Below are 288,358 nucleotides of genomic sequence, written 5' to 3'. Positions count from 1 at the left end.
TGATGGTCCAGTCACCCATAGTCACAGGCTTCAAATCTTTGGCTATGCTATAACTACTTTTCTTATGAACAAACTGAAAAGCTACATACCCAGCTACAGAACTTCAGCATGCAAGAACCTCCTTGGGTGCACAAAATATAATAGCTGAAAAAGTATATCTGTGCTTGAATTTGGCAAAAAAAGTTTGATTTTCTACAAAACATGTAACTTTGCAATGAAACACAGCAGCCTTTAAACAGAATTGACAATGATTTAGGGCTTGATTCTGCCTTGTCCTTATGCAGTCATGCAACTGCAGGCAGGGCAATGATAAGAAATCCCTCCCTTGACCAAGCGTAACTCCACATTTGGGGTCATCCAGAAAAGCAGCCTTTGTTCTGTAGGAGTGCACCTTCCCTATGCCTCATGGATACCTGGCTCCAGCCTTTTTCCCCAATGCTTCAGGCAGGGGATCAGGCTGGCTGCATGTGAATAGTAAATTAAACACTGATAATGGGAGCAGGTATATTCTCTGCTGAGACGCTTAAGATGCCAAGAAGATCAAGTGTTATCTGCATGTTATCCCCAAGAGACACAAGCACACCCATACCAAAATATTTAGCATTTATTTGGGCATTACTCCTATTGTACTATCTATATCTCACTCCATTGCTTTAGAAAAAATGAAGATTTATGGGTCTAGCTAAATATTTAAACTATCCCTTCCCCACTTTCATAGTTCTTGAACATTTTATCAAGAATTCAAAGGGACAATAGGGTGGTCTCACTGGACAAGCTTATTTCAGAAAGTGTATCTTTATTTGAAATGATTGCATGTAGTTTGTACATACTTCTATGGTATCTAAAACTAAAATAAATATATATTAATTTCTGACAAAATAATAATTCCCAGGAAAGCTTCTGCCAGGAGCAGTCATGTTTTATTTAAGTCCTGAACTTAGTATCTGGTTTATTTCCTATAGTCAGGAAGCTGATTGACAGCTTATCTGAATTTGAAGAGGACATGGTCAAGGCTGAAGTTCCAGTGCCACACACCTGGGTTAGTGTAACCCAGGAACACCCAAGGGTGTGTCCATCCTCAATTGGAAGGAATAGACGAGGCAGGCGACAATGCTGTGAGAGGGACACCAGTGATTGGAGCTTGGGTCCCTCTTTCCTCTGTAGAGTCAACTCCACGCCAATGCTCTTAACTATTTACAGTTTATTGAGTTATAATATACATATTATTCTTATCCAATATATATATATCTTAAGTATCTTAATAGGTATCAAAGGAAAACTTCCCATAAGTATCCCCAACGATGTAATTCAACAACACCAGAGATATACGGATAATTATTTACAATACAGAAAGCCAGGAACCACCTCCTGAGACTTCTTGTCCCAATGAACAACCTGCCTCAGGGATGGCCTTCTCAACCCTGCGCCCTACAGAGGCCTGGTGCAACTGGTGAGTCCTCCGTATGCCCAGGCGAGGAGGAGGGGTGGATACCCAGATGGGACAACCAGGTAAATTGGGGGCCAATGGGTAGTTTGCAGGAAACCCAGAGGAACCATTGGCAGAGTACAACCAGATAGAAAAGGAAAGGGGGGGAAGGGGCAATGTGAACAGGCAGCACATCAATAAGGAACTAATTATACAAAACTAAACCAATCCCATAACATATTGTACAACATATCCATAATTATGATAACAATCTTACAAAATATAAGGTGCAGTTTTACACGATATAAGATGCATTTACCCCTGGATTCCATCTAGCAAGGGGTGCTTCTCTCGGGGTGGGGAGGAGGAACGACATGGGAACAACAACTTAGTTCAGGAATGCCTCCCCTGCAGGACCCAACTCCACCAGAACCCTACAGTTCTGTTCAAGGAATCGTCGACTGGGCCTCAGGGTCCTCCACTCAGTCAGAGGCCCCACCAGCGCTGTCTGCTTCACACCGAGACCTCCCCTCCTGGCCCTGTGCCACGCTTTGGACACTGAGGGTTCTTCCAGTTATCGGGGGGGGGGTGGAATCTTGTCACTGCTGGCTGGGTTTACGTAACCTTACGCCTGGGCTTTGGGGCTCTTTTAGTTCCTTGGCCAGGCCACACTGTGGGGCTCCAGTTATCCAGCTTATGCCGGGGCTAACCTGAGCAGCCTCAAGCTGCTCCCGAGGCCAGCTCTCTGTGTGCTGGTCCGCACACCACTCTGTCCGGCCCTCTACTGGGGATGCAGGCTTGAGCTGCCTCAACGTGGCTGCCAGAGCCTGAGCCCCATGCGCCAATTTGCACATGGCTGGGGCAAAGAAGGTGTCCGGGTGGAGGCTCTTCCTTCTCCAAACATCCCTCATCATGCTCTCCCGTGCAGCTCATGCCATTCCTTTTATACCCTCAGGGGGCTCCACCCCTTGAAGTCCAGTTGACCTGCAGCTTGCAGGGCCAAACTCGGTCCAGGGCTCCTCGCCCCCTCCCTGTGGAAAAGGGGTGGCATCAGCTCCTCCCCGCTTTTCTCTGATTGGTGGATGGGCTCTACTAATCGGCATTAAGAATTCTTGAGCCCAGGATGCCACATTAGGAAACTGTAGAGCTCATCTAAAGTGCAAAGAGTGATTTTTTTGGACGGGGTGTTGTTTGATCACTATTTAAATATTGAATATATTTGAAAATATGGGTCCAGAGGAGGGCCCCTCGCATGATTAGTGGCCTTCATGATAGACCCTACGGGGGGAGGTTGAGAGAGCTGAATCTCTTCAGCCTTCACAAGAGACGGCTGAGGGGAGATCTTGTGGCCGCCTATAAATTTATTAGGGAAGGTCAACGGGGAGTAGGGGAAGCGCCGTTTACTAAGGCGCCCCAGCGAGTGACTAGGAATAACGGGTGTAAACTAGTTGAGAGTGGATTTAGGTTAGACATTAGGAAGAAATTTTTCACAGTAAGGGTGGCCAGGATCTGGAATGGGCTTCCAAGACAGGTGGTGCTATCACCTAGCTTGGAGGTCTGCAAGAGGAGGCTAGATAGTCACCTGGCTGGGGTCATCTGACCTCGGTCCTCTTTCCTGCCAGGGACAGGGGGTCGGACACGATGATCCATTGTGGTCCCTTCCAACTCTACAATCTATGAATCTATAAAATAGGAGAACTGTAAAAAAAAATAACTTTGCATTGGACTATTCAATCATAAAAGTTATAAAACAATTGTCCATTTGGGTAAAAAAAAACCCCAAAAACAAACACTCAGTAGGAAATTTCCCCCTTCTCCCCCAGGGACTTTTTGATATTGCTCCCCAAAAGTGCATATATTATACTTTTGGATACATACATATCTCAAAGTCCCTTAGGGAAAATAACGTCCCTATTTTTGGCCAAAAGGATATTTGTTTTATTAATATTTAATATTATAATTAAATCCATCCGAGGGTGCTGAAGGCACTGGCCGACGTCATTGCAGAGCCACTGGTGGGAATATTCGAATGCTCGTGGTGCACAGGCCAAGTCCCGGAGGACTGGAAAAGGGCTAACGTGGTCCCCATTTTCAAAAAGGGGAGGAAGGAGGACCCGGGCAACTATAGGCCGGTCAGTCTCACCTCCATCCTTGGTAAAGTATTTGAAAAAATTATCAAGGCTCACATTTGTGAGAGCCCGGCAGGACAAATTATGCTGAGGGGAAACCAGCATGGGTTTGTGGCGGGCAGATCGTGCCTGACCAACCTAGTCTCTTTCTATGACCAGGTTACGAAACGCCTGGACACAGGAGGAGGGGTGGATGTCGTATACCTGGACTTCAGGAAGGCCTTCGATATGGTATCCCACCCCATACTGGTGAACAAATTAAGAGGCTGTGATGTGGATGACTGCACAGTCCGGTGGGTGGCGAATTGGCTAGAGGGTCGCACCCAAAGAGTCGTGGTAGATGGGTCGGTCTCGACCTGGAAGGGTGTGGGCAGTGGGGTCCCGCAGGGTTCGGTCCTTGGACCGATACTCTTTAATGTCTTCATCAGCGACTTGGACGTGGGAGTGAAATGTACTCTGTCCAAGTTTGCAGATGACACAAAGCTATGGGGAGAAGTGGACACGCCGGAGGGCAGGGAACAGCTGCAGGCAGACCTGGATAGGCTGGACAAGTGGGCAGAAAACAACAGGATGCAGTTCAACAAGGAGAAATGCAAAGTGCTGCACCTAGGGAGGAAAAATGTCCAGCACACCTACAGCCTAGGGAATGACCTGCTGGGTGGCACGGAGGTGGAAAGGGATCTTGGAGTCCTAGTGGACTCCAAGTTGAACATGAGCCAGCAGTGTGACGAAGCCATCAGAAAAGCCAATGGCACTTTATCGTGCATCAGCAGATGCATGACAAATAGGTCCAGGGAGGTGATACTTCCCCTCTATAGGGCATTGGTCAGACCGCAGTTGGAGTACTGCATGCAATTCTGGGCGCCACACTTCAAGAAGGATGCGGATAACCTGGAGAGGGTACAGCGAAGGGCAACTCATATGGTCAAGGGCCTGCAGACCAAGCCCTACGAGGAGAGACTAGAGAAACTGGACCTTTTCAGCCTCTACAAGAGAAGGTTGAGAGGCGACCTTGTGGCTGCCTATAAGTTCATCACGGGGGCACAGAAGGGAATTGGTGAGGATTTATTCACCAAGGCGCCCCCGGGGGTTACAAGAAACAATGGCCACAAGCTAGCAGAGAGCAGATTTAGACTGGACATTAGGAAGAACTTCTTCACAGTTCGAGTGGCCAAGGTCTGGAACGGGCTCCCAAGGGAGGTGGTGCTCTCCCCTACCCTGGGGGTCTTCAAGAGGAGGTTAGACGAGTATCTAGCTGGGGTCATTTAGACCCAGCACTCTTTCCTGCTTATGCAGGGGGTCGGACTCGATGATCTATTGAGGTCCCTTCCGACCCTAACATCTATGAATCTATGAATATTGGTAAGCTTAATTTTCTGATAATTGAGGAGCAGGGGTTTTCTCAATTTAAAAGCACTTTTTTTGCATGTACCTAGCTCAGAACATTTGGTTTATTTAAAAATTAAAACTGGGAGAGCAAAGAAATCTAGGCAACATTATGTAGAAAAAAATTGAAAAATCAAGGATGTTCAGTGTGATATTCTCTTTGTTAACTCAAAATGTATTTATTTTGAACATCTGATTTAATGTACCAAGATTACTAAAAGAGACCTTGCATGTATTGCAAAGCACAATTTGCTTTTCATACTACAAGTGGAATGTAACCCCCTATTTAAGAAAGGAAGGAAGACAGCTGACTGAGGGCTATAGATGAGGAATAGGCATCTGTAAGGGAAAAGGAGTAGCTCCAAAGCTACAGAAAAGCTGAAAACCACTTATCTGAGGCAAGATGGAAAAGGGAATAGCCTGCAAGTGCTGTGCTCCAGGCAATGGATTAAAAACAGCAGCTACAGCAAAGCAGAGCAGGCTGCTGAAATAGGCAACAGAGTAAGCTCTGTAACTGAGTAGTACCAAGCAGTGGGGCTGTGTGAAGCTTCGGATGCTGATTTGATTTGGAGGAGATTCGGCCTGATTCAGTGGTCGAATCTCCGAATCCAACTCGAATCAGGGAACCAGTTAAAAGGTCTAAATCGATTTGAAGCTCTCCGAATTGATTTAGAAAAGATTTGGAGAGCTTTGATGATTCAGGCAGTCTCTGTCCGCTGCAGCAGGGAGCTGGACCTGGACTCCATGCTGGTAAGTAGGGGGCAGGGAAGGGGAGGCTGGAGGAGCAGGGAGGGGACTATGAGGTGGACTCCTGCCAGGCCCCATTCCCTGCCTGCTCCTCCAGCCCCCACCCCCTCGCCCATGGCTACCCTGCCCACCCCGCCTCCCAGTTGTTTATAAAAAAGCCCCTACTCGCCAGGTGCTGCCAAGCAGGGGGTGATCCCTGCTGCTCCCCACTGCCCCACGCTGCATGGGGGGCTTTGCCATGAGCCCCCCAATCACCACCTGCTCTCCCAGCCCCCTCATGGCTGCCCCACCCACCCACCCCAGCTCCAGCCCTTTAAGAAAAAAAAAACCCCAAACCCCAGACTCACCAGCTCCTGCAGTGGCCTAGGGGCTTCTGGGGGCTCGTGCAGAGCCCCCCACAGAGCATGGGGCAGTGGGGGGCAGCAATGTTCCCTCTAAGGCGTAGCGATCTGTGAGCGTGCCGCTTCGATCTGTTCCCAAGTTCATCCCGCCTCCCACCTCCCCCTTTTGGTGTGCGCCACTTCGGTTTGCCCCACAGTATAACATTGTAAAATTCAAGGATTTAACTTAGAAGATGCAGTAAGGGGATGGGTCTGTGTGCAATGAATATAAAGATGATCCTTTAAAGACGCTGCAGAGAAGATATTGCCCTTCCTAGAATGATAGAAAAAACAACACTATATGTTGTACAGTAGAATCATGCCCACTTTAACCAAGCTAGTGCCCAAACTGGATGCAAAATAGCCAAGTCGGTGTGTTTCTCTGTACATGCCCATAAACTGCAGGGAGACCAAGCACAGTGTTCTGCAACCAAAATAGCACTAAAGCAGGTAACTAAATGAAGCTCAATAGCTAGCTTATACAGAGAAGACGCATTGTATCCCAGCATGACAGTAGCCTGCTGCCAGGTTACACTGTAAACTCCTACTTAACTTGCTATCTATCCAGTTTTACCCCTAAGTCTCCTTAAGGATTGTTGCTTTCCAAGTTTCTTCTGTTGACTGAACAGCTAGGTTTTGCCTTCAGCTGCTGCTTGGCCTCTCTTTTACTACAACGAAGCAGCGGCTCCAATACAGAGTCAGACTGTATACTGAATACTTTACTGAGAAGCTATTGTGTTATAGCATATTCCTTAGTAGGAATTTGCACGCACTTCTTATATGCATATGCCCATAGTAAAGGACTCTACTTTATACAAGAGCTCGCCCAAAGGGGCTGGGGAGCAGAGGAGCTCCCTGTAGCCAGAGCAGCCCAGCTCTGCCCCAGCCCCAGCCCCAGCCTTGTCTCAGGGAGGAGCCACTGCCTGCCCTGAGTGAGGAGTGGAACAGAAGATTGAGGAGCTTACTGCCGGCAAGTGTCCCATGCTGGCCCCGGTGCCTCTGCCGTGCTCCATGCCCAAAGTTTACAGGAAGCTGCAAGCCAGCTCCTCTCTAGGCAGGTGCACGGCATTAAAAAGTTACTATGCAGCAAGACTTATTGTGCGCAGCTGCGCACACGCACAGCTTAGGGTGAAACCTTGGGAGGCAGCTGGGAATCACCCCCTGCCGGGCAGAAGCCGGTGAGTCAGGGCTATTTTTTCCCCAAAGAGCCGGGAGCTGGGGTGAGCAGGGCAGCCATTGAGAGTGGGTGGAGGATGGGGCCTGTGTGATTCAGAAATTCAGCTGATTCAGCAGCAGCCAAATCTCTGAATCCAATTCGGCTGAATTGATTCAGGACAGTGATTCGAATCACCAAATCAAATCACTGTCCCCCAAAATCGGCCAAATCTGAATCCGAAGCGAATACTAGCTGTTTTGCACAGGCCTACCAAGCAGCAGAGCTAAGGGACTGTAACATCTTGTAGAGAGCAGCTTACAGAAGAATGGCTTAGCTGCAAGGCAGCGCAGAGGGTGCTTGATTGGGAGCAGCTGGCCACAGAGCGGTGAGCCTGCTCACAGGGAAGCAGGCTGCAAAGAAGCAAGCCTAAGTTATGTAATGGGAAATACCTCTGCTTGGCCCTGGGAAGCAAGGATCAGGTGACTAGAAGGGGGTGGAGTTTGTAGGTATATAGAGTTGGTTCCACTGCTAGAGGTTTACTCTGGTGCTGAGTGTAGGAGGGGTAAGAGTACCTTGGAGAGCAGAGTGGGTTGAGACTACAGAGAGATCAGACACCTTAGAGGGGTGGTGGGATTAGATCTTTTCTGTGATAAGTATAACTAGACATGTTACTTGTTAAATGTTTGTGTTAGCTGTTTTACAGCCCTGAGGTTTGAGAGTGGCTAAAGGGGAGATAGGCCATGGAGGGGGAGCTTTTAAGGAGGCTCCGGCTTCTTGAGTGATGGGCTGCAGGGAGGGCCTGTCCATACCTGCAGCTACAGGGGGCTCCACAGTCAAGGGGCCCCATGCGGCCAGCACCCTCCCCAGCAGGGAAGTGAAAGCCACAGTTTTAAACTCCATGCCCATTTTTAGCGCCAAGTTTAAAACTGCAGCTTTCACACTTGCTTTCCTGGAAGCTGGAAGCAGGGCCCCTCCTCCACCAATGAGGCTGGGGGAGTGGGGCTGGAGTCTTGCCTGCAGAGCCCTGCTGCACCTGCAGAGGAGGGGCCTGAACTGGGCTGGGACAGCCCTGTCTTACCTGCTGCCTGCCAGGCCCAGCCCAGCACTCTGCATCTGCAGGGCTGCTCGGGATGCCAGGCAGCAGCTCCCTGCACGTGAATGTAATCTCTTTCATTAGACCACCTAAATAGTTAGAAACACTTTTCTTAGCAAGCTTTTGGGCTTAAAAGCCCTTGGTCAGGCTGGGGAAGCATCTGCAGTTGGTATGCATGCTTCCTGGATAGAATGAGTAGTAAAGAGGCCAGAAGCTCAGGCTAGGCTGCAGCAAGAAGGGTAGTCAGTAAAGATGTAAACTGAGGAGCCAGTGGATGAGGCAGCCTGCGGGGGAGGGATGAGTGTAGCAGGGAAGAGTGGAGAGTTACCTGGGGAGTCAGATGTCAGGCAGCTTATATTGCATCATAAATCCAATGTCTATATTTAGTCCAGGGATGTATTTAGTAGCTGTATCTTTGAGAGTTGTACCGAGTTGCTCTCTGGTATGCAGATTAGGTAAAATTCCTTCCCCGGAGGTAAAAAACAAACAAACCCAAAACAAAACTTTTTTGTTGTTCCGAAATAAAGTTTAAAATCCAAAAATCGGCTAATTCGGATCTTCCATGTTTCAGGGATGACTTGGTAGCTGGTTTTGGTCTGAGACTAGAAGAAATGCAGAAATGTAGAATTCTTGGTTCCAAAATGATACCTTTCATTAGCCCAACTGGGAAATTACAAGGAAAAGCCGGACCCAGAGGGACAGCTTTCCGCCTCCAGCTCCCTCTGTGCAAAAATTAAGTTTATTTCTTACCTGTGGGGACTTTTTACCCTCTGTACTTCTTTCAAAGCCTGATGAAGGGCCTTTGAGCCTGAAAGCTTGCAGAGAAGGACAATTTTCTTGTGATTTCCCAGTTGGTCTAATAAAAGGTATCATTTGCGAACCAAGAGTTCTAGATTTTTTTTTTTTTTATTTCTTCTATGTTTAGTCCATGATTTTTTTTGTATCCAGGAAGTTAATGAAGTGAAGTTCACAGGCTCATCTGTGAAAAGTTTTGTGAATTCCCTTTGAGGATTAATACTGAGTGGTTTTCTTGTGAGAAATGTGCCCCCTACTGGTAATTGGGTATTCTGGTCTTTAATAGATTTCTAGAATATGTTCATTCTGGTGAGCAGTTGTTGTTTGGTCGATCTCCTCTGTATTTTCCATCAGGGCATTTGGTGCACTGGATGAGATGTATAATGTTTCTGGAGGTGTAGCTGTAAGATCTTGGAATGCTGATGGCTCTGTTGTGGAGTGTAGTAATTGTGGGGGTGGTGGAGATGTGTTGGTAGGTGTTGCATTTCTCTTTATGGCATGCCCTGGATCTATCTGGTATGTTTTGGGCTGTAGGAAGCTTGCTTCTGGTAGTGAGGTTAACAAGGTTAAGTGCTTGTTTGAAGGCTAGGATGGATTGATCTGGGAAGATCTCTTTAAGATCTGGGTTGCCTTCTATTATGGGTTGCAATTGTTTGAGAATTTTTAGTATAGGTTTGAGGGACGGGTGATTATGTCATAATCAGCAGTGTGCGATTCATGGGGGTTTTCCTTCTGCACTGCAGCAATTCTTCATGGGGTATCCAGGTGGCTCTTTCAATTGTGCCTCCATCTCTCTGGAGGAGTGTCCTTGTTGTGTGAAAGCCTTTTTAAGATTTGTGAGGTAGCAATCCCAAGTGTTCTCCTCAGTGCAAATTCAGTGGGATCTGAGAGCTTGGCTGTGTATCACAGGTTTCTTGGTGTGTTTAGGTCAATTGCTGGTTCTGTACACATATGTATGTTGGTCTGTGGGTTTCTTGTATAATGTGGTCTACATATTACCATTCTGGATGCTGATTTATCATTGTGTCTAAAGGAGATGTTGGGGCTGGAGTACTCAAGAGATAGTCGGATGGAGGGGTGATGATGAAACTCAAATCGGAGATTGCAGGTTTTCAGTCCAAATGATGATGATGTCATCAACATATCTTAAGTATAGCAAGGGTTTGATGGTGCATTCTTTGAGGAATTCTTCTTCCAAGTGACTCAAAGGTTGGCATACTCTGGGGCTATTTTGTTGGCCATGGTCTGGAGGAAGTGTTGGTTATTAAAAATGAAATTGTAGTGTGAGGATGAAGCGCATAATTTCAGTAATATCTTTGGGTCTGTACTCAGAGTTGTCATCTTGCTTTTGTAGGTATGTAAGGAAGGCTTGGATGCTGTCCTGTTGTGGGATGTTAGTGTATAAGCTGGTAATATCCAAGGTGGCTAGGAAGGTGTTGCTGGGAAGGTGGTCTATGGTTTTTAAGTTTTCATAAGAAGTCTGTAATGTCTTGGACAAAACTCACTTTCTTGGTAACAAGCAGTTTAAGGATTGATTCCACAAAACCCACTGAGTGGGTGGAGGGGCCTCTAATTTTGTGCTTGACCAGTATACATTAATCTGCCTCTGTACTTGCCCCCACACCCCACTCCTACCACTAATCCCTTCTGTGTGTCAGGGGGGCCCAAAGCTATGCCTTGCAGTGGTGGGGGGCAAAAATTGTGGGCTGGCCCTGATGGGCTGGGTGCTTAGTGCAATACATTGAGGCAGAACCTGGAGGTGAGGGCAGAGGTTTGGTGTTACAAGGCAGGTGGGGAGGTCCAGATCTGAAAGAGGAAAAAGCATATGTGCATAAACACAGCTTAGTCAGAAGATCAAGCCAGATGAAGGCTACTTCGTGATAAGTAGCCTCACTTGGATTGGAGGGCATCTTCCCTAACTTAATATTTTAGCAAGGTGTGGGAGACAGAATCAGGAGGGTGCTCTGAGACCAGGGTGGGACTAGTTCAGTTGGCAGGGGGGCACCATACCCACCCTCTGAGACAGCTTCCACTACACTGAATCATTATATTTTCACCTTTTGAAAAGAGTATTTGTCATACCTCACTTTTATAAACCATATAAAAAAACTTAAATATCTTTATGTATAGAATATTAGTCTCTCTCTTTTTTTTTTTTTTTTTTAGAGAAGCATTTTATTCTGAAGTTTATTTACCCAAACACTAGAAAATGCACAGATGTTTCATGCAAGACAAAACCTTGCATGTGATCTTTGATGCAGCACTGACAGCTGATGGGATCAATCTAGTGACTAGCTATAGCAAGAAGGATTGAGCCAGACTAGTTCAAAATATCACTGCTCACTCGTCTAGAATAATGACAAAGACACAATCCCACCTAAAATCTGGAAGCGTGGAGACACAAGAGTGCAGTCTTTAAATTGAAAATAAGTTCTATATACATTAAATCTGGAATTGTATTCATTATTATAAGCCACATTTCCCAAGATGAAAATAAAACAAGCTTCTTTGTTCCCTTTATATAATATTTCCAATGATTAAGTTCACAGCAAAATGATTTTTTTAAATGAAAACAGAATACCACTTAAATCAGGGGTGGGCAATTACTTTGGGTGGAGGGCTGCTTAACTAGTATGAGGGCCACTTGGGTTGTCCCACCCTTTGACAGTTGTCCCTCTCCCTTGTCACCATCTTGTGCCCCCTAACCTAGGGGCAGGCAAAATGCAGCCCAGATCTAGCCTGCTAAGCACTTTCATGAGACCCAGATGGGGAGCCCCTAACAAATTGTGCCCCACCCAGCCCTTCTGCTCACCAGGGTGGGAGCAAGGGGCCCATGTGTACACACAGCTGCCAAAAAACATACCCTATTGCCTGGCTCCCACCCTCAGGGGCAGAAGTTGGCCAGCATGCAGCTTCTGTGCAGGACTGCTGCTACCACTGGTACAGCCCCTGGGGGACCTGCTCCACTTCCCTGGTCTCCTGCTTGCTCTGGGCAGCAGGTATGGAAGTAGCAGGGGCACAGCTGCAGTGGGGAGGGAGTGCTGAGCCTGCACCCAGGGGGACAGGAGGTGGTAGCAGCACAGAGCTGGGGTGGGCAGCATGTGGGTGTGGTGTCCCCCCCACTGACACACTCGACCCCATGGCATGGAGCCTTGAGAGGCAGTGGCAGCAGCAGCAGGCAGGGTATTCAGTGAGGCATAGCTCCAGCTAGTGTTGCACAAATCGCAGCTCACAGCCTCTGCCTGGCCATCTGTATGTCCGGTGCTTCCCACCACCTATGCTCAGCCCCTGCACTCACCAAGTATTGGTGGGAGGGGGGAAGCCCTACATGCTGAAGCCAGGTGGTTTCCCTACCAGGGCTGTGCAGCACAGGAAAGAATCCTCAGGCTGAAGCTGGCTGCCTTCCCTGCCCCACAGAGAAAGGCATCTCGGGCTTCCCTCCCCTGCAGTGCAGCCCTAGCAGGGAAGGCACCTGGCTCCAGCACATGGGGCTTCCCTCCCTGCTGTGCCAGTGCAGGGGCTGTGCATGAGTGGCAAGCAGCACTGACAATACAGGAGGCCAGGTGGAGGCTGCTCCCCTTGTTGCAATGTGCAGTGCTAGCCAGAGTAGTGCCCCACTGGGCACCTGCACCCCGAGCACCCCACCAGCTGCTGCTGCTGTGCCATTAGGGAGTGGGGGGAAGGAGGAAGGGGGGGGGGTCTCCACACACCCCCCACTCATACCCTGCCCTGCATATACAGAACCTCCCAACATACCCTATTCTGCCCACACAGCCACACACCCTCAGAAACCCTCCATATCCTACCTCACGCATACACACTCTACCATACAACCCCCATATACAAAACTAGAACTTATTCTTGAGTTATGCAATCACCTCTATATACAGTATGCAAATACAAAGTGACAAAAAAAAAATTTGTAACAAAAATTAAAATATGTTATGGTAGGTGTTTTGACTTTTAACCTACAATTTGTTTTTTTTCTGGTTCTAAGATGGCTACCCCCCCTCCCAAAAGGAGTATTTGGGGGGGGGGGCAAGGGGAAGGACTTCCAGTGGCAAAGGTCAGGCCTGGGCAATTATTTCAGCTGGAGGGCCACTTAATGAGTTTTGGTGAGCTGTTGAGGGCCACAAGGGTAGTCCTGCCCCCTGACAAGTATCCTGCCCCCATTCCAGTTCCAAGATGGTGAAGTCCCACCTCTAACCTTTGACCTTGGCCCACTGACAGTCCCTCCCCTTGCCTCTGGAAGTACTCTTTTTGGGAAGAGGGTTTGCTATCTTAGAACTGGAGGGGGGGGGAGGGAAGCCAAACAAATTATACACTAGCTTAGATATTAAGAAGAATGCTCTCACTAGGAGGGTAGTAAGACACTGGAACAGGCTACCCAGAGATGGTAGAAGCTCCATCCTTGGAGGTTTTCAAAACCCAGATAGAGAAAGCTTGTCTGGGATGATCTAGTTGGGGATGGTCCTGCTTTGAGCAGGAGGTTGGACTAGATGACCTCCTGAGGTCCCTTCCAACCTTAACTTTCTATGATTCTAGAAACACAGACCTAACACCGAAACCTGCCGCAGGCAGGGGAACCAGAGGTCAATGTCCTGCTTCTATGCAGTGTTGTTTAGATATGCTCAAGAGATCCCAGGTAGACAGCCACACCCACAGGGGAAAAAACCCTCACCCTCCATGCCAATCTGACCATGGGGTAAATTTCTTCCTGACCACAAATATGGCTATCAGTCTAACTGACTGGGCAGTGCCAATGCTGGGACCAAAGCTGGAGGTTCCCGGCTAGAGGGTCTTGCCCCTCTGCTTACAAAGTCCCCTGTGTTGCAAGGAAAATCCAATCTGAGCACATCAAGTTAACCAAACCCCCAGAAGTCTTTTTAAGATAATTCAGAATTAGCAGTGATTGTGGCCTAAGGTTAACGCCAGTAAAATGCCAGGGAACATCCAGAACAATAGAACCATAAATTAAGATAATAATGTGGTGACCATTGGAACTAATCAGTGTAAGAACAGGACAATAACAGGAAAATATTCCAGGTGTGTAATTCCTGTGCTATTATGAAGTTTCCAATATATTATAAAACAAACTTGGCTAGCCTTAGTAAGGTGATGTCATGAAAGGGTTAAATAGCCTAAGCAAGTGAAATCACTATTCGCTATTTGTTGTTTGAATCACCTGCATGGATTTCTGAGGGAGTGATGTACATGGATTTCTAAAGGAAGACCAAGCCTTCAGACTTGGAGCAGCATAACCCAGGAAACCTCACCAAATATGGCCGACTGAGGAGAGTGTCTCCTGAGTAACAGCTCTAGACAGACCGTGACACAGTGAGGAGTCACAGTAACGTGCTCAGTTTTTGGTAACTGCCTGCTTATATTCTGGCAATCCCAGTAAAGTTAACTACTTGTATACTGGCAACCCCAGTTAATGAATTGCTTTGTGTTTAATGAATAATTTTGTAGTCAATAAAGCTTCTGACTGATTATTGGATGAGTGCTGGTGATTAATCGCATAGTTCTCCTTGCCCACAAAAAAAAAAAAAAACAACTCAAATTTCAACCCAACACCCTGTCTTAGCTGTAGCCAACACTCAATGCCTTTGGGAAGACTTAAAAACACCTTCACACATGTAGCAGAAAAGTGTGGGTGGAGGAGGGTGGGGGCAACCAGCAAAGCCCAAAAGCATGGGAAATACCAATGGTAGAACATAGGCATAGCTACACCTAGATCATCCCCAACCAGTGGCTGTCCAGCCTCTTCATGAACACCTTCAGGAATGTACAGCCCACAACTTCCCTAGGCAGCCTATTCTACTGCCTCTCTGTTCTAACAGTGAAGAAGTTTTTTCCAGATACCCAAATCTAAAAAACTTATTTTGCTGCAACTTCAAGCCACTGGTCCAAGTCCTCCTCTCTACAGCACGAGAGAGAAGGTGCTTTCCCTCTTCATGGCAGCCCTTCAAGTATTTGAAGACTGCTATCATGTCCCCTCTTCAGCACCTTCTCCACAAGCTGAACATAACTAGCTCCTTCAACTTCTCCGTGTATGACTTGACTTCCAAGCCCTTTGTTGCCCACCTCTAGATCCTCTCTAAAATGTGGAGCCCAGAACCACACACAGTACTCCAGCTGAGGCCTAACCAGTGCAGAGTAAAGGTACTATCACCTCCTGTCTTGCACCTAATACTTCTGTAGGTGCATCCCAAAACCACTTTTGCCTTTTTGGGCAGCTGCATCACACTGCAGATTCATATGGAGTCTGTCATCTACCAAAACTTCCATGTCCGATAGTGCTGCCATCCAGCCAGGTGTCACCCATTTTATATTTATGTTTTTGATTATTCCTCCTGAAGGTGTGACACCTTGCATTTGCCCTCATTGAACTTCATCCTGTTAGCTCTAGTCCAACTTTCCAATCTGTCAAGATCCTTCAGAGTTGTGTTTACAGTTGCCAACGTGTTCACAAAATTCCAAATTCCAGCCTGCAGGGAGCTGAGAGGAAGCGGAAGGAAGGCGGTGAGACAGGAGGTACCATGTGCATGTACAGTACATGCACGTGGCCCCAAGTAGCCTTGAGCGCAGCTCTGGAAGGTAACTGGGAGGGAAGAGGGGGATTGAAGTCCCTGTAGGGAGGGAACTGGGCAGGGCTGGGGCTGCTTGGAGTGTAGTGTGCAGCAGCAGGGCCCCAGCAGGGAACAGGACAGAGCCTCCAGTGGCTTGTCAGGGATGGAGAGGCTGACTCCCTGCTGCCGCGCACACTTCCAAGGGGAAGTGGCAGATGCATAGGCACAGTGGGCTCTAGCCCTGATCCTGGGCCTGGCTTGGCTCCTCTCCCACCTGGTCCCAGCACCCTGTACCCCACTGCCCTGGCCACGTGCCTCCTGTGGCACAGGGCCGTGCCCCTCAACGAGCAGCAGGCACAGGAGGCACATCCCCAGGGCAGTGCAGGACAAGCAGCTGCCATTGCCTGCCATTCTGTTTCCCTGCCCCAGGTGCCTCTCCAGCTCAGTGCGCACAACCTGGTGCAGCTGGAAACAGTGGGGCTGCACAGAGAGGCTACAAGCTCCCTGCTGCACCAGGTCATGCCCGCCGGGCTGCAGAGGCTTGAGGGCAGGGAAGCAAGAGACAGCAGGACCGCGCGGAGAAAGTGCTTGCCCTGCGCTGCCTTGGCAACATGCCCGCTTCACATGCCGCTGCTTGCAGCATGGGGCAAGAATCTCTGCGTGGCCCTGCTGTTCCCTGCTTCCCTGCTCCGGGTGCCTTTGCAGCCCAGCGGGCATGATCCAGTGCAGCAGGGAGCTCGTAGCCCCACTGTTCCCAACCGTGCTGGGTTGCGCCCACTGGGCTGGAGAGGCACCCAGGGAAGGGAAGCAGGGTAGAGCTAAGAGCAGTGAGCAGCCAGGTTCCCTGCTGCCCTACTTCCCTCTCTTGGGAGCTTCTCCAGCCAGTCCTGCGCTGCCCTGGCGACACACCCCCTGCACGCACTGCTTGCAGTGAAGAGCTAGCAGCCTCTGCACTGCAAGCAGCCTCTGCACAGCAATTATTGTATTGTGTGATTACTGTTTGAAGTTTTCATGGTTTGGGGGGGCAGTTTAATGAAGCTTATACGTATCCCTATTAATTACATGTAATAATGGATTCACTTTATGTGAATTCGCTTTATACAAATTTTCTTTATGCAAATTTTCTTTATGCGAAGTTTTTTTGGGGACATCACCCTTGCATAAAGAGAGACCCGAGTGTATTAGAGATCTGCCAGTGGACACCTCTGAGTCCAGCCATGCACTAGGTCTTGCTGAAAGGAGGTCTTAGGGAATACTCACATCATTCTGCAGGTTGAGGGAGGGAGGGGGATTGTGCTGAAAAAGCCTGAGTTCCCCATTACTCATCTGTAGGGTGGGCACCTGACCATACTAACATTCCTTCTATTCAAGATTCACATGGGCTCCAAGTGCTGTAAGGACAAGGGCAGGTTATCCAGTAAAGAGAGTAACAGAAGAATCCTATGTGATGATGGAAGAACGGTCTGTTGGCACAATGGTGGGAAAGCTGCTTGCAATGATGAGGAAATGGATGGGTGAGATGCTGTCAGGATGGTCACATTTTCTTGCCTAAGGTCAGTGCTATCAGAGTAGTTCTTTTTCCTGCCTAGCAGCCCAAACAGGAAGAGACAAAATGGGATGCTTCTGCTGTAGACTAAACCGCTTAACAGCAATATGATATAGCATTTGTTTCCATTCACTTGACCAAAGTTTGGGTAAGAGAAGAGACAAAGGAATGAACAAACAAGAGACTGTCAGAGGATAGAATCATTTCTATTTTAAAAGATATGAGCAAGACTCAGCCAAAGAAGTAGGCTGAAGGTTGCTTAGAGTGCATTTAGTGGTTTTGTACCAGTTAGCTCTGGTTTAGGACAACATACAGCTTAAAAAGAAGATAAAAATAGGCATATGAATATTAATTAGAGTAGGAACCTATTAGGAACAGCTTTTCAATACTGAGCCATGCAATGGGGTATAATCTGAGTCCATCTCAGAATCTTTGCACTTCAGCCTTGAACTATAGTTCTTGCAGATGAGCTAAGTGCTCTTTTAAAACTTAATTTAAAATGTAGGTGAGAAGTTCTTTTCCTGCTGGCCAACTGATAGAGGCTAAATTAACTTCATTTTCCCCCCAATATTAATAAGATTACTATTTCTTTAGATGCAATTTCATTTTATAAATGTTAATCACTTGCTTGATGTGCTTTCTCTGTACTGTTTGGTCATTTATATCTTATCTGTACTTTATTATCATCCCTGGAGGGATATGCAGGGAGTGGATTGCAGCTCTGCCCCAGGCTGTGGCTTTTCACTGTCACCTTTCTGTTGCGATCCTGGCCCTGGCCCTGTCCAGCCTGCTCCCAGATGCCACTCCCTGCCTACTGTGGCCCCATCCTATCCACCTGGCCAAGCGCACCCTGCCCACAGGGGCCATGATCTGGTCTCCCCTGCCCGCCCACCAACTCTTTCCAGGGCCCTGGGCAGCAGGTGTGGAACAGATGGGCTGGGTTCCCCGGGCACAAGGGCTGGGTTCAGCAACACTGGAGGAGACACTGGCAGTGGCAGCCAGAAAAACCTGCTGCCAGAGGGGCTGCCAAGAAGACAAGTCTGGCTGTTGCACCATCCCAGCCCCGCTGCCCCCATCCCACTGCCTGCATGTCTGAGAGCTGTGCATGGGGGGGATAGGGTGGGCTGCACTCTGTGCCAGGTGGCACCTCTATGCCTGGGGATGGTAGGATCGGCTGCACTTGCCACGGTCCAAGCTGCCCCCTGTGCCTGAGCTGGGCAGGGCAGAGGGACCCGCTGTAGACCAGATGGAATCACTTTGCACCCCAGATTTGGCCCGTGGGCCATATTTTGCCCACCCCTGGACTAGAGCCTCATCATGGTCCTCCAGGTTTCATCACTGTCTTGAGATGACTCTGGGTCCACCCCACAGCTGGCAATGAAGCAGGGCTCAATGGAAACATCCTCGTAGTGTAATCACGCCACTAAGCAGGCTCTTGAAACAGGACTGGTATCACATAGTCTCTTGTGCCACATCTTCAGGCTCTTTGCCTTGGCTATTGTACCTTTTTTCTCATTGATTTACAGCCTGCAGGAAGCAGCTCAGCCACTGAAGGATCTTACAAAAAAAAGCAGCAACAAGCTGTTCAGTGTTTCACAGGTTTGCAGCTACACTTGGTCTCTATCATCTAGATTTGTCTCTCCCTCCCTATCCAGGATCTTGCTTTTGCCTATCTTCCACTCCTACCCTAGTTCATTCCTTACCTTATCTCCAGTTACTGCCTACTTTCTAGGCCCTACTCCCCTGATCTCTGGCTCCTAATCATGACTACCCTCACCCTGGTCCTGACAGGTAGCCCTGTTTGGTTTGAATTCAGTACCATAAAGCTCATGAAATTCTGAATCAAATATGAAAATATTGCTAACTAAATCAGCCTCACACAAAAGGCCAAATCATCCATGCCTTTGTCATCCGACTGACTTTAAAGACATCAATATATTATTTGTATGAGCAAGGTGAGAAAGGCATGCTACCCAAATAAAAAATTCTTATGGAGAACTGTTGATTAAAAGTATGATGAATTAATTTGTACAAACATAAAATATACATTTTATGACTTGACTATTTACTTTTAGGGAAGCTTTATCCATTCTCTATGACTATGGAAAGATTTTAAAATTATATCAATACTAAATTATACCAGTATGCAGTGCTCCAGTAAAACTTAAGTCTGTCTCCTGCTGTAGCAATACAAGTGAATTGAAACTGTCATCTGTCAACTTCCATATTTTTTAATGATGATTGAGGGTTCACAGCACCTCATACTAGGAACAGCAACTATGTTAGAAAACACCTTTTTCCTTTTTTATGTTTGAGGGATGCAGTGATATTGTGAATACATATTAGGTGGTTTTTTTAATTGAAACAGGGTCTATGAATTAAAATATCTTATCTTTATTTCTTCATAAGGGTCAATCTGTTAATATGTGCAGAAATTTCAGCTAGGATGACTATAATTGTGTTTTAGCTTGTAAGTATTTTTGGCACAAATCATCATTCCAAAGGTTTTTCTAAAAGGACAAAGCCCTATCCCAAAGAGGGTGTTGAAATTCACAGCTGCAATACAGCCATTATGAGATGGTTGTGAATGCTTCTGTCAGCAAAATGCTGTCAGTGAAGGCTTTTTGGTCAGAAAACTTGCCAAAGACACCCTAGCAAAAAACCCCAAAACAACAAAAAGGCTCCAAACAAACAAATGGCAGAACATTTATCTACCTTAGAATACTATAGCACAGGGATGGGCAATTGTTTTGGGCCGAGGGCTGCTTACCCAGTTTTGGCAAGCTGTTGAGGGCTGCATGGGTAGCCCTGCCCCTTGACAGGTGCCCCGCCCCCTGGTCACCATCTTGGGATCAATGTCCCTGGGCCAGCACCAGTGGGGCCCAAAGTGGGGCACAGGCTGGCAGGGGTCTGTGGAGCGGGCTGGGCTGCACCAGCAGGGAGAGGGGGGAGCTGGCCCAGTTCCATAGAGCCCCTGCCAGCTGGGACCCTGTACCCCTGCCGCTGTGCTCTGGGCCCTGCTGGCACTCGCCCCGGGGCACACCAGTGCGGGCCCCGTGCTCCTGCTAGCTCCCCGCCCGCTCACTCCCAGTGCCCCCCAGCCCCGTGGTACAGGCAGGGGGCAGCGCACAGCCTCGACCCCCTGCTTACCATCAGGGAAGGAGTTGGTGCAGAGCGCAGGGAAAAGCAGCCCCTCACCCACCCCATGGCCCGCACTCCCTGCTGCAGCCGCTCTCAGCCTGTGCGGGGCTGTCCTGAGTAGGCACAGGCGAGGGCCGGGACAGAGAGGCAGCAGATGTTTGCAGCTGGCCCAGGTTCAGGTAGCTGATGACAGCTACAGAGAGCTTGGGAAGCAGGGGCTTTGGGTGGGGGGCAAGGGGCAGCAGGACTGGTGGTGGGGGGGCAAGGGGCACAAGCAGGGCATCCTGCCATATACCCCCTGCCTTCGTTTTGTTTTGAGCAGGCACAGGCAGCCTCAGGCAGGCTGTGGGTGGCTGCAGTGTGGGGGCGCTGGGCACGGGGCTGGCAAGGGGCCGCTTTTTCCGTGCTCAGCACCAGCTTGTAACTCACTCCTGCTGCCAGCCTGGGCCCTGCGCTGGTTCCAGCAGAGCGGCACCCCCGCTTGCAGTGCTAGGCGGGCAGCAGCAGCCAACAAGCTAGTGCTGAGCGTGGGAAAAGCGGCCCCATGCCTGCCCTGTGGCAGCCACTCTATGCTGCACCTGCTCATAGCCCGCCTGGGGCTTCCTGTGCCTGCTCAGGACAGCAGGCTGCAAGTGGCTGCAGCAGGGAGCACCAGCCACGGGGCAGGTCAAGGGCTGCTTTTCCCCAGGCTCCTTCCCTGCCCTCCCTTCCCCCAGGCCCCCCCCTCCCGCCTGCTTACCTGAGGTTCGGTGCGGGGCAGCCACATGGCTTCCGGCTGGGGGGGTGGGGCTGGGAGGGCCCTGCAGTTGTAGGAGCCTGCCAGGCTTCCCTTGGGTCCTACTACTCCTGGCTCCTGTCATTTTTGACAGGAACCAAAGACAGAGAAATATTAATTTTCTAAAATTTTTAGGGGCCCTGCAGGCCGGATAGAATGGCCTCATGGTTCTGATCCAGCCTGCAGGTTGTATTTTGCCCACCCCTGCTATAGCATGTATGCTGTGGACAAAGAAACAGGCCGTGAAAAGGGGACTGAAAACTCCAAAGCAAAACATTTGTAAACATGTGACATGACAACCCTGGAAGTAATGTAGCCCCACCACAAGAGTGGCTAATTTACCTGTGGATAAATCAAGGGTAATTATCTCATGTTTCCATATGTCACTGTTTGTATGTAGCCCTTTTCTGATTTAGGTAATCAATCAGCCAGTTGCCTTCCCACATTTCTTTGTTTCCTTGCAGACTAGATTGGTCTGTTTACATCTATGTTTTGGGGCCACTTTAAATTTTGGTGCATGGCCATATTCTGCTCTTTTTCTGCTTGGATACTCCAAGGCTCAGACCTTAAAAACCCACTCACACCACCTTACTCTAATATTTATGACCTCAATGCCAGCAAGTCTGCCCAAGTCAATCACCACTGCAGCAACTGGATCTATACAGAAGTGGGCAAAGATCCAGCAAACTCTCAGGAAGAATCACAGGAATATGGATGTAAAATCATAGCCCCTCAGATGGCAGTAAAGGGGAGCCAAGATGATACCTTGAAGTATTGCATCAAAGAGCTCATGTAAGAAAGTATCATTAACAGCTACTCAGGCATTTTCTCTGCTCCAGCTCCATACTACAAAGAAGTGCACCAGAGATCTTGCTAGGGAACGACAATTTTATGCCAGTTTGGGGACAAATCTGCGGGTGGACCTCAATATGATCACAAGTCCTGAAAATGGCATAATAAAAGATGGCCCAAAACCCAGGAGTCCAGATATTTAGGATTGTTCAACTGGAGGCCATAGGTTTCTGTAGCTGCTTCTCCTGCAGTGCAGCAGGAGACAGTCCAGAGGGGGACACATGCAACATTGGCGCTGTCCACAAAGCAGAGGGATGAGGGGGAAGAAGTCGTACACTGTGCTGCCAGTGCTGCTTCTGCAGTGGGAATGGATTCTGGGGGTTCGCCCCCACAGTGTACATTGTGCATTGGCACCTTGTCAAAATTGGACAGCCCTGATTTAACCAATCCTAAAATAGATACTGGAGCCTCCCAGTCCACCAGCAGCCAGCTAGTCACAAAGCAGCCCTCAGACTTCAACATCATCCAGATCAGCAGCAGAGATGCAGGTGATAATAGTATGCAGGATGTTTCGATTAGCTGTTTGTGCATGCCAACATCTTTATGTTGCTGTGCTTGGGGGTTACTGCCATACGTGATATGATATGACCAAATGCTCCTTCTGCATATCCTCCCTTCCCTCAGTCTCGCAGCATGGATGGCATCCAACCTTGTGTGCAGAGACTACCAGCCTCCCTCCTTCCACCCTGCAGAGACTGGAGGCCAAGTCTTGTGGCAGGCTGCACACCCTTCCTAGTGTTACTACCTAGCAGGCAGGGCATGCTCTGACACACATGCACATAAATTAAGTGGCCCTGCGGCCACCTGGGACCATATCATGTTTTCCCTCCTCCTTAACGCCAGGTACACAAAATTCAAATGGCAGAGATTCCATGCAACAGATGTTTATTGTAGTAATCTGCCTCCAGGATTGACAGTGCAGCCAAAAGAGCAATAAACAGTATTTCTCTCCACCACTATTAGCAGCACAGATGAATCATAACAGACCACCATCAGTTTATACATATGCTGCCAATCCCTTTCATACCCAAGCCCAAATTACATTTTTTTAATATAGCAATAACATGGATAGATGCTAGTCACTGCAGACAAGCAATTATAGACCAACAGAACTAGATCACATTCACTCAAAAGAAAAATTGGAACTTAAGATACAGGAAGTATCCTAGCCAAGTTATTATACAGCCATGGATGGCTGCTTTTCCTTAGTTCCCAAATAAGTAGCTGTACCCAGCCATTCCAGCAGGATCTCTGATGGTAGCCTCCTGGTGAACAATGGCAAAGCACATGGTCTGGCACAGTTTCCTTTGGCCTTTGCCAAATGTGCTTTCACTGCTTTGTCATGACATGCATGAAGGATACATCCCCTGATCCAGGGTAAATGCCCCAGGTCCATGCTCTCATTTGCAACAATTTAATGCAGCCTGCTCATTTCTGTGTACCCGCCACAATGTGCTTTTTCCAGGTTTTTCTCTTGAGGGTCTCTTCTCTTGCTTATGCATTCATGTATTCATGGCTGCAAACTACTTAGGAACCTATATTCTTCCTGTGTATCAGCAGAAACGGGTTTCACTGTCAGTCCAATTTTTTTCATTATAATCACTCCTGAATTTTGCTGTACTTTAAAAAAATATTTTAGACATAATTTTCTTTTAAAAAGTTGAAAATCGTAAGAAATATATATTTTAATAAGACTATCAGAAAAAAATCTCCTAATTAACCCTGGAGCAACTAAAATCAATCTAAATTCTCTGCCTTTAAGCTGAATTTTGTGTTGTAGGAAAGTATGGAAAGAATATCCAAGTCCGCTACACTTGTACACATGAAATGGCATTCAACTGTCACACTGAGTTCATGTTTAAGGTTACAGTGAGATTACTATTGTTACTAGTGTATTCTATGCATACTAAGTCTATACATAACTCATTTAGCTGCATAACACAGTGCCAGTCTCAATTTGTTGCTTACTGTTTATACTGTAACATATTCCAGCTATCTGGAATATGTTCCAGCTATCTGTTAAGTGTATAAACTGTGTAGGTGCATAGCATCTTTCAGACTCAGGGTGCTGACAGATGTACCTTGGCTGTGCTCTAACTCATGACGCTTTATATAAAGCACCATGTGTTAGAGCCTACCCCCATCCCCCAACCCAACAGATGTTCACATGTTAAATCGGGGGGGAAGCAGGGGGGGCCAGAGCCTGACTGCACCAGCCCTGGCCAGCAACTGGGGGTGCTCCTGAAGCCCCCACCCCACCCCATCCCACTCCACCCCACCGGTACTGCCAGCTGGGGTTTGCTGCCTGTCTGAAGATGGAGATGGGGAGGTAGAACAGAGCCCCCTTGCCTCACAGCCTTCCCCCAGCTACCTTGGCTGGGGTACTGGGGAAAGCTAGGCCAGGCCTCTGAGGCAAGAGGACCCTGTTCCACCACCCCCTCCAGCACAGGCCAGGCAAGCTGGCAGCTCATGCTGCTGCTTTCTGCCTCTCTGCTTTGTCTAGCCTGAGCTGGGGGTGGGAAGGAGGGATGAAACCAAGCCCCCTCACCTCATGGGGCCGTGCCACCATCCCAGCTGGGTAGGCACGAGGCAAAGGGACCCCGTTTCACTCCCCTCCCTCCTCCACCTTCAGCCAGGCAGCAAACCACAGTCTGCAGCTTGGTACTGCTCCCTCCCTTCCCCTTTCCCTTCCCCTGCTGACAGCCCAGGGGGGCCAAGCTGGGCTGCATCAGCCCTGCCCACAATGCATGAAAAATTAACCCTAGGGAACACAAGTTCCCTATGGCACTCTAAAGCAGAGCGCCTTCATCTAATACCTCATTTGAGGAGGGTTAATTTTTCACGTGATGGGCCATTTTAAAAGCACTCTTCATCTGCGCATGTGTCATGGCATGGCTGTAGAGCACTTTCTGGGTCCCAATTGCACAAAAAATGTAACGTGTGTGAGAGCCCTCACTGTTCACTTCATAACTTACCTGTATTTCAGTTAACTGCATACTAACTGTAACTATTTACTTTGTAACCAATACCTTTCAGCTGTGTCAGATATAGTGAAGGGAAAACTGCTGTCAAAGGGCTACTATTACCACATTTTCTCACGTAGAACATGTCCCAGGGTATAATGGTATAATACACACCTTGTTTTTGAAAAACAGAATGCAGAAAAAAAGATTTTTTTCAGAGTTATGGCTAAATAGAGTAGGGAGAAGTAGTTAGCTGAAATCAGTCAGAAGACTTGGAAGATATGACCTTTATAGATTTAACTAAATAAGATACATAGATATATAGCACAAGCAGTAACGACGCATAGTGGGTGCACTGGGGTGCATGTGCACCCCCTGACTAGCCGCACTCACTGCTTAGGCAATGGGCAGGGGGGCAGGTGGAAGTGCTGGTGCCCCCCTGCAAGCACTGGCCGGGGCGTGGAGTGCCATTGTGCTCCCAGAAGTGACCACAGCTGGAGCAACTGGCTGCAGCCACTTCTGGAAGTGGCTGCAGTGATTGGCTGGAGCGATCGGCTGTGGGGGGGGGACACTCCCCCGCCAATCAGCAGGATTGACCAAGGGGGCTGACTGGTCAGTGGGCACCAGTCGCCCATGAGCACAAGCTTTCGTGAGCCCAAGCACGCTTCACCAGAAACCGTGAAAAAACATGCAGAATGCAGACCATAAGGAGGAGAGAGAAATTAGAAAATAAAAGACAAAGAAGTTGGGGGGAGGGGGGGAGTTTGGGGTGGAGAGAGAGAGATAGGGGAAGGCAGACAGTGCTAGAAAATAAAGGCAAATGAGCAGTAAACCCATAGGATCAAAGAGGGTCACAAAAGCTAAACTAGGTAATAAAATATGAATCTATAGTTCAGTTTAGACCATACTTAATGCAGTCAGTTTGTGAATGATTTCTTGTTCTGCAGTTTCCTGTTCAAACTTTTTTTTTATGTATTTACTTATTTTGTCTAAGAACAGCAATCCTGAGGTGAGTGAAGGGGTGTCCAGAGGTGATGAAGAGCGGAAACAGAGTCTAATCTTCAGATCACTCTCCCTCCCTTTCTTGCTTAACTAAAACTAAAACCTCACCAGCTGCTGAAGACTAGTCTCCATGAGTGTATCTATGATTTTGGAAAGAAAGAAAGACTCTTCAGGGCTGTAAAATAGGAGGAGAGAGACCAGCTATTAGACAGCAAAATTACCTAGGTTATTTTGGTTAGCTAAAAGGTTAGCTGTGTAGCAGCATTAAAAATGAACCCACCTGAAATGATAGGAAGGCCTGCCCTGCAGAGCGACAGAGTGAAAAGAGACAGAGTTTGTCCCAGCAGGGACACCATTTGCCCTGAGGGTGAGTGAAGCTGTTTTGGAGGTAGCCCTCTTGGAAGTGGGAGGAGTGATGTAACCCCAGCAGGGTTTGAATGAGCAACCTTAGGAAAAGCCCGGGGAAAGTGTTGGCCTGCGATTGGCTCAGAGGCTTTGTTAAAAGAGGGGAGCAGTTTTACCAGGTAGGAGAACAAAGGGCGGGGTGAGAGACAGGCTGGAGACCAGGGAAAGGACCTCCCCATGGCTGCTCCTCCGAGAGCCCCTGGCAGAGCCCTGCAGAAGCAGCAGCGAGAGGCTGCCCAGAGAGTGCTACGCTGAGTTCGTTTCCCTCCCTCCCTCCCTCCCTTCCTCTTGGAGCCCTGCTGAGGCAGGCCTGTGAGGAGACTCCAAGCCTGGGAAGACCCTCCTGCAAGCCCTGTGCGGCTGGGTGAGCACAGCACAGGAGGGGGACGTAGGGCCAGGGGGAGACTGCTTGAGACTGCACTGTTTTTTCCCCCGTGAGTGAAAAGGCACCGGGGGAGGGCGCCAGACTCAGGGTGCCAGAGGGAGTCCTGGGCTAGAGGGGCAGGGAGGAGCCACTGCCTGCTGCATGGAGACCCCTGGAGCTGGTGTGAGGGATGCCAGCACCAGGGACTGCCCACAGATCCTGTGCCAGGGACACAGACAGTCCTGTTCCTGAGACGCCCAGTCAGGGGCAGTGCACACAGTGTACAAGTTATAAACTGTGTAAAGAAGTTCTTGATGGTTTATTAGTCGGAGTATCAATGTATTTAAGTCTTGGTTCCTTATTTATCTTGGGTAATTTGTACATCTTCCCCTACTGTAACGTGTATCCAAGAAGCATTAACCCTTAAGCCACCATCACAATGTCATGTGGTGTAACATTTGTTCTATTACACGGGTTATATGTTACCTTGTAATTAAATCTGGTAAATAGTTTTATAATGGTTTGCAAGTTTGTTTGATTGTAAGGGGAGGCTCCCTGCTCAGGGACCTTGCAGCAGCTACTGGGTACCTCAGGATCACACTATTCAGGTGAAGATGTGGGTAGTGTCGTGCCCAAGGTTACAGCTGGATTAGTGGAACATCAAGACATTAAAAAGGAGAGATGAACATTAATGCTTGTGAAGAACAATAAACCATTAAGTCAACTGACTCCCACAGCTGCTGCTCTGTAGAGCAAGAATCAAAGTAGAGTGCTTCTATTCCAGGCAGAAAATCAGCTTCCCTGCTTAACACATATACCCCAATTATGGGGGGCTGATTTTTTTGGAGGAAAATCATGTGTATGTGAAGAAATATGGTAGAGGCTTTGAAAATGATGGGAACTAGTCAAGTTCAGAGCTGCTACCTATCCTCTGTTCAAATTTTCTAACCGCAACCCAAACAGTGACTAGTTGATGCCTTGAAAATGAAAAGAGGTGGTCTCTTTCCAGACTGCTAATAGCACAGAACTGACAAGACTATTAACAATGTTTATTAAGTACACACAGCATTGTCATTGCTGTGGAAATAGGAGCCCTGAAACTGACTACCTCGCTTTATTTTCAAGGCTTTTAATGGTCACTTTGGGCATTGCTATTAAAAGCCTTGCAAATGAAAGAAGTTAATTGGTTTGGGGGCTGTTGATCCTACAGTGCTACAATACCAACAGCCCTGTGCACTTAACATTGATTATTTATATGAAGTTCAGACAAGTACATAAGTTAAGTACACAGCTGTTTTTCAGTCCTGAGGCTATGAAGTGCATTTTATATGAAATATGCTGTTCCTACCACCAAACCCAGAATTGTATATTAATATAATCTAAATTTGGACTAAAATGATTAGGGGAAGCACACTTGTTAGTGCTGGAAAATGAAGGAGATAAAATATGAAAAACTACTTCATGATAGTTTACTCTTATAATTTAATAGTAATAATTTAAAGTCAGCATTGGAGCATCTAGTCTGACTTGTATATCACACAGATAATACTCCATGAGGCCTAGAAACATTAGTTAACTTAAAGTATTTCAGTCTCCAGAGGCTACATTAACGATAAACTTATACTACTTAAAGGGCTATTCCCAGACCCATTCTCTAGCCCAGTGGGGGCCAACCTTTTTGGAAAGCATGCCACGAGTTAGAGCCACATCCTCCCTAAAAGCCATTCCAAGCCCCTCTCCCTACACAATCTACTGCTCTGTTTTCTGCTCCCAGCCCTGTGCTCCCTGCCCAATTTGCTGCTTTGTTTTCTGTTTTCTGCTCTATCTGCTGTGGTGCTGCCTTTTCTTTCCCTGATCTGCCACATACCACAGAGGTTGCATGTGCCACCATACTACAGGTTCATAGATTTCATAGACATTAGGGCTGGAAGGGACCTCGGAAGATCATCGAGTCCAGCCCCCTGCCCAAAGGGCAGGAAGTCAACTGGGGTCATAGGATCCCAGCAAGATAAGCATCCAGTTTGCTCTTGAAAGTGTTCAATGTAAGCGCTTGAACCACCACTGGCGGCAGGCTATTCCAGACCTTGGGGGCTCGGACAATAAAGAAATTCTTCCTTATGTCCAGCCTGAAACGGTCTTGTAGTAGTTTATGACCGTTCGACCTAGTCATCAACCCTAGGGGCGCTCTGGTGAACAAACGTTCCCCCAGATACTGGTGGTCACCCCTGATAAACTTATAGGTGGCCATCAGATCACCCCTGAGCCTGCGCTTTTCCAGGCTAAAGAGCCCCAGGGCTCTCAGCCTGTCATCGTAGGGTCTGCTTCCCTGACCTCTGATCATGTGCGTGGCTCTTCTCTGGACTCTCTCAAGCTTCTCCACATCCTTTTTGAATTGTGGAGCCCAAAACTGGATGCAGTACTCCAGCTGCGGCCTCACCAAAGCCGAGTACAAGGGGAGAATGATGTCCTGGGATTTGCTTGAGAAGCATCTATGGATGCAAGCCAGCGTTTTGGTTTTGATCTTGTGGTCAATGATGACCCCCAAGTCTCTTTCTTCCATAGTGCTAGCCAACATAGCACTGCCGAGCCTATAAGGATGCTGCGGGTTTTTCTTCCCAAGGTGGAGAACCTTGCATTGATCGGCGTTGGTTAGCCACTCCTGCTCTAGTTCCCACTGACCATTCACATAAAATCCCCTTAACTTGCTCCCCAGCAGTAGTCCAGCCCACCTCAGGTAGTCTCCTGAGCATCAGGCCAAGGTTGAGTTTCTCCCTTGCCTGATCTTCCGCTTCTGTGCATTCAAAACTCACCTGGACTACAAGCTAAAAATAGAAAGTTCATCAACACCTGGATTCCAGCTCTTCAGTAACTTATTTCTTATCTCTACTGTTTATAATCAAAGCCAAGCATAATAGATATAAGTAATGGGCAGACTGATTTCTACATTTCTAGAAAAAAAATCCTTCTTGATTCCCCCCAGCCATCAAGCATAAGAATTGACTGTAATTAACATTTTAATGCAGAACTTAGTTTTGAGCATGCTGAGGACAATACAGGCCTTCTCAAGGCCCACAGAGAAAGAGGATGAACAAGCAGACTCAAATTCAGAGATTCCAAGGCCAGAATAAACCACCACAATCATCCAGCCCAATTCCTGCATACAAAGACCATACCATTTCTTTCAGAAACTGAATGAAAGCGTATCTTTATAAAAATACTTAACCTTGTCCGAAAGACTCCAAACTATGATGAAACCACCATGTCGCCTGATAAGCTGTTCCACTGTTTAATTACACAGCTCAGAAACTGCACCCAGTTTCAAGGTTTAATTTGTCTAACTTAAACTTCCAGCCACTGGGTCTCAAGTCCTTATCAGCAAGGTCTAAATGCTTCCCATCATCAGTTGTGTCAGTTTCTATTTGTGGGGGAGAGTGAATGACAGTTGAGTGAATTCCTTTAGTAAAATGATTGTTTATGAATGCAGGGGGAGTGAACACAGAGGCTCAAGAGGCCCATGCTTATACTTCAATGCAAGTGTTCAAGTCATGTCTCCTTATAAGGGAAAAATAATCATAAAACGGGTAGTAATCACAGTCTTCTCTGAGAAATGTTTATCCTCCTTCCTTAAGTCTTACATTACATTGCTTGTTTTTGTCATGACCCAAAGGTCTGATTTTTTTTTTTTGTGTGTGCTTCGGCACTAAGAATTATCCCCGTGGGTTTACAGCTTCTTTGCACGGTGGAGTTCTGCTGCACAAAGAACCCGCGTGCAAAGGAGAGTGTTCCCGCCACTTTGCAGCTGTCTTTGCAGGGTGCATTTCCTTTGCAACACAGAAATGCACAGTGCAAAGAGTTCCCGTTCGTCGTATGCAGATTCGTGCCCCGCAATTGGCTAGTGCTAAATTATTCACACGTGGCGGCTAGCGATTGGCCTGCTAGCCGTATAAGAGGCTTGAGCAGTTTCCGCCCAAGCCGAAGAGGACTCCGCATCCATCTCGTGGGGACTCTGGGTGTGCGCGGCAGGGTAACAGAAACCCTGTGTATTGCCCAGAGGAGTTTGGTGGCCTGATCCACCGCCCACCTCTTCCCGTCTTCGAACGGAACCTTCTATAAGACATATCGACGAGTTTTATGTGCGCTTGTCCTGGACATCTGGAGTTCTGTCTGCGTGGAGCCTAGCAAACTCCACGTGATTGTTCGTGTTTTCTGTTTGTAACCGCAACTCAAGCAAGTTCTCAGCCTGCACCGCGACCATCTCGGTGTAAGTAAGCAATCTTAAAATCAACCGTTACGTGTCTGTGCCTAATTTTAGCTCGGCGCCCGCCCTCTCCAACCTGGCCTGCCCGGGCTGCCAGCCACAGCCCGCGTGCAGAGCGATGAAAGGCTCCGGGGTCTGACCCGGCCCGCACAGTTTTCCAATTCCTGAATCACTTTTGTGGACCTTTGTCTATGTCCCCCAAATGTCCACACCCTCTGAACTAGACAAAATATTATAGAAGTGACCGTACCAATGCTGTGTAAAGAGGCAAAACCACTCCCTTACTTCTATTTGATATGGTCTTTTTTTTATATATATCAAGCCACAGATGTCCAACTGACCTGTGGCCTGTGAGAAATTCAAGTGCAGCCCATGAACTTCCACTAGGCTGCCATTCCTCACATTGCTTCTGCTGTTGTGACAGCAGCTGGAGTATCCAAAGCATGCAGTATGGCAGGAGGAGGCCCAATAAGCTCATTGCCTGCATGGTAACGGTGGTGCGGCTCATGCAGCAGCAGCATGGGGGCTCACTCACACAGCAGTGGGAGGGCTTGTGCTGCTTGTGTGGCAGCGGGGGACAAGGAGACTCATTCACACATGATGACACCAGGGGGCTTGTGTTGCTTATGTGAGAAGTAATACCAGGGGGCTGTTTGTGTAGCCGTCATAGCATGCAGACTATGCACTGTGTGCACCACGGGGCCCATAACCAGTGCAGGATGTAGCCCCTGGCCACTGAAATTGGACAGCCTTCTCATTAGCCACTTTTGCCAAAGAACAACGCTGAGCCGTAAGTAACTCTAATATCCCACAAGTCTGTCTCTACGCACCGGTTTTCAGGACAAAGTCTCCCACTTTGGAAGTTTATCCTATATGCATAGTTCCCAAACATTATACCTTGCATTTGGCTGCAATTTAAATCATTCCATAACGGTAACCTGTTATTTTCATATTTACTGCCTCACCGATCTTTGTGCCATCTGTAAACCTTAATAGCCAAGATTTTACTCTATTATGTTAACAAAAATATTTAATAATACTGGACAAAAGCTAGTCTCCATCTTACCACAACAGAAATTCACTCACTGACATCTTCCCATTAATTACATTTTGAGATTTGTCAATGGGCCAGTTTCTAATCTAGGTGGCCACTTAATCCCACATGATTCAAGAAAATGTTTCCTTAAATTGTAATTTGTTCAAAAATAAGAGATAGGAAAGAAACATTTAAAAGATATAAATGAGCCAGTAAAAGGAGGAAGAAAGACTCAAAAAAATAGAATAACACAAGAAGAATTTCTCCCACTATGAAGCATTGCAGGAGAGATGGAGAAGAGACCAAAACTGGAAGAGCAAAAATACTGCACAAAAATTAATTAAAAAACCCTGAAATTATGATAGACAGGGACAGGCAGCTACTGAAACTAGCTTTTAGAACTTGAGTAAAATGCTATAGGGAAAAAAAAAGCAGTAACCAAAACTTACTAGATACAAAGCATACAAAATCATAGCAAAAAATCCTTAGGAGAAACAATACCAATCCAAACACCTCATAAGCAAACTGGTAAAAATATCAAATAAATTAACTCAATAATAAATTAATTAATGTTGATGTTTTTATTGTGCGATGCTTAGGCTGGCAATGCTTATGCAAGCTAGTTTTTCCACTTGCATTGTTTTTGCTACTTATAGGGTTTTGCATCCTATGCTTTTGTCTTCATTGTGGTTTGGTTGCTATGACCTAGTTTCACATTTTTACTGCTTTGTATCAACTTAAAACCAGTGAAAGATAACACTGGTATCAAGATTCTACTTCCTGCAAAAAAGCCTTAGTACTATCCTCTTTCTGCACCAAGAAATAACTGCTTTTTGGATTCCCTGAGGGTGGCATATTGGGAATTCAGGAAGGCCATAAAAGAGAGAATGTTAGAAGAAAAAAAGGGGTAAAGGGAAGGATAAGAGACTGGGGTCAAGGTAAACATAAATTCTGACAATGTTGCAAAAATGGTAGAAAAAGTTTAACAAAAAGGAAGAATGGGCAGGATGAAAAGAGAAGCAAGGATAACACCTAGATTTCTGAGATCTGAATCAGAGTTAGGACCTCAGTTAATAAGGGGACAATGAAATAAGGGGATTGAAAAAAATGACTATTTGCCAATAAGATAAAAATTTTAAATGATTAAGTAATTGTTTTGCTTGCACATGGAAGATGACAAGTCAAGGCAGGGGTTCAAGTGGGAGATAAAGAGAACTGTAGAACTGAACAGTATCTGCATAGAAATAAGGGGCAAGTTAGCAATAATGAGATGTCTTGGAATGTGAGGATACCTGCCAAGGACAGATCCTTGAAGTTGTTCACAGACAAGTGAATGGGAAGCTGTAAAGTTGTTAGAATAGAGAGAATAGTAAGCAGAGAGGTATGTTTTAAGGCAAGAGTGCTGGTTTCATGCCGGAAAAATAAAGCAGAAGGAAGAGAGAGAGAGACTCAGGTCTTGTCTACAGCAGACATCTTCAGTGATCATAAACATCTTTGGCATGATTATTATAAGCAACCTCATTTGTGAATTAAACCCTTATCTATCCTGGGAATTTCACTTTTGGCAGCCAGGTTATTAAAGTATAACCGAATCTATACAAACCTCTAGTAAAGACCAAAAAAGCCAATAAAGGCAAGACTTGTCCAGTTAGAGCTCTCACCAGATTTCTGCAGCAGCAAGCTACATGAGTGGGGTTGTATCTGACCGACAACATGAAGTTTACTTTGTTGCATTTTCACTCTATTTTAGGTGTGGGCTTGGGTACATTATCAAGTTATTACAAAACAATGTAATTATTCCTATACCAGGCCTACTAAATTCCAAAATACTGTGTATAAAAATAATTTTCATTTCCCTTTTGTATAGATGGAGCTAATGAGTCCTTTGTCAAAGACTCAGGAGGACTCTCTATTTTATCCAGGAGGATCAACTCTAACAAGACAAAAATCAACAAACCTTTAGACCTATGCCATTATCATCATCCTAATCAGGGGAATTTTCCATTGTTTCAATGTGAAAGCATAAATCATAGATAACATTTAAATGTTAAATAAATATAGGCTAAGTTTAGAAATGTTAATGAAACTAAGTAGGTTCGTGTACTTTTAAGTAAAATTGGAGTTGTACAAAAATGTGCACAATGAAACATAAAAGTACCCGAAAGGTGTTTACAAAGAGGATGGAGCTATTCTGTTCTCAGTGGTGGCAGATAATGGAACGAGGAACAATGGTCTCAAATTGCAGCAAGGAAGGTTTAGGTTGAGTATTAGGAAAAGGTTTCTCACTAGGAGAGTGGTAAAGCACTGGAACAGGTTACCCAGAGAGGTGATGGAATCTCCATCCTTGGAGGTTTTTAAAACCCAGACAGACAAAGCCTTGGCTAGGCTGATGTAGTTGAGGAGGTCCTCCTTTGAGCAGCAGGTTGGACTAGATGACTTTCTGAGATCCCTTCCAACCCTGATTTTCTATGAAACAAAGAAATACAGGGCTGCAAAGGTGCTTCTCTAAGTTAAATATTGAGAACGCCATTAACATGCATAGGGCGTGTCTACACATGCATTCACACTAGCTTAAATTTACTGTGCAGTAAGTGGGAATAGGCCAACATCTACATGTGAAGGCAACCTGGGACTTTGGTCCCAGGTCAGAGCAGCCTGCCATGTGCCCCTGTGGGGAGCTGCAGCCTCTGGCCAATAGCTGCAAGCACTTGGGACTAACTTTACTCCCAAATTGAAGCCAGGAGAGGCAGCTAGCCAGGAGTCCTGGATCTGGGCTCAGGCTGTACCCCTAGTTGCTTGGCAGACCCAGCAGGGAGGCCCCTTGGACTGCTGAGCAGTAACGTGTCTACACATGTTACTGCACAGTAAGTAACTGGGATTAAATTTGATACCTGCATGATGCAGGTATCAAATTTATGCTAAAGTTGGCATAAATTGTCATATTTACTGTATGGTACAGGTATGTAAGTATAAACATGCACCTGTACTGTGCAGCAATTTTGACTACTGTGCAGTAAATGTGCACATGTAGACATGCCCATAGTTGTTCTGATGCGTGTGTAACCTAGCCAATGGAAGGGAATATGGAAAGAATCACATCTTAGTAAATTACTAATGGATAAAATACTCTACTTCAATGGACAATATTCAGAACACAAGACTGAAGACTTTGGGGACCATAGTGAACAACAGTCACCAACACATTAAGAATCAACCACTCCAAAATGATCCAGGTTTTAAAAATTAATATAAAACAATTAGATGAAACAAAACTCCAAAGATAAAAGAATAATTATCTATCATTTGTAGACTTTTCTAACAAAACACTACAGCAGAAAGTAATCTACAAAAGAAAGACCAATTACCTGTTAATTACAGTAAATAGTTATAAAATAAAGATTTATAAAATAAAAGAGCCAAACAACTTTTGCCATTATTATTCCCATTTCAATAGTATCCCAAAAGTATTAGGCTATGTAAGAGAAAAAGAATGTAATTAAAATTTATTCATAACAAATATTGTATTAACTGTGAAAATGAAATAATAATATACTGGAAAAAATCAAAAACAGTCATTCTACATCCACTATAAGTAAAATGCTCATTTCATGAAACAGTATTCCCCTAATATTTTTCAGAAATTAGGAGTGACACATAGGCTATACTGCCACGTAGTGGTAAGATGGATAATAATGCTTTCCACTTGAAATTTTCTATCTGACATCCAAATGATTTATAAATATTAATTAATATAGCATAACAAGGGACATAAAGTACAATATTCCTGTTTTACAGAGGAGAAAATGGGGCACAGAGGTTAAGCTACATCCCTAAGGAGGAACAACGGGAAATTTTCCTTTGACTTTAACGTGACTTTAAGGGGGACTATACAGACAAGACTTGAACCCACAGGCTAGATACAGACATTCAAAAAGCCTAAGGCAGAACTGATCCAACTTTCATGGCTTTCTATAAAGTGTGTAGATTGGACCAGAAGGAAACAGAATATACATTCACCCGTGAGATGGGGGACGCAGATGCCTGCACTCGCTGGAGCCAGCAGGCTGGGGCACTCTCACATGCTTCCCAGTAAGCTGGAGACTGCTGAGGGCAGCTCAACTCCCACCTCTGACTGGCTGCCTGGCACATGCCCCCTACCCTTTCTGTCAGCTGCAGGAAGGGCGGATGCAGCAAAGAATCTCTCCCCAGCCCCGCTTCCCCTGCCAGTGGCAGCAGAGGGGAAGGGGTGGAAGCAGAGACCTCTACCCCAGCCTCCCACAGTTGGGGGGAAGCATGGTGGGGGCTTCGTGCCTCCCTCCCCTCCCCACTGCCTAGCCCAGCAGAGCTTCTCTCCCTAGCCCTGCCCCCTACCAGCTGTCAGTGGTAGAGGCCCCTGCCATGCAGACTGCCCCCCCCCCCCCCCTGCGTACAGCTGGGGGTGCTCCATGGCAGGGGCTTCCCTCCTCCCCCCACTGCTTGGCACAGCTCTCTCCAGCCCTACCCCCTGCCAGCTGTGAGCAGTGGGGGTGGAGATGGAGGCCCATGCCACACAGCCCTGTCCCTAGCTGTTCTGGCTGGGTCTCCACTTGTCTTCAGAGCTACTCCCTTCATACTCCTTGAAATCTGACTTTGCAAGGTACAATACAAGGAATTAAGGGTTTTGAGCACTTTGCTGGACTGGACACAAAACGTATTGCAAAACAATTAGTGACTAAACTTAGGATTTTTATAAACATTCAATGATTTTTTGCTTTAGATGGATTCAAATTAACAAATTTGCTTGATAGTTGTGGAAAACTTCTAAAATATATTTCTTAATAAGATTTTTTTTGTTGTATTCATCTAAAAGAGACCAATGTCACTGACAAATTCCTCAGTATGACACATCAAACTAGCTAGGCTTTACATCAAGTAGTACGACTGCTTGTTCAGATTTGCCATCAGAAGAAACAGAACTCTGTATTAATATCAAAGCAAGGTAACCTGTTATGTAATTCTGCTAAATAATAAAATGTTTGACAAGGTAATTTATTACTGCTCTGATCGTTGCTGAAGTTTGGTGCCAGTGATTTTGGTCTGCTTAAAATCCTTTTTCTATTTTGTACTTTCAAGCGACACCTACAGGTTCTTTATTGCAGGTGACAGATTTATCTTTTTTATTCAAGTGCAGACTATGAAGATCAGATGACATAGTGTCTATTAATCAAAAATACATTTGTAATATTTTCAAAATGAACACTAATGTTATTATTTTAAAGCAGTGATTCTCAACCAGGGTTCTGTGAAATCCTTTTAAGGGTGTTTCTTGTGAATCACGTGTAGATGTCTGCACACCTAACAATGCCAGTATTGCCCAAAACCTGGGCAATACTGGCATTGTTAGGTGTGCAAACATCTACACGTGATTCACAAGATAAACCAGGAGTTTTCAAATAGGAATTAATAGTGTCAAAAAAATTCTCACCTGTTGTGGTCTTCCTGAATTCCTTCCAATAGATTAATTTCTCCATTATTTTTCTGTTGTCAAAAATAAGCGAAAGTTAAGACATGGAATTGTCTGAGGAGTGCCAGGAGTCTAATAAGATTCAGAAACACTGTTTTAAAGGAAAACTCTAACAGTGTAATCTTAACACATCAATATAATCATAGGATCATAGGAAAGTAGGGCAGGAAGGGACCTCTTAAGGTCTTGTAATCCAGCCCCCTGCTCAAGGTAGGATCATCCCTGACTAAGCCTAGCTGATTATGAAAGTTTTCAAGGATCAAGATTCCACAACATCTCCAGGTAGCCTGTTCCAGTGCTTGACCACTCTGTCAGAAAGTCCCTCCTAATCTCCAACCTAAATTTACCATGCTGCAGCTTGAAGTCATTGCTCCTAGTCCTGTTCCACACAACCACAGAGAAAAGCCCATTTCCATTTCTCTATAATCACCCTTCAGGTACTTGAAGACTGTTACCAAATCCCCACAGTTATCTCTTCTCCAGGCTAAATAACCCTAGTTCTTTCAGCTTTTCCTCATTAGCCACAGTGTGTCAGTTTTTACTTTCTATACACAGCAAATTCAATACAAGAAGCAGGGAACATATAGTATGCACCTTGTCATGGAACAAAAAGTATGTGAACATGCTGATTTTCAAAAAAGACTCTTGAATCTAGTGCAGAAAGAATGAAGTTGTATAAACTCATGTTATTACACTGCTTGTTCCAAGCAATCCCATATTTTCTCCAGAATTGATTTTGTACATTTTTACACAGGGTTTGGAATATCTTCCCCCAGAGGCAGATTCAGGGGGGTACAGTGGTGTATTCATACCCTATATTAGCTGCATAATGCAGTGGTGCCCAATCTTTTCATCCTGTGGGCTAGATGAGTGATGCCAGATCGGTCCACGGGCCAGATCTGGTGTGCGGGTCCCGATCCAGCCGCAATGCAATAGCCTGCCTGGGGCCTGATCTGCCTGCATAGGGCTTGGAAATTTGGCAGCAGGGTCCCAGTGGCAGTCTTAATTGCTACCCTACTGCCAAGTTTCTGAAACTGTAGGGAACACCATGGGTTGGATGATATAGTTCCACAGGCCAGATCCAGCCCATGGGCTGGAAGTTGAGCACCTGCACCTACAGTGAACTGTCCACCACTACGAGCTCTGGTCTCAGGCACTAGTTGCACTCTCTAGACCAAGGGCGGGCAATTATTTTGGGAGGAGGGCCGCTTACTGAGTTTTGGCAAGCCATCAAGGGCTGCATGATAGGCAGCCAGGGACAGATAAATATTAATTTTCTACATTTTTTTAGGGGCCCCACGGGCCAGATAGAATGACCTGGCAGGCCACATTTTGCCCACCCCTGCTCTAGACCCATGAGTTCTCCACTGCATCTCCATTTTCAAAATCCCAGATCCGCTCCTGTCTTCCGCACTCTTCAGAGTTTCCCTACACCGCATAATATAGACAAAACTCATTTGATTATTGTTTGGGCTGTCAAAATTCCCATTCTGGATTTCACAGATCCTGTTCCAAGCTTCCATTGCCGTCACATTTTCTCCAGTATATTAATGATATAAATTAGGAGGAGAAGGGAGAGTGCAACTGAAGTGTGTGTGAAGGAAAAGTGAAGGTAAAAAAGAGTCTCAGCATGAGAGAGAGAATGTACTGCTTTTGCAATGTACCTCATCATCTTTGGTTTTCTGAATGGCATCTTCAAATAGCTCTTGAGAACACATGTTTTCTGTTATGGCAACATATTGGATTCTCATCACATCCCTGAATTAGTTAGGAGTGGATTCTAAATCTCCTTTCAAACAATTTCCAGTACCAGGAAATGGAACAAAAGGCTTGGCAGCTGAGAAACTAAGAAAATGCTGCTCTTTAATCAGCCTGTCAGATTTTGATACTAATATCTTACTCTCCCTAAATATGTGGAATTCCCAATTATGTAATAATGAAAAAGCACAGAACATTCTGTGATTACATAAGAAAATAGTTCTGTTTCAATTTAATACAAAGATATTAAATACATGTATCTATGATTTAAAGAACATATATGTATGTCCTTGGTGTTATCAACAAACACACAGGGCATGTCCACACTTGCAGGCACATGTGCTTGCAACAGCTCAAATAACAGTGGTACAAACTGTGCCAGAGATTTGTGCCTCAGCACATGTGCCTAAACACACACCTTGGTGTGGGGCAAATTGCATGTGGGTGGGTGTGGGGGGATGTGGGGTGTGGAGGTGGGTGCGGAGGTGAGGGGGAATTGGGGTGTGTGGGTGGGTGTGGGGGGATGGGGTTTGTGGGTGTGGGGGGCTGCCACATGCCCCCCCCCCCACACACACACACCCTGTGGTGTACAGCCCCAGTGCTGGCAGCATCCACCAGCTGGGCTGGTTGAGCCATGGCCCGCTGCACCACAACCCTGCAGCTGTGTGGTGCCGCCTGACCTGGGGTCTGCACATGGCAAACGGAGCCAGCTTGACCTGGCCTGGCCTTACCTGGCTAGCGCGTGCCTTCGCACAAGACCCAAGACTGGTGGTAGGAGCTGTCCCAGTCCTGTCCAAAGGTGTGTGTAGCAGGGCAGGCCGGGTTGGGCCAGGCCAGCTCTGTTCACCATGTGCTGACCCTGGGTCAGGCAGTGCTGTGCTGCCACGGGGTGTGCTTACAGTGAGCCATGGCCCCGGCGGCCCAGCTGGCTGCTGCTGCCAGCACCGGGAGCTGTACACCGAGGGGGGTGGGAGTGTGGCAGCCCTCCCCATCTGTCCCCCCCACAACAAACCTCACACCTACAAATCCCCCCACAAACCCCACATCCCTCCTACACCCCTGCCACTCCCCCCCCACATAACCACCCACACACCCCATACCCACAACCTCCCCCCTGCCAGAAACCACACAGTTCTCCCACCCTCATGTCCCTACTCACCTGGGACAGTGCCTGGGTCTGGGTTACTGCTGCAGCCTTGCTCCGCTCCTATTTGCCCCAGCATGAGGCAGTATGCTGGAGCAGCAGGGCACAGGGCAACCACAGAGATACTCTGGCCAGGTGCCAGAGCATCTCTCTGGAAGACTCAGCCTACGACAATTCTTTTCTGCATGTTTTTTGGGGGTTTTTGATACCAGGATATCCTGGTATCAAATTTAGAGTCCGTACTGCAAATATACAGCTCAGGGAACATTTTTTTGGTCTTAGCATGCCTCCTGCAACATCTCAAACTGCTTTACAACACCACAACAGGTGCATACGTGCTCATTTGGATGAACCCACAACGTCCTTTCTCCAAATCTTTATGCAGTTCCTTTTATTATCATTATTATTATTTTTGAAAGATATACATTACCTTCCCCTTCAGGATTATGCAAGTATTTTGCTCTCACCCCCACTCCTCCAGCTCCCCCCAGGGATGCTCATCTAACTAGGCTTGGAGACTTAAAATGGACAAAGATAAAAGACTTGGAAACATAGCTTAGTGTGTAGCCACTCCACAATTACCTCTACAAACTGTAGTTGGAATAGCACAGCTTGTATCTGAGAGTGCAGGCAGAACCTGATCTAAGAGGGTACAGGGTACTTTTCTTTGCCCAAAATGTAAAGGTTAAAGAAATGGCTTTCATGCTTAATTAACCATATATTAACAAGTGAGATACATATAAGTATGCCATGTAAGGGCCAGTCTTTCAGAAACCACTAGAACTACTCACATGAGTAAGGGTAGTCGTCCATTATAGCTGATTACAGTTCCTCTTGTACTTTTTTCTTCAAGCAAATGTTTGAGGTCTTGGAAAAATAAATGCTTGAGGATGCATTCTTATCCCTTTTTTTTAGTTGTATAAATACAGGTGGACAATAGTGCTGAAATAAATACAAACCACAACTAAAACTAGAGAACTTCAAAGACAAGAATCACTGAAGTTAAGTTTTATACAGTTCTTAATATAAAGATAGTAACTTTTGGTTCCCCTCAGCCAAAGATTCAGCCCTGAAGGAAATTACAAATATGAAGATCTTTCTTATATGAACTTCTGAGCGTCAGTAATTGGCAGGTTAAATGTAAATTCTGGACCCCTGGAAGCATAAGTGACTGGCAGGGGGTGCACAGGGGTGCACGTGCCCCCCCTGATGCGGCTAGTGTCCCCCGATGGCTGACACTCATTCTGTGGGTAGGGCTGGTGCCACCTTTGACAGGGCTGCTGCCGTCAGCGGCTTCTGTCACTGCCCTGCCCCTGATTCAGGAGGCACCAGTCCCTCACACCTGGAAGAAGTTCATATCTTTAATTGCCCAAGTAATACCCTAGCAAACTGCATACAAAAGTGGGGCAGAGCTATGGTGAGAAAGAGTAAATAGAAAAGGGGCCAATTGATTTTTTATTTAGATTGGACATTAGAAAAACGTTCTTTGCGGTCAGGGTTGCCAGGATCTGAAATGGGCTTCCAAGGGAGGTGGTGCTTGCTCCATCCTTGGGGGTCTTCAAGAGGAGACTGGATAGGCACCTGGCTGAAATCACATGATCCCAGGTTTGGTGACCCTTTTCTTGCCTGCCTGGGGCAGGGGGTCTGACTACATGGCCCACTGAGGTCCCATCCAACCCTAGAATCTATGAATAAATATCTAATTTACTATGTCAATGAGCAATATACTTTGACCCTCAAGACGGAATCGAAGGAGATGAAAGTAGAGGGATTGTGGGTTAAGTTACATGGGGGGCAAGGAGAAAGGGATTTGGTGGTAGAGGTCTGCTACAGACTCCCACACCAAGGGGAAGAACTAGATTCGGGGCTCCTGAGGCAGCTCTCAGAGACCATAAAAACTAAGGAGGCGGTAGTCATGAGGGACCTAAACTACCCAGACATCTGCTGGGAGACACAGACAGCAAAGTCCCACCGTTCACGCACGTTCCTATCCTGCGTACAGGACCTCCACCTGACGCAGGAGGTACATGGTCCCACTAGGGGGAATGCCTTACTGGACCTGGTATTGGCAATGGGGGATGATATGGTAGGGGACCTACAGATTGGTAGTCACCTGGAGGACAGTGATCACCAAATAATAGAATTCATCATAAGACGTCGAGTGGGTAAGGTAACTAGTAGGGTGAAAGTGCTAGACTTTAGGAAAGCTGATTTCAATGAACTCAGGCAATTAGTCAAGGATGCACTGCAGAGTAGGAGTTTTGAAGAGATGGGAGCCCAGTAAGGGTGGCTGTACCTTAAGGAAATGATCCTTCGGGCACAGAGGGAGACGATCCCGATGCAAGGAAAAAGAGGGAAAGGGGCCAGGAGGCTTCCTTGGCTGACCAGAGAAATCCAGGGCAGCCTGCGGACTAAAAGGGGAGCATATAAAAAGTGGAAACAGGAAGAGATTACCAAAGAGGAGTATACCTCCTCTGCTCGCACTTGTAGGGAGTCAGTTAGACGGGCCAAAGCTACCATGGAGCTGAGGATGGCATCCCAAGTAAAGGATAATAAAAAATTGTTTTTTAGATATATAGGGAGTAAAAGGAAGGCCCAGGGTGGAATAGGACCCCTACTAAATGGGCAGAAGCAATTGGTGATGGACAGGGGGACAAGGCTGAACTCCTCAATGAGTTCTTTGCCTCAGTGTTCCTAAGTGAGGGGTAGGACAAGGCTCTCACTGGGATTGTAGAGAGGCAGCAGCAAGGCACCAGACTGCCATAGACCCTGAGATAGTGCAGAGTCACTTGGAGGAACTGGATGCCTTTAAGTCGGCAGGCCCGGATGAGCTCCATCCGAGGGTACTGAAGGCACTGGCTGACGTCATTGCACAGCCACTGGTGGTAATATTTGAACACTCGTGGTGCACGGGCCAGGTCCCGGAGGACTGGAAAAGGGCCAATGTGGTCCCCATTTTCAAGAAGGGGAGGAAGGAGGACCCAGGCCACTATAGGCGAGTCAGTCTCACCTCCATCCTACGCAAAGTCTTCGAAAAAATGATCAAGGCTCACATTTGCGAGAGCCCGGCAGGACAAATTATGCTGAGGGGAAACCAGCACGGGTTCGTAGCAGGCAGATCATGCCTGACTAATCTAGTCTCTTTTTATGACCAGGTTACAAAATGCCTGGACGCAGGAGTAGGGGTTGATGTTGTATACTTAGACTTTAGGAAGGCCTTCAATACGGTATCCCACCCCATACTGGTAAACAAGTTAAGAGGCTGTGACTTGGATGACTACACAGTCCAGTGGGTGGCAAATTGGCTAAAGGGTCGCACCCAGAGAGTCGTAGTGGATGGGTCGGTATTGACTTGGAAGGGTATGGGCAGTGGGTTCCCGCAGGGCTCGGTCCTTGGACTGATACTCTTCAATGTCTTCATCAGCGACTTGGACAAGGGAGTGAAGTGTACCCTGTCCAAGTTTGCGGATGACACAAAACTGTGGGGAGAAGTGGACATGCCAGAGGGCAGGGAACAACTACAAGCAGACCTGGACAGGTTGGACATATGGGCAGAAAACAACAGAATGCAATTCAACAAGGGGAAATGCAAAGTGCTGCACCTAGGGAGGAAAAGTGTTCAGCATACCTACTGCCTAGGAAATTACCTGCTTGGTGGAACGGAAGCAGAAAGGGATCTTGGAGTCCTAGTGGACTCCAAGATGAACATGAGTCAGCAGTGTAACGAAGCCATCAGAAAAGCTAATGGCACTTGATCATGCATCACCAGATGCATGATGAACAGATCCAAGGAGGTGATACTTCCCCTCTATCGGGCACTGGTCAGACCGCAGTTGGAATACTGCATGCAGTTTTGGGCGCCACACTTCAAGAGGGTGGATAACCTGGAGAGGGTCCAGAGAAGGGCCACTCGTATAGTTAAGGGCTTGCAGGCCAAACCCTATGAGGAGAGACTGGGGCACCTGGACCTCTTCAGCCTCCGCAAGAGAAGGTTGAGAGGCGACCTTGTGGCTGCCTATAAGTTCATCACGGGGGCACAGAAGGGAATTGGTGAGGTTTTATTCACCAAGGCGCCCCCGGGGGTTACAAGAAATGATGGCCACAAGCTAGCAGAGAGCAGATTTAGACTAGACATGAGGAAGAACTTCTTCACAGTTCGAGTGGCCAAGGTCTGGAACGGGCTCCCAAGGGAGGTGGTGCTCTCCCCTATCCTGGGGGTCTTCAAGAGGAGGTTAGATAAGCATCTAGCTGGGGTCATCTGAACCCAGCACTCTTTCCTGCCTATGCAGGGGGTCGGACTCGATGATCTATTGAGGTCCCTTCCAACCCTAGCATCTATGTATACGTTTACATACATTGGTTGTATGCTTTCCTGCTTCAAAAAAAAGGTCTTTGAATTGAAATGTTACCATAGATCTCAGTGTCCATGACCTTGGTTGTATTACTTATGTTAAAGTTGTGCATGCTCTATATTATTCAGGACCAGTAGGTTTGAGAAAGTCTGAACTTTTGAACTACTGTCCTACTTAAAAGTTTTGAGCATGACCAGTTGGCGTAAAAGTGACAAACAGGTTTTGGCACCAAAAATTGAGAGAGAAGAGATTCACTTCCTGAGGTGATTAACCTCATGACTGGATGAAGTTTGAAAGACATATCAAAGGAGTGATTGACAGGTGTGTGTGTTGTTTGAAGGAATGATTGGCATAAATCATAAAAGTACAACTGGTATGGAAAAGTGGTGTGATTAGAGGGCTATAAAAGAGCCCGAGCCTGAGGTTCTGCACAGTTGGTGTGTGACTGGTGACGTGTGACTGAAGGTGTAGGTCTGTGTGTGTAAGTGTGCAATTAGTGTGATTCATTTGAGAGGAGTGGATGGATGTATTGGCATTATCCATGGGTTTGGATAAAAGTTGTTGATTGTTGAGTGTATCTTCACTGTGTGCTGGCAAAGCTCCCTACTAGATGTTGTAGTCAATCCCAGACTGGCTGGCTAATCACCAGTTGCTGATAATCACCACCTTTGGAGGGTAACATATTACCCATCCCTATTAAAGGAGTGGAGCCTCTGCAGGAGAGGAATACTCCTGGGAGGGAGGAGGAAAACTATATTGACTCATTATTGTGGCTAATAGAGCCTGTGAGACCTGTGCCTGCATCCACAGCATTGTTGCAAGTGTGAAGGGAGAGAGGGAGCTTTGCTCTCTGGCTTTTACTCTCTCCCCTGTAATCCTTTGGTTTCTTTCCCTTCCCTGCTGATTAGTTCTGTATTTGATGTTGTTCATTGTTGTTTGTTAATTAATACTGTGATAATAATAGTCTTGTTGTTTCTAGTCTATAACGGAGTCTGTTGAATTTGTCCAAGTCCCTTTGTCACCAAGTTAGTGCCAGGCCATAGGTTTAAATTTAGTAGGCTGCTCCATCACTTTCATTTGCTGGGTGAGTTAATTAGATAATTTGCATAGCCCAGTCAACAGAAAGAGCCTGTTTCCATTAACAGGGCATTTGGAGAGCTAAATTCCCTGGCTTCCATGGAGCCACAGATTATTTTAGCCTACTAGGAGGGGCAACCTAAGGCACATGTGCTACAAGTTTGCAGTCTCTATGTGCAGGGAGGGGCAGATTGGCCCGGGGAGGGAGACAGGCAGCACAGTGGCAGACAGGGCAGAAAGCAAAGCAGATCAGATAGAGGAAGGGAATCAGAATAGCAATCTGGGGAGGATGCAGGGCTAATTTGTGGCATGCCTGCCAAAAAGGTTGGCTTTCATTGTTCTAGAAAATTACTACAATTGCAGTCAGTCAAATAATTTATTGCATGGCTCTTTCTTCATATGACTCTAAAAAGGGATGATTTGCAACTGAAGAAATAGAATTTAGACTGAACCATCAGTCACTTGGAGGATGATAAGCTGAGTTAAGTGGCTTTGACTACTTGTGCTGCAGCTTACAATACAGACAAAAGGTGAAACCCTGTGCTCAATGAAATCATGGCCACACTAAAATCAATAGAGGTTTGGCCACTAATTTCATCCATGGATTTAATCCTTTTAACAAAAATGAATATTCATAGTTAATTGCCTACAAATTCAGACAGCATGCTGAAATGGTTTAGTAGAAAAAGAATCCTCAATTAACTTTTTAAAAAATGACTTCTTTGAGCAAAAATTGGAGAGCAGAAAAATTCTCCAAAAGTTCTCCTGCTGGTTTAAAAATGAAAACCTGAGAGTCAAGGCAACAGGGATTTGTACCAGCCTGTCACCCATCCCAAGGACAGTCAACATCAGCTCCTACTCTCCCCTAGTACCACTCTGATGCACTTCCCAATCTGCCACTCTGCTCCCTGGTACCCCTGCCCCATCTGCTGCTTTGCTTATTGCTCCCTGCCCCATCTGCTGCTCTGTACCCTGTGTGCACTGCCTTCTGCTCCCCTCCTGATCATAGAAATCAGAGTCAAAGAAGAGGGGCTGGAAGGGACCTCCAGAGGATGACCTCTGGAGGTCCCTTCCAGCCCTGAGGCAGAATCACCCCTGTCCAAACCATCCCATACAAATCCCTCATCTAAACTCTGACACATCAGACCTAACACCTTAACTTGCCACAGGTAAAGCAGGGGAACCACAGCAGCCAATGTCTGGCTTCTGTAAAAGGTTGTTAATATACACTCGAGATCTTGGGAAAGCAGCCATGGCTCTGGCTAGAGAGGAAGGCAAAAACCCACGCAGTCCTCACCAGTGTGACCATGGGGTAAAATCCCTTCCTGACCCCAAATCTGGCAATCAGTCTGACCCTGAGCAGAGGAGCAAGAAGACCCTCTAGCCAGGAACCTGCAACTTTACTCCCAGCATTGGGACTCCCCAGCCCTGGCTGTAGCTAACACCCAGCGCCTCTGAAGGAAGCTTGAAGACAAGGAACAATGGTCTCCAGTTGCAGCAGGGGAAGCTCAAAAAGAATGCGGAGAAGCTTGAGTCCAGACAAAAGCCACTCATTGGATTAGAGACCTGAAGAACAAGCGTTATGAGGAAAGGCTGACAGATATGGGACTGTTCAGCCTAGAAAAGAGAAGACTTTGGGGGGATTTGGTGGCAGCTTACAAATATATCAGGGGTGAGCATCAGGGGCTAGGCAAACCCAGTGCCCCAGTGGAAAACCCCCATCAAAGCACCCCAGGGGAAAGCCAGGATCAATGGTCATCAACTCCTAGGTTTCAGACTGGATACAAGGAAAAACTTATTTGGGGTTTGTGTGACCGGACTCTGCAACAGACTCCCAGTGGGGGTGGTGCAGGCACCTGCCCCGGAGATCTTCAAAAGGAGGCTGGACGCGCACCTTGCTGGAGTTGGTTAACCCCACCTGTCTTTCCTGGCCCATGGGGGGGCTGGACCCAGTGATCTCCCGAGGTCCCTTCCAGCCCTCAGCTTCATGAATCTGTGAAGTTCAAGCTAGACTTGAGGAAACACTTTGGCACAAGGACAGTGAAGCCCTGGAACAGGCCACCCAGAGAGGTTGTGGACCTGGGAGATTTCTAGGACCAGACTACATAAAGCCTATGTTAGGATGTTATACTTGAGGACAGCCCTGTTTTGGACAGGTCCCACTTGGACTCCATGAGTGAGGTCCCTGCCGGCGCGTGCCCATTGCAGCCTTTCCCTCCTCCTCCCAAGGCGCATGCGCTCCACCACCGCACACTTGGAAGACCCGAGCGACACTCGGCTACCGCATTGCCCCATAAGCCCCGCCTCCACTTGAGCGCATGCGCAGTGCGCCGAACGCCGTTTCCTTGGCAGCCGCTGTTGTTGTTTTCGGCGCAACTATCGTGAGCAGCCGGGGGGGACGGGCGGGAGAGACCAAGTGAGGAAAGAGGGAGACTGCGGGAAGCAGCGGCGCCGCCGCCAGAGGAGACGCGCTGGGCTCGGCCAACGTGAGTGGGGTTCCGCCCGCGACGTGGGGCCCCATCCCCAGGTGTCGGGGGGGTGGGGAGGAGGGATCCGAGCGTGGCGCCGATCACGGGCCGTGGCGACAGGGGGCTTCGGCGGTACGACCGCGACCCCACGTCCTCGAGCCGCACCGTTGCCTCCCCCGCGAGGCTTGTGGTCTGCTCCGGGGGGGCGGGGCAGGGCTCATCTGCTCCCGGTGGATGACGTCACGCGCGGCTCCCAGGGGGTTCGTTCTCCCTCATCCTCAGCACCCGCTGCGCATGCGCGGGGTACCCGCGTGTTAGGGCTTCACATGGGAGCTGCATGAGGGTGAGGGTGGGGTTGGGGGTGCTTTGAGGGGAAGGGACTGGTGGGTACTCCCTGTTTTGCGTGAGCTGCCCCCCCCGGGGCCGAGTGGAATCACCACCTGCTCTGGGTCCACCCACAGTCCTAGCCATCCTGCTGAGGTCTTGTGGTCTGGCTTTGGAGCACGTCTGGTGCCAGTGTCCCACAATCATGTTCACGCTCGCTAAGCACCGTTCCAGTGGGAGCAGGCGCCCTCTTTAAGCACCTTGTTGCCTGTTCAGCACCCTCCTGGGGTGCTAGAGTGGCAAGGGGTATCTCCTGACAGGGGCTGACTAAAAACTGCATTGCGGTCTAGCACGGTTAAGCCCATGTCCAGTGAGTGCTTTAATGTAGTATTTTTAATAATTACATTCCAGTGATTTGCAGCTGTTGCAAGTGACAGTATGTCCAGGTCTATAGCACGGTGGTTCTCAGTCTTGTTAGCCTCGAGGCCTCCATGGCAGCTCCTTGCTTTCGCTCATTTTTGGGCTACAGAAAAATAACATGTTGGGAAGGACTCAGCCTGCACTAGGTCAGACTGGTTTTAACACTGGGGATTCCTCTGTGAAATCTCTGGGTTTATCTTGTAAATCAGGGGTTTCAAAGACAGTTGAAACCCTCTGAGCTAAATTAGGCCTGCAGAGCCCTGTCCTCTTGCCCCTGCTGCTGCCTGTAGGTCTCAGACTGAAGCAATTTTGGGAAAACCCAGAAAGACCTAGAATAGTACCAAGATTCAAGAATTGGCCCTTTCCTTTTGAGTTGGTACTAGCTTGATGTCTTAATAGAGTGTTAGGAGGCACTGGGCTATCTTAAGGTATAACAACATTTTTGATCACGGAAGACTTGATTTTTGCTTCTAAATAGGGCGTGTGCAATTTGGTTAAAGTTTGAATCGGGTAATTGCATCATACCAACTAAATTCTCTCATGACCCAAATTCGATAATGGTTTCTAAATTTTCTGCTGAATAGAATTTTATAATATGTATGCTTTCACTTCATCATACACTGTATAATATGTAAAACACTTGAGACCTTCAGAGTAAAAAGTGCAACTTTTTTTACTTTAGAGTAAAAAGTGTACTGTTGCATCAGTATATATTTATACAAACAACAGTAGTTGACTTGGGGCTGCCATTCTGAAGATTTGATTTGAGCATACATTGGAAAACTACTTTTTAAAAACAGGATAGATTGGATATTGGGGAAGAAAATGGAAAAGAAATTAGGCAGGAAGATATACAATAAGCTGTTAGACTCTCTGGATGCAGACTGCTGTTTTCCTTTTATTACTATCTGTTAGGAATGTAAATCTATTCTGAAGGATTCGTAGATTGAAAGGCAGAAAGGGACCTCGGAAGATCACCAGGTCCAGCCACCTGCACTAAGCAGGAAAGATAACTGGGGGTCAGGTGACCCCCACAAGGTGACTGTCCAGTCTCCTCTTGAATACTTCCTGGGTAGGTGGTTACACTGCCTCTGGAGGGAGCTTATTCTGCAGTCTGGACACCCTGACTGAAGAATTTTTTCCTAATGTTGAGCCTGAATCGATCTTCCAGAAGTTTGTGGCCGTTACTCCTGATTTTCCCCTCAGCTGCCCTGGTGAACAGTTGCTCACCGAGTGCTTGATGCACTCCCCTAGTGTAGCGGTAAGCTGCTACCAGGTCCCCTCTCGGCTTTCTTTTCCTCAGGCTGAATGTTTTTTTCTTAATGTTTCTTTAATAGGAAGCCGTTTTCCAACATCATTAGTGCTGGTCGAGGAAAATAATATTGTCAAGATAAAAGTTAGAATTAGGCAGACAGGGTTCTTTGGATAAATTATATCTTTTATTAGACCAACTAAATCATTGGAAACATTGTTCTTTGCAAGGTTTTGGGCACAAACACCCTTCTCCAGGCATAGGGAGAGTCTGCTGTTGTTGTGTTGTGTGTTTGGATGGAATAGAAGCCAATATGCAAAATGCAGCTCTGTGAAAAAGCAAATACATGGCAGTAAGGATCAGACCAAGAAACCCATGGACCAACATAAATATCCTTACAGAACCAACAATCGCCCTAAAGAACCAAGAAAGCTGTACTATACAGCCAAGCCCTTCGATACCACCGAATTTGCACTGAGGAGGACACCCGCGATCGTTGCCTTGCAAATCTCAAAATGGCTTTCACACAACAAGGACGCTTCTCCAGAGAGAGAGATCACACTTTTGAAAGAGCCACCTGGATACCACGTGAAGAATTACTGAAGTTCAAAAAGAAAATCCCCATGAATTGCACACCTTTAGCTATGACATATCAACCCTCCCTGGAACCTACACGGAAAATCCGCAAATAATTGCAACCCGTACTAGAAGAAGAATCAAATCTTAAAGATATCTTCCCAGAACTGCCCATCCTAACCTTTAAACAAGCACCAAACGTTGCCAACCTTATTACCAGAAGCAAACTTCCTGTGGCCCAAAGCACACTGAAAGGATCCAGATCATGCCAGGGCAAGAAATGTAAAGTCTGCCAACACATCTCCACCACTCTTACAATAACTACACCCCACAACAGGACCATCACCATTTCTGGATCTTACACCTGCGCCTCCAGAAATGTAATACTGTATATCTCATCTAGTGCACTAAATGTCCTGATGGAAAATAGGTAGGAGAAACCAAACAACAACTGCGTACCAGAATGAATGCACACCAGAAATCTATCAAAGACAAAAATACCCAATTACCTGTGGGTGCACGCTTCTTACAAGACAACCACTCTCTCTCTCCAGTGTCTCAGTTCTAATCCTCAAAGGGAATTTACAAAATACCTTCCCTATGAACTTCACTTCATAAATCTACTGGATACAAAAAATCATGGACTAAATATAGGCAGACAAAGTTCCTTGGGTGAATTTGTTATTTTTTATTAGACCAACCCAAATGGTTGGAGAATAGTTATTAAGCAAGCTTTTGGGTTCAAAAACCCTTCGTCAGGCTAAGAAAGCTTCAAACCCCTGGACTAAATATAGACATTCGATTTATGGCACATTATAACCTGCCTGCCATCTGATAACCTCAGGTAACCTCTCTACAATTTACCAGCTACATTCTATCACCAGGCCATCATTTACCCCTTTCTTCCCCACCTTCCTGTCTTGCATCTGTTTTACCCCCATGGCCTCTGATCATCACTGACAGGCATTTGTATTTTCACAGACATACATTTTGCATATTGGCTTCTGTTCCATCCAGGAGAACACAAAACAGCCGACTCTCCCTATGCCTGCAGAAGGGTGTTTGTGCCCGAAAGCTTGCAAAGAAACAATTTTTCCAACTATTTAGTTGGCCAAATAAAAGATATCACATTTACCCAAAGAACCCTGTCTTCCTATGTTTTTAGACCAAGACGTCTACAACCAACACCTCCGAAACATGCAAGAATTAGTCAGCAAATTAAGCCCAGGAAAAGAACTATAGACTCATTCGTATTACTCTGGTTACTGACCTTTAAATCCTTCCTATTCTAAAATGAGATTATGCAGGGTGAACATCCTTGTTCTTACTATTGATTAATGAGCTATATTTATACCTCTTCTACAGATGATTGAAGAACATCTGTGCCAAATGTTGCATAAATCTGATCTACTGCACATAGAAATAACAGTATTAACACAATACGCTTTCATTTCATTGTCTTGAAAAAGATATTCACCAGGAAGCTGTGCACACTGGTCAAGCAGAAGGAGCTGTCCATCAGATGGAAAAAGTGGTAGGGAGGAAATCAGCATAATTGGTAGAGAGCACAAGGAAAAAAATGCCTGTCTATGGCTAATAATAGCTAAATAAATTTGCTGGTCATTTTGTGGGGTGATTTGCGGGGGGTATTAATGAAGTTATTTCAACCATATAGGGCATACCTACCTGGAATAGGTATGCCATATACATATTTTACTTTTCATACAATTATATTACCTTGATTGCATCATTTATAAAGCTTTGAGAGTAGCTTGGCAGCTCATCTGCCTTTTAAAGTAGCGCATGCTTTCTTTTTCTGTTTAATTTCTACTCTGCAGTGTAAAAAAGTTAGTGCAAACTCTCTCTTCAGAGTAAGTATAAGAAAAAATTAATCTATTTTGTGTCACATGGCATTCTTCTTGGAGAGTGAGAAGTATGCCTTTTATTGCAGCATGTAAACTGAATTGAATGTCAAATGTTTCAAACTAGCATTTGATTTTTTTAATATTGTTAATCTCCAAATTCATAAGATTGACTCATTATAACTTTGAAATTCTTTTAATTTTCTTCTGGTTTTTGATATTGACTTTCTTTGTATTCTTGAGATCTGTAGGTGAAAAGTGATGTAGAATATTGGTGCTCAAGTTCTAGACCCTAGGGCCATATCTTCTGGCCTATGGTCCTCCCCTTGGGCTCCAAAAATTTGGCAGTCAGGCAGTAGTCTCTGGTTTAATTACTTTTGATCTGGAAGCTATGGCAATTAATGCCACCACTGTCCTGCCACCACTAAATTTTCAGATATGTGGGGACCCTTGGGGGCTGGACAAATTGGCCTTGCATGTTGTGCAGCCAAATCTGGTTTATGGGGTGGGAGCACTCTGCAGCTGAATCTGGCATGCAAGTTTGGGCCAGCATATAGGGTTGCTGGATCTGACACATAGGGTCACACCAGCAGGCTGATCTCATACTGGACCTGGCCTGTCTACTGACCCTGCCTGTGGGATCTGGCCCAACGGCCAGCCCCACACCACTTCTCTGGCCTGCTGTGCCAGCAGGTTGAGTATCACTGTTGTTAGAAGAACTAGCTCGTGGTGTTGGCATTTAACGTTCACTTGAGTCATATTTTCAAGCTTTACTACACAACAAGGAGGGACAGAAACTTAATAAAAAGTAAAAGACTAGAATTTTACTGTACAGTAGTGTCCTTAGAGGTGGGCAGTAGGTGTAGCCCATCTATTCTTTGTGCAGATTTAGAGGGGGCACCAGAATGGTGGCCCCCATGAAGCCTGTGCTATGGGGGTTGTGAAGCTGCTGTGTGGGGAGTCTGTGCTGCAACCTCAACAGAAGCAGTACAAAGTCATTCCTAGGTTGGTTGCTGCAGTCGGTGCAGTGACCCAACACACACCTAGTAGCAGCAGAAGAACTCCCCCTGCATGAAACCTTCCACTTTACCTAGGGTGCTGAAATAGCGATGCCTCTGCTTGTGTACCTGCATTTCTCTGGAAGTGGTCTCTTTATGTAAAATATCAAGTGTTTCGAGACTTGAAATAAAATCATTTGAGTTAGCAACCCTGGATGCTTAATTACTAAATTCTTGGTTACTGACATGTGGATTAACCAGCAGCGTAAGAACTCAGCAGGCAGGCTATAAATCATTGTTTCCCCCTCTTCTCCAAGATAGTTTCCAGTGTTGCTAATTACACTGGAATGAACATTATTTTCACTTGACAAAGGATGTGATCATGAGAATCCTGATTTGAGGTCAGGAAGTGTGGGGAGAGTGGCATGTCACGATGACACAAGTTTATAGTATTAATTCTTTAAATAACATCATTAATTAGAATATTCTGAATTTTGTTTTATTTAGAATGCTGAACTTTAAAAAAGAAACGTGTAGCATACTGAAACAGTCTTAGTGCAAGACTGAAAATGCGACCAGGTGAGAACATTTACGTGTTGATTTACAAAATGCATTTTCTTCTTAAATTTGGGTGCAAATAAATTACCTGTATCTGTTACTTGTTAATACAAATATGTTAGTTATGGGTAGTGCTTACTGCTGCTTTTAAGTTATCTTTAGCTTTATAAACTTTTAATTTAATATTTGTAAAACTTTGTAAAATCCACGGAGGAGTTATATGAAACAGTGAATGCGAGTAGTTCCTAGTTGGGTATAATAGAAAATTGCACACTATTTTTTTTGTATGCTACATACCCCCAAATAAGACATGAGCCTTGTTTTTCAAAGGTACGATATAGCAGTGGGGAAAAAGTTACAGCTGAGAGAGCTAACTGCATACAGCAGCTCGCTTGCCCTTAGGCAGCCCAGTAGCTGCTTCAGGCAAAAGTATAGTGTTAACCCTTTCACAGACACTGCTGAATTAGCAGCAGCTTTTAGCTTCTCTGTTAAAACTGGATTCCACCTCTGCTGCTTATTGGGTGCATCTACATGTGTGCTTTACTGCGCAGTAAACCATCACCGTCTACATATGCGTGACAATTAGGGCACATTAAATGAATGTAACACACCACTGGATAGCCCGATCAGATACAAGTATTGTCTAATGGTACATTACATTACTGAAACGCACATGTAGGCAGTGACATGGGCACAAATTGCCCCTCGTCAGCTCCTTCAGCAGGGAGCCAGACTCCTGTTTGCTGCTGAGTCATGTAGTTCAGCAGTTTTTGAAGCAGTGTGGTGTGGAGAACTCGTCCACTGCCCAGCACTATCACCCAGACCCCAGGCTTGATCCCCAGAGCCTGTGCCAGCTGGAGCCTACTCCCTGGGCACCATGCTCCACAATACCAGGCAAGTGCTGTCCAGGACCTGGAATCTAGGCCTGACCTCCCGGGGCCACTGCCAGCTGGAGCCTGCCCCGTGGGCACCATACCTCACCCAAATGGGTACTTGTAACCCATGCCACCACCCAGAGCTCAGGCCTGACTCCCCAAGACCTCTGCCAGCTGCAGTCATGGTGGGCTCCCCACCCACTCATATACAAGTCTGGGGACCTGACTGGACCCATGAGGAGGCTGTGGACCTCATCGCCATCTAGGGGGTGTTGAGGTCCAGTGGCAGTTTAGCCAGGCAACAAGGGCCAGCATCTACGTTTATGTGACTGTAGCCTGGCAGATGCAGAAGTGCAGAGACCAGCACTCTGGCCACCAGTGCTAGGCCAAGGCCCCGAGGACTCAGTGGGTCCACGTTTCAGACCACAACAGATGGTGCATGGTTGCCTTCATGCAGGAGCTGGACTGTATCCTGGCCTCCATTGACCTTGGTAAGGCCTGTCACATGTTCTGTAGACCACCAGAGCCTGAGTCAGGGCCCGTGGGCAGGAAGGCCTCTCCAGGGGAGGGCCCCTTGGTGCTCCTGTGTCAGGTCCGGGTGCACTCCCTGCCTTCAGCCTCACCTGGCCGCTTAGGCATCTACTTTAGGAGCGGGCCATCTCTGAGGATGAGGACAGGTTGGGGATGGCCCCTGAACACACCACCTCCAGCTCCAGCTCCTGCTCCTCACTGGAGGGAGCCTCTGCTGGGGCAGCCAGGTACCGAACTGTGGCACCCCAGGACAGAGCCAGCCGGACCTCCTCTCTGCAGCCAGGGACAGCCTCAGACCACCAGGAGTGGCTGCCACACCCACCCGGTAAGCCCTGCACAGGGAGGTGGGCCAGGGGGGAGAGGGAGTGCCACAGCCACTTGTGCCCACACCAGCTCACCCCTCTGTCCTCAGGCTGCCAGTGAGCCTGCATGGGGGATGCAGGGCTGCTAGTGAGCCTGCATGGGGCTGTCAGTGAGCACTGCTCATGCTGCCAGTGAGCCTGCATGGGGTCCTGCATGGGGGATGCAGGGCTCTCTCCTCCCTTCCTGCCATGCCTGGCTGAGCTGTACCCCCAATCCGCTTGGCCTCCCCCCCACCATGAGGCAGGAGGCAGTGTAGAACTTTGAGCGCCCTGCAGGCTCCCAGCTAGGCAGTCAGGGGCCTGTCACAGGCGGAGAAACTTGTTGATGGCAGTGCTGATCTCCTTGGCCACAGGGGTCAGGCACTTGTAGCGTAGGCAGACATACTCCAGGCGGCTGCACATGTTGCATGGAAATACAGGCTTGCCTGGGGTGCCCTCGAAGCTCAGGGCCCTATGCGAGGTTCTCAGTTGCACCCAGGGAACCATCGTGATCATAATCAGCAGGGCATAGTGGGTAGGGCAGCCTGTGGAGCCCTCAAACAGCTCATCTTAGCATCCCCAGGTAACTTTGACTAGGGGCATGCTTGGGGGCAGGAGATGTGCAGCAGGGGCCCTGCCCTGGAGAGGGCTGCTGGGAGGAGGTAGCCACCAGGTCCATGTCTCAGCTGGGTGGGAGCCCCTTACCCCTAGAGCCTGGGCACTATATCCCTGGAGGCATGGGAGCAAAGTGCCTTGCCTGTAGGAAGGAGAAGCAGGAGCGGGGAGTGGGGAGTTGCTCCAGAGCTACTGTGGCAGCTCTGGCAGTGGCCAGCCATGGCCCGACCTGGGTTGGGTATGGGGAAGGCAGGCTGCCTGCTGCAAGGAGCCCACCTGCCCCTGCTGTGGAAGTGGGAAGAAAGGCTCACCCAGCAGCCGCCTGTGGAAGTGCCCACCCAGGCAACTTCTGTGGGCACCTGTGTGTACATGACTCCCAAACTGGGGGTGGGCGGTGCACAGCTCCTCTGTATAGTGCATGTTACACCTGAAATGTTGCATACTCTCACAAAGAGCCTCTCTGTCCTTGCTCTGCAGAGCCAGCTGCTGGACACTGGGGGAGACCCACCTGTTGCTGGTGGAGATGGGGGCCCTAGGGACACCATCACTGTCTGCAGGTGGGCTTCACATGCGCTGGCTCCGTCAGTGCTGGAGCCAGGACTTGGCAGCTCTCCTCGAGTGGCTGGTGAACATCTTTGAGGAGCTGTTTGCAGACTCTCGAGCTGGGCACTTCAAGGACCAGGAGGTGGATCAGGTGCCCCTTGCCCTCTAGCAGAGGCAGTTCACTCTTGAGGAGAGACATTTCACTCTCCTGGAGAGGCAGGTCAAGGCCACATCGTGGTGCGCCGAGGCAGTGGGCGCTACTGAGTGCGATCAGCATGTCTTGGATACGGTGCTGGCTTGGGTGGTCTCTATTGTGCAACCTAGCATCCAGGCCCCAGCCCAGGCTAGGCCTTGGCAGCCACCTGTGCATCTGCATCAAGCACCCCAGTAGGCATGGGAGGTGGTGCAGTGCCACCTGTAGTGGCCAGGGCCCCCTACTTCAGATCCTGGTTCCCCAGTGGCTGGGTCCCTCACCACCTGCCACCCCCTGCACTTATGTGTGGCCTTTGAGCTAGACATGGACGTGGCAGTACCAGCTCACCATGCGGGCCCTGGTGGCCTCATCCCCATGGAGGAGGAGGGAGAGCAGGCTGGACAGCACCTACCCTCACCCCTGGGGAAGCCCATGGCCCACCGGGGTTGCCATGGCATCTGGATCCAAGGTGCTGGTGGCAGAGGCTAAGGTGACTCCCTCCAGGCTCCGTGCCGTAGGTGCCTCCTCCCCACTGCTCCCCTGGACACTCTGAATAAGACTCATGTAAATAATTTCACATTGAAGAGGGTGCTTTACGGGTGGTGCATGTTGGGGTGGAGAGGGGGGTCTCGGGGAGGGAGGGAAGGACGGGGGTCTGGTTGTGGGGGGGGGGGGGGTTGTTGTGTTCTGGAAGAAAATAAAGGTTGGTATTTATTGCAAACTGTCCACAATGTGCATAGTCTTTGGTTTGCCCTGTGGACCTGGGATTTGTGGGCAACCACCCTGGTGCTCTACTGCAGGGTGTGGTGGTGGAGGTGATCTGCGAGCATGTGGTACCCTCATGCACATGGTACCCTGGCCCTCGCGTGTGCAGCTTGCCCAGGGCCTCTGGGTGGTGGTGGTGGTGGAGGGGGTTGGTGCCAGCACCACTGCAGCAGGGCATGCTCCTGGTGACAGATATCCTTGGTATGCCGTGCCTCCACCCAGGCCCCCTGAAAGATCTCCCACCAGGACTTGAAGAAGTTGTGCAGCATGCAGGCTATGGTGATGACCTGGGGGATGTTGGCCTTGGCAAACTCAAGGCAGGTGAGAGTGCACCAGTGTCCCTTGAGGTGCCCAAAGGTGCACTTGACCAGTGTGTGACTCTGGCTCCGGCACCTGTTGAAGTGCTCCTAGTATAGGTCAAGGTGGCCGTTGTAGGGGTGCATGAGCCATGGCTGCAGCAGGTACGTGGAGTCCCCTATGAGAGATGGGATGGTCACATCTGCCAGCTGCAGGTTGGGGACTCGTGGTGTGAAGTGGTAGGGCAGAGTTCTGGAAAATCCAAATGTTGTGGGCGCTGCCAGCCCAGCCAGCACAGATGTTGGAGAAGGTCCCTCTGTGGTCCACCATGGCTTGCAGCATGATGGAGTGGAAGCCACACCAGCTATAGTAGGGGTAGTCTCATTGGGATGGGCAGATGATGGGGATATATGTCCTATCAAGGGCCCCAATGCAATGGGAGAAATCAAGTGGTTGGAATCCCACCACCACCTCTAGGGAGTCAGCAACCCAGACTACAGTGTTAGCCAGCACATCCTGGAGGGTGCCACAGACCTTGACAAGAACCTGCCCTAGTGTTACCTTGCATACCTCGAACAGGTGGGTGATGTGGAACAGGCTAGTGGGGGTGGAGATCTTCATGAAGGTGGTGGTAACACAAATCTCCACATGGAAGGGCTGGTGCATAGTGGTGGGGTGATTCTCTAGGTGCAGCCAAGCTGCTAGACTACCTTGCGGAATATGGGTTGGGTCATGGAACGAGTCCAGCCACTGTTCATTGTCCCAGGCATGCAGGATGATGTGGTGCCACCAGTTCTAGCTGGTGAGGTGAGCCCAGAAGTGGCGGGGCCAGAGCACCATGAGCTTATGGACAATGGCCACAGTGGTGTCCATGTGGGCATCATCAGTGACACTGCTGGGTTCTGGGAGGTGGCCCAAGAGCTGGTAGCTGATGGCCTGTGAGTGGCGGGGCACAGGCTGGGCTATGGGCCTGGGTGCAGGGCCATGTGGCAGGGTGGGGTGGATGAGGTCAAGCCCCACAAAGGCCAGACAGCAGTCAGCACAGGTGTGGAGCATGGCTAGCGTGGTGGTGAGCAGAAGGCCATAGTGCTGGTCATCACTGCTGGGGGAAGGGTGAGGAATGTCCGTGGCGTGCACATGTAGGTGTACCAACTATTTCAGAGTGAAGTATAGTCATTCTTGCAGTCAGCACAGCATCTCCATGATTCTTTTCTTCCTTGCTTCTATTCTGAAGAAGAATATCAGTTTCCCTGCTTAAGACATTCATCCTAAATTTGGAGGGTTAATTTTGAAGGAAAGGTGTGCGTTCTGTTTTAGTAATTGCAGTATATCATGCAATAATTTTGATTGGCTGCCATTGTCAGTGGGATTTCTTTCTCTCATTTTGTTAGGTAAATTAAATAAATTGTGTCTTCTGTCCCCAATACTATATATAGTGTTCATGTGATGTCATGATAAGATTCATCTGCTTAAACAATGAATCATATTCTAACTTTCCTCTGCAGTGGAGAGTGAAGCTAAGGCAAAAACCAAGGTCCGTTTTGAGGAAATCTTCAGGACCCATGCTGGCCTTACAGACCGAAAGAAATTAAAGAAGAAAAAGTTTCATTCTCAAGAGAATATTGCAGTAAGTCTGACAATCTGGAAACTGTTTGCTTGCATTGCTGAAAAAGATAACCATATTTATCAGTCTAAAAAGTGTGCTTTAAAGAGTCAGCAAACATTTATGCAAAAAGATGGTGTTTGCTGTGTAGTGGAAGTCTTTTATTTCTAATATATGACACTGATATTTACTTTGCATAATAATATCCATATTGAATAATAAGTTTAAAAGTAAGAGTTTTACTGCTATATGAAGGCTGCTGTCATTTATAGTGTAATTAAAAATTAACCTTATATAGCGTCTGCTATGAAACTGATCATTAAAATTCTGTAGATACAATTTTTAGTTGACATTTCTGGCAGCATTTATTCCAGAAAGTCGTTGCATAACCCCACCCCCTGTAGAGACAGCCCCTCCATGCCTTGCCTCCCCTCCCCACCCCTGCTCCAAAACTGCAGGGCTTTTCTCTGCTTGCGGTAAATTTATGCTTGGGGATGACCCCAAACCATTGCTTAATTACTTTGATTAAACCCAGTGAAGCCATTAATCCATGTTTGATAAATCATAAACCCCACCACAGCCCTCCCCTGGCCCTGCTCATGCCCCTCACTCCCCCCCAACAGCCACCTGGCCCTGCTTGTGCCCCTCACTCCCCTCCTCAGCCCCCTGGACTTGCTCATGCCCTTCACTCCCCTCCACAACCCCCTGTTCCACTCCTGACTGGGGACCTGCAGCCATGCATTGTGTCCCCAGGCCCCAAGCCCTCACCCCAGCTGGACAGCAGCCCCAGCCCTGCCCAACTCCCACCCTCCCTTACTATGGGGACCTCAATCCCACCCCTTTCCTGTGGAAGCTGCTTTCCAGGCTGCCTGGAGGCCATGGGATTTACATGCACATGGCTCCCCATCTCACTGCCCTCCTCCCACTCCCTCCCAGCCCCTTGCAGGCTGGAACCCTGCCAGCCTACAGAGAGCTCTTTGCAAAACTGCAAAATCTGCAATTTTCTCCGGTAAAATGCGAAATCTGTGTTTTCCTCCAGTAAAGGGGAAAAATCCATGGTTTTCTCAATTTTTCCATGGGAAATGAAAAACCCAGATCCCTGCTCATCACACATAAAACACTCAATGAAGTTAATGTGAACTTCTTGAAGAACTTGACAAATGCTCCCTCTCTCCTGCCTCTCTCCCTTCCCCTGTGCTTCAGGCCTCAAGGGCTTCCAGCCCTATTCTGTTCTTGCAGGTTTCTTCCCCCCCCCCCCCCCAAGTGATTTCTTGCTTTTTGCAGATACCGCTTGAAATTGTGGTTTCTGTGAAAATTGTGATTTCAGTAGATCCCTAGCGATGAGTTTGCATAATTTTACCCATATAATAGTAATAATATTATTAATCATAATTAACTCTTAGAACAAATAACATACCTGTTTACAAACGTGTATCAGTTGTCTTTTTCATGTTGGTATCAAAGGTACACTTTAACACTTACTAAATTTTTCAGTGGTATTGATATGCAAATAATGTGCAAACAAAATTAATTCACACTAGAAACTCTGGGAAAAAATCTGCATTATGTCCTAATCTTTCATCTGTTCCTGTTTAATTTTGTGTATCTGAATAATCCCAATGGAATATGCATACTTTTAATTTTGAGCACACATGGGGGAGGTGTTTTTACCTTTAAGAATCTGGAAGTTTGTGTGTTACGTGTATATGAAAATATTGCATCTCTCCCACTTCATCACTAGATGGCATTTTTGTTTCTGGTGCATCACTACTTGACCGATCTGATTTGAGTTCACTTTTTATTGTCCCATTTTATGGAAAAGAATAAAAGCTTAGCATGAGCAGTATTGCTCTTCCCAACTGCTGACTCATACTGTTTTGCGGCTTAAAATGAATGGCTTAAAAGTGATAGATACATTTGGCTTTGAGTTTTGCTTTCTGTTTTTTTTTAATTTTTCTTTCTGAGTTTTTCTGTTATATTTTCTCTTGTCTTCTCACCCATACCAGACTTTAGAAGTGTATTTATTTAAACTCGAAGATGTTTGAGATTAAGGAGTTGATGTTTTGATATAAAATCAGTATAGTCTGTGTAGTATATAGTATGTTTAGTATATAAAATTTTTCTTCTCTACTTCGTTGAGAGATCCTACATTCTGTTTTTACATTTGCATAAGGATAGATAGATTCTTTTCAGGTCTCTTTGACCTGTGAAATAAGAGTTTTTAAACATGTCCTTTTTAAGTATTATGTGAATACCTTTGACCATATAATTGTACATCAGTGAATGAACTATGTCTTTTAGAAATATCCTTGTATAGCTGATACTTAATCATGCTTTGGCTTGAAAATTAGTTTTCTGTTCCATTTGAGCAGTATGTATTTGGGGAAAAAAGGCTTTGATGGCTATTTATAGTATTTCTAAGTTGCCAAGGAATCCTTATAATCATGGAGAACTGAAAATGCAATTTGGTGCTTACAGACACTAGCATATACAAAAGGTTAGAATACAAATTTAAATATTAAGTAGTCAGAATTCACTGAACATAAGATGGATTTAATTTTGTGTGTTTTGATAATGCTATAAGTTAACTAAAAAAAAGAAAAATACCACAGAACCAAAAATATGAGAGTAGCAGATAACACATTCCATTATAAGAATTCATGTTCAGTTGCTTATAATTTTGCTAAACTTTAACCATCCTGACTAACAGTTTCCATGCTGCATGTCAGCCTTAGACTGATTTTTTTTTTTTCCAAGAGCTTTGGCAAAAATGGTTTGTTTGTTTGGAAGAATGAAATTAGAGAGAAAGTTGCAGACCAGTCAATATCTTAAATGTGATTTTGAAGCATTCAGTTTCTTGATGAAGTCCTTCTTGCATATCAAAATAACTGAGAAAACCATAATTCTGTTTAAAATTGGTTCCCAATTCTTATTTCCTTAAAGCTATTTTTTTGAGTTACAGAGGGTTGTGTCAAAGGCAAAGATTTGACAGTTTTGACTACATTTTTTTTTTTTTGTAATTGCTGATAGGTTAAATAATTTCACTCAGACTTCACAGGTAAAGACTGCTGTATAAAAATGCAGATAAGGAAGTGGGATAATCCACCAGAAAGCAGTTGGTGTTTCTGTATGCTTTATCTTTTTTTCCATTTTGGTTTATTTCTACCCTGCTGCCCTTTTTAGCCACTTAAAATATTATTTTCTTTCCTTTTCTTTATCTGTCACTCAGAAGTTATCTACACATAATCTGCCACATCCTTTTAGATTATTGACTTTTTAAAGAAAAGGATGTTATTGGTCTCCCTAAGCAGGAAAATGTTAAGTGCACTTGATGGGCATTTTCATGATTACATGCTGTATAGTTTAAACTATTTTTAGCCATACATAGCCAAAAATAGAACCACCTACTCAGATGGTGTGTGTGTACAGCACTATTAGACTTGGGCTTATTGCAGAAGTGGTAAACACTATTATATGGAGTTCCAGTTCCTGTTTTCTGTTAATTTACATTCTACTTCTAATATGATGGTTTCATATCTTAGCATGAAAATGTTTAATTATTTTTTTTTACATAAAGCATGGGGTTTTTTTTCTTCATCCTTTTTCTTAGATGTTATTTTCCCCCAGCATATCCAGGGTATATATCCAACTTATTTTTCTAGCATGGACAGTAGCTTCTTCTTTTGTTCTTCTACCTTTTATATGTTTTTTCCACCGGTCTTTTTTCATTCTCTTTCCCATCATCTTTTTCTTTTCTTTTCTTTTCTTTTCTTTTTCCCTTCTCCTTTCCACTTTCCTTTCTTTCAACATCTCCTATGCCTTTTCCACATCTCATCATAATCTTTTTGTAATGTCAGACATGGCTAAAACAGACTCATTTCAAGGATACAAAGGAAACTCTGGCAGCTCTGATAGTTGAGGTGTAACTTGTAGCTTATAATGGAAGCATATGGTTTACAGATAAGAACAGTGTTCTCCTGGCCCAGCCAGATGAGAGGTTAGTTATATTCTCTTCCTTGTTGCTCAGATGGGTATCTATAATTTAGAGATTTCCAAAAGCTGCCTTTGCAGCCACGTGCTTTGCCTATGTTAATGGCTAGGCTTCTTCTCTTATTCCTCAGCTCAACAACCTTAGAGCATGCCATGTAGTGGTATTGTCTGGATAGGGAAAGTACATTTTTAATGCCCGTTTACTATACAGTGGCTTTAAAGAGAGAGAAGACTAATATAATTTTAAATTGATAATTTCTCTTTAAAAAGTATTTTCAAAATCTTATTTAGCCTTTCAAGTAACATGTATACCAGGGATTATCATTGTAGGAGTTTGCAAACAGGTATAAAGGGACTTTAAGCCATTGTGCTTTCCCATATTTTTGAAAGGTGGAGGGTTCCCAACAGTAAGTGAAGGGAGTTTCAAGGTTGTCTTATTTATTGAAATTAAAGCGTCATGTGATGGAAAAGGTGAATTACATCTGAACCCTACCATAGGCTTCCTTTGAGCAAAGTTCTTAGCCCACGTGGACCCCCAGTGAGCTCTGTTGTCTGTTTGTGTGGATCCTGACCCTTGCAGGGTCAGGTCCCTAGTCAGTTTGCCTTGGTGTCTGTGTTTTTTACTTAGCATTAACAACAAGAGAGAGAGCGCTTTAAAAGAAGAGAGGGGAAGCATTTTGCAAACCACAAAAATTGGTGGAGGGGCTAAAAGGCAGGTGTATTAACTGAAACTGCTTTTAACTTTTTCATTTTTTAAATCAGCTAGATTTTGTGAAAACTGCTGTTCTTTTCATAAATGGCTTATGAAAAGATTTTTTTCCCCCAAAATCATAAGGGTTATTGCTTTAGAGTCATCAGTTCTTTCAATTTTAGCAGCACTGCCTTTTTAAATGTACTTTAAGTGTCCAACTTTGGCACCCAGTGCTCAGAATAAAAAGGCATCCATAGTGTTCAGGTTCCAGCTAATACATTTGTATTAAAATATCAGATTATGTTCTGCAGATCTTTCAAAGAGTATAATATCAGCATATCATTCTGAAGCAGTTCTGTTCATCAAGAGAATTCTGAATTTTACTGTGTGGTGGATATACATATTAAACCCCCCCCCCCCCCCAAAAAAAAACCAAAACCCCAAACAAACCAACCAACCCTTGAAGTACAAGTTTAAAGCTGCTTAAATACAAACATTTCAAGTTTCTTCCTTTTTAAGTGTGAGTTTTATATGTTACTATTCCATCTGTTAATTGATAAGTTTAATGAATTTGATGCCTGCTTTCAGTTCTACCTCACATAGAACAATACTTTTATATGGTATTAGTTTATACAGTTATATTTATTATGGTAACATGTGATTTATATTTAAATAATTTTCCATGTTTCTTATTTTTTAGCTTGACACTTTCAGCAATAATCTTGATCTTGTGAAAGACAATGGTAATGATGAGGCAATTATAAACACTTACAGTTCTCAAGAGGAGAGTCCCCGATTTCCAAAAAACAAACTAAGAGACAGAAGTTCAGTTATAGAAAAAATAAACAATGTTGTTGTTAGTGGAGAGGAAAACAAGCAACCAAAGTCTAACAAGAAGAAAAAGAAAGCACTGTTACAAGAACAACTTAATGAGGAGGAAAATGTATATGAAACTAAATTGGAGAGTTTTGAAAAAAAGATTAATGATTTTCCAAAGGAAAAAACAAGAAGTAAATCACAGACAGATGCACCTCATCAAGAAGGTGACAAAAAGATAAAAAGTGCCTTGACTGAAGCGAGAGAGATAACTGAATTAGAAGAGGAAGAACAGCTAATTCAAGCCTACCAGCTGCAAGTGGCTGAGGATGAGGTAAATGCAATTAAAAAGAAAATAAGAAAAAAACTTAAAGAACAGATGTCTGAATTCACCTCCAGTGTTCAAAGCCCTGAAGTTGTATTGAATAATGAAGTGGGCAAAAAGAAGAAGAAGAAGAAAGAAGTGCCAGTTGTAAATGAAGCTGAAACAAGGTACAATGGTAAACTATAATCACTGCATGTATAAATATTAAAACGTTTGATTTTTAACATGGGAAAGAGTTATCAGATAGAGCTGTATGGAATTTTTTAAACTACAAACTAGCCAGCTGATTTTGTGAGGCAAAACATTTCCATATTTTAGTCAAGGACGCACTGCAGAGTAGGAGATTTGAAGAAATGAAAGCCCAAGAAGGGTGGCTGTGCCCGAAGGATCGTTTCCTTAAGGCACAAAGCAAGACGATCCCCGAGCGAGGCAAAAGAGGGAAAGAGGCCAGGAGGCTTCCTTGGCTGATCACAGAAATCCAGGGCAGCCTAAGGGACAAAAGGGGAGCACATAAAAAGTGGAAACAGGGAGAGATTACCAAAGATGAATATACCTCCTCTGCTCGTGCTTGCAGGGAGGCAGTTAGACAGGCCAAAGCTACCATGGAGCTGAGGATGGCAACCCAAGTAAAAGACAACAAGAAATTGTTTTTTAGATATATAGTGAGTAAAAGGAAGACCCAGGGAGGAATAGGACCCCTGCTAAATGGGCAGAAACAACTGGTGACGGACAGGGGGGACAAGGCTGAACTCCTCAACGAGTTCTTTGCCTCAGTGTTCCTAAGCGAGGGGCACGACAAGTCTCTCACTGGGATTGTAGAGAGGCAGCAGCAAGGTGCCAGACTTCCATGCGTAGACCCTGAGATGGTGCAGAGTCACTTGGAAGAACTGGATGCCTTTAAGTCGGCAGGCCCGGATGAGCTCCATCCGAGGGTGCTGAAGGCACTGGCCGACATCATTGCAGAGCCACTGGCGGGAATATTCGAATGCTCGTGGCGCATGGGCCAAGTCCCGGAGGACTGGAAAAGGGCCAACGTGGTCCCCATTTTCAAAAAGGGGAGGAAGGAGGACCCGGGCAACTATAGGCCAGTCAGTCTCACCTCCATCCTTGGCAAAGTCTTTGAAAAAATTATCAAGGCTCACATTTGCGAGAGCCCGGCAGGACAAATTATGCTGAGGGGAAACCAGCACGGGTTCGTAGCAGGCAGATCGTGCCTGACCAATCTAGTTTCTTTTTATGACCAGGTTATGAAACGCCTGGACACAGGAGGAGGGGTGGATGTCGTATACTTAGACTTCAGGAAGGCCTTCGATATGGTATCCCACCCCATACTGGTGAACAAGTTAAGAGGCTGTGACTTGGATGACTACACAGTCCGGTGGGTGGCGAATTGGCTGGAGGGTCACACCCAGAGAGTCGTGGTGGATGGGTCGGTTTTGACCTGGAAGGGTGTGGGCAGTGGGGTCCCACAGGGTTCGGTCCTTGGACCAATACTCTTTAATGTCTTCATCAGTGACTTGGACGAGGGAGTGAAATGTACTCTGTCCAAGTTTGCAGATGACACAAAGCTATGGGGAGATGTAGACATGCTGGAGGGCAGGGAACAGCTGCAAGCAGACTTGGACAGGTTGGAAAAGTGGGCAGAAAACAACAGAATGCAGTTCAACAAGGAGAAATGCAAAGTGCTGCACCTAGGGAGGAAAAATGTCCAGCACACCTACTGCCTAGGGAATGACCTGCTGGGTGGCACGGAAGTGGAAAGGGATCTTGGAGTCCTAGTGGACTCCAAGATGAACATGAGTCGGCAGTGTGACAAAGCCATCAAAAAAGCCAATGGCACTTTATCGTGCATCAGCAGATGCATGACGAATAGGTCCAAGGAGGTAATACTTCCCCTCTATCGGGCTCTGGTCAGACCGCAGTTGGAGTACTGCGTGCAATTCTGGGCGCCGCAATTCAAGAGGGATGCGGATAACCTGGAGAGGGTCCAGAAAAGGGCCACTCGTATGGTTAAGGGCCTGCAGACCAAGCCCTACGAGGAGAGACTAGAGAAACTGGACCTTTTCAGCCTCCGCAAAAGAAGGTTGAGAGGCGACCTTGTGGCCACCTATAAGTTCATCACAGGGGCACAGAAGGGAATTGGTGAGTATTTATTCACCAAGGCGCCCCCGGGGGTTACAAGAAATAATGGCCACAAGCTAGCAGAGAGCAGATTTAGATTGGACATTAGGAAGAACTTTTTCACAGTTTGAGTGGCCAGGGTCTGGAACGGGCTCCCAAGGGAGGTGGTGCTCTCTCCTACCCTGGGGGTCTTCAAGAGGAGGTTAGATGAGCATCTAGCTGGGATCATCTAGACCCAGCATTCTTTCCTGCTTATGCAGGGGGTCGGACTCGATGATCTATTGAGGTCCCTTCCGATCCTAACATCTATGAATCTATGAACCACATGGTATCTGAAAATACTGCCGAGATTAGTATTTATTTGTAAGAAGAGAAGGATTTTTTAAAGTATACATACTTCAAACATTTGTTCTACAGTTGCTGTTACCAAGCTTAAAGAAGGGTAAAATGAAATGTCTGGTTGGCATTTTGGACAGCTGATAAACTGAAGAAATACAGGCAGTTCCAAAATCAACATATTTTTAATGAAGAAAAATGGTAATGAGTTCTGTGCATTCACACAGTAGTATACAGTTACTAACAGTATATGTTGTGTTGCAGTGCAATGTCCCTCTCTGAGTTGCAGCATGATCCCATAGAAGATGATCATGACAAAAAAAAATCAGGAAGATTGCTTGCATCATGTTCTAAAGAAGATCATGTGACTACAGAAGAACAAATAATGGAGGAAGAAGACATGGAGAAACAGAAACTTAAAGCTAAGAAGGCAAAAAAATCTAAAAAAGGTTTGGTAGTGTTGGAGTGATGTTGCACCTGTCATGGTCCAGGAAATAAGCAAGAAGCAGAGGGTTTTTGTGGGTGATAACTTTTTAATGCACCAACTTCACAGTTAGGATGAGCTGTAATGCATTTAAAAGCTTGTCTAAGTCTATTCCAGCTGTGTAGTTGGTCCAGTAAAAGATATTACTTGCAAAAATCCTTGCCTCTAAAAAGGTCTGCAATTAAAAAGTTACAGTTAAAGTATTGGAAGATTTTTGTTTCTCCTCAAGGATATTTTGGTGTTGTAAAGATGGCTTATGTGACCAATAATGTAGCTTTATTTACAGTCCAGTGTATGTTTCCCATGTGTTAGACATCACACATTTCCTGATGTAGTAATCACCCTTTACACTGTTGTAAATAATATGCAGTCAGTCCTTCTAGGTGTAACATTCTCGAGCCTGCTGTAAAATTATCCTGGGGAAAATCAGGAGGTAAAACTACAGCAAGTGCATCATATCTATGGCCATTCAGGGCTACCCATTTGCTCAAGCAAGCAGATTATTGCATGGTTGTAACCCCTTACTGGCAAGGTACCATAATATCTCCTGTTACAAGCAGCTACCCAAGGAGAATCGGTTCTCTGTCCTTTCCTTATCCAAGTGTAATATCAGTATACAAAAGCTATGTAAATTATGCCAGTATAGCTAGGTTATACAGGAGATTTATTTGCTGATAATCTAATTTGATACTCTCATCTAAAGTGAGAAAATCCTTTAGGAGTCTAGGAGATTTAGCTTCTTTTGCTGTTCCTTGACTTCCTGAATAGCAGTAAGAGCTCATAAGTATAATTACATACATTTAACAGCATAGTGTTCAGTTGTTGAAGTCATAAAATGACCATAAGAATAAATATTTTAATTTACTTGACCATGGAAGTTGCAGTGAAGAGCCTCTACAAACCAAGAACAAAGATTTTGCTTCACAAATTGTCAGTGAACACCAGAAAAGTTCTTGTATCTGCTTCCATGCATAAATATTAATCCATGTGCAGTTAATGCTGTTAACTTTAACACTACTTTGTATATTTGTGAAGGTTTATGGGTTTTAGCACTACTTCATAGGTTTACTTCATATGCAGTTAATGCTATTAATTTTATTTTAACTCTACTTCACAAATTGCTAGTTTAATGTAAAGTTTGTTGTGCAAATATGATACGATTTTAATCCTTAGGTGTCACTAGCAAAGCTCAATAACTTTTTCTTTTTTTGCTTCTCCTTCTAGTAATAGAAGAAAATGCAGCTATCGATGCACAGAATATACAGGAAATTAATAGGCTAGAAGCTTCAGTTCAATCCAAACTTGTTTTTGATGATGGTCTTGTGCTAGGGGTTTATATCCATCGAACTGATCAGCTTAAAACTGACCTGCTGGTATCGCATCCTATGGTCAAGATTCATGTGATTGATCAAAAGACAGGGCTGTATGTCAAGAAAGAACATAGGTGATTTTATTAATTTACTTTTGGCTGTTGTTCTAAACTGCACACCCACTTTTGTTTGGAAACAATTATTGAAATAAGCACTTTGGCCCATACTGTAAAAATGTACACTATGTGTGTTGAGGGGGAGGGAAGGGGGTTGTGCACACACGTACTTACTTCACTTTAAGCGTGTCAGAAGTCTCATTGACTTCAAAATTTCCTGCAACTTAAGTATTTGCAGGAAGTGAGAACTGTTGTTCTCCTTTCTCTCTTCCAGCTGTATATGTGCTTCTTATCAGAATAACAGCGTGGCTGTCAGAATATTGTAGCTTTAAAACTAGCTGATTTATTTCTTCTCCTAAAAGATAGAGAGAAATTCCCAGACATTAGCTTATTAATGATTCTAGCTGAGAATAAACCAACAAAAATATTAAAGTATAAATAAGGTTGCCTTTTGATTATATGGAAAACTTCCATAAGAATATTGAAATGAAGTTTAAGTTTCCCATAAGCATTTCATTTTTCCTACTCCTTTTTGTGTTATTAACACCCAATAAACCTGATGCAAACTCCCCTTGAAATCTGCTACTAATTTGTAATAATTTAATTGGAGTTTTGATCAGGCCTAGTCAGAGTAACTTGATTCTTAGAATTTTTATTGTTCTTATTTCCCCATACAATGCCAATAGCATTCTTCCTTCCTTCTCATGTCCTTGTTGTGACAAGGTATTTAGCAGAATTTGCAAATTCATTAGAATACAACAGGGCTGCAGTGTGAGCGCTTCTGCCGTGGCCTTGAACTTGCAACCTCTGGGCTGTTAACCGTGAGCCTTAGTGTGCACACAACCCCAGTCCCCAATAGCATGCTGATCTAGCAGATTACTGGAATATTTTTCTCCAGTAGAATGCAGGACTATTTCAGACTTTTCTTCTATGTAGAATAATTAGTAGTAGTTGCAGTAATTTTATTCTTTGTGTTTTAAAAGGAATTATGACAATTTTTTTTTTTAAATAGTAACAGGGCGGTTTCATCATATTATGAACAAGAGCGAGTCGAGCACATTCTTCCTATTATGACCCAGCCTTATGATTTCAGAAAGTTTAAATCAACACTTCCAGAATGGGAAGAACAAATCATATTTAATGAGTGTTTTAGTTATTTTCTTCAAGATGCTGAAGGAAGCCCTAGAGTAATTCTGTTTTTTGAGGTAAGCACTGAATATTTTACACCAAAATTTTCATGCTACTCAGGCAGGACTAGGATATTTTTTTTGGTGGTACTGATAGTATAGCACCATTCAGAAAGTATGTTATGGTAGGAATTCTAAACATTGCTCAGTGGCTCCCACTGAAGTCAGTTGGACTAGAAATGGGTTTGCTTTAAGCAATTTTCAAATCCTTCTCTTGGAGTTCTGTTCTGGCTAATGAATGCAGAGCCCGCTTTGGGTGATGGGAGAGGGAGCAAAATATATTTACTGACACACAGTGCTTCCAAGAAGAATTGGGAATCCCATACTGGGAGCGGTTGTCTTCTGCCTGTTGCATTGGGACTGGTGGCTGATAAGAGGAATAAAGACTGTCTGTTTTTTTGGGGGGAAGGATCACTAACCCAGGAAGTTCAAAGGCTAAGGTTGTGGTTGCCCTACCAAGTTCTTCTATGTTCCCTTCATGGGCTTTGTTAGATTGAAGTCAAGCAGAGGGCAGGATGAAATGAGCTCTTTCTCATGAACCCTTGTACATCTCTGATTTAGTCAGTCTGTGAGTCAACAACCTTTCAATAAAGCAAGCTGCAGCTCATGATCTGACTAGTGCCACAAGGCACCATGCTGCTCTGGCTGTTCCAGTGACAATGAACGGGCTACAGTGAGAAAGAGCGGTCCTCCATGCCAGCTGGATAAACTGGCTGGAGTGGTTGGAGGCAATTGGCACACCATTAACAAAATGATTTAGACCTTCTTGAGCATGATCCAGTCTCTTTTGTGGATCAGATCTTGCCCATGGCAATAGGCTGCAGAGCTCTGGTCTATAAGGTATATCTCTACCTTGCCTTCTATGTAACCCACGCATGCCAAAGCAAAGCAAGATTAACTAGCTAGCAACTATCCCAAGGATTGTCCTGTGGCTCCGTGTGTAGTGTGAGTGAAATGCTTCACTTACAGGGTGGTGAGGGTTTGCATGTTTGACAAAAAAATGTAGTTAACTTTTTCTCCTCCTTCATTCTTCACACAGTAATATTTACTTCAATCTCAAATACATTTGTGTTTAGAAGAAAAACTGAAAAGTATGTTGGGCGTAAATATTCCAATATTTACTGAGTGTATATGAGATGTTCTGTAGTATTAATATAAAAATGGAAACTTGGTACCATAAATATATTTGATGTCCTATCATAAATGCTTATGTATTATAATATCACCTAGCAGATTGTTTTTATGTTCTGCAATACACACAGAATAAGTATTTTCACAGTACAAAGAAAGGTCCTGGTAGCTTAGCACTGAAGTCATTTATATGTAGGAGCGTGCAAAGGCTTTTCATGGAAATATCTTTATGGTTAAAGCTGAAATTTTAGCTCAGATGGAAGACTACAGTATCCATTAAGTCATTTCAATTAAATCAAGCACAAATTTGAGGACCGGTTCTAATTTTGTTTATAGCATGTACTCTATAAATATGCAGAAATGGGCAGATGTGAAGAGTGTCTGGAAACCATGAAAAACAAGAAACTGATATCTAATTGATGAAGCTGAGGGGAAAAAACTTTTTTTTTTACCATACAGTTCTGTTTGGATTTAAAGCATGGCCATGCTTGGGGCAAATATAGAGGAATTGTGAAAAGATAAATGTAAGACGGCTGAGAAAGATATGTGTGTCCTGTTTTTAAGTTCTTTTTTCATTCTTGATTTATGTTTTGTTAAACAAAAAAAGACAGGAATGAAGCAAGACAGACTTTTACGTGTTCTGGAAGATTGTAACAACAATGTGGAAGGATTTTCTTTTCCTAATATCTACTGTGGGGGGAAGGGGATGCTGCATAGCCAGTAATTATGTCTTTGTAATATTTGGCTGCTTGCAGATGTGTAAAAAAACAAACTAAAACAGAGCTTTACCAGAAGAAGACGCGTGTTAGCTTGACCTGGCTCCCCAGTGTTTGCATACATCAGGTGTTTTAGTGAGGCTTTTGGTTACTTTTATCTAATAGGTAATTGAAGTGCCAAAAGGCCCCACTGAAGCGCCCAATTTATACAGATGTTGGGTGAGCCAGATCAAACTAATCACGTGATGCCTCTTCTGGGAATGCACTGTGTTCAGTGTGGGAGCATGCCGAGTTGAAAGTAAAGTGCCTTTTTTTGCAAGCAGCTTTAAAATACAATTAAAACTTGCTTTGTTTTGTTCATGCTCATAAAGTATGCGCTCAGTGGAAATTTGTATGCACTCAGTGGAATACTTACATTCTAATTCATCTCTGCAGATCCTTGATTTTTTAAGCATGGATGAAAGAAAAGCCAACATTGAAGTACAAATTCAGGAAAGTGGATTTCACAAGATCTGTTGGGCATTTCTAAAGGTATTTTAAACCTAAGCAAAAGGATTTTTTTTTAAATATACTATTAAATTAAAAAATATAGTTTCTTGTTACTCAAAAAATATTTTGAAAGTGTTTTAAATCATAAAGGTGGTAAGATGTAAATCAGAGAGAGAGTTTTGTTATACAAGGGTCAGAGAAAATACTATATTTGGCAGCAGGGAAAATGGCTATTTCTCAATTAAATACAAAAATACATGAGAATTTCTTAAAGTGCAGAACATGGCAGAAAAACTGAAGCCTTCTGTAAAGAGAAAGAAACTGAAATATGCAACAGAATGGATGGCTTGTTAGGGCTTGTATTTCTTATAAATATAACCTCTATACAGAAAAGAGTTTAATGAATTCTGTTTCTCTCTGTTGCTATTCTGTATTCTAGTGGAGCTTTTTGTTTAGAACCAATCATTGAAAGGGCACTAATTCCTGAAAAACTGAAATTGCCATGACTCTTTTACCAAAAAATGGTGATATATTGCTGCCACCAGCAGGGCAGAAGATAAGTTTTAGAAAGGGATAAGTTATAGTTCCTATATTTCTTCTTTCCTTAGTAGCATGGCCTCATTCAGTTTTCACTCTAATGATGAGCTACATACTCAACTCCATTTGTTAAATGAGAAAAATTTATACTCCAGTGTGTTTGAAATTTGGGAGGGCTGCTATTTCTGCTGCATTTTCTCCACTGGAGCCTAGATAAATCTCTTTTGCTGAGAAACTGCATGGAAAAAGGAAGGGGGGGGGGGGGGGCGTAGTTGTTCTTAGTGGCTAGATTAGATTTGTTTGATGTTTCTTCCACATATTTGTTTGAACTGATTCAACAAAGTTTTACTTGTGATGCCCCTATCACAGCAAGAATGACAGTAATAAAAGAATGCCAATTTGAAATTTGGCTGGGGTTAAAAATGGAATTGCTTTTTGAGACATGTTACAGTTTGATCCTGGAAACATTTTATGACTTCTGTAAATTTTGAATTCAAGTAACTAATTTATTTTTTATTTTTCTAAATTACCTTTTTAGCTTGTAGGTGCAAATGGACTTCTCAATATTAATGGAAAAGTACGTCTGCAATTATATTATCCACCTTCAAGGACCAAAACACGCTCAAACGTTGTTGAGGTGTTTCACTGGTGGGCAAAGTGTCCTAGGAACCGTTACCCATCAACCTTGTATGTAACTATAAAAGGAATAAAACTTCCAGATCATGTAAGTTACATAAATATATTTATTTACAAATAACTTAAAGAGGACAACTTATGTTCTCAAGGTTATTTCTATAATCCTTCTTAACTAAATAAACTGTTTTGTACATAGCATCTTTAAAAAGGACTAATAAAAATCATGTTATTTGCTGAGCACTTCACAACATAGTCAAATAGAAACATTCACCCCCCTGTTACTTTGAATGTTCAATATCTTCTTCAGTGACCTTGAAGATGGAATGGAGTGTACCCTCAGCAAGTTTGTAGATGACACTAAGCTGGGTGTAGTAGATACTCTGGAAGGTAGGGCTAGGATTCGGAGTGAAGTGACCTTGACATATTGGAGGACTGGACCAAAAGGAATCTCATGAGGTTCAATAAGGAGTAGTCGAAGTCCTGCATTTAGGATGGTACAATCCCATGCACTAGTACAGGCCAGGGCTGACTGGCTGGGCAGCAGCTCTGCAGAAAAGGACCGGGGGGTTACAGTGGACAAGAAGCTGAATGAGGCAACAGTGTGCCCTAGTTGCCAAGAAATCTAAGGGCATACTGGGTTGCATTGGTAGGAGCGTTGCCAGCAGATTGAGGGAAGTGATTTTTTTCCCTGTATTCAGCACTGGTGAGGCCATATCTGCAGTACTGTGTCCAGCTTTGAGCCCCCCACTACAGAAAGGATGTGGACAAGTTGGAGAGAGTCTGTTGGAGAGCAGTGTAAATGGTTAGGAGCTGGGGCACATTTATGAAGAGTGGCTGAAGAAATTGGGCTTATTTAGTCTGGAGAAGAGAAGACAGAGGGCATCTAATAAAAACTTTCAACTACCTGAAGTGGGGTTCCAAAAAAGATGGAGTTAGACTGTTCTTAGTGGTGGCGGACAACAGAACAAGGAGCAATGCTTTCAAGTTGCAGCAAGGGAAGTTTAGGTTAGACATTAGGAAAAAAATTCTCTATGGAGGAGGGTAGTAAAGCACTGGACCAGGTTACCCAGAGAGGTTGTGGAATCACGATCCTTAGTGGTTTTTAAGACCCAGCTAGACAAATTCTTGGCTGGGCTGGTCCTGGTTTGAGCAGGGGGTTGGACTAGATGACCTCCTGAGGTACCTTCCAATCCTAATTTTCCATGATTCTATGAATTCCCTTGCCATTTGGCCACTGGTTTCCACAAAACGTGCAAGCAGCAGTGCAGCATCTAGGACAGGCATCAGCAGTGTTTTTGGGCAGAGTGCCAAAAACATCCCCAACCTCAACTTGTAAGATGTTGGTGCACTGGAGGTGGATGGCAGTAGAGCCACAAGGGTCCAATCGTTGTTGTGGCAGTGTGGTCCCAGCTCCTTCCCCACTGTGCGCCCCAAGGTGTGCATACCAAGCAAAATGCCTTCGCGTGCCATGCTCTGGCACCTGTGTTGGGGGTTGATCTAGCACATCGTGACCTTCTCAGTTGAAAACTGGGAGCTATGCTAAAGTTAGTATCACTAGTGTAAAACCAATATGAGATTGGAGCCTAATTTTATTTTTACACTATATAGCAGAACTCCTTATCTCTCTTTCTCTGTATATATAGATATAGACCTCTAAGGATAGATAGATATATGTATACGTACTTACAGACACACACATACATGTAGATTTTATATATATGGAATTCCAGCATATGGTGTAAAAGTAAAATCAGGCTCCATTCTCTTATGTTGATTCAGGTATAAGATACAGATATATAGCTATAAGGGTATGTGTATATGTATAGATTACATATAAAAATGTAAACACATTTTAAAAGAAGGGAAAGTTCAGAGTTACTATGGTTATTTGCTTCAGCAGTGCTCAGATGGGCACTTTTTTAAATAAACATGTTAAGTACTATAAATCAGGTGCGTGCAATTTGTTTACCATCTGCACCATGGTGCTTCTTACAAAGTAAGTGATTCACTTCAAATGGCAAGGCAAACAGTGGCAATGTGAGCTCTCTGGTTGCTGGCATCAGCAATATAGTGGCTCTGGCAGCCACATGGGGTTAATATTAAGAGCATAAGAACATAATCTTTTCCCCACTGCCACAAAATTGTATCTTTAATGGGGATCTCAACCAAGAAATTACACAGCAGGGTGAGTGATGATAGCGTTAACCCCTGTGGCTTCCTGAGCTGCTGTGTTGGCAGCACCTGCACCAATGAGAGAGGAGCTCTGGCAGCCACAATGGTTAATGGCACCATCACATACCCCACTGCCAAATTTCTGGCTGTATGGAACAGATCCACAGGTGGGTCTTCTGAACCATGAATAGGCCTTCAGGCCAGGTGACACACCTCCATGAGCCAGATCCTATCTTAGACAATACATTTAACAACCTTGCTATAAACAATGGCTTTATTGTTTACAGTTGTAGTATAATTCGAAAGGTTTGGGGGTTTTTTTTTGTTTAATATAGATGTAGTGAGGAACAGTACAAAGATGGAAAGACAAAATCATATTACAAATCCAAGACAAACATATGTTGTAGCTCACAGATAGGAATAACAGCAGCCTCTGCACAAGTTGCATAGGTGGTTGGGTATCCTGGACTACTGGTCTTCTTGGCTCTGTCCAGGTGGTGTATTTTCTACTATGCCCTTTGAGACAAATGTGTGGACAACAAACTAGCAGTCATTTTTTCTTACTGTTCTCCATATGGCTCCGTTATAGGGGAAGATCTAGCACTGGTCCTCTTTAACAGAGATTAATTTGATTTTTTTGTACCTTTATGTTACCGGTTTTTTTCACTTATCTCACATGCTCAAATACGATGTGTCTTGTTTTTGAAAGGCTGAACAGAGAAAAAAGTTTTCTATAGTCTTGGCTGACTCCAGGGGCCCTCACCTCCTTTGCTTATCTGCTACACTTTTGATGTTGTTGATTGAAAAGGAGGAAGGCTGCCTGAGGGACTTGGAGTGAGCCTGCCGTTGTTCCAGTGTTGGCCTTTGGCTTTCTAGGCCTCTGTCCTTTTTACTATTGCAGAGCCCTCTCGCTAGAGACCGCTGACCGGACTGAGCTTCAGGGTTCCCAGCTGCCAGTCTGCCTTCCAGAGCCTTGTCTTTGCCCTTTCTCGGGCTGCTGAGCCTCCCTAGGGTCTCTGGAAGCACCTCTCATGGGCTCCATGGGATCACCCTTCTGCGTGTGCTCAGTATGCCCCTCGCAGGCACTATACAATTGCCCCTCTTGGGCACTATGGGATTGCTGCACCCACTTTGCAGGTGCTATGGGACCTCTAAGCCACCCCTCACTGTCCCTGCCCCCCCCCCCCAAACCACTGGGTATTCTTTCAGTATCTAGTCCTGCCCTGGGCATCAGGTCCTCCTGGTCCCCACCCCCCGGCACCAGACCAAACTAAAACCAAAACACAAGCCCTTCTTTCTGGCTGTAACAACACTCCTACCCAAGCCTGGGTCCTGATCAGTTGCTAGCCCTCAGGTTCCCAAGCAGTCTTTGGGGCTGATTGACTCAGTTTGCCTTTCAGTTTTAGGCATCTCTTCCCTGCTCAGCCTCCATGACTAGACTGCCTGCCCTGGCTCTGGCCCTGCCTTATTTCTCTCCCAGGGCCCTGCCTTCTTCTGGTCAGGTGGCTCCCCTGGGTTGCTTGCAGGTGCCTGCTAATTAATCTCATCAACTGGTCTCCATGGTGACCCAGTTGCAGCTGTGCCCTGCACAGCTGGCTTCTCTCTTAAAGTAACAGTGCCCCAGGCTCTCTTACACATCGTTCTTTATATAAGTTCCTGTAAATAGTAAAAGATTTATTTCTAAGACATTCACAGCACCAGCCATATCAAGATACAGTAGACTGCAAGCAGCAGCTCAGTTGCCCTGAGCCATCTCAACTGCTGCTTTAGGCACAAATTACAGCCAGCAGTGGCTGTAAAAGGATCAATGCCAGGACTGCACCTTCTGCTTGCAAGCACAGGTGGAATCCATGTTGGCAGCCAAAAACAAGCAGATGTGCTCTAATATTGCTCCCTGTTTCTATTCCAACAAAGAAAAATCAGCTTCCCCTTTTAAGACACGTACCTCAATTTTGGAAATGTGCTTTTTTTTGGAAAGGTATGTATGGTATGTGCGTAAAAATAGTAATAGACAAGTCAAAAGTGTGTATGTGTGGCGGGGGGGGGGGGGAGCAAAGGAGGGCGGACTGACAGAGAGATGAAGTGGCTTGTGTTTTCCCTGATAGTAAAATATTCCTTGGCAATACTGTTTCATTAAGAGATTGAAAGGTTTTGTTAGCCAAATAGCAATATCCCACCCTATTGGATAGCTACAGTATATTGTTACTGGAAAGCTAGGCAGAGACCATTTCTGTTGCTCTTGTATCATGTGACATCATGCCTCCTTTGTGCAGTTGATAAGTTCTGTTGATATCTTACTTGAAGTTGGTTAAGCCTGTTTACCAAAGTTTTTTTCAGTGTCCCTTTATCATTAAAACTGCATGTAACTTGGAGTTAGACCTCCAATCCTTGGAAGCACAGAAGCAAGACTGTTCTTTCTTTACTGTAAATAGTGTGACTGGTTTGGGTCCCAGAGGTGGGCAGGATGAGCTGAATAGCCTCTTCCTCCATGCAGCACTTCACATCTAAAAAGTCAGTGCTGGCCTTGAGTAGGTTAGCCACTTTTAATAATGAGAACTTTTTGCTCCATTTCCAGTCTCAGCCACATGTGGAAAAGGCTAATAAAACAGGGAAAGTATTAAACCACTGTTTAATAAAAGATTGGGTTTCTTTTTATTTACACTTAATTCTACTAGAAAAAACTACAAATATTATCTGTTATTTCAGCATAGGTGTTTTAGAAATGCATGCTTTGTTTTGTTTTGCTTTTTAGTGAATAGACATTGTCCTTATTTAGTTGTAATACAAAATACATCCACTACTTGAAAACTCCTATATATTATTTTAGTATTGTAAAATATTACAGTGCACTTAAAGCTAGAGTTATTTTAAGATTTTCCATTCCTGTCTTGTCTGAATGTAGGTAGATCCTTCTTTCCGTTCTATGATGGCTCTTCAGCGGGAGCAAGGTAGCACATCATTCTGTGAGCTGCAGAACGAGGTCTCTAAAAAAGATAGTGAATCTGGTCCAGAAGAGAAAAAAGAGCAGTTTAAATGGACAAGACTGCCCGGGCAGGTAAGATAATAGTAAATCCATTGTCTGCTTAGAAGCTTATTTTACAGGGCTGTGCAACCGGCAGCCTGTGGGCTGCATGCTGTCTCTGAGGGGTTAACCTGAGTCCCCCAGGCTCTCCATCCAGGTGCTGCTCCTCCCATTGCTCTTCTGTTGCTGACATCAGAGTCTCTGGGCTCTCCTTCCCTCCAGCTTCTACTGCCTGTCCTGGCCTCTGGCGGAGCCCATGGCCTGGGGGCTGAGGGAACCCCAGGTAGCGTGGAAGTGCCTGTGTGGTACAGTGGGTGTTGCCTGTGCAGCCTGGCAGGCATGGCTGGGTGTGGTACACAGCCAGCATTCATGTCACTCAGTGTGCGATCCATGCATCAGGGGACTGTGGCTCCTGGCCACTCAGAAGTTGGACCAGTCCTGTTTTACAATATTATGGAACAAGTCTTTCATCTTAAGATAAAAATTGAAGTCCAAGCAAACGAACAGAGCAAGATATTCCTGCAAAAGGAAGTTTGAGATCTGATTTACCTGCAGATTTCTCCCCAAATAATTCTACCCTGTGGGTGTGGGAAGCTTAGCTTCCAATGCAAGAAGTAAACCTTATACAACCTTGTCTTTAAAAAAATATCCACATGCAATCTTTTATATGCAACTTTTTATGTATCTTGTATAAAATCCAATTTAAAAAAAATCAGAGTTAAATCAAAATACATAGCTTACATGAAAAACATTAATTTTAATGCATACAGTGTGATTGTTTTGATGGAATTGTAGTAGTAAAATGGTTCCTTGTTGAAGTCATGGTTTGCTATAAGATTTTAGAAGTGCTGGTGCATGGGTTGTGTTTTGTTTTCTCTTTTCTGTTTTCTAGGTCTTTTAAATTGCTTACAGTTTTACTCCATTTCAATAGTTATTAACAAGCTCATGCCTTCAGAAAAACTAAGTAACTTTTAATTTCAAAACCGCTTTGTTAGTTTTCCACATTTCCTCTTCTGTTTGTTTTTAATAGCTGTGGTGCTAATCTAATTCCACTGAAGTCAGTAGACATCCATTGTCTTCAGTTTTGTGACCATATAAACATACTTGTAATATTGCACTGCTCTGTAAAAATGCATGAACGTTTTAAATTTTTGTTCAGCGTCTGGGGATGTTTAAAAATAGGACTGTTGTTTCTTAAGAATGAATGCTTTCATGCTACTTTACTTGTTTCCCAGTCAAAGCCATACTTCTTTTTGAAACTGTAACTGTTCCTACGGCAGCAATTGATATTGCAGGCAGAATTTAAGATGAAGGACACAATTTTTAAAGAAAAAAATTTTTTTTTTTTTCAGTGTTTACAGATGGGTACCTAAATTCATACTTAGGCACTTAAAGAATGTAAGGGGTGAGCTTCTGTGACCAAGATTAATTTAAACAGAAGTGGTGAATATTAAGCTTCTTTTAAAATCAGTGAACTTATTTTGATATTTAAAGATTGATTTGGGAGGTAACGTTGGTTTAAAATGTTGAATGGGACATCTAAAGACCTTGTTTTTTATGTAGTTATCAATAATGAAAATGAATTGAAATAAAAAAATGTGGAATGCACCATCAAGCAGAGCTACTTTAAAAATACTTGTTAAGGTTTTTTTTCCCCTTCAGTATATTAGCAGGTCTTAAATCAATTTAGAGTATAGTAAGTAAGAATGATAAATATGCAACACTTTAAAACATTCTCAACTAGATAATAAAGGTTCTTGCCTGGAAATACAGGTTTGTCGTATACCAAACAAACACCTATTTTCACTACGAGGAGGTGATATGGGATGTTTCTGTGTTCGTTTTTCTCATGATGGAAGAACATTGGCAGCAGCTTGTGCAGGAAGAAATGGCTATCCTATTACTTGTAAGTCATAATTTTATTATATATCTGTCCAAAGTTTTATTTAAGTTTTTGATTTTAAACAGCAAATAGGTTGTAATTTTTAAAAGATGGTTTTCCTTTGGTCCATAAAGGTGTTTATTTTAACATGTTTTTTAATTTAATATCCTAAAAATATTTTGCTTTTAGTCCACTTTGGCAAAATGTCTTTCTGATTTGATTAAGACAACACTAGCTTTTCATACCATGTTTTCTTGCATACAGCATGCACCTTTTCGCCCCAGCTTGCCCCGCCCCAAAATTGGGGTCCATGTATTAAGTAGAGAAGCTGATTTTCTGCCCAGGAAAGAAGCACCCTAGTTTTATTCCTCCTGCACAGTGCAGCTGCTGTGGTACTAGTATTCAGGCAGCTAAAGGAGTCAGTTGACTTAGCCTATCAACTGATGTCACATTTGGTGTTTTGACTGGTCCCGTAGTGGAGAAGTCATGGAATTGGCATGTCCAGACATCACTTTCAAAGCGGTTTTAAAGTAGCTGAAGGCGTTGCCACTTTTCCACCAGCAGGTGACCTGAGCGAGTACACGTGCCAACATGCTTGGTGTTCATTGCTGATTAAGTGTCTGTACGTTCCCCTGATTCTGCCAGTGCTGGGTTTAGTGCCTGCTGCTTGTTCAAATTGTAGGTTGGTGGCAAAATTTGTGTGGGTAGGGTTTAGGTATGTTTCACTGCACAGCTTGGGCCCTCACTACCTACCTGGATATCTGTGGCATTTATGCTGCCTTCTGTCATGGACCATAACTCAGAGCTTTCGCTGCCCTTGGCAGCTGTGGATCCGTGTTTGGACATTGCCTTGCAGACCTCGCTGGCCCGGTGTCATGCTACTGACACCGGGAGGGAGGCTGAGCAGAAAATTTCACATCAGTGGCCATGATGGGTGCCATGACTACTTTTATTGGCAGCAAGAACAATGGGGCAGTTCTTACAGGGGAAAACCTCAAGTGTGTGCCAACTGCCAAAGAACAGAATGTCCATGGCTACATCTGGACCCTAGTCTGCAAGAGCAGCCTCTGTCCTGAAGATCTTTTGGTCTCAGGTCATCACATTTTGGCTGGGCAGACATGGAAATGGCTCCAAATCTTGGAATGGTATTTCTGAGCCAGAGAGATTAGCAGTGATTGGTGACAGCGGATCATCATGGCCACCTGAGACAGCAAGCAGTGTCATGCAAAATTCCGCATGTCCAGGGGTACATTATGGATAGCTGCACTAAGTTTGCCCGACACAAACTGTGGCAGACAACAGTTGTGTCAATCATCGCCTAACTGAAGTAGAACACACAACTCAATTATGGTTATAGTGACTGTTCAAGGCCTCTATAGCCAAAACCAATGCCAGATCCCAGTGCGAGGGAGTGGGGGAGGGAGATGGACAGGGAAGAAGGAACACTTTCAGTTGCCAATAAACAACTCCTCCCTGCCCAGTTTTTTTTAAATACTACAGCCACAATTCTGATAAGAGGTAGAACTTTTCAACATTTCTGTTGTTTTGTTTAATAAGAGGGAAAACAAGGAAACAGATGTAATAGCAAACAAATGCATTGTAAAAGAAGCAGTAGTTTACAAAATGTTCATGTAATCCATTCCTCTTCTGCAAATGTGACCACACCTCAGACTCTGCATGGCTGTACAACATACACTCGGTGCATCGCCTACACAGCAATCCAGTTTGGTACATGGTTGGAAAGGGGGATTCCCCCAGCGTGCCGGGCCTGCTGGGACCTGTATGCTAGGACTAGGGGCTAAGGACTGTGTGCTGGCCCTGTCCCAGCGCACGGACCTTGGGGTGATGTGGTGTGGCCTGATCCAGCACACTAGCACTGTGGTCAACCATTAGGTCTGACTCCAGGGCTGTGTGCCAAATTTGGGACTGGGTACTGGCTCTGAAGACGTGTGCTGGGAGCAAGTGCAGTCCCAGACTCTGAGGATGATCCCCAAGCCAGCACATGAGGATGTACTTGGCACACAGCCCTAGCACATGGCCCCTAGCCCCAGCATGCAACCCCCATCCCTAGCCTAGGTGTGCAGCCCCAGCACTGGAGACCCCAGACTTCAATTCTTCTGTATTCCAAGGTAAGAAAGTTTCTTCTTCTTGAGGCCTTCCAAAAATAAGGTGCAAGTAATTTTAGGGGTGTATTATATGCAAGAAATACTGATAATGGCCCCAAAAGTCAGTCTGGAGAGCAATCCCTCTGGCCTGTAATCATGGTGAACTCAGTTTGTGAAGTTCAGGGTTGTTTCACAGTGGAAAAGGACAAGTCACAGGGAAGGCAGGGGACCTTGAGTCCATGCAGGGTCGGGGTCGGGGGAGGGAACATAGCAGACTCCCCGCCCCACACCCAAAAGAATCCTTGAGCAAGCAACATACAGCTGGTACAGTTGCAGTCACTTCATAGATGTGGTCTACCAATCCCCCCAAGGCAATAGCAGGCAGGGGAGTGGGATGCTTGCTTTCTTTGCATTCTCAGACTGCATTTTCAGCAGTTCAGGGCTGACAGTCTGCAACCTTTTTGATTTATTGCCATACAGTTTTAACTTAGGGACAGACCAGTCATCTTCCTTTATCTTGTGTCAGTCTCCCCAAGCAAGGTGGTTGTACCATGTAGTGAGGTACATGTTCTCTGATAGTCCAGGGAAGAGCCAAACACACTGGTAATATTGTAGCATGCCTGATGTCTTCAGGAGTCAGTCATCAGAACTATCATCTCTCACAGCAAGCAAAGACTGCTGGCCTGTGACATGTAGCAGTGAACAGATGCTGTCTCTTCTGTGGGGTCAGATGGATAAGGGTGTTAGCATCTTGTAGTTCGAGACACGGGGCATAAGGGGTCCCAACACAAGAAATCACAGCAGACTGCCCCTAGCAACATCAACTGGCCTGCTGTGTTTCATGGCCTGGGAGTTCAGAGGCCCTGGCTGTACCCTTTGGCTGTTTGCCCGATGGCTGCCCCAGCATGCTCCCCACTTCCCCAGATCCTTAGGGAGTGCAGGAGATGGTGAACTTACCATGTGGAGAGTATGCAGGGCAAATGAGTCTGCCTACTGGCTGGATGGCCTTGCAAGTTGGAACTTTTTGGGGGAGTTCTTCATGCTATTCTCTCCTACTTTCTGACTGGATACCTGCAAATAGCAGCAATGGCCCCTCACAAAGCTATGGGGAGATGTAGACACGCCGGAGGGCAGGGAACAGCTGCAAGCAGACCTGGACAGGTTGGACAAGTGGGCAGAAAACAACAGAATGCAGTTCAACAAGGAGAAATGCAAAGTGCTGCACCTAGGGAGGAAAAATGTCCAGCACACCTACAGCCTAGGGAATGACCTGCTGGGTGGTATGGAAGTGGAAAGGGATCTTGGAGTCCTAGTGGACTCTAAGATGAACATGAGTCGGCAGTGTGACAAAGCCATCAAAAAAGCCAATGGCACTTTATTGTGCATCAGCAGATGCATGATGAATAGGTCCAAGGAGGTGATACTTCCCCTCTATCGGGTGCTGGTCAGACCGCAGTTGGAGTACTGCGTGCAATTCTGGGTGCCGCAATTCAAGAGGGATGCGGATAACCTGGAGAGGGTCCAGAGAAGGGCAGCTCGTATGGTTAAGGGCCTGCAGACCAAGCCCTATGAGGAGAGACTAAAGAAACTGGATCTTTTCAGCCTCCGCAAGAGAAGGTTGAGAGGCGACCTTGTGGCCGCCTATAAGTTCATCACGGGGGCACAGAAGGGTATTGGTGAGTATTTATTCACCAAGGCGCCCCCGGGGGTTACAAGAAATAATGGCCACAAGCTAGCAGAGAGCAGATTTAGATTGGACATTAGGAGGAACTTCTTCACAGTTCAAGTGGCCAGGGTCTGGAACGGGCTCCCAAGGGAGGTGGTGCTCTCCCCTACCCTGGGGGTCTTCAAGAGGAGGTTAGATGAGCATCTAGCTGGGGTCATCTAGACCCAGCACTCTTTCCTGCTTATGCAGGGGGTCGGACTCGATGATCTATTGAGGTCCCTTCTGACCCTAACATCTATGAATCTATGAAACAGATAATGGGTCCAAGACATGGTCAGAGAGTGGTGCCTAGAAAGCTCCCAAGCAAAGGAAGACTCATGCCTACACAAAGATGGACATATGGGTTTCTATGGTGCAGTGTAGGTGCTCCTGGGTTATGGAAGCCAGGCAATGGAGGGAGGAAGAAAGAGTGTACTGCTGCTAGTGCTTGACCATAGTCAGTGACAGGATCAAGAAGTTCCAGCGCTGTGACAGGACCAAGGTGGAGGTTCCCTCCTCTGTTAGTCCTGCCATCCCTGACCCAGTCAGAAACCTCCCAGTCTCACTCACCTGCCATGCCTTGTTGGAAAAAAGAGTTTATTTGGAAGGTGTCTTGCCTCTTCCCTGAAGCAGAGGGTGGAAGGAATCCTAAGGCAAGGTCTTACCACCTGGCTGAACTCTCAGAATACATTGGCTCCCTGGGTTTCCTGTATTGTTTGCACCAGCCACTCTAAGTCTTAGTCCTAGGGGCTTCCAAACCCTGTTCCTCTCTCTCAGTCCATCTATCTTTGGCTCTGAGGTATTCCTGGACTTCTTCTCCTCTGGGGAACTCCAACTTAGGACCCTGAGCTTTGCAGCTGCACTGCCTAATGCTCTAAGCTACTGCAGCAGGTCTTTTGACCGTTCTTGTTCTTGGACTATGTTGCCTGTAGCTCCAGCCTTCACCATGGGACAGATATCAGGCAGGGTGCTGGGACACCCCATTATTTGGCCTCCACATCTCCCCTTACAGCTGCTCTCAGTACACAGGGTGTCTGTCAAACAAAAGGAGAAAAACTCAAAACTCCTCAGGGTAAATGGACACTGTCTTAGCTTAGGGTTTTGCCCATGGGCTTGCTATTCAAAAGTAAGGAACAAAGAAAAATCCTCAACAGACTCCTCATTCTGGGGTTACTTACTGTGTTCACCAAGGCCTCCTCATCCCTCTGGCAGAGGTGAGCCAGGCTTCCTTGCAGGTAGACTGCCCCACTGTCTCCTGGGGTAGACTTTTAGCTCTCCAACCCCCTTTCCCTTTTTGGTCATGCCTACTTACCCACATCTGGCCCTCAGTGGCCTTAAAAGTCCTGATTTTAAAGGGTCCAGGCCTTTTCTCTCTATTCTTTGTAACAGGGACTTGACTCCCTGTTGCAGGTGCACTATTATGTGCACTACATGGGCATTGCCAAGTGCATGTAGGAGCTGCCCAGGGAGTCAGTGAGGGTTTGAGCAAGAGTTCATGGATTGCCTTGTGTCTGTCTTTAATTTGCAGAAAGAGGCTCATTGCATTACCCAGCAATACAACCCAGAAGTGGGACCATGTAGTGGCCCCTGGGGGGCATATGCTATCACTGAGATGTGCTGTCCCATGGGACCCTTTCAGGGCAAAAATTGGCATAACTCCGCAACCATCAGACAGCCAGACCCCACAGGGCTAGGACCAAGTCCAGCCCCAGACCAGCCTCATACACTGTCCCAGTTCTGTGCATGGTTGGGGGGGCGGAGAAGGTGTTGACTTCTAGAGCCATGGCAATTAATGCTACCACCACTCTATTCCTGCCCCCCCCCCCCAATGTCAAATTTCCAGATCTCTTGTATAATGTGTATGTCATAGATTTTATAGACATTAGGGCTGGAAGGGACCTTGGAAGATCATTGAGTCCAGCCCCTTGCCTCAGGGGCAGGAAGTGAGCTAGGGTCAAAGGATCCCACCAAGATAGACGTCCAAATGTTTCTTAAAAGACTCCAGAGTAGGTGCTTGCGCCACCTCTGGAGGGAGTCTATTCCAGGTCATGGGGGCTTGAACAGTAAAGAAGTTTTTCCTTATGTCCAGCCTGAAATGGTCTTGGAGGAGTTTGTGACCGTTTGATCTTGTCATCCTTTGGGGCGCTCTGGTGAACAGGTGTTCCCCCAGATCCTGGTGTACACCCCTTATATACTTACTTATAAGCAGAAATTTTTCAATTTTTCTCAGCTGGTTTTTAGGGGAAAGGAGTGGGTTACATGTGTGAAAATACAGTATGTTTCTGGTAGTGGGTGACTGAGGTGGCAAGTGAGCAATTAACTTAAAAGGCATCAATCATTAACTAATTTAAGTGGGACCGGCAACACAATGATGATTAAAGACCTCACAGTAAATACTAAAGACACGTCCCCAAAAACAATGTCTATTCTACTAATCACCCTCTTTGCTTGTGGTAGGGCCTTTTAACACTTCATGCTCTTACATGGGATGGGGAGAGTAGACCATGGTAGAGTGCTCCCCAAGCGATTCCAATGCAGCCCTAAATTGCAGTTCCCCAAATAGCACATTACTCCATCCCATCTGTAACAGTGTCCCACTATTTATCACCACCAAGGATCCATCCTGATTGCAGGCTGGGTCTTCTGGGCCATTAGGTTTGTACTAGGAGACAGCTGACTGGGATGCTGAATGGGGAGGACAGCAGCAGGAAATTCCAGGCCCTCGTCCACTTCAGATTCTGCTCAGCTCCAGCGGGAGGCCAGTCTTGGCAGGATAGACTGGGAGTCCCCAATTTGGCTTATCACCTGGGTTGCTGTGCTGACCTGGGAGAGCTGCATGTCTTCAAATGGTCACATTGGAGCCTTTGTTGCACTCCTAGATGGTGATGTAGGCTGCTTTGCCCACTGTGTTTTCAGACTGGACCATGTTGCTGACTACAAAGATGTGGGATTGTTCCTTACTGTGGGCACATGTGACCATGCATGAGCCGAACGCACAGTTGCTGTCCCGTGTCTTTATGAACTGCTGTCTCCGTACCTTGCACTTTGTCCCGTTAGGGTCATGATCTGGGCTCCTATTTCCATAGTGATTCACTGATACACCCTCTTGTTTTGGTGGCTTAATGGGAGTGCTGCTGATTCTTGCTTTTACCCTAGATAGTGATAGATCAACTACAGCCTCCTTGGCCCAGTTTCTGCCAGTCTTGTTCCAGAGGCTGGACTCGTCAGACTGAGGGGCCATGGTAGAGGAAGGGTGGATGGGTGTATGAGGGACTGGGAATCCTGTAAGAGTCTGATGGGTCCTGGAGGTTCGTGGTGATTGTTGGTGTTCAGAATGCAGAATCCAGTGCTGATCTTGAGTGGGTGGTGAGCACACAATGGCTGGCAAATTGCTGTGCAGGGCAGTTAATAAGTGGAAATCTGACACATGTTGGCATTAGAGTTCTGTGGTAAGGGCCAGAGTGGCTGGACAGAATACAAGAGGGGTCCAACTCGGGGCTGAAGTGGTACACTGCGAGGTGCCTGCAGAACTGACTGGTCCACCAACCCCATGAAAATATAGTGGGATTCCCATTTAAGTGCTTGTTATGATAAGGTGGTACAAACTGTTAATAGGTCTTATTACACAAATGCTTTTGGGGATTTATCTCACAACAAGCAGCACGATCGTTCTGTATGCTAGCACTTCATTCTGCATTAAAACATTTTCTGCCATAAGAGTGACATTAGTTTACACCTTTTAATAGCTCATTGCTCTTTATAGATGTTAAAGATCATCTTTCCTTTTTAATGGTCTTGATTTTTTCATCAGTCAAGCTAACCCTCCTTAGGACAATGTTGCTGTCTGCTAGCTGCTGCTTGTTTGTTTCACAGATTCTTTAGCTCTTTAGCTTAGATTTTTTTTAGCCCTGTAGGATAGACTTTTCAGTTCTTTTTCAAAATCACGTCCATCCCTGAAGACCAGTCTTCAGCAACAGCTAGGGGTTCATCTTTAGTTAAGTAGGAAAGGAAGGTTGAGTCATCTGAAGATTGTTTTGTTGCTGCTCTGTTCAGCCTTACTTCTGATAAAATCTTTTTTTTTCTTTATTCTGCCTTTCAAAAGCCAGGTGCATATTATAATCGGGAGTGCATTTGTATGCAAGAAAAGATGATATTTGGTAATATATATGACTAATTTTAAAGACAGACAGAAGGCAACATAGAGATGAACCTTATAGACCAACTAAATCAGATATGCATAAGCTTCTGTGAACCAGAGCTCACTTCATCAGATGTGATATTATATTATTTCTATACCTCTAACAATCTCACGAAAATTTTAGAAGTTTGGGATCTACCAGGAATCAACATTTTAAATGGAATAATTAATCCATGTCTTAAACAACTTTTTTCTGACAAAAGCATCTGAATTAGTTTGCATGACGTGCCAGGCATAACGCTGGAGGTGCCAGGCTGTCTTCCTCTCAGAAATCCCAATGTTGACTAACAAGAGTCTCTGCTCATTAGATGCTGGGTCATTTATGTACAATGGTTGTCTGTTGTGCTGTATGTTATGAGATTTGATTTGCAGAGAAAAAGATTTTCTTTGTGCATGGAACAAAAGGTTAAACCTTTAAATGCAAATATAAGAACACCCTCCTTCAGGCATAGGGAGAGTCTGAGGAAGGGTGTTTGTGCTCAAAATTTTTCCAACTATTTAGTTGGCCTAATAAGAGATATCACATCTATCCCTAAGAACTTTGTCTGCCTATGTTCTTTGACCAACACAGCTGCAACCAACAACCCTAAAATATAAGAACAGTAACTCTGAAGTTTAATTACATTGTTTCATTACAAAATGTGACAGCCACCAAAAAAAGTTACCTGGATGTTAGTGGTCTTCTGTAGCTGCAGATGTGGTAATTGAATTAAAAAAAATAAAAAATCTTTATATAAAAGTTAATCACTGAAGACTTAAGCTGTATTTCCTAATACATTAAAAATTAAAGGGTTAATGCACTTGTGACATATCTCTGAACCACTAGATGGAAGTAGATGCTTGCAGACTTGCATTAAATTTATTGACTTTGTAAAACCAGTAGCTATTTAATCTTATTTTCTTAAAATTAGGAGCCAGTGAAATTGAATTCATTTATGCCAGTAATGATGTATCCCTAGGAACAGAACTAGCTTTGTAGTAATTGTCACAAGTGTCAATGAAATGGAAATCATCCATATTTGAAGAGTCTAATTTGTATAGGAACATGCAGTTATATAAGACTTTATATATGAAATCTTGACGTTATATGGTTGTTCTTTGAGAATTGAGGCTGTATTATTGAATGCCTGAATTAAAATATTATCAAAATGTTAACTTTTGTATTTACATTTTAATTAGTGTATGAGATTCCTTCTGGACAATACTTGAGAGAATTTTATGGACACCTTAACATTGTATATGATCTTTGTTGGTCCAAAGATAATAAGTACCTCCTTACTGCATCCTCTGATGGCACCGTCAGGTTGGTATGATGGAATTGGTTTATATTTGTAATCTTGTCAAAAGCCTCTATAGGCAGAGTCTGTCTAGTTGGCTAGGTACAGACATTCAAAAAGCCCGAGGTGGAATTGATCTAAGTTACATGGTTTTCTGTAAGCGTCGTAATTTAGATTGGTACTAAACAGAGCACACAGTCACCTTGTGGTAAGGGATGCGGATCTTAGACTGGGTTCCAACATTTTTGAACTAGTCTATGTGTGCCGAGCTTCTGTTCTGCTATGGGCATAGACCAGTTTTGAACTTCTGTTCTGTTACCACTGTAGGCTGGTTTCTAATCACTTATACTGGTAAAAGTATGCTGTCTGTACCTGGCCATTGTGTTTGTTACGAACTTGCTGTTCAACTTTTAATAATTTATTTATTTATTATCATTATCAGAAATTTGTGGCAGAATTACAGCCTCTTGAGAACTGTTTATAATGTTTACTTTTAATACATACTTTTAGTACAGTGTTTGGGGCTGAGATTTTCAAATATAGGAATCAGACTATAAGCTCCTAAATTCATATTCCCTCACCTAAATAAGTGACCTGATTTTTTTCAGAAATCTTGGGCACTCATTAGCTTTTATAGAAATCAGTGGGACTCTTAGAATATTCAGTACTTGGTATTTACTCTTAATATATATTAATCTTTCCATCGTAAAGCAGCATCAGGGCTGGAATTTTGAACACAGAAGGCAGGACATTTAAAATTTAGGATTGAAATATCCAGTTTAATTTGGCTTCATTGCAGATATGGGTAGTAATATGAATTCCAGTTACATTACTATATAAGGATTGTGGTGAAGGACTGCTTTCAGTACCTTCACTCTTAAATTTAGAGGCGAGAAATGCAAGAAGTTATGCAATATTAGAGTTAAAAGTATCATTTCCATGTGGTTTTTAACGCCCCTTTCCCACCAAAAAAGAGGAAAATATGGTTATGACACTTCATAATTGAATTATGAACAAATCCAAAAGTTTTCAACTGCACTACTGTTTAGCTACTCCTACCTGTTGCTTCCATTTTGTAACTCCATAGTTCTACAAGCAGTTGCATCATTTAAAATACCGAAAAAATTGTTGCATGATACTTACATGTGGAAGTGTTAACTGTTGGAGAAGGGGAAAGATGAAGTAAAGAACTTTTTGGAGTGATTGTCCACATGGCTTCCACTCAGTACAAATATGCACATGGTCAGGCTTTTTTTTTTTTGTTTTGTTTGTTTTTTGTCCAACAATATTTACTAGGGCTCTTCCTGTTACCTAGGTGTCCCACCATCCAAGGACATACAAGTAAGAAGAGACCCAACTGTCCTTTAGTTACTACTTAACACACATGGCAACAAGATGATACTACTCTCTATCCATCATATGTACAGTGTTAATGTTGAAAGCTCTGTATTGTATTAAGTTATTGCTTATTGCTTTAGGACATGGATGTCAAAGATATGGCCCATGGGGCTGATGGGTGGGTGGGAAATTTGAGAGCAGGCCCCACTGCTGAAGTCCAAGGTGTGAAGCCCCACTGGGGATACATTCAGTCACAGATGGGTCCAGATTTGACCTGTGAACAGCCCCAGTCCAGATCTGGCCCAAGGGCCTGGATGAGTTTGAAAACTTTGCCTGAGAACATCTTAGATAGTTTCAGTCACCCTGAAACTTAAGCTGGAAGAGTTTTCCCTGCCCTCCCATATTAGCAATATGACAGAAGCTAAATTTCTAGGGCTTATACTTGCCCCTCTATATCACTGTTGAAGATTCACAATGAGACAAACCCTCAATGCTCATGGAGTAGAGGAAGGGTGTCATGATGCCCAGCCTCTGTGAGAGGAAGTAGACACTGGGTCCTCCCTGTGCCCACCCCAGTGTCCCAGCACCATTCCCCATGGCCCCTTCCACCAGCTCCAGAACCATGAGAATAATGGAGATACCAGCTGACCTGAAAAGCTCAGTCCCTGTGTGACCATTCCTGTACTCTGAGCAGTGCACTGTGGCACAACCAAGTGAGTGGGCAGATGCAGTGACATGCATTTTTAGCCTGGCTTGTTTCCTGCGTCTTCCCATGCTCCTGGAACTGGTGGGAGGGACCTTGGAGAATGGTGGCTCCAGTCACTAGCATTCAAACTCCTGCAGGAATAGCCACAGGGCAGCGGCAGGGGCCATGCTTAAACCCTTGGGTACAGACTGAGGTCAGGAAGGGGGTAGACAAAAGAAAGAGTGAGGCATGGCAGGGTTCTTTCTCCATTGCCTTCACCTAGTAGCAGCATCAGCACCAATAGCCATTATCGCAACTTCTTCCTCCTGCTGAGACAGTTATGTCCTTCAGGGGCTCCCCCAAGCTCCCTAGTGTGCCCTGCGGAGCATCTTTTACCAGCACCATGCACCACCCCCATGCTGTGCTATCCTTGAGATCCTTTTACAGGTGTTGAGTGGTAAGAGAAGGTAAGCACTGTAGGAAATAAATTAGTCTTTAAATGGGGTGTCACTGATTTCCAAAAAAGTGATGTTCCCTCAATCTAAAAAGTTTGAGAACCATTGCTGTATACCTTCTCCAAAGAGACACTGTGGAAAATGATAGACTGGTCAATTAGTCAACTTCAGATTTTGGTAAGAAGTGATGGGTAAAAAATGCCACACAGGAAGAACAGTTGATTCTAGCTGCAGGCTTCTTGCCAGATGAAGTAGTAAATCTTCTATGATTGCCTCAGTGGATAAGTCTAAGATACTCCAGCCAGGACCTCACTGGGCACCTGTACACATGCAGTGAAGCTGCTCTGACATGCTGTAATTACAGCGCATCAGAGCAGCCTTGCTGCATGTGTATGAGGTCCTAGAATATCTTAGATCAATTGAGTCTACTGGAGTGTGGTAATTACCATGCTCCAGCAGACTCAAGCATCATGTGTATCAGTGTCCCTGCACTGGAAAATGGCAGCAGGGGCACTTTAACTAAAGGTTATCAAATGAGCTTTAGTTTAAGCATCCCTGCCACCATTTTTCAATGGGGGGACACTGATACACGATACTCTCTGGGTGCTTTAATTAGAGTGACTCTCAGAAATGGTTATTAAAGCACCTCCCCACACACTCTTGGAGCATGTGTATGTGCCCATTAAGTGCATCACCGGTGTTTTGGCTATATCTCTGGAAGTGGGGACATAAGAAATTTGATACTCTCTTGAATATCTTGTGCTTGTATATTCCTGGTAGACTCACCGTGTTGTTGCAGTCTGTAAAACACCTGTGACAAATACCAGCATTCATTTTAGTTATATCCAGACTAGTTGACAGTGGATATTAGGTCCTTCCTAGGGGATCTGCATATTTTTATTTCCACCCAGTATCAGGTTGGCTTGTGGTGGCTGCTGTCCTGGAATGGTCAGAACAACAAGGACCTCCTAGATCTCTACTGAGGGGAAAATAACCTGAAGAAACAAAACCTTTATGGGTATAAGGGTTACTAATGAGTCAACCCCCAGATCCATATAACTTAATTATTAAATCTTCCTCTTAAGGTAGGGTAACTTGAAGTGAGATAAGTTGTTATTAACTGGGATGTGGGTTGTCAAGCCTACTGGTTAGGGTCTTGTCTAGGGATCGAAGTCACAAGGGCAAAGTACAGACAGTCAAAAAGCCTGAGGCTGAATCTGTGCAATCGTTGCAGGTTAGTCTAAGCTGTGTCGATTGAACTGGTAAACAAGTGAACAGAAATTCACTTTTGATTCTGGAAATGCAGCCACATGCCTGCAGTGGCCCAGGCCAGAAGCCAGCACTTAGAGCGTGCCTCCCTGCTCAGCTGGAACAGACAGCTTCAGCCAAGACTTGACCACCCACCCTGGGAGGGGTTGTTTGCAAGGGAGGTGCAAAGCATCCTGGGATGCTGGGGGACTGTGAGTTAATGTGAATCTGGAGGAGATATGGGACAGAAGTTTAATGAACCAATTTAACCTAAATCAGTTAAGTCTGATACTACATCCATCCAGGTTTATCTTAAACTGGTGTCAGCCACTTCAAAAGGGATTTACATGCACTGAACTTCTGTTCTGTTACAGATTTGAACCAGTTTTCAATCAGTTTATGTGTAATTTCTGTCCCTAGCCAAGCTGAGACACTAGCCCAGAGAAAGGGCTAGTTTAGGTGTCAAGAGCTGAGAACTGTAGTCAGAGCAAGCCAAATGTCAGAAGCCAGATATAGATACTAGGAGCACAGGAAGAAGGAACTAAAGTAGGGACTGCACTGAAGGCAGTCTTACTGATCCTAGTAAGAGGGTGGACTACAGGCTCACTAGGAGACTTTTGCAGACTGCTTATCTTCTCCCTTAGTGGTTTTAAGGCTGTGTTTGGGGTGAGAGTCACTTCTTGCAAGCACAGCAGCCAATGACTGACTGAAAAATAGATGACTCATTTCCAGCTGGAGTGGTGATCTGTCAATCATAGCTATTGCAGTCTGTGGATAAATTACCACAGGAATGTGGAAAGGAATTTAAGGGCAGCTGAAAACTCTCTTTCCTATATGCTGTACTGACCTCATCTCACTCCTACAGTACATACAATGGATATTATCAATAAGAGTCTTCCTGGCTTAAATTGTAAAACTGCAATTGAAGATCTCTTTGAGATCAATTTATTTTTCTTTACATACGTGAGATACTCCATTTGTTAAAGAATGTCAGTGATTTTGTTTTCAGTAGGTCTATTAGTTTCCAGCTCCAAGAAAAAAATAAACATGATGGCGAACTTCCTTTAGATGGTGTCTTTCTATCTGGTGTAATTGCCACAAAAAGGATGTAAAGGCTAAGGCTGCGTGAAATTTTGACAGGTGTTTTGTTTCGAAACTGTTTCAACGCATTTCGAGCTTCAAACAGCGAAATTGAAACAAAACACAAGTCTTCGAAACAGCTTCAAAATGAAGTGAGGGCACTCGAAACATTTCAAAAGTTTCAAACCATTTTGAGTTTCGAAGCTGAGCTTGCTGCGGCTAAACAGAAACTAAGGAGAGGGATGGGGAAGGACTGCTCTCTGATATTGACATCTAGCTCCCTGTTCAATTCCCTAGCTCTCTGATCGCTTCCCCCAGCTCTGATCATTTCCTCAGCCATTCCTGGGGGGCGCGGGCCACCAGTCTGCACACAGGGTTTCAGCAGGTTGCTGCTGAAACTGCAGCAGCAGCCTGCTGAAACCCAGGGCACAGATCCAGGAGCCTGCGCTGCCCAGGAAGAGCTGGGGGAAATGGTCAGGGGGTTGGAGAATTGAACCGGGAGCTGGGGGAATGTTCAGGTCCCTGAACATTCCCCCAGTTCCTGGTTGGATTCCCCAGTTCCCTGATCTTTCCCCCAGCTCTTTGATCACTTCCCCCAGCTATTCCCTGGGGGACATGGGCCCTTGGATGATACGAGATGACAGCAGGATGTCACTGCTGGTTGGAACTGGCACTGGGCACAGCCCGTGCCGAGCTCCGGGAAGCCTGGTGCTGCCCCAGCTGACAGCATGCTGTCATCCCATGTGCAGATCTGGGGGTCCGTGCTCCCTGGGAGGGTTGTGGGGCTGTGCCAGACTCCTCCTGGGGGGTGCAGGTCTCTGGATCTGCGTTTGGGATGACACCAGGCTGCTGCTGGTAGCCCTGAGCACGGCCCATGTCAAGCACCAGGGAGCCTGGTGCTGCCGCTGGCCCTAGCCGGCAGTGGTAGCCTGTTGTCATCTTCTGCGCAGATCCAGGGGCCCGCACCCCCAGGGAAGGCTTCGGGGCTGTGCTGGACTCCTCCCAGGGGGTGCGGGCCCCTGGATCTGCGTGCAGGATGACAGCAGGCTACTGCTGCCGGCAAGTGATGTGAGTTTTGCTTTGAACAGTTTGAGGTGCAGTTTCCCAGAAACCCCTGCACATATCTCCATGAAACTTGGCAGGCTTAATGCCGTCATAAGGGGCTGTTATCTCTGCAATTTCCATCCAAATCAGGCAAGAAATGTCAAAGTTATAGGCATTTTCATAATTCCACCTTATAGCCTATGGGCGAAATGTCGAAACAGCAAAACAGTTTTGATTAAATGAAACGGACACTATTTCAAAATGAAGCGAAGCAATGAAATGAAATACTGTTCCTTCGAAACAGTGAAACAGAAGTCAAAATGAAATTATGCACAGCCCTAGTAAAGATTATTAAGAAAGGAACAACAGTCCCATTCTTGCCCCTGTGCTTCTGCTGCTATAGAATCAGAGTTCTCCTCCTGACTGGACTTTTGATGCTAGTGTTGACAGCCAGGAAATATCTTAATTATCTCTGCTTTTTTGCTGCATTCTTTTTCCCCTTGACAGTGGCTTCATTTTCAGAACCATGACTTTGGCTTATTTTGAACCAATAGGTTCAGTGACTTGTAAATGAGGGACATCTCTATCTCTCTTTTGAGGGATACTTCTCAGATAGTGTTGAAGTAGAAAGTGGACTTCCTGGTATGAACTGAAGCAGTCAGAGACATACTCTTTGAGTTCAGAGGCAGGGTGGGATTTTCAACTCGAAGAAAACGGCCAGAGTTTCAATCTGGACGTATTGAATCCCAACAAAATAGTCTGGCATTTCAAGTTTGGAATGCTGACTACGCTCCATAATCCCCATGTTAGATTTTCAAGACTTGTTGACAGGTTGCTCGGGCATTATGAAGGAGTTCCATGAGATCTGTATGGGCCACACAGTTCTTCAGGGTCATGAACTGTAGCATAAAGTACAGTGACCCACAGCAGTATATTGGGCCAGGTGTTGCTGAGTTGCAGGCTAGTCTTCTAGACTTGTGTACAGGAGCACCATCTCCAGGTGTGGCTGCGAAGCCCCCGGAGTCTCTTCAGCCCTCGCTCTCCTCGCAGCTGCCCCTTGATCTCACCTGCCACACCTTGTTGTAATGTTTTAAGTATGAGAGGCTGCCTCAGGGCTTCCCAAGCTGTTCTCTCTAATGATCACCAGGTTTTTGCGGTTCTCGCCATAAGGGCTAGTTGTGTGACTCCAATCCACCTCTACACCAGGCCCCATGCCTTGCAGGTGTTACCTCTCATTGACATTTGCCTCATCTTTCTCAGCCCAACTCCGGGGTCTCAACACACTCAGCCCTTCCCCAGGTTCTCAACACACTCCAGCTTCTCTAAAAGGCTCCTTGACCCTTTCTGGTCCCATGTGCTCGTCCCCCCTGGACCTCCCCAGGCACAAGACTCGCTGCATATCTAGACCCTCCCTGGGCACTGAACCCTCTTGGTCCCCACCAGGCACCAGCTTCTCTCATGCTCACTCAGCCCACCTAGGCTGGCAGACTCCTCATGTCTCTCTCTCAAGCTTACCCCCAACTCTCAGGTTCATATCAGACCCCTCTGGTCTGTGTTTCTCCGTTTCTCTAAAGCTTACCCCGAGCTTTCAGGTTCGGGCAGGAGCCCTGCTGCAAGCCTGGTGTCAGGAGCTCCACTGCCTGTGGCTCCTGGGCTTAGACTTCCTGACCAGGCCATGGACATATAACCTTCTCCTGGTCAGGTAATGCCCTCATTAGCTCCCTTCTCCACCTGCTTTACAGGCTGCCCGTGCCAGCTGCTTTGCAGGCTGTCCCTCTTCTTAAAGTGACAGGTGCATCTAGTGCTCTGTCACAACTTGCAAATACTCTGATCCTTGCAATTGTTTCCAGAACTCAGTTGTAACCTGATTAATTCACCGTCCTAGATCCTCATCTCTCTAAAGTTCTAGAAGTTCCAGTGCCACAACAGACAGATGTGCTGTTAAGATTTGGGGCTGGGATGGCCATCATTGATAATATCAAGCATGAATGGGTTAAATATAAAGGCAAAGCAGGTTTTCAAATCTGCCATGAAAGTCATTTAGTAGTCCTTACAATTTGCTGCTATAGTACTCAAGTTTCTCTTCCACTTTTCAAGGGTAAAATAAGGCCTATCTTTTTCAGTACCGTTGCAGAACCCCATCTGTTAAAATACAAGTTTATCCAGAAGTGCACTAGCATTTTCCAACACTACCACCAATTCATTCTTAATGCAACCATAATATTTGCTTCATTTGTTACATTAGCTTTATTGTTGGCCACCAACCAATAGCAGTCCATGATGAATGCTGAGGCATGATTTTAATGTTTTATCCATGCTCTGACATCTTTGTTGTAAGTTAGATGGCATTCATTAAAGTAAGCTCTTCCACTGTATTTGAAGGTATTCTATTTTAAAGCAGAATATCGTCAATAATGAGAAATGTTTTCACTTGGACATCTCTGCCATATTTTTGCCTTGTCATCATCTATTTCAGCAATGTTGCATTATCTGCTAGCCTCAAAGCTATCTGGGCTTTTTTGTCAGTTCTATAAGAATCTGTTTAGCAAGAACACACACATATATATATGTTTGGAACACCTCCAGGAACTCTGGTCGTGTTCTCCTTCATCCTTCTGGCCAAAGGGAAGGGCCCAAGCAGGAGCAGACACATCCTATAGATCAATGCATGGCTGCACAGATGGTGTTGCCAGCAGGGCTTTGGCTTCTTTGACCACAGGATGGTGTTCCAAGAAGGATTGCTAGAAAGAGATGGGATCCACCTGACAAAGAGAGGGTGGAGCATATTTGCAGACAGGTTTGCTAACCTATTGAGGAGGGTTTTAAATTAGACTTCCCAGGGGATGAAGACCAAAGCCCTGAGGTAAGTGGGGAAGTGGGTAACCTGGAGGAAGCACAAGCAGGAGGATGCAACACGGGAGGGGTTCTCATTCTTCCTGACAAAGCAGGGCATTTGGCTAGTTACTTCGGGTGTCTGTACACAAATGCACAGAGCCTGGGAAATAAGCAGGAGGCATTGGAAATCCCCACACAGTCCCAGAACTATGATGTATTGGAATAGTAGAGACTTGGTGGGATAGCTCGCATGACTGGAGAACTGTCATGGATGGGTATAAACTATGCAGGAAGGACAGGCAGGGGAGAAGAGGAGGAGGAGTTGTGATATTAAGAAAAAAACTTTCTCACGAGAAGGGTAGTAACGCAGTGTGACCAGACTCTGGAATAGACTCTCAGCTAGGGTGGTGCAGGCACACAACCTGGAGATCTTCAAAAGGAGACTGGATACACACCTTGCTGGGGTTATTTGACCCCAGCAGTCCTTCCTGCCCAGAGCAGGGGGGCTGGACCTGATGATCTCATGAGGTCCCTTCCAGCCCTAAACTTCTGTGAATCTGTGTGGAACAGGTTACCCAGAGAGGTTATAGAATTATCCATCCTTGGAGGTTTTTAAGACATAGCTAAACAAAGCCTTGGCTGGGATGATGTGGTTGGGCATGGTCCTGGTTTGAGCAGGTGGTTGAACTAGATGGACTCCTGAGGTCCCTTCCAGGCCTAATTTTCTCTGATTCTCTGATTCTATATCCCTCCTCTTCGGGGGTCCCACAGTGTTTTTTAATCTGATAGGATCTCTGTTCACATTTCTTCTTTCATTTTCCCTTCCCTATTCAGGTTTTTCCTCTCCTACTGAGAGTTTTCTGTATAGTTAATATTCTTTTGAACCCTTAGCAGATTGTTTTCTACATATGCCTTAATCAGTTAAAACCGTTACATCAGCTTGAAGGATATGATAGACGGGGCTTTATGTGGGTTTCCCAAAATTAGTACTTTATAAGGAAAGGATTACTTCCAGGCCTTATCCCAAGTTTCTGCCCTAGGTTGTTTCCGAATTCTGTGAAAACCTATTTATTTAGCTTCAACTTTCTACCCAAAGCCTCATTCAACCTTGGTGCAAGCTAAACTTTATATACTCATGTAGTCAAGATACTGTCTTTTTATAATGACAAGGCAAAACCATTCCGACATACACCTAGACTGTTTATGGCTTCTATAGAGAGAGTTCTGGGTCAGGTAAAAGTCATTGAAAGATTATATAAGAGTGTCTCAAATTATGTGAGGGCATAAATTGGCCAGGTTAGATTCACGTAGCTGTGTCAGGGATCATTTCACGAGAGCAGGCAACTCACGCTCCGTTAGAAGAATGTCTCTGCTTCTAAAATCTATAGGGCAGTCTCATGGGTTTTGGTTTATATATATACACACAATACTGTTCTTTTGTAGAAGTTTCTAAATCAGATGCCTTTTTGATAGGGTTTTTGCAATTATTTTTTTTAATTGATCTCCAGTTGCTCACCTCTAAGCAAACAGATAACTGCCTGTTAGTTACTTAGAGTAATGGTTACTTACAGTAACTGCAGTTCTTTGATATGTTTTCCCATCATGTACTCTATGACCCACCCTCTTTCCCTGCTATGTTGGGGTCCTGCTCCTCTTAGATTTTGTAGTGGTAAAGAAATGCAGAGACCATTCTATCCTTTATGAATTCAAGTGGTGGACAGGAGAACATCTAGGACTGGTTTCTGTTTCACTTACTAGACTTATAATTGGACTTTGATAACTAAACTTGTTCCTGTTGAGAACCCTGAAAGACTTAAGTCCATGAAGAACTGTTAATACAAAAGATGGGTGGCTCCTCCTTCTTCTCATTGCTCTTCTGTAACTAGATCTTAAGGGTAAGATATCAGGGTGTTACAAAATTAGATCTGTTACTGGATTTTTAGGGACTTGAGCAAGGTGGAGTAGGATTGCATTTAGTCACCTTAGTTTAGGTGAAGTTATACCTTACACTTACGACCATACTAACTCTGTGCAATGTTAAGCAGTGTTAAAGTTAGAATGTACTGTGAGCAGTCACACATTAAGAATTAATACCATTTCTTGCCTGCATAGCTCTGACTTGCCACAAGAGGGCTAGATAAAAGGTATGGCTAGGAGCCAGAACACCTGAGCTCTATCCCTGCTCTGGGTGGCAGGGGGAGTGCTGGGAGCAGTGCATCCTGGAATGCTGGAGAACTGCAAATTGTTCATATTATCTTTATGGAGCAGACTGAAGTTACCCAAACACAAGCTTGGTAGAAAGCCCAGAGATAACCCTTGCCTGAAGTGGCATAACTTTGAGGCACTCGGAGGGTACTTAAAACAAGTTAACAAACTTTAATGTGCAGATGCTCACATTTTAAGTGCACTTAGTATGGTTTAAATGTAACATGTAACTTCACCCTTCCATCACTTGACAAGTGGAAGATAATCTGGCTGCTAGTGTTCAAATGCAGCCCTAACAGATATTGCTGGCCAAATGATTCCAACCTTACACCTGTGGGGATGCATGCATAGCATGGGTGTTATCTATAAAAGCAAAATACCTTGCTTCAAAGTTATACTTAGTGTAAGGTAAGTAACGTTGTTTTAAAAATCATTTACCTTCTGGAGAAATATCCTAATGCAAAGATTATTCTGTACATAGAATGTGTCAGAATCCTTGAAGAGGAGAAATTGGTATCTTGTGCTTATTTAATATCTGTTTAAAATGTGCAGAATTCAAAATGCTTATTATGCCAATATGTGGCAAGGGATTTAGTTAGCACAGTAACAAACTTTTCTTAATTTATTTTGGAAAGTTCTGTGTCAAACTTTAAGTATAATTGAAGAAATTCAGCAGATCAAATGAAAGCTTTAAGTGTTTGCATGTATTTTATTTTCAGAACCATTAACACAAAATTTGGTATTAACTATGGATAATATGCTAGAATCTATTGCATTCTGAGACAGAGGTACTTACTCATTTTGTGTCCTTTTAGGATGTGGAAGATTGAGACCCAGGCTACCTCTGCTGTGAAAGTTTTCCCTCACCCTTCTTTTGTTTACACTGCGAAGTTCCACCCAATTGCTGACTATCTGGTGGTGACAGGATGTTATGACTCTATGATTCGGGTATGGAATGCAAAAGTGAAAGAAATCTATGGTCAGCTGTTGCAGGAGTTTGAGGGTCACAAAAGCTTTATCAATACACTCTGTTTTGATGCCGAAGGTATGTTCTTTTAAAATCTTAACCGTATCTCAAAAAAAGAGCATAGTATACTCTTGTATACTCATAATATACTCTGAGTATACTTAGTTTATTTAACATTAATTTAATATTAAAAAAAATAAAATTCCTTTTCTTTAATAGTTACAACTGTATAACAGTGTCCTGTTTGGAGTTCGTATTAGCTAGGATGTTTATGCTTGGTTACTACCTGTAATTTGGTTATGCCTCAAATGTATGAGGTGCTGCACATACATATAGAAAGATGTAGTCCTTGACATAAAGACAAATAAGTAGACTAAAGACAGTAAAGAAGAATACATATATAAATATAGAGTGGTCAAGGTGATAACTATTCATGTCTTGATTATGCAAGGTTTTTTTAATAGATATATAAATTAACCCCAGTTTTCACTATACCTAGCTGCTATTAATTAGGTAATGTTTTGTGAGACATCACATCAGAAGGTAGTATGGTATGAAGCAAGGTCTGGCAACTTATGGTCTGCAGGCCACTTCCAGCCCTTGAAGGGGTTTTATCCAGCTCTCCAAGTATGCCAAAAATATTAATTGCATTGGGATCACATTTCTAGCAAGCAGCGTCAGGTGTTGCCTAGAAGGCAACCCCCTGAAGAGAGGACTGCTCCTGGGAACATCCAGGGATCATTTCTCCTGCCAGGCCTTGTGAAGGGGGGTCATGCAGTGCTTTGAGCCCAGTCTTGCTTTAGGGGATACTGATGACTGAGGGAGCTGCGTCACCCTGACAACTGCAGGCTCCCCAGTTGGCAGCCTCCTTCCCAACTGCAGCCAGCCTTCTGCTCTTGGGTCTCCCTTGGACTAGCAGGGCTGGCAGAGGTGGTGCCTAAGATTGAGGGTGGGGACTTGGGCAGTAGGTAGGCTTAGAACAGGAAAGGAAGTGAATGCAGAGTGTGGGCTGGGGTACTTATTTGCATGGCCAGATGCAGTGCAGAGCAGTGGTGGGAATACCTGCTGTCCTTGCTGGTTTCCCTTGTAAAGTTCTTAGTAGCAGTATAAAATTTAAAAGTTTGTTATATGAAAATAACATTCAGGGCTGAGGTACATAGCTCGCCTCAAGTTTAGACTTACGTGTTCCTGCACCACTACCATCTAGTCGTGGAATATCTAATACTCATGTCTGCCATAGAACTGAGCTGTGTTATTTTAGCCCTGCTAATGAAAGATTGCCAACACGCGCTATAAAACAGAGAGGCTGTTGTGGGAGAAACAAACAGTTGGCATGTCAAGGATACTGTTAGGTGTCACACAGTTGGCATATTAAAGGGAAAATAGAAAAAAAGTGATAAAATAAGTGGTGAATTACACAGTGTGATGAAAAAGAAGCAAGAAGTATGAATACGATGTAATGGTAGAGGGTTCAGTGATGGTAACAACATGGTCAGAGCAATAAGCAAGGAGAATCTTAATTGCTACCTGTTGTTTGGACTGGAGGAGTAAATACGATATGTATATTAAGGGTGCCAAAAAGGAGGATGCAGTAGTTAAATTGGAAAAAGATCTGGGGCTGAATGAAATGATATGGTGATATAAATGATAGCCCTATAGGGATAGAAAGAAAATATAAGGCAGGATTTGAACATGAGCCCTTAGAGTTCATATGTGTGAAAGAGAAGGGGAAAGGTTGCATTCTAAAACGACTAATATTTTATTGATCAGGGAAACTGGAGAATGGTGAACTTTTCAGGAGTATCAGAGAATGGAGTAAACTGAGCTTTTGGGAGAAGAGCTAAGAATTCAAACCTAAAGTCTAAGTTGTCATGACATCCAAAAGGAGGTGTTGTGGAGAGATGCTAAAATGTGGCTGTGAAAGCTGAAGCTATGCCATTGGATGAGATTTCTGAAAGATGGGATTGTATATATTTTAGAATCTGAGTTTTCAAATAGCAATTTCACTAACATATAGCTGGGTCGTTTTAGGAGTAGCCATGGCAACTCCTTAAAAAACAAAGAAAGAAAAATTCCAAGTACATTATTTACAGCAATGTATACTTTTGGAGCAACTTTTGGAAGGGCAGCAGTTGGAGATCAATTTGCCTTTATTCTTGCCTAGGTTGGCAAGAACTCTATAGATAAGCACCAGGGGTCTGATGTTAAAGTCCACTGAAGTGGTAAGACTCTGCTTGATTTTAGCAGTGTCTGTTTTGGTTCCTAGAAGACGAATAAAAGTAAGGAATTTAAATAAAGTGATCTTAACATTTGAACAGTATCAGATTTTTAATCTGTTTTGACTTTTGTGATGTGCTTTAAGAAAAAATTAGGTTTATCATCTACCTTGTAGCATGAGAAGAAAATGGAAATAAAGCATTACCATTCAAATACTAGCCACAATTCAGTTCCTGTTACCACATAGGTATAACATATCATTTATTGTAATTCAGTTCATAATACATGTGTATGGAAATTGCCACAAAACTGTTTGTGGCACAGATAAAGCTAGAGACATTCTAAGTATATTTAATTTGGGAGTTTTCTTCAGTTCATATGCTTCCTGTTTTTCATTTAATATTGTTTAAAAGTATTTCTTGCTTATATTATGTGAAATCATTGTTTTTTTAGGACTTTACATGTTCTCAGGAGATAGTTCAGGCCTCATTATAATTTGGAATACTTTTGTCAAAGGAAATTCTCAACATCCAGTCCAACAGTGGAGCATTATGAAGGTATATACAGATTTTTCATTAGCAAGATTAAGTTTTACGAAAACTAGCTTCAAATTTAGTCATCTGACTTGTTTGATTACTTTTCCTTATATATTTTTGTGTGGGTGGAAAGTGAATTCCCTTAAAATGTCTTGTTAACGCTTTGCTGATGGAACATGCTGTGATTCATGTTAGGGATTTCTGGATTTGTAGCATTTTTAGATATGGTACTGTTAGTAGAGGATATAAACATTTTTTTCCTAGCAACTTATACAAGAAGTTTAAAGAGATTTGGTAGCATTGTACTTGAGCTCCATAATGCATTGTGTTTATTTTCTGTGATAGAAAGGTCAAGAATAACAAACTATATATTTTGTCAAAGTACCATTGCTTGTAACTGTATGGCTAATATTTTATCAACCTGTTAGTAACCCTGTTTCTCAGGATTCTGTAGTTATAATAGGGTCTGTCATGTGGCTGTGAACATCTGATGACTTAGAATACAGTGCCTGTGAAGAAATTATTCGCCTTTAACCCATAAAGTTAAGAAGAAAAAAATGCAAGAAGGCACAAAATATAGATAAACAAAACACAGAGAGCTTTCTTTAACTGTATCTTCCATTTTCAATATTAAGGTATTAATGTTACATTGTGATAAACTTCATTTTCTCTTACTGTAGGAAGTAAACGATAATGATATGAAAGGGGTTCCAATAAATCATTTGGAGGTACATCCAAATGGAAGGCGCTTATTAATCCATGCCAAAGACAGTACTCTGAGAATTATGGATCTCAGAATGTAAGTTTGCTTTGGTCAATACATAGATTTGTGTGTTTCAGGATTGACTATGCATGGCAATAACATGTTCAAAATTATTAAATATATACTTGGGAAGAAGAAAGCTGGTCTGATAGAATGCTAGACTAGGGCTTGGGAGATCTGGATTTTTTAGCCTGCTCTGTTACTGCTTTGTGCATGACCTCAGGCCAGGGGTGTCCAACCTTTTTGAATGTGGGGCCGGATCACAAACTTTTTATCACCCAGTGGGCCAGCGAGCCATATTCAAAGACGTCACAGGAAGTGGTATCATATCAGGAAGTGGTCACATGACCTTTGACACCAATGAAGTTGCAGGGGTTGACATGGTGCTGGTTAACATGGCATGCATGCCCGGGTAGACATGGTGCTGCAGGAGCCACTTGGCTACAACTGGGTTGACCCGGTGCTGGAGAAGCCGTGGGGCCAGGCCGGGGTTAACCTGGGGCCCGCCTGGCCTGCTGGTGCCATGCCCGGGTTGATGTGGTGCTGCAGGACCCGCCTGGGCAGAACCAAGTCGGCACCGGCCAGAAAAAGCAGCATGCAGTTAAAGCTGGCTTCCCATGTGCTGCTGGGGATGGGAGGAGGCTGGCCAAGTCTGCACCGGCCAGCAGAAGCGGTGGCGGAGCCATGTGCCGCTCGGGACTGACCGGTGCAGGCTCGTTCCATCCCTAGCAGCACACGGCTCCACCACCGCTTCTGCTGGCTGGTGCAGACCTGGCCGGGCTCCTGTCCCCAGCAGCACATGAGAAGCGGCCCCCTCGGGGCCTCGCGCGCAGGCGACTGGGCCTGGGGAGACTGGCCAGGGGAGCAAGTAGGTGCCGCCTTGCTGTGGGGCAGGGCAGGGCAGCGGGGCTAGCTTCAAGCGGGTGGGTGAGGAGGCAGGCGTGGGCCGGCAGTGCCAGCAGCCGCTGCTTGCCCTCCCGCGGGGGGCCGTTCCCATGGGCCCCGTGGGGGTAAGCAGCTCCCCTCACCTCGCTGCCGGCTGGGGTCCGTGGGCCAGCCCTGCCTGCCTCGCCGTGGCCCCGCTCTTCCTGCCTCGCCGCAGCCCCGCTGCTGCCGCTGTGACCCTGCTGCCGCCACCACAGCTCTGCACTCGGCGGCGGCGGCTCCGCACTCTGTGCCACTGCCCCATGCTCTGCGATGGCAGCTCCGCGCTCTGCGCTGCCACCACTGCCGCTGTGGCCCCGCACTCTGCACCACCACTGCCGCAGCTCCCCGCTCCGCGGTGGTGGCGCTGCCGCGGGCCAAATAAAATGGCTTGGCAGGCTGCATGGCGGCCCGCGGGCCGTATGTTGGACAAGCCTGCCTTAGGCAAATCACCTAGGGCAGAATTTCTTGAAATGCCTAAGTGACTTGGCAGACTAAGTCTTATTGAAAGTGAATCAGGCTTAGGTTGGTGAGGGCCATCTGACTTTTGAAAATAGGCCTTAGGATCCCAAGTCACTTCCATATTTTTTTTGGCAATTGTTTTTAATTTCTATGCAATTTAATTTCTCTTTTGTGAAATGGAGATGATATCACTTAATTATATTGTAAGGGCCTTTATAAAGAAAAGTGTAATAAAGATTAAGTTCTCAGATATGATAATGGGATGCATAGCAGTACATTGAATAAATGGCTAGATATTTAAATCTATTATTTAATAAATTGTCTTCTCCTTTATCTTTTTCAATTTAAAATAGCATTTTATTCATAGAGAAGTTAAACTGTATATAAAAGGCTTAACATTACGGTGCAACAGGATTGTTTGCGGTTATTATTTCTTGGGCTATAATATTTTGACCTACTAAAACCCTTTCTCTTACCACCTGCTCTTTGAAGTAGGTGGTAAATCCTTGGAAAGGTCAGAGCTCAGACACTGAGCTTTGCATTACTGCTTTGCAGTTGCTGCTTTATTATTATTGCTCCTATTTTACTATAGTTCCTGATGTTTGTAAGGGAGAATAGTTGGGGATAAAAAAGGTTGGTCATGGTTTCCCAACCTCCTGCTGGTAGTAAATGAAACTTAAATGGGGAAATCACCCAACCAGAGTTTAGTCGCTGCTGGCAAACATGCTGTAATATCACCTCTCCAGAGAAATTGTATTATTTTTCTGAATCTCTGCCTTTTTAATATAAGTGAAAGTCTCTGGCTATTGTGACCATTATGGAAGATTAACAAAACTGAATGTAATCAGGGCATGCAGGTGTCTGTGATTTGCAGAAAACCTGGATCATTTCCTGAGAGAAATGCATTGCAACACTCAACTTAGTGAGGGATTCACTGAAATGCCTCACAATGATCTTTTAAAGTGTTGATATTAGCTCTTTCGTTCCTTGCATAAAGAAGGAGAGGAGGGCATCACAGATGCGCACAACTTTCTGTGAGTGACCTCCAATGCTAAAAGAGTTTTTTATTGTCCCCTCCTCCTTTCTTTCTTGATAACACCACCATCCTGTTTGTCATTCAAGCTTGTGACCTGAATCTTCCATTTAGTCTTCACTCAGTATACGCACATACAGGCTGTTTTGTAGGTATTTTCTGCAAATTATCTCTAAAGCATGGCCTTTCCTATTCATCTACACTGCAAGATGTGTGTTGCATAATTACTGCAACATGCCTTTGATGAATAGAATCTTGTTTATCTGATATCCCTGCAAAATGCTGCTTTAAAGATTCTTTTCCAACACTGATGCAAAATGTTTGCATTCCTTTGCTGGCCAAATTCCATCAAACAGAAAAAGTATGTATATCAGCTTATGGGCTCTCTAGACAAAATCCATCTTGTGTATCTCTCACTGTGTATCAAGTATGTTACCTCCTACCTCTGATTGGCCTGTGATTCCAGCCTTGTTTGAATTTTTAACAATAATTTTCATGCTTTCTTCCATGCTGTCGTGCTTGGGAGGAGCTCCCTATAAATATTGGTAGAGCTACCTCATTATGCTCCTTCATATCCCTCTTTCAGACTCCCCTTTGCCATAAGGTATGCAAAAAGAAACTTTGATACTTGTTGGGCTGCTGATTTATTCAGTCCATTGCCCATCAACCTAATCATCGTCCCACTGGGTGCAGGCACATGATGTGTTTATTATTCTCAATTTACTCTGGAAGAAGGGTGGAGGAGACACATTAAGTACAGTATTTACTTCCAAGGAAATGCTGTTTTTCATTTTTAAAGTTACTTCTGAGGAAACTATCAGGTTGCTTTTAAGAAACCCATTTTCAGTCTTGGGTAGCCATCTGCTCTGTGCTAACTGGCTTCTCTGCTACCTAGTGGCCAAGTGTTGTAATAGCACCTACTTCAGGCAGCCAGCTTGAGAGATCTGATTATGTGCTGTCTCCTTACCCTGGAGTAAATATACTGCAGGATAAATTCTGGAGTAAATTACTCCAGAATAAACATGTGGTGTGTCTGTCTCAGCTGTTTCTTTATACTTTCCATCTGTAGCCATTTTTTTTTGCCTTGAATGTCTGCTTTAGATATGAGATTAGTAAAGTAGTATTTATCCTGGGGGAAAAATTCCTAAATGGGACATAAAATTTTTGTGTTATGAAAGTAACTGCCACACTTAGAGACTATTCTTTATTTTTAGCTTTGCCTCAAAGAAATACATAGGTGCCACAAATTACAGAGAAAAGATTCATAGTACCTTAACACCATGTGGGACATTCCTTTTCTCTGGAAGTGAAGATGGAAAAGCATATGTTTGGAATCCAGAAACAGGTAACCAGTTATTTTATAGTAGTAAAATACAGTAAATTCAGTACTAAACTATTGGAGTCTGAAGCTGTCCAGGAGAGTTTAATAACTATTTTTTAAAGTTTGTATTCTTGTAGTGGGTAAGTAACATGGAATGAAATAAAAATTCAAGATCATGTCCAAGTCCCAAAATCTAAGCCCCAGCTTCTAAATTAATGTGGTTGCTTATATCCTCCAGAGCTTAACAATCTTTTATTAGAATAAATCCCAGTCAAAGTTGTTATCTTGGATATCTAGTAGGAATTGAGCACTACAAATTTTGCCCTTTGCTGTTAGTTGTAATATCCATATGTGTTACCGAAGTCCTTTTGCACACTGATTAAGTACTGTGGTCTAACATCCACTGAAGTCACTTAGTGTGTGTATTGATTTCACTGGACTCAGAAGCAGGCACTTATGGAAAGTTGTTTTGTCTGCATGCACAATTGACTGTTCAAAGGCTGTTGGTAAGTGGGCAAATGATCCATCTAAGTGTTGGGCCACTAGGCTTGCTTATAAATTATCCTCCAAACTGTAATTTCCTCATAACCACCAAATTCCACGGAATTCTACTAGAAGTTCAGAAAAAGCCCAAGTAAGTATGAATTTTAAGTATCTATTATCCTCTAAGTTACAGGTATTGTACCTGGCAGAGACCAAATTAAAACACATTACATTAAAAATGGTTTTGATGATATTCCATTGTCATTTTTTTTCTTTATGATATAGATTTTTAAAATATTGAATAAAAAACAAGAGCCATGTCTATCTTGAAGTTTTTTCAAGGCATCATCAACTAGATTCAAAATCCACATGTATATCACTGTAACATTTGTCCAATACCTATTGAGAATAGATATGCATAATGAGAGAGTTTGCAAATAAAAACCTGAACCTACAAATGCGTATGCAAGTGCTTACCATTATCTATTTACGTCCTGCCCTTGACGTTAGGATCAGAGCTAAATTTTATTTCAAAAGTTACAGAATAATGTTGTCACTAACTTCTGTTTTCCACTGGGAAACATTTTATGATAGAAATCCCTGAGTAAAATATCAAGTTTCTGTCTGGAGAAGCACAAGAACAGAAAGTGTGGTTATATACCATTTCAGTGTTTTTGTTTTTTTTTAAAGTAAATTAATGTTTAAAAGTCATAGAGCACATTTAAATTCCATGTGGCAGAGAGTTTTATGTCTTGTTCTCCTTATGTTTTTGCAATGTATAATATGTGTGTGAATATTATAAGAAGTTGCAATTTAGATTAAGTCTGTACAGTTTCATGTACTAAGAACCATATTTTATTTCCTAGGTGACCAAGTAGCCATATATTCTGACCTCTCCTTCACATCTCCACTTCGAGATGTCGCTTTTCATCCACATGAACACATGGTTTCATTTTGTGCTTTCGGGCAAAACCAGCCAATACTTGTTTATATTTATGATTACAAAGGTACTATAGACAGTTTTTTGCATAAGTATCTAGGTGTCTATGTTTCTAGAATTGATTTGCACAGGTAGTTTTTCTCTCTTCTAAAACAATGTCATAACTATGCTAACATCCTCAAACCAGCTTCAGATCAATTCAGAATTGGCATTTTGTTTATCTTGATCTTTCGAATCTGAATTTTAAACCTCTTATTAGATCCTGTTCTAGATGATGCCTGCAGGAATTTACATTCCATTGGTGAAGTCCTGTCAATGAATAAGGATCAATTTCATTTTCAGACTGGATAATGGAACAAGGCTAACTTGCGCTTTTGAAAATTATGCAGAGTTTAATGAAAACTTTAAAATAGAAGCTTTCTTGGTTCCCATTGTAAAAACTCAAGTTTATAGTGGGTTTCCATGCTAAGTATCAGTAGCTATGCATATGTATCCAAAACAGGAAATACTGCTGACTGGGAGCTCTCGATCTGTGACCTGCAAAATAAGAATCAGAAGTCTCTTTATGGAAGGTTAATAGTGGGCAGAATTCTCTTTTACTAGCAGTGTCTTTCTTAAATTTTGTGGTGATCTGTCAACAGTTACATTGTTTTACTTGAGGACATAATTTCTGTTTTCTTGTCATTAAGACAAAACATGACCAATGTGACAACACTGTGACTAAAATGTTACATTTACTTAATTGTGTCCCCCCCCCAGTCTATATCCACTGAATGAGATGCATTTTATGCTTACAAAATTAATGGCTAATGCAAAATACCAAAAGATTTCATTTAATCATTCTAATATTATAAAAGTTTTAGTCTGTAATAACATTCTAATATTATAAAAGCCTTACCCCCCAGCAAGAGCCAGTGGGGAGGGGAGGCAGGGGGGATGGGGGTGGTTACTGGTAGCCATGGCCACCACCCCGCTGCTGCCACCCCATGCCCACAGCTGCTGCACCAGGCCTGCAGCTGCATTGCTGAGCCTGCCACCACTGCCGGGCCTGTGCCTGCTGCTGCTGCTGCTGCTGTGTCCGCGGCCGCCTCCAGGCCCATGGCCACTGCCGGGCCCACAGGGGCAGGGCGGCAGTGGCATGGGCACTGCATCAGCCACAGGGGGGAACGGGTCTGAACCCAAAACTGCAGGGGTGTGGGGAGGGAACAGACCCATGCCCAAAGCTGCAGGCAGGGGGGGTGGACGCAGGCCTGGCTCTGGAGAGGAGGGAGATACCAGGGGACAGGGCGGGGAAACAGCCGAAGCAGTGGGGGTGGGGGTGAGGGTGGGGGGAGCGGATCCAGCCCCAAAGTGGGGGTAGGGCTGCTGCGGCAGGAGGCAATGGGGTCAGGCCCATGGCAGAGGGAGGGGGGAGGAGGGAGAGCGACTCTGGCCCCAAACCCAAACTGCTGGGGGATTGGGTCAGGCCTGAAGGGGCAGTGCCAGACTAGCACGGGGGGAGCAGGGGCATAGGAATGCTAGGCTCTGTCCCCGCCACCCGCTCCCACGTCATTGTTGACGGGCAATTTGCTAGTTTGACTAATAAGTATATAATAAAATTACTGCTATTAAATGTAGATTAAGATTCCAGTTCCCTAACTGTTGTAGTTATGTGATATCACTGAAAAAGTCAAACGGAAAGAGTTGTTGCAATGCAGTGTTTAGCTGTCTTACTAGAAAACAATAGACAATTGTGTTTTGGATTAATATATTTCTGGCACTGATTCAGGAAGACACTACATTACGTCTTCAAGTCCATTCCTAGTTAGGAGAGCATTTAAGCAAGGGCTTAAAAAATATGCACATACTTGACTATTGCACTCATTGCAGGTGCCGTCTTGAATTCAGGCCTGTAACAGTGTTCTGAAACTGTCTGCTTTTGTGTATTAAAAAAACAAATTTTGGGATTCTTAAACTTGTGCCACTGACTAAAATTAGTATTACTTTTATGATTAACTCTTTCAACACCTATCATTTCAGGTTAACCCTGAGAACTAATTTTGATGACAGCTCTATAAATAATAATAGGGTAATAATTTACATTGATAAATGTGAAGAAAACTAGCTCTGAACTCACGAAACAAATGATATTCCTGTATTAGACAAGTTTCTGAACTGTTCGAGAGTATCTTGTGGAAAAAATATTTTTCTTAAAAAATGGAGCAAATACCACACTAAGACCATGTCGGTAGTTATTTGTATCATCTGTCTGTCAGTTTGAACTAATCCACTGATGTTCTCTCATCAGTAAAATATTACATAGGTTGTGGTCTTTTCAGCTTACTCTGGTAATAACTTTTTGTTCCGTTTTTGGTTAAAAATACATTCTTTGCTTTCAGAAGACAGTTTTATGGCATTGGTGTTGAAAGAGTTAATCATAAAAGTAATACTAATTTTAGTCAGTGGCACAAGTTTAAGATTCCCATAATATCATTTTTACTTAAATCATATGTTTTAAAATATCCTTTAATGTTCTCAGTTGGCAAATAGGAATACTTGCAAACCTTTGCCACATTCTAGAATTTGTAAAAGTCAAGTTTGTGGTTAAAAGGCAACTAGTCAAAACTTTTATTAAAATAACATCTTTTCTCTGCCCTGTGGAATTTCATTTAGGTTTAGTTGAACAATATAGTTTAAAATTCCTATTTTCTGTCTGTTGCTTGTCTTACATAGAGAAATGTTCATATTGAGATACACCTATACTGGAGTGCTGAAGGTTTGGAGTTCAGCTTTGCTGATGATAGATGGTGTAGAAGTGATGTTACAGTTATACAGAATAGAATGTATTTCTATCGTACTCTTTGAAAACTTAGAAAATTGCATACAGAGTCTCTGGCTCAGTTATTTAGGTTGTAAAGTCACATACTTGGACGTTAGAAAATGTTCAGTTTCTGGTTGCCTTTGCAAACTGAATTCGGTACCCTTCTGTATGCATTATGGTAGTCTTTAATTACATGATCTCATACATTTCTTTTAGTCATAGGACTTCTGTTTCATTGGGCAAAGAAAGGGATAGATTTAAGGTTGCATAGGTAACTGTTGATCTAGTATTTCTTAAGTATTGCCTAAATAACTTTCTGCATTTAAGTAGCCTTTGCATGTAATTTATCTTTATATTGTTTAACAATGTTTTGAAAAGTAATATGGACTATGAACTCAATGTAATTTTTTCATGGAAGTAATAATACTTGACCTGAAATATTAATGTTGATTTATTTCTGTAGTTGCCCAGCAGGAGGCTGAAAGAGTAAAAGATCTCAATGGGTCACTTATATCAGCAGCACCAAGAGGGACACAAATTCTTAACAGTTCTGAAATTTCTTCAACGTTTCCATCAGATCAGTTTGTAAATGTTGCAAGAGAGTCTATGAGAAAGCAGAAAGTGAAACAGAAACTTGATTCTGTTACGGTATGTCAAATTTCATTATTTCTCACGAAGATGTAAAGTCATATTCATTGCATATGTTCTAGCTCATAGTTACTGCTGAGTAAACAGGCAGGGATTTACAGTATATCAGTTTCTCAATAGTAATTGTCTGTGGGCATGTTCTTAACGTGTAGTCAATAAAAGTTAACCTATGATAGCTTATTCATAGATTCTTAGACATTTGGGCTGAAAGGGACCCTGGAGGATCATCGAGTCCAGCCCCCTGCCCCAGGGCCAGGAAGTCAGCAGGGATCATAGTATCCCAGCAAGATAAGCATCCAAATGTGTCTTGAAGGCGTTTGAAGTGGGTGCTTGAACCACCTCCGTTCATTGTATATTGTACAGATGTACATTGTTCCATGTTCTCTTAATAAATGAATATAATGTAACTCCTGCTAATGCCAATTCACTTATGAATGGATATTTAGAAGAAGTTATATCACTTAAACGTAAATTATTTACCACCATAGGTATCTATTTACCACAAGTTGGTGACCAGGACCTGTACTAGTATTAGTATTAATATGATTTGCCTAACAGCATATTCTGATTTTGTTCAAAATTTCGCATCGCAGGTTTGCATTTTAGAAGGTAAAAGTTGGGTCATTTGACTATTCAGGATCAGCATGGAGAGTGTTGCCAGAATATCCATTCCTAACCTCAGTCTCTGCTAATATTCTGTGAAAAGGAGCTGAACAATAATTTACAAAAATCAGCTGATTTTTATTGATTTTGTTTTCCATTTTTCCTCATTAAATTATTTTAAGACAGTTTATTTAATTGTATGTTCAGTTTTGCCATCCTGGAAAGGATATCTCTCAGCAAGTCAGCAAATGGATTGAAAGATTGCTTAATTTCATTGTAGCAGTGAACATTTTACAGCATGAAAAGTTACTCCTCAATGAATGGCCATTGATACTTCACCCCTGCCTTACAGGCACAGGGCATATGAGGACTAATTTTGTCCTTAGTGGAAGTTTAATAAAAGACTGAAAGATTTTTCTGAATCTTTATTTCATAGTTCTTATAAGGTAGGCAAAAACAGTACTATTTCCAAGATTGGTGCACAGTAGCTACACAAGAGTGATTAATACTGATTAGCAAAAATCAACATATGCTTGATACTTTTCAAGAACACATATTTACCTTTGGAACTGAATATAATGCTGCACCTGGAAACATAAATGTAACACATTTCTACTCAATTATGCCTGATCAGAGATTAGTAATTAAATTTGAAATAAGTACTTGGTTGTAATTGGAGGTAAAAATCAAATTGTACTTCTACTAAATAAGTCTGCCAAAAAACCCTGTGCTTGTTTTAGAACCATGAGAACTGTACAGTCCAAACGGATATATACAATTGAAATGTTGTCATTGCTTAGAAATGGCAAATGATTGTATTAAGTCTTTGAGAAGTTACATAATTATGCCTTATCTTTCAAGACTGTAAACTTAAATGACTAATATCAATTCAGATGTAGTGTTGCAGTCATCAACTGGTAGTTTCTATCATTTTTAAGTTAAAATTAATTTGTTGGATTAATGTAATTAATATTTAAAATATTTGCTTTCTATAGAAAAAATGTAACTTCATCTGCTGTTTTTTGTTTTCCTAGTCATTATGTTGAGGATAATATGTTAATTATATATTTGCATATAAGGTATTTCTTACTCACATGAGAAGGATAAATAGTTATGGTTGATAATTTTCTACCATGTGCTCAACATTCATGGCATGCCAACACTGCCTTCAGTGGAGCCTAAAACACCACTTAGGCACATATTCATTTAATGGTACAGTGGGATCTGAACTCCAATTCCAACAGTCGTGCCCCCTGCCATGCCACACATACACGGCAGGATGTGCAATTTTGGGGTGAGGGATCAGATTCCAATAGCACCATTACTACTTGCGAGTGCCAGGGGAGCTCAGGCTCATGATTCTCTCCCTCCACCAACAAATTGAAAGCCAAGTGCTCACAGCCCAGCATGAATTGGAGCACCAGACCCCATGGGTCTTTAACTGGCTCCACTGTAGTGCCAGGGTTAGGACTAACAATCAGCTAATTGTTAGTCCCCAGCCCCCAGGACTGTACAGGATTCAGGAAATACCGACTATGTGTTGCTACCCTGCCACATATTCAATTGAAGGCATGATGGAAGCTAGCCACAAAAATATTACGTGTCTTTTGTGGAATATTTTTGTGGCTGCTTTCCCATTTGTCATGCTGTTAATTCCTTGGGTGCGTGGCAAGGTTACTATTTACGGTGTGATTCACAGGGTAATCACATCTTAAGTGCAGTATCTCCTAGGGGCCTAAGAGGCATATCCTTCCGCAAAAATGCATGCCTGTGATAGCCTGAGCGGGGCTCTGGATATGTGAATGAGATTTGACTAATGCAGAGATGTGCAGTTATTTCAGGTGGATGGCCACTTCATACACATTGGAGCTGGAAGGGACCTTGCAAGATCATCGGGTCCAGCCCCCTGCCCCACTTAATGAGGTTTGGTGAGTGTGATGACAGACGTCTTGAGCCCGGTATCACCTGTCGTCTAGGTAGCCCCTCCCCTCGTCCCGCCTGCCACGACTTTGCTGTTATGTTTGATTTGTGAGAGGGTTTCAGTGGAGTACTTTAGTTGAGGGGTTCCCCGGTGCGGGTGTACTCACAGTTGACGCTTCTGTTGTTCCACGGGGCTCCGCCACCCCTACACCCCGTCCACTCGCCAACCGATCATGTGCTGGTGGTATGGTGGCCTGCGGTGCACTGCAGGCCTGCTGTTGGTTTTCTCTGACTGTGGGGACCCAGGCCTAGCGATATCACTGGGCCAGCCTGTCTTCTACTCTCGCTGGCTCCTCAGCTAGCTCTGGCCATCCTTCTTCTTCCCCTTTTCCTCTAGAAATAATATTCTGCCTGGGCGGGGAGACTTCCCGTACTGGTGTCTGGGACCCCACGATCGCTCGGGATGGCTCCGCCTATCCCTGTCCCTATTTACCTTAGGGCACCTGCTCCTCCGTGCAGGGAGCCTTGTTGCTCCCCCTGATTCCCTCCTCCAGAGAGGGATCCTAGAGCTTCTCCGCTCCCTACCTGGGGTAGGACCGGGAGCTTCCTGCCCCCTGCCTCTGATTGAGGCTTTGAGCCTCCTCCTGCCTCAGTCAGGGGCTCCAAACCTTGCCTCAGCTTCAGCGTGGGTCCAGCGCAGCCTTGCTGGTGCCTTTCCCAAGGGGGAGCTGCAGCACACCGGCCGTGCTGCCCGCCTTCTCCTTCCCTCTCTCGTTCCTCCTGCCCGCGGGTGTTGCCGGGGCTTTTTAACTCTCCCGCAGCGGCCGCCGCAATTGGCTCAGCTGTTTCCCTCACCGGAAACAGCTGCTTAAATAACCGGTGTAATTCTGGCTTGTGCGGCTGTAATTGTGGCTGCAGCTGCTGCCGCGGTCTCGGCTTCAACACCGCTGTCTCTCCCGGAGGTAAGTACCCCCGCCCGGGGCTCTGTCTCGGGGTTGTCTCTGCCCCGCAACCCTTCCTGCCCTTAGCCTGTGCCCATGATGGCAGCACGCCGCCGTCACAGTGAGCTTTCGAGGGCTGTGTGGGTAGCCCCTTCCCCCTTGTCGCCATCTTGGGACCAGAAGTCCTGCCCCTAACCCCTGATCTTTGCTGAATACCTGAAGTCCCTCCCCTTGCCCCTTCCCCTGCTGGAAATACTCCTTTTGGGAGGAGGGTTGGCCTCTTAGAACCAGAAAAAAACCAAATCATACGCTAAAAGTCAAACACCTGTTATAACATATTTTAATTTTATTACAAAAAATGTTTTTGTCAAGATTTGTGTTTGCATACAGTAGATAGGGATGATAGCATAATAACTCAAAAATAAATTCTTAGCCTTGTATATTGTGATGGGTGTTTGGGGGGAGGTGTATGGTGGGATGTAGGTTTGTGTAGGGGGTGGGGGTGTATGTATATGGTGGGGTGTGGGGGGGTGTGCATATACTGGAGTGTGGGGGATGTGAGGAGGTGTGTCTGTGTGTGTGGGGGCATAGGGTACGTTGGTGTGTATATGTGGGTGGTTGTTAGGGGCAGGGTGTGGGTGTGTGGCATTTGTGGGGTGTGGGGGGGTGTGGACCCCCCCCACACTCCCCACTTGGCACAGCAGCAGCAGGTGTGGGTGCTCAGGACACTCAAGCCCAGTAGCACACGGCTCTGGCCAGCAATACACATCATGACGAGCATAGCCTGCCCAGGATGCCTCTCACTGGCGCTCCCCACCATTCACGCACAGCCCCTGTACTCGTGCATCACTGGACGGAAGCTCCATGCTTTGGAGCCAGCTACCTTTCCTGCTTCCTGCCACAAAGGTCCTGAGACTCTGGAGGGAAGCAGGGGCCGGGGCTCGCCTCCACCTCTGCTGGAGTCCCAGGACCTGCGTGCATGTTCCTAGTAGAGATGCTCCTGTGCATGCTACGGAGGCAGTGTAGACATACCCTTAATCTGTATGACATTGGGTATTGATTATTTTGTTCCTTATTTAGCAAAGGCTAAACTTTTCATGTTACTGTAAATTGTATTTGAAATTTCAGATGCAGAAACACACTTGTATATAACTACTCATTTTTCATATGTGTTTGGACAATACTAAGTTTATTAGGTACACCTATGACTGGTTTAGCCCTAATGGGCGCATCCACACATGAAGCGCGTGCACTTGCAGCAGCTCAAATAGAAGCGGTGCAAATTTGAGCCAGGGCTTTTTGCTGCAGTGCACGTGCTCAGACATGCACTTTGTTGTGGAGCAAGTTGTGCCACTTGGGGCAAAATAACCCTGCCTGTCTTCTCCCGGATCTGCAGCCAGGGGGAGCTAGGGCATGGGGCCAGCACCTGTGCTGGCCCCGGCAGTATAAAAAAATGTCCTGTCCTGGCCCCAGCAGTACAAAAAGCTGCCCTGGCAAGTAGCTCAGGGCTACTCACTCTCAGGAGCTTCTGGGGCCCGGCCAATTGGTACCTGGTCACACTACCCCTTGTGCCAGCTGGACTGCTGCAGCAGCCCTGAGAGATCCCTGCACCCTTTACCCACTGCAGCAGTCTGGCAGTGGGGACTGCTGCCTGGTTGTGACCTGCTGCGCACCTGCCAGACCCGGATAGGGACTGCACAGCCAGTAGAGACATCTGTCACTCTGGGTCAACTACCAGTGGGCTGAGGTTGCAGGATTGGCCTCTGTGCAGCACTACTGCCGTGTGTGACCTCTGCCCAGCCATCTGGGCAGCTATCGCCCAGAAGATGTTTTGGGTGTGGTGGCCTGCGTTGAACTGTCAAAGAATATCCTCCAGGCCCCATTTGGCCAGGAGGTCAGCCATAGCCAGCTGGGTCCAAGGTGCCAGCTCTGAGCAGGTAGTGTCCTGCTACTGGCCTCCCTAGCAGGAATTCTGGTGTTCCCTATTGGAAAACTGAAAAATACCTGATAAAATCCCAACATCACTCTAAAATACCTGAAAATCTATGTTCCTCCACAATTAAAACAAAAGACAACTATAAAGAGAGAGTGAGACAGCGATCAGTTGGGCAATGTTCTATTTATATATCTACAGTGTTAAAGCAGTGTGGAAGCCTATGAGTGTCTCTATCATAATAATAAAGTGAACTCTAAATACATGTTTCATGAATTTCATGAATTCATGAATACATGAATATATATTTTGCTGCCCTCCCATAGGGGCTATGGCCCCACACAGGATCTACAGCCCCCCAACAAGGGCCAGATGGCCCCTGCAGGGGCTACCCTACCCCCCCCCCGGCAATGTTATTTTGTAAATAATACAAGATTCTGCTTTTCTCCCCACTTCCCTCATGCAATGCATGAATCATTCCTATTCTTTTTGGGCCCAGAAAATATGAGAGTAGAACCAAGACTTGAATCTTGGTCTCATCTTCATCAGTGCATAGTGCTAAAGCTGGTACATTAAGCTATATTGGGGCATACTTAGTAAAATTAATTGCTATATATGCTCTTAAATTTAAAAAATAAACCTGAATTTTTGGTGAGAGGAAAGGGCAGATGGTTGCCTTCTGTGAAATTGGATTGGAATTTGCATCTCAGCAGCAGTTGTTATGTATCTATGACTCAAGGGGTTAAGGTTAATTTATATTCCAATATAAAGCAAACTTTAGTGGTATTAAATCCTTAAATATTCATTCAGTATAACAAGTTGCCATTAAATTCCTGGGTGGCCTTTATCTCTGGAATTTCTCTGCTAATGCAGTAAAATTCTTATAGGCAGCTAGCAGACAAAAATACCAGTTTGCAGTTTTATCATAATTAGAGCATGTTATTTATTTTTATTTCTGAGATGACATTTAAAAATGTCAAAAACTAAACTAGCTTTCATGTTAAACTAACTAAACTAACACCACTTTAACAGTAAGAAAAGCTTAGTATTTTTCAGCACTTGTAACAAACGTTCCTTTACATATAGTAGGGCCCCTCTGCACATGTTGGTAAAGGTACAATGGGATCTAAGGCATGATCCGCACAATCGTGCCTCCTGCCATGCCACATGTGGATGGCAGGAGGCATGACTGTGGAATCACAAATTAGATCTCATTGTGCCTTATTTCTGGTGCAGAGGGAACCTGATCCTGGGCTCCCTCTGCACTTGCAAAAAGCAAGCTCCAACACTGGGAGCCCCCTTGAGCCTCAGCTGAAGGGTGCCACATGCATCCCCAGGGCTGGGAGATGTATCTGCTATGATCTCCCAGTCCCGGGAGTATGTGAAGCCCCAGGGCTGGGACATTGCAGCTGTCGTGAGGGTCATCTCTGGACCCTGGGGTACATGAAACTCCCAGGGCTGGGAGATCATGGCAGCTGTATCCTGGCACTGGCAGGCACACTGCAGGCTACCACCATCTGCAGCTGCAGGGTGCTGCCAGGAAATAGAGTTGGCAGCTTCTGCAGCTGTGAGTCCCTTCAGCTGACAGGGCTCCCAACTGCAGGAGAGACCCTGCTACACATGCATATTAAAGCTCTATAGCAGCCAGCTTTAAAGTTAGTATGCATTTTTGAGGTCAAACTTTATAGTTGGTTGGATCTTTTTGTGGCATGATAGGTACTTTGCTGTGTAGCTGGTTTCAAGGTAATTGTGCTATTAACCAGTTAATTATGTGATATCTGTAATGTGTACAGAGGTCCATAGTCTTGGAGTTAGCAGTGTATTAGTTGAGTAACCTCTGATGTCAAAATATTCCTGATCAATTCCACCCATTTTTGTTTTGTTTTTCTAAACATTTTTTTTACAAATTCTTCTCAGTATATTTTGGAAGTTGTTTTTTAAAGCATTTTCCAAATGATTTGCTGAAAACTTCTGTTTATTGAAATAAACCTGGGAAATATAGGTTTAAATTATTTCAAGTGCAACAAGAGAAGATTAGGATTTAAAATTAGGAGTTATCTCCTTTGTACAAAACAGTAAAAATTCCTTGAATTTTTGAGTTCTTAGCATTATTCTATGTAGCTATGAAATGTGATATTGAATAGTTCTTCAAATTATCCCATTAGAATATATTTGAAACATAAAATGTCTCTTCACTGGTCTAAAACCCCTTAATCTATAGAATATATACCAGCATGCCTCTGAAAATGTATGCAGCCTTTTTAAGAAAAATCTGAAGCATTGCTAAAACCTAATATTAATACTATCTAGCAGTGCAAGAAGCTAGCAGGCAACTTGTTGTTTTTTGTCTGTAATAAAGACATAAAGGCAGATTCTGAGGCAGTGTAAAATGTCATAGTATCATTGCCAGTTTACAGCAACTGATGATCTACCTCCCAAGGTCTTATTTAGTAGATCCTGAAAAAGCTTGATAAATTCTGGGTTTGAATTTAGATCTCAAAAAGAAAGGTTCCATTCACAACTTTCTATGTGGCAATAAAAAAATTAAAGATATATTTAAAATGTATATACTGTAATCAAAACCTTTGTAGAAATATTGTGAGGCTTATAGATAGATATTTCAAAGCTAGTATAGGCAGAGGCCATGAAGCTCTGGCAGGTTAATGTAACATTTACACTTTTACACTTATTCTTCCTTTTCTAATAGTTGGTACTGCTATTCATTATTCTGTACCGAGGCATCCTTCTTGTTCTTTCCAAAGTTAGTCATGGTCTCTTTAGTCTTCATCCACAACAAGCTTGGACAACACACATAGGAATCCATTGTTAAGAAAAAAAGCAGATATCTCATGTTTGAAGTAAATCTAATTCTGTTTTAGTTAGAAGCAGTGAACCAATAGTTAAAACTATTATTCCAAACTGTAAAAATCACAAGAATAATACAGGTGTAAAAATAATATCTTACTGCTTATTAACATTAAGTTAATATTATGCCTGATATTGGAATAAACTTATGTTTGTATTATGCATGTTTTTGTTTAAATTCCGAATTTATTAAATAAAGGTGTGATGAATACTTACGGATGAGAGGGGTCTACTGTAAAACTGGGTTTATTCTTTAGTTTTTAAATCATTTCCTCTGCATATACCGTTACATCCTTTAAAATGGTTTGCTTATTTATTTTCACCAGTCAAGAACAGAATGTAAAATGGTCTACACACTTTTATTATGTGTAGAAGAATTGATTCAAAATAATTAAATTTATTTTACAAAGATACATGCACTGTGATAGAATTTCTGGACTTTAGTATTGTTCTCGTGGCAGCCCATCCAAGATGTATTGTAAATTGTCTGTTAATAATCAAATGGCTAAAATAATAAAATAAAAGCAGGAGATGTTAAAGCAAGAAGACAGAAAAAAGGCCTAAGACTAACCTGCAGGTTTGGTTTAAAATTAGACTTTTTATTTGATCATTTTTCGCCAAAAGTAGACTGGGGAGAGAGAGCATTTCTTCATTCCACTGTGTAGGCATTACATGGTTTGTTCTTTTTGTTTTGGCACTTACTACTCTGTTTTTAATTGGCACATTCCAGCTGCCAACAAGAAACAGAAGAATCTTCAAAGTAACATTGACAGCTCTGCATGTATATATGTGTATGCGCGAGAGAACAAATTGTAAATATATGTGTATTTACACCAACTGAGGATCTGGCTATAATAGTCTGTAATATATAACAATATCATTTTTGTAGCTCTCATCAAACTGAAAATGTGCCTTTTAATTGTGGAGAGAACTCCACATGGGGTGCCAAATATTTCTAAAATATTCCCCATTTAAAATAGAGAATGCAATTTTTGTTTTAATACAGATTTTAGGAAATGTGGACTAAACTGTTAATGTAAATGCAGAGGAAATACACTATTATAAGACCTTTCAAACAGTTTCCTAAAGTATAACTTCCTGTGCTAATAAAACATTTTAATGAAAGTCAGCATGTTTTAACATTAACAGGATAGAGATATTGTGACTGATGAGATTTAGATTGAACTAGTCAGTTGTATGGGTGGTGTGCAATGATTCTGTAGCTAAAGAATTGGCCTTGTACAGACATTCAGTTTCTCCTGGGAGAGTTGCTGCTATCCCAGGAGAAACCATGAGTATACAGATATTCAGTCTTTTTCTCCCAGAGTAAATATGGTCAGTCCAAGAGAAAAATAGTTTAGGTGACAACCAGGGTTAAATCACTTCCAGAAGAGTTTCTTCTAAATGAGCAAATGTCTGTACATAATGTGCTTCTTTAAGAAGAGAATGTAGTTCTCCAGCATCCCCCTCTCTTCCCTAGGGAGACAGTTTTTTTTTCTCCCTGGATGTTGCTGCTTCAGCAGGGACAGAGCATGCCCCCTTCACAATAACTAAATTATGTTGCAGGAAAACAAAGACTGGCCCTGAGAAGTCTGTGCATGGCTTTCATCTGTTGCCAGGCAGACTAAGGGAGCCTGCAGAACATGATGAGATGTTTTCATAGGGGCCCTGTGGCTACAGTGTCAGTTCTGCAAGCTTCCCACTCTTCAGGGCCTCAGCATTTAAGGGCACAGACAGAAGTGTGGCTCCCTACTGTAACTGAAAATGCTTTGCAGGAAGTGTTCTGAGTTACAATAATCTCTCGGACCAAACAGATATTCACTGTTGGTTCCAGGGGAGGGGAATCTAACTGCTGACTGGGAGCCTGAGGCCGGTTTCCCCTAGCAATAGCCCCTCCTCTCGCCCAGCCTGTCCCTGTTTCAGAATGGGAGGGGAACTGAACTCCTTCTGCTCCCTTTTCCCCTTCCCATTCTGAAAACAGCTTGAGGCTGTGAGGCAGCGCAGACAGAAGTTACACAAGATGCTCTGTTTTGAAACACTTTCATCTGACTCCTCATGCAGTGAGGGCTCAGATTTTCACCTGATTGGCCATTTGTAAGCTGTCTGCAGCCATACGCTTGTGTTTGGTCATGGCTATAGACCACCCTCTGTGGCCAGATCAGGCAAGAATTGTTATTTCTGTCTGCACCCCAAATGTTTCTTTATGCAGCTCTGGGAAGTTTCTCTACCAAGAGAACAAACCTAGGAGAATTCTCCCAGATTATTTGAATGCATGTATTCAGCTATTGTTTAGATTTCATAGATTTCATAGACATTAGGGCTGGAAGGGACCTCGGAAGATCATCGAGTCCAGTCCCCTACCCCAAGGGCAGGAAGTCAGCTGGGGTCATAGGATCCCAGCAAGATAAGCATCCAGTTTGCTCTTGAAGGTGTTCAATGTAGGCGCTTGAACCACTTCCGGTGGCAGGCTGTTCCAGACCTCGGGGGCTTGGACAGTAAAGAAATTCTTCCTTATGTCCAGCCTGAAATGGTCTTGCAGTAGTTTATGACCATTCGACCTGGTCGTCATCCCTTGGGGCACTCTGGTGAACAAACGTTCCCCCAGGTACTGGTGGTCACCCCTGATAAACTTATAGGTGGCCATCAGATCACCCCTGAGCCTGCGCTTTTCCAGGCTAAACAGCCCCATGGCTCTCAGCCTGTCATCGTAGGGTTTGCTTTCCTGACCTCTGATCATGCGCATGGCTCTTCTCTGGACTCTCTCAAGCTTCTCCACATCCTTTTTGAATTGTGGAGCCCAAAACTGGACGCAGTACTCCAGCTGCGGCCTCACTAAGGCCGAGTACAAGGGGAGAATGACGTCCCGGGATTTGCTTGAGAAGCATCTATGGATTCAAGCCAGCGTTTTGCTCGCTTTACTAGCCGCAGCATCGCATTGCAGGCTCATGTTCATCTTGTGGTCAATGATGACCCTCAAGTCTCTTTCTTCCATAGTGCTAGCCAGCGTAGCACTGCCGAGCCTATAAGGATGCTGCGGGCTTTTCCTCCCAAGGTGAGGAACCTTGCATTTATCAGCGTTGAACACCATCAGATTCGTCCGCACACTTGCTGAGCCTGTCCAGGTCAGCCTGGATCACCCGCCTGTCTTCTGGTGTGGATGCTTTGCCCCAAAGTTTAATGTCATTGGCGAACTTGGCCAGTCCACTTCTGACTCGACTGTCCACATCATTAATGAAGATGTTGAACAATATGGGTCCAAGCCGGATCCACTTTCCTCCCTTTCTTGAAGATAGGCACCACATTGGCCTTCTTCCAGTCTTCGGGCACTACACCAGAGCGCCAAGAGTTTAAGCATCATGTGTTTAAACTGATCAGTTTAAATTTGGAATATTAACATCACGTACGTGCATTTTCATAGTCTACCTACTTTAACAGCTGTTCACATGTGCTTTCACTTCATAAAGTTTAGTGCAACTCAGTATCTTTACTTTTGTCTATCATACCAAATATATCCCAGGGAGGGACAGATTTTTTTCCTTGATCTAGCTACTCATTATTATATCAATTGCTGTAACTCACACTGGGAATGGTACAGATTATAGATCTAGCCACAGACTCATCCATCTGTTACCAGTTCTCTATTTCCCCACTGTCCTTTGTCAAGTTAGTTCAGTACTGGAGAGAATATGCTCCTTCAAAAATGCCATTAAATACCTAAAATATTTGGAGGAGGAAAGAAATCTGTTGGAAAAAATGAGAACTGAAATTAGAGTCAGTGTTTATGTGCAAAACAAGTCTTGTTATCTTAGCTAGAATGCAGAGCTCAGAATTTTCATACTAGTTTTAATCAGTCCTATTGTATCATTTAAATGCTTGCAAAACACAATTAGAATGATTTCTAGGATGAGCCAAATCCTCTTGGTTCAGAGCTTGAAAAAGTAGGCTCAGTTTAGCCCAGTATTGAAGGCAAGGAAGGCGTTTGAAAACATTTCTGTCCCCCAGCCTGCAGAACAACATTAAAGCAGCTCTGTGATCATTGTGGCTTCCAGTGGGACAGGAGAATGTTTTGACCAATTGTGGCGGAGCACAGGGTGCTCCTGCCACTTTAAGGGCCTGGAGCTGGCAGCCTCCAGGTACCTGATTAGGGCAGCCATTTTGAGGCCTATATAAACCAGGCAGTTTGGCTGCAGGAGGGCAGGCAGCAACATCGCCTGGCCTTAGGGCTGCTGTGTACGACCCGGAGGTAAGGGGGAGCTGCAAGGGGTTGACAGGAGGCTCCTGGTCCTGGGCATGACCTGAAACTGTACCCTGCTGGGAGTGGGTGGTCTGGTGGGGCTCTCAGTGGCGCGGGAGCCCCCAGGGAATGCCAGGCCAGTTATCACCCTGGTGAAAGGCAAGTCGGGCGCCTTAACCCCTAGCTCCCACCACCACCAGGTGGGTGACCCCTGAGTTGGAGGAGGGCCGAGAGGGCCTGTGTTTGTGAGGGGCCCAGAGAGGGCGGACCCCGAGAGTGGGAGTGATGTGGGCGAGGTGCCGCGGTTGCTCCCAGGAGGAATGGAGTAGTGGCACGGTGAGGCCCAGTGTTAGTGAGTGGCTAGAGAGACCCAGCCTGAAGGGGAGAGTCCCCTCGACTGGCCCATGCTGGGGCCAGGACCAGTGGGGGGCAAAAGGGCCGGGGGCCCACCGCGAGGGACGCCCAAGAGCCGGGGGCCTGGGGTCCCGACTGGCCTTGAGGTGGGCCAGGGCTAGGTAGCCAAAGGTTCCGGGGGAACCACACCCGAGAGGGGAACAAGGCTTCAGGTGGGTGAGGTAGCCCAGATGACGGCGGAGTGGCCGCCTGAGTAGGGAAGACCATAGTGGGGTCGCGTAGAAGATTCTGGGGCCCAGTGTGGGGCCGGTGAGATGTTGAACACCATGATGCCATCTGCGAGGCTTGGGCTGTGGTATTAGGGGAGGTCGGAGCCGCAGAGCGCCCCTGGGCATCGGGGCAGTCGAAGGGCAGCCTCCCGCTTAATTAACATCATAATTGAACTCATTATCATCAAAGGCGTGGCGGGCGAGATGAGCGGGCGGTCGCCCAGAGACAGGTAGGCGGGCCACAGAGTTCGGCCCCAGGAGGCCCCCTGTCACACCAATATATTTACTCACCACTATCTCCACTTCTTTTCTTCATCTCCTTTCTGGTGATAAAAATCACCACTCAGGAGCATGCCTGTGGGGTGTTAACTCTTCTGTGTTGGCTTTTCACAGCCCTTTTCCAGTGCCCATAATACAGTACCAGCATGCATGTCAGCTGAAACGTGGTTGTTTTCACATCAAAATATTTTGCCAGGAATATTATTTTTTTAATAAACTAGGGTTCAGAGCTCCTCAGAGGATTGTACTCCAATTCTCTGAAGGTTTGGGGTGACTTAAGCTCAACCTTTAGAAGCAGGAGAGAAAAAGGCAGTAGGGATAGTCTATACCACAGGGCTGCCCCCAGAAAGTATTATTAGCAGCAAGAAAACCCCCCACTCTCAAATGGTAAAGACATTGTTTGGAAGCTACCTTCTGCCTGCAGAACTGTGCTTGCACCAGAAGTTGTTCCAGCGTAGTTATGTGGGTTATATGGTTTGATATTTTTACATTCCTAATGAGCATTGGTACGCCAGCAGAACTTTTTCAGTATAGACAAGGCCTCAACTTAGTTGGAAAATTGTTCTTTGAAAAAGTTAATCTCTGTCTCATGGCAGTTTTTCCACTCTGACATCCCCACTGCCTCCTACCAGGATTGATCTCTTCTAGGCAAGTTCCTCTTCTGGCAGCCAGCTCCAGTTCTGTCATTCAGCTGTAAACACCTGAAGGACTGAGTTAGTTGCTTTTGATAGAAGAGATCTGACAAAGTCAGGAGGTGGGGATGGAACCAGTAGGAGACGAGTTGCTCAGATAAGGGAGAATCTTTTGTGGCAAAAAGGCTATTCTTTGGTCAAGTTGCTAGTTACGAAAGAAACTGAGTTTTCTAAATCTGACCTGGTCAAGTGGGACTGCTGATAGAGATGCAGAAGTATTTCTGAGCCCAAGAGTAAATCAGCTTTTGTTCACAGAAATGGGTATTTATTCATATGGGTTGCATTGTTGAATAAGCTACCTTGGGTCTGAGATGGCCAGGTTACTCACTTGTGGGTGGTTCAGGTTATTCCAAACAAGTGCCACTAAAAACCTTTACATTACATGCATCTTACTTTATACAAACAAACACAGTCTGTTTTAAAATACTTATTAACTGACTTTTCATATCCTCAGTCTTTTAAAAGTTACTCTACCTTTGTTCCTCTGTGGCAAATGTATTTGATTAGTGCTGAGTTACAGTAGGGAATGACATAAAGTCACAGGCAGGAATAATGTGTTAACTTTGAAAGGCAGTGGAATTTTGGGTCTTAAATCACTTCAGGCACATTTGCATATTTTTACTATATTTTTATTTCAAAAGGAAAACTCTAACATATCTTGTAACTTTGTTAGTTCATTCTGTTGTGATGATTCCTTTTGACACAGCTGCCCAAAAGAGTAATATAAAGATGTGTTTTTAATCCACATTATGAGCAATATTGCTTATGAACAAAAGCTTTGCAGTTTGAAGTACTTTAACCCTGAACAATATATGTTGGATATAAACTCCTATAAACTTCACTGTCTCCATGCGCCAAATAAATACTGTTGAGCAGCTGCGAATGCATAAAACATGATCACTAATATAAAATGACAGAATTATTAAAATCTTTAGATAGGTTAAAAAATGTAATAGTGTATGAATGCTTTACTGTAATTTTCCATTGTGTTCCTTAAAGTTTATAATAAGTAAGGTTTTGGAATTCGAATTGATTATGAATTAGGGGGCTTGGGGGCCGGAGGTTGCCAGTTCATTAATTGTAATCAGCTTTGCCTCCAGGATACTGCCCTGATATGGGCAGCAAAGTATTATAAATTGTTGTTATATTTGGTTATCTATGTCAGAAATTAGTCTTCTAAAAATCTACTTTTTTTCAGTTTTTCTATAGAAAAATGAAAATTGTGAGAGCAATTGGGACATTGGAACATTAAAAACTCTTTACCTTGTTATGAGGTCTTGCTTTTAAGAAAGCAGACTTTTCCCGGAGGATTATTTTCTCCATTACTATTATGGTGTGCGTTTCTTGCTTTTTTAATACCAGAATAGTTTTGAAGGAATTATGTTCTTCCTCACTGGAGACATCTAATTCCCATTATCATCAACAGAAGTTACATATTTGATCCTGAATGGGGAACTGAATCTGCATGGTCAGAGCTTTGTACTCAGATGGAGCAAAATTGACCCATGTGGTTCTAATTGTGGGATCTGGGCCATGAAGAGGAAAATAAGCAACTTCAGTGTTTCACTGTAGAACAACTGAAAATCAAGCTATGTAAAGAATATGGCTTCTTATTCTCATTTACCATTTGCCAACAGTACTTTTTGAACAGAGTACTGAAATAGCATGAATAAGTAAGGGCAAAGTACTGTAACCGGGGAAGTTTGTCCTACTTTTATCAACCTATAACTTGGTTTGATTTATTTCTGTCTTTCAGCTTTATTTTGTTTGGGGTTGGGTTTGGCGGGTTTTTATGTGGGGGGGGGGGGAGGCGGTTCTGCCTCATTTTAAACCATAGTTATGTCTGTGCAAGGAAAGCCTAACACCAATGCCATACTTTCACGGTGGCATGTCTCATGCCCCCACACTTCAACCAAGGATTATTTACCTTTGCAGTACCTGCAAAGTGCACTCTTGCCCCACCCCTTATTGTATCCTCATATTGCAGGAACAGTTTCTACTCCTTTCTTGACCGCAGAATCTTATAAGGTACATTACTTCAATGAAGAGCAAAAGAGAAGTAGGATACCAATGTGTTTGTGGACAACCTTGAACTCTAGTTACCAGTAACTAATTTCTCTTTCTTCTTCGATGAATTGTCTAAAACACATTCTTACTGTGGGTATCTCCAGTGCAGTGCCCATATATATCTGGAGGTAGGACTCAGGAGTCCTGTAGGTGAACAGCAGCTGAAGGATCGCCCTAACAAATGCACCTTTCATAATGACATAGGGCACTTTTACATGTGCTTTGGGGGTGGGGGGAGGTGGTGCTTTAATTAGAGTGGCTCCAAGAGCCCCTGTAATGAAAGTGTCACCACATCTCCTGTATCAGCATCCCTACACTTCAAAATGGTGGCAGGGGCACTTGAACTAAAGTTTGTTAGAGCTTTAGCTCAAGTGGCCTCTGCCACCATTTTTAGGCATGGAGACGCTGATACAAAGATACAGGAGGCTGTCAGTGCACAGCAATTGCTATACTCCAGCAGACTCGATTAATCAAGTTGCTCTGACGTGCTGGAATTCCAGCAAGAAGGAGCAGCCTTGGCACTCATGTATAGGTGCCCATAATATTTAATAAGCATGTAAGTGTTTTGAGCTCCAGGTGTATATTTTGCAGATACCACTTATGGAAATATCACGCAGGAACACACCAAGTAACCTGGGCTTTCATGGAGTAGCCACATACCATGGATGTATATTGTTTTGTTGTGGTATCATAATAGTGCTTTAGGGAGCCTGATATCCAGTTGGACCATCTCTAACACTGCTAAATGCTTCTGAGAAAGTATTCAACATGGCTCTGAATACCAGTACAGGAATATTGATGTTTTTTTCACAAATTGCCCAGTATCCCCACATCTGGAAACTATCTCCATGTATTCCGCATCATAATGGTGATAGATAGGGAAGAGAGTACAAAATGCATTCCCTTATACGCACTGATGTGGTCCTTCTACCAGAGGATAGTACTGTATGAAAAACTGTTGGACATGTTTTGCAAGCCCCGGTCTAGACAATAAATGGTGTTCTCCAAATCTCAACCTGTGAGATGAAATCTGAAGTGTGGCATCAAAAAGGTTCGGGAGAATACATAGCAATGAGGGAACATGTTGAGAAGGATGAGAAGGAAAATCCAGACTATTGCACTAAAGCTCTTGACCAGCAAAATAAACTTTCTTGGTGGTTTAAAGTGATACTGTGGAAAGTGAGCCTTTGTGATTGTGTCTGGAGTGGCCTCTGTGAACTCAATTGAAAGAGCCATTTAGTTGTTTGAATCATGGAACACCTGATCAGAGTTGGGTTTTTTTAACAGCTGATCAAACCACAACACTTTGCTTCTCAGGGGACACATCCACACATTCATCAATGCACAGTAGTTACTGTGCATTTAATTTAGTACTTGCTTAATGGAGTACTAACTAAATGTGCAATAACTAGAGTTACTGCACAGCAGTGCCAGCTCACAGGGTTTTAATGATTCTTACTGTGCAGTAGCCCAATACTACTGCGCAGTAGAGTGTTAGCACGGTCTTTGCCCAGCATGCTACTGCGCATTGTTATTAGGCTACTGTGCATTAAGCATCTCATGTAGATGCACTCAGGGTATGCAACTATCACCAAAAAATCTCTGAAGACCTTTGGGGCCATGGAAAATCTGAACAGGAGCCTTCTGACAGAGGTTCTGCTCCACTATATAGAGTGCTGGTATTTTCAGTGTGGGTTCTTATGGCAGTGTGAAAAGGAGTAGTATGTAAGTCAAGATGTGAATTAATTCCTCTGTTACAAGGATGAAAATATGGCTAAAATGAACATCTTGAACTTAGGTTTGGAAACTGACAGCCTTTTTAAGCCTAGTATTAGATGCTCCCTTCTTTTGGGGATCAGAAAATAACTGCTGAAAGACCTCTTCCCTCTAAGGTGGCTAGGAATTCTTCCTATGGCTCTCAAGACCAACAGGAAACAAAACATCTGCTGGAGCAATCTCACATGGGAAGGGGCCCTGAAAAGGAAGGCAGTCTGGGGCTGGAAGAGAGGAGAACTGGATGATATACTCACTTGCCACCCTGTCCAAAAATCAGGTGATCCAAAATGATTCTGGTTCAGGAGTCTAAGGGAAAGGAAACACTGGAGGAGACTATGCATCTCTTGACCACCTCATCAAAGGTCTGGTATGGTGACTTGCTGTGTGAGGTAGTATGTGAGGGCAGATGCTGACTCATTTATGAAACCTCTGACTTTGTTTTGGAGGCTCACCATAGCAGAATATGTGTGAAGATGAAGGCTTCACATAGGGTCTTGAGGGATTCTTCTATAAGCTAAATACTGATGGTACAGAAGGCTAGGTTTGTAAGAGGTGGAGCAGAACTTGAGACCACAAGGTCATTTGTGAATCATTTGGCAAATGCTGAAGAGATAATTACTCTGAGTTCCCAGTAGTGTCCCGAACTTCTCTCAGGAGGCCAGAGCCAGGGAGTCAGGAAGATCTCATAATGATGGCTATAGCCACGGAACAGGAGCAGGGCTGTCCAGGGCTAATTTGCGGCCTGCAGGCTCCTCTCTGGACACTGGTTCCCCTACCGCTTTGGCTGATTCTGGTGGTGTCTCTAAGCTCCCACATCCTCCTCCAGTTTCCACTTCCCTGCCCCTGTCACTAGGCGCTGGGAATCATTACTGGGTGTGGAGGATGCTTGTATCTAAAGTTGGACAGCCCTGATCTCTACAGCATCAACAGCTACCTGCAGTGCTGTCCTGGAAACAAATCAGCCCCCATAAATTTGGGATATGAAAGAATACCCCCCAATCAACTAGTACTATTTTTGCTTAAAGAGTATGACACTCTAACCTGCTGACAGTCTGTCAGTTAGCTATGTGAAACTGCACATTGGCTTTTCAGAGCTGGGAAGAGTGCTCTGCTAACCCGTATTTAGCTGCTAGACGGTCCACATGTTCCAGTGACTGAGCTAGTAGACAGCTCAGCCTCAGGTACATGAGACGAAGACTGGAACACTGAATTAGCAGGGTGTTGGCCATAGTCCATGCTGGGTAGAAAGCCCCAGGGCGAGAAGAGTCAGGCTGGATAAGGAGACTTAAAACCTGAGGACAGTCACTGAGGCATGGTACAAATCAGCATTGCTTTGCACAAGGCAATATGCTTTCTTGTTCAAGGAATTTGCACCAGCTGATAGCAGTACTAGGGATCAGGAGTCCACATCATACTGTGTGCCAGACCAAGCCTGCCAAGTGGTGGACTGAGAATCCTAGGCAGACAAGAGAAAGTTCAAGATCAAAAGGGCCCTTGAGGACAGAAAATGTTGAATTTCTTGGTAAAATGAAATTGGATACTGCTAGGAGAGCTGGTGTTGGTACTGCATCCGTTATGATTCACACTCGTTGAGCTGGAGATGCTGGTGTTCACACCAGAGTTAAGTAACATTCTAATGAGAAGCCATTAAATTGATGAAACTTGCTCTCTCAAAACTCATGATCAAGGAACTGCCTGCCTCCAAAGGGAATTTCCACCTGCCTCTGGATGATGCTAGTGAGTAAGCTTCCTGAGATCTAACTACATACATAGCTTGCAGTAACTCAGATGCGTAATCAAAGGCTATTCCAGCCATCCTGTTTGCTCTATGGGATTTCTCTGATACTACTCAACTCTGTACCCTATTCCAACCCTACTCCTTGTAATCAATAAAGTTCTCCTTTGTACCTAGTGTGGGAGACTGATTGGGAGTGGGTCTAGATTATGCCTTGGAGTTCCCTTGGTTCTGCTGACTAAGGGAGACCACTACTTGTGCTTCTGACTGAGGGAAGCACCCCAAGTTCTTGAAGTGAGTCAAGTACCCTCAAGGGCTACTAGGCCTGTTTTTCACAGGGGGTGCAGAGCCAGAATCAAGCCCATCCCTGGGTGGTGGCAGCTCTACCCCCAGGCTAGCGGATGTGCTCCAGGAAGGGGGTCGGCCAGACATGAGGTGCCCCCAGGTAGGCACTCGGAGTCTGGAAAGTGGTCGGGCGCAGTGAGGTGGGTGGCTCAACACAGGAGCACCCCCTACTAGCCTGCAACACCACCTGCCTGCCCACTCTGGCATTCCCAGCAGTGGGTGCAGGGCAGATGGGCCCAGGGGCAGATAGGATCAATTACACTGGGTCAGCAACCCCATCATCTGCTGCACTGGGTCAGTAGCACCCCCATCTCCACCTTCTCATTCCCCTCCTCACCACTCCGCCGGCCCACAAAATTCCTTAAGTGGCATTCCAACCCAAACAATTACCTGCCACAATCTAGATGAACTCCAGTTACTGGTTGATAACTTCATTTTCTTCACTGTTTCTGTCTTCTATCCTAAACAAAGTAAACTCTGAGTAATGCTATATTAATTCATATTGTATCTAGAGCAGAGGACATAGAAGTACTGTCGTTGGCACATCTTTGTGCCTGCTGTCTGATTGTCACCAAAGTGTGGAGAGATTTGCCCATGGAAGAGTAGCTTTTCTCTACAGTAAGCATCCCTGGGGATTCCCCACACAGAGGCTGCCTAGGACATGTACTGAATTTAAACATTTTACAGTGCTCTATCTATTTTTATTTGATGGTTATTGCTGAGCCATTTGCTAGCTAGCACTCTGGTGAAAAGAAAAATTGTGGGCTTCTTATGCCATTCTGTTCTTTTTACAGTGTCTATGTGTGAATTTAGTTGTGGTTCAAACACTGCAAGTACTATAGGGGAAAAGGTTGGGAAAAGAGCAGATGAGAGTAAATACTGTGATTTTAATAGAATTTCTTCACAAATCTCTTTAACCTATCTAGACACCTGAACCAAGAAGAAACATTGTTAAAATGATCTGTGCTCATTACAATTTTTAAAACGCTAGAAAGAAATTTAAATATCTAAGTCTAAAAATGGAGTTTGCTTTCTTATTCTGAGTAAATCTGGTTAGCTTATTTTAGCTTTCTTCCCCACCTCCAAGTCACATTTTAATGAATCATCAGGATAGGCAAATTGAGCCTAATCTATGTGAAAAAGTTGCACTGTGTTTAGCTGAAAGTACAAGATTAAATCAATGCAGACCTTGTGTATGTACAGGAATTTTGTTTTGGTTTAACATAAACCAATTCCTGGTCAAATGTCACAGAACTGTCTTGATTTTGGAAATCTTAATAATAGAGATTCTCTATTGCAGATCTTCTTGGCTTCAAGGAAGAAGCCTATTATTTCATATGGCTGTACAAATATCTCCTAAGGAAACATCGAGTAGAAGAAAGGGTTCATAGTTTGTTAAATTAAGTGGAATTCAGGAGTTCTAAGTTTTGTTACTGGCTCTTCCATAAACTTTATTTTATGACTTTATTGGAGTTGGACATTCTCACTGCGCCTTTGTTTTCCTTCTGCATAATGGGGATAACTCATGTCTGTTGTCTCTATTAAAATCAAAAGATCCTCGGGACAAAGATGAGCAGAAATGTTTGTATTTTGTTTAACACAAGTGGGCCCCAATCTCAGTCAGGGCAACTATGTGCTACTGTAATTAGAAACATTTTTTATTGTATAGATATAAATTTGAAACACAGATATCACAAATTAGAACAGTTGTTTTTTTTAAATATAAAAACTATTTCACATGGATCTCTTCTATTATAGAACAAAAAGTGGTAAGGTTCCTAAGCTATTGTATTTTCAATGTTAGATCCCCAAAATCATTATTTAATAACTACCTTTAAAGCTGTCTTTTAAATAATAGTGTCCTAAAGGCACAAAACTTCAAAAGGAAACCTCAACTTAGAAGGGCAAGGAAACAGTACAGGCCGGGCCAACTTAATTTGACTTGCAAGTATACATGGAAATGTTGATTATATCGGTTCCAAAGGTCATAAAATGGAGTTCTCAGGGAAAAAAGATTGTTGTTGTTAGCTTGTCAAGTCTTGCAGCATTCTATATTTTGTCTCATGAAGCTCACTTTTTTAATGTGGAAAACTAGTTCCATTGAAAATGTATATTTGCATAATTTGCATAGAGCTGCCCTAACACATACACACAATTTTTTCCAACTTTAAACAAAGCTGATTTGCATTGTGTGTGTGTTTTATCTCTACAAAAACTAAATGACTTTTAAAATAAATTTTAACTTTACTCAACACAGGGGTCATAGTAAACTGTCTTTGATAAAGCTGTGGTTTTTGCATGAAGCAAGCTTAGTCTGTTGTGAAAATTAAGTACATTGATGGTTGACTATCTTAGCCAACCTTACTTGTTGTTGTAAAGCTATTTAGCAATCCCTTCCCACAGCACGTATTTCATAAATAGCGATTGCTTCACTCTATTAGTTCTGTAGATATTATTACACGTCTGTCTATTGAAAAAAAATAGAGAAAATACAAATATTAATAGGTGTTAATATCTTTTCATAGGGCAGGTAGACTTCAAATTTCAAACAGCTCTGTTAACTCATTATCCTGTATATAAGTGTAATTTCTCTAGCCCTTTGTAATGCTTTCCTTTATTCTTTAAACCTTAAAATAGGGTTTTAAATAATATCAGAAACCTAAAAGCCTGAAAGAACATAATGTTTTGATTCCCTATGGTGTGGCTCCTTGTGCATGCGGTGAGCTTAACTGATTTCAAAGGGATGTGTGCAGAGACTGCTCACATGGTGTCAGCTGTAGGATCAGAATGATTACTGTAAGTTATATTTTGAAATGAAAGCTTTAAATAATACATTTTTATAGAAGCTAAGTGCTTTGCTGTAAGATTTTTGGAGGAAAGATTATGGGTAGGATATATTTTATATTTGAAACAAGGAGCACTTTCCAAAGAGAAGAATCTAAATGAAAAAAACTTATTTAACTTTCTAATGTTAGACTTGACTTCCAACCATCTGGTCTGGGATGTATGACCTAAATTCTTCCACAGGGGACTTGTTTGGCAGTCAGGAAGCTTCCTGACCTACACAGTGGTCAACTAATATTGCAAATCCTGTGGCCCAGTGCTCTTCTTTTTCCCAGGTGTCTGCCCTGGTAGCCGTTGCACAAATGCAGACTCTGGCTGCAAATAGGTATTCATATCTACTGGTGGAAATTTCTTTCTGAAAGAAAGGCATTCAGCCTACAGCCTCTTCTCATCTTTCTGCACCTTCACCAGACTGGGCAGTCCCTAGTCTGGGGAAGGCTTGAAGATCAGTCACTGCTCCACTCCTTCCCATCCCCAGGGGTGGTAGAGCAGAGGGCAGAAACTCCCTGTGCCTTCCCTAGACTAGGGAGGAGCCTCCTCTGCTCCACTCCCAGTCTCCAGGAATAGAGCGGAGGAAGCAATGTGGCAAAACCCCCTGCCCATTCCTTAGATCTGATCTGGAGAGTGGGTAGAGGGCTTTGCTCCACTGCTCTAGTTATCACTGGGAAATTTTTAGACCAGACCACTCCAGCAATGGACTGGAGCAGTGGGCAATGCCCCTTCCTTGCCCCTTATTCCCCCAAGAAGGCAGTTCCCAGTTTGGGGAAGAGATGGGGAGCATTGCCTTGCTGCTTCATTCCCCTCCCAGACCAGGAGGAAGGAGTACAAGGGTTCATTCTTGAGAGAGTTTCTCTTACTAGGGAGATCTTCCAGGTTGATACCTGAAAGACCTTTCTCTTGGGAGGTGGGGCATGTTTCTCCCAGGAGAAATTGAATGGATGTTTGTACATTCAGAGTTTCTACTAGGGAAGCAGCAATTCTCCCAATAAAAACATAACACCACTACATGGCCTCTGCTGCACTGCAGACAAGGGGATTAGTTGCTTGTTTGCTTGACTGTTTGCCTGTGCTTTGGCTAACATAGTTGTGAGCCAATAGTGAGGTCAAAATATGTACGTATCTACTGAGCACACCTCACAAAGAAGCAAGGTAACAAACAACAGAGCCATTTTTTTTAATAGTTTAATCTGTTGTTTTATTTAGCGCCCATATCATATACCACTTTCTAATGCAAGGTTCATAACTGTAGGCCATATTAAAGGAGAAAGTGTACATGTTGGACAAGTGGCAAATTGATCTTTTTATTGGGAAGGAGACCTTTTCTTTACTTTGCTTAATTTTTAAGCCTATTACTATTTACATATCATTGAATTCTCATTCTGTTATAAGCTTCAGTTTGTTTAGGGGTCCAAATAAACTCAGTCATGTTCATTGGTCTGATTTTATTCATTGGTGTATCTGTGCGTTACACCTAATCCGAAATTGAGCAAAGTAGCCTGTTTTGGGAAATGTTTATTCTTAATTTAGCATGTACTTATTTAGTTAGGGCCCTATTGTCCTAGGCATTTTACAGACATACAGTAAAAGACGGTTCCTGTCCCAAAGAGCTTACAATAAAATTAAATCCATATTGCAGCTATCTTGCTGAAATGTGAAAACCACATAATACGATTTAGTATTATAATCGTAATGTAACATCTTGTATAATTGATTTGTGGATAATAAAAATGTGCACTGAATAACTCTGCTACATGCAACTGCAACCTTTCAGTTGTCTAAAAGTAAACATAAAAGACTGAGTTCAACAAAGCACATGCTTATAGCCCATTAACTTCAATGAGACCACATATGCTATAGGTTAAACCATGGGTGTATATATTTGCAGGAGTGAAGCCTAATGAATTTTTTAATATATGTTGTAATTTATATAATCATTACTTCTGTTGTTGTATCATTTCTGAAATCAAGCAACAGCTTGACCTATTTTAAAAAAATGGCTCCACTTCTTTAAATAGATTTTAGAGACTAATAAAAATAGGCTAAATAATTATTCTTTGGTGCACTATTCTTTGATCAGACCCCTAAATCCCCAAAGCTTAGGAGTCTGACCTGGAGACTGCTGAAGTTAATAGGAAGATCTCCACTGAACTGTGTGGGCTTTGAATCTGCTTTGTTGATTGCACAGAATTATTCCAGGCTTTAGAATATACTTGATAAAATAATTCTTGACTTTTTTTTTCTTCTATACATATTAATTTAAATTAACATTTTCAGCATCTTAAAACATTTCATTTAAAGAAAACTAGTGGCACATCAGGGAAATAATCATGGAATATACTACTTAAATCAATATGATCAAAGGCAGCCAGTGACAATAGGTATTACACATAGTTAAATGTTTTATTTAATCAAGTAAATGACCCAGATTGTCTTAATATGCTATCTCTAATATTACATTTGGGATAAAGTTTGAGTGGGAGGGGTTGTATTTCATGGTAGCTACTTATATGCAAAAGCTTATAATAAGTCAGATTGCAACTATGTTATCTGTGTCATTATGGAAATAAGCACATGTGCTACAGGTGTCTTTTGTGTAGTCTCTATAAAGGAAGTACCTGGTCTAAATTGGTCTAAATACGTCCCACAATCCACAAAGAATTATTTTCTTGTATGACTATTTTAATCTTTTACTGTATTCACTTGAATATAAGATATGGCTTTTTCCCCCAGTCAACATGGGGAAAAAGCCCCTTGTCTTACATTCATATACAGGGAAACTGCATTAAATATGTTGCCTATATTCATACTGCTACTAAAAGCAGCATGTGCTCAGTAGTGGAAACCAACTATGAAGTTGATTGCACCCCACACTGAGCATGACTATAAAATACATAGCTCATATGGGATAAACATACTGACGGGAACCTTTTGTGTGTGTGTGTGTGTGTGTGTGTGTGTGTGTGTGTGTGTGTGTGTGTATGTCTGTGCACGTGCGTGCATGCCCTTTAAAAAAAAATGTGTAGTTGCTCCCCCATGAGGGAATGAGCACTAGACCTGGAAATACTGCAGTTCTATGCCAGAACTTGGAGACCCTGGAGCAAGCTCCAGCACCTTCCCCTGGTGCCAAAAATGCTCATGGGAACCTTTTTTTTGTCCTTTAAAAAATGGGCAGTTGTTCCCTCCACAGGGAACCATGCCTGGAGATATTGCAATACCAGGCTACCACTGGGAGGGCCAGAGCCAGACCTGACACCCTCCCCTTGGTGCCAAAAATACTTGATCTTGGCCAAAAGCCCAAGAACAGGTTAGTGTAGCCCACGTAAATAAGACATATGGTAGCGCCTATTGAGCTCAGTCTACAACTGCATACGTTTTTACTTCCTTTTCAGTTCTACAGCTGAGTTACATCTTTCCCGTTTCCAATGATTCCTGTTTTTTCACCAGCCTTAAATATCTGGGTGACATCACCAAACAGGACTCCAAATAGTACCCAGAGTCCTTCTGTCAGCCCCTCTCTTTCAGCCTAACATATGTGATTAGTGTGGCTCTGCACTCCACGAGGTGAAGCCAGACCACATTGCCCTTTGCCTCATCTGCATATAAATTTTTGGAGGATCCTAGGACTCATGACAAGAACACCTGGTTCTGGTTATGAGTGAGGGGTTAATTATCACACCTATCCTTTGTGGGGGTGTCTAGAGTACATACGCATACTGAGCAGGGTTCACTATGGCTTGAAATGCTGTTGACTCTGCTGGGGCCCAGCCAAATGAAGTATATGGTGAATAATGAGCCTTTTTGCTTTAGGCTAATATTATGCATAGTTGTAGTCTCTCTAAGTAGGTGCTAAAGTGCTACTTAAAAGTGTATTTATGGAGTACCTGTGTTAAAACTTGCAGCAGTTTTACAAAAGGTAAAATGAATCATTTCTAGGTGAACCAAGTCTATTGGTTCTATATGCAAATTGCTACAGCTGTGTTTATTTCAAGAGCAATTTTTTTCAGATTTGCTTCTCATTTCCCTGTGCTCAGGGAGAGCAGGGTCTGACAGGGGCTAGGGGGAAAGGGCTGCAAGGGAAAGAAGTTAGGAGGGGGGGGTGGACTAGATCCCCCCCCAGATTTATTTTCCCTGCTGTAACAATGGGAAGGGGACAAATTCAAGACATCTCCAATAATTAGATTCTATACCTGGAAAATTATATCGAAAGTATACGTTTTCCACATATACAATCTAATTATTGGGGGGTTGTCTTATTATCAAGCTTGTCTTATATTTGAGTAAATATGGTTAATACTCGGGTTAATCCTGAGCATTCATTTTACACAATAGAATAATGAAATGCTTTACTTCAGAATAATAAAATGAAATGTTGGTCTTTGTTTCCCAATTTACCTGTTTAAACAATTTAATAATTTTCACTATTCAGTACCTTAATAGGAAGTAGACATGTTAACATACCATTATATTTTAAACCACCAATAAGTTTTCAACTTTGTGTTCCCAGATATCCTTCCAAAAAAGTAAACCATTTAAATTGCTATTCTGCATATAATGTGGTTTTCATTCTGTCTAGAATTTAATAATTATTTACAGTGAGCAGATATTTCTCATTTAGTTCTTGCATCATAAGTAACCCAGGAAATTACATTTTCGTTTCTGATTTGCCTTTCCTATTACAGGCCAGCTCAAATCTTTTGCTTCCTGCTCCATCATTGCTGTCACCACGCTCCAAGTTAAGGCTGCCAAGTACTCTGGGCACTTCGTTGATTCCTCAGCATCCTTTTACTACTCACAGTGGTGAGCCTCTTTTTTAATTTGTTTGCTGTTTCTAATATACAGTCTTTATTTCATGAGCATTTTACCCTTCATTATACTAATCAAGTTTATTGTGCAGCACTTTATGGCAACTTGACATTTAAATACAGTGTAGTTCCTTATACAGTGTAATTAGGGCCAGAGAAATATTAATTTTTTTACCTCAAACTATTTTCCTTAAAGCTTTGCATTTAGTTATTACTACTTAAAATTATTAGTACAGAGTTTTAGTTCCAGATTTTCTGCATTTATCATGCCTGTGTCAAAATATTTAAACACAATAAACACAGTTAAAATGAGCAATCTCATTTGAAAATATATCTGTTGAAAAAGAAAAAGGGGAAAAAAGTTTGTCTGTGGATTGGACATAGTCTGTTTACTGGTCTGTTAAAATACAAACATGCCCTTAGATTTAAACAAACAGTTTTATAATGTTAGTGAAAATTGTTCAAAAACTTCAAGGGAAAAAATAATTCTAAAAGCAACAGAATTGTATTTTTTGAGAATTTCTTTTGTATCAGTTTCAAATTAGAATTATGATCAAAACAGTAAATTGGCTTTCTGTTTTATTCATTATTTGAAATTATTAAATTAATTTACTGGGTTTTTATTTTATTCCACTGAAAGACTAAGGGGAAGAACTTGGGGGGCAGGGGTGGAAGGTGGAGAAAGAGTGCCATATAATAAAATAGAAACAGCACATTATTAATTTTTAAAATTCTTAATGTTGCCTGTTACTGAGAGATGGCTTCTATTTTAGGCAATTCTATATAATCAAGAAGCCACATCTGTTAATTTTGGCCTGAATCAGAACCATTTTTCTGTCAGAATATTGTCATGCTTGTTCTTAATAGGGTAAAAGCTTTACCAGAGAAGCTTTAGAATCAGGAGATTGAACTCCAAGTTGTCTCAGGTGCTGATTCACTGGGAGATTTTGGGCATATTTAATTTTTCTGTCCCCAGTTTGCCTGCAATCAGGAGATAATAGTACTATAATATCCACCTCTCTTATAGAGTCTGGTGGGACCTATTTGGTATTTTCTAGTGGCTTGTAAATATGGAAATTTAAAGAAGTTATATGTATGTGTTGATATTCGCTTTCCTATGGTGTGAACATTTAAAGAGAATGAGAAAAAGATACAAAATAAATGTATTGGTGGTGATACCACCATGAGTGAGTGCTATAACTGAGTACAAGTTTGCAATACCATTGTTTTGGCCAAAACTGGCTATTATTTCACTGCCTCTGCTAAGTACAAGGCCTTCTTTGTGAGGGAAGTAAAGTAAAAAATAAAATGAACAGTACTCCCCAACATACACTTTTAAGGGATGTTTCAAAAAGACAGTTGAAATAACCAGAAAATCAAGATTTCTGGAAAAAGCACCATAGAACATTAGTGAATATGTAGTCAAAATAGACTTTCCCATGAGAAAGTTTTTAAGAATCCTAGGCGTCGCTTGTCATGCTTTAATTTTCTAAATTATGTTCCTATAATTGTAATAGTATGCAAAAATTGTTTTCATAAAAATATGGGAAGAAAAAATTCACTTTTTTAACTTATCTTTTACCATCAGCTCCCAAGCGTGAAGAAAGATGCTGCTATCTAATTCTGTTGTTTTAGTTTTGAATAGTATGGAACTTGTAGTGACCAGACAGAACCTATTTTTCCTTATTATTTTTGTATACTGTATTATTTACTTTTTTTAAACTTAGGACTTGCTGTGGCTACAATAATTCATCTGGCATCTGTAACATGTAATCTTTATATAGGAATACTTAATTTTTTTGTTCATCAACTAAAAAGGGCCATGTTTTTGCCCCAGTTTTCCTGTCTTGCCCCAACTCACAGACCTTCATGTAATTCCCTTCTGAGCCAGTGAAGAAATATTCCTCAAAATAGAATTCCCAATCACCACTCTGGCTTGATGCATGAAAGCACTTAAGCTTGTGCATAGTCCCATTGACATTAATATGGCTGATGTTAGTTGCATGTTCCACTGCCTTCCTGTTAGGTCTTAGGTTTTCCGACAAAGACGGTTGTAGCAGTGTCACTGTGAAGGACCGGAGGATACTCACTTGGGGTGTCCCCTTAGCCACAGGCATAGGTCTGGCCAGAATAACACCTCCACACTACTGCAGGAGCTCCCGGTCCACCCCAGATTTGCTTTATCACCTCGTCAGGTGAGGCGGATTGGTGGGAATCAATATTGCCCCGCAGCCGGGGCAATATCCAGGACTGAGCACGGAACGTGGGGGGAACGGGGAGGTGAAGAAGGAAGATGGCGGGCAGGTAGGACGATTGGGATACCCAGGCTGAGATTGATGTCCTTGGGAGTGGGGTAAGAGAAAGATCCAGTCTTGGAGGCTCGGAGGAGCCCTCACTGAGGGAAAAAAAAAAAAAATGGAGAGGGAGAAGGAACAGACACTCCTTAGCAGCTTGCTCTGTCCTTCGTTGTACATGCTGATTAACCGCCGTGGGCCGCCAATTAAGTCGGGTGCAGCAGTGATCAGAGAAAAAAGTGGAAAAGGAAACCCCGTTTGCTGGTGTCATCGCAAGTCAAGCACCAGAGAGAAGGCAGTTAAAGCCCAGGGAAGAGAGCGAGAGGGAAGAAACCGATGCTCTCGCTCAGCTTACTTTCTATTTTTTGTATGCACTGATTAGCTGCCACAGGTAGCCAATTAAGCCAGGCACAGCAGCAATCAGCGAAGGAAAAAAACCCCTCCCTGTTTGCTGGTGGGCACGGGGAGTCAAATGCCTATGAGATGTGAGATGACAGGCAAAGCAAAGGGGTTGTCCAGGTCCCAGCTACCGGAGAGGGACTTCGACGTGCCCAATAAAAAAATCTTTTTTCTTTTTTAGTCCATCTGTTGTTCTCTCCATTTTTTGCCGACATGGAGCTCAGGGTGTGAGCCAGTGGTCAGTCGTGGTTGGGGCAGGGAAGTCACCACCCCTCCCTTTCGTTAACAACTTCAAAAAACATCAAAGTCGTGTTAGGCGGGAATAGAGAGAGAGAGAGAGAGAGCCCCATCCAGACTGACTAAGGGTCATGGCGCCCTGGAGAAGTCCGGTGAATGTCAGCCGGACGCAAGGGCACGTTCCCGGTGACTACCCGATAGTCACATGTGACATTCTTCTGTGAAGGAGTAGTAGTCATCTAGTTGCTTCATCCAACAGAGGTCACTAAATAAACTAGGTGTTGCACCTTGTGATCATTTGCAGATAATAACAAGGATCTTTTTTCAGTAAAGTTGTCTTAGCTCTGGCTTCCCTTGTAGTTGTGAATGCTTTTAGGTTGCTGTTCCTACAGATCCTTTTGCAAATATCCCACATAATGTTAATAGATGTGCTACAAAAGTTAGCAGATGTATTGTGTGTTTCAGTGGTTTGAAAATGTGGACATTTAAAGACGGTAATATACCGTATTGATAGTCTTTCTTTTTTTTTTTTTTGCCTACATACTTCACATGCATCAAGACTTTTTTGCAACAAACCAAATACCTGTGCATGAGGGACATCGGGTTTTGTAGTGTGTTATTGCTTTGGATTTTTTTTAAATATATACCATCCTGGAGCTGTTAATATTGTTATATTTATACTATGCTAAATAGGCTTGTTAGTTTCAAGAGCTGAGACAAGGGTAACGATCAGATACTTTTGGCAAGTAATGATCAGAATAAAGTACTTTTGCTACTTTCCCCACCCCTAAAAATAATTCTAATAGAAAATAATTCTAATAGAAAATAAATGTTACATTGTATCTTGTGTTATGGACATAATGACATAGGACATAGTTCAAGTTTTACCAATATTTTTAGGAGCTAATATAACTTTTTGTATTGTGCAAAAGCTAAACTAATCTGACCTGGAACTGACCACAGTAAATTATCTCCCCAAAAATGAGACACACGCAAGATACATATTTTTGATCTGAAGGCAAGCCTTTGTTCATAAGACATTGACACTGTTTAACATCGGAATATCCTTCTGAAAATATCCCTTCTCCTTCAGTAATGTTACTGCAGTGAAAACAAATGTGGATTAATAGAAATGTCACATAAGCTTATCATTGGCTTCAAGCTTTTCCAAACGTTTCGTAATTTAATAGCAAAGGTCCTTTCTTTTCTCTTTCATTTTTTCTCCATCACAGTCTTTCCCTTTTTCTCCCAGTTTTACATTGTTATGGGGATTTTTTTAAAGGCATTTGCTGGGAATTTGACATTAAATTCTTTTTTGGTTTGTATGAAATGACTCCACATTCCCTGGCAGAGCACATATTTAGCAGTTGATGTTTTAGAAATTTGACCAGTGGGGATAAAAGAGGTCTGTAGTTCAAAATTTCTTTTTTGTACTACAAATCTCTTTTACCCCTGTTGGTCAAATTTCTGAAACATCCACTGCTAAAGATGTGCTCTGCCAGGGAATGTGGAGTCGTTTCATACAAACTGAAAAATAATTTAATATCAGATTCCCAGCAAATGCCTTTTAAAAAAATTCTTAACAACAGTTAATCTTTATGTCCTTATAACCCCTTTAGAGAGTTTCTGGAATTGCCGTCTTTTGTCCCTAATGCTGTGTCATGATAGATATAGGGGAAGATGCCTCATTCAAAGCCAATTCATTCATTGGTTAACCAGCAGTTACTTTAGTTAAGACCCCTGAAACAAGCTAACTTAATGGCCTGATCAGCCCTGATCCCAAAATCACCTCCTGCCATGCCACACATATTAGCAGGATGCATGATTTTGGAATCAGGGATCAGATCCCAATTGCACCATTAATATTTGCCAGTACACGGGGAGCTAAGTATCATGATCCCTGGCTCTCCTCTGTATTGGCAAATATAAAAGCAAGGTGCCCAGTGAATCAGTGTAGTCCCAGGGCTAGGACCAACAACCAGCTGATTGCCAGTGCCTGCCTTGGGATGCTCTGGGTTTGGTCCCAGAGCTCCGCCATACAGGCAACAATGGCAGAGACCTTGCCACACTTCAATTTAAGGTGTGATGGAAGCTGGCCACAAAATTATTACACATGTTTTGTGAAATAATTTTTTGGCTTATTTCCTGTTTTACTGCACCATTGATTGCCTGAACGTGTGGCTGGGTTACTAATTAAGACACAATTACTGGTTAATCATAGCTTAAGTGTATGATCTGCCAGAGGCCTCAATCTTTCCCCTGTATTCTCATGTATAATATACTGGCTATGGCCGCTTCCACCATAACATGCATCAAATGGGCCTGACATCAAGTGCCACTTGTGAATGCAGTGCCCCCTCACAGACCGCCAACCACATAGTTACAGAATGCCCTATCTTCCATTGCCCTGGAAATCTCAGTGCCCTTGGCAACCCATCTCGATCCTGGCTTAGCTCTATCCAGTGTGAAATATTACTCTGGTGCACCTTTTTAGTCATGCAAATACACACACACACACACACACACACACACACACTTCACTCCTAAAAAAATTTCTGACAGAAGATTATTTTCCTGACTCCTAATTCTATGCTTGAGCTGTTCCTTTGCATAATTTGTGAGGTTTGTTTATTTTTTTAGATGCATCATGAGGGTCTTTTGCTTAGTATACTAGCTATTTCACAGGTAGTTTTTCCAGTGGCTTATGAATGTTACTTTTAAACACCTGCTTTCTCAGGGCTGCATCATATCCTCTGTGCCAAACCCAACTAACCTCAGCTAGAGATGATTTTGTACTTGATCATGAACTCCCTCACCTCAAATCCACACAGATACAAGTAGAATAAAGGTCTGAGATTACACTGGTTTTTGCTGTGCATAGAGATGTTTTTTACTTATTCTGGAGAGAGATTCTCTGATTTATACTAGATGTACATAAATCTTTTTTTTATCCCCATAAAAACCTTTTTTTGCCATCACGTTCGAATTTCTTACCTTTTCCACTCTTCTGCTTCTCCTCACATTTTAATACTTTCATGAACCTGTTTCTATCTTCTGGCTTTCACACAACCCAAACCTTTCTGTTAACTAATAGATAGTTTTGTTTTTGTCCTTTATTACATACTATACTTTTTGTGTCAGTCCTTTTTGAAAACTGGAGCTCATAAAGAAAACTTTAGTATCCCCCACCTTTCAGTATATACTCCCAGGGGTTGCTGACCTCTCTCCCTATCTCACCTTAGGTTGTAGATTTTTTGGACAAGAACTGTACCTTCCTACATTAGAACCCATGTATCTTATAGAGTTAAGTTAGTAATATCCATGCAAAGATGAGGGTTTGGAAAATATCCAGGGGCATACAAAGCCATAGCAAAGAGCTGCGTAAACCTCTGAGTTGCTGCACTGCTTACTTTAAAGGGCACCAGTTTTCTGATCAGCTGTGTGGCACAATGATTAGCTTCACCTGAGTGAAGAAATATCATCATTTGAAGAAAAAGCCACAGTTGACAGCTTAGCTCTTCATCCTTAATTCAAAAGCTGACTGTGAATTAAGTGGATTGTGAGCCACCCATATACAAATGATCTGAGTAGTACTGTGTACCTGTGTCAAGTATCTTGCACACCCCTGGCCCAATATTAAAAAATAAAATGAACTCAATCCTGAGGTCCTTTTCCAGGCATCAACCACTGGCTTCAGAGACAGTTTATTGAATGAAGACTAAGAATTGAGCCAACCATAAGTAGTAATGGGCTAGTAATTAATACTAGCATTGTGGGAGAATGATGCTTTACAGCAAACACAGCTAGACACACTAACGTTTTGACTTCACTAAAAAATGAATTAAACATACTCTTAAATATAAATTACATCTGTACGAGGAACATGATGCTTCTTGTATTAAAAGGAAAAAAAATACTACAGCAAAGTTGAGAACAATCAGAATGTTTCTTTCCACTAACACAGCTCCATTAACATGGTCAGAGGGGTTTTCCATCTAAAGAAAGTGAAAGCCACTTCAAAGGGCTCTGTTAATAACTTCAGAAAGAAAGAAAGAGTTACAATTAAACTCTCCAGTAATTTGATGGACTGCTTAAAAATACATTTTAATGTGGTCTAAAGCAACTGGTAAAATCAAAATCTTGCAGCTATAAAGTATACCAAAAATAATATTTTGACAGACAATTCTATATTGGTTTTAAAGTCCAATTTTCACTTTCTCCGTGGAAGAGGAAATGGAAAGGTAAAGTAGGTACATAATGTAATAAAATCACACACATTTGCATAAGAATTTAATAGAAAGTTAGTGACTTCATTAGAACCGTCAGTCATGTAGTGTAGTGTTTCCATTTCTTATGATTTTGTCACTTAGTGTTTTATCCTACTACCCATCACTGATTTATCTGAGTACCTTCCACATAAAAACAGTAGCAATAATAAAGTCACTTAGTCTCTGACTTATCTTTATTTTAAAGTTTAAAACTCCAGTGTTTAATTCTATTTATTGTTTGGCTATCTTTAGGTCATTTCAGGGTAGAAGGGAATATAATGATTTAGTCGCTAGTCTTGCCTTACTTGAAATTTCTTAACTACTCCTGAGTGTCAAGTGATTTTTTTAAAGAGGATTTTGCATTCACTTTTGTAACGAAAGCTAAATTTCTAATATTGATGGTGTGGAGAAGGCTTGAAAATAAAATGTAAAGGATAAAAAAATGCCACAGGCAAATACAGATAACTCAGTTTCTTAATTTTAAATTTTCATGATTTTTTGAAGGGGTCTTAATGCTTGATTTTTGGAAGGCCAGGTTTTAGCAATACTGTTGCAACATTGATTCATATAGCAAGTCAGTATAAAGAGAAAAGTCAAAGGTGAAATAAGTTTTTCATGTTGTGAATTAAAAATGTTATAAAAGTTGCATAAAAATTCCATATTCCTTAGAACAGTGAGGATTGCAGTTCACCTAATTTTGAAACTGGACAGTTTGTGCCTGTCTTTTAGCAGTTATTTGGCATATCACTAAAGGGAATGAAGGCAAAGATAATTTTGTACCTCTCCAGATTTGGGATTTGTTGATACATTTTCCGGGAGCCTAGGTCCATCTAGGCTGGCCAGAACCTTCATAGCTCATTGCAGGAGCTTAAGATAACTGGATCATAAATATTCTAACCATGTCTCTTTCTCCTAAACAGTTCTCACACTTCAGGGACTGAGAGGTATTGGAAAATAGACACTACACTGGTACTGTGTCACTTGGGGACTAGGGACTTACATTATACATACACTGATTTAAGTGATCAGAAATTGGTTTAAACCTTTAACAGAACAGACGTTCAGTGCAGATAAACCAGTTGAAAACGGCTAAAATCAGTTTGAGATAAACCTGGTTGAATGTAGTATTAGATTTAACTGATTTAGGTCAAACTGGTTTATGCAGTGTCTGTCCCAGACCCCTTCCTGGTTTAAGTTAAACTAGAGTCCCCCAGCATCCTAGATGCTATTCAGCACAGAGCAGGGCTCTCTGCTCCAGAGCAGGGCTAGCCCTTCCCCTCTTCTCCCTGGTTGGAGCAGAGACTTGCAGGCACAGCAGGGTCTGCTTGGCTTCCCCCTGCCGCCTCCCCCCCCCCCCCCCCCACTCGCTGCTCAAGCAGGGATCCCTCCCTCTTCTCTCCCACAGCATAGACTGTAGCCAGCACGTGGTTTGCTAGCTAATTCTGAGAGGTGTCTATGTAAGGCAGACAGGACAATGTTGACTTAGGGCTTTTTGGAGTGAATCAACAGGTAGCTGGTAATGTCCCACTATTCCTTCCTTGGAAAAAGTTGTTTAAGAACTTTTTTTAAGAACTGGCTAAGGCCACATGCTCCAGGACCATGGTTGTCATGGGTGACTTCAACTACCCAGACATCTCGTGGGAGGATCACTCAGCAAAATCCAAGCAGTCGCAAAGCTTCCTATCATACGTGGATAACCTCAACCTGACTTAAGAAGTCTACGGGCCAATGAGAGGTAAAGCGCTGCTCGACCTGGTACAAGCAACTGGGGATGACCTAATCAGCGACTTAGTGATAGATGGGTAGCTGGGTGACAGCAACACGAGCTTATCACCTTCACCATCTGCCATAAAGCTGGCAAGTCAGTCAGCAACACTGAAGTCCTTGACTTCAGGAAAGCTGACTTTGACAAGCTCAGGAGGCTTGTCAGTGAGGCCCTAAGGGACCACGTCCCCAGGGGGAGGGGAGTTCAGGAAGGGTGGTTGCTCCTCAAGGGAGTGATCCTTAATGCACAAGCTAATTCTATTCCATCTCGGAGGAAAGGCAGCAAGAAGGCACAGCAGCCCCCCACCCCCCGGCTCTCCATGGGATCTAGCAGACCTGAGGCTAAAAAGAAAAGCCTACAAAGGATGGAGGACAGGATTCACCTCTAAGGAGGAATATTCTGCACTGGTCCAGTCCTTCAGGGAGCAAACCAGGAAAGCCAAGGCTGCAACTGAACTCCAACTAGCTTTGAGTATCAAGGACAATAAAAAGTCCTTTTTCAGATATGTGGAGAGCCGGAGGAAAAGCAAGGGCAATGTTGGACCCCTGCTAAACCAGATGGGACAACTGACAACTGACGCCCAGGACAAAGCCAACCTATTAAATGGGTACTTTGCATTGGTCTTTCATTAGTCTCATGGGATGCGCACATCCACTATGGGACAGGGAGGTCCGAGTGAGGGAGATCCCCTGCCCTCCATCAATGCTGACCTTGTGAAGGAACACCTTGATAGGCTGCATACCTTCAAGTCAGCTGGCCCTGACAATCTACACCCCATGGTACTCAAAGAGCTGGTGAGCATCATAGCCCAGCCCCTGGCATGGATCTTCGAGAACTCCTGGCGCTCTGGTGAAGTGCCCAAAGACTGGAAGAAGGCCAGTGTGGTGCCTATCTTCAAGAAAGGGAGAAAAGTGGATTCGGCAAACTACAGGCCCATCAATCTGACCTCTATCCAAGGGACTGTCTTAGAAAAGTTTATTAAAGAGGCCATCCTTAATGGACTGGCCAATGCCAACATCCTGAGGGATAGGCAGCACAAGTTTGTTGCGGGTAGGTCTTGCTTGACCAATCTCACTTCCTTTTACGACTAGGTGACCTATCACCTGGACAAGGGAGAAGAGATTGATGTCATATATCTTGACTTCAAAAAAGCCTTCGATCTGGTATCCCATGATCACCTCTTGGCGAAACTGGCCAACTGTCGCCTTGGGTCCACCACAATCCTCTGGCTGGGAAATTGGCTCCATGGTTGGACCCAAAGGGTGGTAATTGACAGAAGTCAATCGTCATGGTGCCCTATGACCAGTGGGGTCCCCCAAGACTCTGTCCTTGGACCCATATTGTTCAACATCTTCACTGATGATGTGGACATTGGAGTCAGAAGCGGACTGGCCAAGTTCACCAATGACACCAAACTTTGGGGCAAAGTATCCACACCAGAAGACAGGAGGGCGATCCAGGCTGACCTGGGTGGACGAGAACGTGATGGTGTTTAACACTGAAAAATGCAAGGTTCTCCACCTTGGGAGGAAAAACCTGCAGCATCCTTATCGGCTCGGCAGTGCTACTCTGACTAGCACTACGGAAGAAAGAGACTTGGGGGTCATCATTGACCACAAGATGAACATGAGCCTTCAATGTGATGCTGCAGCTAGTAAAGCGAGCAAAACGTTGGCTTGAATCCATAGATGTTTCTCAAGCAAATCCCGGGACGTCATTCTCCCCTTGTACTCGGCCTTGGTGAGGCCGCACCTGGAGTACTGCGTACAGTTTTGGGCCCCACAATTCAAAAAGGATGTGGAGAAGCTTGACAGAGTCCAGAGCCACATGTATGATCAGAGGTCAGGAAAACAGACCTTACGATGACAGGCTGAGAGTCATGGGGCTCTTCAGCCTGGAAAAGCACAGGCTCAGGGGTGATCTGATGGCTACCTATAAGTTTATCAGGGGTGACCACCAGTGTGTGGGGGAATGTTTGTTCACCAGAGCACCCCAAGGGGTGACGAGGTCAAATGGTTATAAACTACTGCAAGACCATTTCAGGCTGGACATAAGGAAGAATTTCTTTACTGTCCGAACTCCCAAAGTCTGGAACAGCCTGCCACCGGAGGTGGTTCAAGCACCTACTTTGAACACCTTTAAGAGAAATTTGGATGCCTATCTTGCTGGGATCCTATGACCCCAGCTGACTTCCTGCCCCTCAAGCAGGGGGCTGGACTCGATCTTCCAAGGTCCCTTCCAGCCCTAATGTCTATGAAATCTATGAAGAAGAGTTTGAACTAATGAAAGAGGCTATTGTTTTGCTAATGCGCTGATAAATGCTGTGTAACTGTCTGCTATGTAAGTAAATGCTGTATAACTCCCTGCTGGCACAGAGCAGGGAGTGGGGGAGCTCCTCCCAAATCAGAGAGTCCTGCTGGGGCCTAGCCACACCCCCCCCCCCACCTCCCCCAGCTCAGCAGTATGGAAGGAAAGGAAGGGCTGCTCTAGCACCCCACTCTCCGGTTTCTAGCCTGAGCCACTGCAGACATGTGCCTGCATTTCCTCAGTCCAGAGGGGATGTCTGTGTGATTACAATCCAGTTCAGCCTAGCCAAGTTAGACTAACCTGCAGTGATTGAATCAATTCAGGCTCAGGCTTTTTGAATCTGTCCCTAGCCAGGAAATCCTCCTGTGTTGGAGGTAGCTGTGTGAAACAGGTTGAATCTGGCCATTTCCCTTTCATCTACTGTAGAGCAGATGAAAGAACTGTAGCAAGAACAAGGATAAGAATCCCATAATCTCACCCATAATCAGACCTGGCCTTAGGGAAAATAGAGCCCTGGGCAAACTTGTATTTTGGTGCCCCTGCCCTCGGGTGCTCTTCTCCCCTTCTCCCCCGCATCTCCCTCAAGTCAGCAGCATTGCTGCAGGCAGAGGCAGATGGGGAGGTAGAGCATGGGGGTGGCCCCATCCATGGCTCATCCCTGTCCTCAGCCACCCAGCAAATGTCAGCCCAGCCTGCCGCTGCCTGAGCACCCATGTGGAGCTGCCACTTGGTCCAGGAGTGATTGCGACACCCCAAGTACATTTGTGTTGTGAGCTCTGGCCATGTGGGAGTTGGCAGGGAAGGGGCAGGAAGAATTCGGCTTCCCGGGTAAAGTACTGTTCGGGGGGGGGGGGGGGGTACCCTCCTAACCATGGTGTCCTGCGTGGTCACTCATGTCACCTACTCCTAAGGCTGGCTCTGTCCACAATCTGCTCTTGAAAATGATACTGTGTAAAATCAAGATTTGAATTGGATCAGTTTTGTTGTATAGCAAAGAAAGCCATTCTTCATATTACAAAACAATAATGAAGGACTCTTCTGGAATTGAAAGGTTTGGATGTTCATGTGAATGATAGAAAATCTTGTTAGAGACATCAAAAAAGTGCAGTTTTCCCACACTGCGGTGTTCAAGTGCCATGCTCTTGCTACAGTGAGAACTGTTTTTATAGAGCGGCCCAGATGTTAGTGAGGGAAGAAGAGTATTCATTGTTAGGGTAGGAAGCCATCGTATTCAGAACTAAGTTTACAAAACCGAGTGAAATCATTATTTGCATGCTTCCAGTAGAGTAATATTTGGACACCTTTCAGAGGTCTTAAATGTGAATCTGATCTGTCATGCTTTCTTCTCAGCTTTTAGGAGAAATAGCCTGCTTCGGTCATAGTTGTTTTTTATGTGAGTTGGGTATGTTTTATGTAACAAAAATAAATAGATGTGTAGCCACCACCCCTGGGTTGTGAGGGGTTAAGTAGAGAGGGGTGGGGCACTCCAAGACCAGGAAAACCAGACCTGAGGGCTGGCTTGAATTATAGCCCCTAGACTGCTTGGAGGGCTAGCAGGAGGGGAAGTGGGAAAGATAGTCAAGGGGGGTACCATTTTGCCTGGAACTGTGTGGAAGGAGCAGGTGAGAGGCCTTGCTCCCTGATATGCACCATGTACCATTGCAAGAGTCCCCAGGGAGATTGTGGAGGAGCCTGGTCTGAGTGCAGCTGGGAGAAGGAACTACTTCCCAACTGAAGAGACCCAGAAGGGAGAGAAACTGACTACTGCTACAGAGTGGCCCTGTCTACATGAGATGCTGACTCGCAGTCATTACTGTGCAGTCATTTAGTACTTGTTCATATAAGTACTAAATAACTGCGCCATAACCAGAGTTACTGCACTGTAGCGTTGCTGAACAGCTTTTGATAACAGTCTTCAAATACCCAATAGGCAATTATAAAGAGGATAAAGACAGACTAGTCTGTGTGTTCATAGAGGATAAGACAAGGAGCAATCGCCTCAAACTGCAGCAGAGGAAATTTAGATTGGAGAATAGAAAGAGATTTTTCACCTGGGATGCTTTCATCAGGGCTTGATTACAGGACTAGATGGCTTTATGAAGTCCCTTCCACTTTACTTTCCTTTGATCCTGTCCCACACATTCCAAAAAAATAATCTTACATAATGCGATGTAGTCACATTTTTGAGCCATTGTCATCTTGGGGTGAAATCTTTAAAAAAATCTCCTCTGCCATTTAGGCACCTAAATAAATAGGCCAGATTCTGAAAAGTGCTCATCACCTAGGAGTTCATTCTTACAGGTGTTTCATCTTTTGTAAATTGGGCTATTTTGATTAAGTGCCCAGCAGGGAAATTTGGATGCCAAATACATTGTATAGCTGATCTTTAATTCTTTTCTTGTAAATATTTATCACTTGCAGACAGGAGACAAAAATGCAAATTTATCATTTAAGGTTATAGATAAGGTTACAGTTTTTAACCATGCATTTTAGAGCTTTTTTAACCACAGAGCCACATCTGTATAATTTAGCCACTTAAAAAAAGTTAGTTACAAGGAGAAATACTACAGCATATAAAGATACTAGTGCTATTGCATGTGTGGATGTATTATTTGGAAAACTGAGATGGAAATGGTGTGGTGCATCAATATTATTCAGTTTGAGATTGAAGAAAAACAAACAGGTTAGGAACTATTTAGAAAAGCTGGACATGTACAAGTCCATGAAGTAGGATGGGATGCACCCAAGGGTGCTGAGGGAGTTGGCTGATGTGATTGTAGAGCCACTGGCCATCATCTATGAAACCACATGGAGATCAGGAGAGGTCCCAGATGATTGGAAAAGGGCAAACATAGTGCCCGTATTTAAGAAAGGGAAAAAGGAGGATCCAAGGAACTACAGACCAGCCCCACTTCAGTCCCTGGAAAAATTATGGTGAAGATCCTCAAGGAATCCATTTCTAAGCACTTGGAAGAGAAAAGGGTGATTAGGAGCAGTCAGCGTGGATTCACCAGGGTCCAGTGATGCCTGACCAACCTGATCGCCTCCTATGATGAGTTGACTGGCTCTGTAGATGCGGGAAGACTGGTAGAGGTAGTGTACCTTGACTTTAGCAAGGCTTTTGATAATGGTCTCCCACAGTGTTCTCGCAGGCAAGCTAAGGAAGCATGGGCTAGATGAATGGACTGTGAGGTGGATAGAAAACTGGCTGGAGCATGGAACTCATAAAGTAGTAATCAATAGCTCTATGTCTAGTTGGCAGCTGGTACCAAGTGGAGTGCCCCAGGGCTCGATTCTGGGGCCGGTTTTGTTTAATGTCTTCATCAATGACCTGGAAAATGTCATAAAATGCACCCTTACCAAGTTTGCAGATGTCAGTAAGCTCCGGGGAGTAGTAGATACACTGGAGGATAGGGCTAGGATTCAAAGTGACCTAGACAAATTGGAGGACTGGGCCAAAAGGAATTTCATGAAGTTCAACAAGGACAAGCGCAAAGCCCTGCACTTACGACAGAAAAATCCTGTGCCACAATACAGGCTGTGGGCTGACCGGCTGAGCAGCAGCCCCGCAGAAAAGGACCTGGGGGTTACAGTGGACAATAAGCCAAATATGAGCCAGCAGTGTGCCCTTGTTGCCAAGAAGGCTAATGTCATACTGGGCTGCATTGGTAGGTGTGTTGCCAGTAGGTCAATGAAAGTGATTAAACACTGGAACAGGTTATCCAGACAGGTGGTGGAATTCCCATCCTTGGAGATTTTCAAGACCCAGCTAGACAAAGCTTTGTCTGGGATAATCTAGTTGGGGATGGTCCTGCTTTGAGCAGGGGTTGAACTAGATGACCTGAGGTCCCTTCCCACCCTAACTTTCTATGGTTTCTATGAAATATAACTTTAGTGAGCTGTACATTAATGTTATGTTAAATGTTAAGTAGGGCTGTCAAACAGTTAAACAATTTGATCATGATTAGTTGTACAGTTAAAAAAAATTAGCTGCAATTAATTGCAAGTTTAATTACACAGCTAAAAACTCAAAACTGCAGAAATACTCAAACTTATGCAAAATTATGCAATTACTTTGTATGGTTAGGGGGTGGATGTGGGGGGGCGGGATTGTGAAGGTGTGGGGGACTATGGGGGGGGGGCGTTGGAGCCCGGGGAGTAGGGTTCCTGCATACCCTGGCAGGATGTGGGGTACTGTAGGTCAAGAGTGAGAGAAACCAGCAGGACTGGCGGGGCTGTGGTTTGGGAGTGAAAGGCAGACAGACTGACACACACAAACAAACACACACACACACGCACATGCACACAGACCGCCCAGCTGGTAGGTGCATGGAGGGGAAGGGGCAGGGAAGGGGTGATGGTGGAAAATTGAGGCTGCCACAGTGAGGGAGGGAGTGGGGCAGGCGCTGGGGTGATTGGGGCAGGTTGTGGGACAGTCAGAGCTCTGGGCGGCTCATCCAGGGACATTGATGGGGGGACTCCCACTGCTATGCACACCCCAGGGGAGGTATGGGGGGCATATGCCCCCAGATTTGTGCATGAGGCAGAGACAGGCTGCTGCTGTGGGCTCAGGTTCTGCGGCCTCTTGCTGTTGCCCTGGGAGTTGCACAATGCTACGCTGTGCTTTCCATCGCTGGGTGGGCAGGGGACTCAGCGCAGCCAGTGCATGGCTCCCAGGGCAAAGGCAATGGGGCACAGAGCCCCAGCCGGCAGTGGCAGCCCACCTCTTCCCTGCACACAGATCTGAGAGGCATGTGCCAGATCTCACCCATGCCTCCCCCTGGGATTTACACAGCAGTGGGAGCCCCCCTGTGCCCCTGGATGAGCTGCCCATAGCTTTGACTGTCCCATAACCCACCCCAGGGCCCCATTCACCCCAGCCCCTGGCCCTGCCTCTGCCCCACTCCCTCCCTGACCAGAGGGGCCTTGATCTGCTCCCCCCAAGCCCCTTTCCTCCCCCATGGCCTTTCCCCTTCACAGACTTACTGGCTGGGCAGTGTTCTGCATGCCACTGGGCTGCATTCCTGCCTGCCTGCCTGCAGGCTGTGGCTGTGTGTCTGTTTCTGTGCACGCTCTTCCTGCCGTGCTGCAGCTTCCCAGAGCCTGTGGCCAAGCTGCCCTGTGGTCCTCTGCGCTGCCATTACTGCCCCGTGGTGCAGCCTGTAGGCGGTCATGACAGCAATGGAGTCGAGACCAGGCTCAGGCTCCAAAACCACATCCACAATTAACGCATTAAAAAAAGTAATGGGAAAACAATTAACATGTTAATCACACGCATTAACCACGATTAATTGATAGCCGTAATGTTAAGTCTAAAACTGTACATATACAGCTGGTCTATAAGGCGTGGGATTGCAACAAGCATGGTAGGAGCATAGTGAAGAAGACTGCAGAGACATGGTTCTGGGAAGCCTTAAAGCAGGGGTGGGCAATTATTTTGGTTGGTGAGCCACTTATTGAGTTTTGGTGAGCTGTCAAGGGCTGCATATAAAATTTTTCAGAAGATTTCATTTTAATAAATTGTAGGTAAAACCAAATCATATATTAAAATCAAACATCTACTATAACTTATTTCAACTTTATTTAAAAAATATTTTTTGTCCTGATTTTTTGGGGTTTTTTAGTACTTTGTATGGAAGCGATTGCACAGTAGCTCAGAATAAAGTCTTACTCTTGTATATTGGCTGTTTGGGGGCATGGGTGTGGGGCTGGGGGGTGGGTGTTGGGGTGGTGAGTGTGCATGTGTGTGAGGAGGGCTGCCTACATACTAGGTCCTGGGAGCCAGCCAGGGGCAGAGTGAGGGTGGGAGGAAGGTCGGGGGGGCAGGGGCGTGTGCAGCAGATCTCACTCGGGCACTATGGTAAAGGTGCAATTCCACATCCATCCTCCAGCTGCCCCATGGTGCATTCTTGCCTGCACACACCCAGTGCCTGCCGATAGCTCCAGCCCTGGCCGTGGTGGAGTCTTCTTCCACCCACTTGTCTGCCTGCAGGTGGCTGCTCGTTGCACCGGCCAGGTGGACTGGGTGGAAGGTGGCCTGGAGCTGGAGCCAGAATCAGAACCCCACATGCTGGGGCAGGAATTACCCAGCTGCAGCTTCCCCTGTGCCCTGGCTGGGCATATGGTACCCAAAGTGCATCCCCATGGCTGCTGTCACTTCCCTGCCCTACCTGCTGCCCAGAGTGGTGCAGCAGAGACAAGAGGAGGAGGTGCTGTTGAAGATGGGGAGGCTGAGCAATACCCAGGCAGCTGCAGCAGCTATGGGAGCAGCTCCGCCATGAAGTTGTGCATGTTGGCCAGGGCCAGGGTGGTGTCATCAGCGGGCACAGGCCAGATGCAGGTAGGAGTGTGGGGCAGGCTTCCCCAAGTGGCAGGTGGGTTTTGACCCCATATGGAATATTCTGTGGCCAGATACAATCAATTGGTGGGCTGGATCCAGTCCATGGGCCATATTTTGCCTGCCTGTACCTTAAAGTGAGCCTTTAAAGATAAGTCAGGGCTTTCACTGTTGCCGCTGTTTGTGCTGTTGCAAGGGGAGTTGAGATGTTGAGCTGACCATGCATATGCAAAAGCTGCATTCTGAACAGCATGACCCAAGAGAAGGTGCTGCTTAACCCATTCCCAGCTGGGCAGTTTGCTCCCTCTTTGCAGCAGCTTTGTTAGCTACATGTAAGGGAAGGTAGAGTAGGGGTTTGATTTTCCTTACCTGCCCTAGCTCCGCACAACAACCCATTCCGTGCTGGCTGTGGTGCCAGCAGTTTGCTCTTTCGTTGAAGTAGCTGTCCTTGTCAGGTTAAGGGAAGAGAGGATAGGACTTTCCTCAAGAGTAGCATGTGCTCTAGATCTCCAGAGCCCTGGCTTTGCTGCAGGCAGTTTGCTGACCATGGCCTCAGCTGTACTGGTTGGCTGTGTGGAGGGGAGGGAAAAGAGAGAATTTAACTTTCCCCTGGTGTGGTGCAGTGATCTGGCTCCTAGATGAGTGTGTCTTAGGGCTCACCCTGCTTACCCCACACCCTGCTTACCCCACTGGCTGGCAACAGCCACCTTGTCTATGTAGAGGGGTTAAGGAAGAGGGGATGTGACTTTTCTTACCTGCCCTAGGTTTTGAGAGCCCAGCTCAGGGCTCCATACCACTTACCCATTCCTTCCTGATTATGATGCAAAAAAATTGTACCTTCATCACAGCAGCTGTGCTGGCCACATAGAGTGGAGGGGAGGAAGAAGGGATAGGACTTTTCCTGGAGCAACATTTGGTAGCAGCACCCAGCACCTGCAACATGTGGTAGCAGCAGGAACCAAGCTATGCCCTATTCTCTGCTGGCTTTGTTGCAGGCAGATTCCTGCCTAAGGCAGTAGCTCTACTGGCCACTGGCCTGGACACACAGAAAGGAGCAGTAGGAGGAGTTGGGACTTTCCCTGGCTTGATCCAAGAGTCTGGTTTATGTTCTGCTCTGCACTGTTTACCCTTACTTCTCCCCCTTTTAATCTCCCCACCTCCCCTTTTGCTTGGGTCTTCCCTTTACTGTTTTGCTCTTCCAAGCTCCTGCAAAGGGAACTCCCAACCCAACCTTAAAGAGTCCCCATAGCAGGTCAGGGTACACAGAGTGAGTACAGGTACCAAGTGCGTGAATCAGGAATCAAAGGGTGGTACATCAATATCAGTGCGCCCCTTCTGGAGCTGTCCCTGTGCTGTTGCATCAAATAGCTTGGAAAAAAACCCCAAACAAAAAAACACAAGTGAAGAATTCTATGAGAAAATTACGTTTATCTATAAAACCTGGAGGGGGGAAAAAAAAAAATCACACTGTTACTACTTTCTCATTAGGAGACAAATACATATATCTTTTTAGAGACTAGATTTTTTTTCTTTACAGTTTCAATACAGTTTGATAATTTTTTTAAAACTTATATGAGAAGCTATTTAGAAAACAAGCACTTTGTCTTAGTAACTATGTTTTTTTTTCTCATAGAGGCCTATTACATGTTCAAATTAAAGCAGGGTAGAAATCAGCCATAGAGTTGTTGCACATTTTCAAATACTAACTTTATTGTTGGCTGCCTGTTTTTATTGTGTGATAATTACTTTGCCTTTGTGGCTGGTCTAAATTTATTCCATGATTAACCAATTACGTGTGTGATCATTACTTTGCACTTGTAGCCAGTCTTACTCTGCACAAGTTGCCTCTACATTTATTGTATGATTAACTAGCTAATTGAGTAATATATGTAACGTGTAGCAGAGGCAGAAGTCTCATAAGTTTTGTTAATATTAGTCTTGTTGCTTGCATGGTTGTTTTGCAAGCTAGTTTTAATATAGCTCAAAGTCTCAAACCCTTTACGTAGGCTGGTTTTTTATATTATTATAAAGTGTGACGGGGCAAGCTTGGAGCCGAGTCTCAAGTTGGCCTGCCCACGTATCTACATAGGGCAGTCTGCCCAGTCTTTCCTGCCATGACTTTGCTATAACAATTTACCAGTGGTAAATGCAGGAGGCTGTCCATTACATGCCCCAATGCTAGGAGATGCTATCCACAGCTCCGTACCATCCCTACACCATGGCCCATGCCTCGCAGATGACATCCAGTATGTCACTATGCTTCTGGCCTAACGCCAGGCCATCTTAGTCCTAGGTCAGGTCTCATTCACCCTCACACTCAGACCGCCCCCTCTCATTGGGGCCTCTTGCACTCCACCCTCTCTCACAGGGTGTCTTGCTCGCTGCATGATACTGTGCCCCCTTCACTCAAGGGAGCAGGGCAGAGTGGCCCTGTAAGCCATCAGGCTTATCCAAGTCATGCCTCGGGTGGTGACATGCAGTCTCTTGGGCTTCTCCCATGACCCTCACCTGAGTAGTGGCCAGCCGATTCACTGAATGGAGAGCTAACTCTGCCCTAGTCCCTCCCCAGGCTTCTCACACTGTACAACTTGATCTCATGGGGGTTGGTCCATCTGCTGCCATTCTGGCTGTCCCACAGCCCTACTCAGCACACCACTTTGGGCTGTCCTTCAGGCCAACCCTCAGCTCTACTCAACCAACCCGTGTCAGGGCCTTCACTGCTGACCCCTCTCTGGGGCTACACAACTATCCCCTCCCTGAGTCCTCTGAGGTCTTTCACCCCTGTGGGTTCAGGGGGCTGCAACCATGCCTGGCCTCACTCCTTTCCTGCAGTCTTACACCCCCTGGAGCTCAGGTGGTTGTAGCTGTGTCTGGCCCACTTACTCATAGTATTGTGGGGCTGGGGTTATTAAGGCTCCCCGACCTGCCTTTCACCAGGTTAGTGAGTGGTCCTGGCATTTAAGTGGGGCTGCCGCACCACCGGCAGTCCCACCATGCCTTCCTTCCCCGGTAGGGTGCAGTTTTAAGTCATGCCCAGGACTAGGAGCCTCCAAGCCATCCCCCTAGCTCCTGCCCTTACCTCCAGGATGTTCCACGCCGCAAGGGAGTCAGATAGTGCTGCTCCCTTGGCTACAAGCAGCTAACTGTTGTCTCTTCCTGACAGACCTTTGTTTGAAAATGGCTGCCTTAATCAGGCATCTGTTGTCTGCCTGCTCCAGCCCTTAAAGTGGCAGGCACCAAAGGTGCACTGCCACATAAAACCATACCAAGATGTTTAAAAGTATTATATTCTCAGAGGTGAAAAATTAAGTTTTGTCTTTAAAACATCTGTGTATTTATGGTTTCATAGAGACAAAATATTTACTGAAAGAATAAAAGGTTTGTGTACTCAGCTGATATAAATCAACATTGTTCTTTTGATGTTAGCAGTACTACCACATTTTACTTGATTCTAAGATGATGTTCCCCCCTCTGCCCCCCACACCCCACATTTAACATGGGAGGAAAAAAGCCCCTTGTTTTAGAATCACATACAAGGGTGGGGTGGGGGGGAGGGGTGGCTGCTGTGACTTAGGCTCCAGCCCCTACCTGGGGTTGGAGCCATAGTCCAGCTGTTGCCTGCTTCCCCCCTCCCCTCACCTCCTCTGCAGCCTGCTTTTTGCCCCCATGCAGTCTCTTCTCTCCATCTCCCCCACCCTCACACAACAGCTTCTGCTCCCACGCCTGCCCCTCTCTTTGTGCCAGCTGCAGACTAGGGCACTGAGCACAGCCCAGCCCCTCAATAGTGGTGAGCAGTTTACATGGCTGCTACAGGGGCTGGCCTGAGGCTGTGCTCAGTGCCCCAGGGTAGAACAGGGAGGGAGTCTGCCGACTAAAGCAGAGGCTGGGGGGAGACCAGAGGTTGGGAGGAGCAAGAAACACGGAACAGAGGCTGCAGGGGGGACAGGCAGGGGCAGAGATAGGCACAAGCAATGGGCAAGCTGCTTGACCTCCCCATACCACCTGCCTCATAACTGCCTGCCCCCCTGCATCAGAAGCTGATAAGACATTTGTAAATTCTGCCTATTTAGAATCTAATTATGGGGGGGGGGGCTAAATTCAGGGTCATCTTAGATTCAAGTAAATATAGTATTTTGATTTAAACAAGCTGATTATCTAAGCTAATGTACAAGGGGAAAGTTTACGGTATGGAAGAAAGCAGTACTTCATGTTGTTTAATCTATTTCATTTTAAACTTTTTTCCCACTTTACATTTAGGAAAGAAATGAAGGGGGTGGGGGAAACCCTAAATTTTTAAATGCAAAAAATCTTTTCAGTCAAAAACAAAAACAAAGTTCTGAATATTTCAATAAAAGGGATAAAAAGAAAACTTGAAAATCTATTCTTTAAATAAAGTATTATGAGCATGACCCAGCCCTCTCATCTCTCAAACACTTAAGTCCCTCTTAGGTTATTTTTCCTTCATGTGGCAGGCTTATCAGTAGCAGCCTGGCTCACTGGCTGCAGCTGAAAGGCTCAGCACGATTGGTGGGGGCATTCACTTTCCCCACCAATCAGGAAAGGGAAGGAGAGAGGCTTGCCCTGACCCGACCCAGGGGCGAGGTGAAAAGAGAGGACCAGATGGAGAACTAATCCCTCAAGCTTCTGATTGGCCCATTCTCAATCTGGGGGCAGGGCCTCCAGAAGGGATAAAAAGCCAGCATGCCCGGCACACAGCTTCGATGAGGGACGATGAAGAGGGCTGATGAAGAGCTGGTGTATCTGACTAGTGGGGTGGAGCATTTGCAGCAGAAGTGACCAGAAGATGTCTTCACCAGATGGGAAGCAGCAAGCAGCTGCATCCCAGACCCACTGCAGAGAGAGCCATGATGACAGGCCAATGCATGGAAGGTCCAGAAGCAGATGGGACCTCAGCCGCTGCACAAAGCAGCACAGGTGTGCAACCCCCTGCACGGGGCAGGGGTGCTGGTGCATGGGGAGTCAGGAGGCAAACGGGACCTCATTCACTGCACGAGGCAGCATGGTTCTCCAACCCTACACGAGGCAGGACACAAAGGCCATCAGTGCACAGGACGGTGTACAGGGTCATAGAGCTGAAGGGACCACAGCAGCTGCACGTGGCAGCACAGGGCTTCCTTTGCTCTCCCACAGCCCCCTCCGAGCGCCGCCACCACCTGTCCCGAGCCCAGCCCTGGCTCAGCGCCCTGCTTCCACACACACTCTGGGAAGAGCCAGGGCTAGGGCTTCATTGGCACTGGGAGGGGTCTACAGGGAGGCTATCGTGAAATTTGGGATTGCTGCAGTCCCCTCTGTAGCTCCCTCTCAGTGCCAGTGACACCACTGCCTTCCCTGAACCCAGCCCTAGCCAAGAAGAGCCTGGCACAGCCCTGGCTCCAGCCTGCAGCTGCAGCCCATTCACCCTGCCCTGCACAGATCTGGGGGCACATGCCTCCCCCCGGCCCGCCCCCCCCCCCGTGCCCTCCCAGGGTACGCACAGCAGCGGGAGTACCTCCCCTTGATGAGCCGCAGCTCAGTCCCGTGGCTCACCCCAGCTGAGCAGCGCCTACCCCTGCCCCCTCCCTCACTGGGAGGGCGTTGATCTGCCCCACTATGTCCCTTCCCTCCCCACTCCCCTTTCACCACAACAGACTTACCAGGTGCACACAGATGTATCAGAAATCGGTATCGGCTGATACGCCTCCTTAAATATTGACTATCGGTATCAGCCCCCAAAATCTCTATGGTGCACCCCTAGATGTAACTTCTTATGCTAATATTTCACTATTGACCCATCTCTGCCAGTCATTTTGTTACTGATTCGTCAGCTAACCCCTGTTTTATCCTTGAGTGTTCCCCTCCCCCTCGGGCCTGTAGGGCACTGTAGGAGGACCAGGACTGCAGTCTAACCTGAAGGCCACAGGGACCCAGGCCTGTGCATGGGTTTGGGGTTAATTAGAGTGTGTTTGGGTGAATTCATAATCCCCACCCCATATATATATAATGTTGGTATATATGTATGTATATGTGTACATAAGCTGATGTTTATAAGTTGTAAATTCTTTATGAATATTAAACCTGTACATAGTCAAGATTTATTGAGTGTCCTGGCTCTCTGCTCTGTAAGAAGAAGGGGGCCACACTTCCCACAGCATACGAGCACCCGCTGACCATCCCTTCAGTTGGAGAGAGGGTACCTTTCTGCATACCACCTGGGTTACATTTACTATTTAAATTTTGAAAGCAAGGTCCTGCAGTATTGACTCTCATTAACTTCCATAGGATTTAAACACAATGGGCACATCTGTATGGGGCACATAATGCTTAGCAGACTAATTCTACTGTGCATTAGCACACAATGGCAAAAACTGTGCTAATATACAGTAAAATTAGTCTGCTGTGCATTAAGCATCACAGTAAGACTGTGCACTGTTGCTACTGTGCATTAGCACCTGCTACACATGTTTATGTAGTACCTCATATTACAGGTACTAAACTTAATATGCAGTAGTAATAGCACATTAATGCACATGTAGGACTCAGTTTTCAACTACAGCCAAGCTCTGTTCATGCTTCCTTATACTAAGGTTGCTGAGGGTTAGTTCATCCTTTAACATTTCAGTCTCTTGGCTGTTTTAAGATATACTCAATATTAGTACCCCATAGAAGTTGTTTGGGGCACTGGTGCTCAACCTCTTTGGCCCCATGGCCCAGATGACTGGAGCAGGGCCAGTCAATGGGCCAGATCAAGCCCTATGCCCCCAGATCAGGCCCTGGGGCCTGGCACCACTCCCTCCCTGCTCCACACACTGGAATTGGGTCCTCAGGTTCCAACACTGCCCCTTTCTGCCTCCATGCCCTGGGATTGAGCCCCTCTACACCCAGATATTTGAAAACATAAGATCCACAAATAGAGTTTCCTAACTGCAGTCTTTTAACAGAATAGTAAAGTAGCAAAAAACATCAGAGCAATTTAGTTGTTCTGTTTTTTAGAAGGTTGATTATCCAGTTTCCTTTCTTTGATTGAGTAGATGTTATAAATATATGTCAGACTAGTTTGTATTGTCTAGTTCAGCTCACTATATCTGTTCATACTGAGATTAAAGGCATGCATGTTCCTCTATTACGTGTTCTTTTTCATGTTACTTCTAGGCATGTCATTAAAATCTTTCACTAAAAACTGCACAAAATGCAGAGCAAAACAGCAGCAATCTTTGAAGATTCCAAAAACCTTATCAGGAGAACATCATATATGTTTACTTGAAATTGGTATATGTTAGGGTACTTATTGCTGTGCCTTCAGGGTAAAGGAAGTATTCTCAGCCAAATTATACAAGGGTGTGGATTAAATGAAGCATTACTCTCTGTTTGGCAGGAATGGATTCTAAGTTGCAAAATCAAGGTATGACATAGCATTATTGAAATAAGCTGCCAAAAGTTACTTGGCCTGAGTGTGCCCTTGTTTTTTCAGTGATGTGCTATTCTAAAAGAACCACATTTAATTAATTTGTAACTAGAGGCCCTGTTAACCACTTGTAGGCTTTTGAATATAGAACCACTACATGTTATAAAAAGACTGGATTGGGAAGCAGTCACAAGAAGAGATGACCCGAACAGGGTGCAGGTCCAGGTGCAAATCAGCCCATGCAGGGCCCTGTCCCCACTTTGATCCCACCTGCCCCAGACCTGAAGAAGCTGCCGCCATTGTTGACATTGGCGGGATGGGGGAGCGGGAGGATGTCAGCGACTGGACACAGAGCTGCTGCTCCGCCCAGCGTCACGGGGGCCCCCAAAGTGTGAGGCCTGGGACAGTCGCCCTGATTCTTCCCGCCTTCCCCCCGGGACAGCCCTGGTCACCGGGCAGGAAACAGTAAAGGATACATGCTTGAGAAAAATCCAGATGCTCCAGCCAGTGGATTCAGTACAGTTTCCCTGCTCATGAGCTGTGCGCCCTCTGTATGTCATAAAGTTCAGGGGAAGGGGGAGAAAGGGGTACAGTCCATATGGAAATGACTATGGAGTGAATGCAGGGAGAGGATTCAGTTTTGTGTAAACTTCCTCTAGTTCTCACACCATCATCGTCTGGGGACTATGGGAAAGATGGTTTGGTTACTCTGACCTGAAGTTGATTCTTTCCAACCACCTCTTCTTTCCCCTCCCATGGGGATCCCTAGCAGTCAGGTTGGATGCTGAATCCCTGGATTTGAACCTGTATTTTGAAAGCTACCATGCATTAAAGAGCTTATTTTTGTGGGGACCTTTTTCCACCTTAATGGTATACATGCATTTATGGGTATATTTTTGTAGCCATAATAGTACATTCATACTACATTTATAGTACATTAATATTTATGTATGGAATCTATAGATTATTTTACCTGTGTGTAATGATGGGATTTTCATGTGTAAAACCTATTTGTCCAAATTCTGTTGTTTGCTTATGCTGTGTTAGAATCTGTCTGCCACAGTGTAGAATCTGTCTACCACTTGTGTGTGTGCTTGAAAAATGTATGCTTGTGTATTTTAAAGTAAAGCAGTGTATGTAGAAAGTGGTTGTTATTTGAAAATCTAGCTTTCTAGGTCTTAATTTTTATTGTGAGGGGTTTTCTGGTGGTTTGCTTCTATGGCGTACCAATGAAGGATATTGCAGGCTGTTTTTTTGGTAATTTCTGTTGTCAAAAGCAAAATGTTACTTGCAGACACACAAGTTTTTTAGTGTGTTAGTAAAAGGAAAACATGCTTATTTATGGGAAGTAATAATTTTATTTGCCTTTAAAAAATGTTCCTAGAATTTTTGTATTCATCTCCAGAAACTGTGATGTTATTACTATACTCAAGACTAATTGAAAGAATACAGCAGCATTTTCAGTACTCTCTGCTTGTATTTCATGTCATAACATTTTTGCTTTGAAGATGATGCTTGGCATTAAACTTACTGAACATTTCCAACCTTGCCCTGTCTGAAGCCATGGAATGTCTACTCCAGAACTCCACGTGTGTTCTTCTTGATCACTAAGATCTGGTTTCTCAAACCAGAAGGGAGAGATTAATTATGTTTGTTTCCATTTCTTTCGGGCTTTCCCATGATTGCTCTAGATAAGCCTATGTACTGCTAGTTACTCATCTGTGACATTTGGGTTTTGCATGCATTGATACAAAAGGTCAAACTAATTTTCTGCTCATCTTTCAAGGGTAGTGGTATAATTGTTTCTGCATTACAAGGAGCATAGAAGTGCTTCCCGTCTCTTGGAAAGGTAGTGCAACATCACCCCAGCACAAAATTGACATGTGTGTTCCCTTGTCTGCGATACTATATTTATGGTGGGATATCATTAGTGACACTGTGCCTACAGATGGAGTAATTTATCTGGGAGGCTATAGACTACTAGATCTCTCATGACCAGGGATCTGGATTTTCTGTTTCCCACAGAAAAACAGAGTTAAATGCAGATGGAATCAGCCCCCCCTCTTACTGGAGTAAAACACGGGTTTCTCATTTTAGCAGAGAAACCCACAGATTTTGCAGTTTTGCAGAGAGCTTTCTACAGGCTGGCAGAGTTCCAGCCTGCAGGGGGTCGAGCCGGGGGTGCCATGTACGTGTACATGAACATGGCCACCAGGCAGCCTGGAGAGCAGCTCCCGCAGCTAAGTGGGATTGAGGGAGGGAGTTGGGCTGGGACTGGGGCTGCTGGCCAGCTGGGCAGTGTGTGGGGCTCGGGGCCCTGAGGCTGCAATGCACAGCTGCAGGGCCCCACCAGGGCGCAGCATGGGGTTGTGGGGAGCTTGTTCAGAGACAGGGTGGGGCTAGCTCCCTGCCCATGGTACGCAGTCCCAGGGGTGCAGGAGGGACTCATACCCTCCAGATCTGTATGTGGGGTTGGGCACAGGCTGCCCACTGTGGGCGCAGGCTCCTGCTCTGCTGCCCTCCCCCAGAGCCTCCATAGCCCGGTGAGTGAGACCCAGAGCTGCAGGGCAGAATGGGGCCATGCAGGAAAGCACTGCCCTGGTGACGGATCCCCTACACGTGCAGCTGCAGCGGGGATGGCAGTGCAGGGTTGTGTCCATCACTACTGCCACGCGCACAGGGGACATGTCGCCAGGGCAGCACAGAGCCTGCCTGCAGTGGCAAGCAACTTTCCTGCACAGCCCCATTCTGCCCTGCAGTGCTAAGTCACACCCTCCAAGCTGCAGAGGCCCCAAGGGAGGGTCGCAGGGCGAGAGCCCAAGCCTGCAATGTGTACCCACCCCTGCCCAGCGCACAAATCTGGTGGACGCAGGTCTCCCCTACCCCCCAGGAGTGCAAGCAGTGGCAAGAAACCAGCCCAAACCCACAGCAGGCAGGCAGCTGGGGCAGAACCAGGCTCTGCTCAGCTGCAGCAGCCACTGCTTTCTGCTGGGGGCAGAGGGCTGTGGCCCTAGGTCCCTGGCCCCATAGCTCTGGCAGCTGGGGGCCCCTCTAGCAGAGCTGAAGGGCAATAAGGGCACCAATAAGGTTGGGGGGTTATGGCGAGGAGTGAGGGGCACAAGTAAGGCCTGGGGTCTATAGGGCTGGAGGGGGGAGTGAGGGGCACCAACAGGGCTGAGGGGCCCTTTAAGTTTAATCATGGATTTGGGTGGGGGGGTTATCAGAGAATTTGCAATTTTTTATTTTAAAAATTGTGATTTTTTTTTTATCAGGGAAAACCAGGATCCCTGCTCATGACTAGGGTGTACCAATTGTTCAAAACAAGATGTCCCTCTGTAGGTCTGCCTCGCTTGAACTTGACAAAGCTCTCAAATATCAGCATATCAGTAGACCCTGTAAATGCATTCCATCAGTGGGAAGTCCTTTCTGTTCTTGACTCCTAATAACCCATGGTTCTCAAGTGTACTCCAATAAAGTTCCTCTAAATCTACTGCCCCAGTGAAGTTTTTTGATTTCCCTATCATTGTTTGTTCTGTCTGGTAACAGTGGTACACCCTTTCTTTGCACCCCTTGAAGCAGAATCTTCAGAATTTTCCAATGCTGATAGGCTCTCCCAGTGCCCTGAATCATAGTGTTATAAACAGCAAGTAGCATAGGCTCATAACTGTTGGTTAACAACCCAGAGTTTGGCATTATTACCAATGAGCTCTTCCATTAGCTTGAATAATATATGAGGTTCCCTAATTCCAAGTTCTTTCACAAGACTAGACTAGAATACCATCTAGGGAGCTTTTGTTTCATATTTTATTCCATTTCTTTAATATGTTATTCTTAGTGTAAGCTGCCCTGAGACTTTGTTAGGTAGGATGGCATAGTTAAATACTTTTAACTGATCACAAAACTATAGATCCTGATTCAGGACTTAGTAAGAAACTTGGGCCTATTTCAACGAATAAATGGACAAGTGGTGATAGCCTATAGTGCTCTTGTTTAAATGACTGCTATTACTACTCACTCCAATGTGATGAGGGAAGCAATAAGATTATCTGTTGGAAACAAATGGATGGAATGGGGGAACTAGTGGGACTTCCAGATGCCATCAGATTGGCTGACAGGTTTGGACTGGTCGACTTTGGAGGGCTGCTGTGACGGGGCTGTAATAAGTCCGGTCCAATCATTAGCTCGCCCACCTGTCTAGGGCAGTCCGCCCAACTGTCTCGCCTTCCACGCCTTTGATGTATCTAAGAATTAGTTGTTTACAAAGGTGGGAGGCTACCCATTTATTGCCCGATGCCAAGGGAATAATACACAGCTCCATATCAATGTCTACACTGTGACCCATGCCTCACAGATGGCATCACTATATGGCATCAGCACTTTGGGCCACTGATGTTCGGACCCTAACCTGGTGCCCCATCCTCGCCTTTTAGTAGGGAGACATAGGTGTGGTATTGCGTGAAGACTGCCAACCACAGGCTGTCCCACCACACCATCCTCCCCAGCAGGGTGTAGTTTTAGGTCCTTCACCAGGACTGGGAACCTCCTCCATCCCCACAGTTCCTACCCTGAACCTCCAGATTTTCTGGGAGCAGCAGATTTCCAGCTGGGCAATGTCTCTCTGGCTCCCTAGATGTAGCTGCCAGCTCAGCTCCTAGGGTGTAGGCTTATAATGAGGCTACCCGCCTCATTAGACCTCACTGTACCTGTCCGCTGCTCCACAGCCTGCTCATGCCTCTTAAAGTGGCAGGCACCAAAGGTGCCCTGCCACAGCTGCATTCCTGCAATCATTGCAGCTGCTGTGCAGCCAGCTAAGCCTCTTGCTGGTGTTTTAGCTACTTCTGTTGCTGCTAGCTCACAGCTTGCTGTTATTACAGCAGCGGTTCTCAAACTTTTTAGTCAGAGCATTTCTCCGCAACTTTTTAAATTGTGGCAGCATCCCTAGTTGAGAATCACTGTTGTGCTTAACTTACTTCAGTACTTCTCAACTGGGTGATGCTGCCAGTTAAAACACGCCTGCTGCACAGCCAGACTGGAAAGAAAACATGCTCACATTCCTCTTGTATTTGGGTTCTCTGATCAGCCTAAAGCAGACCAGAGAGCTTGCTCATGCCTTTCCTAGTTTGACAATACATGGAATCTCCTGGTAACAGAGGCCTCTGGGGCAGGTGGAACTGTCCTGTGCATCTCTATCTGGGAGGAGCACCTTGGGCAGAGGAGAAGGTAGACTGGGAATCGCTGCAGCCTGAGTGAGCTCGCCTCCCTGCTTTAGGATTATCAGAGAACGTTAATGCAACAACTCTGAGCACAGGGCAGTTTTACGTAGTACCCGTAGCAGTGACACCTGAATCGCTTCACCCTTAAGGGGGTCTTCTGGCACCTCAGGGGACTACACAACCTAGTTGAGAACCTCTGTACTACATTATAAGATTTTCTTCATAGTCCCTCTTCACAGAGAAAGGATTCAGCAACCCATTTCTTTGGCATAAGGTTTTTATGGTTCAATTTTTCCTCCTCAAAATAAAACCTATTTTTCTACTGTGTTGAACATCATAATGTTTCAACAAAAGACTGTTCTTCCCTTTCGCAGCGTATAAGAAAAATTCACGGTTTAGAACAAAAGTTGTAAAGAAAAACATACACCTACTCTTTCAGCTTCTCCCCCTATGAGAAAGTCGCTGCTTTTTTGCATCTTTTTGTGGCTGGCAGCTGGACCTATTAAATAATTCATCCCAATTGCATTTGCTTCATAGTCTTTCTTTCTATATACAGTTACTTGAGGTGCAGCTGCCTATGGAAATCCAAAGCCCAGTTCAACCACCCAGACTTGATCTCTAGTAAAACTCATTTGTGATAGAGAACATAAGGGACCTTTAGCTGTCTTTGCCTTCTTCAAAAATGGAAATTTGGATTTTATTTTGAGATTCTTCCTGTAAATCAGCCTCTCTTCTAAGCCAACAGATCCTTTTCAGAGTGAATAAATTGCAAAGGGAACACAGGGTGTGTCCACAAATTGTTTCTGCTTCACTGATATTTGATTTGTTGACAAGATATATGTGCGTAAGTCAAAGATACCTAGGAAGACTTTGTTACAATGTGTTTCTAGGTATGTGATTTGAGTCCCAAACTTCCTTGGCACTAATAGGTAATTTTGTACCCTTTGTGTGATCGGCCTGCAGAAAGGAACAGCACAAATGTTTGCAAAGTATTTAGCAATTAAACTGACATTCAGGAAACCCAGAAAGATAACTCTTTCACAGTTCAACCATGGAAACTAGCTGGTTTAACAGCAAAAGACTGGAAAGCTTTCTTCACGACTCCATGGTGTTGCACCTCAGAATGTCATTTCTCCTGTTCTTGATGATGGTGTTTTCCCAACCACTACTTAGATACTGCCATAGATTTTCTGAGAATCTACCAAATTAGTTAACTGTTGTTGTAAGTCAAGACAGAAAAGGAGTGTATTAGAGAAGAGTTTACATAGTAGAGTACTGTAGCTTACACTAGTTTGAGTTGTTTGGGTTTGGAAAAAGAATATAAAGTACACCTATTTCAAGGGGATAAGACTATTTTTTCTCTCAAAAGAGATGCTTGTGTTGGGGGGGTGGGTGTTCATTTTACATCTTTGAGCCCTAAGAGTTCCTCCACTTGAGAGAGGTGTTTTGCTTTATAAATAGTCTTTTAAAGCAGGCCTATGAATTTGTGACTTTTTTTATTTAGTGGAATTTACTCTACCAGTTTATTTGTAGTGGTTTTGATTACATATTTATGATCTCATCCTGCAAGTTGTCATGCACATTAGCCTACCCATTAAATACAATTAAATTCAGTAGGGCTAATTCTATGATTTGACAGATGCATGCATATGATAGCCATTTAGTAGGGCTGTGCGAGGCTTCGGACAGAGCTTTGGATCTGGAGAAGCTTCGGACACTTCGGGGTCCAAAGCAGCATGTCCGGGCCAAAGCGCTGGCCTCGTTAGGCTTCCCAAAGTGGTTCGGAGCCACCTCGGAGATCCGGCCATAGGGTATAATGGGGAAACAATAAAATATCTGTAACTTTGTTGTTTTTTGTCTGATTTGGTGGTAGACCCTGCAGAGAGGATGAAGCCTGCCAAGTTCGAAGAAGATCAGTGCAGGGATTTGGGGGGAACTGTACCCCAAATTCTTGAAAGCAAAACTCATGTCACATCTAGGCATTACAGCATAGCAGGGTGAAAATTGCAGGGTTGGTAGCTCTTACTGAGGCCACAAAGCCTGCCAAGTTTCAAGATCAGTGCAGGGGTTTGGGGGGAACTGCACCTCAAGCTGCGGACAAGCAGAACTCATGCCATGGGTGCTTGTGGGACTGTCTGTCTTGGGGCCAGGAGGCGAGACACTACTGCAGGCCTGGCTGCTAAGCTGCTGTGTTACCAGTTACCAATCAGTCAATCATGATTCACTCAGGGACCAGGGACTCAGGGACCAGCTCAATACACAGGACCTAGCTACTACATAATGACTTAACGAGCATCAATTAGCACCTACAAAACCAGGCTAAGGAGAGGAAAGACTCAATACAGACAATCAACTGCCCCAAGACAGACACAGTCTTGCCACGAGTTTTGTCTGTCAGCAGCCAGGGTTGCAGGGCCCCAGAACCCCCCTGCACCGATCTCCTCCACAGCTGGCAGGCGTCACAGCAGGGGCCACCATCCCTGCAGCTGTCACCCCGCTGTGCCTTAACACACGCAGTGTCACCCATGGCACGAATTTTGCATGTCTGCAGCTTGGGGTGTAGTTCTCCCCAAACCTCTGCATCTATCTCCTTGAAACTTGGCAGGCTTTGTGGTACCACCCCTGCAGTTTTGACCCCTCTGTGTTGTAACACACAGCCGTGACAGGAGTTTGGCTTTCAAGAATTTGGGGTACAGTTCTCCCCAAACCCCTGCACTGATCTTCATGAAACTTAGCAGGTTTCATGCTCTCAGCAGAGGCTATACTCACTGCAAGTTTCATCCAAATTGGACAAAAAACAACAAAATTATAGATATTTCATTGATTACCCATTATACCCTATGGCCAGATCTCCGAGGCATCTCTGAAGCTTCAGAGCTGCTTTGGCCGGATCGAGGCGGAAACCTGGTTTGGAGCTGCAGATCAGATCGCAGCCATCTGAAGTGGCCGAATCCAAAGCCAGAACAGATCACTGCTGACTTGCACAGGCCTACTATTTAGGGACCTACAGCAGTTCCCTCTACCAGAGTTGGTGTCAGACTAGCTCACTGCCTCAGTTTCCGCTCACAGAGTTTGGATCCTCTGACCTTCTAGCCTGCTTGGTAGCTGTACTGACTTGGGCCTCTATCTGTTCTAGGACATCCAAAGTCCAAATAAATACAAACCAAGAGACTTCCGCCCTAGTCTTAAGCTGAGCACAGACCTACTACCTTCCTAAGGATCTGTTTTATCTTTAAAAGTGTCTTTTGCCCATCCAGGGGTCAGCTCTTGAATTCTCCCATTCTTTTACTGAGTTCTTCCTGTGAAGATTGCATTTCCTAGAATGAGTTCTGTCTAGAGGAGAACTAAAAAAAAAGTTTCTGTCTGTGTGCAGAGGTGCTAATATAGCCCTTCTAACTAACTTCCTGACTTTCTCCTTGAAGTCTCTCCCTACCTCTAAAATGTCAAGTTGAGAAACATGACCTGCTTGTCACATGGCTTGAGCTCAGCCCCAAACACTTTCCTTTCCCTAGGAAGAAAAACATTTGCCCCTTAGTGGTCAGTCAGGTAAAGCAGACTGCATTAATAGATTTTTGACACAAATTGATTTCCATGGGATAAGGTATGTGCACAACAGACAAAAACTGTGACTAAGATACTGATTACATTTGGCAGATGGACAGATATTTTTTAAATAGTTTATAGCTCTACTGTGTCTGCTTCTCTCCTGGGGCCATAAGGAAGGGTACTGTAATACTTAAAAACTTGTCTAAATCTATTCCAATCATGCAGTTGGTCCAAAAAAAGGTACCACCCACAAAAATCCTTGGTTTGTGCATATTGCCTGGACCTTCATGGCTACAACATTATTTTAACACTACCAATGTTTACAGTGGGCACGTCTACATGTGCCCCTGATTGTGCAGTTGGTACTGCACAGTCATTTAGTACTTGCTTTAGCTAAACTAACTAATTGCTGTAACTAATGCAGTAGCAGGTTGTGGCGATGTTTTGGGATGGCTGTGTGGACCAATGATAAGCCAAAGGGACTGGACATCAGCACTGCTGAAATCTATTCTGAGTTCTGCCTAAGACCATCTACTCTGACATTCCAATTAATTCTCCTCTATGTTTTTCATTTCGCTCTTCAAAAGGAGGATAGCAATTCTAACTTTCCTCACTAAGCGAAGAAACTGCTTTGAACATTTTCAGGGGGGTAAAAGTTGCTATGTAATGAAGTGTTTGTTAGTGTGTCTTCAAATGTAAGAAAACTGGTAAGAACCTATTTGTTCATGTGTGCCTTGATTGGTACATTGAAATAGATCTCTCCAAAATATCTTTAATTTATAAAACATCCCAAAATTTGGAAATTTGAGCTCTCATGCATAAATATGCATAAGATAAATTGCATCAACTTCTTCATCCTTCACAAATTCTGACCAAATAGCATTTACCTTTACTGAAAAATAACATGGATAAAAATCCATTAAGAATTGTAGCTTTATTTCTGAAAATCTTGCAGTAAAGCATGTCTAATATGCACATATTTGTATTGGTTCATTTAGAGTATATTAAAAATAGTATTTTATGGTTTTCCTGTCTTGATTTCAGGTCATGGTCTTACATTTTTGAGCTTTAGTAAAATATATTTCTGGAATTGTTGGCAAGTTGTGATGTCATAGGATTTCCTGGCAATGCTTTCTGAAATGAATATTCTGTGCTTGCTGAAACTGCTAACTCAAGAGGCAAAATAGGCTGGGTATAAAACAGTGGCTATTGTGGTCAAAGTAAAGACCTCAAAGATATAGCTGATGTATATGTTCCAGAGTATTGCATGTGCGTTTGCTGGAATTATTTTCCTTTAACAAAAAGACTATAACCATGTTGCATGTATTCAGGTGTTTTTCATTGGGGAGATTAATCATTTTTTGTTTTTCAGTCAACACAGTATTCAAAAGTAAGTCTGAGCAATACAGAAACTTGCAAGTTTACTACATTCAGTGGCTGGTCATTTTCTCTAAGACGACTTTGCATTGCAAAAATTTTAATGGGTGAATTTGGAACATAATCATGGCCCCTCTATGTTCAGTGAAAGTGTAAGAATTGAGTTGTAGCTTCTTATCTGTAAGGCAGCATGTTATACTGCTTGTACTTTAGATAACTGACAGTGGGATATTGATTGTAGTTGAAATGTTAGCTTAATTGCTAGTAGTCATTGCAAAGATGTCAGTGCAGAGGGTGGGGAAGGTTTTCTTTTTATCCCCAGTAACTGAAGGGACCATGCAGAATAGTTGATTTTGATCTTCCTTTTCTACCTAATTTTTATTCTTATATCTCTCTGCCTAGCATAGTCCCTGTTTCAGCCCAAAATTTACCTGTGTGCTCAACTTTAAGCTTCTGAATAGCTCTGTTTGGTGTCAGTAAGAAGGCTTCCATGAAAAAAAATCTTTGCTGAATTAGAGCCATTGTCACATTATTTTTGAAAAAAGGCCAGCATGCATCCTGTTTAAAAAGTCCAAAAATGCAGTTCTAAAGAAAAAATAACTGCTTTCTAAAAAATAAGATACATGGCATATGCCATTTTTTCCTTAAAACTTTGTATCTACTATCCATGAAAATATTACCAGCTAGTAAAAATTCATGGTTGTGGCATCCATTCAGGAGTCTGAGTGAGGCATAAACTGCCCTGCATTTACTTTTGTTACTCCACTTTGTACAACAGAGCTGTGAATGAAAGGGCCCTGGCAGATATTACATTTATCTCATGGTTAACATGTTAATTGTAAAATAAATTGTAACATGCCACACATTCAGCCAATTTGTGGCCCAGTAAAATGGCAAGCCAGTCACAAAGATTTTCCACATTTAATGATTTGGCAATATCAACACAGGCAGAAACACTATATTGGATTCTCTAGCTCCCCTGAAGGTAGGTGAGAAGGAAGCTGTATAGGATGTTCTGGAGCCAGTGACCATAAGGGAGTAGCTTGAGAGGGTGCTCCCTGTGACAGATGAGGGAAATGTTGATTCCTGGTTGAGAGAGCTTAACTATGACTGAGAGGAGCTTGACCCCAGGAGATTTTCACAGGAATTGTTGTGAGACCTAGGCAGTACTCTGAACATAGAAGTTCCATTTAATTTGGAACATCTTTGTGGCTGGTTTGTATCACATCATAAAGGGAACGTGTGGCATTTGTCCCAGACCTTGGGAATGCCACCTGCCCAATTCCAACAATCATCAGGATCAGGGAGGGGGCAGCCCCAGGGCCTGGGACATAGCTAATCCCCTGCCCATTAACAGGTGTAGCAGGTTGTACCAGCACACTTTTCCAATGCCAGTGCGCTTGGAGCCAGAAACTTGAAAGGGCACAATGGACCTATAGACAGAATACCCTCAATCCCGTTTTCTGCCCCAGCAGTTGAATGATTAAGATCTGAGGAATGTTATGCTTGATTCCAAAATCCCTGGCAGGGCAAGACATACAAGATATAATTGGGGTCCACAGACCCCAATCACACAGTTTTATTCTGCCAGGGGCCAAAGGGACTTACAATCTAGTGGCATAATAATATAACGTTATGAACTGTTGTTAATTAGTATGCACCTCGATTTTTTTTAACTCAAGGGAGTTTAATCACAAGCAACAAATGGTAAGTGCTGCTTTTCAGCTATTTGATAAGCAAAGAAATCCACCCAACTGACTGTGACAAAACCCTAGGGTGTCAGGAGATATACTCCGAGAGATATACCCTGGTTTGTGTAATTCTATTGGCCCCCACTCTGAATGGATATGCCCAGGTTAGTAATTTGCCCAGTAATCATGATTTACCACAGGCACTTTGGTAAAGTAACAGAAAAATAAAAGGGTTTATTACAAGGAAGAAAAAAGAATATATAAAAATAGTATAAAAAAGGAAAAAAGGATCAACTGCTTTGATAACAAAGTATGGTAAAACAAAACTGACAAAATCCTCACCCTACATTCAGACTACCACCTAGGCTTCACAACAATTCCTGTCAAAATCTCCTGGGGTCAGCCTCCCTTCAACTGAAGACCAACATTACTCCCTCTTCTTCTGGAGAGCCCCCTCTCTAGCTACCCCAATATGGTCATTGCTTCCAGAACATCCCATACAGCTTCTTCCCCCACCTACCTTCAGGGGAGTCAGAGAATCCACTAGCAGATTTCTGCCTGTGGATCCATGACTCTGCCACTTTCCTAGTTCTGGTTCTCTGCTTTTTTTAATTAATTTTTATCAATATGTTTATATCTTGTAACTCAGTGGAGCCCAAATTTGATACTCTAGATCAGTGAGGGGCAACCATATGAGCAGGCATGCTGCTGATTAAGCCCCGTGCCCTCTCTGAGTGCTTCTCTGATCACCTTCCCTTCCCCTTCTTTTTGTTCCTTTTCGCCACCTGCCACACACAGGCTGCCCACGCCACTTGTAGCATGTGCGCCACAGGTTGACCACCCCTGCTCCAGGTCCACAATATGGAGGACACAAAAATTAATTCAGGAAAATTATAACAATGTAATATTTTAAATACATATTTATATTTATTTAAATATAAATATGAATAAATGTTTATATTTATTAACAATGTAATATTGATTTATTTATTTTGTTAACAGTTCTTTCTGTAACCTCATCTAAGTGGTTCTACACTGCTATATAACAAATCTATACTAAAACTGTAATGGCAACCCAGTTGTATAGCAAAATCTCCAGAAAGGTGGGGCATTTCAGAAGTAGATGAACACAATTAACTTGACTTCAAAAGGTCCTAAAGGACCAGGTTCAAGTAATATATCTTTAAAAGCACTCATTCCTGAGAAAGAAGAAGTATTACAGAAAAGATCTTATGAGCAATTCAAAATGGTTTTTTTTGAGTACTTTTAGTTTCCCAGTGATCCAACCTCGCCTAATTGTTTAGGAACATTATTACCACAAGTAGGAAGGAGACACATCAGAATGGTTAAATGTGCTAAACTGTGTCCTCAGTCTATATTAGGCCTTTAGATAATGCAGACCTGTCTAATTCTATACCTGTTCTTACTTTAAAGAAGGCATTGGCCATGTGCTACTACTTGCAGTGTTTACGAACTATAGGAACTTTTATTTGCAAGAAAGTACATTGTAGTAGTTGATGTTTTGATAAGCTTACTGTGAAATAATTAGCTGGGTGTGTAGCCTATTAAATCTATTTGATTTTAATCTCTAATTAAAATTCTGGGATTTTTATTGCTTTTTCTTTTGTAATGAAACAGTTTTTGCTTCTTTTTACGTTTGTAAAAATATTGGGCCAGGTTTGTTTTACGCAATTTCACTCAATCCATGACATATATTGCCTTCATAAAGCCACTGTGATCCCTTTCCACACTTCTGTTATGAAGGAATATTCTGCTGCTTGTATAGGAGTCATCCTTCTGCCCATGGTAGATATGATTGTTGGTGAGGCATACCGCTGCCAGATGCAAGGTTAATGTTGCTTGTGTTAGTGCAGGTCAGTTTGGCCAGAAGTTGGCCTAATCATTATTGTTTGTGCATCCATTGGAAAATTGCTTGTTGAGCCACAAGCATAAAAAGCAGTAGGCCTGAGGCTGCATACCAAAGGCATGATTTCCTACTGGATATCTCTGTCTATCCAGATCAGACAATACTTTTCTACTGGACACCCAGTTTTAAAGCCAGTATCTAACTTTAATAAACTATTGGACAGGAGTTGCTGGATTTGTTTAAGAAGTATATCCTTCTCTTGCAAATTTTTAGATTTTATTATTTTGAATAGTTGACACCATTATTCTTTTGGCATAAACTGTCAGTACTGTTCTTTAAGGCTTTTATGCCTTGAAATTTGAGGGGAATGTGGGGAGGCAGTAAAAATAAAACTTTCATTAGGGCTCTGTTTGGCATGATGGGTTTTTTTGTTCCTTTGGAACTGTCAAATTGATCATAATCTCTGCATTCCAGCTACAAAAGTGACAATTGGAAGAAGTTGCTGATTTCTTCATTTAGTTATTTACATAGTATGGAAGCAGTTTCCATATATCTGATTTGTCATGTAAAAAGGGGGAAGGTTTCTTTGTACATTTTCTATAGATTAATACAGAAGATAAAAAGAAGATTTGGGTGGCAGAGGGACTGCATATATTTGTTTTTAAAGTGGACAAACTCCAATGATGACCAGTTCCTTTGAGGAACTGAAAACTATACGAGAAAGTTATGGATAAACCTGGGGAATCTTTTTCAAAGAAACAGATTCTCAGAAATGAGAGAGGTGGAGAACAAAGGAAGAAAGTAGAGGAGAGGTCATAAGTCTTGAAGTGACCTACCATACCCCTCTAAGACAGCCTGCAAATTGAGTCAGGGGTGATAAACTCATCCACCCCCTTGGTGGCCCACAGCGCACACCAGCCCTGGAGCTCACTGTGCACACAGCGCATGGGGCTGACACGGTGTGGGCTGGACTCGGTGTTGGAGACAGCAGAGGTGGTGGGGAAGGAGAGTCAGTCCAGGATGTCACATGTAGCCTGTGCCCAGGACCTGCTGTGCCACATGTACAGCAAGGCCTGGGACCAATATACTCAGCATAGGGGGCCAGCACAGGGCATGCATTGCATTCAAATGGCCTTGCCTGCTAGCTCCAGCATGATGCAATCAGGACCAGCCCTGGAGTCAGCATGCAGGGCTGGGCTAGCACAGTGCAGCATGGAGTGTGCACCCCAGACTGATCCCTTGTGCTGTGTAAAGTGTACATAGCACTGGGTCCAGTGCATCCACCACTTGTGGCACATGGGGGCAGTCCAGAGATGCACAGGCCAGATTATATGGCTCCAAGGACTGGAGATGGCCTGTGGGCTGTGTGTGTGACACCCTTAGTTTAAGTCAGGAGTGGGCAAAAGACAGTCCACTGGCCAAATCTGGCTCATCGAGGGTCTTTGCCCAGCATGTTCTGCTGCCTTCTGAGTACACCACAAGGCTGGCGCGGCTCCACAGCTGGACTGCCTTTCTAGGCAGCCCGGGTGGGGGCAGCACCTTCCGTCTACTGCCACCACCAGCCCCAGCCCTGTAGTACTGGGGGGGGACCCACGCTGCATTGTCCCGACCCCATGCGCCTTGCGCCTGCTCCAGGCTCAGCAGCTGCAGCATGAGACAGAAGCTGTTGCTCAACATGGGGCGGGGAAAGTGGCCCCTCCATGCTCTCACTGACAGCAGTTCCCTGTTGCAGCTGCCCGGAGCCCACGCAGGGCTTCCTGCATCTACTCTGTGCTGTCACCTCTGGTGTTGCGGGGTGGGGGGCGGGGCTGACTGGCTCAGAGCAGCACATTCCACCATACCCACAAATCCTCCCCTGTAAACCCTACAGCCACACCTTCCTCCACACACAATCACCCACCCCACAAACACCACACTCAGTCACACCTTCACCCCCACAAGCCGCCCCCCACACACACATACACATGTGCCTCGGGGGCAGCCCCGCTCACTGCTATGTACACATACCCCACCACACGTGCACCCACATGCCACACACACACCCCACAAACCACACACCCTTCCCCACACCCAACACACACACATCCACAGCACCCACAAGCCCCATACCCACCCCTCCAAACTCCCGCAGCCCTTCCACACTCACCTATGTTATACAAGAGTAAGACCTCATTTTGAGCTATTATGTAATCACCTCTATACACACCACACAAACACACACAAATCAGGGCAAAAATATTCTTTAAAATAAAATTAAAATATGTTATTGTCAATGTTTGACTTTTAGCATATAATTTTTTTTCTTTTTCTGGTTCCAAGATGGCAAACACCCCTCCAAAAAGGAGTACTTCTGGGGGCAAGGGAGAGGGGAGGGAGACTTCTAGTGGCAAAGGTCAGGCGTTAGGGGGTGAAACTTCCAGTCACAAGATGGTGACCAGAGGATGGGTGACCTGTCAAGGAGTGGGGCTACCCTTGAGTACCTCGACTAAAGGTACACCCATACATTGGTCCCATATTGGATCGGCAAGGATATAAGGAAAATTGACTGTATAGGAAATTGGCTTTTTTTGGCCAATGTGGCCAATACATGCCCCATGCATGCATAGCTATATCTCAGCACGCAGATGGTTAGGATCGCAGCCTGGCAATATGGAGAGCAGCCAGGTCTGGCTGGTAAATCTATTGTGAGGGAAGGGACGTGGGGGGGCAGATCAAGGTCTCAGCAGTGAGGGAGGGAGTGGGGCAGGGACGGGCGCTGCAAAGCTAGGACAGAGCAGGGGACAGAGCTGCGAGCAGCTCATCTGGGTGGGGGGGTGGCTTCTGCTGCTATATGCTCCCCTGGGAGGGCATTGAGGCCATGTGCCCCTGTATCTGCACACAGAGCAAGGGTGGGCTGCCACTACAGGCTGGGGCTAGGGTGGTGCTGGACTCTTCCCAGTGGGTGGCTGGGCCAGATTGTGCTCAGGGCAGGCAGTGGCAGCACTGGGAGGGGGGCTATGGTGAATTTTGGGGTGGCTGCAGCACCATTGCCGCCCGCCCTGAATGCAGCCCCAGCCCAACCCCCCCACCAGGAAGAGCTCAGTGCCGCCCAGCCCGCAGCAGCAGCCTGCCCTTGCCCTGCACACAGATCTGAGGACACATGCCCCCCATGCCCTTCTGGGGTGCATGCAACAGCTAGAGCCCACCCCACACCCCCTGACAAGCTGCCCATGACTCCGTCCCCTGCTCCGCCCTGGCTGTGCATCACCTGCCACTGCCCCAGTCCCACTGCCTCCCTCAGGCGTATGCATATTTGATTTAGTTAGTCAATAACAGAAGTGCTCAACCTCCAGCCCACAGGCCAAATGCAGTCTACAGAGCCATCTGCCCCTGGGGCTCCCCATGGAGCGGGAAACTTGGTGGTGGGGCATCAGTGGGTATTAATATGAGTCGCCCTTCCCCCACCAAATTCTCAAACCCCAACCCCACACTGCCAGAAACAACCAGGCCACACCCCTCTCTGCACCTGGACTGGGGCCAGGCTGTGCCACCTTACCCCTGCAGGACCAGATGGTGCCCACCACACTGGCCCCAGAGCCAGATTGGGACTACTGGTGGGATCTGGCTTGCAGATGGACATGGCACCACCCATCCAGCCAGCCAGAGAAAAGGTTGAACACCACTAGTCTGCAAAGTGCATCTCTACTTTGCTTCCTGCGAGACTTCAGACTAACATGGCTAACTATCTCTCTCCGTGTGAAAAGTTGTTAGGTTCTGTCAACTAAATGAATCTAACTTCTTATTTGGTATAAATCACTTCTGAAAATGTGTGCATTGCTTTTGAAAGTGTTTATGATTATTTGTTGAAGTAAAGGAAAACAGTTTCTTATCCAATAAATCAACAAACTTCACCCTATTTAATTAAATCTGTTTGATCTGTTTCAAAGTAATTGTTGTGAGGATAAAATCTCTGAGGGAAAATTGTATATACATACATGGTTACACAGGAGTCTGTCTCCCCTGTACTATACCTGGGTTGAAGATTAAAATAGGATGTGATTCAATAGGCTTGCATTTCTCATAAGACTTTTACTGTAAAAGAACCTTTCTCCAAGAAGCTTCAATTAGAAATTACATCATTTACTAAAAGAGCTTCGGCATCATATCACTTAATCAGTAAAGTCTACAAAGAGATCCGTGAAGAGATTTAAACATAAGAATACTCTTTGTTGTCCTGCTTAACTTCTAAGTGCTTTGCAAATCTGAGGAAGCTGCTTGAATTCCCTCTACAGTGAACAGGGAAAAGTTTGGCATTTAAAAATAGGATTTGTCACTGGGGGAGGGAGGGTGGCAAGCAAGTTGAATAAACTGACCAGTAGGAAACACCAAAGAGAGGGGTGTCTCTCAAATCTTACATCTCTCTTGGATTTAGGCATTTATATGATACTCGATTTCTGAACCTGAAATTACTTCCTTCACTTAGACACTTAGTCATTCTTTTGAATGCAAATGACCAATTTGCTCTTTCCTCACAAAACACAGCTAATGAGGAGGATGTGGTGGTGCCTCTACTGACTTGTGTGTGGTAGCCTAATTGTTAGGGTTAGAAAAGGATGAAACTGAGTCTGTTAGGGTCTTCAGTCCCTGGGTTTGAGCCCTTATTCCCAGTATTGTTTATGCATTTATCCAACAACTAATGCAAAATGCACAAGCAACCACTAAAGCAGGAACCACAACTCAGCATGCTTAAAGAGGAATATCCTCAATACTGGGCTACTGAGTTATGCTTCCCCATCATGATCACGACAGGCCAGATTCTATTCCACCTATAAACTACCTAAGTAAACTTAGGTGCTTAAGTGTGACTAGTCCATTCTGTTCAAACCCTGAAAGTCCATTAATGCATCCTCATTAGAAGGGAGACCTACCCACCTTTTTCATAAAAAAAAATTTCAGGGACTTGGGCAGGGTAGATTAGAATTGTACTTGGGTACCTGAGGTCACTTATGCAACTAAGACGTTGAATAGAATCTGTCTTAAAGTGTCTGCAAGGCTGTTTAGGAGAGGCAGAATGGTTTAAAAAAATGATTTAGCCTTAGCTCTACAGCAGACTTGGTTACTCAAGCTATAGTTCAAACTATATGAGAGCCTCAGCTGGTCAGTGTTCCAGTATCTGCATTGTAAGATGCCAGACAATAGCCTGCAACAATTCTGAAAATACCCTCCGAAAGTTCTGACCTGAATTTCAATATTGAACTTCAGTAGTTGGAAAGTTTGTGCAGAGTCTGGATCAGGGATAACCAAAGTAAGCACTGTTGAGACTGTTAGTCATACCTGCTCAATATAATTGACAAGTTTCATCAAGCATGGAACCATGTCAAACTAACTGTTCAGAACTGCTTTAAAAAAATCTATTTAGCACCATTTGGGGAAGAGTCATTGGACATTCCTCTCTACTAGCTGACTGGACCTTCCTTTGTGAATGAGTTACTCTTAAAATTCATTTCAAACATGGCTGTAGAAATGCTGTGTATGATAAGGAATTCACAACAGACACAGAATTGATTGGATCTGAAGAACAAGTGGATCTAGAGAAAAGAGATCTCAGGAGGGACCAAGAAGGTTAGATTTAGGAAGTTGAAAATTTTTACAGAAGATGTAATGAAGCTTTGACCAACTGGCGACAAGTGTGTGTTGGCTTCATTGGGTGGTGAATACTTGAAACCAAAAGTTCAGTGTACAGTTTATCATAACCATTATGACTGAAGCTAAAAACCCATGAATTGCCTGATTTGTTTTGACAAAGAGCCATAATAACTCATAAAAAATATGTAATAATCACAGACTTATTTGAAGTATTTTATGGCAACATGTTATTTTATGTTCCTATAGTAGCAAAATATTGCATCCTTGATAGTTTCATAGCTAAACAGTTTCATGAAAAGATGATAGTGCTATTACTGTTCACATAAAGCTAAATTCTGATTATATGGAAGATGGAGATGGGCTTTTCTTTGTGGTTGTAGGTGAAAGGACTAAGAGCAGTAGACTCAAGCTGCAGCAGAGGAAATTTAGGTTGGCAATCAGGAGGAATTTTCTGACTATAGCTAAGTACAGAGGGTCAAAAAGTCCGAGGCTGAATCAGTTTAATCTTTGCAGGTTAGTCTAAGCTGTGTAGATTGAACCAATAAAAGTGAATAGATGCTGACTTTTGATTCTGGGAGTGGAGCCACATGCCTGCAGTGGCCCAGGCCAGAAGCCAGGGAGCGCTAGAGCACGCCCCTCTGTTCATTTGGAACAGACAGCTTGGGCCAAAGCTAACTTGGGTGGAGGCCTTCAGGGAAGGTGCAAATCATCCTGGGATGCTGGGGGACCGTGAGTTAACTTGAATTTGGAGGGGATCTAGGACAGAAATTCAATAAACCGATTTAACCTAAATCAGTAAAGTCTGATAGTACATCTATCCAGGTTTATTTTAAACCAGTTTCAGCCATTTTGAAAATGGTTTATAGGCACTAGGGACAGAAGTTGCACATAAAACAGTTTAAGTGATCAGAAACTGGTTTAAACCTGTAACAGAACAGAAGCTCAGTGTACATAAACCAGTTTCAAAATAGCTGAAACTAGTTTAAGATAAACCTGGTTGAATGTAGTATCAGACTTAACTAAATTAGGTCAAACCAGTTTATGAAACTTATGTCCCAGACCCCTTCATGGTTCAAGTTAAATCAGAGTCCCCCAGCATCCCACCATGCTTTTCAGCCCTAGGCTGGGCTGTGCTATCTGCACCAGAGAGCAGGGCTGGCCCTGCCCCTCTGCTCCCTACCTGGAACAGTGAGGGCTGGCTCACTGGCTGGCTCACTGCCCCCGCAAAAGGCAAACCCCGGCTGGGGACTGGGGCCAGGGAGGGGGGTTAAATTTACCTTCCCCTGAGTACAGAGCTGCCTTGCCCCGCTGGCTTACTTAGTGCTGGCTGCAACTGTGGACTACAAATCCCAGAGGCACCTGGAAATAGGAAGACAAAGTGATCGGCAACCCTGCAGAGTCCTACTGTTGTGAATGTGAACTACAAATCCCAGAGACCTCAGGGACAGCAGGAAGAGGAAACGAATAAACAGCCCATGCTGGCTATGTGCCAGAGAGCCATGCTTTAGCACCGCCTCCCCCCCAGCTTCTGGCTTGAGTCACTCCAAGCATGTAACTGCAGTTCCTGAATCACAAGTGAATGTCTGTTCATTTGCTTATTGGTTCAATCTTTGCAGTTTAGACTAACCTGCAAAGACTAAATCTATTCAGCCTAGTTGTATGACATATTTGAACTGGTTTCCATCACTTATACCGGTTTACGAGTAATTTATGTCTCTAGCAGTAAGGGTTGTCAAGCATTGAAACAGGCTACCTAGAGAGGTTGTAGAATCTCTATCTTTGGAAATTTTCAAAAACAGGTTGAATAGACACTAGTTGACTGGTTTAGTCAGGAATGCTCCTGTCTTGAGCAGGGAGTTAGACTAGATGGCATTGTGAGGTTCTTTCTAGACTTACTTTCCTATGAACCTTTTTGGAACTTCTTTTAGAATTAATATAAAAGGATGATCCTGGAAGTGACAGATGATAAGACGAAGTATTAATGTTGAAGCTCTCTTTCTAGAAAGATCATTTCTGTTTCAACCTCTACTTTTGTCTTGGAAGGTTGTAAAATTCGGCTAAGTTCCTTTGCTGTAATGTTTATTTTCTTTTTCTTTAGTAGATTTATAATCATGGGTGACTGGTGCCTCCTGAGTCGGGGAAGGCACTTGCCCCTCCAGTGGCTAGTCAGTGATGGGGGGGAGTGGTCCCCGCGGCTGATCGCACCGACTGGGGGTTGGGAACAGCCAAAGCAGTGGGGGGGGAGTGGACTGAGCCCCAAAGTGGGATAGGGCTGCCGTGGCAAGGGGGGCAACGGGGTTGGGCCCATGGTGGAGTGGGGGGAAAGGAGGGGGAGTGGCCCTGGCTCTGGCCCCAAACCCAAACTGCCAGGGGGGATGGGGTGGCCCTGAAGGGGGCGGGCCAGATTAGCACAAGGTGGGGAATGAGGGTGCAGGGCTGAACACTGGGCTCTGTCCCCGCCACCCCCCTGTCATTTTTGCCAGGCAATTTGCTAGTTCTCCCATATCATTCAAACATATGTATGCAGCATTTGCCTCACCCAACTATTGGCTTGAATAGGCATTCATAAGTGCAACATTTTAAAGCAAAGTGATAATAAAATAGCAAAAAAAAATTATTAATAAACTTCCTTGAGTTTTTATTGAATTATAAAAATATTAGAAGAATAAATTATATGGTTTTCTTACTTTAAACCCAAAAAAATATTGTTAAAGGACTTTTCTAAAAAACATTTCTCCTTCACTTGCACTTCTAAAGTCAGGATTTAATCATTTTTGTTTGTGGCAAATTTAATAATATACCCATTTAATTAAAGGAGCAAAATAGTAATACTGATAGACCATAAACTATAGTGTCTCTTGAGGATACTTCTAAGATGTTACTTTCTGTAAGTGAAAACCAATAACAGTTCCATTGTAACTATGAATCATAATTTGGTTCTTGCCCTGTCCTTAGGGCAGTGTGGCTATTCAGGCTGGATATAATCTCATAAACATTAGCCCTCATAACTGGGTTATTCATGTGTCCAGTATGAGGTTCTAAGGTACACAAGACAATTGTTTCAGAATCTAACAAGAAAAATATTTCTTAAAGGAAATGGAGAAGAAAATATAAGGTTAAAAAATCATTTAAATTCCATGTCTCTCTTACAAATAGCACCTTAAATTATTAAAGTTGAAAGAATTTTTCAACAATAATTCTTGTCCTTACACATGTTAATAATTCTCCATGTCTCTCGTCTTGAAAAAGTAAAATAGGCTAATCAATTTCAATTGTTTCTAGTTCATTTGACCATCAGATTTACATAACCTAGCACATTTGATTCTGCAGTACAATGTTTAATCATTTAAAGAAAAAAAGTTTGAATCAGATTTTTTTAAAATTCTTGAAAACATTGATGTTAACCTTGATTTGGGGGACAAGATTTTTTTTTCTTAAAGAAAACTGACATTTACCTGGATAAAGCTATGTTCTTTGTAATAGCGTAAAATGTATTTAGTAATATACTGACTCTGCAAATCCATAAGTATGCGAGTAACTTTCACGTGTATAGGAAGCCTGTTGATTTTGGGACTAACACTGATCAATTTTTTTCGCAGATAGTTTATTTATCAAAAATGCAGAGTATATATAGTCTAGCAATTTTCATTGAATATACGAGGTAAATTCTGCAAATAGTTTTGGGAAGCAAAATGATGAAAAGTTGAAAACGTTTTCTGCGGCATTTTACAAAAATAACCTTTCACCTTTCCATGTCCAAATTTAGGTATATATTTTTATCACCTTTAAAAAAGTGCCCAAAATAAAGACATTTTGATTTTTTTCAGTTTGGCCACCAAATTATTGCACAACCCCTTTTGGAACTTCACCCATACAGGATTAGAACTTTAATAGTTTTAATTCTTTGAGCTTCAACCACTTAATTACATTTATAAATATCTTCCTGTGTTTAAACATATATGAGTAAATCCCTTCTGAATATATTTAATGCCACTGGCTTAAGACAAGAATAGTGCAGGTAAAGGTTGTACAAGCTTTCCCATGGTTCTTTGCCAGTGCACCTGAATCTTAACATGAAAAATTCCCATTTTTTCCAAATTCTAGACACCTTATGAGTAGATGTTTTGCTACTTGTGCTAAGTTAAGGGTTTTTTTGATAGGAGACTACAGTGAAATATCAGAAGTCACTTTTATTTGAAATCCTAAACTAGGTTTTGAACTCTGGTCTCTCATTCAGAAAAGCTTGTCTGCTTAAGTTTGTGGAGCCTGACTTCCCTTTGCACCATCTACTTATAAAGAAAAAGGTCAAATGTCTAGAGTAAAGCGATAACATTTAATATTGTCATGTTTAACAATTTTCAGATGTCTCTATCTTTTAAGCATGTTTTCTTTTCTTAGATATAGAGTAGAGAAAATGAATAACAAAAAGATAAATCCACAGATGATGAAAGGATTTTCTTGAGCTTAGTAGTCAATATAATAATTTCTAAAGGAAGGAATTTACAAGTACTTTTTCAAATGCACTAGGTAGAGAGTGAATAAAATAAACAGCAAGATGTGTTTTGGTAGAAACTCAGATGATCAAAGGAAGCTACAGAATAGACATAGTTATTCTTTCAGATAAAGTAAGGAAGTAATTCCTTTGAGAGGTTTTGTGATCATTTCTGACAGAAAACTTTGTATGCTCTACTCAGAAATTCAATGAAAAGAAAGGCAATGTAGCTGGGATAATAGTGTCAGTTCTGAGCACGAGGTGGCATGTGGACATTGCTTGTGCTATTTCTCTGAATCATTTGAATGGAAATATTGGATTAGCTAACCTTGTGTCATGTCTGTTGGTTAGATAAACCCTCCAACTGTTCCTAACTGAAGGACGTGTAGTTGCAACTGAAAGATGCTGCTGCTTTTCATTAGAGTTTTATGAACCGTATCCTGCTAACATAATGTTTTTTAAAATAAAATGGTTTATTAGATGGAAATGGATAACAGGCAAAAATTCACAGCCTTGTCTTTTCACAGGGAGTTTCAGCCCAGTAGGAAATCTTCTTAGCCGAGGACCATCAGTCAGACTACAGACGGTAAAGAATTCTATTTCTGCATTTAAAAAAAATGATAATGTTAGACTATAAAATGCCATTCTTCGCAGGTTAACATTGTAAAAAAGCTTCCCCCCCCCCTTTTTCTTCTTTATTTTTTGTCTCCCTTTATTCACAAAAGACTTTTTTTCAAGCAAATTCATCTACAGGGCCATATATGTCTTTACCTCAAACTAGTTGGCATATAGATCAGATATTAACAAAGAGTTATATTTTCATTTTATGTTTTTATTATTGGTTAGAAATGAATATACAAGAATGACATCGCTGTATTTTTGTTATTTATTCAGAACACAGCATTGGTACATAATGGGAAATTTAACTTGCAGTTAATGTAGCAGTCAACTTTAACACTGTCGTTTATTTTTTGCTCATCTGCATATTATTTCAATAACTGGTTTGTACCAGTGTTCTAAGGGAAATCTAAGAAAAATAACATCCATCTTCCATTTACTTCCTTTATTGTTATATATAGGAGTTGGTTGGGACCTTCAACTGATATTACATATCCCTTTCCTTATCCTGTTTCTTCTATCTTCATCAACAAAAAACAACTAAAATGCTACAAGTGTACTTAATTAAAACTAGACAATCAATAAATCTCAATCAAAATATAATTATAGCAGGGAAAGAGAGAAAATTAGTTGTGGAAAAGCTGGTTGCATACTAAAAAAGTGTGTGGCCACTGAAAAAATGGATCTTTTTCACCATTCCACTGGTGCCTACAGTCAGAATATTCCTGACCTAATATACTATGGCAATGTGTATGCCAGCCATTGGCTTCCAGAGAGTCATTAAAGGGATATAAACAACATTGTGTCCTTAATTCTCTTAAATTGTTGCATCATTTTTTGTATCCCATACAGGCCTTTCTTTCATAAATCTCATCAATATGTCCTTGTATGAGTCTGATATGGTAAATAAGACTTGCCCTAATGTTCTGAAAATATATTTTATGCTCATTTGTCTTCTCTTTTGGCTAAGTGATTCTCTTTTTTTTTCATACTATATTAAATAATTTATAATTAATAACAAATATTAGGACAGATTATGAATTGTTTGGTTTGTATTTATGCTTCTCTGCAACAACAACCCCTAAAAGTATCTGCAGCATCAAGTGTTGTGGGAAGGGTTATGTTTTAATTGATGTCACTTTCCATTTACAAAAAATATCTGGAGTTGAGTATATTTCGTTGACCTTTATTGCTGCTGTATATGCAGTCAAAATGAACAAGATACAGAGTTTCTTTAAATAAAAGAGAAGATATTTCCCAATTAAAGACAAAGTAGATCAAAATATTTTTGGAGGATATTTGAATAATCTCAGGAGATGGAATATTTTACATACTTCTGAATTCATCTTTTTCTTTTTTTCTTTCTTGTTTTCATCCTGTAGGCTTTGCTGCAGCAGCTGTGTTTGCATTTCTGATTTCTGTTTGTACGTTGCAGGTTTCAATAAAGTGCAGCCCGGCACAGTTTTTCCTCTAGGCAGATAATAGATTCCCATGCTCATTAAATACTGAAGAGCTGTAATCAAATGAGGATCATAGTCATCTGAAACCAAGGAAGTAATATTTACAGTAGTTCCATAACAGTGGATATTAGTTAGAACTAAAGCACACTACATTATTCTACATATTTACTACTTAAAGTATTTTAATTTAACTGTTAACATTTTTCTTTGTTTTTCCACTCTGTATGCACTGAATTTACACTTTAAGAAACAATATTGATATGTTAAATTAAGGCTGCTTCCCATTTTCAAGAATGGTTATCTTCTCCCATCTTTCTTAAATATCTCGCATTTCACCTAGTGCATCCTAGAGCAAGAGGAAGGAATAGGATAGTGTTGCCAACACTCATGATTTTATCAGAAGCTTTTTGATATTTGGTTCTTTTCTTAAGGCCTTAGCTATTGGGAAAAAAAGGATTCAATACATTTTCCCGTTTTAATTTTTAAGAAATTATGTTTCCTCATATTTGCAGAGTAAAACTAAAATATGTGAAACATGTCCAAAAGGCTCAGAAAGCAAACCAGAAGAAAGCAATGGTTTCTTTACTATTTAGGAATAACCTTAATTACTGAGCCAATATTTTTTGGCAACATTGGTATAATATTTCAATCATTTCTTAGATTAGAGTGCTACTTTAGACACATAATTATGGACCAGCAAATACTACACATGATACATTTTGAGCCAAAGAGATCCATTCCAGATTTAGCTCTATAAAGAATAGTTTTATTTCTCTTAAAGAAGAAGGAATGCATTTCCTCAGACTAGCCATTATATCTACACTATATCTGCCTGAGGTGCAATATCTGCTGCACCACATCTGCAGAGAAAAGTGCATTATCCAAAAAGAGAAAAATAGGTATAAAAAGTCAGTTCATAGTTAATTGGGAGAGGAAGGCAGTTTGCATATTTACTCTCTTGCATTGAAGAACCTGTGTGCAAACCAAAGAAAACAGCTTCTAAATACATAAGCAAAGTTTATCATTTATGTTTTCCTATATCTTCCCTTAAATGCTGATATTGAGATTTAAACTGTGTGTGTTAAAAAAACAGTAGCAATTAAATATTGGAGACGTATGTAAGAAAGAAGGCCATTCATGTTCATTGGGTACCATGTCTCTTAAGGGTTATGAATGCTATTTAAGGTCCAAATCTTCATTGCACAAGCTCATTATAGCTGTGTGAATAAGTGAATGTGCACATGCACAACCCCCAACACCCACTAACAAAGCAGTTGCTAATTTAAGAAGCTATAAACATGTTAAATAGCTTCATTGTCAAATTCCAAAGTTATGTTCTCACTTAATTTCTACTTGATTTTGTGAACTGAACAGCAGTAATCTGTTTCTCTATTTACTTTTGCCCTTAGCTCTTTTTTATTTTGTTTCAATAGATTATTGTTTATTCTTCTATTTGAATGATCAGGTCCCACCTTCCATGGATTTATGGAGGAACATAGAAATATCTCTGGAAGGTCTCATTTTTGTTCCTTGAGGTGCACAGAGCTCTCTCCTCTACAGCTGAGAGGAAATGGGTACTGATTTTAGACTGTATCCCACTCTTATGCCCCTTGCTTGTAATCAGGTCCTTGGAGGTGAGCCTCTGAGTCCTCATAGCACTTAAATGATTTCAGTAAAACTGTGTTGGAATCAGCATCCAATTACATAGAACAACAATTTTAAAAAAGACAGCTGTTGGTGTCTTTTTTTAACGTATGGGAGAGGAGCAGTCAGGCCAATTGGTGCTCTTCTCATTGAAGCTCAGGGAACTGGACAGACAGCAAGAAGCATAAATCAATTAAAGGCAGACCTTCCTGTCAGTTGGAATGGTAGTAGTCCAGTAGCGAGTGTATAGCAAGACATGAAAAAACTGTTCACTTACAGAGGAGTTAACTTCATTGTAGTTATTAGAATTGCACTGGAGTCAAGCAAGAATTTTATAAAAGGGGAATTAGGCCTCAGATTCCAGACTTTGAAAAATGTAAGTAAAAGAGACTTTTCCTTCTGTTGTATGTGAGTAGCCAGAGTAGACTGCATATTCAATTTGGTGACTTGGTAAGAAGCTGGCTGTGTATTGTCCGTATTGAAAGATTCACTTTTGATGACTCCTTGGCTAGTGCTTTTTCCTTCATCCGCTGCCTGTATTTTGAGAGATTACAGGTTTAAGTCATCTTATGTTTCTTTGGATCCACTTAAGACTTGGGATTACCCCAAACACAAAACGCACACAATAGGAAAAAAATTTTTATATGTTATACATAAGGATCTCACAGATATACATGGAATCCAGAAAATGTAATATACTGTATTTACTTGATTAGTAAGAAAAGGGTTTTTTTTTTTCCCCGTTTAACTTTGGGGGAGTCACTTGTCTTAGAATCAAGAATGAGGGTGGGGGTGGAAGAGAGCATGTGGTCGCTGTGACTTTGGCTCCAGCCAAGGTTCCCTCTGAGGTGCACACGTGTGCAGCCGCGCACAAGTAAAAGTCTGGCTGTGCACCAACTTTTCAAGGTCACGCAGCAGGAGAGGAGCTGGGCTGTGGCATGGGACTGAAGGTAAGCTCCACCCTGAGGCAGGGGTGGGGGCCTGGTGTGGGCTCCGCTGGCTCCAGGGAACTGCTCCGCTCCCCTGCATTGCCTCAGGGAGCGAGGAGGCCCATGGTGTCAGGGCTGGGGAGTGGAGCATTTCCCCGGAGCCGGCGGAGCCCGCTTACATGGTAACATGGCTATATGCAAAACTGTAATAGACATGAGTTTGTAATGCAGTGCTCTTGTATACAAGTACCAGGCTTTTATTAATTGTTTCTTTAAAAGAGAGAGAGAAATGAAGGGATAGTGTCTGTCTGAGTTGGCAAGTTTTGTAATTTTTATAAAGAATCTTGTATTTTTTTTCATTCATTGATTTACAGTTTTCTCTCTTTTTTTAAATTGTTATGGAAAAAATTTGAAAATGAGATTCAGGCATGCTTTAGAAGTGCAGAAACAAAAGGCAAATAAAAATAGCCATAAATTCATTATGTTAATTTAAAATCGTGATTAAAGGCAACATCAAGATTTAAAGTCCTAATTCATGGTTTTCTTAAATAGTTTGGGTACTGCTAGTGCAGTACCAGAGGAATCCATTTTCTAGAATGCTGGGTTTAATATCTGTTAATTGAAAATAAAAAATGCATAATCATGTAATGTGCACACATTGTATGTATGAGAGGAGTTTGGAACACTGGCCAAGACAAAGTAGTAATACAAAGGAGTCCAGAAATCTTAGCAACTTGGATAGAAAAATAAAAAATATAATTAATTTTGAAAAATAGTTTAAAATGCTTGTAAAAATAAATCTAAAATGTTTGTGTAATGTATGTGTAAAATAACAGATAGAAATTTTGGAAGCTAACAAACTAAGAAAAGATAACTACCTGGCCAAACTATAGGGCTTGTGGGGATGGGGGTTGATAGGCTTCGAAGAACTCAGTGTAAGCTTCATTGCTTGGATTTTTAAAAAGTTAGTACAAAACTTTGAGTATGTACAGTAAGGAAAAAAAATCAGGTTTAAAAGGGAGAAAAACTAGAAACTTGGAAGTCTTTTTTTCTGCCACATTGCATAATTCTATTTTACTGTCTATGTTCTCCATAGTTATCCTGTTTTTAGGAATGAAACATACTACGTTTCAGTAAGTTTGATTGTCTGACAAATGTACTCTCATTTTTTTTCTGGTTAAACCATTCAAGAATGTGATGGTAGAATATGCACCATCTGGCCCGCCAAGCAAAGCTCAGATATTGGTAATATTTGAGCGGTGGGGGGTATTCTGATGTGTGTGGTTTGCATGTGTATTGGTGGCACTTTGGTGCCAGGGAGAAGCAGCAGTGGCTGAGCCAGAAGCTCTGGCCCACCACGTTGGACTGAACTGCAGTATTTCAACCCACCACTCTGAAAAAGTCGCTGATCTCTGTGCTCAGGCACTTCTAAGTACCAGTATTTAGTACAGTTCTAAAAGCCTGGTTAAGTTGGAGGAGTCAGCTATAACTGGAATAATGCAGACTAAGCCACATGTAGCTAGATTAGTTTGACAACCAGAATATTGCTAAGTGAGCAGTTTAAACTTTTGGCTCTGCAGGCCAGATGAGTAGAGAGAGACCAGTTCACAGACCACATCAGGCTCCAGAGCTCCATGCCATGGATCAGGCCCTAGTAGGGTTGCCAGCTCTCTGAAGCTATTCCAGGATTTTTTTTTCCAACATGATGTAATGCAGCATCAAAATAGCCTATTAAAATCTCCTGGATTGCTTTCAGTAGTCACCAGGAGATCAATGCCAATTTCGGTAAACTCCCAGCCAATCCAGGAGGGTTGGCAACCCTAGGCCCTAAGGCTCTGCACCCACTCAACCAGCCAGGATAGGGCCCTGTGTCACCACTGCCAAACCCCATGTACCCAGGATTAGGTTCTGGGGCCCCTGCCTGGTCCCATCTGCTGAGATCAAGCTCTGGGGCCCCACTGTGCCTCAGACCAGTCCTGCATGCTGGGCTTGGGCCCTGGGGCCCTGTGCCACCCCTGCACAGTCCCACACACCAGGATTGGGCTCTGGAGCCCAGCAACATTGGGACTGGCTCTGACAGAGACGTATGGGTGGAAGCCTGTTGCATGTCCAAGAACTGTAGACTCCCGATGGACCCGCTGACAGACCCCTGACCCCCAGCACAGAGCCAAGAGGTAAGCGCAGACTGTAGCGGGTAGCTAGGAGCAGTGGTGGGAGGCAGCTGAGTGGAGACAAGGAGGGTCAGTCCCCCTCCCTGGCTCCTACTTAGCCCATCCTTCCAGGGAGCCATGTGACAGGAGCTACACAAACAGGTGATCTCTGGGCCCAGCACACGAGTTAGCACAGGAGTGGGAGAGGGTACTCACTGGCCCCCTTCTCCGTCACTTAGGGTAGGATCTGGTACTCTGGTCCCTGCAAGCAGCGCAGCGTGGCCGTCTGCACACACGCGCCACCCACATAATCTCACAAGACTCTCTTTGAGAGTCTGTGAGATTTTAACTTTTAAAAGGGTCCCAACTGAAAAAAAAATTTTAGTTGGGACTAGCTGTCTGGCAGAGATGCACGGGTGGAAGCCCGTTGTGCCCCTGAGGGCTATAGAACCCTGGCAGACCCTCTGGTGGACCCCCAACCCCCAGCACAGAGCCAGGAGGTAAGCAGAGACTGTGGCGGGTAGCTAAGACCAGTGGTGGGAGGCAGCTGAATGCAGCCGAGTAGGATTGTGCCCTCCCCTTCCCCCCCCCCCCCCGGCCACAGCTCCTACTTAGCCCAACCCCCAGTGAGCCATACAAACAGAGTGCATGAACATAATGAGCAAACAGGCACACTCTTGGCCCGGCGTATAAGTTAGCACAGAAGTTCATATGGAAGGGCATGCAAAAGAGCCATCAGAAGGCACTCTGAGTTGTCGCCCGGCAGAGATGCATGGCATACCTCGTGCCTGTTGTGCCCCCCAGGCAGCCAAAGCCCACCACACCAAGGGGTAGACCTCCAGCACTGGATCTCAGGTAAAGGGGACAAGGGACCAGCCCTCCACCCCTCCAGGGAGGTATCTGGGAAATCCCCCAGCTGCTCGGGAAACCGGAAAGCCAGGGGATCCCCCTGCAGGCAGCTACTCGAGCTTGTCTGCCAAGCCACTGCAGCAGCAACAGCAGCTGGTGAGGACCATGTGGGGGTAATTACATCCACCTGGTCTCCTACTTAAACAAGCACCTAAGGAACTGTGCGAACAGGGTATGCCCTGTAATATTGTGATGGGTATGCGCCACACCCCTAGGCTTCCTGGTTTGGACGGACCACCCCCCCTTGGTACCTTGGAGGTCTTTACCCAGATGGAATCTATGGTTCCAGCCTTCACACAGACATAGCCCTTGCCTCCAGGCTTCGGAGGTTGCCTGGCACGTTTGCTGGATACTGGGATCTGGGGCACAAGCACTCCCACTTGTGGGATGTGCTCTCTGGTTCAGACTCTGGAGGGCTGGGTGAGGGAGCTCCAGGAGGAGGCGAACAGACTGAAAATCAACAGAGAACATGAAGCAGAGATCAACCCTCACTGCCAGACCCTGCACCTGGAGAAGGACTCCACAGAAACCAGGCAGAAGAGCAGGCTTGATGAAGATGCCCCAACCAAGGCTCAGTGGAAATTTGTTATGTCCACCCCAAAGCCATGATGTGTGTCAGTTGCTCCACCAATAGCCGTGCACAACAGCCATGCAGCCCTCACACCACCGATGGACAAGGATCTGTGTCCTCTGCACCGAAGACAGAACCACCCCCACCAAGGAAACAATGAAGGGTGATTGTCGTGGAAGACTCCCTGCTACAGGGAACAGAAGGAGCCATTTGTCATCCAGATCCCCTTGCTCAAGAGATCTGCTGCCTTCCAGGAGCCAGGATCCGAGATGTTACGGTGAGGATTCCTAAGCTGCTCCACCCTACGGATCACTTCCCCCTGCTCCTTGTCCATGTGGGCACCAATACATGGCAAGAAACAGCCTGGGGAGAATCATGAGCAACTACAAGACCATGGGGGTGAAGCTCAAGGAACTAGGAGCACAAGTAGTCTTCTCCTCAATCCTCTCAGTTAGAGGCTGTGGCCATCGGAGGGAGGAGTGCATTGAGGAGGTCAACCAAAAGTTTCAGAGATGGCGTCACCATGTAGGCTTTGGACTCCTTGACCTTGGTATGCAGTTCTATGGCAGTGGTCTACATGCAAGAGACAGTATTCACCTCACAGGCAGAGGGACGAAGCTCTTCTCTACAAGAATTTCCAACTTGCTTTAAACTAGGGCTTTAAACTAGGCATGTCTAGGGGAGAGAGGGAAGGTTCCACTGCTGTACATGAATCCTCTAGCCATGATGACCCAGGGGAAGGCATCCATGTAGTGGATACCTAGATGAGCACTAATGCCCTGAGACACTTGAAGAGTAACAGAAGACCTGAGGTGGCTAGAGGAGAACTCAGGTGTCTTTATGGGAACACCAGAAGCATAGGTAATAAACAGGATGAACTTGCACTCCTGGTAGAAGAGGAATTTAACCTCATTGGGTTGACGGAGACCTGGTGGAACGATACATATGATTGGGCAGTGGATATTGAGGGCTATAGGCTCTATAAGAAGGATTTGGTTGGGAAGAAGGGAGGAGGTGTGGCCCTCTATGTGAAGCCCGTCCCTGCAAGTCATGTTTGATTGCAGGGAGTAGAACCCCTCTCTGCAGGTCACGTTTGATTGTAGGGAGAGGTCCCTTGAGACTCTCTGAGTCAAGATACAAGGGGGTTCAGGAGAGATCCTGATAGTGGGAGTTTACTATATGCCTCCATACCAAGAAGAGGAGAACGATCAGTCATTCTCCAGTAACCTTACTGAGGCAGCCAGCACTAAAGACCTAGTTGTCATGGGTGACTTCAACTACCCTGAAATCTGTTGGGAGGACCATTCAGCCAGCTCCAGCAGATCAGCCTACTTCTTGGCAGCTATTGATAACCTGTTCTTGACACAGGCTGTGAAAGGACCAACTAGGGATAAACCCACTCTGGACTTAGTGCTGACCAAAGTGGAGGACATGGTAGGCGACCTGAGGATTGGAGGTACTCTGGGTGACAGCGATCACAATCTAATTAGGTTCACCATCCACCGAAAGGCTGGGAATTCAGTTAGTAGAACAGAAGTCCTAGACTTCAGAAGAGCAGACTTTGGCAAACTCAGGAGTCTAGTTGGAGAAGCCCTCTGCCACCAGCAACTGCAGAATTTGGGAGTTCAGGAATGGTGGTGCTTCCTTAAAGGAGCAATTCTCATTGCTCACAAAGAGGCCATTCCCACGCAGTCAAAGAGTGAGAAAGGAGCCAAGAGACCCACTTGGCTCAACAGGGATATTGGGGAACTATTGGAAAATTAAAAAGAAGCATATAAGCAATGGAAAAATGGTTCAGCAACCAGAGTGGAATACACTTACATAGCAAGGATCTGCAGCTGTGAGACACGGCAAGCCAAGGCAGGCATGGAAATCAATCTGGCAACTGAAACAAAGGACAACAAAAAGTCCTTCTATAGGTACATAAGCAGCAAGAAAAAATCAAGCTCTGCTGTGGGACCCCTACTTAATATGGAGGGACAACCTGCAGTTGATCCCTGCAAAAAGGCAGAGCTCCTAAATACTTCACGTTGGTATTCCTGAAATCAGACTAAAGCTGTCTGAGGCCCAAGGAATATGGGGAAGACAACAGACCACATTAAATCAGTCCCAAACAGGTAAAGGTACTCTTGGAACATGTGGATGTTTTCAAGTCTCCTGGGCCAGATGACCTGTATCGGAGAGTCCTGAAAGAACTGGCTGAAATCATAGCAGTGCCTCTAGTGAAGCTGTCTGAGGAGTCGTGGAACCTGGGAGTGATCTGGAATGACTGGAACAGGGCCAATGTGGTACCTATCTTTAAGAAAGGCAAGAGGAACGACCCTGCAAACTATAGACTGGTCAGTCTGACTGGTCCTAAGAAAAATTTTTTGAAAAATTGTTAAGGAGGCCATCAATTACAAGCTCAGTGTATTAAGAAGCAACCAGCATACCTTTGTCAAGAGTAGGTCATGCCTAGCAAACCTGGTGTCCTTTTCTGACCAGGTAACTAACCAGCTGGACAAGGGACATGAGGTTGATATCATTTACTTCAGTAAAGTCTTTGATTCTGTTTCCCATGAGATTTTCTCCATTAAACTGGAGGGTACTGGCCTAGCCCAGTCTACAGTGAGGTGGGTGGACAGCTGGCTTAGAGGCTGATCCCAGAGAGTTGTAATCGATGGGATGGCCTCATCCTGGAGGGCCGTCTTCAGTGGTGTGCCCCAAGGATCAGTGCTTGGACCCATGCTCTTTAACATCTTTATCAAGTACCTGGATGAGGGAGTAGAAAGAGCAATGATCAAGTTTATGGATGAGACCAAGCTGTGGGGAAATGTGGCAAATCAGAGGATAAGGTAAGGATCCAGGATGACCTTGACAGGCTGGTCCTATGGGCTAAATGGAACCAGATGAGGTTCGACAGGGAAAAGTGCCAGGTCCTTCATCTGGGTAGGAAGAACCTTCACCATAACTACATGATAAGTGGTTGTTCACTCACTGACATAGCATCTGAACAAGATATGGAGGTGTCAGTCGACCAGAAGATGAATATGAGCCAACAGTGCAATGAAGTCACTAGCAGAGCAAACAGAACTCTGGTGTGTATCAGCCAATGTGTTGCCAGTAGATCCAGGGAGGTGCTTCTCCCTCTCTACTCAGAATTGGTGAGGCCACAGCTGGAGTACTGTGTCCAGTTCTGGGCACCATACTTCAGGAAGAATGTGGATAAGCCTGAGAGAGTACAGAGAAGGGCCACCCATATGATTAGGGGCCTGGAGGATAGGCTCTATGAAGAGAGACTCCGGGAACTGTATCTGTTCAGTCTGAGTAAGAGAAGACTGAGAGCTGACTTGATAGCCTCCTACAAGTATGTCGGGGTTAGCACCAAGATCTAGGGGAGCAACTCTTCAGGAAGGCACCCCTTGGGAGGACGAGGACTGATGGGCACAAGCTAACTAAAGAAAAATTTAGGCTGGATGTAAGGGAAAACTTCTTTTCCATAAGAAGAATCTAGAATCTGGAACACACTTCCAGCAGTGGTGGTACAGTCGCCATCCTTGGAGATTCATAGATTCATAGATGCTAGGGTTGGAAGGGACCTCAACAGATCATCAAGTCTGACCCCCTGCCTGGGCAGGAAAGAGTGCTGGGGTCAGATGACACCGGCCAGATGCCTATCCAGCCTTCTCTTAAAGACTCCCAAGGTAGGGAGCACCACCTCCCTTGGAAGCCCATTCCAAATTTGGCCACCCTCACCGCGAAGAAGTTTTTTCTGATGTCTAGCCTAAATCTGCTGTTAGTTTGTGACTATTGCTTATTGTTACCCCAAGAGGTGCCCTGGTGAACAGAGCATCTCCAATACCTTGCTATGCCCCACCTTATGAATTTGTAGGCAGCCACAAAATCACCTCTCAGCCTTCTCTTGTGGAAGTCCCTCAGTCCCTCCTCATAGGGCTTGGCCTGTAAACACTTAACCATATGAGTGGCCCTCCTCTGGACCCTCTCAAAGCTATAGACATCCTTCTTAAAGTACAGCGCCCATGAGGAGGCTGGATAAGCACCTTGTTGAGCTCATGTAAACCCAATAACCTCCTGCCCATGGCAGGGACCAGACTTGATGATCTTACAGGTCCCTTCTGGTCCTTTGATTGTATGATTCTAATATCTCTTAGTCATGCCCGCTGGATCTGGCCCTGCTGCCACTTGTGTGCGTGATATAGTCTGCAAGGCCATGGCCCATGGGGCTCCCCATGGACTAGATGACATAGCACCAGGGACTGTATCTGGCTTGCAGGTTGAGGGGGTTGAGCATCCCAGTTTTAGCCCATCTCAACTGCTGTCAGGGTTGTGCTGTTCACAGATCTGGAAGTGACTATATTCTGGCAATTTTGGAGATACACTAAGTACACACTGGGCACATCTACCTAAGACGCTAGTGCACCATTGTTATTGCACATGTATTTAGTACTTGCATTCACAAATACTAAATAAATGGTTACCCTATAAGTACTAAATACTCTGCTTACTGCGCAGTCGCGCTGGCGAATGTCTTTAAGGTGATGTTAATGCGGAGTAGCATATTAGCACTATCTATGCTGTGATGTGCTACTACGCAGTATTTTTTGGATACTGCTCAGTCAGTGCCTTGTGTAGGCATGCCCACTGAGAAGTTACACTCTGGACACATCTACATATGAAATTAGCATGCCAGAATAAAATCTAGCGCACTTTGTGCCAGAGTTTATTGATGCCACTCATAGCATTTACACATGTGCCCAGAACCACAGCACATTAAGCCAGGGTGGCACAGTCCCAGCTGGCAGGGGACCCAGGGGGCCAGCCTGCCAGCCCAGAGCTGCTCTTCTCTGGCTCAGTGTGCTGTGAAGGGGCTGGCTGGGGCACAAAGGTGCTACAATGCAGGACTATTTGGCAGGCAGCCCTGCACCATAGCACCCTCATGCCCCAGCCAGGCCCTATCGCCATCTACATGTGCATTGTGGCACACTAAGTATCTCCACCATAGGATAGTACTTGTGCCAGGCAGTACTCTCTTACTGCACAATTAGTTTACTGCAGCCTAATAACACCACACATGTAGACAGTGATGCCTTACTGCGGAGCTAATTAGTTAATGTTGCAGTAAAGTGCACGTGTAGATGTGCCTACTGAGTAATAAGTTAAGGAGATTTAATAATGCCTCAGTAGCTGAGTGCAGGCTATTCTGGTCCAAATTCGCTAGCAACTTAATTCAGCTAAAATAGTACCATTAATATTGAAATCAAGGAAATTTGGAAAAATAGCTAATGGCATATACCAAATTTGAATGGCCGCTAACTTTATCCACTAGTATTTTAAATATTATACTTTATTACCAAAATAGATGGGAGCTTTCTGTACTGAGGAAATTACATATTTACCACAGCAGGCTCAGAGCTGCTGTCTTTGGGACATGTAGTTGTAGTCATGTCTCTGTTTGAACCCTCATTTTGCCAGCTCTTGGACAGGGTCAACATATTGCCACATGCACGTGCAAACACATGCATTTGGCACACACACATACATTCAAGTAGAAATCCTATTTTTCAGTCAAATTTAACAGATTATCTGGGAGCATTTAAAATATTCTGGGATATGATCAATTTCTCTTAGTTTTTTCTAAATTGTGCACTTCAGCCAAGGAGGTCTTGGTTGTAGCTGTGTTGGTCCAAAGATACAGGCAGACAAGATTCTTTGGGTAAATGTAATATCTTTTATTATACCAACTAAATAGGTGGAAAAATTGTTCTTTACAAGCTTTTGGGCACAAAGGAGAACTTGATGAGACCTTCTTTAGAACTCATAAATACCTTTAAAAAATTGAGATTCTGAAGTAGTACAGTAATGAGAGTCATGTAAGTACACTAACTGGTTACCCAGATAATACTAATAATAATCACGATGAATCATTTTTGAATAATAAGAGACACTCCCAACCTACAGGCTAAGTACACTGGCTGAACAGTCTTCTCAGCCTTAGTCTGAGAAAGAAAGATTAAGAATATGCTGAAACCTGCAAGACGGTGCTAACTAATGAGTAGGCCACTGTACAAGCTACATGTGCTATGCTGCAGTTCATGTGTGCTGTGTTCAGCATTTGTATATTTACCGAGTCAGGTTTATATTATTTTGTGTGTGCGTACATTACAGAAATGTTAAGTAGCACGTAAGTAGCAGGAACATAAATGCTAATAAGTTAAAAGAATTGCTTGCTTTGATAGTGTTTTAATGCTTGGTTACTATGGAAACTGTGGTTGCATTGTATTTGTTGTATATCAGATGAACTGAGAGCTTAGGTTTTGTGATCTTGTATGATCCCTTTTCTGAATTAAGACTAGTTGTTTTAGAAAAATTAAGAATTCTGAAGAAACAGAAAACTCGGAGAAGACCACAGATTCTCCAAGAGAGTTGGATGATGGTGACCTTTTGGAAAACTTGACTAAGAGAACCTATTGGAAATAATATTAAGAGAATAAAAGCAGCATCAGATTTAAGATGCGCATTCATTTGTGTAACCCTTTTTCTGTTAGACACTAGATGACAGTAAAATGGGCTGGGTCTAAATTTTAGAGTTTTCCACAAGCTTTCTATTTGACTCGAGCCCTCACTCAGCAACCTGAGAAAATAAATGCTACCTGACTGTTCCAAAGTGAACAAACTTCCCCACTTGTAAACAATATTCAGCTATAACAGGGTTGATTAAAGGAGCAAGCTGGACAAATACACAACTTCCCCCTTTCCCCCCTGACTTTAACTGAAACCCCCAAAAACCTAGCAATCTTTCTCAGTCACTGCCAATTTGGCAGTGGGGTTCCCAGGGGAGATACTTCCTTGCACAGTCTGTTGAGAAGGGATACTTCCTAGAACTGCCATTTGGGGGTCTACCAAAAATGACAGGTGCTAGATAGGGAGACCCACCCTGGAGGACTCTGATGCTCCTTGCCACTAGGAGTTGCCATTCTGCAGTGGGGGCTCTACCAACTTCACCCAAGTGACAAGTGCTGGGTAGGGAGGCCCACTTTAGAGTTCTGTACCAGTTCACTGCTAGGGATCACCACTCCTCCATCTTCTCTGTTGAGGACCACTGTGGTGCTTGCTGGGGGAGGGGGATCTTCTGCTTCTGCTCCTTGCCATTGCCAAGTTTGACACCACACTGCTTCCAGGGGTCTGTTACTCCTTGCCACTGCAGTGGTTGTTGCAGCACAGCCTCTGGAATCTGCTTCTCCTCACTGCTTCTGAGGGTCACTGTTTCTCTTCAGGTTGCTTATACAACCTCTCAGCTCTTTTACACCCTGACCCCAGCAACAGCTGGCTCAGAGATTTCAGTTCTTTATGGGTGACAGGTTTTCATTTAAACCTACAATATAGGGACTTATGCAGACAAGCACTTTTCCTCTGAAGATCTGATGGCCTACAGTGGCATCAAAGGAGTTATTCTTGTCTAGAATAACAAGTTATTCTTGTCCTTTTCCCAACTCCACAATTCCATGCACTTAGGATGGAAGAATCCCATGCACCGCTACAGCCTGGGGACTGACTGGCTAAGTGCCATTTCTGCAGGAAAGGACCTGGGGGTTACAGTGGACAATATGAGTCAGCAGTGTTCCCTTGTTGCCAAGAAGGCTAACAGCATACTGGGCTGCATTAGTAGGAGCATTGCCAGCAAATAAAGGGAAGCAATTATTCTGCTGTACGCTGCACTGATGAGGCCACATCTGAAGTACTGTGTCCAGTTTTGGGCCCCTACTATAAAAAAGATGTGGAAAAGTTGGAGAGTTCAGTAGAGAGCAATGAAAATGGTTCAGGGGCTAGGGCACATGACTTCTGAGGAGAGGCTGAGGGAACTGGGTTTATTTCGTCTGCAGAATAGAAGACAGAGAGGGGCTTTGATAGCAGCCTTTAACTACATGATGTGGGATTCAAAAGCGGATGGAGCTAGACTGTTCTCAATGGTGACAGATGACAGAAAAAGGACCATTGGCAACACATAAGGGATTCACACGAGTGCATGTGCTAAGTGATGAACCCCCTGCAAAAAATGCCATCAATGCTGCCAGCGGCGCCTGCGGGCGGTCATCGCTCCCCCACCCCTGCTTGCTGCTGACACCACTGGCGGTGTCTGTGGATGGTCCCTGATTGCTGCTGGCCTCCTCCAAACACTGCTGGTGGTGTCTGTGGGTGGACACTGACCGCTGGTCACTGCTCACCACCGCCCCTCCTTTCCCCCCCCCGCCACCATCGACACCACTGCAGCTGCCTGTGGGAGCTCCCCACTCACTGCCGCCACACCCCTGCCACAGCTGCTGCCGCCTGTGGGCAGTCGCCATGTGCCCCCAGCCTCCAGGAGAACATGACATTCATGACAAGGACCAATGGTCTCAAGTTGTAGCAGTGGAGATTTAGGCTGGATATTAGGAAAAACTTTCTCCCCAGGAGGATGGTGTTCCACTGGAACAAGTTACTTAAGGGGGTGATAGAATCTCCATGCTTGGAGGTTTTTAAGGCCTGGCTTGACAAAGCCCTGGCTGGAATGATCTAGTTGGGGCTGCTCCTGCTTTGAGCTATGGGTTGAACTAGATGACCTCCTGAGGTCCCTTCCTTCCCTAATTTTCTATGATTCTATGAAATGACTATGGACACAAAGATCTGATTCACCTGCCTCTTTACATTTGTACTTTACCCCCCCCAAACAGTTAAAATCAAACCCAAGTACCTCCCAAACCTCCAAATACACATATTAATGAGGGCATGTAGATAAAGAATAAACAAAGTTACCATAATAGAATATAAACATGACAATATATGCATAACATGTGCAGAGTTACATCTGTTTTTTTATTAGTGGTGGTAGATTTTTTTTTGCAATACATGACAAATAGGTATAGTCTTCAAAATGAGTACTTACCAAAGGTTTCCATCTTAATGTTGTAAAACTATTTCTTCTTCTAGAGCGATGACCATCTGGCTGCATCATGTATGAGAATAGGGAATAGCTCTGTACCACTGCAAGAGACAGTGAGTGTTATGGAATTTTTTCATTACCCCCGTGCTTGCCACACTACATCTGTGCTTATGAAAATATTAATTAATTCAGAGGAGAGGTGTCAAACATAAAGCCCACAGTCTAGATCCAGCCCCTGGAGCTGGGTGATCTGGCCCACAGGGCTTCTTGCAGGCTGGACCACCCACCTCCATGGATGCCCCGCAGCAACAGTTGTTAATCCGTGCAGCTGCTACAGCCACTGTTTCAACATGGCTTCAGAACCCCAGAGAGTTAACACCACTTGCTTCCTCATCACAATTACCTGCTGCTGAAATTGGACTTTTTAGTTGCCACTGGTGACTAAAATTGGTGGCATGGGAAAAAGGGGACAGGCCGAAGCAATGTTAATTCCCCGGGTTTTGGAGCCAAACTAAGAAAGCAGGTCCAGTGTTCTTCAGGGATTAACGTCGCTGTCATGCTGATAGGTTTGTTGGAAATTTTGCAGTCTGGATTCAGCTCAAAAGGCCAAGAGAGCTCAACAGTCCTGGTTTGGGCTGTCAAGTTTCTCTTTATGGTTACTTGGGATCACTCTAAAGTTTAGAGTGATCCCAAGTAACCATAAACTTTAGGGTGATCCCAAGTAACCATAAAGAGAAACTTTGCAATTTAGAGTTCAGTGTTCAGATGACCCCCAACTATCAGATATTGGTCAAAGCTTTCAAGTTACTTGTGGCTCCATGTCAGTCTTGAAAAAACAAGTTTGGCGTGATTTTGATGTATATGCTGTGCATTATGTTTGTTTGAATTTGAGGCAACACTTGCCAGAGAGTCTGTAGCATTAGCAAATTTTTGAAACCCCAGCATGAGGGGAGATTCCTGTGGCTTTGTACCACATTGTGAGCTATTTACATGCTTCTGTTGATGCCATTTGTAGTCATGAATTTGCTGTGTGCTGTGATAGTCAGATCTCTAATGGGATCTTGAAGATAATGAGTACTTTGTCTTCTGTTTTTAAACAGTGATAACATGATCTTCTGAATCCAATCACATTACAGGATACACTGATACCTAGTGTTTGATTAGCCTCGTTTTCCTTTGCTTTGGTTTTGTTTTTTTAAATCATATTACAATTTTGTTATGCCACTGGATTATTGTTATTTTTTCCAGATACTGGACAAATGCTAAATATTTTTATGAAAATACTGATAGTCTTTATAAGATGCTGCCCCCCCCTCCCCCCGCCAGACACACACTTTTTGGCCTGGCCTTTCATTTTTTTGCATTCAGTTGAATTTTTAAACTCCTTTTACTTTACATGGCCTCTTGGTTTTCACTGTCTTATGAAGGAGTCCTGAGACTTCTCAGTAAGTAGGCTTTCCTAGAGCACCCCTTACTGGACATGATCATGTAAGCTGTATCCATCTAACTACAACAGTGACAGTGGTCACCTCTGATCATATTGTTGGCTTTCCTGATGTAGGAGATGACTTATAATAGAGAAGGAGGTATTCACATTCTTTCCTCCTTCTGTTGTGTTTGGGGTAGCTGAGTGCAATTAGATAGATTCCTATCTCTCAGGAACAAAGCTGATCTCAGTGCTCTTTTGCTGACCAGGTTATAAACTAATGCATTAACTTGATGATTATAGAAGTATTTTCATCTCTTCACTTTGCAATTGTTGCAATATCCCTGGTCATTTTTTGATATGTAAGTATGCTTTCATCAATAAATACTTTGTGCAAAATAGAGCACAATATAAGGTTGCCATTTTTCACTGAATAGGGGAAGGATGGGGGGTCCAATATCTTTTCAAACCTTCTGTGTTTTTTACTCTCTTCTGTTCTGTGTTCACGAAAATGGGATATAAATTGTTCCTTGATCATATAGCTGTTGGAGCTAAGTAAGAAAAGATCCATCATATTTTTATTTTCAGGGCAGATAGAAGGGTTCTGAGTGATGGCTGTATATTCTATGCATTGTGAAGCATGGGGGAGACCTCTAAAATTTCTGTGAAGTATTGATGCAGCAGTGCAGTATGTTTCAAAGTAAATGGTTATATTTTGTAGCTAATAATATGTGTGTCCAGTATACAAACGTTTAGCCAGGTATTTGTTTCAAAACAAAACATTACAAATAATTGAAAGGATCAGAATAAAGCTATTCAATGAAGTTGTTCCATCTCAGTTTTCTTTCTAGTAAAATCATCACATTGTCGGAGCATTTATTCAAATGCATATGCTTTATGCACACACTCATGGAGTGGGATCTGAAGGTGGTGTAACAATTCTGAGAAAATGAATGTATGAGGTTTTTTTTTCTTTTGCCTCATAAGTAAATTGCTTATAAAACTAACAGCTGCTGTTTTGAAGCTAATCTTAGTGTATTGAATGTTCTTAAGCATTTTTGCAATCCCACAGTCCTTTATCTTGTTTCTCCTGCTGCGTTCCCACCACCCCTGATCCCATTAGCAAAACTTGAGACAGCCTCAGCTTTTACCAAAGTGCAGCTTTGGTTTCAGCTGCTTTTCTGCAAGAGGAAGTGAATGTTGCGCTTTTTTCTCTGTGGCATGGTTGTGATAAAGCTGTGGTGCTCTTATCTCTCTTTTAGGTAGTGGCTCTTTATGACTACGCAGCGCATCGATCAGATGAGCTAACCATCCATCGCAGTGACATTATCCAAGTGTTATACAAAGATAATGATAACTGGTGGTTTGGCAGCCTAGCAAATGGACAGCAAGGTTATTTTCCAGCTAATTATGTGGCTGGTGAAAGTAAGTTTACTGCTCTTCCTGGTATACCGGTGTGGGTTTAACTGATGGTCCAAGATTTTACCATGTTATAGTGCTTATTACTACAAATATGTAAGTTTATATAGTGCACATATGACAAGTCAAAAACTCACTGCAATGCAGAAACAGTTTAAATTAAGATAAACACTTAGCATGTTAACATGTAGCATTTTTGAAGTCTGAAATGCAGTGACACTACAGTGATACATTCTTGTTCTCACAGTATTACTTCTGTTACCAACCTCTACCCTTCCTCTTTACCACATGCAACCACCTGGTTCACATACCATCTTGGCAGTTCTTTGGGGCTCCCACAATATCTAAACAATTCATAGCATTTCAGCCTTTCATTAAGTAATAGCTCCTCAATTAAGACAAATTGCCAGTGCAAGTAGCACAGGTCTCAATTCCCACCCCCTCACCCCCAATGGAGAAAGTTTCATCCCTTGATAACTGAATTATATCCTGAGGTTATAAAAAAAAGAAATAGCAGTTAAAGCAAAAATCCCAAGTGTGAGCTCTGAATTTACTCCTGAGTCTTAATCATTAAATCAGCCTTTGCAGAACACTAACACAGCCTAAACCTGAATACAAAATAAAATTAAAATATTCCCATATGACTTAAACCCCAGCATATGTTACAGTTATGGTGTGATTAATGTGGTAGTGTAGTAACAGTGCCACAGTTTCAGCTGATTTATGGTACCATAACATTGTGGCTGGTTTGCCACTTAATTTCACAGAAAAATGTGTAATATCTTTGTGGTTCATTTCTATGTCACCATAAATTAAGTATGTGGCATCCCCAGGCCAATGTTGAGTTGTCAGCAATGACATTAGAACAAGGGTCAGCACTGGGACTGGGACAACCCTAGACCTGATGCTGAAAATTGGCTACCAGGAGAGTGATATACAAGGTTCCCTGGTAGAGGACTCAAGGAGCTCTGGCTGCTGGAGGCCCAAGAATTAGGAATCCATTGAGATGGATTCACTGGTAATTAATTTTCTTTTATTAAACATGTATTAATAGTGGTGATGAGAGAACTTTAACCTGACAAAATCAAAGAAGGATCAACTCTTCAGTTATCTGATCTTTAGTGGGAGCTGCAGGGCAAGGCACTTAAAAATGCTTAAATGCAGGCAGCCAGGCAGAAGCCATGCTTTTTAGATGTCCCAGGGCTTAGAGACCTTGCAGCAGAGAAGTTCCCTGGGTCCCAACGCCCCAGAACATCCAAAAACTGTTCAGGTACACTATCCTCTGATGGTCAGATCCAGCTCCAACAGCCCTGGGTCTCAAACTGGACCCAGGACTGCTGGTTGGAGTTGGGTCCAACAATGAGCTGATTGTTGGACCTGTCCCAACAGCTTGGGGCCTTGGCTGTCTGGGCTAGGTCCGACAATCTGCTGCTTAGACCTGGTCCCTAGGTCTTGCACCCAGCTGTGACTCTTGGAATTAGCCTAATAATCAGCTGATTGTTGTATCTGGCCCCAGCAACCTCAGGGAACCTGCAGGGGGCTGGGGGCAGCCCTGGGTCTGAGACAGAGCTGTCTTCAGCTCACTCTTGTAGGATTGGGCTAGGAGCAGCTCAGCAGTGGTGTGAGTGGGACTGGAGGAATATTATGCCCCATCCCACAAGGAAGGAGGCTCAATATTTGGGATGCAATATAAAATCACTCTGTTCCCATTCCATCATTGTTTGAACATCTGCCAGGGGCCTGAGAAAATCGGGAGCCCAGCTGATATTTGGATACACAAGGTGTCACTAGGACAGAACTGTCAATTCTGAACTTTTAAATGATGGAACATCATGTCTGGTCACATTCTAACAGCACAGACCCAAGAGGTAGAAATTCATTGTGATGTCTCTTTAAGAAAATAAGCGTGCTAGTTTAATTCATTTTCTTTTATTAAACTTGTATTACTACTGGTGATGAGACACCCTTAACCTGATCAAATCAGAAGGGATCAACTCTTCAGTCATCTGATCTTCAGCAGAGACTTATATGGCTTGGGAAAGATGAAAAAAAAACTATACCAAACCTGGAGAATTGTTGAAAATAACCTTATTTCACTTAATTCCACACTCTGCTGTATTATACCATCATGAGTAATCTGTAATGGTACATTGGATAACCTTTGAATTATACTTGCTGCAGGTGCACATGGTATTCTTACTCATAAATGTCTAATTTTTTAAAATATTTGCTATCCGTTTATAAATGTAGATATAAGAAGTCTGCTAATGTAAATAATCCTGCTGAAAAACAGGCTTCAGGAAACATGGAAAAGTTTTTGATGAAAAAATGTACATTTTTTTGTGAAAACAGTTACAAAAATATTTGACCAGTGTTAGTTAATGTCCTACTGGTAACTGATTAATAATTTAATTTCCATTCAAATTAAATACACATTTGTATTAAACACACTTTAATTACATAATTTTCATGACAAGCTGAATCATGACCTTAGTCTCATATTATCTTTTCAGCAGAATATGAAGAAGAACAGTCTTTGGGATTAGTGCCAGATTCTTCTCCTCTTCTATCAAGTGGACAAACACAAGCAGGAAAAAAATCTCCAGCTCCACATGGGGTAATTACTTGAAAATAGAAAAATTCTTTTAAATATGGATTTGAATTTTTTCTTCTCTTGAATAAAACAGCTACCTGTTAGGACATTTTATCAGGCAAGCATGAAAACAGAAGTGTTTTCAGCTCGGGCTTTAATGCTTTTTTATTTGGCTTAATTGCTGTGTAATGTGGCAATTAAGTGCAGAGCCCTAATCCTGCTCCTGCGGACTTCAAAAGGAGCAGAAATAACCCCCTCCTTCCTGAAGTATGAGCACAAACATGAATTTGTAAAGAACTAGCACATTATATTATTTGGTTAATGGCATTTAGCTTTCAGTCTCGAGTAGCACACCACTGCGAGGTATATGTATCTTTGTAACTGTCCACCTTGTTCTGTAAAATTCCTCATTTTTAAAGTGACTTAAATGAAACTCATTATAGGCACTTTTACACATGTTCTGTGGGTGGAGGGCTGGCACTTTAATTAGAGCAGCTCCAAGAACTGCCCTGATTAAAGTGCCCAGTGTCTCGTGTGTCAGAGTTCCCATGCTTCAAAATGGGGGTGCTTGAACTAAAACTTGTTCGACAAGCTTTAGTTCAAGTGTCCCCGCTGCTATTTTGAAGTGTTGGGACACTGATACACAAGATGAAGGAGGCTGCTGAAGCATGGTAATTACCATGCTCCAGCAGACTCAGTCAAATAATTACAGCACATCAGAGCAGCCTCCATGCTCATGTACAGGCACCCTATATGCCTAGGTGAAGAGTTTTTCAGTCCGTGTAATAATTACCGTACCTGTTAAGGACTGCAAAACCTCTTTAGCACACTTTGCAATTTGTGATATTCATACCTGTTAATTCAGGACACGTGGTTTTACTAAAAGGCTGCTGAAGCTCCTCCCAACAGCCCGATTACCATGCAGGTGATTTGGGGAGGGGACACTCCACAGACTAGGCCCTTGCATCATCTAATCTGGAAGAGTGAAAGACACTGGGGAATTCTTAAAAAGAGACTATATATAGTTTCCTCTGATCCATCCCATTTTCTTAATTCCAGTAAAACTTTTGTCCAGGAGTATTTTACATGATGTTGAAATTTACATTTTAAAAAATTTGTAAGCATCCATTTTATAGGCAAGGTAACTCAGTTAGTGTGTGTTCACTGGTTAGTTTGTAAACCTCACTCTGGAGATGCCTTATGATGAGAGGCTGAGAGCCATGGGACTCTTCAGCCTGGAAAAACACAGACTCAGTGGGGACCTGGTGGCTGCCTATAAGTACATAAGGGGTGTACATCAGGACCTTGGGGAATGCCTGTTCACCAGAGAGCCACAAGGGATGACAAGGTCAAATGGTTACAAACTCCTCCAAGACCGTTTCAGGCAGGACATAAGGAAGAACTTCTTTACTGTCCGAGCCCCTAAGCCCTGAAACAGATTGCCTCCAGAGGTGGTGCAAGCGCCTACTCTGGACTCCTTTAAGAGACGTGTGGATGTTTATCTTGCTGGGATCCTTTGACCCCAGCTGACTTCCTGCCACTGGGGCACGGTGCTGGACTGGATGATCTTCTGAGGTCCCTTCCAGCCCTAATATCTATGAAATCTGTGAAATAAAACCTTTGTCTCTCTGTGCCATCTTTATCTACCAGCTCTATGTTCCCAAGTTATTTATGTGTTGAGTAGCAAAGTTCATACCATGCTGAGTGTCATACTGTATTGTACGTTTAATTGTAGCATTCCTGTCTTCCTGTGCTTACACATTTTAAAGCTTGTTGGAATGAATTCACAGTCTGTTTATTTAGGAGAAAAGAAGCAAGTCTGCCCCAACTAAAGTTAGATGAAATCCATGAGGAAAAAACCTAAAAAATACAGTATTGCCCTTCAGATATTGGAAATAAAGGTGTGTTGAGCAGATCTATGACTTCTGCTTCTCCAGATAATAGAGGTCAGAACCTTGGGATGCTGTTCATTGGGCAAAGGGAAATATATGATGATGACAGTAAGTTCAGAGACCATTAGTTACAATGTTAAAATTATTTTTGAGTTAAACTTGTTTGTGACCTCTTTGCATGTGGTTTTTCACAAATGTTCAACTAATCAAAATGTATTAGCATAAATACTTATGAATTTAATTTAACTTAGAATTTTTCATTAAAAATATTTTTTCTAAAATGAAGTTCAGATTTTATGTTTGGCTCCTAGCAGACATTACAACATGACACATGTTCAGCCAATTTTTGATACAATAAAATGGCACACCAGCCACAGATGTGTTATGCATTTAATGTAAAATATTAATGTGGTTTTTAATTTGAATGTGTGCCATGTAACCCAACATCAGGTTGCACCATGAGGTTTTAAATGTTCCTGCATTGGGAGCCTATGGGTTCTCCTGTGCAGAGTCATTTAAAGCCACACTGTACAGCGTAATGCAGGATCTGCAGCAAGAACAGCTGAGGACCCAGGCTACCTCATGCCCAGCTAAATGTACCCTGCACAGAAGCCATGGGATCAGGGAGCTCCGTGGTTGCCACCTGTTCATGCTCTAACATAGAAGCAACACACGTGCAGCTGATGACCAGACAGCAACCTGGTCCCCAGGTGCACACTTTCACCAGAAACCGAGAACCAGGGTGAAACTGAGAACCAGGCTCCATGCCCCATCCCCAGAGAGCTTCCCCAGTCCATACCAGAGACCTGGGGCTGCTCCTTATCTGATCCCCAGAGGCAGCCCCTGGTCTGAGACCCAAGGTTCAGGGCGGCTTCCCTGCCCAATGAAAGGCATGTTTGTGAAGCCCAACATCAGGGAACTAGTTCCTCAATGCAGGAGTGCACCAGCACTGCCAGCTACAGGGGATCTGCTGCCAGCTTGTAGGGTGCCCACTACAGGGAATTTTATCTGAGGAATTTTATACCCGATCCCAAAAATCATGTATCCTGTCATTCAAGTCTGATGTGGCAGGATGTGCGATTTTTTTGGGAGGAGGATTGGGCATAAAATTCCTCAAATCCCAAAGGCACAATCATTTGAACATCTGCCAGGATCTTTGATTGTGAGAGGTAAAACATGATACAAATCATCCAGAGAACAGCAAAAAGAAAAAAAAAAAGCATGTACTTACCATTATAGTGCAATTTTGAGATTCAAATATTTGCAAACCTGTCTAGCCTGTATGTATAGCAATACATTCCATGTAGGTGAAGACAGAGGTAAAATTTAACAAATTATTTGGTACAAATTATTTGCTCAACTTATTGCTAATACCAGTATATCATATATTATGTATGCATAGATGCTAGGGTCAGAAGGGACCTCAATAGATCATCGAGTCCGACCCCCTGCATAGGCAGGAAAGAGTGCTGAGTCTAGATGACCCCAGCTAGATGCCTATCTAACCTCCTCTTGAAGACCCCCAAGGTAGGGGAGAGCACCACCTCCCTTGGGAGCCCATTCCAGACCTTGGCCACTCGAACTGTGAAGAAGTTCTTCCTAATGTCCAGTCTAAATCTGCTGTCTGCTAGCTTGTGGCCATTATTTCTTGTAACCCCCAGGGGCGCCTTGGTGAATAAAACCTCACCAATTCCCTTCTGTGCCCCCATGATGAACTTATAGGCAGCCACAAGGTCGCCTCTCACCCTTCTCTTGCGGAGGCTGAAGAGGTCCAGGTGCCCCAGTCTCTCCTCATAGGGCTTGGCCTGCAAGCCCTTAACCATAGGAGTGGCCCTTCTCTGGACCCTCTCCAGGTTATCCACATCTCTCTTGAAGTGTGGCGCCCAAAATTGCACACAGTATTCCAACTGTGGTCTGACCAGCGCCCAATAGAGGGGAAGTATCACCTCCTTGGATCTGTTCATCATGCATCTGCTGATGCACGATAAAGTGCCATTAGCTTTTCTGATGTCTTCGTCACACTGCCGACTCATGTTCATCTTGGAGTCCACTAGGACTCCAAGATCCCTTTCCGCTTCCGTGCCACCAAGTAGGTAATTTCCTAGGCTGTAGGTATGCTGGACATTTTTCCTCCCTAGGTGCAGCACTTTGCATTTCTCCTTGTTGAATTGCATTCTGTTGTTTTCTGCGCATTTGTCCAACCTGTCCAGGTCTGCTTGTAGTTGTTCCCTGCCCTCCGGCATGTCTACTTCTCCCCACATTTTTGTGTCATCTGCAAACTTGGACAGAGTACACTTTACTCCCTCGTCCAAGTCGCTGATGAAGACATTGAAGAGTATCGGTCCAAGGACCAAGCCCTGCGGGACCCCACTGCCCACACCCTTCCAGGTCGATACCGAGCCATCCACTACAACTTTCTGGGTGCAACCCTCTAGCCAATTCGCCACCCACTGGACTGTGTAGTCATCCAAGTCACAGCCTCTTAAGTTGTTCACCAGTATGGTGTGGGATACCATATCGAAGGCCTGCCTGAAGTCTAAGTATATGACATCAACCCCTACTCTTGCATCCAGGCATTTTGTAACCTGGTCATAAAAAGAGACTAGATTAATCAGGCATGATTTACCTGCTACAAACCTGTGCTGGTTTCCCCTCAGCATAATTTGTCCTGCCGGGCTCTCGCAGATGTGAGCCTTGATAATTTTTTCAAAGACTTTGCCTAGGATGGAGGTGAGACTGACTGGCCTATAGTTGCCTGGGTCCTCCTTCCTCCCCTTCTTGAAAATGGGGACCACATTGGCCCTTTTCCAGTCCTCCAGGACCTGGCCCGTGCGCCATGAGCATTCACATATTCCCGCCAGTGGCTGTGCAATGACGTCAGCCAGTGTCTTCAGTACCCTCGGATGGAGCTCATCTGGGCCTGCCAACTTAAACGCATCCAGTTCCTCCAAGTGACTCTGCACCATCTCAGAGTCTACGCATGATAGTCTGGCGCCCTGCTGCTGCCTCTCTACAACCCCAGTGAGAGACTTGTCCTGCCCCTCACTTAGGAACACTGAGGCAAAGAACTCATTGAGGAGTTCAGCCTTGTCCCCCCTGTCCATCACCAATTGCTTCTGCCCACTTAGTAGGGGTCCTATTCCACCCTGGGCCTTCCTTTTACTCCCTATATAGCTGAAAAACAGTTTCTTGTTATCCTTAACTTGGGATGCCATCCTCAGCTCCATGGTAGCTTTGGCCCATCTAACTGCCTCCCTACAAGTGCGAGCAGAGGAGGTATACTCCTCTTTGGTAATCTCTCCCTGTTTCCACTTTTTATATGCTCCCCTTTTAGCCCATAGGCTGCTCTGGATTTCTCTGGTCAGCCAGGGAAGCTTTCTGGCCCCTTAGTACAGATATTTTATATAGAATTAAAAATTTTAAAAATATAATTAATTCTGTTGAACAGAAATAGCAACTCTGAAACATGTTTCTGACTTTATAGCTATTTCACTATAAGAATATGTTTGAGAAACCCATAGCCAAAACCATGTTTCATAAGGGATTAAATACAAATATACCCTGTCCTCTAAATGTACCATGGAACAATTATAGGCAAAGGTGAATAGTTTTTCTTTATCTATATCTAGCATAGATTTTCCCAATATCTGTATTATCAGTCTGTTGGTTAATTGTCCCGGTAGATGTTTGAAAACCTCAGCCCACCCTCACACCCCTCCCCACACACTATCTTTTTATTGCAGCTGTAAATATCACTATCAACTCATCTGTCACTTTTAGCAATTCTGTTCATCAGACATGCAAAATTAGAAAAAGAGAAGATCTGTACTAGCTAAAGTTGTTAGAGTTTGGTTTTGTGTTTATCTTGAGTTTTCTCTTTTTATATCCAGAAGAAACCTAATTGTATTGTTGAATCAGAACAGTTTTCAGGTAGAATTATATCAGTTAAAAGTAATTTGCAACAACTAACTAAGGGGGTGGGGAGGACAACTGACCAATCGCTCCTGGATATTTGTTTATTTTTAAAGCCTTATTGTTAAAAAGGAATCATTTAAACATTTCTAACATCATCTGAATTTCTCCTGTAGTAATCATTTCAGTGGTGTTTTAGGGAAAGATCATTGGTTATAATTAAAAATGCTGGAGCCTGAGGGGCTCCTAGTAGGAATGTGTATGTAGATAGACCTTTAGACCTCATTAAAAAGTGATGCATTATGTACTATTAATAAAAAGGCATTATTGTGGACTCAGTACTCCCTAGGGTCCTGAAGGAGCTCAAATAAAAATTGTTGAACTCCTAACTGTATGCAACCTATCACTAAAAACAGCCTAGTTTGAGAGGACTGGAGGGTTGCAAATGTGACTGCAGTATTTAAAAAAGGCTCTAGAGAGGATGCAGGGAACTACAGGCCAGTGAACTTAACTTCTGTTCCTGGAAAATTGGTAGAAACAATAATAAAAATAAACATTGTTTAGCATATGGATGACATGATTTGCTGGGGAGGGACCAACATGGCTTTGTCAAAAGGAAATAATGCCTCACCAACCTACTATAGTTCTTTGAGCATGTCAGTAGGCAGGTGAATCAGGGCAATCCAGTTGACATAGAATATTTGGATTTCAAAAAGCCTTTGACAAGGTCCCCCCTCAGAGGCTCTTAACTAACTTAGATAGTCACGGGATTACAGGGAATTTCCACTCATGGATTAGAAATTGGTTTAAACATAGAAAGCAAAGAGTGAGTATAAATGGTGAGTTTTCAGGATGGAAAGAAGTAAACAGCAGAATCTCCCAGGGATCTATCTGTGTTGGGACTATTGTTATTTAACATATTTGTAAGTGATCTGGAAAAAGGGGTAGCCAGATTTGTGTATGACACAAAATTATTCAAAGTTTTAAAGACCAACAGGACCTGTGAGGACTAAAGAAGGATTTTGCATGATTTTGCAAGTAGGCAACCAAGTGGCAGATGAAATTCAGTGTACATAAGTGTAAAGTGGTGCACCTGAGCAAAAATAACCCAAACTATACCCAAACTATGATGGGCTGTACATTAGCTGTTACCACACAGAAAAGAGATCTAGGAGTCACTGTGGGCAGTTCACTAAAAACATCCGCTCAGTGCTCAGCAGCCATGAAAAACGCAAACAAAATGTTAGGGATTATTAAAAAGGGAATTGTAAACAAAATGGAAAGTATCATTATGCCCCCTATAAATCCATGGTGCATCCACATCTTGAATACTGTGCCTAGTTCTGATCCCCAACCCTCAAAAAAAGATACAGAAGAACTAGAAAAGGTAGTGAGAAGGAAAGCAAGTATGATTAGTGGTATGGAGGGGTTCCAAAGGAGGAGAGACTAAAGAGACTAAACCTATTCTGTTTAGAAAAGAGACAATGAAAGGGGACCTGATATGGATTTACAAAATACTACATGGTAAAGAGATGCAATAAGGATTTCTTATTTATTATCTTGCACAATACAAGAACTAGGGATCACAAAATGAAACTAGTAGGTAGTAAATTTAAAACTAACAGCAGGAAGTTCTCTTTCACACAGCATGTAATTAAAGTGTGGAACTCATTGCCACCAGATGTTGTGAAAGCTGACAGATTCAAAAAGGGATTGAACAGATTCTTGGAGGAAAGGATCATCACTTGCTATTGAGCATTGGCATGAATGACGCGTGCCCCCGGCAGCTGTGGGGGCACGGCAGCGGGAGCACAGCGGCAGTAAGTGGGCGCTCCTGCAGACACCACCGGCGCTGTCAGTGGCGGGGGGGGTGTGGTGGCGAGCCCCAACCATAGGTTGGTGACCACCCGCAGATGCCGCCGGCAGAGTCAGCAGCAGTCAGTGGCGATAGTGGACTGGCCACAGAAGCTGCTGGCGCTGTTGGCGGCAGGGTGGCAAGTGGCAACCGCCCACAGATGCCACCAACAGTGTCAGTGATGCCTTTTTGTAGGGGGTGCACCGCCACACTCAGGGGGTGCAAATGCACCTGCGGGCACCCCCTACGCATCACCCCTGAGTATTGGAGTTAGGGGGTACAGCCTCTGAATTAGAATTTCCTAGACCCTAATGCTGGAGGCTAAAATGGAGAGAGGAACAATGGGGAAAAAACCCTGATCATATCCTGTTCACTATCCCTTTCAGCATCCACTCTCTGCCACTGTGACGCTGGTTAACAGACAAGATGGACATATGGTCTGACCCAGTAAATGACAATTATTATGTTCTTAAATATATTATTAAGAACATACTATCTTCAGATATTGCATATCCTCACTGGATCACTGCATTTCATTTTAGCCATCCAATTTCAAAAGATGTTGTAGAAAGCACCACATTTCAAAGGTCTCGCTTTGCTTTTCCAGTGCCCTAGTGAGTGTCCAGGTCTCACAACCATAGACACTTGTTGAAATGACAACAATATATAGTAGATGGAGTTTAATTTTCATTGTGGTGTTGCTGCTAGTCCAGATTTTCTTTAGCTTTGCAAGTTGTTCAGTGGTGATGGCTATTCTTGTTTAAAGACCTTTGAAATGTGGTGCTTCAGAAGACTTCCACACATACCCTACATTGCGCACACAACAAAAATTAATCTGTGAAAGATCAACTCACAGAAGAAATTGGCAAATATGAATACTTACTCAAAATCATAAGAAGGAGAAAGATGCAATGGTTTGAACATGTAACAAGAAAGCCCAGCTCCCTTACCAACACCATCCTGCAAGGTGCTGTGGACAGATGAAGAGGAGGAAGACCTAGGACAAGCTGGACCACCAGCGTCAAAAACTGGGTGGGATTAAAACTGACTGATTGTACAAGGATTGCAAAAGATGGGGAAGAATGAAGGAAAGTTATTACTACATCAAAGATGCCCCGATGGTCACTGCAGCCTTGGGACTGACTTGACTAGTAGAAAAAACAGAGGTGAATGGATAGTTAAAGGCCTGGAGAAAATTGTGAAAAAGGAAATATTGAAAAGATTAAATTATTTTGCTTAGAAAGGAGATTAAAGACTGACATTCCTGTGTATCCTCTCCTAACAGAAGAATAAAATAACTTTAATTTAAAAAGTAATAATTGTGATAGAATTAAATACTGTACTTTGTTCACATAATACATGTAAATATCTGGAACTTGTTATGAGATATACTTGACATTAGAAAAAAAAATTTACATTTACATTACATATGTGCATCATATAATTATGGTTAAAAATATAATGGAGCTTTTTCAAAAGTTCCTAAATTATTTGAAGGGGTGTAGGTTGTAGCCGTGTTGGTCTAAGGACATAGGCAGACAAGGTTCCTTGGGTGAATTTGATATCCTTTATTAGACCAACCCAAATAGTTGGAGAATAGTTATTAAAGAAGCTTTCGGGTTCAAAAACCCTTCGTCAGGCTAAGGAAGTTTCAGCAGTTGGTGTGTGCTCTTCCTGGATGGACTGAAAAGTAAAGAAGCCAGAGGCTGGGCTGGGGAGTCAGTTGCCAGGCAGATTATAAGGTGTCAGAAATCCAATGTCTATATTTAGTCCATGATCTCTAGTATCCAGGAGGTTGATGAAATGGAGTTCATAGGCTCGTCTCTGGGAAGTGTTGTGTAAGTTTCCCTTGAGGATCAGGACTGAGAGATTGGAGAGAGAGTGGCCCTCCTGTGAGAAATGTGCACCCACCGGTAATTGGGTATTTTTGTCTTTGATAGCTATCCGGTGTGTGTTCATTCTGGTGCGCAGTTGTTGTTTGGTCTCTCCTACATATCTTCCATCAGGGCATTTGGTGCATTGGATGAGGTATACTACATTTCTGGAGGTGCAGCTGTAAGATCCTGGGATGCTGATGGCTCTGTTGTGGGGTGTAGTAATAGTGGGGGTGGTGGAGATGTTGGCCACATTATAATCTGCCTGGCAATTGACTTCCCAGCCCGACCTCTGGCTTCTTTACTTTTCATTCCATCCAGGAAGAGCACACACCAACTGCTGAAACTTCCTTAGCTTGACGAAGGGTTTTTGAACCCGAAAGCTTGCTTAATAACTATTCTCCAACTATTTGGATTGGTCTAATAAAAAATATCAAATTCACCCAAGGAACCTTGTCTGCCTAAATTATTTGAAAGCATTTGTTTTCAAGTTACTTTGGATATTGAGCCAAAAATATGAAAAATTAAACACTCCTCAACGTGGGTTACAAACCACTGTACTTCAGGGCATAAGTAAATTACTAACTGGATCAGAGGGAGCTGGATAGAAACTTTCTTTTGAGCAAGTTATTCTTAAGGTGTTCATCATGGACAGACTGACAATTGGCTGATCTACTGTGGCAGTTTTTGTGCAGCAGCAAGGACATCACTATTATGCTTTCTTATCCTTCGATTTTTTTCTTAAACTTTTTATAAAGAATTTAAGAAATGTACTATTTGTTAGAGATGATCAAAGAATATCAGTTATTTTGCATGGGAAATTTTGGAAAAGCCTGGATTACGCAGAATTCCAGAAGTGAACAAAATTTAGAAAAGAGGACATTGAGATGGATTATTTGCTGGGTTATAATACATTTATAATGTATGAACTCTAGAATTTTTTCATTGAACAGATAAATTACATCATTGGGACTAGCAAAATATTTGTGACTTAGCAGCCACTATAATTCTGCAAGTACGGATCATTTTTTCAATTTAAGATCCAGCTGTGATGATGCCTTTTCCGCAAGTATGTTCTACTTTTTACTTGGTATACACAGCATAAATTCGTGCACAACCTTGTTTTTCCTGCCTTTTGAATTACTTAACTCCTGAGCCACAAAATTAGGTCATAATGATCTTTAATTACAACATACGTTTAAACTGCCAATATGCAATCCTTTAATTTTACTCCATGAGGTTTATACAAGGTCTCCATTTTTTCAAACCAATATCAGTTTCCTTAAGCAAATGAAGGAGGTTCCCCAACTCTGGAGCAGACCCACCAGGCAGGCTCCCCTGGCACTGTAGTCCCAGTGTGTCCAGTTTCATGGCTGCAGAGCATACCTGCCAGTAGATTCCTACAGCTTGACAGATCACTAACCCTGAGACTGACTACCAGCAATCTAGGCAAGAGTTTGTCAGAACCTGCTTCTGTATTCTGCAAAAGTTCATTGAGCCCAAGATGCTTCAAACAAAACAGTTTAAATCACTGATGCTCCACCTTTTGACCCACTGGCCAGATGCTGCATGGGGTTTGTCCACAGGTGCAATCCACCATGCTGGCCTGGGTTCAACCCCACATGCTCGATCTAGCCATGGAGTGACCCAGAACCTCTACCCCACCATGCTCAGGTGCAATCTAGCACACTACCTAATAATCTGGCTCATAGGACTCCCACCAAATAGTGCCACCAATTTTTTTAGCCTGATGACATAGCCTTGTGGGCTGGATCCAGACTGTGGGCTAGAGCTTGAGCACCACTGGGTGCATCTACATGTGTACTTTTAATGCACAGTAATCTAAATTACTGTGCAGTACGGGTGTGTGTCTACATGTGCACACCCGTACTGCGCAGTAAATGTGGTGCATTGTGGTGATGTGTGTATAAATTTGCTACCTGCACGATCCATATATCAAGTTTATGCCCGATTATTTACTGCGCAGTCTGCCTAGCCATTAGCAGGTCAGCTGGAGCCCAGTCCCAGGCTCTTGCCCCCAGCTGCAAGGTAGAAAAGCCTACAACCATTTCATTCTATGGAGCATATGCTCCAGGAACCTGTACTCTCTGGTGGAGCCCAGCAGGCCCCGTGTGCCCCGCTGGACAACCCACAGGCTGTGTTTACCGGGTCTGTCCCACTCTAGAGCTGCTGCCTGGCCACAGGTGAGTGCTGCAGAGGGCTGCAATTTGCTGCACTCCTTGCCCAGCCCAGTGATTCCACCAAGGGTACTGGCCCTCTTTGCAGGACCACGGTGAAGCACCCCAGCCGCACAGCTGCATCTCCCTAGCTGTGCCCAAGTTGTGGGTACTGCTGCCAACTCTCTAGGGCCAGCCCCACAGGACCAACTGCAAAGGCCCAGTCAGAGAGTGTGGAGACAATGTCCACCACCTCACCCATGTCCAGCCCTGGCCCTTCCCCCATGCACCCACCTGTTCACAGCCCCAGGGTCACCAACTGGACTTGGGAGGAGATGCGTGCCCTTGTGGCACTGTGGGGTGGGAAGGATGTCCTGAGGTAGTTTGCCCAGGAAGGATGCCCGAGTGTTCATATTTATGAGGCCGTAGCGGCTGGGATGTGAATGCAGGGCCACCCCCAGTCGGCGCGGCAGTGCCTTATGAAGGTCAAGGCCCTGCGGGCCTAGTGAGTTATTGTGACCAGCCACAATTGTCAGTCTGGTAGGGCCCCCAGGACCATGCCCTTCATGTGGGAGCTGACCCACATTTTGACACTCTAGGAAGTCATGCCCGCACCCAAATCTGACATCTCCAGTGACTCATCACTGAGGGAGGGGACCTCAGGCCTCCAGCGCCCCGCCCTGCACTTCTCCCCAGCTCCTGCACTCACTGGCAGCCCAGTGAGCCCTAGCCAGTGGCTGCCTCAGCCGCAGCCCCGCCCCACAGCTCCCTATGAGGATCAGCCAGCCACACCACCACTGGCTGCCAGCATCACTAGCTCCTCCCTGGGAGAAGACCCTGGCCAGGTGCCAGCTTCCAACCCGCTGTAGGCACCGGGCAGAGCCGGATGCCACCTGGCATGGCAAGACCCACGCCAAGCTGCCAGCCTCTCGAGCCCTGGACCTATGGTAAGTCCTACACTGGGGGTAGGTGGGGGTCCTCCCATGCCCAGTCCACACCCCCACCCTTGACTCCTGCCCCAGCCTTGCTCTGCCTAGCCTCATTCCCCTGCCCCCAGGTTCCCTCCTACAGCACACAGGGAGGTGGGACACAGGTCAGAACTTTATTGAGCAGGCTGTGTCCCTGCAGCTGGGTGGGCACAGACCTCTCATGCACTGAAATATCCATTGACTCTGGTGGTGATCTCCTTGGCAGCCGGGGGCAGGGATGTGTAGCACTGCAAAAGGTAGCCCTCCACGTGGTAGCAGACATTGTGGGGCAAGCTGGACTTTCCCCCCACACTGTCATATCCAGGAATGTAGGTGCCCAGGGCACCATCAGGATCAGCAAGCAGCAGGGCATAGTGGCTGGGGCAGTCCTCCACCTCCACAAACAGCCCATTGTTCACTGCCTGGGGCACACATGGGGCACAGCGGTGGTGCAGCAAGGGGCTGGCTCTGGGGTGCCTCCCCTGAGAGACCCCCTGCACAGAGGGCAGGGGCATGGCCATCCCCTCATCCCCACTGTCCTGGAGCCCCACAGACCCTGAGCCCAGGGGCTGGGTGGCAGCAGAGCACAGTGGTAAGCCTGCAAAAGCAGAGGCATGGGCCAGTGGGGACTAGAGCTGCCAGCCTGGCCTGGCCTGGCCTGGCCCGCCCTGGGAAGAGAGCAGAGGAGGCAGGCAGCCTGGTGCTGGCCCCCAGGCAGCAAGCAGGGACAGGGGGCTCACCTGAGCCCAGGCCTTCCCAGCCAGCTTACCATGGTCCCTGGGCTCCTGCACTCTGTGCCCTCTGATCTGAGGCCAAGCAGCACAGGACCCCTAGAGCACAGCATCTTATCTCTCAAATGTTGCAAACTCTCACAAAAGCTTTATGTCTGTTGCTGCTTCAGGGTCAACATCTGGACATGGGGAGAGGCTTCAGGGGCCCTCAGGACCTCTACTGCAGAGTCACTGCCACCTACCGCTGGAGGCACCCAGAGATGCCAGCAACACCATTGCCACATCCTTCATAGATTTCACAGATTTCATAGATATTAGGGCTGGAAGGCACCTTGCAAGATCATCGAGTCCAGCCCCCTGCCCAAGGAGTAGGCAGTCAGCAGGGATCAAATGATCCTAGCAGGATAGGCATCCCAGTGTTTCTTAAAGAAATCCAGAGTAGATGCCTGCACCACCTCTGGGGGGAGTTTATTCCAGGCCCTGGGAGCTTGGACAGTAAAGAAGTTTTTCCTTATATCCAGCCTAAAACAGTCTTCCAAGACTTTGTAACCATTGGATCTAGTCTTCCCATGGGATGCTCTGATGAATAGACTTTCTCCCAGTTCCCAGTGCACACCCCTTATATACTTATAGGCTGCCACCAAGTCACCCCTGAGCCTACGCTTGTTCAGGCTGAAGAGTGCCATGTTTTTCAGCCTCTCCTCATAAGGCCTGCCCTCTTGTCCTCTAATAATTCATGTGGCTCTCCTCTGGACTCTCTCAAGCTTCTCCACATCCTTTCTGAATTGTGGAGCCCAGAAATGGACACAGTATTCCAGCTGTGCTTTCACCAAGGCTGAGTAAAGTGGTAGGATGACTTCCCGGGTCTTGTTTGAGATGCATCAGAAGATGCATGCCAGAGTTTTGTTTGCTTTGCTGGCTATGGCATCGCATTGGTGGCTCATGTTCATCTTGTGGTCAATCATGAGCCCCAAGTCTTTTTTGGACGCAGTGTTAGCTAACGCAGCACTGCCAAGCCTGTAAATGTAGTGGGGGTTCTTTCTCCCAAGGTGGAGCAGCTTGCATTTCTCAGCGTTGAATGTCATCTGGTTTTGATCTGCCCACCAAGCCTGTTGAGTTTTCCCTGGATTGTGAGCCTATCCTCTGGGGTGGGTGCACTTCCCCATAGTTTGGTGTCGCCAACAAACTTAGCCAGTCTGCTAGTAACACCCGAGTCCAGATCATTTATAAACACATTGAAGAGTGCAGGTCCAAGAACAGAGCCCTGGGGGATGCCACTGGTTTCACTGCGCCAAGTTGATTTGGTTCCATCAACTATCACTCTCTGGGTCCATCCATGGAGCCAGTTCCCCAGCCATCAGACCATGAAATTGTCTAGGCTGCAATTTCCCAATTTTTCCATGAGGACATCATGGGACACCAGGTCAAAGGCTTTCTTGAAGTCCAAGAATATGATATGCACCTCTTTTCCTTTGTCCAGGTGATACGTCACCTGATCATAGAAGGAGATCAGGTTGTTCAGACAAGATCTACCCACCATGAAGCAGTGTTGGCTATTTCTCAGAATATTACCTTCTGTTAGGATGTTGGTAATGGTTTCCTTAATGATTCTTTCCAGGATCTTTCCAGGGATTGAAGTCAAGCTAATTGGCCTGTAGTTCCCTGACTGGACCCGCCTGCTCCAGCAGCTGGTGGTGGCTGTGGAGGGCTGGGTGGCAGACCAGCAGGCATGGCAGGCAGAGACCCTCACCTGGGAGACCGCCCAGAAGGAGGCGCAGCTCTGGGCATATGCAGAGCATGGGGCTGAACTGCTGGTCTTGGAGTGGCAGTGTGTTATGCTGCTGGAGCAGCAACTTGCTTTCCAAGGCTTCCCAGCAGAGGCTGCACCCACGCTCCCAGGCACCTGGTCCCCTGCCTCAGCCCCGCAGGGTCCCTGGGTCCTGCCTGACGCCCCGCAGCAGGGCCTCAGCAGCATCATCAAGGAGCTGATGCAGCACCTGCTAGCTATAGGCATCCTTGGGCTCTGCCACAGCCCCTGGACCCATGGCAGCACTTCCTGTGGCCAGGGTGCTGGCCACCTGCCACCAGGCCTCCACCCTGGGTGGTCCCACCCCTGAGCGAGGAGGGGAGACGGGACTGTGTTTGTTGAGGAGGGTGGGGTGGTTTTGTTCCATGACTAAAGTTTGTACTATTGACCTACATGTGTGTCCTGGAGTGGTGCTGGGGATGGGCAAGGGGTCAGGGTGTGTGGGCAGTGGGGCAGGTGGGATGGAGCGGGAAGCACAGGGGGAGTGGATCAGCCAGAACTTCCCCTAGCTGGTGCTCTGGGCCTGGCTGGCAGGTGCACAGCTGCCCTGGGGCCTGGGGGGGAGGGGTGTAATAGGGCCAGGAAAGCCAGCACCATGACCTGCAGCAGTGCTTGCCAGGGGCAGTGGTGGCATTGGGAGGCAAGGTAGGCAGGGAGGTTACTGCCATGTGCTGACCCTGTGCTGGGCACATGGCTCCCTGGCAGGAGAGGGGTTGGGCAGGGTTGTGCAGGCAGGGACAAGCCCTTAAGATGGCTGTCTCATGGCAGCAGTTGCCTCTGGCTTCAGCATGGCTGCCAAGAGCTGGCAGCCATGTGGCCGGAGGCTGGAGCTCCCCTCAGTGGCCACGGGCACATGGAAGGCTTTTCTGACTTGGAACTAAATCTTGTCCAAGATTGCCTGCACATGTAAGATGCCAGCCTATTGCTGCTTACTGCACAGTAAATTTAATGCATTGTAAATGCACATGTAGACATGCCCACTGTGTTAGACTCTAAAATTTGCTTCATCAGAAATTTTCTGACTAGTTCTACTTCAGAGTTCTGTTGTTATAAGAACTTCTGAGCTTGTCCTATAGTTTGGGGGTTGCCTACTAAATGTTCTCTCTATCTATGTTAATATTATTTTGAAAGATAAATTACATAGGTTTGGCTGAAGCCTAGAATTGGTACTTTTTCTGCAGCACTGGTACTTTTTCTGCATCTAGGTTATCCTTATTCCTTCTGGCTACGTCAAAGAGAAGGTCAGAATGCTCTGAATCAGTAGGACCCAAGTTTTTGGCAGGCATGCCACAAATTAGCCCTCATGAGTGCCACTATGATCCCTTTGTTTTACCCAAACTGCTGCTCAGCTTTGTGCTCCCTGCCTGATCTGAGTCTCTGCTTTCTGCTCCCTGCCCTATCTGCCACCTCTCCCTGGTCTGTTGTATGCAATACACAGGCTGCCCATGCCACTTGTGCTGCAAATTGGCCACCCCATCTCTGAACAATGCCTAGCCTGTGGCTTTGTGGGGTGGGGGTTAGCAGTTTTTGCTGGGAAGTGAGAGATGCAGGTTCAAATCTCTGCACGAGGGGACTCCTAGAACCTTGTTCTAGGACAGGGGTGGCCAAAATGCGGCCCGTGGGGCAGATGCAGCCCACCGGGCCATTCTATCCGGCCCGCGGGTCCCCTAAAAAATTTAGAAAATTAATATATATCAGCCCCTAGCTGCCTGTCATGCAGCGCTTGATGGCTTGCCAAAACTCAGTAAGCGGCCCTCCGCCCAAAATAATTGCCCACCCCTGTTCTAGGAAGACCCTGTGCAGGTGCCCGAACCATTAAGTTATTGGGTTAAAAGAGAAACCCTTTTACCCTCTCCCTCCACCTTTCAATTTCTTCGTCGTCTATTTTACTTTTGGCAGTGAATTGGAGAAGGTATGAAAGAGGCGCTGGAGGGGAAAACAAAATGCAACAAAAACCCTCTGTGAGAGGCTTGGGTAGCAATAATGACATCATGCTGCTGCTTTCCTTACTCACTTGTGGGATCATAGAATCCAAAATGTGCAGAAGTACTAAAATTTGCATTTTCCTGGCTATGTTAAGTACTACTAAGGCACATAAAGGCAAACTAGGATTTAGCCATAAGTATGGCCCTGCTAGATTCTGCTCACATTACTAAAAAACTTTAGGGAAATATGAATCCTTACTCCTTTTTGTGACTTAGCTTTGAGGCTTAGATGAAGGCATGTTAGAAAAGTTGGCATGTTAACAGTTTTTCAGGGCGAAGTACCATTATACTAAGGGGCCTAAATGCCATTTTGACATCTAATAAGTGAAAGAGTATCTGTTGTTTGGAAACAGTTTTCACTTAGTTCAAAGGATGGACAGATTGGAGATAGAATTGGAGCAAAAGAACTTCATATAGTGTTTATAAATGAGTGTTCTCAATGAGTTTAAAGAGGAAAAGGAGAAGGGAGTTGGGATAGTATTGGGAGAAACAAGTGGAATAAAGGGTGAGGGCTTATAATGAGAGCTATTAAAACATGCTTGCATTTTGTGGGGAAAGAGTCAAATTAGAGGACATAACTGGGTCAGCGTTGGTCTGGGGGGAGATAAGAAAACAAGATGGGATTGTCTTCATAACCCTTTTAATATATGTCTTTAAACAGAACAGAAAAATTCAAATTGATTGGAAATGTAATTTATATTTTGCAAGTTAAATGATTGACTCATTTTGCTTGCCCTGGGGTTTTCAACTTTTCTATTTGCCATTTCAAACCTGTCTTTAGTGCTTCAGCTCATAATCATTTGTACTTGCATCCCAAGCATTTGAGTCTTGCCATGACTCAGATGCCGTTTGAGTCATGGCAAGAAAGTGCATCTGGTTTTAAATGGGAATGGTGCCATGAAAATGATATGAAAAGTTAAAGATTGTATGAAACTGATAAGCACTTGCTGTAAATGGTTCATATCTAAAGGTCCCTGCAGTCTGATCTATACCATCTTTTTTAGAGCATAACGCACTGAATTGGAGAAGGTCTGAAAGAGGCACTGGAGGGGAAAACAAAATGCAAGAAAAACCCTCTGTGAGAGGCTTGGGTAGCAGTAATGACATCGTGCTACTTCTTTCCTCACTCGCCTGTCCCCTGTATCCTAACAGCCTCTTATTAAACAGAGCTGAGATATTCTAATGCAGGTTCTTCTACAGGCCTATAACAATATAATATATGCCTTTGTGCCATGACCTGTGTTACGGGTCCTATGTGTAACCATAAACTGCATCCAACTGGAGGGACTAGTGGCAACATGGTGGGGCTACTCATGGTGAGATAGCTCCTATAAAATATCACAATGTTGCAACCTCCAGAGTAAGATGCATATAGGGCACCTCAAAACCCTAGTGTCCACTGCCTTGTGGTTAATCCTTCTTTGGAGAAAGGCTAAGGGACATCACGTGATAGAAATGTGCCCTTGCTGAGGCATTAGGCACTTGGCAGCAGTTCTTATCTGTTGCTCTCTGGCAGAAGCTACAACCTTTGAGGCACTGAACAGAGTCCTCCATAATCTTACCTAGGCGTACGCATCAAAAGTCTTGGTGAGTAGACCTCTTATATGTACACCATGATGTAAACTAAAGGATCAACAGTTGCCTACTACTATATTACAGGAAGGCTGAGAAAATCTTCTATGAAAATCCCATTTACTTCAACCAAATGTATCTTGTCTTCTTGTCTGTTGAATTATGAATGATATGACTTTCATAGATAGGAGGACTAATAAATGTCAACTTAAGTTGGCACTTGACAATCTTGTATTTTCATTGGTTGCTCGTGCCTTTTCAGGCAAAACTCATCTAGATGCTTAGGTGAGTTTCTTTTCTCAGTCTCCCATCTTTCTGTGTTCAGAGTACTTTGATTTTCTACGGATCCAAAACTGAGCTGGCAGTCACAGATATAGCTTCCATAGTGAATCATAGAAAATGAGGGTTGGAAGGGACCTCTGGAGGTCATCTAATCCAACCCCTGCTCAAAGTAGGATCATCGCCAACTAGATCATCCCAGCCAGGGCTTTGTCAAGCCACACCTTAGAAACTTCCAAAGATAGAGATTCCACCACTTCTCTAAGTAACTTGTTCCAGTGCTTTGCCACCCTCCTAGATCATGACTCTGCCCTGGCTCTGGAGCAAGCTGCCCCCATAATAAGATCCCAGCAGCTCCAGAGCAGCCCCTTGCCCTTTTCTGCTGCACACCCTGCCAGTGCAGCTGACGCTGGTCTCCACGGCAAACCCAGCCTTGAGCTTTCACAGCACAGGGTGGCCGGGAAATGGAGTCCACTGCCAACTGGATCCAGCCCATAGGCCAGACGTGGTCCATCCCTGGTCTAGCTCCATCCTCTTTGGAACCACCCTTCAGGTAGTGAAATCTAATTTAGGTAATTTTTACTTGACTTTTGTATATGATTCATGTTTTTAATTTGGGGCAAATTGCATCCCAAGGAAGGAAGGCAGAAGAAGAGAAAACTTCACAAGATTCCTCTAAGAGTTCTTTACCAATTATCTGTTCAATGGGGAAGGTTTCTGAAGGGGACCAGAATAGGGAGAAGCAAAACTGTATTAGTAGGATGTGATTTCATGGCACTCCTCTTACCCTTATTCATACCGTGTTTTCCCATTTCTGCCTGGCCCAAGGGAGGGAGATTATGTTGCAATGGAGAGTTACTATTTACCATAAAGTATATATTTATTGGAGCAGGAATTTGAATTCAGATATCAGTTCCCCCAAGTGAATTCCCTACCTCTAAGCTAAAGAATGGTGCCTACATGATATGGTTCAGTGAATCTTTATGTAGTGCACAGAAAAAAAAAACAACTTCCAAAGAAAGGACTGAGTGCCCCATCCTAGAATAGCCTATGACTCATCCCAAGGTTAGGGCAGTCCCTCTTGGGAAATACAGGCTTGAATCTATCCCAAGTAGGTGAGGGAATTGAACGCAACTCAATTCTGGATGAATTTTCTAGCTACTGAGCTTTTTGTATACAGATAAGGCATGCAGCACCACGCCTCTTTTAGCTAGTATGGAAGAAAAATAGAGCAGGAGTTGGTGCTGCAATTAAATGTGTAGACACCTAACTCTAGAAAAAGGTTCTAGTCTTTATATCCTGAGCAGAGAGAAGCAACTCTTTGGAGCCCAGAATAAGAGTCCTAGGGTGTTTTCACACATGCACCGGGAGTGTGTGTGGGAGTAGGGGGATGGTCCTTTAATTATTGGAGCTCCAAGAGCCACTCTCGTGTATCAGCATCCCCATGGTTCAAAATGGTGGTGGGGGCACTTTATCTAAATCTCATTGAGCGAGCTTTAGTTAAAGCACCCCGCCACCATTTTGAAGCACGGGGATGCTGATACATGAGACATGGATGCTGGCTGGAGTGTGGTAATTACCACACTCCAGCAGACTCAGTTAATTGAATTAATTGAGTCTGCTTCCATACGCTGTAATCACAGCACATAGGAGCAGCCTCCCGGCTTATGTATAGGCACCCATTGGCTCCAGAGAGGAAAGGAGAGAAAGCCTGCTTGCCATTCAGCAAGTTGGCTTTGTAAATCCAATTCTGAGACACCAAACTCTAACTGTCCATTGTAGGCACCTAACACAGGGCTATGTATTTGACTGTGGTGGTCCAGTGCCTAACTACTTATGTGTATTTAGCCCTTAATTTATCTTTCTTTACTTCAGCTTTCTCATCTTCAACATCAGGACAGTTTGGTTATGACCAAAAGGGCTGTCAGGACAAATAAACTGAAAAAAGTTAAAGCACGCGGGAACTCGGAATATAAATTATTATGGAAGTGAAAACCGTATATTCTTTGTTGCTAATTTTTCATCCTATTAGACATACAGAATAAGTCTGTGCCACAGCAGCAGTGTGTCCTGGTACAAGTGCTCTCACTCTTATGCTTCAAACCCAGGAGGTTACTCTGAACCTGTTCTTGAGACCTCCATTTCCCCCGTGTTTGAGAGCAGGCCCTTGGGACAACTCTAGGGTAGCCTCATTATCAGACCCCCAGGTTCAAAGATGCAAGTCAGCACCCATGTCAGAACACACCGAGACAATGGTGTAGACAGATTCACAGTAATCCTCCTTTATTTCCTAGCAAACAAATGGTAGCATGATAAAATTAAAAAGTAAAGCAAAGAGAAAAAGTACTCAAACCAGTCAATAAATAAACACTTAGCAGTAGTTGGCTGTCCTTTTGTCCCTCTGTCAAAAAGCACCTTATTAAATGGGCATGAAGTCATAGGTTGAGAAACAGTGGTAGAACAAGCATGATTGCTACCTGTAGTATACGGCGTTGGTTCAAAGATGCATATTAGCAACCTATGTTATCATTCCCTTAAATAACCCAACCCCACTAATTGTAAATTACTTTTTAATTTCTGGAGTCTGGATTGTGTGAAAATACTGGAATCACTGTGTCTCACTTGATTTCAAGTTAGGGAAAAATATTTCAGTGTTCTATAAAGAATGAAAGCAGGCTTTCTTATAAGTTGGAGTGCTACCTCCTCGCCAAGGTGTCAAGACAATTCCTACTATAAGAGCCTGGGTTTTTATATTTATAATATCACTGTTCTTAAATATCAGAGAATTTGATTTCAGATTTTATGTTGATGTCTGCTTCCTGTTTTTGGTGTTTGTTTGTTTTTCCAGCAAAAACAGTATCAGCTATTTCTGAGAATGAAACTAGGGAAAAGATATCGTGTTGCCCCTGTTAAAAATTGAGGCTTTTCCTTGAAGAGCTGTAGCACCCTAATGCTTTGAATTAAAAGCTTGAAGTTTGGCAAGCAAGTGACCTCTGAGACCAAGATATGTCCTTGGTCACATCATGTAAAAATCTGCCTTAATATTGCTAAGTTACAGGTCTTTAAAATGATTTTAACACATTCTCACAGTCTCTAGGAAGTAGAGACTTTTCAGAAATTAACGGTTAAAATGGGTAGGCAAAATACGGTCTGCAGGCCAGATGCGGCTCACCAATTGATTGTATCCAGCCCGCAGCTGCCCCCATGGTGCTTCACATGGGGCCAAGCCCTGCCTGCTTCTGTCTGGGGTAGCCCACATGTTTGCACCCACCCTGTGCCCACCAACAGTACCAGCCAGCACACACAGCTTCCCAAAGAGCTGCTCCCACTGCTGCTGCAGCTGCCCAAGTACTGCTCGGCTTCCCCCGCCTCCAACAGTTCCTCCTCCTGCCCATACTGTGTTGCTGCAGGCAGCAGGTAGCACAGGGAAGCAACAGCAGCTGGGAGGACATGTACCAGGCACCATATGCCCAGCCAAGCAAGTGCGGAGCTGCAGCTGGGTAGCTCCTGCCCCAGTGCATGGGGCTCCAGCTCCATCTTCTGCTTTCCATCCACTCCATCTTCCTGGCATGATGACCTGTGGGCAGCCGAGTGCATGGAAGGCAGCTGGGAGCTGGAGCCCCATGCACTGGGGCAGGAGCTAACTGGCTGCAGTTTCCCCTTCACCACCTGACTGGGCATGTGGTACCTGGCACATGCCCCCATGGCCACTGCCGCTTTCCCGCACCACCTGCTGCATGGAGCAGTGCAGCAGGAGCAGGAAGAGGAGGAGCTGCCAGAGGCAGGGAGAGCTGAGCAGTACCCAGGTGGCTACTGTGTAGTTGGGCATGCTGGATGGGGCTGGGGCCAGGACAGTGCCATTGGCAGACATGAGACAGGTGTGGGTGGGAGTGCAGCATGGGCTGCCCTAGGCGTGAGCACAGCATGGACTGCCCTAGGCAGGAGCGCAGCAAAGACTGCCCTGGGCAGGAGCACAGCACAGGCTGGCCTGGGCAGGAGTGGGCAAGACTCAGCCCCATGTGGAGCACCACAGGGGCAGCCACAGGCTGGATGGTGGGGGAGGCAGACAGCACCTGCACCTGTACTGTAGTGCCTGGGCGAGCTCTGCTGCATGTTCCCCCTGCTGCCCTGCCTCCAGCCAGCTCCTGGGATCTAGTGCACAGGCAGCCCCCCAACACATGTGCACACCCTGCCCCCCACACACACACCTGCACACCACCCCACCATTCCCTCCACACACACCTGCATGCCTCCCCACTATCCGGCCACCCCCACACTCCCACTTACACAGTGTACAGAAGTAAGACTTTATTTTGTGCTATTATGTAATCACCTCAACATACGCTACTCAGAAAAACTTAAATAGGGACAAAAATTATTTTTTTAAATAAAATTAAAATATGTTATAGTAAGTGTTTGATTTTTAGTATATGATTTGGGGCTTTTTTTTACCTATAATTGTTAAAATTATATTCTTCTGAAAGATTTTGTGTGTGCAGCCTTAGAGAGGTCACCAGTACTCATTAAGGGGCCCGCCAGCCAAAATAATTGCTCACCCCTGAGTTAAAATCTCTGAAGACTTAATCATCACAGACCATACATTAATCCTCACTGAGCCTTCCTCAGTGCCTAATGCTGACCAGACTGTGCATATGCCATCCTCACAGGGCAGTTGAGCATGCTGTAGCACAGGGCCATGGCATCTTAGGACTTTCACAAATGCTGTTCCAACCTGCTCAGAGACAGATTGGAGTTGGAAACTGGAACCAAAGCAAAAAACAGATGGGTTTTTCCCAGGCCTGATTGTCCTGGGCTTTGACTCTCATCAAATGGAACAGGGGTAGAAATGATGATAGGACACAACACTGTCATTTCTACACACTGCTTGAATGGTAATTAACTCTAATTATGCAGATTGTCCTGAGGCAACTTGTTAGTTCAGATACTTCACAGGTACTTAACAGAGAACAATGGGCTTGTCCAGGATAAAAGGCTTTGCCCTAGGGGAAAGCTGGCCCGTTTTTCTTAGCCTGAGAAGGCTGAATCTCATTTTCCTATACTCTCAGTGAACCTTGCATTTCCTTGCTGGTACCTAGACAGCACAGAGGAATAACTTACATGATTGAATGTGGAAGGTGAGGGGACCTAGGATTTTGAAAAAGGGGGGTGTAGGTGATGTTGTGCATCATCACATAAAATACAAAATATATTTTTATCAAGTTAAAGAGATGCTAGATGTATTAATGTGCTAGGGGCCCAGTGCTCTATTACTCAGTTTAAGATCAAAGCAAAAACCAATATAACTTCCCTGGAATGTGTACTAATTTGCTTGTTTATTGAGTTTAAAAAACACAAAAAACTGGGCAAACATAGTCCACAAACTAATTGTTTTATTAGTCCTCTAGTCATTATAGTTAAATGAACGTCTCTTATTCAGATTTGTAAAACAAAATCTAGCTTTCAGCACTTCCCTGTAAATCATTTCCACACCTGAGTTACTGTTCACTTGTACTAGTATTACCACACCTGAGTTAAGATTTTAACTAAAATTAAAAACAATTTTCTCTTCTGTAAAATAGAAGAGAAATGTTACCAGGAATAGCTAACAGAGGGCAAAATTGTAGAAGAAAATATAGCTTAATATAAGGAACATCAAGAACCTTAAAAAAGAGAGAGTCCTTAACACCTGTGGAATGAAGAGCAATTAGGAGTCAGGTCTAGCATAATGAGCCATGAAGTCTATTGACTCCCTCCACACTACCTGAATAGAAATGCTGCTGCCTCTCTGGGGCAGTTGGTTTTAAAGTCTGGAGGTGGAGCAGGAATCAAAAGGGATGCAATTTTGGCATTGCCCTCCTCCTGTTCCCCTCCCAGATCTGCCCTTGATGTTGAGACAACAAAAACCACACTAGGAAAGAACATGAAAGAAGATTGGGATGAGGATTCCTGTGAGCTTTGCATTGGTGTTGGTATGGGAGAGAGAAAGTAGGGGTTGCACTTAAGGTGATTGGCTTGGAAGCTGGTGGATATACTGACTAGGATAGTCTTCCCTCCAGAGTTTTGAATGAGCTCAAGATTTCTGAGTCTCACCATTCCTATGCTGTAAGCAAGACAAAGTAGGAATCTCCTCCTCCACCCACAACATCGAGTGATGTTCCCCGTGGAGGATAACCATCCCATATGGCTGTTAGTTACTACTTAGTTCTAGGTGCAAAAGGTTGTGTGGCACATCTGATACTTCCAGTTCTGTTATTGAATGATGTGGGTGTCAATATATTGACATCTAATGGAATTTCTATCATTTTATTAGCTTTTTTCTATATAATCTAGCTCTCAGCCATGTGTATGAGTACATGTGTAAACTCTTTATCTTAAAATAGCATTATTAAGGTTGCAAAATCAAGCAGTTAAAAGTTAGAAAACCAGAACTAAGACTGCCTGAGCAGCTGTAATGTGTATTGCAGCCCACCACCTTTTACAATATATTCTTTAATTAAATGATCCACTGTTTTCCACAGGATCCTTTCTTCAGGATGGGCACAGGATGGCCTGCTCTGGGAGTAATCAGGGTTGTGCTCTAGGAGCCTGTTTCTTCCAGAGCCCCTGCTTCATTTTTACAGTATTTAAAGGTGTGGAGAGAATGAGGCAGGTAATTGCTGTCAGTTTAATGTTGCCCTGGAGAATTGACATCTGTTCCTGCATCTTCCAGAGAGTTCCTGTGTGATGCTAATCATGTTGAAGAAATGCACCTCTGAAAAGTTTGATTTAACTAACTGTGTGCTGAGGCCCTGAGAGCTCACAAGTGCACCTGAAGTCATCAGTAGCTGGGTTTGAATATATGAAATAGTATATCATGATCAGTAATTTGAAAAATTAGATGTTAGATGTTTCAAATGTGGCCCTAAAATTTAGAGGACACTTTTTACCTTAATTTGTTCTGTATCATAATTCTTCTTTTCTAAAATGAGATAATACCTATCCCAGAGGAGTTTGGTAGAGATAAATTAAATTGTTTGTGAAGAACTCAGATGCTCTAGTTATGAGTGACATAGAAAATCCAATGAGGAAATGATTGATTCTGTCTTCAGAGCAGAGTCCGATCAGTTACAGTCTGAGGTCATATCTCGAGCAGTGAAGATAAAATATTGGATAGCTGTTGATCAACTGAACTTTGTCCCTCCTGTGTACTGCAGGAAGCAGGATCCTGCGAGAAAAAAAAGTATCGATCATGTAATTAAAAAGTGTCATAATGCATCCGTGGATGGCTGATGAACCAAGGCTTTACCCACAACTTAAGTTCTGGCACTTCCTGATATTTCCTGAGCTTGTAGTACTTGATTTTGCAACCTTAATAAGGTTCTTGTTAATGTAGACTTGCTGTGTGTAACTTTTATACATGACTTAATGCCAAGTTGTATGATTTAGATGTATTTAATTAATATTTTTGGAAGAAAACTAAAAATGATCTTGCTGGGATTGGTTGTGATAGCACAGTGGGCTTTAGTTGATTTATGATGCTTTCCCCTTCATTTCTAGAAAAAGAATAAATTGCTCCTTTAAAAATTATTCTGTGCCTCCTGTGCTCAGCCTATAACTGTTACACAAATTGTTTTCTCAAGGTGCTATTACAGGTAGTTAGAGCAGCCTGATTCAGAGCAGCCACATGTGAAGGCTTAATGCTGTCTCACTTGCCACCGGAGGGCCTTTTCTGGGGTAAGAAAGGAGTGGGCGGGGTGGGGGGGGGGCACATCGGGATCATGTAGCTGGGAGGGAGAGAAAGCAGCACTGTGGCTTCTCTCTCCCCCTTCCTGCCCCTGTGGCAACAGGAGTTGGAGCTGCAGTTGGGAGGTGAGAAATCTTCTGAAAACTTTAGTGTTTGATGTGAGTAGGGGGAAGGGGAGAGAGAAAAGAGTAGAGAGGTTAAAATAAAAAAAAAAGAATAAAGGACCAAAATCATGTCGGTGTGTCAGTGAATTAGGGTTGGGTTAGGGCTTGCGGGGAGTCCTGAGCCAAACTCAGGTGGCTGGCTTCATGCCAGCCATCTGCAATGAGTCCTTCTGAACTGGACCGCAGGAATCTTGGGTAAACTGAGCTTAATTGAAGTTCTCCCCTAGTTGGGCAGGCTGGGAAGGGGCGCAGCTTTCCTTCGAGCCCCCCCTCAGTCCGATTCTGGGGGAGGGGTGGAAGGGAAGCATACCTACCTAGTTAACCAGCAGGCCTCCCTGGGCTTCATGCTTTTGCCATGCTTGGTACTAAGCAGCTCTTCTCAGGAACATGGGAGCTTGGGAAGGGAAGCCATAGCCCCTCACCCCAAATTCTCATGGCTAGGAGAGACTGTCCAGATGTGGCGAAAGGCTTAGCCCTCTCAGAGGAGGGTCATGTTCTTGGCATATTGCCCAGGGGCCCAGATCAGGTCTCCTAGTGTCCTTGGAGCTGGCAGTATGATGCTGTGGGGGCTGGGATAATGCTCACTGGGGGCAGATGGGGCTTGGCTTGGGGCCAGTACCAACCCCTGGCCAGTAGAACTTATGAGGGTGGAAAGCTGGCGGGGGGATAGAAGGGCTGGGAAAGGTGAATGCTGAGATGCTGAATGACTCCACATTGGTTGCTTTATCTCCCTAGAGTAGACTAACAGTATAGCTTAGGCTGGGTAGAACAACTCAATGATAACCCTCACCTGAAGTGGCGTGACTTTAAGATGCTTAGAAGGTACTTAGCAGAGTTTAACTCCCATTAATGCATGGGCAGTCCCATTTTAAGTGCCTTTAGAATCATTTAGAGTGAATTTATAACACCGTCCTTGGTCCATTCTATCTGAATTGTTTGTGATTCCACATGCATTCAACTGATCCAGGATTGCTCCACCAATGCTGGAGGAATCTGAGTATGTTTGTGTTTTCCATTAGCTATGACTGGTTCTGTTTCTTTTCCATCACTGCCATGATGCAATTCTAGCAGTAGCTATATTCTTTCATTCCCCTTTCTGTTGTTCTTTTCCATGCTGTTTTGGATCTTCCTCTTTCTCTTGTTCCTTCCTCCCCTCTCCCAATTTGTTTCCACCTTACAAGTTCATTCTATATATGTGGCCCTGCCATCTCTCACTTCACTCTTCTATTTTTTCAGGCCAAAATAGCCTTATAATGCTCCTTAGGACAGTTGTTATGACATTTCTTTAACTTACTAGCCAATTGCTCGTCATGAATGATGGAGCGTTTCATGGAGAGCTTACATGCATGCCCCCCACCAATCACCCTTTGGGGCTGGCTTTTGGGCAGTTATTTTGGGTGGAGGGTCACTTCCCAAGTTTTGGCAAGCTGTTGAGGGCTGCCTGGGTAGCTCCGCCATCTTGCGGTTGCTGTCTTGTGACTGGAAGTCCCGCCCTCTAACCTCTGACCTTTGCCACCAGAAGTCCGTGCCCTTGCCTCCAGAAGTACTCATTTCAGCAAGGGGTCATGCCATCTTGGAACCAGAAAAATACCAAATTTTATTCTAAGAAGGAAACATCTACATTACATTCATTAATTTGATTTCAGAAAATATTTTGGCCTGATTTACATTCATTTGTGTAGTGCACATAGAGGTGATTGCACAATAGTTTAAATGAAGTTTTATTCCTGTATATTGTGGGGGGTGGGTATAGGTTTGTGGGGGCCTGTGGGTATGTGGGGTGAGGGAGCATGTGGGGGGGGGTGTGAATATGTAGGGTGTGTATGGGGTTTGTGGGGGGGCAGTGCCTGGGCTGTGTGAGGGGGTGTGGATGTGGGGGTCAGCATATGTTAGTGCAAAGGGAGTCTGGGTGCATATGTATGGTGGAGTGTGTGTGTGGGACTCATCCTATGAACACACACACCCACCCACTCTGCCCCGGCTGCACACCCACAGCCACCCTCCCACTCTGCTCCTGGCTGCATATCCACACCCATCCTCCCATCCTGCCCCTGGCTGCATGCCCACAGCCACCCACCCACTCTGCCCCTGGCTGCAAAACAGGCTGCACAACACCCACACCCTCCCACCCACTCTTCCCCTGGCTGTACAATGACACCCACCCTCCCACTCTGCCCTTGGCTCCATAACCACACCCACCCACTCAGTCCCTGGTTGCACACCCACCGACCCACTTTGCCCCTGGGTCCACAACCACACCCACCCACTCTCCCCCTCGCTGTACAACCACACCCTCCCACTCTGCTCCTGGGTGCATGCCCACACCAGTGTTCTCTCTAAGCTGAATGGCGTGCATGGCCACTCAGGCATGCTCATGCCTCACTGCCAGATACGCCTGCACGGCCACACACACCCCACAGCTTAGAGGGAACACTGACCCACACCCGCACTCCCACTCTGCCCCTGGCTGCACACCCACAACCCCCACTCACTCTGCCCCTACCTACACACCCACCCTGCCCCTGGCTGCAAACCCACACCCACGCAAGCATTCTGCCCCTGCCCGCAACATATACCCACCCACTCTTCCCCAGCCTCCACATATACACACACACACACAAAGACACCCTACTGGGGTGCTCCCTGCTCCCTGCTCTTCCAATGTAGCCGGACTACATGGTGCCAACAGTGCTGGCAGGCAGGAAGTGCAATTGCTGGGGGTGGGGTGAGCTGGGTTGCTCAGTCCTACTGAGACTACCCCTGGGTCCTACTGCCCCTGTCTGTCAGCTTTGACAGGAGCCAGGGCAAGTCAATACAGCATTAAAGCCTAAGGGCTCCCTCCACCTCCAGTTCCCTGCCTGAGGGGTGGAGCCATGCAGCCAATTGCCATCCGCCCTCTCCAGGGCACATGCATAATTGGCCTCCAGCATTACGGACAGACCGACACATAGACGGAAGTACTAAGACTTTTATTATATTAGAATATAAGGTCTTAAATGTCATCTTCCAGCTTATAGGCCAGATGAGTAAACACTTTTCACATTATGGTTATATATTTGAGCATTTGGTTTTCTTAAGGTTGCTATAACTGAAACTTCATCAATATAGAAAGGCTTTATGGCTAGGGACAGACATTCAGAAAGCCAGAGCCTCAATTGATTCAATCTTTGCAGGTTAGTTTAAGCTGCCTAGTTTAAACTGATTTGCCACTGTACAGACATTCCCTCTGGACTGAGGAAATGTTGGCACATGCCTGCATTTGCTCAGGTCAGGAGCTGGGGGGCTCTAGAGTGTGGCCTTGGCTGCAGGGAAGCTGTGCTGGGGCAGGGGAATATAGCCAGCTCAGGCAGTAGCTTTGCCTGAACTGGACAGAGAGGGGTTTAAGTTCCCCCCTCCCTGTTCCACCAGCAGAGACTCGAGCCAGGTTTGCCAGGCACTCTCCCCTCGCTGCTGCAATGGTGGGACTGGCTGCGGCCAGACACTAGCTGGCATGGCCCCCTAAAGCAGAGGGGGCAGGGACAGGGGTTATTCCCCACTCTACCTCCACTGCCTCTGGGGAACCATAGCAGGGTTGGACTGCAGCCAGGTCCTCCCACCCAACCACTGCGGCCACTCACTCCCTGTGTGAGGCAAATGGCAGAATAAGACCCTCACCACTCCGCCAGACACCAGAGGGAGGGGGAATACCTCCCTCCCTGCCCCCCACCAAAGTAGCCCTGTTGGCCGGCCTCTGGCCGCACCCCCATCCCACTGCTACCCTGAGGGGGCAGGGCTCTTCATAGTGGCAGCAGTCCCTGTCACGGTATCAGGGAGCATGAGCCTCTTCCCAGCAGAAGCCGCACTGCGGGGCAGGCAGAGCTGAGGCAAACTGTCACAGCAGCACTGGGGCTCAGAGGGGGCCAGAGCCCCTCCCCCCCCAATGGCCACCACTGTAGTGGTCCACAGCAGCTTTCCCCACCCCACAGCATGGCCCCTGCCGGGAATAGGCTCATGCTCCCTGACACCATAACAGGGGCTACTGCCCCCATCATGGTTGCTCCCCCCTTACCGTTCCAGCAGCTGGGTGAGGGCAGGGCCAAAGGCCAGCCAGCAGGGCTCCTTAGGTGGGCAGGGAGTGGAGTTATTCTCCCTCTGCCCCTGGGGTGCCGCAGCAGGGTCTGCCTGTCCCAGCCATCACCACTGCCGCTCACTCTGTGCCTGAGCCAAGCAACGGAGTGAACCCCCTCAGATGTCCCTTCCCTCTGGTGTTTGGCTGAGGGGGCTTATTCCACCACTTGCCCTAGGCACAGAATGAGTGGTGGTAGTGACAGAAAGACCCCGCTGTGGGTAGGTAACTCTGCCCACTGTAGCTTTGCCCAACCTGCAGCACAGCCCCCTGGTGGGAAGAGGCTCATGCTCCCCAACACCATGACAGGGGCTGTTGCCCCCATCAAGAGCTCTGCCCTGTCACCACTGCAGCGGTTCAGCCAGAGGTTGGCCAGCAGGGCCTCTTAAGCAGGGGGCAGGAGGGGAGTTATTCCCCCTTCCTCCAGCATCAGGCAGAGGGGGCAGCAGGGAGCTTATTCCGCTGCTTGCCACAAGCAGGGAGCAAGCAGCAGTGGCAGTGGTTAGGGCAGGCAGACCCAGCTGCAGTCTCCCTGGGGCAGTGGAGGTGGAGGGGGGAATTACTGGTGTTTGGCCATGCCTGGCGCAGCTGCTGCAGCCACAAGCGGGGAACAGCTGGCAGACCCAGATTGGGTCCCTGCCAATGGAATAGGGAGGTGGGAATTAAACCCCTTTCTGACCAATTTAGCCAAGGCTACTGGCCAGGCTGGCCATACTCCTGTCACTGCACACGGAGAAGAGCAATTCTGTGCTAGTGGGATAGGAGGGAGGGGAAAAATAAACTTCTTCCCTCCTCCCTTCCAGGCCAGTGTCTAGCCAAACCCCCACACCTGCCTGTCCCTGCCCAAGCTGAGGATCAGAGGGGCAGCGCCAGCCCTGCTCAACTGGAGCTGAGAGCCCATCCCAGAGAGCATGCCCAGAAAGGATGCTGGGGGGGGACTCTGGTATAACTTGAACCAGGAAGGGGTCTAGAACAGACCTTGCATAAACCAGTTTGAGCTCAATCAGTTAAGTCTATACTACATTCAACCAGGTTTATCTCAAACTGGTTTTGGACATTTTGAAACTGGTTTATGTGCACTGGATATTTTGAAACTGGATGTGCACTTGTTCTGTTACAAGTTTAAACCAATTTCTGATCACTGAAACTGTAATGTGTAATGTCTGTCCCTAGCCTAATTCTTTGCCAACAGTTGAAAAATTGAAGATTTACTTAGTTTTGAAGTTTAACAAAGAAGTGACTTAAAAATATGAAGAATCCTGGATTGGTAGGCTAGAATATCACTGGCAGAGTTCTTGGGGAAAGGCCTACTATGGATTTTTGAAGTTTTGGACTATGTCATGCAAATTTAGGATAAGAAAAACCAGTATTTTGAGTAAGTTATAAAATTCTAAATCTATATCACTGATTTATCGCTGCTTCCTTGTGTGAGGGATTGAGCGAGTAGCCCAAGCTAGCAGGAGAAGAGCGAGCAAATCAGGACCTGGCCCCAGGTCTGACTAGCGGGGCATTGGGTTTTTTTCTCCTTTCCTGAAGACACCCAGTCAGCTGCCCTAGTGAGCAGGTAAGTATGTCTGGGAACTTTGGATTTGGACTATAGTTAGTGATAGTAAAAATAAGATAATGGATGCTACAAGGAGACAAAGACATTCCATATCTTTTTGTTACTCTTTATTATGTGGCCCATTGGGGTGAGAATTTTATTCAAGGACCAAGACGACAACTGTAACATGGTGTGGAATGGGTAAGGGGTGTAGGGGAAGGAGGAGCCCCCCCAGAAGAACAAATTGAGAATCTCGTAACTTAACTTACTGGCACACTCCCAGTTTAAGTGCATCATCAAGTCGTGGTGGGTGAGAGCACAAGAGTTTAATCCAACCACAGATACAGAAGTTCTGAGGTTCCCTATTACTAGCTGGCTGGGTGACTATGACAGAGGCATGGAACCCTACCCATACAGGGCGAGACCCTGACACCTTGGGCATGAGAAACTTGAGTTCACCGCCCTGTCTATAGCATAGTAACAGTGTTGCATTTGCCTGTGTTTCAATCATTTGGAAAAAACAACAGTTTTTGGTATAAATTTGCAATTTGCTATAGTATAATCTAATGAAGTTCTACTATATCATAATCCACCTTATAAAGCTAGTTTTTTTGTTTTGTTTTGTTTTGTTTTTAACTTCACTATCAGTAGAGTTAGGGAGAGATTTTATTGTTAAAGATTCTTTTAAAAATATTAAGCCAGTATGGAAGTTGAACCATAGAACCAGAAGGGACCTATAAGAACATCAAGTCTGGTCCCCTGTCATGGGCAGGAAGTTATTGGGCTCAGACAAGCTCGACAAGGTGCCTGTCCAGCCTCATCTTGAACACCTCCAAGGAGGGTGACTGCACCACCTCTGCTGGGAGTGTGTTCCAGATTCTGGTGACCCTTACAGAGAAGAAGTTTTTTCTTGTGTCTAGCCTGACTTTACCCTCTATTAGTTTATGCCTGTTGGTCTTCATCCTCCATTGAGGTGCTTTCCTGAAGGGTTGCTCCCCTAGTTCTTGATGTTAACACCTGACATACTTAAGGGGATTTGGTAACCTGAGGAACTTGAAAGTAATGACCTTGGCTTACCTCTGACCGCAAGGAAAAAGAGTGTGACAAGGAAAGAAATAAACCTCAAGAGAATTATGAATTTTGAAGAAAGTGGTAATCGTTTATAGCTGCACAGCCTTGAATGCAGTCCATTGTAGTTAGTTATCAAAGGATGAGAACATGTTTCCTTCTTTTGTTTCCTTCTAAATTTTATGTGCTGTTAATATAGATATTGTGTGTGAATTTAACACAAGCAGTTTTTGTCTTTCACAGCCAATATTCTGTATGCTAACACTCTCTGCATATGGTATTTTCTATGGCTCCTGTTAGCAGTGTGCTTCTTTTAATTTCATGGTCATTAGGGGGACCAACTGTTTTGGTCAGTGGTAAAATTGTCATTGGCTCTGAGGGTACCTATACATGGGAATGGAGGCTGCTCCAACTCACTGTAATTACAACACAGACTTGATCAATTAAGTCTGCTGGAGCCATCCATCCAGCCTCTGTGTCTCATATATCAACATTCCCATGCTTCAAAATGGCAGCAGGGGTGTGTAATCTAAAGCTCATCAAACAAGCTTTAGATAAAGCACCCCCACTGCCATTTTGAAGCACAGGGATGCTAATACACAAGACATTCTGGGCACTTTAATTAGAGTGGCTCTTAGAGCCACAGTAGAATGGCATTCAGTGACAGAGCTGGGATGGACACCAAGAGACAGACCACAACACTGCATGCAGGATAAGTGAGTGGGGAGGAGAAACAGTGCCCCCTTGACACTCTTGTTGGATTTCTCTTTATGTATTTTCATTACCCCTGAGGCCAGAGAGTGGCCACAAGCTACATGTTGGGGCCAAGGGGCCTCCAGGCAAGGGACACTTAAAACCTATTAGGCAGCCCAGGGGCCAGAAGGCCCACAGTCCCAAACAGTAAGCAGGACCACCAGGCTCAGCACAGGCCTCTTAGGCCAAGCGAAGAAGGAAGGGACCTGTATGCAGAAAGCAGCTTGCAGCCAGACACCGTGATCATATTGCTGCACTCACAGCCCATATCAGGATCACGCCATTAGGCCCATCACATGATGTGCTCAGACAGGTTAACACTGAGGTGAATCCAGCTGGTTGGCACGTGGAAGTGTTGTAGGGGAGGTGGAGCCCCAGGAACATCTGCTGTCAACACCTCCTAGCAAGTCCCAGCTTTGAGGGAACCTCCTCCTTTCAGACAGAACATCTAGACATGGCAGGAAAGTATCAGGGGCTTCCCTGGAGAGATGGCACATGATCAGGAAAGGTGCCTTAGAGAAACCAGAGACGGAATAAGCATAATGATCCCGAGCCGCACAGGAACAGCTACACGAGGCCCAATGGGTACAAAGTTATTTAGCATCTGTGCTTTGGTTTCCCTAGCTTTAAAACATGGGTAGTAATGCTTGACTGGGGAGTTATATGCCTTAACTGTTCACATTTGTAAGAAGTTTTGAGATCATTGGTGGAAAGCATTATTATCTAAGAGTATTAGAATCAGTGTTCCATTTTATAATAGAGAAATTATTCTGTGCTATATTTTATTAATTAAAAGATCATGCTGCCTTGAATACCTTCTTTGTTTTCTTTTCATCTGTTTAAAAGAGCTATGGCCTGGCCATGGAATACCTTGCTTATTATGGTACACATAACTCAAATAACCAATTGAGAAACTGTCAGCTGTCATTTATTTTTCTTGACATTGCACTACTTACTTCCAATACAAGGCAGGGTTATAGGTAACTGAATTAGAGATGTATAAGCTTTCATGAGCAAGAGATCACTTTATCAGATGCTAATCATAGGATGTTCTTGCCCACCAAAGTTTATGAATCTTGGATTCAGTAAGACTGTAAGGTACAGCTTTACCCTACCTTTTGCTAGACTTCAGACTGACTTGATTAATTTCCAGTAGTTGCATGATTACATCCATCAGGAGCTTCTGTATGGCATTTTTCTTCTAAAACTTACCGTATTTACTTGATTCCAAGGCAAGGCCTAGTCTTAGAATAGAGTATCAAGTAAAAATGCAGTACCTGCAGTCAGAAGAGGTGGCAGGAATCCCTTCAGTGAGGCATGGGAGTACTGCAGAACCTGGTGTGGATGCATGATGGGGGCAGAGAGGCATGGGATCTGGCACAGAGGCACAGGAGTAGTGCAGGACCTAGTGCAGAAGCACAAGTTGAAACAATACCTGGGGCAAAGACACTGGCATGGTGCAGCACCTAGCGCAGAGACACAAGAGTGGTGCATAACCCAGGACAGAGGCATGGGGTAGTGCAGCACCGAGCCTGAAGGCACCTGGCAATGTGACACATGGCACCAGAGGGGTAGGCAGTAGAAGGGACAGGTGTGGGGTGGGGGCAAGGCTTTGGGGTCAGGCTTCATTCACCTTGCCACTTGCCTCCCCATTGCTTGCCCCATGGCCCCCATTTTCCCCACCTCTTGCTACCTATTGCTTCTTTCCCCACTGAAGCAGTGAGGAGATTAATTTGATAATAAGACTCTATACAGATTTATAACTTTCTGTTTATAGAATCTAACTTTTAAGGAGTTGTCTGAAATTGAAAATTGTCTTGGATTCAAGTAGATATGATATTAGTGGCTTTTAAGAGCGAGACTTCAAAGAGATGAAGTGGGGTCCCTCAAGGCTCTGTCCTTGGGCCTATACTATGTAACATCTTTATTAATGATGTGGACATTGGTATCAATAGCAGACTGGCCAAGTTCGCCGATGACACCAAACCATACCTGAGGACAGGAGCATGATCCAGGCTGACCTTGACAGGCTCAGGAAATGGGCAGACGAGAGCCTGATTGTGTTTAACACCGAAAAATGCAATGTTCTCCACCTTGGGAAGAAAAAGCTGCAGCACGCTTATAGACTCGGCAGTGCTACATTGGCTAGTACTATGGGCGAAAGGGACTTGGGGGTCATGACTGAACACAAGATGATCATGAGCCTTCAATGTGATGCTGCTGCTAGTAAAGCGAGCAAAACACTGGCTTGCATCCATAGATGCTTCTTGGGCAAATCCCAGGATGTCATTCTCCCATTGTACTTGGCCTTAGTGAGGCCGCAGCTGGAGTATGGTGTCCAGTTTTGGGCTCCACAATTCAAAAAGGATGTGGAGAAGCTTGAGAGGGTGCAGAAGAGGGCCATGCACATGATCAGAGGTCAGGAAAACAGACCTTATGAAAAGAGGCTGAGAGCCATGGGACTCTTCAGCCTGGAAAAACGCAGGCTCAAGGGTTATCTGGTGGCCACCTATAAGTTTATCAGGGGTGCTCAGCAGGATATGGGGGAATGTCTTCACCAGAACGCCCCAAGGGATGACAAGGTTGAATGGTCACAAACTCCTCCATAACTGTTTCAGGCTGGACATAAGGAAGAACTTTACTGTCTGAGCCCCCAAGGTTTAGAATAGACTGCTGCCGGAGGTGGGTCAAGCACCCACTTTGAATGCCTTCAAGAGACATTTGGATGTTTATCTTGCTGGGATCCTATTTTCCCTGCTGACTTCCTGCCCCTGGGGTAGGGGGCTGGACTCAATGATCTTCTTAGGTCCCTTCCAGCCCTAATGCCTATGAATCTCTGAATCTCAGATCAATGTCAAAGAAACTAACCATTTCTGGGTCATTTTGACTAGTCAGTGAGTACTCAGAGACGTAGTTTACATGCAGATGAGAAGAGTATCTCCACATCTGAGAAAGCTAAAAAGGTCCCTTTCTAGTATAAATCACTGGCTTTTTGAAAGTTCACAACTAAGTCCTGTAGGTTTTGCTTATGTTGCTTATTAACCTGTTGCATAACTAATATTATGAAAAGGTCATGAACTTGAACCAAGATTTGAGGGTTGAAGTTGTTTCAAACCATTTTCTCATTACCCACCTAGAAACACTTATTTTGGGGGAAAAAAATCTTGAAACTGATTATCAGCCAAACCCTCACTACCCTGTCAGGCCTCAGGCTCCAGTATGTTGAAAGAGTCTTGCTTTTCCAGTTTCTCAAGATCTTCCATTGGAACACTGGCCAGTCCGCAGTGAATCACTTGGTAGGCCTTCATACCTACCCATCTGATTTGAGAGCAAGGCTTCTAGCGTTCAGAATCCCTATCAACCTGCAACAGAAGGAGAAGAAAGCTATTGTAGAGTTACACACCGAAAGACTTGTTTGCATGATTTCTCTACTGTGTATAAGAATTGTATGGACAAACATATTTTTAGCCTCTTTAAAAGGGAGGGGGCAGCTGCTGCTTGGGAACATTCATCAGCCTGTCTGTTCTAACAGCTAAACCTGCATGATCCTATAGGAGGTGTGGGCAAAGTATGGCCTGTAGGATGGATTCGGTCTGCCACTGTCGACCCCTACCCTTAAAGGGACTGTGGAGCTTAGTCCTAAAGTTCAACACTGAAGTTACTGCATTAAGTGCTATAGGATGTAGTTAGTATATGGGTGAAGACAGAAGTGCAGCTCCCTGCTGTAACTGAGAACACTTTTCAGGAAGCGTTCTGAGTTACAACAATCCCTCAGACCAAACAGAAGTTCACTGTTGATTCCAGAGGTGGAGGGGAATCTAGCTGCTGGCTGGGAGCCTGCACCTGGTTTACCTTAACAATGGCCCCTTCTCTCTCCCAGCCTTTCCCTGTTTCAGAATGGGAGGCAGGAAAGAGAGCAGAGGGAGTTCGTTCTGGGGGTCCCCCAATCAGTACTGAAGAGTGGGGTGGCTGAATTGGAGCCCCCCTCCCCAACAGAGCTCTAATACTCCCATCCCACCCTCTAGTTGGGGCTGAAAAAACCCCAGACCAAACTCCCTCTGCTCCCTTTCCCCACTCCTGTTCTGGAAACAGCAACAGGCTGGGAGGCAGCACAGACAAACTACTGAAGGTGCTGTTTTGAAACATCTTCATCTGCTACTCATGCAATGAGGGTTCTGATTTTCACATGACTGGCCATTTTTTATGCAGCCTGCAGCCTTGCACTTGTGTTTGGTCATGTCTATAGACTGCTTTCTGTAGCCAGATCAAGCGAAAGTTGTCACTTTCTGTCTATGCCATAGGCTGCATTTTAGACGCCTTATTTTAATGAAGCAGCAAGCCTACTAGTTGTGCCCTCCTGCATCAAAATTCAACAGCAAGAAAAGGCAGAATATTATGAGGTGAAGAAGAGAGAAAAATGGACTCCTGTCTTTGAAGAAAGCATAACTGATGGAGGACATTGCAGACCGCTAAATTTTTCTTCCAAGTTGTCCAAGGAATTTTTGCAATAAAAGAATGTCCAGTCATGCTAGAGGGTGTTTGTAGCTAGGGAGAGAAAAGGGCCTGGAATTCACTAATTCTTAAGAAACTAAAGAATGATGCAAGGTTTTCCATGACTTTCAGTTTTGAGTCTGAGTGAACCTGAAAGAATTTGAAACCCTTTGAGCAACTTAGACTAGTTTTACCAAACCTCTGTAAAGTGAAGCAAGTTTTGCACTGCTCTGGTTAAAACTCTATAATGTGTGACTCCTCATTTTAATTGCTCATTAAAGAAGTGAGTGATTTTTTTCAGGCAAAGATTTGTAACATATTTTTTGCCACACACCTGAAAGCTGTCTTTACAGGAGCTGTTTCCTTGTTTTAAACCACATAGGAGTGAACATTTTCTGACTGATAGACATTCTCTTTCAAAGTGGGTATATTCTCTCCTTATTCAGGAAGCTGGTGGGTTTTCAACGTACATATGTTGGCCCATATGTACGTTTCTTCTTTTTGCCTTCCAGCTTATATTATTTCTTTTGCAGATGTCAGCAGTCATCATCCAGTCAGGGGACCTGAAATTTTTCTCAGAACATGACACAGATATAGAGTCACCTGCAACACAGTAAGTAACGAATCATCCAAAGCAATTTACAGTGTTATTTCTACAAGTGCTGTTTGAGAACTGAGAAATTGTCAGATGGGTTGTTTTGAGTTTTAAGCAAGACATTGAAACGTTCAAATTTAGGGTAATCATTTTAGAGGAGAGTTTAAGAAAAATGAAATGAAAAGGAAATAATTTATATATAGGAGTGTTACAAAGATACTGTGAGTATTATAGGGCAAAAGAATAGTACTGTTATCAAGAGTTCAGAAGTACCTTGAAGCATCGTAACTTTTGATTAACCTATATTGAAATGAACTTCTTTTGCGTCTTCTAAGAATTAATTAATATAAATTGAGACAGTTTGTCACATACTTAGGAGACAAAGGAGCCAGCATCTTCAACTATTACACTTGGATTTGGAAAAACAAAATTGTGTGCACACATGTATGCAGCGTGTGAAACTTCATAGTAGATAAAATCTAAACAATTTGTATAAGAACTTCTACATAAGAGGTAGCTAATTATTTGAGCAGGAGGGTCACTTAAAGAGTTTTGGTGAGCTGTTTCAGGCTGGGTCAGCATGCCCCCACCCCCTGCTGCACCGGTTTAGCACCCTCACCCCACCCTCCCTGGCTCACAGCAGCTCACCAGAATTCCCTAAGTGGCTGTGCCCTGCGCTTGGCCAGGTGCATGGGATAGGTCTACAGGCAGGTAGGGAGCACCATCTAGGAGTGGGAAAGGCAGGCAGGGTTGAGGCCAGGGTTGGGGCTGGCATTAGGATTGGGATCGTGGGGCGGTGACAGCGCAGGACCAGAGCCCAGGGCAAAGCCACAATCCACTCCCTGTACACTCCTGTGACAGATGCCACTTCCACGAGCAGGGATGTGTGGGGACCAAATCATTGTTCTGACCTGGGCCTCAGCCCTGCGCTGTCACCATCTTGTAATCCTGGCCTCTGCCCTACCAACCCATCTCGCTCCTTGATGCTGGTTCCCACCCACCCATAGCCCCATCACAGCCACACAGGTCCTTGGCCAGTCTCCACGGAGAGCCTGCCTGCCTGCTCCATCTAGTGCCTCAGCAGTGAGTGCAAGGTGGATGAGCAGCGTGCTCAGGCAGCAGGGTTGGGTCTGGTGGCAACAGCAACGGAGACTGGCAGTGGCAGCCAGAAGAAGCTGTCACTTTCAGGGCTGCTGGGAAGTAAGTCCAGCCACTGTGCCGCCTCAGCCCTGCTGTGAACTCGGGGGTGTTGGGACCAGCCACATACACCATGGCCCAGACTATCCCCCATGCCTGGGGCTGCCAGGGCCAAGGGACCCACTGTGGGCTGGGCAAGATCCCTTGGTGCCCTGCAGACTTATTTTGCCCACCCCTGTTCTACATGCTGACTTAAATGCTTGCATTTCTATGTCCGCTTCAGCTTAGTCCACTTATTTGAATTTATTTTTTTAAGAATATGTCTGGAAATTGATATTTTGTTTGTAATTAACTTTGTTAGATGATTATACATAGATAAACATAAATGTAAAACCCACCACCACCACCACCACTGAAAGAGAAAACTTGCCATGTAGTAACCTATGCTTAAATGTTACAGGCTTCTATATTTCTAATTTTAACCAGATCTTGAAATTCTCATTTTCTTAGTCTCCATCTGTATGTAGGTTCAAAAATAAACTGTGAAAGGAAAGTTTGCTTAACATCCATGTGCCATGAGAAAAGGGACTGTAAAACTGCACTGTGACAAAATTCAAGGTTGAATTTTGAGCATATCTGTTTAACAGGACCCTGTTTAAGAAGAAAATGTTATGGTTTAGTAAAAGACAAATAAACTTGATTTGTCATTCAAAAGACATGACCCAAAATATAGTATGATATAACTGCATTGTTAAAACTTTGAGGAAAAGAAATTTTAGGGGGGGAAAGGTCAAGGGACTTTAGAGCATGTCTTTAAATGAATGTAGGCCTATCCATTTAAAATGTAGGATTACAAAGAATATGATCAACCTCAGAATTCAGTAGTACTAATACGTATACAAAATAATGATTATTTAAATGAGCAGGCCATATTGCTAATCTCATCAGAGAAAACCCCACAAAAAACATGTAACTTGAAGTTCAGAAAGATAAGAGAAGTGGCCTGCCTGCCTCAGACATTGGAATGAATGGCAGTAGAAGCCACAGGAGATAAAAGACTTCTGGCATTACTACCCTTTTATGCTGTAGTAAATCTAGTTCTTGAGTACTGAGAAGGCTAAAGAAGTTGAATCTGACTTAGGAAAGTAAGAAAGACTTATACTCAAGGTTTGATGCTGTATCTTTTTAGGAAGAAACAAAGTTTAGAAAGGAAAGATCTTAATCTGGAATAACAGGGACACCAGTTTCACTTAGCTCTTTTTCAGAGGAGGGTTTGGCTTGGTTTAAATAAAGTCTGGGTCATCTAGTTACTGTCTTGCCTTGTCTGACAATAGCGAATGAGCTACTTCTATTGAAAATTGTAAATTAAAACTAAAATCCATGCAATACTTTTTCCTAACCTGAAACTAAAATATAATCCTTTTAATTTTATATGCTATTTTCAAATAAATAAAGTGGAGGAGCCTGTTGATGATTCTGAGTTTGAAGTTAATCTGCAGAGGACTCTATGGTATAGAGAAGAGTCCAGTCATAAGAAACATAGCTTTAAGGAGGATTCCAAAGAGAGATCTGTAGGTTAGTCTTTGAAAATACTGTATTTGTTTAGTGTGGCAGAAGGCCATCTCTGTTTCTCCCTAAAAACACTGCTCTGTGACAATTTGGTTAGGATGGGCCCAGCAGAGGATACACACCTTACCCTATCTCTTTAGGTAACCTGAACTGGATACATTCCTGAGGGAGTGGGGAAACCTGCTCCCTCTGCCTGCATGACTAGCATCACATACCTGGGTGAGGGGCTTGTGCTCCCTGGGGAGCTAGGAACTGCCAGTCTGCCCAGCAACTAGTGTTGCATTTCAAATTGGTTGGCTGACAGCCAACAGGTGCTGGCCTTCATTGGACCAGGTAAATGAGGTCATAAGGGCTATATAAGTTAAGACTGCCCAGGAGGAGGGGGCAGCAGCCATGAGGAAAACTCAGAGAGAGAGAAGAGGTGGACCATCTGAAACTTGCGCTCTCTCTCAAAACTCATCATCAAGTTTTGGTGACTTGGTGACTGCGGCATTGATGCCTACGCAGTCAGATGGATTGCAAATTGGCTGAGGGGTCACATTCAGAGAGTGATGGTGGATGGGTCATTTTTGACCTGGATGGAAGTGGGCAGTGGGGTCCCCCAGGGCTCGGTCCTTGGGCCCGCACTGTTCAATTTCTTTATTAGCGACTTGGACGACGGGATGAAGAGCAGCCTGTTTAAATTTGCAGATGACACCAAGATTTGGAGTGAGGTGGGCACACTAGAAGGGAAGGACAGATTACAGCAGGACCTAGACAGGTTACAGGGGTGGACAAATGAAAACAGGATGGGATTCAATACTGACAAGTGCAGGGTGCTGCACTTGGGCAGTAGGAACCAGCAGCATACCTGTAGGCTGGGGAACTCCCTTCTTGAAAGCACGGTGGCAGAAAGAGATCTTGGAGTCATTATTGACTCCAAGATGAACATGGGCCGACAATGCGAGAACATGGTCAGTAGGGCTAACCGTACCTTGTCCTGCATCCACAGATGCATCACAAGCAGGGCCAGGGAGGTGATCCTCCCCCTCTATGCGACACTGGTCAGGCTGCAGCTGGAGTACTGCATCCAGTTCTGGGCTCCGCACTTCAGGAGGGATGTGGACAACATTGAGAGGGTCCAAAAGAGGGCCACACACATGATCCAGGGACAGAAGGGCAAACCCTATGAGGAGAGGCTACGGGACTTTAATCTGTTCAGCCTTCACAAGAGAAGGCTGAGGGGGGACCTGGTGGCCATATATAAACTTACTAGCGGGGACCAGCAGGGTTTGGGAGAGACCTTGTTCCCCCGAGCGCCTCCCGGAGTAACAAGGAATAAGTTGCTACAGAGTAGGTTCAGACTAGACATTAGAAGGCACTACTTCACAGTCAGGGTGGCTAGGATCTGGAACCAACTTCCAAAGGAAGTGGTGATGGCTCCTACCCTGGGGGTCTTTAAGAGGAGACTCAACGTTTACCTGGCTGGGGTCATTTGAGCCCAGTTTTCTCTTCTGCCCAGGGCAGGGGGTTGGACTAGAAGATCTACAAGGTCCCTTCCGACCTTACATCTATGAATCTATAAATCAAGGAACTGCCTGTCTCCAGAGGGAATCTCCACCTGCCTCTGGATGATACTTGTGAGTAAGCTACCTGAGATCTAACTAGATATATAGCTTGCAGTAATTCAGATGCGTGATCAAAGGCTACCAAGCCATACCAGTTTGCTCTATGGGATTTCTCTGATATTGCTTTACCCTGTACCCTATTCCAACCCTACCCCTTGTAGCCAATAAAGTTCTCCTTTGTACCTGGTGTGGGAGACTTATTGGGAGTGGGTCTAGATTATGTCTTGGGGTTCCCTTGGTTCAGCTGACTAAAGGAATCCACTACTTGTGCTTCCAGCTGAGGGAAGCATCCCATGTTCTTGAAGTGAATCAAGTACCCTCGAGGGCTACTAGGCCTGTGTTTCTCAGGGTGCACAGAGCCAGAATCAAGCCCATCCCTGGGTGATGGCAGTGTTACTCCCAGGCTAGCAGGTGTGCTCCAGGAAGGGGGTCGGCCAGACATGAGGTGCCCCCAGGGAGGCACTCGGAGCCTGGAAGGTGGTCGGGCGCAGTGAGGTGGGTGGCTCAACGCAGGAGCGCCCCCTACTGGCCAGCCACAGTTAGTGTTTTAAAGGCAGCAAGAGGTTTCCATTATTTAGACAGCATTAAGGGAAAAAGTCCTTTCTTCATGTCTAATTGTTCTTCAAGCAGCTTCTGCATATTACCATCATTGGGAATCACAAATGATACAGCTCTGGCACTGAAAATGCTTGCTGGAGCAATTCTGTTTGAGCATTCTGAAAGAGAATGGGTCTGGCTGCCTCTGTTCCTTTCAAACACTGCAGCAGGACAAGGAACATCCAAGACTGATCCAACCTGGATCTAGGTTCTTTGAAGTTTTGACATTTAGTTTTCTTGATTAGGACTTTTATCTTGGTTGTTTTCTTCATAAAGCAGTCATTTATATTACCCTCTATACCTTATGGATATGCAGATAAAAAATATGAGAATGATTTTCTTTTCCCACTTCTCTGATGGGGGAAAAGACAAGAACATAGAATAGATTCACATTTTCCCAGATCTTTTGTCCTCTTCATCTAGAACACCTATCTAATAACCAGTGGTTTATCTCTTCCTTTTTTCCATTCCAAAAATACCAATGCCGTTAGTTTCCCCCTCTGATCTGAGACTAGACTGTGACAGATAGGTTAATTTATTGTCATGGTTCCCATCATCTGTAAAGAAAATGAACTAGAGCAAATGTTACACAGATGATCCATGCTATTCATGTAAACACAGACTGTACTGTTTTACCAGTAGGAACTGTAGTTGGGAACCTGATAGAAACTATTGACAAAATTAGCAGATGTCCAGCCTTGTCCCATTAACTATGTGGACGTTGAACATGCTTGCCTTCACAGGGGCCCAGCTACCTCTGTACTTCTGGATTACTCTGCATCACAAAGGTAGAGGGAGCACTTCCCTAGTGGTAGTTCTAGTTATGAGCTCAAGAGGAAGAACTGATGGGCTCTACTAAAGACTGGGGCACATGTCTTGAGTAACTTAATAGTAGCCACATTAGAAGATGTCATTCAGTTTCATGTATTGGAGGTCAGAATGGCTTCAACTTTAAAGATACCATCCCTGTCAGTAAAAGGGATTTGTCTTCCAGTGTTTAATGTTTTGGGGTCCATTCAAATAGCAATCTTACCTTCCATTTTTTTTAAATATTGTTAAAGCCAAACCTTAGGGTACTGTCACTCAAGCCTGTCCACTGAAGCTTACATGATCTCTCAGTTATCATAGGAGAGAGGGGGTTTTTTCTACATATGCCATGCTCGCTCCCAGCTCAACAATGGTTGCTGCAGCAGTTCAGAAAACCAAAGATATCTAAGTGTACTCTGGGCATGAAGGTTTTCTTCTTGGGCTCATAAGGTTTAAGCATTAGGATTTCTGATTTCCAGGCCATAATGTCTAAATAGCAGTAAAATCTCTGAGAGCAAATACCCATACTTATTATGGATCTGCTGCTAACGATCCTCATGCATTTACAAATGTGGTGCCTGTAAGTGGTGGAAGCCCATGCAAGATGGTAGAGTATACACATACATCCCTACTTAGATAAATAGTTTGTATGGTCATCATCACAAAACTGTCTGTACCAGAAGCAGTGTGATCTAAAGAAAAAAGTACTTTTTTATGACGGAAGATTTGGGTTCAAAGCCTAGCTCTAAGACTGGGCTGCTTATGACCACCAAGTTGCTCTCTGTGCTTCACTTTCCCCTCCTGTAAAAATGGATGATGATTCTGACCAATGCCTTAAAGAATTTTGAGATCTACTAATAAAAAACACTATATCAGACCTAAATATAGTTGTATTCACATGTGTTCCCTTTTTAAGAAACTAGGACTCAAATTGAAAAAAACAAATTGCACTTCATTAGTGGGATAGACCTGGATTCCCAAGCAACAAGAGCCTTCCCTAGACCATTGGTTCTTACATTATTAGACTAATGCCCCCACAGCCTGATAGGTTATCCCTGCGATGGGGAAAAGGCTAAGGGGAACCACCCCAACAGAGAAACATTCGGTGGCATGCTACAAGTGAAGACGTCCCCAAGTGAGTTGTGGATAAAGTGGGGGGAGGGGTGTAGCAGGGGCACTAGGGTGTGCCTGCTCCTTTAAAGGAGCTAGCAGCCTGTGAGGCTGGTTGCAGGTGATGCAGGAAGCTAATGAGAGACTCATCTGACCAGAAGAGGGCTCAGGATGGAGCTACATAAGCCCAGAGCCTAAGCCAGTCAGGCAGTCTCTTCCTGGCAGCCACAAGGTGAGGCGCTCCTAGCAGCAGGTCTCCTGAAAGGACTGGCATTGATATAAACAGCCCTGCAGACCTGGGAGTGGAGGCAAGTCCCTGGGCAGAGGAAGTCAGGGTTTTTCAGGCAAATGATCTTGGTTTTATTTTGAACCCACAAATGGTCTCTGAGCCCAAAGAAGGGGATTTGGGCAGGATCAGGGGTCTGGGAGCCCAGTGAAGGGGGTAGTGTGCTAGACCAAGGGACTGGGATCCCAGAGAAGGGGCAGTGTGCTAGACCACGGGTCCAAGAGCCCAGAGAAGGGGCAGGGATGCTGGGCCAGGGGCCCAGGAGCCCAGAGGAGGCTGTGTGCTGGACCAGGGGTCTGGGAGTTCAGGAAGGGACTGTGTTCAAGAAAGGACTGCCTTTAGACCCCCCTGGTCTATGCCTTTAGACCAGGGGGGTCTAAAGGCATAAGAGGGCCAAGTGCATAACTAGACAACATCACAGAGCGATAATACCCACTAGGCTTGGGGTGTGGTGTAGGGGAGGTACAAAGCCATGCAATGAGCCCTTAAGGGGACAGATACCCAGCAGAGGTGCAGACAGGCCGAGACAGCCTACTAGCCTGAGGGCTCAGGTGACTTAGGGGACATAGGGTGCACCTGGTGTTGATCAGAACAGGCTGAGGCTCACTCAGAGCCCACAGGCAGCCTCCCTTATATAACATTCAATAAGAGCAAGGCATGGTGGGCAAGGAATCAAAGGGAAGGGTGGCAGCTGAGTTGGAGCCAGGCAGGGGCTGCACAGCCACCCCCATGGCCGTGGACCTACTACATATGGATTCCTGTTTGCAGTCTCTAGGTTTATTTTATGAATAATGTTTGCACACCTAACAGTGCTAACATTGCATGGCATTTTGCGGCAACCTTGAAAGATTTCAATAAACCCCAGAATACCGCGGCACTCTGGTTAAGAATCACTGAGTGATTCTCATGATTCATACAAACCCCAATCTACTATACACATACTTCAAGAGAACTACTAGACAATATTGATCTTCTTTACACTGATATGGGTCTCAGATGTTCAGGTTATCCCCTATATTGGGCTCAAGGTGAGAGCTCTACAATATTGACAAGCAGACTATCACTTGCCACACTTAGACAATATATTTTTGAAACTGGCAGTCCCAGGAGAATGTGTCTCTCCTCTCTCTCTCTCTCTCTCTCATATGGTGGACAGCATTTCTATATCCTTAGAGGATATTATTTAATCCTTCATCTCTATTAATGCTAATCCCTTTAAGTGCTTCTAGTTTAGGATGAGGGAGCCAACTTCAGCAACTGAATAGCTTACCTGGAATCTAATCTTGAAGAAGCAGTGTCCTGTCACCATCCTAGAACTGAGAGCAAGTCATCGTGCTCTCAAATTTTTGCAAGGCAAGACAGTCATAAATTCTAATGGACAGCAAAACAGGCAAGGAGTGCTCATTTCTCCCAGCTATGCAAGGAAGCATTGAAGCTGTTGAACTTGTTCACCAAAATATTTGCTCTGTAACCCTATGGACATATCAACACGAGACAATGCACAGAAGATCAATTTTACTGTGCATTAGCGCAGCGGGCAAAATCCATGCTAATGAGCTAATGCACAGTAGATTTAATTTAAAGTGCATTAATGTCACTAAAAAGTGTTCATCTGCACTAATGTGCAGTCATGCCAATTACATCATTACAGGTATTGTTATTGCACCATAATTACAGTGTATTAATAAACATGCGGATGCACCCACTATCTACTGGATGAAGGCAGTAATCTAACAGATCAGCCTAATAGGAGCTAAAGAGAACTGTACAGTGGTCTCTAAAGACATTGGTGATAATCAGGGAACCTGATTAAAAAAAAATCCAAAATTTTCTGTTTTGAACCCCCCCCCAATTCATTTTTTTTCTGTGATTAAAATGAAACACCACTATATAATGGTGTTTCATTTTAATCATAGAAAAATGTGGATGGGGGCGGGGTTTAAATCAGAAAAAGTGGTGTTTCATTTTAATCAGGCATGGCTGGTGAGTTCAGATTGGTGGGACAGGTGGAGCATCCCATGGGGGGGTGGTTGCAGCCAGCCAGGAGTTGGGGGGGGAGGGGTTGCAGTCAGCCAGGCACTCCAGCTGGTAGCAAGGAGGCTGCAAACAACCCGCTCCCAGCCGGCTGCAACTCCCCCCCCCCCCACCCCACCCCATGAGATGCTCCACCCACCCCACCAGTCTGAGTTCACCAGCTTCCAGGTAAATTGATCACGCCTGATTTTAATCATGAAAAAAGGTGGACTAGGGGCTGGGGTTTAAATCAGAATTTTTTTTTTTTTTTTATCAAGGAAAACCAGGATCCCTGGTGATAATATCTGATCTTCATTCTTATAGTATGTATGGAAATAATAAGATCAAATGCCTTCTTAACTTCTGCTTAAGAGCACAAACAGCCAGCAAATTTATTTCAAATGTGTTTCTCCTTTACATGAGAATAAGTCTTTTTTGCTCTTTTCTGCCTTTTTCTCTCATCCAAAAAGTAATAAGAAAAATAAAACAAGCCATTTTGAATACTGCCATGTGGAGAAGACCATTGTGGTTTCCACACCACCTCCATTACTTCAGAAGAATATGTCGAGCTATTCCTTTGACCATAGACTGGCTGTCTCAGTAGAATGGCCATATTTATATCTCCCATACCCACCGTTTTTGAAGCTGATGGAATGAATCATAGAACTTTGACAGAACCAGAAAGACTCCTGTCTACTGGAAATATAGTGTATCTAGATGAATTCCAGGAAACAGTAGACTAGTGTTATGACTTCAAGTGGAATAAGCTGCAAGTTTGAATGTCCAGTAACAGCATAACCTTGATTTAATCTCCAATCCAGTCTGTGCTTGAATACTTGCTTCACCTGAAAATTTCTTGTCTCTCCTTATTGTTGGTGAAAATCTATTTAGCAGACATTTTAGCTTACTATATGCTATTCAGTAATAAGAATAATGCAGTAAAGAAATGTTTGCTGGATTTAGTGAACATGTTTATTGTTTTATCAGTCAATCAAAACCACATTCATTATGACCATAATAACTATCAGAAGATTGAGCAAGCTTGAAAATAGTAATGATGGATCCATGTTTTTGGATCCACAATGCAGTACTGTTCTTCATTCTCCCTACCTTAAATTTTTACACAGGGCAATAATTTATTTATATCTTTACCAGTCAGTTAGTGCATCATTTTCTTGGCCCCAAGGCTACTCCAAAGCAAGATTCTATGAACAAGATGTTAAGAAGGCATTAGCTGTCTACCTAAAAAGAACCAAAGAGTTTAGAAAGTCACCAAATCCTCATGCTCTAAATAACAGTGGGCAAGCAATTGCTTAGACTGGTGGAATACCGACATGAAGTATTCATTTAGGATCTTAGTGACGGTTATCATCTGACCTCAGCAGTCTTTCCTGCTCAAGTGCAGGGGGGCTGGACGTGATAATCTCATGAGGTCCCTTTCAGCCCCTGACATCTATGAATTGTAGTGGGTTAGGTTATGTAGTGACTTTTTCATGGTAAGGATCACATTCCACAAGGCAAAGAAGACCTTGACACGCCAGAGCCCTGGGCTGTCCAACTTCACAGCAGCTGGGGATCATGCGCTAGCCCTGTGCAAATTGGGAAGTATTTGATTCGGATTTGGATTCAGCTAATTCGGAGGACAGCAATTTGATTCAGAGATTCAGATCACTGTCCTGAACTGTTTCGGACAAATCAGCTTTGGAAGATTCTGCACTGATTCGGAGAGATTTGGTGATTCAGATCGGCCGGGGAGAGGCAGACACAGCCAGGCAGCTGTGCCTGCCTCTCCCCGGGCAGGGGGAGCCACAGGAGAAACCCCCATGGCTGCCCTGCCCAGTCCCATCCCCTGCCTGGCCCCAGAATCCTGGCAATTTAAAAAAAGCAAACAAACAAAAAAAAATCCCTGCACTCACCAAGAGCAGTGATCAGGGCCTCTGAGTGCTGGTAGCCGAGCCCCCCAGTGCAGAATGGGGGGGCAGTGGGGATCACCTCCTCCCCTTTGCCTGGCACCCATCCAGCAGCTGCCCCATGGCACAGGTGCTACACAGCTCAGCAGGGTGCCACACGTTGTCTGGAAGCTGGGGCTGCTGGGGCTGAGCAGTGCCAGGCTCTGGATGACACATGGAGCCAACCCAGCTTCCAGGTAAATTGATCAGGGAGCTCAGGAATTGAACTAGGGGCTGGGGAATTGAACATGGAGCTGGGGAATCGAACCAGTTCAATTCCCCAGCTCCCTGTTTGATTCACCTGGGAGCTGAGGCAGGTCCACATGTCAGCCAGAGCCTGGTATGCATGCACTCAGCCCCAGCGACCCCAGCTCTTAGACTCCACACACCACCCTGCTGAGCCACACTGCACCAGCGCTGTGAGACAGCTGCCGCATGGGTGCGAGGCGGGGCGGGTGATCCCCATTGCCCCACACCGTGTGGGGGGCTCTGCCATGGGCACCCAGAGGCCCCATTGCCGTTCCTGCAGTCAGTGAGTGTGGGGCTTTTTTTTTTTTTAAGTGCTGGGAGGCTGGGCCAGGTGGGGATGGAGCCAGGCAGTGCAGCCATAGGGGGCTTCTCCCATGGCTCCTCCGGCTGTACCTGACTCTGCCTTGGTAGAGGGAGCTGCAGGGGCTCTGCCCTGCTACCACTTGCCCAACCAGCATGGGGGGAGGGAGGGGCCATGCAGGCATGGCTCATGCTGGTCAGCAGTAGGGCAGAGCCCCTGCTTCCAGCATTGCCACGTCTATGCCCTGCTGCTGCTTGCCCCCTTCCACCTGGAGTGGGCCGTGCCCGCATCCCACCCCCCCGCCCCAGCTGGGCAAGCGACATCAGGGCAGAGCCCCTGCTCCCAGTGCTGCCGCGCCCACATCCCGCACCGCCCCCCTGCTCTCCTCCCTGAATAATGTGCCCCCCCAGCCTGGTGGAGCACTTGTCCCAGCCCTATTCCCTCTCTTCCCCAACCCCAACAGACTTACCAGCTGGAGGCAGTTGTCAGCTGCCTGTTTAGTCTATGACTGAATCTCCAAATCAGCCAAATATTTTTCCGAAACTTTTCCAAATTGATTCATATTCTTTGTATGCATAAGGCCCATGGGTTCACCAGGTTGCATGCCTTATGCACATGGATAGGGACAGACATCCAAAAAGCTTGAGTCTGAATTGCAGCTTAGTCTAACCTGGCTAGGCTGAATCACTTTGTAACTGCACAGACATCCCAGAAATGCAGGCACATTCCTGCTGTGGCTCAGGCTAGAAGCCAGGGAGTGCTAGAGCGGCCTTCCCTTCCCTTCCCTTCCAGAGGGCTGGGCTGAGCTGAGTGGGGCATGGCCAGGCCCCGGCAGGATTAGGGAGGGGTTCCCCTGCCCCTCCTTGATAACAGAGCATTTATCAGCTCTGTTATCAGCATTTATCACCCCATCAGAACACAAACAGCCTCTCTCATTAGTTCAGACTCTTCTTAAACAAAGAAGAAACAGAAGGACATTACTAGCTGAGCTTTGATTAGCTCCAAAAAACCCTAAGCCAACGCTGCTGTCTGCCACAGCGTGAACCGTAGCCAGCATGTGGTCTGCTAGCTAATGCTGAGGTGTCTGTGTAAGGCAGAGAGAACAGGGATCCCTGCTTAGCAGGGAGTGGGGAGGGGAGGGGGGAAGCAGGAGGAAACCAGGCAGATGTTGCTGTCTCTGCAAGTCTCTACTGGAGCTGCAGCCAGGGAGCAGAGTGGAGGCCCAGCTCTGAGAGCATTCTGGGATTCTGGAGGTGCTTGGTTTATCTTAAACCAGCAAGGGGTCTGGGACAGACATTGAATAAACTGGTTTGAGCCAAATCAGTTAAGTCTGATACTACATTCAACCAAGTTTATCTCAAGCTGGTTTTAGCCATTTTCAAACCGGTTTATATGCATTGAACATCTGTTCTGTTACAGGTTTAAACCAGTTTCTGATCACTTAAACCGGTTTATGTATAATGTCTGTCTCTAGCCCATGTGTGTAGGTGCTCCCACTCCACTGCACCATGCACACGCCATCCAGCCCCCCTCCCCCCACATGGTGCTGCACTCAGCCTCACCTTCAGCTCCCTATGGGCTCCTCAGTGTCACTGTGCCACCAGATACACTGAGCTGCCCTGCCCTCTGGGACAAGGGCATGCAGCAGTAGCCTAGGAAAGAAGCAGGAGCCTAAGCTCCCAGGTACTGGTGCAGCCACAGCAGTAAGGGCAGCACTGGCCGATTGGGAGTCCAGGGGCTGCATGTTTACCCTTCATGGGCCACATGCAGCCCACAGACTGCCAGTTGGATGGCCCTGCCATAGGTATGTTTACATTAAACAGTTTTACAGTGCTCAGATTTGGGATGTCCCCTGTGATTCCACTAGGTAGTGCTTTATTCACATGTTAACAAATCATCTAGCTTCCCACTTGAATGATCTGTGTGGAAAAGCAGTAGTTCAGCCATTATTTAATTAGGATTCCTTGTCCTACCTTGTTTGGATGACAGTACTGCTGCTCAAACTCATCCAGGAGTTGTGGGAAGATGTACAGGTCATTCTTGGAAGAAAGAAAGGTTACTTACATGTAACCAGAGTTCTTCAAGACAGACTGTATATATTCACACTCCTTATCCATCTTCCCCTCCTCCTTCTCAGAGTCCTAACATGGCCAGAGTACCAATTCCTACATTTCCTCAAAATGCTTAGGAAGAACAGGACCATGTGCTAAAGTGTCCCAGTAGAAACTGGAATGAAATGTTCCCCACCAGGGCTTCATGAGCAGCACATCCTTGGGGTGTGAACATACAGAATCCATTTCAAAGAATTCTAGTTGCAGGTGAGTAGCCTTCACTTCTTAACCAAGGCTGCCATTTAAGAATCTTGCCTATAATAGTTAATTGCATTAAAGCAATATGACGACATGAAACTGATTACAAGCTCTAACTTTGTTCCACCACTAGCTTATTATTTAGTTATATAACAGTCATGGGCCAGCACTCTACTGTGCTAGGTGCTGTACAAATGCGCAAAAAACACAGTTCCATCTATGTAAGTTTGCAGCTGCTTCTTCCAGGTCAAGACACTTGCCCTTGCTGGATATTGCAGCACGACAAGCATGCATAATAACCAGCTCTCCTTGTAGGGACTGGTGAACAGACCAATCTCATGGTTAGGTGACACTACCTGGGGAACCTCCATAAAGAATCTGGATTAATTTGATGGGGTTTTTTAGCATACATGTGAAGTGCTGTAGATGTTAATTGAAAAGGGTTTTGCAGTTCTGAAAATCCATCCAAGTTCAGATGCTTTAAATGGTCACTGAAGTATTTCACTTTGCCTGCATTATTTTCCTACAATGGATAAAGAAACAAAATAGAAATCTCTCTCTAAGTAAAATTGTTGTGGCAACTGAGATGAGGAGGGAGGCGATCTGAAATGGCTGCTTTTTGTAGGATTGGTAATATTAGTTTTGATTTATTGGGAAATCGGCTTTCTAGTTACTTTTAAAAATCACAGACAGCTGTCTTCAAAAAAAGACTGTTAGAGCATATGTTGCAAAGCAAACTAGTGGATTTAGAACAATCTGCCATATTTTGCCTTAGTGTTTTTATCTGTTTTGGTTGTATAATAGAACAGTAGCTTTTACAGCTATTTCAATACTGTACTCAAGGGAGACTGCCAGAAAATAGTTTTAGCATGTCAGCTGCGAGTGGAAAAAGTTCTAACCTTTAACTAACTTTTTGTGTTTCTTACACTGCCCCTCCCCTTTTAGCAGTGCAAAGAAAAAGAAGAAAAGGACACAGAAAAATGAAACAACGGAAAATGAGCCCATTTTAATGGGTTGTGAGACCCCTGCATCATCAATTACTACCGATGGTGTTGAAAATGAATCTACAGCCCATGACGGGGAACTGAAGAAGAAAAAGAAAAAAAGAGCAGTGACAAACTCAGTCTCCAGTGGGAAGGCAAATATTGCCTTTGAGCCTGACAGTCATAAAGCATAGCCATCATTTGATTCCAAATACTGGTGCCACATTCATAACATATGCAGAAATGGACTTCAGTGGGATTTATGTGGACATAATAATCTCACTTTGGGATTAATAAATAAATGCTTCAAAACCAGTATATCCAAATAAAAATAATAATAAAATACCCTAGGCTTCAGTCAAAGCTTGATAACACTGTAGAGCTTGATTCTTCAAAGGGTAGGAGCAGGACAGAAGCAGCTCTGGGGCTTTCCCATGCCTGCTTCATTGGCAGGGCGTCAGGAGAGCCTGGTGGGGTGGGCACAGGGAAGGGAGCGGGTGCCAGAAGGAGGAAACCTGCACACTGTCATTGTCCCTGGCTGTGTCAGGCTAGCTGCTCCCCTCAACATGGAACAGGAACAGCTATGGGGCTTCTAGCCCTGCTGCTTGACTCCACACCACTTGACCCCCTGCCACTTGCCTCCCAACCTTCTGCCCTGTCACTGCCACTGCTTTCCCCGCCACTTGTGCCCCTGCTGCCACTTTCCCCACCACAGTTATGAGGGGACAAATTTAAGATGATCCTCCAATAATTAGATTCTATACATGGAAAATTGTAACAAATTTGTAATGTTCCATGTATAGAATCAAATTTCTGGGAGATCATCTTAAATTCAAAGATGTCTTGGATTCAGGAAAATATGGTATTTATTTTTTAAAAGATTTTGCAATTCTTGAACATGGGACTGCTCAAATAATTAAGCACTAAGCAGCTTGGACAATATTTGCAAAATGCAGCATTTTGCTGTATTCATTTTTAAAACCGTTTTATATGACATATATGAAAACCTGAGCTAAAACTTTGTAAAACTCAACTTCTACTGCACTAGCAAGCAATGGAATTGCCAAATGTATTTCACTTTGAAGAGACATTTCATAAGAAACTGAGTGGTTTGTTTTATATTTTTGCATAATATTTATTTGATTTGTATGCTTAGTTACTCTGTTTTAATATAATATTATTATGTTGTGAACCTGTCTAATGACGATCAAATATTTTACATTTGCTATTAAATAAAAATACTTTCCATGGGTTAATGCTGGTATTTTTTTCTGACTGGCAAAGTCCAGTTTATTTTTACTCTGCTAGGAAATTCTTTCCCCTCCCCCTCTGAAGCAATAAATAACATAAAATTAGAAAGCCCTTATTTAGTAGACAAGGCACTTGATTCCATTAAAAAAAGAAGTGAAAATAACAATGTTGGGCACTGGTGTGTGAAATGCACCCAGATGCAAAGGACTTGTTGCCATATATTATAATATCATCCCTGCACATGTTTTTGAAGGCATAAGAATCTGTAAACATGTTTCTGTTGGGTAAAACTCCTCAGAAAAATAAGTCTTTATGTAGGGGCATTGAAAATTATCCACTTACTTTTAACCAATGTGTAATACATATGTGTTCATTCCTCAATAGGAATTACATGTGCATTGGAGTAATAATAGATTACTAATATGAATTCTGGTAAAATTATGTTATTCCTGACTAGTGAAAATGCCTAATGTTTTAGCAAGGATTCTTATTTCCATTCTGCTGAAATGCAGTCTAGCTCATAGTTCAGTAAAATGTGCAGGATCAAATGTTTTACACAAGGAGAAACTTTAGCATCCTATTATGTCCTTGTTCCCATTTAAAAATAAGGGCAAAGAATGACATCAGGCTAGATGTCAGGGAGAGCTGAGTAGTAGCCAAGATTGTGGATGCTTATTCAAAAGCATTGTGAAATGTTAATTTGGTATTTTGGATGCTGCAGATAGAAATAACACTTTGGATAAACACCACAGAGAAATGGTAGTTCTAATCAAAGGCACAGCGCCTCCTTTCATGCTTGCGAACTAGGGCTTCAATTATGTTCACTGCTCTAAAGCTGAATAGAGCTCCTTTGCCACACTTTCCAACTTGAGAGAAGAGAAACAGAAGCAGTGTCTTCCAAGGCACAGTTCCAAATAACAATTAAGCAGAGAAATCGAATAAGAGACCGAACACAAATGTTTATGGAGTTTAAAATGTACTTTTAAAAACTGTTTTATTACTATGGTTGTTATTACAGAGATGCTGTTTTTTGTTGGCACTAGTCCTTTCACCCCACCTCTGTTGATGATTAGATTCTTTTACTCCTTTGTATTCCTTCAGTACAGTGTTAAAACTATCTGCATTTAGTGAAATGAAAACAAGAGAAAATAAAAATCTGCCTTTAACAAATACATTCTGAACCATTCTCTATAGTGCAATTAAAGGCTTCAGATTAAGATGATAAATAATCTTTGAAGAAGAAATATCAGAGAACAGTATTGGGGAATTGGTGTATTCCTTTTATTTAGAAATGTAGGTAATAAATTCATGAATAAAACTGTTTCTTTCTTTTACTGATACTGAATTCTCACCAATGTCTAAAGTTATTTTTAGGAATTACAATTTTATTTTGGATACCACAAAAGAATAAATGATTTTTCTGTGAAACCAGTCTGAAAGATGCTTTGGCAGATTAATCTTTTCACGTTACGTACTATGCCATTGTGTAACATTGTGCTGTTTTTAGGTTAATGCAGTGTAACACAAAAGGTTATGAAAAAAGTTTTTGCTGTGTCTACTGATGGGAATTTTTCAGGTATTTACAGGAGTTAAAATTTAATCTAAAAAAATCCCAGGGGGTTCATAGTGCTTACTATACATATGACATTTTTTACATATCACCTTTTCCATTTTTTAAAGGAAAGCATTACATTTCCCAAATCTTAGTGTTTTAAGACCTTGCTCATTAAGTTTCTGGCCGCAAAGAGTAGAGTTATAAACACCTGCCTGAGGGGTTTCTAAAGGAAATTCAGACTTAACCTTGAACAAGTGACACAAACAGTGATCGTTATCGGATCAAAGAGGGAAGAAAATCCAAGTGATACACAGGCTAAAAGCCTGATGTTTGTAACCTACTCCACCAGTACTAGTTTGTTTTTTATATTCTATTGTATATATTTTATGGATACATACCTGACTCTATAACGCATATTAGTGATTCATCAAAGATACAGCAAACAAAATTAAAAGGAAGGCATGGCATTTTTGTCCCTTGCCTTCCTCCATAATCATCAGACAGCACTTAATTTTTGCCTCAAAATACTTTAAGGAATAGACATCATAAAACCTAAGTAATGTATTTGCAGCATCGCTTAATTCAAAAGGCAATAGGGAATGGATCACAGTCAAACAAAGGCTAATGAGAACACAGAAGAACATGACAATTGAAAGTCTCTGTTGACTAGTGAACTAAATCTGCCGGCTGGACCCAATTGTCTGACGGAGAATTGAATGTCAGGATCATTTAGGGTTAACAATGGTCCAACACAAGCGAAAGCAGACAGCTATGAAAAATAGCCGGCATGCTAGCCATTCTGCAGAGACCATGGATGCAAACTTGATAATGAGGCACTTCATTCACCACATCCTTCTGCTCTAATTACTAAGGTGAATAGGAAATACTTCATTTAAGGCGGGAACAGGCTAAAGTAAAAACATTTGTTTGGAAAATACAAAGAGAAGTGTATATGTGGTGGGTGGGGGGGCGGGGCTAATGATCCCTTTCTAATATATATGAAATTATTTTGAACTTAAACTTCATACTGAAGGTACTTTTGCATTTGCATGTACACCTGTTTAAAGTTTCATCAAGCACAGCACCGTGGTAGAAGTTGGCTCCATCAGCAGTAGCATTCTTTTTCAAAAACGTAGATACTCAAACTGTTTCAAAGTAAGCAGCTGTAATTCATGAACTGGATCCCAGCTTAACTATCTACCTGCTGAAATATTATGCAGGTTTAATGTAACACACAACTAACTTTCTACCTGTGGTTTAAAATCCAATTTAGTGCTTATCCTCACAATTCATTTGATTAAAAAAAATGAACTCTTCAATTAAAGAATAAGTGACTGTGCCAGAAAAAGATACTTGTCAATTATATAAAAATCTGGAGTATATTTGTAATGCATATGATAGCCTCATCTTTAATAAAATGCATCTGGAAGTTGGAAAAAAACCCAAATGAAGTATTTGCTGATTATTAAAGCAATTTAGAGTAGGGAAAGTTTTAATTTAACAGCAATTCAGAGGTTTAGGATTTTTGGTTTTTTATTATTATTTTTACTTAGCATTCTGTCCAGAGACTGCCCAGACTGTTTTGGAGGAAATAATTTATGGATGTACAACTGTGCCTGCAAAAACATATTGCATCAGTTCAAAGGTTTTTATTGCTTAAAGTATAAATATATGCATTGGGAACAAAACCACTGTGCATAAGGAATAAAAATGAGAGCAGGCTGGAAAGAGGAAAATGAGCACTTTGAGAGGGAAACTGTTCTCTGGGGCAGACATAATAATGTAGCAACTAGAAGTCAGAAGAAAGAGGAACAGAAGAGAATGAAAAGGTTTGTTACAACAAAGCTTTGGTGTTTTCAATCATGTTTTTTAATGTTTAATCACTAAGAAGTTTTAATCACTTCAACCTCCTGTGGCAAATACACTGTATTCTTCTATGCCATTTACTGTGGTCTCTCAGACAACTCTTTAAAAATGAAGGAGGACGTTCTGTGCTGCTTGAAGAACTTAGGGCTCAGGGAGAAGAGGACGGTGGCAGCTTTAAATCACCTTTGGATACTCCCCCTTTTGAACTGCTGTGGGGCCCAGAAAACCCAGATAAATGTCCTGGCATCTCTGAAGCTCTGTTGTTGCAGCACTTCCTCTGATGTGCCCCGTCTCTGGTACAAGCCCCACACTAGAACTTATATGTGCGGGTCCTCAGAAAGCAGCTTTAAGGCCTTGGGCTGGATGAGTTCCTCCTTATGCTGCTCAGTCCCTTGGAACTGAGCACAAAATGCTGGAGCAGAAGTGAGGACTTCTGTTATGAGTGAGCAGAGCACCGTTCCTTTTGCCACCCCTCTTGCCATTGTTCTGTCTGCTTTGTCTCCATTACCTGCTGCCTTACACCTCGGAGCTGGCTGTGTTTCAGCTCGTTTGACTTACAGTGGTCCCAAGCCCTGCATGTAGCTCTGTGTGGGTGGATTCCTAAGCCAAGAAAGATGTGGGACCTCCACATGGGAATAGGGTTCTATATGGGAGGATCAGGGCTATAGTTTTTGCTGGAGTATACATTACTTTAGGTTCACCAGGCTACAAATATATTTTTATTTTGTTCTAGCAAACTCTCCCAAGTACATTTCGGCCAGTAATCTCCAACTGACTGATGTGTGTGCACACTATTTTGTCAGGCTAAATGAGCTTTGCACGATGATTGGCTGTGGCGAACCAGTTTTACAATTCCTGGCTAAGGCTCAGATGCGAATATTGAAAAGAAACTGCAGATGCCACATTTAGCGGAAAAATGTTTCCACACCGGTAAAAAAATATCAGTAAAATCTATGCACTGAGAAGACATCAAATTCTTTTTACACTTATATCGCCTGCACAAGCAGGGAGTAAAGTAAACTAGTCTGAGGCAGCTGTAAATTTTCTGAGGATTTATCTAACCACAAATACATCGAAATGGGGAAATGGGGCTATATTAAACTGTGCAAGATGCTGCTGGAACTTAGCCATTTCTGCAACATCCTGTAATTAATTTATTATGACAGGTCTGGCAAACTGAAACACCATATACACTTGCGACAGACTGTTATGATATAGCTGTTTGAAAGCTCTGCAGTCACATAAAATGCAGGTATAGCTGAAACAATACCAGAGACAAATCTTAACATAGTTTCTCCAGCGGCAGTGATCATTCCCAGACCCACATCCTCCAAACCCTAGGAATGTCGCTAGAAAGCTCAATGCAGACTGGGACAAAGTTGAGATCACTCTTTGGAAGACATTAGTGTAGATTTTGTTCCACAAGGAGTAAAAATGAGAGACCAGAAATCATCTGAAGACATATCTCCTGCGGTGTGTGAGTCAAGCCTGACACCAGGCGTACTTCAGGAGGGAGGAATTAAGAAGTGGATCTGAAACATCAGACACACAAGGCATGTCAACGCTGCCTCCATGTCAAACCTATTTGTCTTTTTGTGAAAAATGTCCTGCATACTCACTCCCACCAAAATGAGGCAGTGAAGCTTTCTTGAGCAACCCTGAGCATGTATACTGGCACTGCCCTTGGGTTTTCTGTCTCTGGCATGTTTGTTAGTGCACACTGCAGGCCACCCTGGCATGACAGCCATCAGGGTTCGAATTATGGAGGAGCTCAGGGGGCTGAGCCACCAGAGACAAGAGCCCCCTGTAAGATTTGAAAATCATAACCTGGGAGGATCACCAATTTTATTAGGGCATCATGATGGGAAGCCCAATTTTTTTGCAGACCACCCCCCCCCCGCACCCCCCTAAAGAGTCAAAGTGTCATTTGAGCCCTGACTCGGTTCTGGGATTTGATTTGTACTGCTCAAGAGTGAAAGGGCAGAGCATAATTCATGGTGACACACAAGCATGGCACAGAGGTAGACAAGTCCACAGAGTTAGCAAAACCTCCTTGAGCAATCCATATTCTTGCCACTCCAGATGTTGGACGTGACACTCTGGATCTTTGTCCAATAACACTGCAAGGGGACAAAAAATGTTCCATAGACCTGGAAAATAATAGTCCAGATGTTTTAGAACTAACCATATTTTCCTTTTTTATGTCTGGCATGGCAGAATCAGTCTTAGAAACGTAATAGAAATAGGCCCTCTTGTTTATCCAACTGCTTCTCCTGAATGCTTCACGTCAACTTATAATTAAAACAAAGAAATCCCTGTGCTTTTGTTTTGCCATAGAGAATCTCCTCAATCTAATAAGTAACCCACTTCTAGAGAGAATGAATCACAAGGTATTAGGCTCTGGACCTGCCACTGGTTCATCTGAATACAGTCCATTTTGCCAATGTGGGTGGAAAGTCCTCTTTCCCTCCTGGGCCTTGATACATTTTCTTGTCAAACTCTTTTTGGTTGTGTGTTTGTTTTCAATGGCAGCACTTTGACTCTGTTTACAGGTTTAAATCCCTAAAGAAGTGGAGGGGCAGAGTTTGGGTGAGACTGGCAGAAGTGCCTACCAACAGCAGTTAATTATGTGAAGATAGCTACCCCATTATATATATGTTCATATGGTAGTGATTACTTGTCATGAAGTCCTCATGTTTTTATTTCATCAGCCATTCATTTCTTTACTATGTATGCCATTAGCATTTTAACATCCCCTTTTTATAAACATTGCATAGACACAATAGCTTAGTTTTACATAGTAAAACATTAATTTTTGCTTGTTGGAGACAACTTGCCAGAACCCACTCATAGCTTCAATAGTTGTTCATTACATCAGGACCAACCTCATTAATATAAACACCATTTAAACTCCAGCTATAACGATAGATGTAAATGTATAATGAGCTTAGGAAAAGAAACAGATAGTCCTTATTGTAGTTTGATATGATGTTGTAATGAGAAAGTAGCATTAAAAAGTACATACAAAATAGTACGCGTACCTTTCATTATGTCCAATTGGCCAAATCAGTGGTGCCTAGACTTTCAGTCCTGTGGGCCAGATGAGTGGTATAGGGTTGGTCCACAAACTAGATCTAGTCTGTGGGCACAATCTAGTGCATGGTCTTCATCTAGCCCATGGCCTCAGTCCCCAGTCCTGCAAATGTCATGCCATATCATGCCTGCAGCCCCAGCCCATGCCCTAAATTGGGCCTCAGCACAGGCTTCATGCCCTAGATCAGGCCCTGACCCTACATGCCATATTGTGTACACAGTAGATTGGGCCCTGGCCCTGCATGCCAGATTGCACCCACAGCCCTGGCCTCACATGCTAGATCAAGCCCTGGCCCTGTTTACTGGATTGGGCTCTGTCCCCAAGTGCTGAATTGGGCTCAGCACTAGACTGTGCCTGCAGACCTGTCCTCACCCTCAGGGCCATGTCATCTGGCCTGCAGGACTTGGAAATTTGGCAGTGGGAGAGTAGTGGCAATGTTCTGGACCCATGGGGAGCCCTGTGGGCTGGGTGACTTAGGTGTGTAGGCTGGATTTGGCCAGCAGGCTAGAGGTTGAGCACCATTGGGCTGGATCAACTGGGGCAAATTAGCCGTTGGTAAAATACCTTGATAACCAACTGCCTGGTGACAAATAAGCTATCAACCACAGGCTTTTAGAGGTGGGGAATTTAAAAATGTGCTTTCTATTAATCTATGAAGAACAAGGAAAGTACAAACACTTCTTTTTTAAGTCATGTTGTTGGAGACAGCCTTCATTAGGAGAGTAGGACTGGTGAGGAGACCCAGTTCTTGTTGTTTCTGCTGCGGTCTGGCTCTTGACTTACACCTCTGGAGGGTAACCTTGCCACAGAGCTCCCTCCCCAGGAAAGGCTTGCCTGATCTTCTTTCTGAAGGACCCCCCCAAAGCCAGTCCTGGTTTGGCTTCTAGAGGGGCAAGCCTCTGGCTTCAAGACCCTGGCTTCCCTATCTTTCTGTAGCACCCCCACCACAGAGAGTGCATTTGTTCCTCAACTCCCAGGAAGGAGGGGGATCCTTTTCTAACGGGTGTGGGGTCAGAGTGCCGACATCCCAAGCAACATAGTAGACAGCTCCTCTTTAAATCAAAGAGTCTATTATGTTAACGCAGTTCCCTCTGTGTTCCCTGGGACTCCTAGTTTCTCTCGTCCAACTTGCTCACAGCCTCCTTTTCTTCTCCTCTGGCACACGTGCCACATGAGCAGCAAAAACTGTAGCAAAACTAGAATGGTTAAGTAAAGTAACCAGGGAGTAAACTCACAAGTAAAGTAACTGGAGGGTAAGCTCACACCATAAAATGAAACATGGTGTCATCAGGAACCAAACAGAGAGCAGACTCAGGCCTGCTGCTTGGCCCAGACTATTACCTTCTCCTGATGTGAAAAGCTAGCATTTAGTGTCCTACTATGAAACAAGAGGTGTTCCTACGGAGCTCTACAAAGGTTGCCACTCAAGTTTGGCAAGCCAGAACTTAGCCTACTTCACTTCCCTGGTCGAGCTGGAAACAAATCCTTTAGGGCCAAGTCCAGAAAAAGGGACTTAGGTACCTCCAGGGTAGGAGCTGCAGTGCCTCCTATCTAGGTACTTGGACCTATGGTCAGCTCCTAACTTCCTTGTGTGGGAGGACCGTAGGTTGTCTACACCAGTGTTTCCCAACATTTTCCAGCCCAAGGCACACTTACATTAATAAAAATTTTCTGTGGCACACCTGTTAAGGCATTCCCCATCCTCATCCCTATTGCAGTTCCTTGTAGCTCATTGCCGTGGCAGAACTCCATGGCACACCTGTTCATTTCTGATGGCACACTTTTGTGCCGCAGCACACTGGTTGGGAAACACTGGTCTACCCTGCAACAATGGTTCTTACAGCACCGAGGGGCTTAAACAGGCGCAGCCCTCACCAGCTGCCACTCTCCAAACTTAAAATTTAGCGGTTGCTCCCAGCTTGGTCCCAGTTGCTGTTCTCAGGCCTGCCAAAGACATTAGGGGTCAAGAGCCAGTATAGAGAAATGCACCAAGTGTCCTCACTGGCAAATGTCTGGGTTTTTGAGGGGAGTGAGGGGGTAGGCAGGTTAGTTGTGTGCAGGGTGATCAGGCCACTTAGTGCTAGGACTGGCCACTGCCAAGGAGTAAAGAAGTCGAGATCCAAACAGGCCATAGCAAGGAGCACGAAATAGGGGGAAGCCTCAACAAAGCATTCAGTGTGCAGCTTTCTAGAGAGGGGCGGCAGGACATGCAGGACAGGGTGGAATAGGAAGCCTCTGCTCCCCCCACCCCCATGCCTCAGTCAGGGCTGCGCGGAGGTGCCTGTGTCCACTCAAGATCCACAGACACAGCCCTCTCCTGACAGGAGGTGCCTCTGCCTTTCCTTTCAGACAACTGAACGCAGATAGCTTTCGTTACGGAGGTCGACGTATTTTATCTTAAAGAGTCATCAGTATTCAGCTGAAGGAAAGCATGAAACTATGCTGTAGCATCCTAGAGCTGAAACTCAGGAAAACAAGTTCACAAAAATTATTCCAATCATGAAGTTGCTCCCTTTCATTAGTCTTTAAACCAAACCTTTTTGTGCTACTTTTTCATGTTTTCACTTGAAAACATTATTGAAATAATTACTGACGTTTATTTTATTTACCTGAAGACACATTTTCCTACCAAAACAGTTCTTGGCAAATAAAAAAACAAATCAACAATGATTTTGAAAATGCTGATGAAATTTACGAAAACTACTGATGAAATTGCCATGAAAAATACTGACAATTTTATTAAGGAAAAAGAACCTTTGCGTGAAAAAAATATTTTTCATAGACATTCATAAATTTCATAGACATTAGGACTAGAAGGGACCTTGAAGATCATCAAGTCCAGCCTTCTGCCCCAAGGAAATTTTTTGTGTGAAAAATACTAACTTGAAGCATTGACATTGTGCTGAATTCATTCTTTGTTGTAAATGAGACATACCTTGACATGCTAAGTCTTTTGATCCTGTTCCATGGGACAGTATCATAGGGCATTTATACACATGCTCTGGGTAGGGGGCACTTTATTTAGAGCGGCTCTCAGAACATCTCGTGTAACAGCGTTCCTGCACTTCAACGAGCTTTAGATAAATTGCCCCCGCTGCCATTTTGAAGCATGGGGACACTGATACATGAGACATGGGAGGCTGCTGGGGCAAGGTAATTGCCACGTTCCAATTGCTCCAATGCACTGGAATCACAGCGCGTCAGTGCAGTCTCCCTGTTCGTGTATAGGCACCCATTAGCATTAAAATATAAGTGTCATACCGAGTCAGACCAATGATCTGTCTAAATCTGTGTGCTGTCTCTGACAGTAGCAGTAGTAGACGCTTTAGAAGGAGAACGTATGGACAGGGTATATCTAGAGTCCCCTGTCATACCTCCCCTAGCATCCACCCTCATGATCATCAAGCAAACTAGGGAAATGCAGATCGAAATAAAATCACTATTAGGTAGATGGACAACTGGAAAAACTGTGCTCAAAGAGTTGATTGGTGAGATGTCAGACTGGAAAGGTATGTGTGGAATTTTACAGCGATCCATCATGGGTTGAGTTTTAGGCAATATTTTCATTGGTGATGCAAGCAATGGTATAAACGGCACACTTCAAGACTTTGCAGAGAACACCAAATTAGACACCAAACTCCTACTGACTTCAGTGAAGCTTAAATTTCAGCCCTACCTTTTTTCCAGGTCTCAGGAGTCAAAAGGTCCTGATTTTGAACCCTGTCCTTCCTTTGATTAGTTGTTTGGTGTTGGGGTTGTCAAACTCCAGCCTCAGTTTCCCTGAAGGTAAAATGAGGTTAGTAATACATTTCTCACAGGTTTGGCACAAGGGTTGATTAGCTGGTGTACATATGACACTGACAATTACTATTTGAGAGTTCACTCCTCCCTCACATACTCTGATGCTGCAGGCAGTGTTGCCAACTCTTGGGGTCAAAACAGAGATCCGATTTCTCCTGGGACAAAGCCATTTATTCTGGTATTCTGCAGAGGCCCATTGTCCAACTTTAAGTATCTGTAAAGTATCTGAGATAACACTTTTTCCTGGGACACTCAAGGCTAATTTGAGTTATTTGCCATTTAAACTGCTCCCAGGTTTTGACTCAGAACCAACTCAAATGCAAGGTCTGTTTTTATCCTTGCAGTTTTATCACAAATCTTGCATGATTTCTTCTTCCAGTTAAAGTGCCATCCCCTTGGAGTTGAGTGATATCAGGAGAATTGCTGTTTTTTCTTTAAAAAACAAGTTTCCCATGATGACAATGAATTCTTGAAAATGTGACTGAAGTATACCTGAAAGCCTCAAAACTAGAAAACAAATAAAAAGAACCCCTTATTATTATTGCTGTTGGTGGTGGTATTGTTCTTGTTGTTTAATTTTCTTCTCTCGTGATTTTGGACATGCTTGGGCATTTCTATTTTTTCCTTTCACTTGACAGTGACCATACTAAATTTGGGATGAAAATCACTAGTGAAACCCTGAGAAAGTCCTTTCTTTTCACAGCCAGGCTATTCTTCTCTACTTAGAAACTATATCCTGTTACAACACAGTCCCCCACAGCAGTTACAACAGGCCCTGCTTCAGCTCCAGAAGTTGGCAGTGGAGTTTAGCCAGCACAGCTGAAAGCCTTGAAGCATGTTTCATTAGAAGGAAAGAGAGGTTACCTTTTCCCTCAGGTTTCTTTGCCCTCTCAAGTGGTAATTATGATCAAAAGAGAGAGAGAGAAGATAAATGCTAGGGTGCTGGCAGGGAAGCACTCAGCTGATCCCAACAAATGGGATTATCTGTATATCACACTGCACAGTGTTGATTTTACAAAAATAAAAGAAGGGGTGAGGAGCTGACTTTACAATCCACACTTTATGTAAGGAGTTAAAAGGATATCAAAAGATCAAAGGGTGATTCAGCAGTTTCCTGTGCCAGTCTCTATTTACAGGTCTTCATATCTCAGGAATGGGAGTTCCTTGGAGCTAGAATGTGGCTGACAAAACCTCAGACTAAAAAGCCTCTATTGTAAAATATACAATATAGTGTTGTCAGCAAGTTCACGTATGACACCAAGCTGGGTTGTGTAGTAGATACACTGGAGGGTAGGACTAGGATTCAGTGACCTAAACAGATTGGAGGATTAGGCCAAAAGAAATGTCATGAGGTTCAACAAGGACAAGTGCAAAGTTCTGCATTTAGGATGGAACAATCCCATGCACCAGTACAGGCTGGGGGCTGACTGCCTAAGCAGCAGCTCTGCAGAAAGTGACCTGTGAGTTACAGTGGACAATAGGATAGATATGAGCCAGCAGTGTGCCCTTGTTGGCAAGAAGGCTAACAGCATATTGGGCTGCATTGGTAGGAGCATTGCCAGCAGACTGAGGAAAATAATTACTCCACTCTATTCTGCACTGGTGAGGACATATCTGGAGTGCTGTGTCCAGTTTTGGGCCCCCTGGTATAGAAAGGATGTGAGCAAGTTGGAGAGAGTCCAGTGGAGAGCAATGAAAATGATTCAGGGGCTGGGGCACATGACTTATGAGGAAAGGCTGAGGGAACTGGACTTATTTTGTCTGCAGCAGAGAAGACAGAGGGCATTTAATAGCAGCTTTCAAATACATGAAGGGCGGGTCCAAAGAGGATGGAGCTGGACTGTTCTCAGCGGTGGCAGGTGACAGAACAAGGAGCAATGGTCTCAAGTTGCAGCAGGGGAGGTTTAAGTTCCATATTAGGAAAAATTTTCTCACTATGAGGGTGCTGAAACACTTGAATGGGTTACCTAGAGAGGTGGTGGAATCTCCATCCTTGAAGGTTTTTAAGGCCCAGCTTAACAAAGCCCTGGCTAGGATGATCTAGTTGGGGATGGTCCTGCTTTTAGCAGGGGGTTGACTAGATGTGACCTCCTGAGGTCCCTGCCAACCCTCCTTTTCTATGATTCTATGTCATGGGGCCAAATCTGGAGCAGAACCAACCTGTGCATCTTCACTGCATTCTTTCATTGAACAAGTTATTAAAACAGAATACATCCATCCATCCAATTTGAGATGTTGGAGTATAAGGACTTTCTTTGCAAATCTCTGCTTGCTATGTTGTGACTTGAAATTAGCTTTTATCCGTATCAGTGAATAGTTTATAATAAGGTTGTACTTTTCTTTATTTTGATTAAAAGACTTTATTTCAGAACTAAAGGTATTTTTGTTTAGCAAATATTGCAGGCAGGAAATGTGACAATTTTGGGGAAGGCAAAATAATAATGTCATAATGTTTTAGTGGTTTGTTTTTCCCACCTTCAACTCCTCCTTCCCCTCCTCCCCACAAAAGTACAATGCCAAATCGACTCCAAGGACTAGATTTCAGTCCATTAAATCATTCTTTGTCTATAAGTAAAATGTGTCCACTCCAGCTGCATTTTAGCTTTGTGCTGTACTATTTGTAGGTGAACTTTACTGTGGACTAAAATCACCCCACCAGGCGGTTTGCCTCAATTCAAAACTATGTCAAAACAATTCTGTCCCTGATAGCAGACCACAAAAGCTGGATATTGCTTTCTAGGGAACTAATTTAATCCTAACCAATCTAGTTGGAGGTTTTCTGTAGGGTTCAGGAAACTGTGTTTTGGGCCCTGAAACAGCTTTGGAGATTAGTTTCCATGCCTAAAATATCCCCAAGTCCTCATCCAGACTGAGCTCCCATTGATTTCTAAAACATAATGAGTATGAAAGTAAAACCCCTACTATTCTTTGTTTTACTGCAAGCGCCCACTGAAGTAAATGTCAGCTCCTAACATTAAGTAGCATGTAGTACTTTTAACAGAGACTCAGATCCCCTTCAGTGGGAGCTCTGCTGCTCATTGCAATGGCAGCTAGACCTGGTTCTTGGGGTAGAAACAGACATTGCCGGATGTTACATTTGTGCTGCCATAACTATTTTTACAGTGGCACAAATGCCGAGCAAATAGACATTGCTGCCTTTTGTCATACTATATCAGTGACATGACAAAAGATATGAACAACTTGTGCCACTTTATTGCAGCTGATGTTAATTTGTTCTACGGTGGGAGAGAGTGGGCAGTTTGGAGCTGCCCGCACTCTCCTGTCCCCCCAGGCAGGTGCTGGGGGCCCAATGCATGATAAAGGTTAGGGTTAGTAAAGCAGTTCAGCTGTGGTGGGACAGCTGATCCACTTTGGTTCTTTGACATCTGTTTCTACCCTCAGTCTTCAGCTTTCTCTTTGAATGACCTTTTCTGAGGGAAAAGTGAGATACTGTATTTATGTGCTGGCCTTAAATAGAGGGGGGAAGTATAATTTCAAACTCTGGTTTCTCAGTTGCTAGTACCCAGATATGTCATGTTGACAGCACCTATTGTTCCAGAGCAATTGAAGGGCATCCAAGTTTTGGCTTCATTAGATTATCACCATGGTGTTAGGGCTGCGAACCCAGCATAAGAAAGCAGTTTTCCTTCATTTACAATCACTGTGAGCTGTTATCTGTAGCTTTCATCTAGCTTTCATTAATGAAAGAGCAAATCACTTTCGAGTTTGAATAGCTGTTTGACCATACAAATATATGCAAAATGATTTGATTTATGAATGGGAGGTGGTGGTGTACAAGTTTAGATTTCCCTTCACTACGGTATTTCAATGTAGTGGTATTAGTGCCGCTGAATCAGCGAAGATCCTTTACAAATAAGGAGTAATAACCAATAGGAAAAATAATCATAGTACTTTGCAATTTCATAGCACTTTTCATCTGAAGATCTCTTTCTGATGACAGTTAATTTATTAAATCCCACCTCAGTTTATGAAGTAAGTCATTATTGTTATAGCCAAGAAAACATCCAACCTTGCACTATTAAAAATCTGACATATTACATGGTTTTCCTGGCAGATTACGTGGGCTTCTACAATGTTTCAATGTGCGGGCTCTGTGCATGACCTCCTTCAAAATGATAGACGCCAGTGGGACGGTTGGCTTAGTGATGCAGCCTGAAGGAAGCATGGTGATGAGGATGATGCCAAACAACTGCATCATGGTCATGCTTGGCTTTCCAGTTGTTCTAGCAGCATGGCAGGCTTCCATCTCACAAATCCCGAGACATTGCTTTTTGACATTATGGTTATGCTTGAGAGAAGATGGGAAAGGCAGCATTGCTAGGAGCAGGAACATGATGGCATCTAGGGATGTCAAGCTGCCTGTTGCAAGCTATTTTTAACTGAACTGTTTCAAGTGAATTAGCTGGCACAAGTGCAGAACTCATTCAATAACAACTTTATTAAACATTCCCCCTCCACCATAACTCAGGAGTCTACTAAATCCCTGTCCGAATTGTGGAGATCTCTCCATTTCCCCATGTGTTATCTTCCTTTTGTTGCATTTGCCATCTTTATAGCAACTGGTGAGAAGATCAAGCTTAATCTCTATTTAGCCCTTTAGGTCCTGCCAAAGTTTAGCTTCCCTCCTGCTACCAGAAGGTGTTTACTTGTTACTATCTGACAGAGGGAGAAACTCGGAAAATAACTTGAAGGCATGCCCACCCTGTCAAAGGACTACGTTCGGGAGCACTGCCATGAAGCGTGACAGTGTAGCAACCTCAGTGTGGTGCTTGACACACACCAATGATCTCTCTGTCTGGCCTGTGTGCATTGATGTGTGCCCAACACAACATTAAGGCAACTACATTACATCTATCTCCAGGTGTAATGGGCAGGCACGCCGTGCTTTACAAAGCAGGCACGCTGTGCTTTATTGTGACATGTCCTAGCGTGGCCTTTTGACAGCAAAAATATATCCTGAAGTTCATCATGGAAAAACCAAAGCAGAGAAATCTGAAACAAATCTAAACCAAACATGTTCATTGGAAAGGAGGAAATTTGGATGATAGCAAAGAGCAAGACATGAGCTAGTCACGTGATAAACCAGCAATGTGATTTTGGGCTGATTATGAACAATCATGTCGCTGAACAGGGAAGCAAGAGTTTCTGCCTATTTTGTTGAGGAAAAGCTGGAAGGCTTTATTTATTTCTGGGCCCCACATTACCACAAAGATAAATGTGGAAATCTGATGAGATCAAAAAAATGGCATCAGACATGAATGGGGGTCTGGAGTTATTGACTTCTGGGGTTGTTTTCAAGTAGCTAAATGTCTTGGTTTCATGGTAGCTAATTGGGATTGGAAGGATGTGGAAATGTAGCGATATTTAAGAGTATTAATACCAACAATGGAGAATTCTTCTTTAAAGGAATATGAATGCGGGAGGTATCCTGGCACAGAAAGTGTGGACTAGTCCCCCAAAAGGAGTACCAGGAACCTGCTTTATTTAGGACTTTGAAAACTGGACAGGGAGGTATCAATATGCAGAGTAATCCTGCATAGCCACAGCCAGATGATTGAACAGGACTTGTCTTCCAGAAAGGAAATAAATTGTAGATCCTTTTGATGTGCTCCTTAAAGAGCTTGAGGGGTTTTTTTTCTTTTTTTCAGTTTAATACCACTGTCTCAAGCAGACTCCAAATTAAGGAATTCCTATTTGCTCCACAAAACTTGCCTTTATTTTCAATTGCCTGTAGTCAACTCTTCCTGCCCTATCATGCTTCTATAAAGCTATTGGGAAATGTTACTATTCCCTGTAAAATGGCTAATACTTACCCTCACAAGAGCTGGCTCTATTTTGGTGTTGGGTGATTTCTCTCTCTCTCTCTCTCTCTCTCTCTCTCTCTCTCTACATATCTTAAAAAATAGGAGTCTTGTGAATAATTAGACAATGCTTGGAAAGATCTCAAAGATCCTGACAAGAAGGCTAGGTAAGTCTAACACTTTTGCTGGTGGGTTTTTCTTGTTTCATGTATTTTATTTTAGGGACCATTGTAGTCTAGGCATTATTAGTTTAGCTCTTTATTTATGCAAGGTTGGGGTGGAGTTTGGGGTCTAACCTGAGGGAGAAAAGGGTTAATTAGTCTCAGTAAAACATTGACAGTCACTAGAGACTGCCACAACTGAGATGAAAAACAAGACTGCACCTGTATGCCGGCAATTTCAGATAGATTCTGGCCAGCTATTTTTCTCTTGTGCTTTGTTCTGCCAGCTGCCTCAGTGCTTTGGATGCAGGTGGAAGGATGGACTTTGCTATCTATAAAAAAATTTAATGGTGAAGACCAACTTCCGCTTCACCTCCCAGGGGATCAAAGTTACTGTATTGCTACACAGCATGGCAAAACAGCATAGAACAGGTGACAGGCTGCACAGATAACTACTGTGTGGAGCTCCCAACCTAAAGAAATAGCCTGAGATACTTTTTTGTTTTCCTTCTATTTTGAGAGATGCAACGGAGGTATGGAAGGAATCCTAAACTGTACAACCACATGCAGAAGGGGTGAGCATTAACTTAAAGTACATGAATTAACTTAAAGTAATGGCATCAGCAACATACTTCCTCAACCAAGGAGCTGGTGCATTTGTTCAAATAATCCAATGCGAGTAGACGAATTGCTCTGGCAGAGTAAATGTGCAATGCAGTGTGTGTCTGACAAGCTCTCATAGGGGCCTTACATACCTATGGCACATGCGCTGCTGTATTATACAAAGTAAACGACCCGCCTACTACAGACAGAGCCTTCACTCGCCTGCAATAGTAAAGCAAGATCATACAGATTTTTGACGGGGTTAAACTTATTTCCAAATCAATGAAATGGCCTGTATCTATCTGAGTCCTATGGGAACTTTCCAAGTCTGTAGCCCTGTTATGTGTTTACACAGTACACTAGGGCTGTGACTTCAGATCAAGATTTTTACATAAGAACATGAGATGCCATTTACTCGATCAAATCATAAATCCATCTAGCTCTGTAGCCTTTCTTCCACAGCGGGCAATCCCCATATCCCCTCTGGAGCTTGTTGTGGGGTCCCTGCCTCATGATATCCCCGAGGCACTCTGTTCTTCACCATCCCACCAAGCCAGGGGATATAATACCAGTCTGATCCCTCACAGCTCATCTCTACGCACTCATGCTTAGTGCCATCCACTGACCCATGGAGACAAATAAGTAGCAGAACACCTTTGGGGATAGTGAGCCCCCCCCCCCGGTGGAGTAGCCTGTATTCTAGCCTAATCCCATGAGCCACCAAGGACCTGGGCTAGTGGGGAGCTTTCTCCACAGGGGTGTATCTGTCATGCTTCATTTGCTCCCCTAACACCCATCCTTTCTGTCAATAGAGGGGGACCCTGAAGCACATGTACCTTGAGTGTGGCAGGCCGCAGCTCCTCTGCCACCTTCTCAGGAACATCCTCCTGAGGTTCTGGCTGCACTCCTATCTGCACCTTTTTTTTTTAATATTCCACATCTGTGGCCCTACCAAGTCCCAAGACCTTCTGGTCAACCTCCTCCTGGATCTACCAGACCAGGAAGATAGCCATGGCCACGGGGAACCTGGGAAACTGTGGGGCTGTTTTCCTTTCACTCCTCCATGGATGTCTTTGGGCAGAGTTTCACTGGGTTCACTGGCTTCTTGGACATGTTCAAGTGGCAGTGGGTGCTGACCAGTGTGCTCTTCTCAATGTCCCCTCCCCACCCAGAACCCTCATTAGCAAACTTTGAATTACACTCCATCCCTGGGGGGGGGTTTCATTCTTTGTAATCTGTTATTACACATTTATTGGCCTCCCTTTAACACCAGAGGGAACCTTATAGTTTCTAGGTAAGCCTAGGCCCACAGGTCCTTTGGGTAATGAATAGATCTGTCTGTCACAGTGGCAGAGAGTAGATGGGGGT

At 44.4% G+C, this 288,358-nt stretch overlaps 1 protein-coding gene across 6 annotated transcripts; it reads left to right on the top strand.

The window, feature by feature from the left end:
• The first annotated feature begins 48,191 nt into the window (after positions 1-48,191).
• Positions 48,192-270,093, top strand: AHI1 (Abelson helper integration site 1). 6 transcript variants are annotated; one of them, XM_019479611.2, is made up of 25 exons: positions 48,195-48,346; positions 54,268-54,339; positions 59,984-60,105; positions 65,463-66,070; positions 68,625-68,809; positions 70,069-70,288; positions 71,283-71,475; positions 73,740-73,835; positions 74,869-75,054; positions 80,041-80,193; positions 81,934-82,066; positions 91,230-91,353; positions 103,033-103,262; positions 105,855-105,958; positions 106,618-106,736; positions 110,334-110,464; positions 111,790-111,930; positions 115,127-115,311; positions 142,848-142,965; positions 192,318-192,376; positions 209,036-209,101; positions 211,677-211,839; positions 214,350-214,450; positions 253,859-253,938; positions 268,800-270,093. In XM_019479611.2, the coding sequence occupies exons 2-25, from the start codon at positions 54,330-54,332 to the stop codon at positions 269,029-269,031; spliced, it is 3,759 nt and encodes a 1,252-aa protein (XP_019335156.1). In that variant the 5' UTR covers positions 48,195-48,346; positions 54,268-54,329; the 3' UTR covers positions 269,032-270,093. The 6 variants fall into 6 exon arrangements, with proteins under 6 accessions (XP_059569325.1, XP_019335158.1, XP_019335156.1 ...); XM_019479610.2 differs by having other exon boundaries at positions 214,347-214,450; positions 268,803-270,093; XM_019479609.2 differs by having other exon boundaries at positions 214,347-214,450.
• The last annotated feature ends 18,265 nt before the right edge of the window (positions 270,094-288,358 follow it).

Source organism: Alligator mississippiensis, chromosome 1 (assembly GCF_030867095.1).
Source record: "Alligator mississippiensis isolate rAllMis1 chromosome 1, rAllMis1, whole genome shotgun sequence".
Taxonomy (NCBI): domain Eukaryota; kingdom Metazoa; phylum Chordata; order Crocodylia; family Alligatoridae; genus Alligator; species Alligator mississippiensis.
Note: the sequence above shows the minus strand (reverse complement) of the source record. Positions and strands in the feature narration are given on the sequence as shown.

Coding starts and splice junctions, on each gene's coding strand:
- AHI1 (XM_019479609.2), top strand. Junction 110,465..111,789: donor TGTTTGGAATCCAGAAACAG/GTAACCAGTTAT, acceptor TTTATTTCCTAG/GTGACCAAGTAGCCATATAT. Junction 211,840..214,346: donor TAATTATGTGGCTGGTGAAA/GTAAGTTTACTG, acceptor TTATCTTTTCAG/CAGAATATGAAGAAGAACAG.